Below are 278,442 nucleotides of genomic sequence, written 5' to 3' on the forward strand. Positions count from 1 at the left end.
TATTCATGTTTCTACGGTGGCCCTGAGAGCTCAACTCACCAGAACTAGAAATCTTTCAGAAGGATTTGAGAGCATGTGCAACGAATACCAACAACACATCAGATGTGTTTCCTGGGGACACAAAAAAGTTAACGCACTTTCACGGAGCATCACGTTGTACTGAAGACTATAAACTAGAGACTGAGACCATAAACTCATCAGGGAGGAGGAGGGGCATTTTCCCATAGACTTCAATACAACATTCATTGTACAGCCCCTCCTCCCTCATGCTCAAGTTTCTTATTATCTCCAAGGTCTGACTGTAAATGTGTATTTTTCTGGTTTTTCGTCTTCCTCTTTATTTTTCCAAGATGTTAAAAGTTACACCCTTCAGCTGCTGCACTGACACCGACGCTGCTGATTCACGAGCTGTTGCACCCTGATGGGCCCGATTTAGTGCTTTCAGCTCTGAAAGTCTCTGTAAAAGCTCGTAGCTCCGACGAAGACAAACTCTTCCACGCTGCCAGAAAATGACATTGGCTCAGTCCGGCTGAATCTGGTCTCTTGATAACAATGTTGAATTTTTGACTCTTATTTGTGCAGAAGGGAAGATGGCTCAATTTTGGAGAAGCTGAGCAGAGGCGGGTAAGTGGAGACGATTTTAATGTCTTTTCTTTGTGATTTATGCCGTTAGAGGTGTACCTGTGTAGAATTACACAGCTGTACAGAGAGCAGTCAGGGGAAGTGTTCAGGTCAGAGGACTACATTCCTATTGTTATGGCTGACAGCCCTCAGGATTCTGCCTTTTAAGGTAAGACCCCGCTCTGTTTCTGCTTATCCCCGTGTGTCTCCCAGAGGGGGCGGTGGGCTCACTGGGTGCCCCGGAGTCTCCTTTTATAAGTTGTCACCAGCTCGTCATGGGACGACATCTGCAGAAAATTTCCAAGCAGGTTCTTTTTCCTATGACCCTCAAAAAAAAGAGAGAGAAATAAAAAAGGAAAAGCAGCTGGTGGCCGTTCGTTTTACGCTTTGTTTGGAGGAAAGTTTGCACAGTTGAGTTACAGCAGGGCAGTAAAGCAGAACAACAACGGGAGAGAAACACACATCTCCAAAAACATCCACTTTTAGAGGAATGGCGGCGGTGCTGCGACCTTTCCCGCTCTCAAAAGCTGCATTGTGTTTCCACCTGAAACGCACCGACGCCGCGTCTGCAAAATTCATCTCATTTCCATTTGACACCGTGGGGAGTAAAGCAATATAACAGCTTATACTTTAGCCTCTTTCACTGGATTGTCAATCACCCGAGGGGACTGAGGAGTCCTGGCTCTGCTCATAACCCCCGTCAGCATTAAGAATGTTTTGGACGGAGTCCCGGTATGCATCCGGATCAACATTAGAACGACGGCCGAGAGCATTAACGTTTGACAGTACAACAGGAGTGGATGTCTGGACGTGGAGCTCTCAGAGGATGTCTCAATGTGTCATATTTTCTCCAAATATTTCCCATAAAAATAAACCTTTCAGTCTCTCCTCTGAAGGCCTGTGATCCAAGTGATCGCCTCCTGGCTGTGGAGGGAACTCAGTGAGCCGTCGGCGCCATCAGACTCAATTACACAGCAACATTTCTGCCTTTCCCTCTCCCACTTACCTCCGCTTCCCTTTACCGGTGGTTTCTTCTACATTTTTGGAGAAGAACAGCTTCTACAGCAGCATCATTAATCCCACACATGGACTCTTACATAAGTGACCTTTCTCAGGGTTCACAGGTCAGCCGGTCTTCTTCTGGGGAGAAATACCAGCCGTGGACTCTCCCAGATGCAAACTTCATTATTTTCCTTTGTTTTTGTGTCAGCTGGTTTGAAGGAGGTGACATTTTGTCCACCAGACAAAGACAGATCCCTGTGGTCAAAGTTAATGACCCCCCCCGGCCTACGAGTGCCACCCTGCTTGTTTTATATGTGAACCTGATGAATTATTGACAGCTGATCAGATAAGGAGGCAGCGATGAACTTCACTAACACCAGAGCAGCGGAGTTAAAGACGATGCAGGCTGGAAAAATCTTTGTGGAGGTGACATCTGTTCACGTGGGCCAGAGGTCAAAGGTCTGTGCTTTTCCCTCCGTCCGGCAGACGAGCCTGAGGCCTTTCACTCACAGACATCATCTCTGAAAACACGACACAATAAAAAGAAATAAACCAAATATTTGAATGTATTTGTCTGAAAAATGATCCCGTTAGACTTGCAGGACCTGGAGAGGAGCTGAGGGACGATGACCGGCGCCCTCTGCTGTCCAACCTGCTCACCAACCACCTGAAGTCTAACCTGGTTCAACAAAAGGCACTTAAACAATCACAGATTTCACTTTAATAAGAGGATTGTTGCTCCTGTTGGCATGAAGCTGATCTCCAGACCACCCAGATTCGTCTTGGCTGGAACATTCCTCTCTCAGAAATGTCAAACACAATTAGGCTCGGAGGCGTCGCAGGTTGACCCGAGATCAATACATGCCACGTCCGTTAAGATTTGCTATAGATAATCTGTCTGCTTTAAATACAGGGACCTACGTCTTATTAAACCGTTTGACGACTGAATGGAAGCGTTTCAGCAGACAAAGCCTGCAGGCAACAACACACATCAACATTTTTGTGCTTCAACAAAGCTGGAGGCCTTAAGCTGATCGCGCAACTTCCATCCTTCACTGCCGGGCCGGGTCAGAGGTCAACCTCGGAGCTGAACGTCGAGCGTAGGCTGAACTGTTCTACGGGTCAAGTGTTTGATGAAAGATTAGAAGATACGGACCGAACTGCGTCAAGCGGCGTAAAGATTTGAAGAGATATGACTTTTGGATTTTTGCTGTCGTTCTGATATCTGACCAGGCTCGCCCTGATGCTCTGCTGCCGAAGTGAAGTTCCACTGATGACGTTATCTGCCAGGAAAGGAAGAAAGAAAATTACTCAACTATTGCGGTTTGGCCCGATCCCAAGTCCTTCGCATGCAACCTGCTAATTCGTCTGGCCAGCTAACGACCTGTTGCGTGCCGGTTGTTCATTGGCGTCCTGTCAGAAACAGTCCCCATTTTGGTGAACTGGATTTATAGGTTAGTTATGAGCCATTTAATTAACATTGGGGTTGCCAGGTTGTAGAAAATCCCCCTGCAGAATGACATTGTTAATAAATAAAAGCTACATGAATAAATAATTGTATTGTTTTTACTTAGCATTATTTTAATATGAACATTTTATAAAAACATTTTCCGCATGGTCCATGATTCTGCGTGTGTTAGTGTGTGTCTCTTGTGTTTCAGTGTGACGTTTCAGGCCACTGGGTGGCATCCTGCCATCACTGACTAACAACAGATCATGAAAACACACAAAGCTGTGAACTTTGTATTTTCCTTTAGAAGGAATAACTGTCAGAGCTCAGGATGACGTCAGCCCTCATGATAATATTTCAAAATAACGTCTGAATTATTCAATGTAAAACAATACAGCTGAATTTTCTCAATATTTTTCTGTTTACATTCACGTCTGCCTGCTCGTCCTCTTCTTTGCTGCCCCTGATGGCCCGTAGGTGACCGCTGTAAAATGAGTGAGATGGAAAACTGGTTTGTTGTTGTCATATCTTTTCTGTTTGGACTCAGTTGGGTCAATCAAATGAGAGCAGCTCAGAATCCAAATGTTTGTTAAGCCAATTTATATTAACACAAACAAACATGGCTGCAACATTTTTCTTTCTGACAGAAATGAAAGTTAAAATCTGGCAGAAATAAGCAGGACAGCATCGTTAGTCAAGCTGAAGATGTGTTAAAGTGCAAAATCCTCAAAGTTCTCTCGTTGTGTGTCATTAAACATGAAATTTGAACAAATCAGCAGTATTTTTTATCTTAACTTGTGTTTGTATGAAGTTAGTTTCACTAATCCTGAAAAGTATGGGAGAATATTCCAGCAGTTCATATTGCATGCTAACTGATCCATTAAAGCCCAACAATGATCGGTTTGGAGGCAGCTTTCCTAAATTAGATAAACCTTCTTTGAAGAGTGGAGCCGTATGACTGAGAGCTCAGCGGCAAAAACCATGTTGTGTTTGAAGTCTCCAGCGAAAACCTTTTGTTTCATTTTTACAGCAATTTCACCGATTTAAGAAGCCATGTGGAAAGTTTTTGTTTGTCTGAATAAGCTGCTGACGTTTTGATCTTCACACGTCGTCCGTCTGAACATTTGTGTCTACTTCAGTTTCAGCTGCTTGTTTCGGGATGGAGAGGTGAAGGAAAGTTCTCCACGCAGACTCAGAGGTCAGAAGTCACAGGCAGTTAAAGTTTGTCAGGAAACAGAGTTGTGTTGATTAGTGAACGTCAAACTCCATCTAGTGTTGGAATCAAAACGCTGCAGCAGCAAATTCTGAGTGTTCAGCTCCATCTCACAGAAATTCACAGGAAATAGTCCCACGTTACTACATTTATTCCTGACAACACAAAAAACATCGAGGTGGAATTTCAATTTCAAGTTTTTAAAGTCAGTTAAAAAATGCAATTATGTACTTATGGATCATTATTCTTTTTTTAACATCTGATATTCACCTTCATTTTATGGATTTTTATTGACTGTATTATTGAACTCTGACTGGCAGCTCTTTTTACATTTTACAGTTTTTATCACTTTATTTAAAAATGATTTTCCTTCTCCTGCTTTTTGAAATGCATTGGATGTAATATTGTTCAGTTCAGATGTTAATTTATATTAAATACTGCATGACGCTCAAAACTAAGAACAATAAAATAGTACACATACATTCTATATGATAAAACATATAAACTTTTTCTGGTTAACTGTCCTAATTTAATGTTTGTGTAGATAAATAAACGTAACCACAATAAATTTTGTGACTCTTCATGACAACAGCAACGTCCCGTTAATCTTGCTGATTGAGAGTTAAGTCAGGTGTTTGGTGTCCGACTGTCTGCTGTCGTCTTGCATACAGATAAGCATTAATCAATAATAAAAGCAAAGGTTACACAGACATGGACTGCGGCACAGCGCAGCGTTGGTGCAATGAATGCTGGGACATTCGTTGGAACGTGCATGTCTCTATTAAAGTAAATGACCAAATGTTTGTGCGTCGTTAATACAGCTTTGTTTCTGCACATTTCTAATATTTGTATTCATATTTCATCCATGTTTGTGTTGTGCTGAGGGAGTAATGGACCACAGGGGATCTTTCAGTAACCGTTACTGTAAGATTTATTATCCACTGGGCATCCAGCTTTTTTTTTTTTCCAGAACCATCAGAGACGTTTCCTGTAATTCCACATATCGCTGACTGCGTGACCATAATTCCTCCCTTTTTTTATCCGAAGGCAACATGACATGAATCTCTCTTTAAAAGGTTTCTAGTAAGAGAGGCCACACGTCCAGGAGTTTGGTTTGAGGCCAACAAGGTGCTTATAAAAAAACATTTATGGATTCTAGCTGTCTTCTACTGAGTTTTAAAACAATCTTGTTCTTCTCATCTTTGCAAAACGCACAAGTCTTGGACAAATGGATAGAATTGTTAATTGGGATGAGTTAAAAAAAGAGGAAAGAAAGGATGAAGCCTACAATTAACGCAAACATAAAAATCCCAGTTGGGAATCGTGGTGACCTTCAGTGAGCTGAGGGTCATTATAAATACACAGAGGTGATTAAATGTCTCCCTGCGTCTCTTCAACCTGGGATATCTCAGACAGCCGTGGCATCACTGGGGCTCATAAACTCCCTCTGCACTGGGAGGTAACACCATTAACCGGCCGGATAAATTCAATTAAATGCCTTTTAAGACGGCAGTAAGAGAAGGCGGGGGGTCATCCATCATCCTGAGTATCTGCCTGACTGAAGCTCGAACACGTGAAGATTATTCAGCCCTCTCTTAGTCATTTCCATGTTTACTTACTTTGCACTTACACACACAAATGATTTCCAAATTGTGGAATCAGGATTGAAGCATCCGAGGAAACCTGCCGGATTATTTGTTTCCAGGGAGACTTGGCAGAAAACCGACCAGCTGCCTGTTGGTCCTCATGTTGTTTACACATGTGAAGGGGCAGGTCGACTCCGTCAGGACACATCAGCAGGCTGAAACACGGAGCTGCCTGCTCCTCACACACAGATTTACCAGAAATATGGAGGGTTGAAAGGAGCTAAGATTTCAGTCTTTCAGCCAAATTCTTCTTTTTCACTCTTTACATGACAGCTTTGGCTGTTTTGTGTGTGTGTTTGCAACAGTTAGAAGGTCAGAACAGAAAACGTCTCCCACCTTCAAATGTGACCACAAAATAAAAAGAAAATATATCTGACAGAGTCAAACACGTCAAACTCTTGAACTAGAACGAGACTGGACAGAAATACACAAAAGGAAACTGTGCAGCGACGGGTTATAAACTCCACGTGATGAAGACGAGCTTTAGTTGAGTCATCTGACTTTGATGGTGGACGATATTCAGACAGAGAGGACAGAGGACTAAATGACCACCATTCAGAAAATCTGAACACGCTCAACACTTCAACAAATTAGTTTTGTCTCCTGTGAGACTGTTTATATCCCTGAACTCATCTAGAAGCATATGTTCGACCCGCCCGGTCCATCATACAGCACCAGAAATAAAAAGTAAGTTCGATCAATGAATGTTTTTTTTTCTTCTGTTGAATAAAAAGACTGTGACTCTGGTTTAAATAGAAAAGTGTCTGATTACAGCCAAACTGAAAACATTTTCTCTGGATGCTCATTCACAGAATCATCCAGCCTCACCCACAACCTGAGATTTATTTATTTAAATGTTTTTTTTTTTTTTTAATCGCTGGCAGGTGGGGGCGGGATTGTGGGTGCAATTACAGATATTTGTCTGCAGCAGTGAGTCTCTGCTCTGTCACTCTGGCCAGCTGCCTCCCCCAGGAAACAGCAATCTAAAGAGTCGGAGCAGCTGAGTTTCTCTGAAAAACTGTCAGCTTGAATCTTTGGAACGCAGAGCAGTAAAAACAAACGCCATCCTTCCTTTTTCCACATCCAGTTAGACAATTCACACATTTCACAAACGAAATATTCTGAAGTTCCCTGAGGCGACCTGACAGGAAGAAGGATAAAAAAAAACAAACAGCAGAAACAAGGCCGGCAGATGATTCATCCCTAATGCTGTCTGAGTATAACTTCATGCTGAGCCATTCCCTGGAGGACCAAGTGAGCAGGAGGTCAACCAGAGCTCACTGTCTGTCTCCGTCCACATGAGGACTGATTGGCATCAGCTCTCTAAGAGACGGAGGGACACGTAGAAACATTTACAGTGCTCAGTGCCTAAGTGCTCAGGGAGAGACGGGCTGCAGCTGAGGGACGTTTTAGCAAAAAACACGGACCATCAATTATCAGAACAAATCCCCATCTATCCACCAGAGGTTCAGCTTCTCCGTCTACTCAGCAGGACAAATGTGAGAGGACAGATGGTTCAGTCCTCTGGGACTGCGTGGACAGGCTGAGGAGTGACGTAGCGCTCCAGCTCCGCCCCCTTTGGGCCACTTCAGGCACTTTACACACCTCGGATAAATGAAGGGAGGGGCCGTCATCAGCCTGTCAGCAGGAAGTTACTGAGAAACATGTTCGGCCCAGCACACGGACGAAGTGTGACGTCAGGACGCGTCAGACTGCAGCAGCTTCACCTCGAACAGAAGCGGCTGGTGCATTTAGACTCTTCTGTCTTTCTCTGTGTTGAAAACAGGATCCTGTCAGTCCTCAGTCAGTGACTATCACACACTTCATTTAAATGCAACACAGCACAACACCAACCACCAAGCTGGATGAAGATACAACTCAGACATGACGCAAAGAGGGGAAACTGCACAAGTCCAGGCTTTTAATCGCAGAGGCCTTTCAAACATTGTTCAGTTGCTCAATAAAAAGCCGAGCTGGAGACGGCGATCAATATTTCCTGCTTCTTCTTCTTTTCTTTCTTTTTTTTAAGCTCTCACAGCAGGAAGAGCAAATCAACAAGCTGGAAAGTGGGACACACAAATTAAACATCTAGCTCCCATTTCAATCACAACCCTGGTTGTCCCGCTTTATTTATTCAGCATCGTTGAAGGGACACTGTTGTGTGTTATTAAGTTCTCTTGTTTGAATGTTAAATTAACACATTTTTTCAAAGCTTGTCACATCCTTAAAGGATTTGCTGCTGAAATATGAAATATTATATAATTAATAGAAATGTGAAAGGAAATAAGGTTATCAGAGCCGTTATTTTCTCTGTTGTTTCAAGTGTTATCTTCATCTGCCAGTCTCTCTCCCACACAAGCTGCTGGTATGTCACACCGCCACAATATTTCATCAGTGAATTACATTAGTTGGACTTCGATGAAGCCAAACTCACGCACTAGACTGACGTTAACTCTTTGAGCCCCTGCTGGGATTTTCCCCCAACTGACTCTAACATGGAGTTCATGCAGACTGAGGACAGGAGCGAGCGGCAATCAGCACACCTAAAGTTCATCCACAAACACACAATGTCACTAATTCTGAGGTGTGAAGACCAACAGGTTGTGGATGTAAACACAGAAGAGAGCTGTCAATCTCATTTCTGTAAAATGTCACATTATCCATCCATCCATCTTCAACCACTCGGTCGGTCCTCATTCCTGCCGCCTCGCCCTCAGCTGCAGACTGATCCATTCATTCATGAAATGACCCAACAGGACCAAACAGTTCTGGATCTTCCATCCTTCCCTCAGTGAGGTCAGCGGCGTTACTAACTATGCAGTTTCAGAAGAACGGAGCTGTGCTTCATCTGTTGCACACTTCACGTGTGGCGTCGCTGAATTACAGGACTGGACGTAAACATTCATGTGCATGACTGACAGTTGTTGAACGCCACAATCGACCCACACGCCTTCTAACCACCACTTTCACACACATGCACTCCCTCCTGTGTCCTTCAAACCAAGTGTGGACACTGAAGGGTCATTAAGATCCCAGTTTAACTGTCAACACATCTGATGGGCTGCATGTTCACGGCTGGATTCGTCTCCATCTATCTGTGGCTGAAACGTTACACGTATTCAGAGTCCCCGGGGATTTGTGACAATCCGTTCTCATGACTACGACCCCACATCATGGGGCAGCTGAAATGGATGCCACACACTCTGCGGTGCCTGAATGCAGCACTACAGTACTGCTGAAATTACACCAAACTATAAAAGTTTTACAACCAGCCGTCACCCGCTCCGATCAATATCCTGTCTGAGAAGAGACACAAACCACAGACTCTTATTGATCATATACAAAACAAAGGTAAAACACTAACATCATCATGAAACATATATCGGCCCAATCGTTAATCATCATATATTAATGAAATGATGCAGATTTCCAAGCATCAAATAAAATTCCCCCAAAATGAGGTTCTCTTGCTTTCTAACAAACAATCCCTCTGGTAATGCCTGGCCCAGTTAACTCTGACGACACAGGGTCACATCTCAGAGGCTACGCCATCCCTCGTTGTTGTGAAGTCTGATGGTGATGCTGAGCAGCAACCATGTCAGAGCCTCAACTCTTTAATATAAAATAAAATACGGCCCACATATAACAGTTCACCTCACAAAAGTCTTTTGTACCAAACTGTAAAATGTTAATTGCTGCTGTTGGACGGTTCAGTCTGAGTCTGCAGCAACCTGAGTGGGATCACAACAAGACCACCCACTACGTACACCATCCTGAAAGGAAGCAGAGCACAGCGCCGATCTTGTCACATTTTCTCTGTCAGCCCTGGAGAGTAATTTCTGATGTAGGCGAGCCGTCCTCCTCCACCATGTCTGACACAGACGTGGGAGTCAAGCTTAACTGCCGGTGGAGTGATGATCACAGAAAATCATCTGATCCTGGCGACATGTTTAATTATGATATTTATCTGGAACCAGATGTTCATTAACATCATTATCACTTACTCTGCATCCACAGACACTTCCTGATGACAGAGATTCATTTGTTCCCCCCACAGACTCATTACACTGAATGATGTGAACACACCTGCGAGGTCAAGCACGGCTTTTCCTGCAGTAAGTTTGTAATTGTGTCTCTGATGAAGTGTCAGATTTGACACATGAAACAGAGACACGATGCTCTGGAACATGTTGTGTCACCTTAAATAAGATTTCTGCTTTCCCTTTCATAAGTCCCTTTGTGTCTCTCACAAAGTTACACAGCAGTAATATATCAAAGATATACTCCCACAGGATCTGCATATAATTGAAGCCCTCCAGCGTCAATATTTGGAGCCGATATGTGCAGTAAAGTGGAGTTTCTGCTTTTTCCTTTCCACATGTTGGCCTCAACACGTAAAGTGTATCTGCTGGTACATTTTGTTTCAAATCATCTGTGTTGGGCTGATTTTTTAATAAATAAATATTGATTGCTTCATATTCCGGCCGTAACGCGAGACCTGGTCGTACACGTCCATCTGAGGGGTTTTTTAAGTGTTTGCAAACACATCTTAACATATATCTGACTGCTGTCTTTGGGTTTTCAGTATTTTAAATTACGCTGATCCTCCTGGTGCTGCAGAAGGAAATCACCTGAGGAGAGTTCATACATTCTGCCTTAATGGAAAAGCCGTACATGACTGAGTGCTGAATAAATTTGGGTGCCTGGATGGAAACTTGGGTGGATGCTTGGCAGAATATCAGCTGCCGAGAGGATCAATAAGTCGCTGTTTGCTTCCCTTCAGATACCTGAAACCTGCTGGCAGAACATGACAGACTGACGAGGCACCTCGATTATCCTCCTCAAGGCTTCAATTGATTTTGAGCAGAAATCAAACTCCACAACATTTTTACAGTGAAAGGAGAGATTCCTCCTTCAGAGACGAAAACTGAATTTAAAGGATGCACTGCACACCGTGAGGTCAATATCTAAGTAGGTTAGAGGATGAAAAGAATTTGGTGGGATTGTCTTCAGTGTCACTAAAGCACACATGGACGTGTTGACTTGGAAGTGCTGAGCTTTTTGAAAACTCTTCCAGCTCCTGCACAATCATTGATAATCTGTCACCTCTGTGCAGCCGGAAGGCCTCTTAACATCTGATTGCGAGTTTCAAGAAACTTGCTGTCAATTGGTAAAAATGCCCCAAATCCTGTAATAAGATACATGAAAGAAAAAGTGAACTGGAGATATTCAGATGAAGGATTTTCATCTCGGCGATATCTGACTTTACACTCACGCGTTTGTGTGAATGATTTTGGGAAGAAAGATTTCAGCCACAAAGGACGTGAAACACAGACAACAGACGCTCCCCTGATGCAGACATCAAAGCATCAGAAGTTTCTGCTCCACAGTCAGCAAAACTGATTCCTAATGAGGTTAGACAACTTCAGATCCAGGCCCTGCTCCCTCAAAGACGACGGGCGATGCATAAAAGATGAGTCTTGGACCCGTCGTCCCTTCAACCAGCTCTTTGTTTCATTGATGTAATTCCTGAGAGCAGCTGATTCATACTGTGCCGCTCGGACCGATCCCAGCTGACGTTGGGCCGACCTGAGGTGTGTCACCGGTCACACACGACGGTCACAGGCTGCGACCGAATCCATGGAGCTGTGTCTTTCACTCCTGACAGGATTAGAGACGATGCTTTCAGGCGCCGCTGTTCTTTTCATGGGGAGAATGAAATAAGTGAACCATTGGTTAAGGCATCATCTATCACGTTTATACCAAAGAGTGTTAAATTTCCTCCATGAAGAATGATAAGAAAATATAATAACCAAATTCTTCTTCCTTTGACCTACTTATGTAGAAAATGATCAGAATGTTTAAACTGTGGATCATCCCCAAATCCCACAAAGTAAAACTGGGTCTTCTTTTTATTTTTTATTTTTTTACAGATTAAATCCATTTGAGAGTGTATCGCTTCTAAAATCCTCTTTTTCTTGTTACGTCAGCTTTCTTCTGGTCTAAATAAACTCTGTCAGATGGACCAAGTGGAGACCGGCTCGGTTCTTTCCTCAGTGATCTACTTCCACCGTGCATCATGAAAACAGAAAGCTGTCCATCTGAGTCAGACTGCCGACGTTTTCAGGTTCAGGCGTTGTCTGGAAAAACTCAGACAGACTCTTTGCCTTGTGTCGGTCCCTCGGGTCTTTGTGGCTCACCATAAAACAAAACCCACATCTGAAAAATGTACAGACAAGAGGGAGAGGGAATAAAATTCTCGCCAACACAAACGCAAGACAACGTCCTGCGGTATGAATATTCATAAAGACGGGGCCGTATCGGTGTGACCTAAATCTGATCACAACTTATCCTGTGAAATAAATGAAGTGATTTTGGTCTCAGTCTTCAACACAAGATGTTCATTTTTTAAAAGACGCTCCCATTTAGAAGAAGGTGATGCTGACATGTTCACCTCAGCTTCTGTCAGATAAAGATGGAAACTTCAGCCCGCTTTACTCAGTTTTTATCCATAAGTTAGGTAAAAAATACTTCCATCATTAGTGTGTTCACAGTCTTCACTGAGTCTCATGTACAACTAGCTGAGGTTGAGTTGATTCTGATAATGTGGAGGCTTTATGAGGAAAAACACGAAGGGGTGGAAGTTGGTCAGCTTCCGTGTCGCTGCTTGTGAATTGATCTGGACCTCCTGAGGTGACCGCCATGATGAAGTCACACATAACCAGACGGCACCTTTTAAACCTGGCCAGGACAGGAACTTCGCTGCAGGTCTGTTCCCGCTCTGGACAGCTGGGGCGACTCTGGGAGGATCAGGTGGCCTCTAAACGGTCACCGTCTGGTTCCACCCCCTCCTGTCTATAAGTTTTCAGGCCCCGCTGGGCTCTGCTGGTGGGGGACGGGAGTCTGCAGCCTGAGTTCTTTTCATCATCTATCATCAGCCTCACCGCAGGAGCCGGAACATCGTATCAAGTAACAGGCTGATGTCCGTTGCATCCGTCAGAGGAGCCTTTAATGTGTTCGGCTGTTGGCAGCGGTGACCTCCACGCTCCGTGGATCGGTTCCACCATTAAGATTTTATCTCCACTGCATCAAAGTTAACATGTAACACGATTCAGTGCTCAGAGTTTATTGTGTTTGATGCCGCAGCCGGCCCTCAGACACCTCAAAGTCTCCACATGATAATATTCAATACAAGGAAAGGGAGGTTCTATGAGCAGCCTGATCCAGTCCCACCTGACATTTACCTGACTTTTAAATAAAACAATAACAGCAAGGGACCAAAATGGACGAATCAAAATCAGATCAAATCTCTTTATTAATCATAGCAGAGTCAGAGAGCAGACCAAACTCTTTATGGCGTTATTAAAGAAAATCAACAACAAACCCCAAACAGCCATCTTCAGCTGGTTACAGTAAAATCTGACTCAGATAACTAACACACTGCTGAAAGGACACCTGAACGCAACACGACCACTTTAAAGACAACAACAACATCAGCACATTTTCGACCATCACTATAAAATGGACACCAAAGAAACAAACTGGGTGTGACGTCACTCACCGTTGACGATGTCAGAAGGCCCGGTCTGTGTCCGCCTTACTGAGCCCGTTGTTGGGAGAGAAACACCGACAGGAGTCGGTGTTTGTGGAGAAACATGGCGGAACCAAAGTGAAAAACGGAATGATTGTCTTTCCGGCGGAACTTCCGGCGGAACTTCCGGCGACTACATTTTCCGCCATCTTTGTTTGTGTTAACGGCGGCCGGCTGAAGGCGGGCTGTCCTTCCTCCTCCTCCTGATCATCATCATCAGACGGTAAAATAAGAAAATATTTCATTTTTCATCAACAACTGTATTTTTTGTACACTCCCTCGATATTAACGCGAATTCAGCCAAACTCTGCGATATTTGCGACGGCGGACATTTTTTCACAAAAAAAGTTTATATGAAACTCGAACAAAGAAAACAAAAACAGAAATTGACGGGAATTTATAAATTAAAGGAATAATTAATCACCCCCCACCAAAAAAAACCAATAATCTAACCAATAATAAAGCGGGACTTCGGTTTTATTGGCGGTTGGCAGTAAATTGGTCATTCGTGCCACCAGCTGGTCTGGAGTCTGAATCGACTGAAATAACTGGAGAAAAATATAAAAGTCCAATCACACCTATATCGTTTATCTTTCTATAATTTATTCATTTGTGTGTTTCTGTCAGACTCCGTAAAATAACATGTGTTGTGTTGTTTTGTCGTCCAGTGCTGATATTTTCCCACGTTGTGTTTATTTATTGTGAAAAGTGATCAGTGGACTCCAGCTGAGTTCTGATATCAGACTCGTCGGTTCTGTCCTGCTCATCTGATTTCTCAGACGTTCCTTTAAAGTCCACAGAATCTCTGTCGTTTGTGCTGCTTCGGGATAAATTAGAAAATGGAGGCTCACAAACGTCACGGCGGGTCGACATTCAGGACCCTTTTCAGCTCCAGTCCTGAGAAATTCAGAGTAAACTAACTGTACAGGAGAGAGCGACCTGAGTCTGTTACTGCAGTATAAATACAGGGCTTCTCCTCCAATCTGTATGACAAAACAGAAAATATAAAGTCCTCATAATGAGCTTATGCAGTTTAGATATGTACAAATCACAAAAAAAACATTTGTCGTCGTTCTAATCACGACATGTTATTCAAGCTTTGGTTTGTGTAAAATCAGAACTGAAGTACGATGACCTTGAATAATTTCACACTGAGCTGAGAAAAAAGATTTTTCTGTGTAACAAAAGAGCATGGAGCACAGGTCCTCCATCTTTATCTGAGAGCAGCTATTGGAGTTGAGAAAAATGGAACAAAGCACCCTGAGGTAGACTGAGCCAAGCGAGCCGTTTGTGGAAAGCTGTCAATCACAGAGAAAATGTGTGTGTGTTTGTGTGTGTCTGTCCTTGGAGAGCTCTGTGATATATCTGCAGCTTAATGCGGCTCATCACACAGCCATCAGAAAAGGCCGGAGCTGGAGCGGGAGGTGAAGCCCAGAGGGAGGCGCCAACAAAAAAAGTGACAGCAGTGTCTGAAAAAAACTTCCTGGTATGAAAAAGTCATAGAAGAGTTTTATTCAGACATCAGTGATTTCAGCCAGAGCCAGATCATCCACAATTAACCCCAAGAAGAAATCAAAAAGAAGAATTCCATTCGTCACAACCTGCTCATTCGAAACTTTTGTTCCTTTTTTTTTAAAGAAAGATAATTTATCATCTCTCCAAAAACATTCCATCAACATTTGTATTTCCTAAATTTCAGTTTCATCCTTTATCTGATAGTCACACTTCAATCAGCCAGATTAAGTATCTGCGTGTTGAATTGTGCTTTATGGGCAGCCGTCCGTCATGCAGCAACATTACATTAGTTCAAACTGAAGGCTTGAATCAAAGCAGCTGTAATACACTGAAACATCAGACGTGTTTTCAGTCATTGGAGTCATGCCTTGAAGCACAGAGTTTTTGTTTTAGTTCCAAGTAGCTGCAAATGATCCAGGGGAGCGTCCTGCAGAGTTCAGCTGCTCACACCGTCCGGCCACTTCCACTCCTGGTTCTGAATTTGCAAATAACTTTTTGATAAATGATGTCTTGAAGAGATTTGCAGTACAGTGAATGTGACAGAGGACGAATCAGCACTTCTCAGTGTGACAGCAGAGGACAGCGAAGAGGACGCCGTCAGGTTGCTGGCGGAGCATGTTTGAGGGACAACATGGGCAGAGCTGTTAGTTATATGATGACGGCCGCCGCAGAGGAGTTAGGCTGGGATGAAAACAAACTAATTCATTCGACAGATTTATCAAGCAGCACTTTACTGGCATGAGCTAAAACAGGCCCGTTGAGTTAGACAGAAAACAGACTCGTGTCGTTCCATTAAATGTTTTTAATGTCCTCGAAACCCCTCGAATCAGGAGAGCTTCTGCAAAAACAAAAAACGAATATAGAAGTAAATCTAAAATTGCTTGCATTTTGGCATGCAGTAATACACGAAGAGGTGGAGGAGGAGGAGGAGTTGTGTTCTGTCTGGTTTTCAAACTGGACTTGGAACTGTGAGATGTCAGCGACATCAGAGAGAAAAGCATTCGTCTTTTGTGCTCAACGAAGAGAAAGATGAACAACAGCAAGAGCTGCTGCTGCGACATTACATGGTCAAACTGTCTGTGAAGAGAGATGTAGGTCAGGAGAAGTGTGTGTGTGTGGAAAGAAAACGTCCATCACTAAGACACACAAAGGCCACTGAAAACACCACGTGGAACTAAAGCAGTTCTGTGTCTACAAACCGTACCAGTTATATAAACCGATCTGAAGCCTGAAAGGAGACTGATTGAACTTTATCATCATTTCATAAAATTTATGGATGAAATTAGCAAGACATAGATTCATTTTGCATTTTGTGGGGAGTAAAATGTCTCTTTTTAATTATACTTTTCATTTATTTTGATTCTGCAGTCAGATACATTTTTCCTTCACACGTTTTTGTCATCACCTGTTTTTGTAAAGAGTTCTGTCCCTCTGTCAGCTCTTGGGGGGGTTCAGATCCAAGGCAGCCACAAATATGTCTGCAGTAGCTGCAGCACCTCGGTGTTAGTTATTTTCATCTGCTGTTCTAATGTATGTTGTACTTTACATATTTGACACTTTAGCTTTGATGCACTCATCCGTACACACATCTACGTTACCTCATTACTGTGATAAATTATTCATCGCTCAATAAAGATCCATCGCAAAGGTTAGCATGTTAATCTGGAGGCTGCTCCTTTGAAGCCGTTTAAAAGACCTTTTCTTTTGAATGGCATCTCTGGCCCAGAGTCAGGCCACCAGTCTGTGAAGAAAGCCAAACAAAGCCATTAAAGTGGTTCAGAGAGAAACTCCTGGTATTCTCTCTGGTAGTCTAACGTGCACCTTATTTGCATGTGCCAATGTTTATCCAATTCTCTGTCACTTGTTGCAGGCATTGTTCACATGTTGTGTTATCTTGGGGTAACCGTCGAAGTGGCTTTTGCATTTCAAAGGCGAAGACGCATTCACACGTTTCTGTTCCTCAGACAGACAGAAGAGCTGCTTCAACAAAATCCCCAAGACACACCGGAGACCATCTCTGAATGCAGAGTGTGACAATGACAATGACAGCTGATGTCCTGTTCTCTATTCCAGGAATTAACCACTGCAGGAATTTACACAGCGGCAAGCCCGAAAACACAGACACACTTAAAAAAAAAAAAAAGACATGAAAAGCTAAGAGCACAGTATCTTTTTAAACCACGACCCACTGCTGAGTTCACATCCTGCAGAGTTAATCCCTCTGAGAGAGCAGCAAATATTGCATTATTTCTACTTTGCATCTAAAAACAAAGAGCATCCATATTCAGAAAACCTGTTTATGGTGACCCATTTTTGGTGCACACAGGTTTAGGTGACCAGACCTCGGAAATGAAAACTATAAAAAAAAAACATAAAACTTAGAGGCAGTCAGTGCAAATCAGTGGGAGATAAAGATTATCGGTTCAAAGATTTACAGAAGGAAACTTCCTTGTTCTGCCACCAATCACTGAGAGAATGTGCGTCTACTTGCGGACTCCTGACCGGTTTATCTTGGTCAATAATTGTGTCGGGTTTTATGTTGTTTTTCATTCAACGTGAAGCTTGAACAGAAGGAGCAGCACAGAAAATGATGGATTCTTGAAACCAGCTGCTCATAAAGTGAAGGAAAAGCAGGCTGCTGTCACAGACCATCATCCCTGTCCTGCCATTCACAGCTTCATGCTAATCTGAGCTAACCAACACTGATTTTCTCTCTTAACATTAGCCGAGAAAAGGAAGGAGGACATTTCTTCAAATGTTGAACTATTGCTTTAAACTCCACTCTGCTGGTCTGTCTTTGGAAAGCTGCACTGATCCTCGACAGCTTGGAAATTATTCTCTCCCTCCTTCTGGGTTTCTCTGCTGCTTCTCTCCCCATTTCATATCAAGAGTGTGCTTTTAATTTCCAATTAACAATCAGCTTTAACAACCACAAACAGCTTTTCCAGCAAGAAGATTTATTTCTGCCTGCAGCTGTGTGTAATGATGGAGGAGGAATAACACCTCTCCTCTGGAGCTCCATGTCACAACACTGTTCAGAGGAGACAAAGGAGCTGTTTGCTCAGCGAGCCGCTGCAGGCTGAGCGGGGAGTATCAGAAAAGGTTTAATCATATTGAATTACATGTGGCTGCGGCAGAACTCGGTGTTCAGGGCTTTGGGAGAGCTGACGCTGGTGACAGTGCCAATTCCCAGCAGAGTGAACGTAATGCCATCTTAATTGTGTCTCGGAGGGGGCCAACTCCTGCCGGTCAAACCTATTACGTTCAACGCTTCCTATTGAAATGAGACGGCAGGCAGAAGAAGCACTGCGAGGAGAGGCTTGACCTCGCTGAGGAAACTCAAAAGCATCTGTCTTTAAGTCCTTACAGGGATCAGTCAAAAACATGTAAGACTGCCTCTGTACAGTTTCCTGGACCTGATTTGAGGATTTCTTATTTATGGCACTTGTTCAGTTGCTGACATTTACCACAGGCGCTGGAACTGATTGTCCTGAGGACATTTCAATGCCACTGACCTATTTATTAATTGGATTTCCATTTACTTATTTATTTTTTTTTTTTGTGCTCTATGGATCACTGGAGCACAGCAGCATCACAACACTGCTGCTCCTCAGAGAGGGCCATGAGATGATGTGTGAAAATATATTTCAGGAAAATTGACTGCTGACCTCAGAGCTTGTCTGCCGTCATATCATTTGGAGAAAAACTGGGGCTTTTTTTAACACCAGCAGAAAAAAGGCAAATGTGCTGAGAAAACATACAGCACCAGTCAGAATTGTCACACTCACTATATATAACTTATTAGAAATGGTATCTATAGCAATAACTGACAGCTGAATAAATCCCTTTATAAGTGACATATATATACCTTTAAACTATGAGCTGTGCATTTAATCAAAGCATTTCCCAGAATCAGTCAGGCTCACCATCGTCTGTCATGTTGTTTCAGAGAGATCTGCTATTTTACATCAACCTGTAGGCACAAAGAAAACGAGGTCAGATGCAAACAGAGTCGCTGCCGCAATCCAACATTTCAGCTAGGTGACATTTCTGTGTGGACCAAACGGCTGCTGAGAGGAGGGAACATCAAAATGTCACAGGAGGTTTAGACACACAGCTGTGTTGGTTTGTCATCATCTGGTGTGTGGTTCTTCTCCCGCCGTGCAGGTTCCCTCAGATTAATCCTGGAAATGCACTTTTGAGTTTGGCCTTAAAAATGTACGGCTGTAATAAAAACTGTTATGAATGGTGCCATGTATGTAGTTCGGAGCATCATTAGATTCATCTGTAAAGCTCCAGTGAACTGACAAAAAAATAGAAAACAACAATAATAATACAAATCACCTTATTTCAGATTCGTGTCTCTCATCAGCAGCCTCAACAATGTGCCTGTTCTCCTGATTGTTCACGACAGTAAAATGATAAGAAATGGCATTTTACTTTTGTCTGAAAAAATAAAACTGAGCCTGGGACGGTTGCAGGTGGAGGTGAAGACATGACGGCATTTTGATGAAACTATATTCAGACTTTCATTATGAAAGAAGTGGGTGGACTTCAGAGGTATATATATATATAATGCTTCTCTTGACTGTTGAAGATGTAATAAATTTACCAACTCAGAGTAAAACCGGAGATCGTTGGGAGACCAGTGTTTCAGAATAAAAGCACGAAATTGCATGTGCAGTCTAAACGATCTGAAATAAAACTGAAATACTTCATCAATCTTAAATATGTTCATTTTTCACAGCAGGAGGATCTGTAAACACTGATTATTATTAATAATTCACGTTATAGAATCTGCTCTTCCAGCTGCCTGTGGAGAGAAGTGGGCCAAAAAACAATGTGCAACAACTCCTGTGTGTGTATTTTTATTTTAAATGAAGGTATTTTACTTCCTGATTGTATTAAAATTTTCACTGGTTATTTTTTTCATGACAAAAGAAAAGAATCTAACCAAGGCTACTTTTATTTTGAAGGCGCAGCCGGACGTGGGACGTTCGCGGCCGCTCGGACATGACGGTGTCACATTGACCCAGTTTCTGCACACCTTTAGAGTTGGACACGGGTGGTGGGGGCTCTCGCGGAGCCTCTCGCGCGCCGGGACTCGGCAGGATGCCGGACACCGGGTCTCCATCCGAGCCATGAGTCCGTCCAACGGCACCGGGACGGAGCGGGACGAGGGCCAGTTCGTCTTCTCGCTCGGCACCTACAAACTTCTGGCGTTCTCCATCGGAACCATCGGAGCGTTCGGGTTCTGCAACAACGCGCTGGTGCTGGTCCTGTTCTGCAGGTTCCGGCGGCTCCGGACTCCGACCAACCTGCTGCTGGTCAACATCAGTCTGAGCGACCTGCTGGTCTCCCTGATCGGCATCAACTTCACCTTCGCTTCGTGCGTCAAAGGCGGCTGGATCTGGAGCCCGGCGACCTGCGTCTGGGACGGATTCAGCAACAGCTTGTTCGGTGAGAGATTGACAGAAATACGTTTAAAAAGAGCTGGAAAAGTGAATTTTTAAATTTATTTATTGTTGTGTCTGTTTATTAACGCTAAAATAAAAAAAGCGAGAAAAGGAAAATGATGAAAATTACAAATGAAACGGTGTTTGTTTGTTTTAAAAGCTGCACTGACCTCAGATCTGCTCCATCACACAACATGTTGTGTTTCTGTTTTAGTTTTTTTCATGCAAAATGAGAATATTCTGCACAGAAGTGTGTTTTTGTCTGCAGATGGATGGATGTCAGGACTGTCCATTTAGGACACACACACACACACAATGAGCTGATAATTAGCTCATTAGTCCAAACCATGAAAGCCTTTGGCTGCTTCATCAGCAACCTTAACATTGCTGCAGAGGAAAGCCCCCCCCTCCCCTTTTTTTTTTTATTATTTCTGTCCTCTGCTGCTTTTACAAAAAAAAAAACATCCAAAGTTGTTTTTTACATCCAGATTAATGGTTAATATTTATTAAGGCTCCACCTCTCAGAGCTTTATTCTGTTAAATAAACTGCCTTAAACACAAAATAATTACTGCAGGAGGCAGAGGAATAATTAAAAACCATCCTGAGCTGCTCCAGGATGGTTTTTTGTCAGTTTCACAAAATAATGCTCATTCATTCATTCTATAAACGTGGATGTTGGTAAAGCGTTTAAACCAACATTTTTTCTCATGACCTTCAGGGGTCAGAAGAAAATGAAAAAGAGAGAGTAGAAAAGATAGAAGCTGCTCCGGCTCCTTCATAAAGACAGATACTGTCAGGTTTTGATAAAAACTGGCATTAGAACATCGATTAAAAACGTCACAATCATTGAACACATTTTTAGGATAAAATTATTATTAAAGCACAAAATGTGCCGACGTTTCTGTGCTCCGGTTTTGTTTTCCATTTTATATTCAGACACCAGCAGCCAACAGAGAAATGCAGCTGAACTCCGATCAGTCAGCCTCAGATATTATATCGTGCTGGTATCAGAACTCCTTCAGCTCCAGTCCTCTTCTTCTCTGCACCCATGACCCGGCAGATTGTGGCCGACGCACACAGATCAGTGTGACCCTGTGAAAGGAGCGATCCGGATCCAGTCTGTCGGGGAGTTTTTTCAGTGATTCATGTTCAGAGTCCTGTTTGTACTCATAGCTGCTGACCCAGATCCTGCAGGGAGGGCTTTACATTACTCATTGTGGTTGCCCCCCCCCGCCCCTCTGCTGCCAGGTATCGTTTCCATCATGACGCTGGCGGCCCTGGCCTATGAGCGCTACATCCGGGTGGTCCACGCCCAGGTGGTGGACTTCCCCTGGGCGTGGCGGGCCATCGCCCACATCTGGCTGTACTCGCTGGCCTGGACGGGGGCTCCTCTGCTGGGCTGGAACCGCTACACTCTGGAGATCCACCAGCTGGGCTGCTCCCTGGACTGGGCCTCCAAGGACCCCAACGACGCCTCCTTCATCCTCTTCTTCCTCCTGGCCTGTTTCTTCGTGCCTGTGGGCGTCATGATCTACTGCTACGGAAACATCCTCTACACCGTGCAGATGGTAAGACCAGACTTTATTTTTTTTTTTAAATCAGACTTGAACATTGAATGTCTCAGCTCAAACGATAGAGGGCTCGCTTAGCATGAGAGGAAGTGGAATCGATGTCCACATTCTCCACTGGACAGCATGCATTTATTAAAAAGACGGATGAGTTGACACGCCATGGAAGAGATGTGTAAACCAGAGCGGGACAAACAGAAATAAGAAATGGATTTATGGATTTATTAGTTTCAGCCGACTGATATAAAGCTGATATAAAGTCACTACAGACTTTATATCAGCATGTCTGAGCCTTTGAGACTCGGTCCGTAAAGTCCAGAACGTCAGAAAGCAGGCCGTCTTTACTTTAAGACTTTAAATGCCAAAATGGCGTCTTTGTCTCCGGGATAGATGAGACAGTCTGTCTCTGTATCATCTTCATCTGTTTGATCTGTCGAGCAGACGGCCACCAAAGTGTTTGACCTTCTGTGACAGAACGTCTAATGAAGCGACCCAGATGTCACACCGAGTCACCACCGGCCGCCGCAGCTGTCTGCGTTTCCCGGTAGGAGGTGTGAGCTTCAGTCTTCAGTCCCCTCAGGCCTCATCAGGGAGGACTCTGTGAAAGCCGACAGTCCTGTGATGTGACCGAAGAAGGAACGAGCACCAGAAGATCTGAGAAGGACGTTCACACAGAAGTAGATTTCCAGAAGAAACAGAGAACACAAACATAAACAGGCCCTTCGAATTCGTGCATAAAAATAGGAGTTCAGTGTCGACGGTCCTGAGGGAGTCAGGAAAATAACCACGTGCTTTATCATCTCATCTGCTGAGCTTCAGGGCAGAATCTAATCTACAGTCTAAAATGTTTAACTTTTACTTGCAGAATGCTCCAGAGATTAAGAACTGAACTGACTTGGCTGTAGATGATAATGCGCTGAAACCAAATTAACGTTTGTCGTTTACTTCAGTCTTCACGTGCAGTTCTTCGGTCCTTTGACCACGAACTGCAGCTCACTCTCTCCCGCCTCTTGTAGCTGCGCTCCATCCAGGACCTCCAGACGGTTCAGATCATCAAGATCTTGCGGTACGAGAAGAAGGTGGCCGTCATGTTTCTCCTGATGATCTCCTGCTTCCTGGTGTGTTGGACGCCGTACGCTGTGGTGTCCATGATGGAGGCCTTCGGCAGGAATAGCATGGTCTCTCCCACTCTGGCCATCATCCCTTCGTTCTTCGCCAAGTCCAGCACGGCCTACAACCCCCTCATCTACGTGTTCATGAGCAGAAAGGTCAGTAGGTGAAACACACACGTCGGTCTGTGGTCCATTTATAAAGCCTGCTCCTGAATCTGCTTCATTACAACATTCAAGTCCAAATTCAAAGTCTAACTGCGCATGGCACAGATCAGATATACGGAAACTCTGATCCAGCAGAGCCGGAGCAGTTTGACATTTTGTCAGGCGTGAAAGTGACCGTCAGGATTATAAACATGTTCACCAAAATAACGTCTGCCAGGAAATTTGGGCTGGAGATTACTGGAGGACAGCTCATTCACTGGCAGCTCCGTCTGTCACTTTTGGTTTAAAAATAAATAAATAAATAAATAAATAAATAAATACTTGGAATGTCTTTCTAAAAAACTAAATTTGGTCTCTCCGTTGAAAAATGTCATCCGCTGGTTCAGTTTAATCTGAGAAGACCAAGAGAAAATATCTGCAACTTCCTTTATATCACCACATAAAATATATATGTGTGTATAGAGGCAGTTCTGTAAATTATATCTCCTCAGCTGTTGTTCTCGTTGTGCATTAATCAGGAGGAGCTCTGGTCCTCAGGAGTCTGGATGGGATGAACAGTTTTAATTCGGACAAATGGAGCAGATCAATGGCGTCTCTAACCGGGCTAATGGTTTTCTCTCCCTCAGTGCTGCATCCGTTTGTTGTTAGGGATTGTGAAGAGTGTGATATCTGTGTGTGACAGACAAATGAGCGAGGACAGGGTGCTGGTTAGTGTCCCCCTCATGTCTCCTCCTCATGTCTGCTCCTCACAGTTCCGGCACTGTTTGCTGCAGCTGCTCTGCTCGCGGCTGTCTTGGCTGCAGCGCAGCCTCAAAGAGCGCCCCCTGGCTCCGGCTCAGCGCCCCATCAGGCCCATCGTCGTGTCCAGCACCTGCGGCAGCCGGGACCGGCCCAAAAAGAGGGTGACCTTCAGCTCCTCCTCCATCGTCTTCATCATCACCAGCGATGACTTCCGGCATCTCGATGTGACCTCCAAATCCGGGAGTTCCTCGGAGGTCAACGTCATCCAAGTGAGGCCGCTGTGATCCTTGAGGACTGGACTTCCCGCCCCGCCACTCAGTATGCCTTAGGATGTAACATGAATTCCAAGCCAAAATAATCCCGGCTGACCTCCTGTGACGTTTCTGCGTCCACGCACACTTACAGATTTGTTACCTATCAACTGTAAATATCCGGCTGTCAACAGAGAGCGTTTTCCTGCCAGCAGTATGAAATAGTGACATCCTCGAACATCAGCTGTGTACATAATGACGTAGTTAATTATGTTTCTCATAGAAAAAGAGCCACACTCCTTTGTTAGATATTTCACTTAGTACATGTGACGACCGTAGAACCGTGTGAAGCGTTTTGGACCGGAGTTTGGATGAACGTGGCAGCAGATTGCTTTGGTTGGTACCCAACTGCTCCTGAGTAAAAGGGAAAATAAGCCTTAGCCATAAACTGTAGTGCTCACACTGTATGGATTCAATAAAAAGGATGGTGTTTTAAACCGCCGAGCTTGTGTATGTGATTTCCGTCGAAGCCTCCGGCTGACACCAGCAGTCGCTGTGGAATTACATGAGAGGAGATGAGACGGGACCTCGGTGTCCCCCGTGAAAACGCTCCGTTCATAGCCTTCTCAGCCAGAAACAGACTTCAGGAATTTATTTCCAAAGCTGGTAATTCAGTGAAGACATGTTTAAACTGTTTGGCATTATTTGAAATAGAGACATAATCACATTCTTGCCAAGAATTGAATGAAAAGGTTGATTTCATCGTCACATTTGTTAAAAGTGAAGCAAAGGCAGATCAGTTTATACCATAAATGGGATGTTTAAGGTTTCATTTTCATTTGTGATTGTGTGCTTTTTTAGCTCGTCCTCAGGGGACAGCGTCTCTGGTTGGACTGCACTTTGTTGGGAAGTTGTCTTTCTCTGACAGATGTTACAGCAGGAGATGTTGTGTGTCTACTGCACAATCACACTTTTAGCCTTTTCTATTTGGCATAGACCAAAAAGAAAAAAAAAATCTGAATGAGGAGCTTCAGAAAGACATAAAGTCCAAAAACGTACCTCAGACGTGTTAAGGAGAGTTTGTTGCCCTGCTGAAAGAATCTGTTATGTAAAAACTAAAAAAAAAAACAAAACTTGTTGGGTTTTATGAAAGAGCAACGAAATCCAGCTAATTCAAAGATTTTAGACAGCAGATATGGAAGAAAAAGGTGTCGATCTTTTCCCCTAACTCCTGACAAGGAAGGAAAGATTAGACCTCCTTGTTGTTCATTCCAACATTTTGTGGTCACAAAAAAATATGTGATTGTATCTCTGAGCTGAGGGAACTTTTATTTGGAATTGTTTGTGATACATAATATTGTTATGAACTAATTAAAAAGGCATAAAGTAACAACATAATATTTCCAAATGTCATGTAAATGATGACGGTGGCAAGAAAATAATTGAATCTAAAGAATGAAAAATTATGATTGTGATAAAATCATATTATCAATCTTCCTGATGGGAATAAATCCATTTGCCTTCATGGTGAATCAGGCCCCTGTGAATGCCTGCTGGTCAGATCACAGACGTCTTCAGGGCCATCAGTCTGTTCCACAGATTCTCAGCAGCAAAGATCAGCTTGTTGACATCAGGAGGATTTTTAATGAGCATGAAGGAAACTACCAAAACAGCTCCTGCACTGCTGAACATCAGGCCATGGTTGATCAGCTGCAAAAAGAAACATTTAAAAAGACCAAATCTTAATCCAGCTTCACGCGCAGCAGCAGATTTGTTGTTCACATCTTCAGATGAAAAAGAAAATGAAATTCATTTTGAGCTCGTCATGGTTTATTTGGCTTCTGTGGAGCATTTACATTATTCAGGTCCTGTTATTTTATAGAAAGGAACGAACACGTTTCTGTGAATTCATCCTGATGCAGCTAAAGCAACCAAAGCAGTGCAAGTTTGGGTCCGTTATTAGTTATGAAATCCAACAGCTGAGGTTTTACTGTTTCCTTCAGTAAAACGGAGACAATGCCTTTCAGCTGACCTCTACCTTTATTATTTTATTGAAAATCAAACCAACACTGTATCCGCCCCTTCATGTGGCAGTTTTTCTCCTCCTCCTACAGATCATTGTGCCCTTTGCCCAAACATCCCCACAGGGCTGTGAATAACCAGGCTCTCCATCTGACAGTTAGCACATACGTCACCAGGGCAGGTCACAGCTGCAGCCAAGTGTGAAAAATCAGAAATATGTCGTTCTGCAGCAAAGCTTGTGTTTGCAGTGGAATGAAATGAAATGTTTCTAAAAGGGGAAGCAATTTCACCCAGTGAGATTTACTTTCTCATTTCATTCCTCCTGTTAATGCTGTGACTTCAAAAGAGTCCTGAATTACAATGTGAGATGTTCAAAGGTGTGAAATGTCCCCCTGCAGGAAAAAGGAAGATACTTAAGTGTCTCACTTTGTCCTGCCAATGCCAGCGCTCCACAGCTTCGTGGTATCTTGTCCTGGTGAAGGTGACCTGGAGACAGAGGAGGACAGACAGCGGTGTGGACCGATGGACAAAACAAAGCGTGACAGGATGTAGTTCGTACATCAGGACACTCACCATGGTGTAAAGAGGAATTATTGTCCTTGGCATGATGAAGTGCAGTATGTTGTCAACATGTTTTCTAAAAAGGAACCATTTGGAGTTGACATGTGCTCGCATCTATGAAAGAAAACAGAACATGTTTCAGTGCTGAGTCATCCAGCTTCATGTTCCTCTCCAGTCTCCTCGCCCGAAGCCACAGAGCTGCAGAGGAAGGAGATTAAGGTAACAGTAAGGTCTGAGAATTAGAGAGGGGGCAGAGACCAATTTGAATTTTAAAAGGTCAGCACATAGGGAACTTCCACAACCTGAAAATATTTTCTCTATATTTGATTTACAAACTGCAGCGGAGGAAATGTGGAATCAGCAGCATGTGATCCCTGAGTGGACTGGATGTGTTGGATTGAGAGCTCCCAGTAATCCAGACACATTAATCCCACTTTAATAGATGAAATGGTACCAAAGCAACAACTTTACTTCGATGTAGTTGTACATGGCCAGGTCTGCGATGGCGTGGTCGTCTGGGACCCGGACCCTGGTGTACTCGGGCAGGACCGAACCTGCACGGACACACAACAAAACACAGAGTCTCATCAGAACTGTGTTCATCTGCATCTCCTTCCATCGTCGTCGGTCTAAAAACTACTCACTGAAGTCCTCGTTGAACTGCTCCATTATTTCATCAAACACAATGCAGTCCTCGAAGCCCTGCGAGGCACGAACAGATTAATCAGCCTGCATTGTTTGATTTTCTTGCCTTCAGTGTTCAGTGATACTCACAGCATTCATGCCCTGACCATAGAAAGGCACCACGGCATGAGCGGCGTCGCCCATGAGGACACATTTATCGTTAATGTGATAAGGGGAGCACTTGACAGACACCATGGCCTGAGCAGGCAGTCGGAAATAATCCCTCCTGAGTGCATCACTGCGAGGCACAAATGGAAATAAAACAATTACAAACTGACTTTGTGCAGACTTGAAGCAGCTACAGAAGCATCCATCACATCTGAACGAGCGGAAACAGCCGCGTTAAACCGAGTAAACAGAGAAAGTACACCAAACTCCATCAGCCCAGAGAGGAAGTGAGTTGAGAGCGTTTCTGCAGATCATGAAATGAAGGCGTTCCTCAGATGGGTTGGCGGGGTGGATGAACAGACGCTTACCTTCCTATTAGCGGGATGGTGTCAGGAAAGTATTTCTGGAAAAACTCAATGACTTCATCTCCTGTGGTGATCTTCTCAAACTCCTCAAAGGGCATGAAGAGCGTGCAGGTAAAAGTCTTGTCCTGATCCAAAACAAACAGAGAGTGATGTCACACACTTCTCCAAATTAATAGGAAATAAAAGCAGATGATACGAGACGCTCCACAAGATTATCCCAAAGTTTCCCAGAACAGCTGCAGTATTTCAGTCAGCTAGAACCAAAGCAGTCAGTTCAATTCAATACTGTCACCTTTCATAATGGCACTGAAGTGGACAGGCCCTTCAAAATAAGATGCATCCTTGCCTTCAAATGAATGAAACGTTTCCTTATTGGTACGATGTCTCAGAAATGACATTGTAGCTGATAAAATAGTTATCTGTCCGTAAAGATTTTGGCTGCATCTCTTTCTGTCCTCCGAGGAAGTGAACTTTCCATTTAGTGTCACTTATCACAGATCACTTTTCCCAGAGAGGAGAATGAGACACTGAAGGACACTGAACTCATCCCGATCAGCAACCAGATGGATCTGAGCGCACTGCGAAAAGCTGACCTGCCAGGTCCAGTTATGGTAAAGCAGCAGGACCTGTAGAGTCCGTCCTCCTCAGGGACCAAGTGGCTTCTGTCTTCAGAGCGCCGGTCAGCTCCAACCATCAGTCCTACTCTGACCGCTGTGTCTTTGCATGGACAATCTTTTTCCTTCATTCTGATGCTGCAGGATGTTTTTTTACTGAACTGCTGCCATTTCTGCTTAACAGATAATTACAAGAAACATTCTGATCCATCAACATCTTGAACTAAGTCCTCCCTGAGGCCCCTTTGGCACCGTCTCACCGTCACCATGGTGACCCACAGTGTTCGCAGCCCGAACGGGATGCTGAGAACCCGGGACACTCCCGAGTCAGCCGTCTTATCACGGCCTCAGAAAGTGCTGAGTCACTGTTCAGTCTGGGGTGAACCTCAGGGAGCCGACCACAGAGCTTACAGCTTTAAAAACACACTCACCAAGTTGGGCAGGGCGATCATCATAAACGTGTTTCGTGGCCAGATGTGCAGATAATTCGGCTTCATGGCAAACTGTGGATGAAGACGATGACGACAAATGAGGCGGTTGAGCCAACAGATTGTGTTTAAAACCAGCAGCAGAGCCGAGGCCCGACCTGTCCGTTGATGGGCGGCATGGTGAGCTCCATGTATCCGTGGGGGATGTAGGTCTGGCTGTAGTTGAAGCGGCTGCGGCGAAGGAATTGTTTGCGTATGGCAGAGAAAGCTCCATCACAGCCGACGATCAGGTCGGCCTTGATCTGCTCCTTGGATCCGTCCGACCTGAGAAACACAGCAGCATCATCACAAACCCGCTCCAGGCTTTAAGGTCTGGACTTGCTCTCTGATGAAGATATATAAATAAATCTGATATGAAGAAACCATGTGACAATAACTGGTTTTGTAATTCCAGTGGAGATAAACATGCATGCTGCTTCCTCACTCCACCTTTAACAGTGTTGTCACGTTTTAGATCCCAGCTCAGGCCATTGAGGCCCCTGTGTGTCCCCCCAGGGGACAGTGACTCATTCCTATCCACAGGTTGGACCAGCATGAAGGAACAGGAGCCAGAACAAACGCCCCAGAAGGATTTTGGCACACTAAGGCTGAATTCAATTAAACAGTCTGTTTTCCTGCAGTCTTTGTTAACTAATGCTGATGACTAAACAGACCTGGAGCTGCTGGCGTGTAAATGGGTTGTAAGTTGTGTGTCACATTTTGCTCAAGGACAGTCATGTTTGACATGAACAAAGACTCAATAAAGTTAAGAATCTGGATTAACCGCTCCATGTGTGTGTGTGTGTGTGCGCGCGCATGTGCAAGATCAGTAACTATTTACCTGACAAAGGTCATCAGCCCTGTTTCAGCAGTCCAGTCATGCAGCTTGTGTTCAAAGTTCAGCTTTGTGTTTGGATACGTCTCTGCCTCTGAGGGGGCAAAAACTGCTTATATCACAGCCTGCAGGTTAATATGACAGTTGATACCCCGTCAAGTTACACAGCACACGTTACCAATTCAAATAAAGACAACAGTTAAATCAGTCCCTGCTGGGGGGGGGGTGACCTCTGACTGAGCAGTCTGGAGCGACGGCTTCAGCATACACAGGAAACCTAATTAAAGTCAGAGCTCATTATCTCCCAGGATGCACAGAGGCACTTCATTAAACATTAGCCTGAGAAGAAGAATGCGTCCCCACAAACAGCCCAAAGAGTTCACCTTTGACCTCGGGGCTCTTTGCTGAGGTCATGAATTGAGGTTGAATGTGTATAAAACTAGCTGATCCTCTAAAGTGATGCTTTCTAACTTGTGGAGGAAGAAATGATTCATTCTGTGATCAAACTGAAAGTTGACTTTGTTTGCAGATAATGTTACCTGAAGGGTGTTTGTTGTTTTATTACCGCAGCAAATGTTTTCTCTGTGAGTTTATACTGGAATGAAACAGGCATTAGAGTTCATTTGCTTTTTGAATTAGTCTCAGCGTTTCAGTGTTCTCTCACCTCTCAGCAGCTCTTTGTTCAGATTGGCTCGATCCACCGACAGGATGTACTGAAAGGAAAACAGTCCGCATCACTTCACAGATCTGCAGCTTCACACAGTTCTTTTAGAAGACCGAGAAGACTTCACCTCCTCTCTATTATACAATCATATTTCTGTTTCATTTAATCATCTATTTCAGAATGGGGATCCCGGTGTCATTGAAAAACAAACTCATCAGACTGACGAAAAACTGAGACACATCCACTGATGACAGACAAATCTCATTTTGGATGGACTTGCTTTGTTTTCACTCTCCATTATTCAGTGGAGCCTTCAGACTCCTCACAGTTCAGCGCAGTTTCTGTTTCTGTACAAACTGAGAAACTCATTTTTTATCTGCAGACTGAATTGGTGTATGAGGCAGTTCTTACAGCTTGTTTACTAGCTGCCAAATGTTTGTTGTTCTGGTAGCAGAATGTTTTTTTCAGCACAGAAAGGTGATATTAATGTGACAGAAGGTCCTGGGTTCGGTTCACAGTCTGGGATCTCCAAAGACATCCTGTTTGGGTTCATTGGTGACTCTAAACTGTCTGTTGGTCTCTGTCTGTCCAGGGTGACCCCGCCCCTCACCCAGAGTGAGCTGGGATTGGCTTGACTGGTAGAAGATGATGAATGAATGAACACCCACGGTAAACTCACCTGGCCTTTCTTGCCATAAGGGATCGGGGACTGTTTCCCACTCGGTGAATGGATCATTCTTGCATGCATGGGGATTCCCTGAGACACAATCTGAGGAAACAGCAGATCAAGCCAACAGATTCAAAGTTTAAAAACAGACTGGTCTTTGAGTCACAGCTCATCAGAGGGAAGGAGGGGTTGTTAGGTCACGAGCAGTCGAGCCAATTCTCTATATCTGCCTGTACAAACATGCGAGCTCCTCAGTGCTCAGACGCAGACCAACAGAAAGGACTGCAGGCAGCAGACAGATCACATATCAAACTTTCCAAAATATGGTGGTTCCACCTGCCTGAGTTCGTTTGAGTTAAACATCTCCAGTGGATTTATCAAACACACCTTCTCCTCCAGCCCCACGTGTTTCAGAGCTTGACGGCCTCGATGAGACAAAGCCAGGTTGATGCTTCTGCCCTTCACAACTTTGGCCTGCCGGATATCTGATATAAAAAAAAATATATGTACATTTATATCGTCCCTTCATGTGTGTGTGTGTTATTCAGGAACAGTTTGATCTAAGAATGTGTGAAGCAGACTTTTATCATCCTACCTTCTCTGCTCTCAAAGACTTCCACATTGAAACCTCTTTTGGCGAAGAAGCAGGCATTCAGAGCTCCAACCTAAAGAGTGATGGGAAAATGGACATTTCTGTGAAATATTATCTCTACAATTATCTTTACAATGTCACGATTTTGCTGCAAAACCTTCTTAAACAGTCTAAACTTCACATATTTACAAGCTCCAAACATGAAACTTTTACATTAGCCTTCAGTTTTAAGAAGTGAACCCTTCCAGAGGCAAAGATCCGTACTCATTCCGCCTTACCAAACCTCCGCCCACCACGGCTACCACCTTCTTCTTTGTCGGTCTGCCGGTTGATTTATCCATCGTGCTCGAGTGTCTGACCCTCCGAATGCAGAGGTCCAAGTGATTTGCAGAAGTTGCTGCTGAGCTTTAAAACAGGAGGAGGAGCAGAACGAACCAGTTCCCCTTTCAGAGCAAACACAAGACACAAGATAAGTCTGACAACACAACAGCAGTCAGGAAAACCAGCCGACAGAAGATCATCAGATTTCATGTGATTATCATTATTACAGCAGAGGACTTTATGTGAAGGAATGAGATCAGAACTACAAAGAGGAACGCTCATGGCCGTAAAGAACAACGTGTGAAGACATCTGCTGCCATCTGCTGTCTGTGTCATCATCCACACAAAGAAAGAATGAAAGTCTGTTCTTTAGCAAACCTTCAGTTGTGTTTGAGTGTGTCAAGTGTTGTATACAATCCCCTTTGTGTAACTGTTTGGTTATCCCTTTTTTTGGTAACAATTAATATAAATTAGCTGTCCCTTTTGTACAGTTTGTGTTTTCTTATCCTTAATGTGATAATTTGCTGCTGCTATGCTTGTTGCTACCTTCCCAAGAAGAAAGTTTAATAAATAAAATAATACAACTACAAACTAATAATTGTAAATTATTGTCACCAGGACTCTGCATGTTCAGTCTGAGGTGGATGTTTGATGAAGTTTCCTTCATTAGTCCAGACAGGAAGTTTCTCCACCTGGTTCCCCCCCCTTAAATGTTCCCCACATGAATCCGTCACACGAAGGTTCCTCCTAACGACCGCCCGACATGTTGAGTCTGTTTTACTTTTTAGTCAGTTTTGACAGTTACTGTGATAATCTGATAAACTCTGTTAGTCCGATTTGTTTTCGCTTTATCAGTTGATGTTTGTTTACACTTTACACTTCCTGACGTGCCGTGACGTGTCGGATCACGTTGACCAATCAGTTTGCTCTTTGGTCTGGCGCTGTGACGTCACGTTCCCGGTTGGAGGAAGAAGATTCAAACAGACCTTCTGTTGCTGAGCTCTCCATCATATTTCTGTCAGTTCCAAGGCCTTCGACAGATGGATGGAATATTAGGAATAAAAATACAAACATTTAGAACAAGTGGCAGATAAAATGGATTGTTAAATAAAAAGTAATAAACTCTGAAGGTGGAAGTTATTGACAGCAGAGGTTAGTTATTGTTGTTATTAGACAGCTAGTTGTTCAGAGGTTGCTCTTCATGATGAGTAGTTTTAGATGAATAATCTTTATTTCAACATGAATTTGTGAGCCAGTCAAGATAATATGTGAAGTCTTTATACATATATTTAGGACCATTTGCTGTGCGGGAAATAACAATTCCACTAATCTAATGACTCTTAAATCAATTTACACGTCACATTTACAATCCACTCTTCCTTTCATATAATCAGTTTCTGACTCAACTTCACAATTACAGCAAAGATTTGATGGTTGTTTCCACAGACCTCCAGGTAAATCTGATTTTGGATCTGATTTCTCCGGGTGGTTTGCATTATCTCTGACAAAACCTCATCCAGGAAGTTAAAGGTTCTATATTTAAACTGAAAATTACCATAACTGGAATGATACCATGTAATTTCACATTAGCAGCAAACTGTTCTGTTTCCAGCTGAAATAAAGATTTCATGGATTCTATCTCCTGTGTGTGTTAGTGAACACAGTTAAGAAGAAAGCAACACATGACAATGTCCATTATTCACATGATTTAATGTGGAACAATTAGATTTTACTGACACAATATTTCACACATCAGATCACATTCACAAACACTGACGTGGCAGTTAAGGATCCAGAGTGAATGAGACACAAAAGACAAACACATAAAATAAACACGGTGATAATATTTTTAGATTTCATAATTTCTGAACTTCCGCAGTAGATTTGATGGAGAGTCGGCAGCCCAACGGAAACGCCGATGGCAGAAATCACCTGAACAGTGAAGGTGAAATGAAAAGTTGATTTTATTTCATTTTACAGTCTAGAAAACTAGAAACACCTTTTAGAAAATAAAACTGAAATTAAAAGAAGCTTGAGCTCTATCTACTGATGCAACTCAGTGAATACATTTTTCCATTACTTGTCGCATTTTGATCAAAATTTAAGACACATTTAAGAAATATTGTTTAACTGTCATTGTTGAAACTACTTCGGAAACCGTTAATGAAGAAGTCTCAATGCTTTTAAACATTTTCAGATGCACTTACTTGAAGAGTAAGGCAGGTCATCATGTGAAGGGATCCCCGATGTTTCCTGCTCACAGTGAGGCTCCTCCACCTCAGAGCTGACGGAGGTTTCAGCTTTTGGCTCCTCCAGCATCGGTTCCTTCTTATTTCTGACGGCCCAGTGCATCGACTGCAGACGGGTGACCACACACACACACACACACACACATATCACTGACCTTCTCCTCACACACACACACACACACACACACCACACAGCATAAAAAAAAAAAAAAAACTTACAGTTTTCACTGAGTCGTTTAAAGCTTGCCATTCACGGAATGGGATGGAGACTCCGCTTCTCTTCCACAGGTCGTAGTTTTTCCTTTTAGTGTCGTTGCATAAAACCTCTTTGGCTTCTTGCAGTTTTTGGAAATCTGCCACTGCCAGACAGAAAAGAAAAAATGTCAGCCTCCCATTTTTATCCAGCTGTAAGTAGTTCCACATTAACATAATCTGCTTTGAAGTGAAGACATCAGATGGAAGCTCTGACTGACTGACTGAGGACACGACCACATAAAACAAAACGAACACTGCGCTCCATGAGATGTTTGATAACGTCTGCGTTTGACATATTTACCTGCTCTTGGGTTGTCCAGGTGTTTATCTGGGTGACACGCTAAAGCTCGAATCTTGTATTCATTGAGAATCTGTTCAGTCTGGAAAGCAACAAAATAAATACACATATTAATAACTCACATTTTCCCCCAATATGAGTATCTGACCTTCAGGAATCAGGCAGTCTTACTATGACTATTCACTTCACGTCTCTCAGTTACACATGTGGACATGTGATTTTTATTACACATTGTGATGAACAGAACAAACCCTCAAAGCTGCAGAACTGTAGTTCAGTCACATTTTTATTATTATTATTATTATTATTTCTGGGGTAGCTGTTTTCAGTCTGCTGATAAAAACGGACCTCATCATTCACTTACTTTGTCATTCAAGATCATGTGATTGCTTTTTCACTCAACAGAAAAAAAATCTTTTTGTTTTTCCAGATAGAAAAAGTAAAGTGATTTCAGCATCTGAATATTTTGGCTGAGGATCCTGCATCAACAGGTCTCTGATGGCTCATCATCCATCAGTCTCCATCAGTTAATGTGTAAACAGCACTCACCGACGACAGCTCATCGCAGCCCAACATCCCGTAATAATCCTCCAGGTCTGCTGGTGTGCACTTTAAAACTGCCTCCATTTAAATGTGCCTGCTTCAGCGGAGCAGAGAGCTGCGGGTCGACCACAACTTTCAGAATGTTCGGGTTCTGTTCGGGTTCTGACGGGGTTCTGACAGGGTTCTGTCCGGGTTCTGTTCGGGTTCTGTCCGGGTTCTGTCCGGGTTCTGTTCGGGTTCTGTTCGGGTTCTGTCCAGGTTCTGTCCGGGTTCTGTCCGGGTTCTGTTCGGGTTCTGTTCGGGTTCTGTCCGGGTTCTTTCCAGGTTCTGTCCGGGTTCTGTCCGGGTTCTGTCCAGGTTCTGTACGGGTTCTGTCCAGGTTCTGTACGGGTTCTGTCCGAGTTCTGTCGGGGTTCTGTCCGGATTCTGACGGGTTCTGACCAGGTTCCGACGGGGTTCAGGCAGCCGGTGAGGAACACCGACAGAAATGCACCGAATTTTCTGAGCTGGAGGTAAAACTGACCTGTCTTTTTAAAACAGATGACGTCTGCTGCGTTCACGCGTTCAGATCAAAGTCTGGGAAGTTGGAGAGCTTCTCAGGGGACGTTCAACAACAACACAAATATTTAGGGAGACCGGAGGATGATGTCCCTTTGGCTCCTTTTAGTTTCATGATATAATATAATGATTTTGGTATAACAGTGTTAAAGTGAAGGTAAATAGTCATTCAAATGTTTTTGGTAAAACTGACAGTACTCACAAACTTGTGCAGCTCTTTCTGTCTTTTTTTCTGTTTTACCATGAATGTCACTATAGACTTTTCATTTATAGCAACATGCACAATACCATTAACAAATTACACCTGATATAAATGCAGGTATGGCCTGCTTTTATTCATCATGTCTTTTTATGTCATGCTAGTATTTTGAATGTTGTGGAATTGTTTTGCATGAAACTGAAAACACAGATAGATTGATTGATAGATTGATTGATTATTTGACTGATAGTCTTTATTCATCCCAAACTGTGAAATTGGGATTTTTTTATAAAATAATAGATAATGATTAAACAGTCTTTCCGTCTTCTCCAGGACTCAGTGGAAGTCATCTGGTATCTTTATTTCAGGTTAAATCGAAACAAACAAACTAAAAATCAGATTATAATCCGACAGGGGGAAAAACACTTTTGTCGGATTCTCCGGACGACACCTGAAGGCGTCAGTTTTTGTTATGGTTTCACGTCGCTGACGTCACGGGGGGCGTTCCGATCGTGCCTACTGGCGGAGAGCGGGTCACGTGCTCTATGCAAATGAGCCAGCTGTCCGCGAGGAAGGCTCTGCTCGGCTCTGCGGGCTGAAGATGGCGGACGGAGAGGACAGCGGCGGAGCGGGCTTCTCTGGCGCCGCCGAAACGGACCAGCCGGCGGCCAAAAGGCCGAAAATCTGCCAGGGAGGCAACCACGGGCCGAGGGGAGCCGAGGCCGACCGGTTCCCCTGCGTCTCCGCCGACACGGAGAGCCCCTGGGAGGTGGCGGGGAGTCGTGCGCAGCCAGCGGAGCCGGTGATGGCGGCGGAGCAGGCGGAGCAGGCCCCGGCGGCGCAAGGCGGAGACAACAATGGACCGGGACCGCTGCAGCCAGAGCCGGACACACCGGCCGGTACGGACACTGCCGGGGGTCTTTCTCTTCTTTAACCAACTTAACCGAGCAGAGAGTTAGCTAACGTTACAGCCAGGAGGGCTGAACTTCAACTTTATCCTGCGATCTCTCTCCGCGCAGCCCCAAACTTTGGAAACACCTTTAGCTTTAACTGACCTCAGCTGATGTTTGTCTGTGATTTAACTTTCTGTCTCCCATCCTGTTCAGATCTTCTCCCCTCCAACGGCCTGGCTGTCACTCCGGACCACATCACCGAGGACGATGACAGATCCTCCCACGCCAGCTCCAGCGACTGGACCCCTCAACCGCAGATAGGTAAGGGAGGAGACCCGGAGTGTGTGCCTCATGAGCTGGGGCTGCATGCTGACATGTTGTGTTCTTGCACAGGTTCCTACAGCTTCATCCAGCAACACATCAGAGAGACAGATCCGAGGACCATCCTGAGGGATCTGCTGCCAGAGACTGTGCTGCCTCCAGATTTAGATGACATGACGCTGTGGCAGATCATCATCAACATCTCAGAGCCTCCAAAAAGGAAGAAGCGGAAGGACATTAACACTTTAGAAGATGTGGTCAGGCTACTGCATGAAAGTAAAAGGATCCTTGTGCTGACTGGTGCTGGGGTATGCATCTGCAGTGCTACCACTTAGATTGCCACATATTTGATTTAATGTGTAGTTTTAGTAGTAGGAATGTGTTTCGTGCTTCAAGCTGCTAAATCAGAGTGCTTTTTTTTTTCTAGGTGTCTGTTTCATGTGGAATACCAGACTTTCGTTCCAGAGATGGGATTTATGCACGGCTCGCTGTAGATTTTCCTGATCTTCCAGATCCTCAAGCTATGTTTGACATTGAATATTTCAGACGGGACCCAAGACCCTTTTTCAAGTTTGCCAAGGTTTGTTCATTGAGTCCACTTAGCTTTATGCTCAAATTTGAGTGTTTTTGACAACAAAAACTCAGAAATCATTTGCTTCCTGACTTTCTTTTTCATTATTTATTTACTTACTTTTTTTAAGCTGTCAGTTCTATTTCCTTTGCGGGGACGTCTCAGATGTAATTTTTTTGCAGGGTTTTGTTCATAAAGGGAAGGACAAAAGAAAAGTATTGAAACATTATTAAGCCGAACATGCATGTCGGTGTATTCAAGTTGCAGGACCTCAGACTGAGGAGTGTGCATCATTATAAAGTATCCTGTTCTTCTATTTTTGTAGTTGTTCAACACTATAACACTAAAATGGTGAGCCAGGACAGAAGGGTCACATGCAGTAATGGGAATGGTGTCATATTAATATTAAAAATATAAAGCGAAGCCACCTCATATGCTCTTAGTATATTTCTGATTATAACAAGATTTTGTCTCTGAGCACTGAATGGTCCTCCTTTGTCACAGGAGATCTACCCGGGTCAGTTCCAGCCCTCACCCTGTCACAAGTTCATATCTATGCTGGATAAGCAAAGGAAGCTACTACGCAACTACACACAAAATATTGATACATTAGAACAAGTGGCAGGAGTTCAGAGGATTATTCAGTGTCATGGTAAGTGATACGGCTGATCTTGGATCTTATGTTCTGTAGTTCTGTTTGTGGTGGTGAAAATAACAAATCTCTTATTTCAGGTTCATTTGCGACTGCATCGTGTCTCGTCTGTAAACACAAAGTGGATTGTGAGGCCGTCAGAGCAGACATCTTTAACCAGGTAATAATTCATTACAAACTGGTCTGAGATCACACATTGATATCTCCTGTTGGACACCTCATCAAAGAAAACCACAAGAAACTCATTTTTATAGTATTTCTCACAGATCCTGAAAAATGCATGTCTCTTTGTCTTTATTCTGTCAACACAATAAACTCAGACCAACTTCAGAAACATACAGTTCTGATCCAATGAGACACTCTGATTGGCTGTGACATCACTCACCGGAGCCAAAAGGAGCTCCATCACTATCAAAGGTGGAGGATGAGAATGGATGGATAAGCACATAGAAAGAAAGCAGCAAAGTTATTTGTGGAAGTAAATCAGGAAGAGACAACTGCTCATATTAGAAGACATTCAATTTTAATTTAGATTCTCTGACACACAAACCTCAGCAGAAGTCGGGCTGAAATCTGGTGGACTTCCTTGGACAGTATATTGTTACGGAGCTAATGAACTAAATTCTTCCTGCAGGTTGTACCTCGTTGTCGACGGTGTCCAGATATTCCTTTGGCAATCATGAAACCTGACATCGTGTTCTTTGGGGAGAATCTTCCAGAAATGTTCCACAGAGCCATGAAGCAGGATAAAGATGAGGTGGACCTGTTGATTGTCATTGGCTCTTCTCTTAAAGTCCGACCGGTTGCCCTCATCCCAAGTAAGTTTTCCTCAGATGAAAATGTCTTCTATAAAGGGTTACGGTTAGCATTATGAGGCTGCAGTAAGTCTAATCTTATCTTCGTCCCATCCAGACTCCATTCCTCATGAAGTGCCTCAGGTCCTGATCAATAGGGAGCAGCTGCCTCACCTCAATTTCGACGTGGAGCTACTCGGGGACTGTGACGTCATTGTCAACGAGCTCTGTCATCGATTGGGTGGTGACTTTGAGCAGCTCTGCTACAACACAGTAAGACTCACCGAGATCACAGAGAAGCCCCCCCGGTTACCAGAGCAGCCACCCATCGAGGCCTTGCCTGCTTCCAGTGGCGCAGCTCAGGAGGAGCAGAAGCAGCAGAACACAGACTCAGTAACTAAACCTACAGAGGAGACAGAAAGTCTGAACGCCACAGAGACTGCTGGTAATAACATTACACCTCCAGAGCCTTGTCCAAACGCCCAGTGTCCCAGCGAGGAGACGGCCGAGCCTTCAGAGCTCCCAGCTGAAGACACACCAAAAGATGAGGCCGCCGACGTAAGGAACCAAACCTCCAGCCTTGAATTTCGTAGACGATACTGGATGAGTCGAATCAACAGAAGTCCAATCAGCAAACGCCTCGAGAGTAAGCCTCACACTGGAGACACGCTGCGCCACAGCTGCCAATCTGATCTGCTGCAGAAAAGCTCACAGATTCTGTACTCAATTTATTTCTGATTTGTTTTTGGCAGAAACGTCTCTCTCTCGTTTTGCAGCTGCTAATATGGTTAGGAAGTACGTAGGTATCAGATTCAGCCTGGACGCACAGGGCCGATTTATAGAGACAAAAACAGACGAGCTGGAGAACCTGGAGGGAACACAGACAGCGAGATTACATCCAGTCTTTTCTGTCGTTTTCCTGCTATGTTGTCGAAAAGACACATTTTCTGTTGTTGTTGTCAGGAATAGAATCTGTAGAACACACATCCAACTAGTCTGTTAACACGGCCCCACAATATGCCAGGCGTTCTGCAGCTGTCACGCACACACTGCTCATCCCAACAATGCCGCATTTTATGTGTTGTTCTAATATTGCTGAGTCAGCTGTGTGTGTTGTTTCCTGCAGCGGGCCAGTACCTGTTCCAGGCTCCCAATCACTATATCTTCCACGGGGCTGAGGTTTACTCCGACTCTGAAGATGAGACGTCGAGCTCTTGTGGCAGCGACAGCGAGGAGTCCGAGTGCAGCGCGGACGGCGTGGAGGACGACAGCGAGGAGCCAGAGGAGGCCGACGTGCTGGCGGCAGCGGACGGCGAGACGCCCCTCACAGACACGATACAACAACCACATACTTTAGCCAACGAAGCCACATCAAGTGTGCAGACGGACAATACGTCAGAAAAGACTCCGAGCACCACACACCTTTAGATGTCAACAAAGCACTAACTGTCTTTATATCTGTTTCGTATATTTTTGACTCATCAAGCTTACTATTATTTTTCATAAAGTTGAAATTGCGTGACAACTTCGTGTGAATACGCATCAATTTTTTTTCCCTTGTCTTATTATTTTATTTTTCTCCTGTGTCTGAAACCTCATACTGTATGCTACTTACTAAATAGACTGCAGTAGTTGTGTTTTTTATTCTTATTTCACTGCACTTCTTTCCATTTGCTCTTCTGATTTTGCATTCACATTTTCTAAAATACCACGAACGTATCACGAGATCAAACTTGATTCCTGAATTGCAGTCGTTAGAAACGTCTCAGCGGTGCGTTTCAGAGGCGGCTCATGTTTCCGTAAATGTTTAAGCATTAAAAGTGGATACTTTTGGAGTTTCAGACACAAAATCTTCAGATGGTTGACTTGAAGGTCTTGTTCTAACTTGCAATACAAGAAGTTCAGCCCTGCTCTTCCTGAGGAACAGTACTCTTTAATTTCAGACCAAAGAACACTTCCTCGTCTTCACGCTCCTTTGTTGTCACAAGCTTTGTATGTTTTAACCTGTCATTTAAATTCTGGAAGAAAAAATATAACTATTGACAAAGGTGTTCCTTCTGACATGTGGCAGCTACTTTTTATGGTGGAGTCTCTTATTTTTATACTCCGATGTGAGACATACTCATCGAAGAGTAGATGATTTTATCTGTACAAAGTTAAACTAAGTTGTAATATGAAGCCTTAGGAATATATTCAGTGAGTTCACATTGAAAGGCAGCACTTTTTTCCTTCTTACAAAAACCGGATTTGTTGCTCATGTCCCTTTTCATAGACTTTAAACGGTTTCTCATCGTTCAGAAGAGTCTGCTGCCTGTAGAGATGAAGTGTTGGTGGACGGACGTCTCCACCAACCAAACTCACATGCCATTTAAAAAGGTCGCGTTTTGTTTACGGTTTAAGGAAAGAAGAGCTTTTTACTTCGTTATCGTTGTTACTTCCCCTGAGCTTCTCAGTAAAAACAACCCTGAAAAACACTGACCCCTCACTGCTTGTCATTTCAAACACACCTGCCAGGTGTTCACATCACCAGCTTCAGCGTGATGACGCAGGAGGGGAAATGGCGCCACCAACCGGCTCTGGCTCCTCTTCCCGATCCCTGCGGCGTTCAAAGACCGAAGCTGTGAGACAGCAGATGGTTGTAAAAATTAACGTATTCATTATTAGATAACACATTATCATAAAGGTATCTATAACAGCAGAACAGAACAATAGTTCAACTAACATTAACAGTTGATATATTTTTTTCCCAAAACTTCCTCTTTAAATTGGAATTTTGAAATACACATTATATGAATAATAAATAGACAAACCTAGACAAAATTAAAGATACTTATAGACAAAAATGTAATGATATTAAGGTTGTTGTTTAGATGGACATTTCTTGGTAAACTTTTGAGATTACAAGTTTTGTAATTAAGTTAAATAGATATTTAAGAAGGCCAGTATTTGGATTTTTGTAATAAAGATGTTTAACAATATCAAAAAGGTGAAACTAAAAAAGTTCCCAATTTTCTGGAAAAATTCAAAATGTAAATTGTTTTCTAAATTATTTTAGAAAAAAGTACAAAGTGGCTCAAAATTGTTAATGGGGTGTGCAAAATGTCAAAATGTGAAATTATTTCAGGTAGTTTTTTTCTTTTACAAAATCTCGATATTTGGGTCCCCAGAAAAAAAAAAAAAAAACTTGTTTGTTTAATTCTTACTTTTAAAAAGTATGTGAATAATTTTTTCCCCCAAACTTGAATTAACTTAAATATTTTAAATTCTTATCACCAAATGGTTAAATTATTAAAAATCAAATCAGATTTATTTCTATAGTGCTAAATAAAAAAGTTACATTAAGGCACTTTGATGATAAGAAGTTAAATGAAAGACTTTTCATTGAAAGGAACTGGACAAACTGTACAGACAAAAAGGTTCATGTCATTATATCACCATGTTCATCAGAATATGTGATTAGAAATGCCTCACATTATTTAATTGGTCATTAGGTAACTTTTTATGTCAGAAGAGACAGAAAGGAGGTTTGATTAAATTTTATCAACAATGTTACTTGATGACTTACACTCATCTTTTTTTTTTTTAATCAAACCTTAAAGGTTTTAACAATATGAACAAATTCAGAAGTGCCTTTGTTTTCATATTAGACAGTACATAAACTTATTTTTCCAGATAAAGTCGAGTAGCTTTGAATCTTTTAAGAATAATAGATAATCTTTTTGACAGAGAACTTTACCCATATTAGATAAATCCATTTAAAGCTAAAAAATAATCCAAATTATTTTTATTACTATTATTTTGGAAATATTTATTCTGTCTGAATAATTTCGGTTTTTTTTTTTTCTGCCAAAATTTTTGCTTTGGGGAAATACCACCGTTGACGTCACAGCTTTGCGCAGGCGCTGTAAAGTGTACCGTAAAGTGTTTTGTTTTGTTGTTTTTTTTTTGGTATAATTTAATTTAACACCTTCATGTGAATAAATTCGAACTGATAATTGTTCGTTAATTCGTTCATTAACTTTCACGGATTCATAAAAACGACAGCCGGTAACTTCCTTCGTTAAAAACTACATTTCCCAGCTTCCTCTCTGCCGTCCGGCGCCGCGACATGTCGTAAATCCTTCAGTCGACAACACGGAGATGGACCTTACCGGACTCGGTTGACAGTCCGGGTCTCGGTCCTGATTCGGTGCCTGGTATGTTTATCGGTGTGTACCGGCGGCAGGTTCGGCTCACGGTTCGGGGTGAAGATGGAGGCCATGGAGGACGAAAGTCTGGACGTCCGAGACGACCACAACCACAACCGCTGCCCGGGCAAAGCGCGGCCGTACCCGTCCGGAGAACCGGGGACCGGCCGGGGGAGGCTCCGGTCCGGAGGATCGAAGCTCGTGGATTCGGACTCCGGGAGTGAGAACAGCGAGCTCGGGGAGCCGGACTCTGCGGCTCCGCCTGCAGCCGCCGACGGAAAATTCACCCTGGACTCCACGTCCAAGTTCCGTAAGTTCACCGGGACCAGAGTCCGATGGACCCGATGTGGTCCGACCCGTCCTGACCTGGTTCTCCTCCTCTCACCCAGTCCTGAACGCCATGGCGGTTGAAGACTACCGGAAAAACCACTGGCCAAACCTGGAGAAGGCCATAGACCGGCTGCTGGTCCAGAACCCCACAGACCACATCTCTGTCTCTTACGCCCAGATCTACAGGTGAGACCAGCTCCCAGAGTCAGGTTCTGGAAGATCCGCCCGAATCACCGATCCTGTCTTTGTCTCCTCAGTTACATCTACAAGTGTGTTTGTCAGCAGCACTCCGAGCTGCTCTACAACGACCTGACTGCCAAAGTCACGGAGCACCTGCAGCAGGTGTCCTCACAGCTGCAGGTGAGGCGGCCCCTGAATGCATCACACACACAGTCCAGGCTTTAGAGCTAACTGGACCTCTCGTTGTTTTCCAGACCAGCCCGCCTGAGAACTTCATAGAGAACTTCAACGTTGCACTGACTCAATACATGGCGTCCCTTCAGTGCATCGTTCCTGTATTCATGTATCTGGTGGGCATTCAGATCACAATCTGAGGTTTCTCTGAAGTCCCACGCTGCCGTATGTATCTTATTGTTTGAAATGTTTTCAGAATAAGTTCTACATCGAGTCGAAGCTGAACAGAGACCTGAGGGAGGATCTGATGATGCTGTTTGCCGATCATGTTGCAGAAAAACATGTGAACACGCTGATGCGTGAGTGAAGCCCTGATTCCTGAGACTCTCTGTACGATTCCTTTCTGACAGAAGTGACCCGTGAAATATTTTTATTTGCTGTTCTGTTTGTTTGTTTGTGTTTTTTTTCTGGTTCAGCTCTTCTCATCGAAGCTCATTCGATGCCTTTCCAAGTGCAGCCGTCTACGATGGCCAGCGTGGTTAAAGGCCTCTACAGCCTCCGGCCAGGTGAGCTGTCTGTGGCTGTTAAAGCTCACAGCAGGAAGCTTCAGAGATATCAGAAGTGATTGTAATTGTGAAATGTGCAGAAAATATTGAGCTTGTGCTGAACCTGCAGATTAAAACATTCTAACTTCATGGCAGAAAAAAAAGATATTAGTTTGTTCAGGACTGTTGGTTGGCTCTTTCAGAGTGGGCCCAGTTGGCCCCGGCTCTCTTCTCCGGGTTCATCCCCCAGATCAACCCTCCTGCTGTGGAGTCCCTGCTGCCCGACTACGCCGCTCACGACCAGAAGCTGCAGATGGAGCTCTCCATGAACGGGTTTCCACGGTGAGTTTCAGACGGGGCCGATCGTATCTTCAGGTTTTGTCTCAGACCTCTAACGGACTGTTCGTGTCTTCCAGAGGCGACCAGTCTCGTAAACGTGCCAGCGACGACTTCTGATAGCCGAGTCGGCGCCAGCAGATCAGCCGCGGAACTATAACTGTGCCTCCCATTTCTTTATCACACGTCGGCTCACCGGGTACAACGTTAACAACGCTCCAGCTTCATCTCCCTCGACTCTCCGGACACTGCGAGGAACGACGAGAGCCGGACGTGGAGCCAAAGCTTCATCTGGCTGCCCTCAGCACGCAGGGCTCTGACATCACGATCTTCAGCTTCAGTAATGACTCTTTTCCTCATCTGAAGAGTGCCTTCACAATGTCGGGCCCTCACGCCCCCTGATGTGGGGTGGGGGGGTGGGGGGGTGGGCTGAGGCTGGCTTTTTCATTCCTAACCTTTAACATGGAAGTGTCTTGTTGGCTAATCAAGACTTTGCTGCTAATATTGCTGTCCGTGTGTCAGTGCTATAAATCCCTGAGTTTCAGCTGCCGTCGACACAAACGAGATGGAAACGGAATCATTGACCTCAGCTATGATTCAGCTCTTCATGTTGCCTTTACTGTCTTGGTGAACCGGATTGTATTTTCCAGTTATGCCAAAGAGGATTTGCAGCAGGTGTTTTTCTTTTTTTCTTTGTGACACTTTGGTGTCAGGCTGACGTTGTTAATGTTGTACGCCGTCTGAGTCACTGAGCCAATTAAGTTTTTTATACTAACAAGTTTTGCGCTTCGGTTGAGCCGTTTGTTTGCTCGACCGAAGTCAGATTCTAACTTTGAATATTACTCGTTTGTTTTTAGTGTCACATGTAGGACTGGCAGGAACATCAGAGTGCCAGAGAGCTGAGACAACCACAGAGCACTTCACTCGTCCTGCAGCTGGTTGGACGAGCTCTTAACTGTTCATACGTCCAACCGGCTGCTTCAAGGACTCACTGAAACTAACAATATGCAAATAATGTTTCAACCTCAGTCTGGTCCTGACGAACAACAGCTTGGTCATGATGTAAATAGTTTTTGTCTTTGGATTTTGCTCCAATGCCACACAAGCATCACTTGAATAGAAGGATTTGATTAAAGGTCTTACGCTGTTTTAAGTGTAAGCAGAAGCTCAGGCTCGGTTCCTCCGCCTGTGGTCTCAGAGGTTCTCCTCTTCTGTCCAATGAAACTAATCTCATTAATGATGGGACACAGATGATTTTCACTGTTCAGCATTCTAAGTCTGGACTAGAGCTGCATCAGATTTAGCTTTTTTATTCAACTGCAATGGAAACGATGATGAGACTTTAGTTGTTTCGTGTCACACTAAACAATTTAAAGGTGATTTTGAGGGCGAGGCGTGGCTCCAGTGACGCTCAACAATGCTGTGCTTTATTTTTTAAAATAATGTGATTTTTGGATTTTGCTATTTCAATTCCCTTCTGGTTAGTTGTGCAGCTCTAGTCTGGATGTTGTTTTTTCAGTCAGGCGGCTTTATTGGAAACCTAATGAAGCGGAAGGATATCAGAATCACTGCAGATGCCAAACACTGGATGTATTTTGAGATTTTATCACTTTGTCTTTAACATGCTGCAACAATATTCATGCTCAAACAACTGAATAAAGTCACACTTGGCTCAAATCAAAGTACCTGTCGTGTTAATTCCAGATGTTTTAGCTCTTCTTTCAGAAATGATTATGATTAGTGTGTGAGGCTTCTAATTCTGTGACGGGCTGGAGGAGGAATCCCTTTACAGCACGCCCCCCCCGGCCAATGAGCAGGGACACCACCCAGACCACATGGGCCAGGCCTCCCCCCCAAAATAACCTGCGACTACTGCACCGACAAATGTTGCTACTTTTACTGGTGACAGGTTACCTTATCTAAGCTACTGGGCTCCACATTTTCCCGTAAACTTCAAGGTTAACGCCGTGCGAGGCCGGGCAGCTGCCAGTGGCCAAGATCTCCCCAGGTGGAAGACCGGACTCCCCCCTCGGAGGACAAGTACACCCGGAGGATTTACTGGCCCTTCACAGGGGGGCAGCTGGGGTTATTCTGAAGGTAAAACACTCCACCCCCCCTAATTGAATTGTTGTTCTCAGTGTCCTGTTGAATGTCTGTTGGCTTCGGCCTTATTCGCTGCCTGTGGCCTCAGAAAATCTCTCAGATTGAACCTCAGAAGAGCTCGAGTCTATTTCTGTTTGAATGTTTTGCTTCTCTTTAATTGAATTATCTGGATCTGGTGGGGGGGTGAAGGAGGGGTCAGGACTCTTATCTCACTCAGCAGAGCCTCATTTATGATTATTATAGTTCTGTTTGTATATTCCAATTAATGACTCATTGAAGTCATGATAACAAGGGTGCACAGGATGGGGGGGGGCTCCTTTCTTTTTTTTGTGTTGATTTTTTTGTAAACTGACCCCATCGCTATTATTAGATATGACTTGGTGGGCTCGGACGCTGTTTGCAAAGGATTAATGTACACAACAGCTGCAGCCTCAGGTCTGCTGGAAGGGCATTGCTGTCTGTCTTAATTGCTCTGATTTGAGTGTCAGTAGCATATGTGTACCGTATCTCATGTCTGGATTCAATAACTTGCTCATGCTCAGCGTCACAAAGTTGTGCAAAGACTAAACGACGTGAGTGTTGGTGTGAGGGGCAGAAACCCTCCGGCCTTCATGCCCTCAGATCTGGTGTCAGCACATGAACCCGATACGCTGTTGAGACGAGAGGAAGGCTGAAATCAGGCGAAAATAAAACGCTATTTTTACCACATATCCCTGCTTTTAACTCCGGCTCCGGAATTCAAGATCTGCCTTTGCACAAAATATTCCACATGGGATTTTTTGTTTTGTTTAGTTTAATAATATTCACCCCTGTTAGAGCTGCAGTGTCTGTATGTGAAGTGTTTTCTATCAGATTTATCCGAAGGGACCAAAATAAAGGTTCTGATTCTCATTTGTTGACATCTGACCGTAACTCATTCTCCCTTTACCCGCTTTCGGCATGTAAAGGTCTGTGTGATGCGTCATCTCCGTGTTGTTCTACTGAATGCTGCACACACTTTACATGACTGCCTGTTACTGAAACTAATTCAATCTGCAGACAAGTCTGTCGAGTCACCGTTAAATCATTTGTTCTCTAAAATCCTCCTCACGTTTTTATCGAAATTAAAATTAAAATACATCACTTAGTTTCCTCTGAAAGAAAGTTTGAAGACAGATACAAGAAGAAAGTCAAATATACATAAAATATTTATGTTCCAGGTATCAGCTGAAAAGACATCACTGCCAAACGAACTTAAATACACTGATGTAATTACCATCTGGTGGTAAATCTCTGAAAGGTCCAAATGGTCCAAAGGTAGACCCGGGTCTAGGTTCTTTAGTAGTCCTCAGCCTGTGTCCAGAAACTGAGCCTTAAAACCAGCTGTCAGGACTTCTGGAACTTTGTGATGTCACAACAAAGCGGTCCTCACCCTTTGCCACGCCCACTTGAACCCAACCTTCCAAATTTTGGAGGATTTGATTTGTTTACCTGAAATCTGCCGTATTTTTTATTGGATCAGAGGAGAAGTTAGTCTACTCTGAGATCAACACCGGAGAGTAAAAGTGACTCTGATCCGCCTGAGACTTCAGTCTGAGCTTGAATATTTTGTTTTTTTTTTCTCCCAGGATGCAACAGAACAACATCGACCCTCCACCGTCTCTGTCTCAGCTGTTAAGGGAGAGCTACCTGGCTCAGCAGCGCCACAGCGAGATGAGTCGCTCCGACGCCTCATCCGCACGGCTCCAGATCTACGGCTCGCTCAAAGGCAAGGCGGAGGACGCGGTGGTCCATGGAGACCCCCAGTCCCCGGACCTCTCAGCCTTCCTCAGCCAAGAGGAGTTGGATAAGAGCGTGAACCTGGCCCGCCAAGCCATCGGACACGAGCCTCACGAGGAGAGGCCAGATGTCAAGGCCTCTGTGGCAGCGTTAACCTCCGGCTCTGCGTCCTCCACCCCGCTGCCTTCTGTTGGGCCCTTCACCCAGCCGGAGGTCAAAGAACTGCCAGCAGCACAAGCAACGCTAATCTCCGACAGGAAGATGCTCAAAGCCGCCGCACGGCCGGACCACGCTGTCCGGAGCAGCAGCGACGGATTCAACGACATCACCAGGTCAGCGAGGAACGCCCCGTACGGCCTGGAGACCCAGTCCAAGAAGGAGTTCCTCAACAAGGCGGCGGACTTCATTGAGGAGCTCTCCTCCCTCTTCAAGGCCAACAGCTCCAAACGGGTTCGACCCAGAACCTGCAAAGCTCACAGGAGCAGAGTCCAGAACAAGAGCCAGAGTGACGAGATGGTTTGTCCCCCCAGCTCAGAGGACAGGGAGCGCGCCCTCATGCCCATGGAGGTGGAGAAAGATGGACCTGGCCCCGCCGTGAGCTACCAACCAGAGGTCCAGCTGGACTCCAGGACCGGACGTGTGGAGTTTCAGGACTGCAGGATTACTGAGGACCGGCCGTACAACTCGGTTTCCCAGGAGGTGGAGGAGGCGGAGGAGGCAGAGGAGGAGGGAGGCTGCGCCCTGACAGAAGACCCCTACCCAGCAGAGTCCGTGTGCGAACCCCCCCATTTCATCCAGAAACTGAAGAGCAGGGAGGTTCCTGAGGGAAGCAAGGTCCAGTTAGACTGCATCGTCAGAGGACTTCCTGTTCCTGAAGTCCGGTGAGTGAGCTGAGATTTTAAAGCAATGAGAGCTGAAGGTGACTCTGAGCAGGTGACAGGATTTTCAGTTTAGTCCTCCAGAGCTGGACTTCAGTTTCAATCTGTGATTAATTAAACTACACATTCACACACCAGCACCAATAATCCAATAACATCTGTTTTTATTTTACTGTATTCAGAAACCTGAAATCAGCTGTCAGGACTTCTGGAACTGTGTGATTGTTGTTTAGCTGAAATCTGCCGAGGATCAGATCCCCGCTCCTGATTTGTTCTGACCCTAACCTGACCCAACGTTGAAGCACAACAGAAATATCTGAATTTTTTAAACCGTTTATTTTAAAGCTTTTGTTCTGTTTTGGCAGTTTTGTTTGGAAAGTCTGTGGGGGGGGGGGGGCTTCAGTTTCCCAAACCCATGAATGAGTGAGGCTGGGCTGTCAGACCTGGGGGGGGGCTTGTTAGCCCTGCTGAACATTGTTGAGCCACGAACTTATACTTGCTGGGGGAGAATGTAGCTGTGGGCCATTTTTAGCCCGGACCGGCACAGCGAGCTGTCTGATAAAGGAGGCGAGCGGCAGCACGAGGACTCTGGTGAGATGATTCGTAGGCTCTCTGCTTTGGTCCAGAAGTTTTGTTTGTTTTTGGGACTCGGTGTCTCAGGATGGGATTTGTGTTGTTGTTGTTTGTGCTTCCTGAAAACTGTGTTCAAACTTGGCTTTTATTTTGTAGGTTCTGTTCACACACAGCAGTTTCCTTTGACTTTGATGGGGAGTTTGTGTTGGTGCTGGTGCTGCGTTTGTGTTTCCCGTCACGGTGTCACAGTGTGTGTATTCATCTATGTTTAGTGTTGTGCGTCTGTGACTGGGTCATCCAGTCAGAGCTCCCCGGCTCCAGAGGGAATCTCCTCTCTGGTTCTGGACTCTGGAGGGAAAATAGCCCCGACAGGTGTCTGAGGACTGTGACACCCCTTCCTCCGCTCATGCTTTCAATTTAGACCCTTAGTCATCAGCCGAGCTCCAGCAGCTTCGCTCTCTGATGGATCCAAATATCAGAGCAGAGCTCCACTTTCTGTCTCACTGCCAAAGTTTACACTCATTTCTCTGCACAGATCAGAGCAGCTAAGCAGTTTGTGTTTTTGTGTCGACATATTGGGCTAAATTGTCGGTGATTTATGACAGTATGATGACAGACAGCAGCACTTCGCTGCAGTCCTGGCTGTTTATTGGCTGGATTTAATAAAGCATCACGGCCTCATGTGCTCAGAATAGATAGACTGAGACGTAGACGCTGCTGCGTTTGTTGCCGGCCAGGACGGGGGGGGGTTACAGGTTTACTCTTAGAGTAATGAAAAATAGACTGTTGCTAACTGCAGATGTCATGAGGGAGGCTGAGGCCAAATATTCCCTTCTATCAAATATCATGATATTTCCCAACATATGTGACAGTGCTGCAGCGTCTCAGAAAACATCAGAAACAAAATGATTATTTTAAAAAGATTCTCATCATGTTGGATATCAGAGTATTACTGAATAGGACGAATGTCGTCTTGTCAGGGAGAAGGATCGTGCCGGATCATCAAAATCTTTTGCCCCTCGGCCTACATATCACTGCCGGGTGGCCTCGAGCCAGAAGCTCTAATAGGGAAGTGGGAAAGACGCCACATGATGGCAGTTTCACAGAAACAGTGTCAGAGGGTTGGCAGGCCGGGTCGGACCATTAGGCCTCAGGTCCAGTCTACTTACAGGACATGCAGCAGTTAGTGCAGATGATGAGATCCCCATCAGTTCAACATGTTTCTGCAGAAATGACACTATTTGGATCTATTTCACCTTAATGGGCTCAAAATTAAAGTAAAGTCCACGTTGAATCAGATCTGGCTGCTGCTTAAACTGTGAAAGTGAACACGAGTCTTCTTCACTGCTGCCTGAGAAGATCGCTCCATTAGGCTGCTCATGTTCAATAATTATTGGTTGTTGTGATTCTCATTTGTGCTGGATCGCAGGTGGTTTTGTGAGGGGAAGGAGCTGGAGAACAGCCCGGACATTCAGATCCTCACCAACGGAGAGCTGCACTCGCTGATCATCGCCGAGGCATTCGAGGAGGACACGGGACGGTACTCCTGCTTCGCCTCCAATTTTTATGGAACCGACTCCACGTCAGCTGAGATCTACGTCGAAGGTGATTCCTGTTCTTCACGTGGTTCAGCTTTATGAGCTCATGTTGGAGATGAACTGAAGACAGGTTTTGTTCTCTGGCCCTTCAGGTGCTTCGTCTTCGGATTCAGAGGTGGAGCAGCACTTTGAACATGTAGCTGAGTGAGTTAAACCGCTCTGACATCAGGACGCTTAAAGAAATAATATACAGAAAAATACGATTTCAGCCTTTTAGTTTTGATTTGGATGATTTCAGATATCTGAATATTTCATAAGATAAATGAAAATTTAAAAACAAGGAAGAATTGGATCAGTGGTCTGGAGGATCAGCATGTGACTGAAGACAGAAATATTCTATATTCGTTTTTGAGAGGCTGCATTTTGGCTTTTTTTTTTTTTTTATTTTAATGAAACTACAAAATATTAAATTTGAATTTGATGTGAAGTGGCCAAAAACTTGTTCATCTCTAAGAGGCTGCTCTTTTCTTCCATGAAGGCCGCAGAGAAAAACCAAAGAGTTGACTCCACCGTCGTCATCATCAGGACAAACTGCCCGAGCAGCAGAGGAAGAGTCTCATCCAGCAGAGGGTTTGTCGTCCCCATCGTCTAATCCACCTCCGCTGCAGGTCCAGACGAGCACCACGGCGCCGCCTGCTCAGGAGCCAACACTGTTACCTGAGCAGGTGTTTCCCTCATCACAGACCCAGGAGGTGTCGGCGTCCCTGCTGCCTGTCCAGAGGGCTCCTACACAAACACCCCACCCTGAGGTAAAACAGTGAACCCCCACCGACACATTTATTTAAAAATCAGCTTGATATCATTTCATCAACATGTCCTTTGGGTTTGTCTTCAGAGTCAAACGTCAGACCAAAACTACCTGCAAGGACTGAACGGACAACCCATCATGGCCGCCCCCGTGTTCACGAAGGTAGCGTCACTGCCGCTGTTTGTCCCAGTGCCCCCCCCCCCCCCCCCCCGGTCTAACAGCCTGTCCTCTCCCATCAGAGTCTGCAGGAGCTGTTTGCATCCGAGGGCCAGCTGGTGGTGCTAGAGTGCCGAGTGAAGGGGGCCCCGTCCCCCAAGGTGGACTGGTACAGGGAGGGGAAGGCCATAGAGGACTCCCCGGACTTCAGGATCCTGCAGAAAAGTGAGCTGCTGCAGATCAGTCAGTCAGTCTGCTCACAGATCCTTCTGATGATGCTGATTTGGTGCTGTGTGTTTGTTTTTCAGAGCCGAGGTCTCCGGCTGAATCAGGTAAATGTTTCCGTCTTCCTTCAGTGTGTACATATCACTGCTGTTTATAGTCATTGGCCGAGGCGTCTGTTCTTCTTCTGTACATAATCCAGCGCTGCTCTTCCCTCCGACTCTGAACCATATAAGGTAGTTTCTCATCCTGTCAGGCCACCATGGCAGATCAGTCCAACCTGTGGCTGCAGAGGACTCTGAGCTTCGCTGCTGCTGGACCTGGATCTGTTCACTGTGTTAAGATGATGGACCAACTGACTTTTTACTGTCATCTGCAGAGGAAATATGTACTTTGGTGATTGCTGAGGTCTTTCCAGAGGATTCGGGGGAGTTTACTTGTACGGCGAGCAACAAGTACGGAACTGTGTCGAGCACGGCGGCACTGAGGGTCAGAGGTAACGCTTCACTGTTAAAACAGGCGAAATGCGATTTCGTGAAGGTTTGCTGAAATGTCTTTGAATCGATGTCTCTGGTTCTCATCAGGAAATGGACGAGGCAGCAGCCACATGAGGCCTTTTGACAGTCCAGTCCAGGAGCCGCCTCAACCAGAGGTCACCCACTCCAGCACCGTACGCCTGGACCCGTTAAACACCAGCACCCTCCGTCTGGACTCCCACAGCTCCAGCATGTTGCGTCCAGACGCCCTCCAGACCAGCCTTCCAAGTCTGGAGCCCTCCAGTCTGAGCAGCAGCTTCAGCCTGAACTCTCGCAGCACCAGCACCCCAAACTTAGATCCTGTCCGCCTTCACAAGGAGCCTCCAGGATCCGGCTTACAGGTGGTGTCTTCCCCTAAACCCTTCACTGTGGCAGAGCCTTCCTCTGAGCAGGGAGTCCTCAGACCTGCACTGACGTCGGCTGACACCAGCCCTAAAGTTAAGGGGACCCCGAACCATCGGAATGGGAGCCCTGTGGTGGTCCCCCTCCCAGATCCTCCTCCAAATTCGTGCCTTAAGTCAGGAACCCTGACAAACCACAGAGACTCGCGCTCCGGCTCCAGAGCAGGTCTGCGAGTCCACTTCAAACTGCCCGAGGATGAGGAGGCTGAACAAAGTGACACATCCAATACAGGTGAAGAAGACGTCAGCCAGACGTCCGTCAACAAAGAGCCGCCGCCGGTGCTGGCCAAGCCCAAACTGTGAGTTAAGAAGTAGTTAAACAAGCAGATGATGAAAAGAGATTTTGTTTTTAATTTGTGAGAGTGTATCACGAGGAAGAGGCTCCTCCTCCTCCTCCTCTAACTCGACTCGCAGCTGTAATCAGCTGTGATTCCTCCGTGAATGCACGCATTCCTCAGATGTGGACTTTTCGGCTTTCTAAAACCAAGGATGGCATTTTCTATTTGTAAGTTTATTTCTCTTTATTGAAGTTCATCTAATATCTGAGCTGAAGCTGTAAACGAACTCCTGCAGGGTCTGCTGTCTTTTCCTTAAAATGATATAAATGTTGTTCACTCAGACTGAATTAATCTGATGAAAAATAAAAGTGAACGTCCTGTTGACACTGAGAGCTGAATGTGTCCTGAGCCTCAACGGTGTTTTGTTTGCAGGCTACTCGTCAGTAGCCCATAAAAGGCCCGAGGAATCTTCATGCTGACTTTGGCTCATTCCTGCTGGAGCTAATTTACGAGCCTCACTGAGCCTCTCCATGTATAGTGTCCTTTATTTTGTTGGTTGATGTGTTATTTTGCTTTTGCTCGGCCGACAGGGACCCAGCGCAGCTCCAGCTTCTGCACAACCAAGTCCTGCTGGAGCAGCAGCAGGAGACTGAACCTCAGGCCCAAACCCCGGTCCAGCCTCGGTCCCAGCCCGAGGCCCAGAGCTCCCCCGAAGGTCCACAGTGGTCGGCCAGAAAGCACCATGAGCCCCGTACACCACCTTTCCAGTCCTACCTAAACGCCACAACTCCGCCTCAGCAGACGCCCCAATCAGCTGCCCCACCGCTGACCTCCACCCCCCTGCCTCCAGCCCTCACCACCACATTCTCCCCCCCTCCTGTTCCTCAGCTCAGGACGTCGACTCTGGTGACGTCGCCTCCACCTGCTCCACAGCTGAGCGCTGCAGCTGTATCCCAAATCAACACCATCCACGCCTCCCACCTCAACCTGTCCCCCGCAGCTCTTTCAAAAACTGCACCCAACTTCCAATTCTTCCCCTCACCAGCACCGAAGCTCAGTTCAGCCTCCACAGACTCAGGCCCAGCTTTAACACAGATCACCTCCCCCTCTCCCTTACTGAGAAGCACCCACGCCTCCCTGATGAACCTCACCGCCACCTCCTTCACCTTCAACTACACCCGGCCAAAGGAGTTCATAGCTGCTCAGACCTTCTCCCCCGTCAGGAGTCCTTCCCCGACCGAGTCTCCTGTTCCTCTGCTCCACGAGCTGGCTGCAGAGCTCAACTCCTCGGCAGCAAGCTCCCCGACTATCCCTCCGTTTCCCCCGCCGCCCAGGACCTTCCCCACCCGGGTGCTGAGGTCTCCCACCAGTCCTCCTTCCCTCGTGTCCTCGCCCACACCGGGATCAGCTCAGCACCTGAACAGCATGTTCGCCGTTCGAGCCCAGTCGCCTCCCCACGCTGCTTCTCCCACCTCCAGCAGCTCCACCCCCAGCCCCATTCAGAACCCCGTGGCCTTCCTCAGCTCCGTCCTGCCGTCCCTGACGCCGAGTCAGCCCACAAACTCCATGGGTTTGCCCAGAGGAGCTCCTTTAGGGTAAGACCTCTCTGATGAATCACTGAGCTCCAGAGATGGATGAACTCACACGTCGTGTAATAATATTTGTTTTTCCTCTTCAGTATGCAAAAGAAAATGCCCAAAGTCCGTCCCCCGTCCAGTGAAAACATCCGTGAAAGCAAAGAGATCCTTCTTCAGGACATCGAGAAAAAGCTTCGATTTAAAGATGAAACTCTAACTTTTGCTCATCAGCAGGTAGAAAGTCTAAGCAGACGTGGCTGATTTCTGCTTTTATTGGCTCTCAGTTGCAGTCAGTATTCATTCAGTGAATACAGGATAAAAATCATCTTCTCAAGCTGTAACTTCAGCTGAATAACAGAGCAGCGGCCATCATGGTTTTTCATCTGTGTGTCAGTGTTCAGTAACACCATACGCATGTCAGTAACAATAGCCGGTGTGTTATTCCATCAGTTACACGTTTGTGTGAACAGTTTGTGCGTCTTTGTTGGTTCATCATCCATCCCTGTCCTCTCATAGAAGCTGAGTATTGAGGGGAAAACAGCGAGCAGACCGCTTGGACCAAACTTTCCTGCTACTGTCATTAACTATGATGAGGTACAAGGATCTTCCTGCCCAAAGCACCACTTTGCTCGAAGCTGAATGGTTGTTAAACATCTCAGGCCGAGTTCAGGAAACTTTGAACCTTCTCATGTACTCACGTAAACTCTAATCGAGCATTCAAGCTTCTGTTAACTAATATGTAACCTGCACGAACAAGGTGAAGATACTTCAGGGTCAAAACTCATCGAGCTAATGACATTTAATGATGCGACTGTTTGTTTAAATTCTAGTTGATAGTTTCCAGTTTTGCTACTGAAGCTTGCAGCCCTTGTCTCCTGATTTTCAGACCTACATACTGTCCTCAACATTTCACACGCTGTCATTATCTCCTGCTGGGTTTCTGTCAGCTCGGCTAGAGAAACGGGTTCTTTATGTGTTTAAATGTGTAGAAATCCTGTCGTCTCTGTCTGTTCTCTGTTTTACCCTCAGCCTGATTTCTGTCTTTCACTTGAAGCAGCCAGGAGTGAACTCTCTCATCAGCTGGTTTAAAGTCACAATCGGAGTATGAGTAGTGGGGAGTGGGGTTGGTAGTAACAGTTTTTACTTCATGAATCCCCTTTCCATCTGAGGTGAAGCCTCATGTGTGGGGTCGGCGGTCCCTTCGTTATTTTAACAGAGTTAAGAAATCATTGAAAATGAATTCAAGTTGTTTAATTTCATCGTAATGCAACTCCTCATTTACGCTGGTGCCCAGAACGTTTACTCAGCTAACAGATCATTAGGAAAAGTAGGGACATATTCCCATAGACTTCAGTACATTCTGACCCCTTCATACAAGCAGTGGAGTCGCCCCCTGATGGTCAACAGATAGAATGCAAAAACCAACGTGGACGAAGTCTATTCATGTATTCCTGAAGTGTGTCCATGTCTGTGACCTCTGACCCCACCAACGTAGTTGTGCCCTCTAGTGACGGGATGACCGACCTCGTCCTCCCCTGATTGTTTCTTTAAGGCCACCTGCTGAACGGACGCAGTAACAGACGAGCGTTTGTTTTCTGTCTCAACATCAAGCTTCTATGTTCCACATATGCATGTTTCTGTATGGTGCATTAAAACGACCCTCGGGGGGATATTCACCACAGAGTGGGGTGATTACTGTGATGGCCTGATTTTCCTTTTTCAGGAGTACAAAGTCTCCAGTTTTGAGCAGAGACTAATGAGTGAGATTGAGTTCCGTTTGGAGCGAACACCGGTGGAAGAGTCGGACGATGAGGTGCAGCACGACGACGTCCCGACGGGAAAATGCATCGCGCCAATATTTGACAAGAAGTTGAAGAACTTCAGGGCCATGGAGGGCGTGCCCGTCACCTTCTCCTGTAAGGTGGTGGGAATCCCTCTTCCAAAGGTGAGAGGTCACCAACCTTCTTCCCCATGACGCTTCACGTTCCTCCCCCAACATTTGCCATTTGTGTCTCTCTCCTCAGGTTTACTGGTTCAAAGATGGTAAGCAGATCTTGAGGAAGAATGTTCATTACAAGAAGATCAGAGAGGGCGACGGGACCTGCGCTTTGCACATCGAGTCAACGACCAACGATGATGATGGCAACTACACCATCATGGCAGCTAATCCACAGGTACAGCTCCAGTCCCCAGTTCCTGTTTGTGTTGGAAACTTCTCTCCTTCTCCAAAATCTGATCTGCTCTGTGATATTCAATCACCACCAGGGACGAATCAGCTGCTCGGGTCATTTGATCATCCAAACTGGACCCCCGCGAAGCCGGCTGACCCCGATTCACGCTCAGAGGTGAGCACGATGGGCTGATCTGGGACAGATGTTGACAGCTGTGTTTGTGTCTCTGCGGCCTGTAGTCATCTCTTCCTGTTTTGTCAGGGTGCGAACTCGAATACAGGAAGTTGAAGGTGAGCAGACCCAGGAGCGTTTCTTTCGGCCTCACTTCCTGCAGGCACCGGGCGACATGCTGGCTCACGAGGGGCGGCTGTGCAGACTAGACTGTAAGGTAGGAAGTCAGGCCTTCATTTCGTCACACAGTGACAACAATATCACCTTTTAGCCTCATCGCACCATCAGATGGTCCTTTTGTCCTCCAGGTGAGCGGACTGCCCAGCCCAGAGCTGATGTGGCTTGTCAACGGGAGGCCGATATATCCGGACATTTACCACAAGATGCTGGTGCGGGAGAACGGCGTCCATTCGCTGGTCATCGACCCTCTGTCGCAGAACGACGGCGGCACGTACACCTGCATCGCCAGCAACAAAGCAGGACAGAGCTCCTTCAGCCTGGAGCTCAGAGTTGTGGGTAAGGAACAGAAACCAGGAGCAGAACCTCCTCATGTGACGTTCTGTGTTCTCTGTGACCTCCTGTTTGGAAGTTACAGTAACTGAAGTCATGTCCACCTCAGAGAAAGAGACGAAGCACCCGCCACACTTCGTGGAGAAGCTCCAGAACATGGGAATCCCTGAAGGCGCGCCGGTCAGGCTGGAGTGCCGGGTGGTGGGGATGCCCCCCCCAGTTATCTTCTGGAAGAAAGACAACGACACCATCACCAAATATAAGAACCGAATCAGGTTGGTGGGATTTTTATGCCGTAGCTGCAGCTCATGGAGCCACTTTACAGTGAGATTCCCTTAATTAAGGATTTATACGTTAACCGTCAGCCTCACAACGCCATGATGTGACATTTATTATCTCTATTAAAGAACAAGCTCCTGTAATTTGGATATTACATTGGTTACCAAATTGGAATTTTTCTGAATATATATTTGATTGTATTGTGAGGCTGCTGATAAATAATAATGAGATGATAATATTGAGATAAAAAAAAAAAATAAATCCCCAAAATAAACCAACAGAAAACATTAATCACCGGCAAGATGGAGCCTTGTTGTTATTAAGAATAAAAGTAAGTCATTAAAACCTTTTCCAGTTATAAATAATAGTGACTAATTAGTAAGATGAATGAATATTAGCCATTGAAACTGGATCTGGCCAAATTGTGAGCCTCCATCGATACACAAAAACTGTGTAAACAACCAAAACAACTGCAGTGTTGACTGATGTATTTCAGCATGACCCAGGACGCCACCGGGTACGTGTGTCTCCTGATCCAGCCAACGACTAAAGAGGACGCCGGTTGGTACACGGTGTCCGCCAAAAACGAGGCGGGAATCGTGTCGTGCACATGCAGGCTCGATATCTACGGTAAATATCCCGCATGGCTTCGTCCGGAGATGTTGCACGTTTTCACTCTGAGCTTTAACACCCCCTGTCTGCTGCCCCGCCCCCCCACTCTCCCAGCCCAGTGGCATCAGAGCATCCCGGCCCCCATGAAGAAAGCGCCACGACCAGGCAGCCGCTACGCCGCCCTGACCGGCCAGGGCCTCGACATCAAGTCCACCTTCCCCACGTCAGAGACCAGCCCCATCCTGTTCTCCAGCTCCCCACCTGAAGCCATGCTGGAGAGCGAGGAGCTGTGAGCCCCCCAAGAGGAGGCCGACACCTTCAGATCGAGCAGAATGTCGTGAGATTTGTGTGACACCGTCAGCTCTGATAGTGCGTTTGTCACCATTCCTGTTTACTCGAGTCGTACGAGTGTTTCACATGCAGACTAATGACGGAGTTGCAGTCTTAGCTCATGAGCCATCACAATCCAACGCTGTTCTCTGACTCACGGTTATTTTCTCCATCAGCAGCAAACCGTGAGGCCGTTGCTGAACGTTGGTGAAGACAGTTCAAATCTTTTTATTGCAAATCACATCATGTTCAGTGGCTGCACAAAGAATTCATAATCTACAAATAAAAACATTCATTCATTTGTTAGCCATAATCATTAATCAAACTGAAGCAGCACCTGACACTTGATTACTGAAACTTCCTTCATGTGACACGTTTATTTAAATTTATTTTAGTTTTTTGTTTTGGTCATTTGTTTGATAGTGTTGTATAGACAGACAGGAAGTGTGTGTGTGTGTGTGTGGGGGTCAAACCACTTACCAATCAGCTGTCAGATCGCCCCAGCGGCCTAAATACTTTAATGAATTTGAATGAAAATGTGTCAGATTGAGGAAGATTCAGGTTTGAGTTTACATGTTTCCTCCCTCAGTCCTCTCTGAACACTGAATCTAAAAACAGGAAGTGAAGGACTTCCTGCAGCCGCTGTACCTGTACTAGTAAAACTAGTGTCTTTTAAAGTTTATATAAACGTAGAGATAAGTTATTGTTTGTTAATAATCAGCTTCTTATATATTCATAGACATTTGAATGTGCTGCTTAGATCAGTAGATTATTTCTACACTTTAATAATTTACTTTTTATGTCCATCACTGGCTCAGTTTTGCACTGCAGTTTTGACAAACAGTCTGCTGAGTCATAATCGCTGTATGTTGTTAGTTCAGAATTCATAGCTGACAGTTGAAACACTGAAACACTTTTTTCTTTTATGCAGTCTTTGTATTGATCAAAAGATCAAATATTTGTCACATCAGACTAAAACCTGAGTTTGAATATTGATGAAACACCAACAGGTCACATGTTTCCTGCTGACGTTAATATTGAACTTTGATTCATAAAAAAATCAGTTTGAAAAAGTTTTGGGGAAAAGTTTGAAAGCACAAATTCAACTGATGTAAAGTTGCACATTGTAAAATAGTTTTGTTCTCCTACGAATAAAGTTATATTTATTCAAATGAGTGCTTTTTGTATGTACATCAGTGGGAGGGAGGAGCATACCTGGTTACTATGGATACCAGTCTGTGGGCGGAGTCTATCAGGTGAACATTTAGTCCTGAAGTCGATGTTGAAGCAGAAAAATGGTCCAGGTTCAGGATCTGGGCTGATGGATCAGGTTTTCTTTTGCATCACATGAACCGTCAGGTGTGTGTGTGTCTCCTACCTGGAGAAGACATGGAACAGGATGCATTATGGGAAGAAGATCAGCTGGTGGGCACAGTGTGAAACCGTGAATTCTTCATTTACGTTCATGTTTCTTTGACCTCGGCCTGGTTCAGACCGAGTCCAGCAGGATTACGCTCACTGCAGCAACAGTTCAGGAGGCCTGAGGTTCAAGAACCGGCTCAAGGTGTTGACTCGGCTCCAAATCCAGTCCAGCATCTGTGGGATTAGCTGAGATCCACAGAGCCTCACAACTTCCAGGATTTAAAGGATCTGCTGGTCATTGTTGTGGCAGCTCTGTGTGGTTGTTGAAGGTGGAGACCAGAAGCGCAGACCTCGTTGTGATCGGAGCCTTGTGAGTTTAAACTGAAGCCAAATTCAAAACCAGAGGCCAATTAAACATCAATAATCAGTCCAATTAGAGGGGGGCTGTGGGGGGTGGGGGGGCGGTTCAAACATGCATAAAATTACATTCACCTTTCGTGACCTAATTATCTCTGATTCTCCTGCTTCATCTCACCAGCTGCCACACTTGTTTACCGGAGGCCGAGTGTTTCTGAGCAGTGAACTTTTTTTTCAGTCAGTTCATTTAATACAATATTTAAAATGATTCTTTAAAATATATCTTCTGTGTTGGAAACTCAATTACTGCAGCAGCCAAGTTTTAAATCCCGTTTCTGAGAGTCAGTGCTTATTAAAACTAAAGTATGACCTTAGTCCTGCTGCTGTGAGGATGATAATGAGATTTACACTTTCTCCTCACCAAAACATACGCTTTACTCCCTAATCTCAGAGTCTCCATAAGGAGACGTGGATTTCTGAGGACGACGTGTCTCCGTCCCAGCAGACGGGTCGGTCCTCCTCAGTCGTGACATATGGCTTTTGACAGAGTGCAGGGCTGAGCCACCGGGGCGCCGACCGGCCAATCACGTGAAAGGTTAGAGAGAAAAAAGAAAAAAAGATGGGAAGGCACGAAAAGGCCGGGCCACGTCTCAGACGAGGCCCTCAGACAAGACAAGCAGCAGCTGGCCAACTACATCAATCTGTAATCAATGAACCAACTGGTAGATGGGATTATATGCCTAATTGCACAGCTAACCCGTCCATCCCAAAATGACCAGACAGCATCAGCTTGTGTCCATGACCCAGTACCAGAGACGGGCATTATTCTGGGCCTCTGACGGTGATTAATCATTCATAACCTGCCTCTACACCCAAGCTTTGAGTTTGACAGGACGCAGACAGGAGCTGTGTGTGTGCGACAACCACAAAGAAATGAAAGCAGCAGAGGTGAAGGAAACGTTTAGATCCTGGAGTAAACAGCAACAAAAACAGGTTCAAATCCTGTTGGACTCTAAACGCATTAGTGCGTGCTAATGAGTTTAATATTTTCAATTTATTTAAAATTGTACTTACAGTGACCAAAATGTAAGAGAATGTTTAATTAGTAACTACAGTATTCACCTTTTCTGCAGATAAACAAGAACGTGATTATTGGTATTATTATTTAACTTTAGAGCAACAAGTCCTCAAATTAAGAATCCTTCTTTTACAGGGCACCTCCTTTTTAGGTCTATCATTATTTTATACACCATATTATTTATTATCAATACATTCATTTATAAACCTGAATTACATTTTTGTTGATTGGCTCTTTTTTGGTCAGGTGTTTCAGAACAAATGAGATAACATAAAAGCTTGTTATTTAGTACTTTTGAAAAATAAAAGAGCTGATAAATGTTCAAAAAGTATAAAGATGAATAAAAGTGAATAAAATGCCATTAATATATAAATAATGGAGAACATTTTGAATTTAATGTGTTGATTATAATTTAAATTTAGAGTTCCAGTTATTTGTGTAGCTTTTAAGAGACGATGAACAATGTGTGTGTGTGTTTGTGTGTCTGTATTACAGAAGTCAGTGTTGGCAGATGGGGAGGACAGACAGACAAATTATTCTGTCCGTCTCATTTTCTCAGACGACTTCACAGATCAATTATTTATTTCACATGTGGTTTCCACCACATAAGGAACATTAATGAATCCCACATACTGTGACTCACTGGACCTCAGCAAGTTCAACATTCAAGAGCATCACACACACACGCTGTAATCTTCTCACCATCTTGGTCCATATTGTTGGAGTCTCCTAATCCCCCGTTAGAGTCCCTCAGGTTAGAGGCCTCACTTACACTCCTGCTGCCTCGGGCTAATCTCAGATTATGGTTATTATCACCACATACAGGAGAAGTGAAAGGAAGCATCCTGCTGAATTATGTAATTTTTTAAAAACCAAATGGATTCATCTTTGGAGCTTCCAAAGAAGATTAACATTCCAGTTGTGATTTCTACAGATGCATTTCCTGATATAATAAAGTTTTATAAATAAATATATATTACCATAAAATGAGGTGAAATTTAATGAAGTCTGATATTCATACTTGAGTTAAATTTGATGAAAATATTTTTTTGCCTTTTATATATTTCATATCTTATCTATTAAACATTTTTATCATTATTTGGTGATTTTTTCAAATTCCTTTTTGTTGTTAACTGTTTTCCGTGATTTTACTTTTGGTAATTGAAGAAGCTATGAAATGTTTTTTAGAGGAAGAAAATATTGTACTGTATTGCCCTCAGAAACTAATTTTAAATACAAAGCAGAATAATTTTTTAAATATGGTGAAATTTGCCAAAGTAGTTACATCTCTCTTTTAAATGTTTATCAAAAAGCCTGATTTCATGTATTTCAATTCTTATTATTTGTTGAGCTTGTGTTTCCTTTAAAGTCCAATCCTTGATTGTCTTCAATGTGAAGTTTTCAGGGGACACGTTGGTGCCGGTCGGGCTGAGTCCGTCAGCTGTGCTGAGCTTCCAGATGGCCGAGTTTTGGTGTTTGGCCACATGACTCGGAGAGAAGCCTTGGCCCAAGATAATTGGAATTTCATTAAGGTCTTGTTTGTGTGTGTGTTCAGAGTGGGTGTGGGTGTATATGAGTTTCTCTATGAGTAATACTGAGGACGGGGGGGGCTGAGGGGGCAGGACTCCACCTGCTGCCACCTGTTCATCTGCGCCGTCTTATAAAAGCTGCTCCCACCGAGTCCAGGACCAGACACCTTGGACTCCTCCGGCTCGCCACAATCTGGGCTTACACGTATTTGACAGTCAACACAAAGGACACACAACGTGGACGTCTGCTGGACTCTGAGGACTCTTCACTGGTTTGGTTCTCCAAACAAAAACCATGAAATCACGCCGACCCAGCAGCTGCACCGACTCTGGATCCGAGTCCTCAGAGCCCGACTCCAAGAGCCCGGAGAAGTTTGAGACCGCCACGAGACGACGGATGGCGGCCAACGCCAGAGAGAGGAAGAGGATGCAGGGCTTGAACACGGCCTTTGATCGTTTACGGAAAGTGGTCCCACAGTGGGGCCAGGACAAAAAGCTGTCCAAATACGAAACCCTGCAGATGGCCCTGAGCTACATCATGGCCCTGAACCGGATCCTGACAGACGCCAGGAGGCACAACACTCCTCACAGGCAGTGGCTGGACCTGCAGCCCGAAAACTACGCCTGCCTCGTGAGGTACGAGTCTCCGGCCGGACAGGACTACATCCACTCGTCCTTCTCGTACCCTTTTGACGGACATCAGGTCCACGCATAAAGTGCTGCCATTGGTTAATCAGTCATGTGGTCGGACGTGAGCGACTGAATGTTCTTCCTCCAGTCTAGGAGACAGTAAATACAATTGTATTGCATTATTTTCTTCCTGTTTTTGTCTAGTTTCTGTATGACAATCAAAAAGGCTTCTATTGACGTTTGAAGCTTTTGGTTTGTTTTTGCTCAGAAATCCGGCAAGGTTGAGCATCTTTTTGTTCAAACTATAGCAATGAAAGAAATGTAGCGTCATCTTAATGACCTTTAGATCTACAGGCGGTGATGTACTTTAATCAGTTACTTTGATATGGCCCTAAAATGTTGTGCAATGTTCGATGGATTCTGAGAAAATCATTGTGATCGTTAGTGACAGAAAAGGAAATGTACGTTTGTAGAGCTGAGAAAAAATAGATGTTATATTCATTTGCTGACGTATATTTTGTTGAATTATAATTTTTGATCAGAAATAAAAACTATTTTATATGAAAAACATTTCTGTGGTTCTGTATTACCTTAACTACTTTGGTGACTTGTGATTAAATATATATATATATATAATGTAAGTAGTTGTATTATTTACTCCCTTTTCATCCTCAAAGATTTATGAATATTAACACATTTAAGTTATATTATTTAGCTGCAAGAAAAACTACACATTAGAAAACACTGGAAATGAAGACGTCAGCTCTGTGTGGTGTTACAGACAGTTATCACTGAGGACGAGTAATTTACAGGACTCTCTTTGTTTCAATGATCAGCTCTGCTGCACCGCCTCAATCTGAGCTGAGGGGAATAAAACCTCCTTTAGTCCGTCGCTCCTGTGTTTTGAGATAAGACCCGGCTACGTCAGTGCAGACCAGCATCAAAAATGTTTAAAACAGACTCTTTCTCAGCACCAAGTGCAATCACTTATTCTATTTTCAGAAACGGCCTCTTGGTGTTAAACCCGGAGGCTCCGTTGATGGTTCCAACACAGCTACAGATTTAAATGGCCATAATCAGCCACCGAAAAGTGATTGTTACAGATTTGAAAAAGTTTGAATGGTGGCACAAGCCGCAGCAGATTAAGGAAGCCTGTGTACCAGATCCTGCCACGGCTTCAGCGGGGGGAGCAGAAATTAAACTCCATTGTGTGGTAATGGCTGTGTGTAATGGCTCTGTTCAGAGCAGCTCAGCCATGAAAACCCATCACTGGACCCAAACTCTATCTGCATTAAGTGGAGAGGCATCTACAGCAGAGTGTGCACTGTATTGTCCACCTGCTAAAACACCACACACATCTTATTAGCCTGCAGTTGATTCGGGTACTAAAAATGTGGAATTGTTTTAGAGCCCCTTTGTTGGTTTAATGACAAACTGCTGCAAACTAAATAAACAGACTCACGAATAAAGCCACAGATAAATATGAAGATATCAAATTATAGGAAACAGAGTAAATTAAGAGTATTCATCAGTTTATCTGCTGAAGTAATCAGTGAACACATATGAAGAGTTGGCTGGGGGCTCCTTGGTTTGTTGGACATCGATACAGATGGTCGTAATGATTCATTGGATGTTTGCGTGCCTAATAAAATGCTTTCTGACAGTTGGCATGTCAAAAATGAATAGAAGTGCCGAGCAGTAATGAGGCGGAGACCATCGGTGACACTGCAATTACGCTGCTCATTAATTCAGCCACGAGTGGGGGAACAATTGGTGACAGAAAATATAATCGACGTGCAATTAATTGATTTTCTCGATAGGAGCATCTCACTGGAGGAGTTGTTAATCAATAGTGACAACAATGTGCTCAGCGTGTGTGTAACTGAGAGGGGAAAACAAATTAAAATGTCTTTTCACTGCTGAACTATTTATCAAACATATGAGAAAATCAAGTCCCTCCATTTTTACCAAGAACTTTTTCACTTCGGTTTCTTTCTGCCAGTTTCAGAGAAAGGGAGACCTGTGATCTTTATTCTGTTGTATTTCACCAAATATCTTTTGCATATATTTGCAGACTGTGCTAACAGTCGGAAGACGTTTCGCCTCTCATCCAAAAGGCTTCAGTGTGGGAAACCATCACAGAGACAGACAGAGACCAACAACCACTCACACCTACAATTTAGAGTCACCAATGAACCCAAACAGGATGTGTTTGGAGACTCCACACAGAAAGGACCCAGGCCGGGAACCGAGCCCAGGACTTTCTTGTTGTGGGTCAACAGCACTGACCCTAACCCACCGTTCCGACGTGCTGCCCTGTTAGTTAATATCACTCATTAAGATACTCATTTTGACCAATCACTCTGACGTGTCTTTACCTCACCTTTAACTGGGTCTCGGTCCCTGCTGGACTCCAACAGGCCCATTCGAGGACAAATGGCTCCGCCCTCAGCAAAGGTGATGTCATCAGCTCTTTATAATTGTCCCTGCAGCAGGTATTCACAGACCGCCGGCTCTGCTCCGCTTCACTTCCTCCTCTGACCTGAACGGCAGCAGATTGTACGCCGTCAGCATCTCACAGCATGAAGTGTCTGAACAACCGGGCCGAGAGCCACCTGACTGGGCAGGTGGAGTGCGAGTTGGACACCGTGGTTGGTAACGGCGCCTGGGTGAACCAGGGCTACTGCGGGACCCCTCCGCCACTCCCCCGGGTCGTCAGCACCATCTACAGCCCTCAGCCGCTCTTCCAGGGCTCCATGGACAGCATTTACAAACTGGACACCCCCGGCCCGTTCCATCAACCCCCGGACGAGTCGCCGTCATCGGAGCAAAGTCTGGTGAAGAAACGAAACTGCTGCTCTTTTATCAAAGGTACCAACTCAAACTGGCTGTTTCTGCTTTGAATATCAAAAGAACCATAAATAACCATCTTGTTTTTTTCTGTGATTCAGGAGTAAAATTAACTCTCAGAAACAAACTATCTACAGAAAGACATTAGTGTCGTCATTACATACCTGCTGACTTCCACTGTTTTTTTTTGTTTTTGTGTGTTTAGGGTTGTGGGGTACAACACTGACTGAAAACACCTCCAACAACAGGGAACTGTTTGTCCGGACCACACTGAGAGAGTTGCTGGTCTATCTGGTGTTCCTGGTGGACATTTGTCTCTGTAAGTCTCATAACATCCAAAACATTTTTGGATCAACCCTGACCCAAAAAACTAAATCTGAACTTTTTTGTAATTTGATGAAAATCTGTTGATTACGTTTTGATTTGCACTGACGTAGAATGACTGTTCAGTTGTCTCTGATCTTGCTGTACTAATGGATGTGATTCCTGCTTTAGAAGGATTCAGTCCCGGCCACTATCTGGCAGGATGTTACTGTATAGAGCTCTTGGTTTGTTGGTTTACCCTTCTTTAATGTCTACCACAAATGCCCTTCCCATCCATCTGCCTGAAAGCCATTGTCCATGTGAGCTCTGGGAGTGAAAGGGACATGGACACTGCTCTCTTGCCTTTCAGCGATAAGAGCATTAGACCTCACCCATTGTTGCTTTGTCTGCGGTGGATTTACGTTGTTTGATGAGGCTATTTGTTTCAGCGGCGTTCTCTCTCCTCAAACAAATTACAGCCTTTAATCTGAATCTGTTTGACGGCGGGGACATTAACACAGCCAAACAGCATGTCTTTAATGCGTCCCTGTGTGTCTGTTTCTGGGCCGTCTTATCTTCGACCTGCTGAATGGAACAATGTTCAGAGGTGAGCCTGAGCAAAGCCAGATAGGGATCAATTATGGGCTGTCAACAGGGTGATGACGTTGTGTTTCAGTGACATACGGCATGACCAGCTCCAGCACCTACTACTACACCAAAGCCATGACGGACCTGTTTGTCAACACGGCCGGTGAAAGTGGGGTGAAGTTTCAGTCCGTTGGCACCATGGCCGACTTCTGGACCGTGAGTTTTCTTCCACATTTGTTTCCTCCACAGCAGGAAATCAGAACATGACATTTCAATCTGTGTGCAGTACGCCCAGGGCCCATTGCTGGACGGCCTCTACTGGACCAGGTGGTACAATAATGAGTCCCTGAACAGCAGAGATCAGTCCTTCATCTACTACGAGAACATGCTGCTGGGAGTCCCCCGGATGAGGCAGATCAAGATCAAGAACAACTCCTGCAAGGTCCACAAGGACTTCCAAGACGAGATCACAGGATGCTTCGACGTCTACAATGACAAGAAGGAGGAAGAGCTCAGCTTCGGCCTCATTAACGGCACAGCGTAAGGCGCTGTTATATTCAAGAAGATTTAGAGCCTTCCTCAGACGTTCACGGCTCCTCTGTATTTCTACAGCTGGAGCTACCACACAGAGAGGGAGATGAAGGGTTCCTCTCACTGGGGGTTGTTGACCACCTACAGCGGAGCAGGATACTACCAGGACCTGAGTCAGACCAAAGAGGAGAGTGCTGCCACACTGGCCGACCTTTTGAACAACCTTTGGATGGACCGAGGAACCAGAGCTGTTTTCATCGACTTCTCCACCTACAACGCAAACATCAACATGTTCTGCGTCATCAGGTGAGGAGTGTGGGAAGGTAGGTTGGCAGTGCAATTCCCAGCTCTTCCCATCCATGTTCTGAAGGCGTCCATGGGTGAGATGCTGAACCCCAAATGTCTTCGGGGTATCTCTGGTGCGTGGCTGTTCATGGCATAAAGGATGAACTCCCACTCATAAAAGTTTCACCTTCTCCTTTCAGGTTGGTGGTTGAATTCCCAGCAACAGGCGGAGCGATCCCTTCCTACCAGATCAGAACAGTCAAACTGATCCGCTACATCACCTACTGGGATTTCTTCATCCTGGGCTGTGAGATGGTCTTCTGTCTGTTCATCCTCTACTACGTTGTGGAGGAGATTCTTGAGGTGCGAATCCACAAACTGTCCTACTTCAAAAGCATCTGGAACATCCTGGACATTGTCGTCATAATGGTGAGGAATCATCTCTCTTATTTACCTCGAACTTGACCTTTTCTCACGTTTAGTCTGGACCCCAAAGTTGCATTATTCTCCCTCCCAGCTCGCCATCGTCGCCATCATATTCAACGTTTTCCGTACAGTCAAAGTGGACAATTTGCTCGGCAAACTGCTGAAACAGCCGCACATCTACGCTGACTTTGAATTTCTGGCGTTCTGGCAAACACAGTACAACAACATGAATGCTGTGAACTTGTTCTTCGCTTGGATCAAGGTAAAGTATGAACATCCTGTCGATTCATTACCATCATCCCAATTCATAATAAGAATATGTGCTTTCTTCTTGTACTTGTAGGTTTTCAAGTACATCAGTTTTAATAAGACCATGACTCAGCTGTCCTCCACGCTGGGTCGATGTGCTAAAGATATCCTGGGCTTCGCCATCATGTTCTTCATCGTCTTCTTTGCCTACGCTCAGCTTGGATATTTGCTATTTGGGACGGAGGTTGAGTCTTTCAGCACCTTCGTAAAGTGCATGTAAGAGTGGTCATTGACAGCAGCTCACACTGAGATTCAAATAAGACAATGCACCTCAACTCTCTAACTCTTCTCCTTTGCCTTCCTGCAGCTTCACACAGTTTAGGATCATCCTCGGAGACTTTGATTTCGACGCCATCGACCGAGCGAACAGAGTTCTTGGGCCGATCTACTTTGTCACCTACGTGTTCTTTGTCTTCTTCGTCCTGCTGGTAACTCGTCCTGCTGCAGAGAAGGCTTCACCTTAAAATGAACAAAATGAGCATTTTATTTAACTCTTCATGTGATTGCTCCTCAGAACATGTTTCTGGCCATCATCAATGACACGTACTCTGAGGTGAAAGAGGAGCTCTCGTCACAAAAAGACGAGCTCCAGATAACTGACATCATCAAACAGGTAAACGGCTGTGATATCACAGACCTGGACCAGGTCCTACCTGTCACTTGATTTATTAGCTCAATAAACATTTTCCTATTACATTTATTTGGAAAGACGATGGATTAGGGGGCGTGGCTACTGTGCCACCCAATCAGGTTAGAGTACAGAGCCAGTCAGATCCGCCCCCAATCCTCCTCAGCTGGTTTCTTTCAGTGCAAAAAATAAAAACATCCACATAACAGCTGGTAAGAATTGGAGTTTTTTTTCTTGTTATTCAGAGTTATATGAAGACGTTCACAAAGCTGAAGCTCAAAAAGGAGAAAATATCAGATGTCCAGAAGGCGCTGAGGTCTGGATCTGGAGAAATCGAGTTCAAGGACTTCAGAGAGACTCTGAAAGAGTAAGTGCTAATATACAAGAAAGAAAAGCATGTGCTGATGTCAGTGTTGAAAACCCAGCCCTCAGCAGTCTGATCATCTCGTAGGATGGGACACGCCGATCACGAAATCTCTGCAGCCTTCTCACGGTTCGACCGCGACGGGAACCAAATTCTAGATGAAGACGAACAAGAGAGGATGAAAATCGAGCTGGAGGAAAAAAGGGTGTGTTGTTGCCTGTTTTAATCTGGAATGACGCAGAGCTGTTTTTTTAATAATGGTTTTCCTTTTCTTTCCATCAGGATGCTCTTAGCGCTGAACTCAACAACCTCGGAATGAATTATGGGAAAGAACTGATGGAGAAGCCTCCTGTGACAGCCAACGAGCAGAACAGCCACTGTAATCAAACGTTTGCGGATCAGGAACAGTTTCTAAAGTAGGAAACACTTTGATACGCAACCTGTGATAAGTCAAACAGGAGACAATGACAAAAATCTGAATTACCTCCCTCTCTCCATGAAAGGCTGGCGAAGCAGGTTCTCCAGCTGGAGAGCTCGATGGCAGGAATCACAACCAGGATGGAGCTGATTATGGAGAAACTGGGATTGCAGGAAAGTGCCAAGGGGAAGGAAACTGCAGGGAAACTGTCTGGGACCACCAACGATGTGAGAAACAGATCACACAAACTCTTAAACTTCTAAATAAGCGTTAAGAACTTGGAAGTACCACTTCAAGAGTTATTCATGATTATTAGCTCTATGAAGTACAGTCACAATTTAAAACTCCGCTGTGATGTAAGGAAAACCAGACTTTTCTTTAGTAAACACTAAATGTCTTATCTGCCACCGCTCCCGTCCAGACTGATGACGCCGCCTCCGATCGGAGCATCCTGGTTTGGGTGGACAGGAGACCAGCGGCTCACACCAACTCCACGTACGACTGTCACATGTGACTAACCTCCGGGGAACAGGATCATTAACAGGTTATCTGAGAGTCAGCTGACCTACAAACATTCGTTCCAGGTTAAAACCAACAATCAGATCAACAATAACACACACACTCAGACACTGTAGATACTGTAAATAGGTTTCTTTGCTCATTAGGCAGCTGCAGTAGAGCTGATATAATAAAACCGTTAAAGCTCAGATTTATAGGCTACAAGGCTGTAGATGAGACCTGAATGTAAATCTGTATATTGTTAGTGTTTTGTACTATACATATAATTCAACATTAGGTGCAGTGTACACAACACCAGGTAGTTCATGTGCCTCTCGTCTGACTGTTTGCTTTAGTCATTTTATGCTGATGCAGTTTTGTGAAATGTCTTTAAAATATTATACATTTTATGTTTATGTTATATGTTGTTCAGTAATCGTGTAATTTTGTCCACCTCGTGCTGTAGCAGAGTGAATGTGCCCTTCATTAAAACCATATTTATGTTACAAACCAATATTTGCCTGTTGACTGGATGTTGCTCTGATATACTGGACAGAAACTCTTTCTGCAGAGGGATCACAGCACTGAATGCTGCTAGATCCTTTTTCTTTTTGCTCCCAAATTATTTTTGTCTCCCCTAAAATTGTTTTTGCAACCAAAAAAAAAAAAAAAACAAACAAAACTTGACTCCAAATGACAGGATGTCTTCTCAAAATCCTGTTGTCGTAATTTGCCAGTTGTGATTCAGCAGTGATATTTAGAAATTTCCTGCAATTTACAACATAATTTTACGGTGAATTTATGCTTGGCTCTCTCTGTAAAACCAGATTTTTTTTCAGCTACTGATAAACATACAAAGCGAGCAGGTTGAAATGTTTCTTTATTTGAAGTGACTTATTGAGGTTTTCCGTTAAAAAGGAAAATTTGATTCCATCCTTTATTATTAAACATCACTTCTGTTGTTCAACTTACATCAGTTATTGTCATAAAAGCAAATTGCAATTATTACATTCATTATTTCAAGCGAGAAATATATTACATGTCATAAGCGTGCAGTTCAAGCTGAAACTTCACTCGCCTGCTGCTACGTCCTCAAAAATGGCACAAAAACTTAAAAACCGGAAAATCCACATCGGGCAAAAGAATTTAGATCCCTAACGGAGCCTCTGGAAACAACAAAGTTTAAATTTACCAACACATCAATTAAGGCTTATGCATAAATTATATTGCTGAAATTTAACAATGGCATTTTCTACCTACAGTATGTACATTATTTTAATTTTTATTAAGATTTGTGATCAAGGTTTGTATTTACACTCTCAGCCAACATGACCCAGTTTTGTTAAATGAAACGCCCCCAGTTCTAACAGACGAACAAAAACGTGATCATGTGTGTCGGATGGTACGGCAGGAAAGGAGAGCGAGCTCAGGAGGAGTGTAGGACACTGTACAAAATGGCACATATGCAAATAAAACTCAAATGTTTGGACGACATTTGAGAAATCCTCGTCACAATTTGCCAGTTTCAAATACTTAGAGTGGACTACAAAGAAATAATCTGTAAATAATGAGGAAATTCAGAACCCACTGATGATGATGATAAAACAAAACAACCCAATTTTATCATAAGCCTAAAATAGTTGGCTGTCTTTTTTTGATAGAGGTGGATGACAACAAACAAAAGAGCATTTTGAATGATATGAAACAGTTATGGGGCTGGTTTTGTTGCTAAATTAAGTCCAAAAAGTTCATCGCAAACTCTCGCAGCCATTTGAAAGAGATGACAAGGATAACAAGAGGAGGAAAATTGTTTAAAATTCAATATTTTTCTAGGAAACCAGCCCCAGAATCAGCACACAGCATCAGTTACCTTTACAAAGTTTGACTGGAGGGGGTTCACGCTGTTTTTACAATATTTTCTTTACACACAGGTCATGTGCTAAAGCCTTTCCATTGAGACAGAGGATTATAAATTAGTCCAATCTAGGCTACATTAAGGTGTAAACTAAAATCCATCAAACGTCTGCAAAGAACATGCTGATCACTCCGATACAAAACATGAAAAACTTTTTTTTGTGTTGTTTTTTTGCTTTGAGGGTTGTGTTGGTGAAAGTTTTCTTTGTACACAAAATCAACCACCCCACGCTTAAAGTCTCCTTTAAAGCCACGGCTGTTTGTACAAATATTCTGTTCACAAGTCCTGGAAAGACAAACCACCGGCCCAGGGCCTCTATTCACAAAGCATTTTTCATTAATAAATCAAAGCACAACCAAATGTTTGGACACTGAAGCCAGCGTTTGAGCAGTTGGCTCATTCTTGGCTGATGAAACCAGCTTGACAGCACAACACCGTGACCACTGTGGTCTTACACTACACAACTAATTAGCTTTGAAGGACAACACAGAACTCTTTGATGGTTGTCTGTGATGTGAGGCATCAGTGTCTGTGTCCAGTTACCAACATAATGCTGAAAATCCTCTCGTCACCTGATGGGTATGATTTTCACAAAACAGTTGAGAGCTCAGTGTGTCCGATAACACCGACGGAACAAAGACAGCTGGTTTGTTTTTATGTCAGAAGGCCAAGAGCACTTTTCTAGAACAGAACTTTAAATTACCATCAAATAACTTTAAAAAAAGTTTCTAAGTGAAATGAAAAATGTCATTTAAAATTGTTAAACTGAGGGGGGAAAAAAAAGAGAAAAAATGGTTTAGGGACAACTATTAGCTACAAAGGCTTTGTGAATATGGCCCCCGCCCTTATTTTACCAGAGCAGCTGTCCAGATGAAGGAGTGCTATGTGGTCTAAAGGGCTGACAACATCCCCTTGGTGGTACACTTAGGTTCTGGCCAGCTCACTGTGTTTGGTAGCCAGCCATGCTGAAGTTGGCCAGGTTGGACATGACTGGACCAGGTGGAGCTGCAGCCTGAGCTGATGGAGATCCGAAGCTTCCCATCCAGGCTGGTGACTGGGACTGCCTGAGAAGAGCCAACAGATACCTGATCAGAAAGACTGTGGTGGCTGTGAGGTGTCTTCTTCTTAGATACCACAACTTTCAATAGTTCTGTCACTTAAATTCACTTTAGATCCGTGCTTTTTTTTATTGTACTCTTTACTGTAACTGATACATCCAGTACTGCTGAGTTATGAATCTATAATATATGAAAGCTTATTTATATAATTTTACACACACACACACGTATATAGATAGATAGATAGATAGACTTACAGAGACAAATAGAGAGAGAGATTATACATTTTTCAGATGCACCTGTATCATTATGATTCATTCAAAAATAGAAAAAGTAAAACTCACTCTACTCCAAATCCTTGCTGGTTCCATGTCTGGCCGTACATGCTGTAGGAGGGAACTTGCCAGCCGTTGGCCACATACTGCCCATACTGCTGTTGTGGACTCCCATAGACCTGGTTCCACTGCCCCCACTGACTGTACTCAACCTGAAGAGAACCAGCAGCATAAAATATTAGCTTCCCCACTGGACAGATAATCTACTGAACGAAAAAGGTCAGTTCAGCCTTATTAAATCCACACAAGTTTTTCCATTTCCAAAAATCAGGTTCTCTTCTTCTTCTGTGACAGTTTGAGTATAATTTATCATGTATTCCTGTACGAGGAGCAATTTTTTAAAATCTACAACACATATTTCTGATCAGTGACATTCCCCTTACCTGCTGTGGACTTTTGGCCATATCAGGAGACTCTTTTCCCCAGAAGCATTTCACAATATGTCCTTCAATGGCTGTGCCGTTTACTGAAACGATGGCATGGGCAGCGCTCTCATGGGAGGAAAACCTTATAAAGGAAAACAGCAGCTTAGCAGGACAATTTGTCAAAAAAAAAAATAAAACAAATAACATTAAAATATTAACCCTAAGCTCCCTGATCCCTCATACAAGCACTGAGTTCAAGACAAGCAGACCAGAAAAGTGTTTATGTTGACATCTAATGGCCAAATGCTGCAATGGACTGAGATGCTACCTGATGAAAGAGTATCCCTTCTCTGGGAAGACTCTGATTTCCATGATTTGTCCAAAAGGTGAAAAGGTCTGTCGCATTAGGTGCTCTGAAAGAAACCAAAAGAAACAGCTTGATGTGTCAGTTCTTCAGGCTATTTGAGGAAAATGTGTCGGTAGTAATAATAATATTACTGCCATATGACTAAAGACCCTGGAGACGGCATCTTTAGAGAATATGACACCTGCCTGATAATCCTGACTGGATCCCTCCACAGTACACGGTGCAGTTCTGTGGACTGGACTGAGTCACTACGTCATCAAACCTCAGCTGCTTGGAGCCATCTGAAAAATAAATAAATAAATAAATAAAGAAAGAAAAACAGAAACACATCTGAAAAGGAATGTATCAAAGTTTTGTCTTTGAATCATGAAACCACAGCTGGGATTAACAGCATCTCTGATGAATTGAACATTCAGCTATGACTATACTTTGAACTACTTTTCATTTTATATGACTTACTGTGTAAGTATTCAGGAGATGTTAAACTGGAGAGGAATTGGCTGTATGTGCAAACATCAGAAAATATCTGTGAGAGTCCTTGTGTGTGGCTCTCTGGTTGATGTGGTCTCTATAACTTACTGTCTTGGGAACTCTTTGGAGCTGGTGGTTTACGTGTTGCCCAGTTGGTCCTGATTTGCCGTCCTCCAAGCCACTGCCCTCCCATGTTAATAATGGCGTTCTCCGCATCCTATAAATCCAAATCAAACATAGTCAATGCTCTGGTTTAGAATAATCTATAAAATGTATTAGTGACTGTAGTAAATTCTGAAAATGTATTATTGTTTTTAATCTGCAGTAATATTCAAAATGGTGACAATAAACAGGAAACTGATGTTAGAGTATTTAAATTGTTGTGACTATGAATTTAACTACAATTATTTCTATTTTAATTGTTGTAATTGCATCAAAGTAGGATAATAAACAGAAAATAGAAATAACCTTCAGTCTGTGTTCTTGCACTGGAGCCTTACCAGTTTGTTGTAGAAGGACACAAATCCATACCCCTTTGATTTGCCTGTCGCCATGTCCTTCACAACACGGGCGTCCCTGGAGGAAGATGTAAAAACGACTTCAGTGCACTTTTCAGTTTAAACGCTTCAAACTAAAAGAAAGAAAAGAAAAAAAAAAAAAGAAAAAAAAAGAAAAAGAAAAAGGAACCACGCAAAACACACTGAACTGTGAATCCTCTACTCTGTCCTAAATTTAAGGTATATTAGCTCTCATGGCCTCGTACTGAGCACTGACTGATAATTTAACTAACTTCAAAGCAAGACTTGAAAACAAGAACAAAAAAAAAAAAAAACAAACAAACAAACAAACAAAAAAAAAAAAAAAAACAAATAGTACAAATACATGCAGCCTACAGTATTGATTTTAAATAAATTCAGATGTAATAATGGAGCCTTGCCTCTAGAGCACCATTGGTTGTTCAATGCACTCAACAGTAGGCTACTGATTTAAACTCACAAAGGAACAGATTATATGGATTACCATGCATTCTTAAAATCTGCTGTTGGTGCTCGTCCTACAAATAGAAATATATAGAAAATATCAAAAGAGAAAAAAGGAATTAAACGGCATACATGGCCTGTTAACAGATTTCTTTATTTTCTCTGGTCAATTCTTTACCACCAATATGGAGTATGGAGTTTGGGGAGCTGCAAATTTTAAGAAATTGACATTTTCAGTAATTTTGGAAGGAGATCATTACACTACAAACAACACTATGCAAAATCAAATGAGACAATTTAAACATAGATTTAAGAGGGAATACATGGAGTATTGGAATTTGTTAATCTAAGCTAGGTCATGTTAATACATAGCATCTACAAATAAAGACATATGGAAAGAATGGAATAAATAGAGAAAAAAAACTACATCTGTGTCTCCAGAGTGCACAGTTCCTTGCTGTTAGCCTTCAAGCTCCTGTCCAATCCTATGAGCATTTCTGTAAAATAACCAAAGTGCTATTACTTCACTGAGACCCACAACTAAAAGCTGTTCAGGTTCATACACACAGCTAACAATCTGCTGACACACTGTACAGTTTACTTACCACACCCTAAATATGCAAGGAAAAGCAAGAGTACGCTAAAAGTTCACACTTCAATCATAAAAAACAGACACAACACATAGACCACAAGTAAATCATATGCAATACAGTTCTTGATAATCTACAGGATTCATGTTGTCATCAATCACTTTACGGCGTTTGCTCTGCTCTGTAGGATTGTTTTAAAAACAAAGCAACACATCTGATGCTTAGCGGTTCAGTCTGTTCTTATATCTAATTTTGCATGATGTTCAGAAGTATCCTGGTCCATCATTAACTATGTTTACATGCATGGATGTTGTTGACAAAGAATAAACCCAGACGGAAGAGAAATGAAGCACTAACCATCATCTCTGTTACCCTTTAAACCCCTGCTCATACATCAGTCTGTCGAGCTAATAATTTATTCTCACAGGACAATGTGCATAAGATATTCATTAAATCTTTAAATGGCATCCATCTGTAAAGAAATTCAAATACTAGTTTTAGGCCTCCTTATGTGATGCAAGCTTTTGTTTGCTCTTGATAGTTAACGTCTGAAACAAAAAAAATGGTGCCATTTCAATTGTCAGATTACTAGAATTTAATTTGGCAGGACAACAATACTTGTCCCTAGAAAGAGTCCAACTGGGGAGATTGCTCCTTGACTACCGGGACATCAGATTATCCCAGTGTTTATCGCTGCTATTGTTTTAATGCCAAAATAAAAGAAGTGATCTAAGATCACACAGTAGCTTGTAAACTGTTGAGGAGAAAAAAAACCTTCAGGGTGTATTTTTAAAATGTCTTCTCTGCAGTTCATGTGACTATTTTTAAATTGATTTATTTTTTATAGTTAAGCCAATACCCAAGTCATCTGCATGTAAACATGATCACAGATGGTTCTAACACTCAGTGTAAGATTATTCTGAAGTACCATAGTAGTTCCCAACTTCATAGAAGAAATTAAATAATAGCACTGCACTTAAAAATAAATATCCGTTGAAAGTGAAAACTTACGAGATTTTCCCAAAAGGTGCAAATGCAGCCTTGACATCCTCAGTGGTGATCTCGGGGCTCAAATCACCAACAAAAACGTGGAAGTGATCTAGAACAAAACAAAAGTAGAACAAAGAGGAAAGGAGCCATTTACTATTCTGTAGTAAACCATGTTTTCAGTATAGCAGAAAATCAATACGTGAACACTCACTGGATGTGTCTTTCTTCTGGCTACTTGGAGTGGTGGCCCAATTTACTTTGACCTCCTGAAAGCAGCCAGTTCACAGAGAGGATTTAGAGTTATAACAGAGAAGTGGAGAAACAGACATTTTCTACACTGAGAACAGAGATCCCAGGGGAATTCTCAAAAGCAGATGAACTTTCTAACCTCACTTTTAAATTTAGACCAGACAGCTTGGCCTACCTTTCCCAATATCTTCCTCCCATTCATGGCTGCAAGGGCTGCAGCAGCATCTCTGTGTTCGAAGAATTCCACAAAGCAATAGGGGTCATTGCTTGTATGCTGCAAAAGGGGCAAAGTCAAAGACAGTAGTTCAAAAAGGTTGATTCAGCAGCAACTGCCGTGATGTGCCAGCATTTTAAAACAAATGGACATTTTCGAGAAAGCCACATTTCCCACCTGATGTTAGTTTAGACTGAATTTCTTACTGACTTTTGAGGGAAATGGTGGGATGAATCACAGCTGCTTACCTCTGTGATCATTTTGCAGCTTTTGCAGGGGCCTATCTGAGTGAACAGCTGCAGGATCAGAATTTCTGTGACATCTCTGGAGAGGTTTCCCACATACCTGAAGAAACAGAGCTTCTTAATGCGGATTCAGTCACGTTTTTTTATCCAGGTAACAACGAGTGCCTGCAATTACTAATGAAAAGTCTCCGGTGAAGTTCAAACTTCAGGCTGTAGTTAGTGATGGTGAGTTGTTGATGTGACGGAATGTACATTTGTTTGATCACTTAAAAACCGGCCCAACGTCCATAACGACTATCGGCGGATATCTGCCGTCACTGGCGCTTTAAAACAGAGCTTTATTATTAGTTTGGAAAAAGATTTTCATATTAACTACTTTGACAAGACTGAAGCGTTTGATATTTGTGTTATCTAAGAGGCTAATTTGGATAACACTTGGTAGCCAAGTTAGCCACCGGCACCCTGCGCTAGCAAAGCTAAGCTAACGGAGCATAACGACACCCTTAAGGCGCCCGGGATCACTTACAAGGTTTTGGGGTGAGTTTCGTCGTCCATGGCCGATGTCGACAGTCACCGGGGGAGAAAACGTGACTTGCTGGCTGGTTGGCCAACGTTAACTGACTCCAGTTTCCGCTGTCAACTACACCGACTAGCTAACTAGCTTAGAAGCTAGCTAACCGGGCGCTAGGACTGACGTCACGCCGAGAGTCCGGAGAACGTGCGGGTCAGCGTGAGACGACAAAAACGTTTTTACCCTTTAATTAGTGGAAATATTCATTTATACAGCATATTTTTTGCTCCAGAATGCAATTATAAATTGTAAAACTACAAAAAAAAAACCAACGATCTTTATTTGTTTTGTCATTTTTGGCAGTTTCAGGAAGTAATTGCCTCCAAAGACTTTTATTTTGAAGTGGATCTCGAGAGTAGGCTTGTTTTACGAACATTAAAACACTAAAACCAGTCAGTCTTATGTATACTAGAGACTTTACAGCTAAAGAAATAAAATTAGTTTTAAAGAATTTATTATTTCTGTATTTATGGACACGCACACAAATCTTTGTCACGTTTCAGTATCAGGAAGTAATTTCCATCATACTTTTATTTTGAAGTGAAACTCGAGGGTAGGCTTGTTTTAATCACCGCTGTTCCCAGTGGCCTGGGGCCACTCCGGGGACCCACACTGCGGTGTCAGGGTGAAGGCGACAGAGTGAGCAGCTGTGCGTTAAACTGTCTGAGGTTTCAAAAGGGCTATAAATAAAATGTAAAATGTTTCAATCAATTAATTACACACCACCAACACACAGATGCTCCATCTGAATAAATAAATGAGATTTATTTGCCTAAATTAAAGTGTGTGAGAGCATATACTGCTCTTCTTCTCCCTGCTGGGTGTGATCAAAAATAAAAACTACTTGTGAACAAGTTGAGTTGAATTTATGCAACATAAATTAGATGTAGAGTAGGGAGCGTGTTTTATCTCTACAATGTGCAGTATGTTTTGATAGTAGCACTTGGGGGCGACAAAGAGGAGTTCTTTTAAAAAGGTGTTCCTTTATGGAAGCTGTAACAAATATTATTTGGCAAGTGCTTTCATTTTGTACTCATTGTATCAAAGGCATAATATATATATGAGGGTTCCGATGCTTTTTATTGAATCATCCATATTTTTCTGTAATAAAATGCTAAAGGTCTTTCTCACTTTTTACATCAACGATTGATTTGGACTCCTCAGATTGAACTAGTTGTACCAGTTTGTGGTTTAATGCTTCTGAGTCTTATCATGTGAATATTCTGGAATATTCTGTCATAAAACATTATGGAATGATGTCAGCACTAAATTACGAATCTAATTATCATTTGTCAATTATATTTATTCCATTATAGTTTATATATATTATATATAGGTAACAAATATTTTCCTGTCATGAGTGCTTGTCCCACTTAAGCACACACACTGATTCAAGAGACAAATCAAAATAATCTATCTACTTTATGATTTGTCATCTGCATATATTTCCTATATTGTGTGGATAAAACTCAATAAAAATAGGACTTCTGGAAAGTACATCATACAGAGGATTAGAGATTATGTTTACGCTTACAGACAATTTTCAAATTTTCAGACATCCATAAAATAACCAAATCGATCATTGTCAGCTGCATCTGTAAAAATACCTGCAACAGTTTCAGACAGTGTTTTGCCAAACAAGGATGACTGTAATTTACAAGCATTCCCCATCTTGGTGTGAGTCTGAATCGGAGTAAGGAAGACCTGCCATTAGAGCTGTCACTGTGCCCACACAGTATCACAGCGCCGCCGTTATGTAACTGTGTACCAAACCAAAGCAAACCCAGCAAACTGAGGCCCACCCAGGACTGGATTCATCACGGGGGAGCCTCAGGGCACCTGTTTGGGAAATCTCTTATTGTGAAAAGACTTTGGGATTCCCTTCTGTAATTGACTGGAAGTGGCGGGGTGAACCAGGTCACAGGGGTCACTGGGGGGGGGGGACTAAAGTCACAGCTAAATAAATAAATAAAAAAGAAATAAACAAGCAGACGTTTAGTTTGTGTTATTTTTGTTTATTATTTATTTGTATTTGAAGGAGTTGAGTAGAAGGGGGGGGGGGGGGGCACGGTGCCACGGCCCCCCCCCCCTTTCTGAAATGAACCGGCTATTTCGAGAAACTTCCAGCCCACTTTTCTGACGTCACCTGGAGGAATCTTTAAAGCGTCCACCGGCCGTATAAAATGTCTCAGTACCCGACGGCCCGCAGCGCGACGAGCGGCATGAAGACGCAGCTGTCCCCGACGCTGACGATGGCCACCGCCGACAACGACCCTCTGCCCCTCGGCTGGGAGGTGAAGATCGACCCCCAGACGGGATGGCCCTTCTTCGTGGACCACAACAACCGTACGACGACCTGGAATGACCCGAGACACGACACGAAAACGGTAAAAAAAAAAAAACAAATAAAATAAGAATAAAAATGGAGGAGGAGGGGGGATAAAGTTGGTAACTGCTAACGGCCGTTAAAGTCATTTTTAGCGGCCGTTAAAGCCCCGTTTTCGGTTAAAAACTCGACCCGATGAGCCCCGGTGCTGTTGTTTGTTCATGTTGTTGACGGTAGGCCCGGCTTGGCACCGACACCTCCCCGTCACAGACAGCTCATGAGCCCGTTATAACGGGTGATCATCCCCGCTATGTTCCCGTGTCATGATCTAATGCTATTATTACTCCATGACTCAACTGTGCAGGATGTAAAACAACAAACAACAAACGAAAACAAAAATAACTAAGAAAACAGCACAGCGCCACGTCCAGCTAAACTTTTTCCCTTACATGGACCGGAGGCTGCTCCCCCGGTCCGCCTCGGCCTGCGGAGCAAACTGCGTGTAATGCCCGGCGTGGAAACAGCAGGTCCGGGGGAGAGACAGAGACAGAGAGGGGGAAATAAAATACCCCAGGGCTGAAAGGGAGCTTCACGGGCTGCCAGCTGCTAATCTTCAGTCAGTGTTGTCCAAAGTTAGGGTCCCGACGAATCTGCTAGAAAGACACAGCTGTCAGGGGATAAAATTGGTGCAGCGCTGCTGGCGCTGAGGTGTCCCATACTGAAATGGCAGAGGGCGAAAGGTCATTCACAGCTACTCCATAACTTTTAGTCTTTGGAGGAAAGCTCCACATGATTATTCTGGCCTTTTATTTGAAAGGTTCCAGAACAAACTTTGACTGCTTTTCTGATATCTCATTTCCAGACTGCAGGGCTATCAGTTGACCTGTTGCTTGTAGCTGCCAGCAGCAGGTGTGCAGTCACTTGACACGCTGTGAGAATGACCACGAAACAAAAGACAAAAAACAAACAAGCTTCTGCTGCGGCTAATGGAAATTTTTACATTATTCCTAACAGCCAGGAATGTGTTGATACCTCCTGATACATTACGCAATTTTTATTCCCAGAAATAGACACGTCCCAGTGGGGCTAAATTCTGCTCGGACTCTCAGTATGTATACACACGTATTCAAGGATTATTTGTGCTCTTTTACATAAGACTAGACCAGAATAGGTGTGGTCAAAGATGACTGACATTCAGTGCGAAATCAATTCAAGTATTCAAGTATCTTCCTTCCTTATGAAATGTATCAGAGGGTGGAGCAGCATAGTTCCCTGTTCCCTGTTTGTATGACAGTGATGTTTACTGAAGAGCATGTTAGTTTAGAGGGCATGCCAAACTATTGTGTGCAGGATATGTTAGGAAATTTAGCCCAGTGACTGATGTCACTTTACATTTAGAGCAACATATCAAACGCAGCAGTTGCCTGACTGGAAGTATTTTGATTTATCAGATACTCAAAGAGGTGATACTTTTGGCGTCCCTCTGTGGCAATTTTAGATTTCAAGCTATAGCCTTTGCAGTTATCTCAGGACAGAGAGTACTTTTCTCTTCAAATACCACCAGGCTAATGATAACTACTTGGATGTATGCATTAATATGTATGTTATTAATTGTATGAGCGTTTAACTTCACATATTCAGATACATGCTGAATTTATGGTGCGCCTGTGCAGAGTTTTGGATGGACTTAATTTAGGTGTCATAGTATTTGTTTCTTTGTATTTTTTGCAACTTTTAATTGTTTGTTGTAGTGCTTACTTTAAATTACACTCAAGAAGGATGAAAAACTATTTCACTTATAATGAAATGCAAACAGTTCCGCAGTGTTTATTACTCAGATGTTCTTCTGTCTGAGCTTATAACGCAAATAAATGACATTTAAATTCATATCAATATACTGCTGTCTTGTGTTTCAGGTTAGAGAAGTTTCAGCAAATGGTCCCAGCATACCCCCAGAACCAAGCCCTCAGGAGGCACAGAAGACCTTTGTGAGGGAGATGAAGCATCCTATTCTTCGCCCAGGTTATATTCCCATCCCAGTCTTCCATGAAGGCGCAGAGCTGAGGCAGCAACAGCATCCATGTTATTCTTACATCCAGCCATCCATCGCACAGACTATCCGGACAGACGGGCGAACGCCTTCCCCAACACCAGGGCTCCACTGCAGGCCTAGATCGCCTCTACATGGGCCTTCAGAGAGCTGCTCAGCTGAACCCGGGAAGGTCAGCTCACCTGTTTCACAAACAGCAGAGGTAGGACTTGGCTGGTTTCTTGTGCAGAACTGTACAAACAAAGAAAATAACTGGAAACAAGATACTGAATGTTAACAGTTTCGATTGGATCTTTTATTTTTAAGGTTTATACTGCTCCCCATCATCAACCCCAAAGACCCAGCAGCACCAGTCTCCAAGCAGGATACATCCCCATCCCTGTGATCCACGAGGGCGGAGGCCAAACACAAACACAGCCCCAGTTAAATCCCTCTGTCTATTCTCAGCGCATCCCCTACCCAGAGCATCAGCAGCCCTTCCACCGCATTCAGACAGAAGAATGGCCTGGCTACCCTGCAGCGATGCAGCCTCCCCGGGAAAGGGCTTCTCCAATTCTGCTTCACCAGCATCGCGATCCTGCTTCTATTCACATCCAACCTCATATTAGAAGCCAATCACCTATTGTGACGCAGGTCCTGGGGGAGAGACCACAGGTGGTTTAACTTTTATGTGTTTCCATTCAGATTTTTCTTGATGTTCAGTGTGTGTTGATGTAGATTGTGCCACTTCCTAATTACTTCTTTTATAACTCTTAAGGCTCAGCAGCATGTTCCACCAAGAGAGCCACTCCAGAAGATGGAGCAGGAACAACATAGCACGCAGCAGAAACCTGAGAACGCACAACTCCCCCAGCCATTGCACACTGAAGCTGAAATCCAAAAGCCTCAACAACCTCAACACTTCCAACAGCCTCCACCTCAGCAGCCTCAGCAGCCTCAGCACTTCAAGCAACCACTACACTTCCATCAGGTACCACCTCAGATGTCTCCGCAGCCTCAGCAGCCTGAACAGTTAATGCAGACGCAGCAGCAGTTCCAGCCACCCCAGAAACCAGAGCAACCGCAACAACATACAGCAGATATAACTGTTCAAATACCTCAGAAACCAGAAGCCCAGGATGTGGCCGCTCCTCCCCCAGAGGCCCCTCCTGTTAAGGTAGAGGCTGAACAGGCTGCTCAGTGTCCAATCCACCCAGGGTTGGCTAAGGTACAGCGGATCGATGACCGGGTTTCTAAACTGGAGCAGGAGGTGAAATGTTTTGATGGGAAGAAGAATGATAAGAAGTATTTGTTACTGGAGGAACTGCTGACCAAAGAGCTCTTGGCGCTGGACTCGGTTGACCCAGAGGGTCGTGCAGACGTACGGCAGGCAAGGCGGGATGGAGTCCGTCGTGTTCAGACCATACTGGAAGAACTGGAGCAACTGGAGGAACAGCCAGCCAAGCCTGCAATTGACACCGCGATGGAGGGAGACAACTTGACACAGAAGGGAGAGCCCAGCATGATCACCAAGGAGAATGTGGAGACACCAAAGGAGATATCATAATAACTGCACACCCTGTAATCAAGAGGAGAGAAGGATAACGCTGCTGCAAATCTGCTCCAGCTAACTCTCCTCTTAATACGTCTACAGCATTTGTGGAAATTGCATGCATTGATTAACAGTGTTGGTGTTTTCCGCCATTCAGCACATAATTGGTAACTCAGTACAAGTGTTTTTTCAAGCCAATGTTGTTGCCTTCTGTGTTGTGCCAATGTCTTCGTAATAAGACAGCTGTCATGATCAATTTGTTGATGACAATTTATAGTCAAATTAAAGTTTGAATAAGAGGCCTTTATCAATAAACGGAAGAAAACTAGAGGTATTTTCTTAAGAAATGTTATGTGTAGTTGCCTTTTGTCTTGATCAAATATTGTATGGAGCTTTTCTTAATCCGGTTAGCTCTTCAGTTAGTACGTGAGTGCAAACATTGGGACTAAAGCAGAACTCACTCCAGAACTCAGTCAACAGAAAAGCATTATCCCCTTCATGGCCACATGGCCATGTTGGAGCTGCTTTGTCACAGATCACAGTGAATATGTTTTATTAGATGCTGCTTTTTGGTGCATTACTCATTTTGCCATCTTTGCACTTGGCTATCATTGAAATGTACCATGCTGAAAGTTCAGAAGCACTTCATTTGAAATATATCAGTTACACAGGTTTTGATTGATGTGCTTGAGTGTTTGTATGTGCGTTGGTTTACTCGTTATTTCAAAAATTATATCAATATTTATATAATTCTGCAGTATTTTGGTACATTTATGAATGTGTAATGACAAACCGAGGTGAGATCCTGTATCTTACTTGAGATGTGAGACAATCAGCACTTAGTGCTCATTAAGAATAACGGTTTATGATTGCCAGAATGTCCTTGTATAATTACCAAAGCCACAATCTGTAATGACAATAATACACAAACGGCCTGAAAGCCTTAAGAACACAAAATGCTCAGTTCCTAAACAAAGGAAGAAAACCTCAATTTGTGATTTTTGTTTTTCCCCAAAACAATTAATACAAATTATGTATCTGTTTGTATAGTAATTTATCACTGTAGTACAATCACAAGCCATCTGTAAAGTGGGTCAGTGCCTCACACCTTTACAGATTATGGATTGTGGCTTAGTCTTGGTCACAGTTTATGAGTAGCAGGCTGATGTATTGAAAGCAATCATTCTTGTTCATATGGTTGAAAATAAAATGTATTTGACAAGGATTTTTGCCTAATATTTGGGTAAATTCTGAATACTGCCTGGTAGTTTTTATTTCCCCTCTATTCAGTGAATCTATTGGCTCTTTACCTATTTTTAGGACCACAATTTATTGTTATTTTCGTGATTTATTAATCGTTTGATTTTTTTCTTTTTTCTTTTTTTTTTTTGCAATAAAAAAAGCCAAATGTATAGTTTGGTCTGACAAACAAATCCACACAGATTCTGCTAGTTCTCCAATTTTTTAGTGAAATGGTAAGAATATAATTCTGTGCACAAATGGAAACCTATCTATCTATCTATCTGATTGAAAGTGCACGTATGAAATCATGATTTATTGTCACGTAATGACAGTGACTGTGCTTCCTGATCCAGTCTGGGTGTTTTTTAATGATAAAATTAATGACCATGACTCACTTCAGCTGCTCTCAGCCTCTTCCTGCTGGCCCCACTGAGTCAGAGCGTGGCTGCAGCATGTTTGTGCCCTTTTTCCCTTCTGGGTGGGGGCATGAGTGCAGTTCACCCTTCTTAGTGTGCAAATAAGTCCAATGTGTGAAATCAGACAGATTTCAATCATTTTGTGTATTTATATATATTATATTTATATATATGAACCCGCTGACAGGTTTTTGTAGCTGCTCTGGAAACGAACAGGAAATTAAACGTCTTCTCCAAATAAAGGTTTAGATTATGATATGATATGATATTTTTTTAATCCACGTGATTTCTGCTCTCATATAAACTAACGTGAGCCTTGTTTATTTAATGTGACGTGTGATGACGTGTCGCACCTGCTCACCGGTGATGACGCGCCGTCAGGTCACGTGTCTTTGTTTGGAGCAGGGAACCGTCTGTTAAGCTTCGCCGCGGCCGGGGCTCTTTCTCCCCCGGTGGTCGTGTGTTCGCCCGTCACGGTGCCCGGTATGCCTGGAGGAGGGCCGGGGAGCCTCTCCGGTAGAAGCGGGGCCGATCGACCAACATGCGTAGATGCGGAATAAACGGATCCGGAACGGACGCGCTTCCAGCCGCCGCCGCCGCCGCTGCTAGGCGGCTAACTACCGAAGCTAACAGCCCGTGGCAGAGGAGCTAACCGCGGCTAGCAGCAGCTCACCGCCGAGACAGCTGCTCGGTTTTATCTGAGAGAGCAAAAAGGGACAAAATGGAGCTGTTCCAGGCCAAAGACGAATACATCCTCCAGAGCGGGGACCGAGCGCTGTGGTGCAGCCGAAGGGACGGAGCCATGACGGTCAGACCTGGTGCGTTCGGCCGCCGGCCATTTACGGTCACCTCACATTCAGAGTCCGATGAGAGCCGCTTCTCTCCGGGCACCGGCAGGCGATGCTTTCCTTTTGATTTCATTAGTTTTATTCATGACCTCTTTGTCCACCTCCGGTATCTTTAATAAACAGCTCCGTTATCATTTATGATGCACGTTAAAAATTGGAGGATTGGAAGTGATCGTTAAAAAAAACAAACGGTCCATTCCTAAGTGTTGAAATCATCGACCCTGCTTTTATTCCGGGAGTGCCAACACCCCAAACAGGCTCCAAAGTTCCTGCTTGGCTGCTTGGCTCCCTCCTGGAGGGCAAATGTGACTCTTCAGTTCTGTGGATCACTCACAAACAGCTCAGGACTAAAAACATGGAAGAAAGCTGTCACTATTAAAACTCAACTTGTGCTATTTCCAAAGTCTAATCTTGTTGTTCAGAATTTATTTGTGTGACAGTGAATATGTGTAACTTTGCTCTCGTAAGTCACACATATGTTAACATTTCCTTTATTTATTTATTTTTTTTATCTTTACGTCATCCTTATCTTATAGATTTCTATTTCTTATTTTTTAACGATGACGTAACTAACAGCATGAAAGCATAACAAATATGATGCTTTGTGATGGTGCGGCCGGTGGAGCAGCTCCTGTCATTGCACCTGAGGTCAAAGGTCAGACTCCACCAGGTGTTTTGCTCTGGTAAATGAATTATTGTTGGCTCTTTGGGGAAACAGCTGCAGTGAAGAGACGGCGGTAGTAAAGGAAAAGTTTCATTCGTCACACCAAAAGGTGTGCGTGTTGTCGTCTGTGTCGGCTGTGCAGCCAGCCTCAACAGGTTTTTAGTTGCACCGCTCTTTCATTATTTAATTGGAAAAAGGGTTTCCACTGCTGGCTGGGTTTCTACTCTTCTCTTCGGCACACGTTAACGTTGGAACTGTTGTTTTGTTCTGTGAGCTCTTCCTGGCGTGGGCCTTCTGGTCAGTTCCTCTGGTGGAACAGGAAGGATCATTGTCTGGAGCTGCAGACAGTTGGTGTTCTCCACCCTTTAGCCACACCGATTTTCTCCACCATGAACTTTGAGTCGGCACCAAAGTGAAGTGTTCTAGTTGACTTTCCAGTCACAGAGTTTGTGCTGTGCTTTTGCTGCTGTTTGCAGAATGCACTTGTGTTTCTTACATTCACAATGACTTGCAGTCAGGTCCTTCTGTCCGTGGGTTTTTACTGCAGCGAGTCTTGTTTCACTTTGTATTAAAAGCAAGTTGGAGCCTGACAACAGGAAATCATCAAACCATCAGTTCGCTCTCTGTTTGGTTGATCTGTCGGTTACAACTGAGCTGTTTCTCACAGGAAGATATACACATTCTCCATCTTCAGCGCCTCGTTTAGAAGCAGACACACAAACGTGCAGTATTTTTAGTATTTGTCCACATCACATCTGCGCCGTCTATTCATTTGTTTCATCTCCATCGTTTTAATCTCAGCGACAGACCTGCTGTTGGCCTGGAATCCGGTGTGTCTGGGTTTGGTGGAAGGCGTAATCGGGAAGATACAACTTCACACAGGTATGTGGACAATGACAAACATTTGGCCTCTGAGTCTGAAAAGTGAAACCAGAGCTGAAGAGCTTTAAACCGTCATCCTGTCTGATGACCATCAGGGAGAGACTGGTTGTATTGGTTGTATTGAAGTCTGTGGGAAAATGTCCCTCCTCCTCAGTAAACGTTTTCCTGATCAGTTTATGGTCTCAGTCTGAAATACAACATGATGTTCACTTTTTAAATGACGCTCCATTCAGAGGGAGGGGAGGGGTTAGGGGGGCGGGGCTACTGTTTGATTGACAGGCTGTACCACACATCAGGTCCTGTAAGTGAAGATTATTACTGACCCAGTGTCTTATTATTTCTAATGACCTAATTTAGCTTAGCGTGATTGTTATCACAAAGAGTTTTCTCTGTGATGAAATAAAAATATTTGGATATTTTCACATCGATCCATCACAGTACTGACTGGTGTGATAGAAATCTGCAGTGCTTTAAAATGTTTACAGTTATGAGCTGATGAATTTTTATTGTAGCAGGTATGCATAGGCTCATATTATATCCTTCACAGGGGAATCAGTCTGGTTACTTAAACATATTAATGTGATTTAAATATTTATTTCCCAGATTTTTTTTCTTTCTTTTTTTTTGTGTTGCCTTATTAAAAAAAAAATCTGTGGTCAGTGGCTGTTGTGCATCTGCTTCTTCACACCTTTCAGAATGTGAGGAATGCTGCACCCGTGATGCAACTCCCCCTTCTTCTCCTCTCCTCTCTTGGCAGATCTTCCTCTTGGCCTGGTTTTAATCCGTCAGAAAGCTTTGGTCGGCCAATTACCAGGCAACCACAAAGTCTACAAGATCACCAAGATAGCTGTCATTCCTCTGTCTGATGAAGAGCCCCAGGAGCTGGAGCTGGAGGTGTGAACACTAAAGCTGTAAATTAGAGGCTGCGCTCATGTACTTGTGTTTTTTTTTTTTTTTATTACTGTATTTGCCCTCTTGACAATAATCATTCCACTGCTTGTGCAGATTATTTTCTGTGCGATACCCAAGAATACCCCATGTGTTGGCGTCAGCATGTGATTCATCCTGGAGATGAAGTGGTGCAAAATGAGATGTACTTGTTTTAATTTCACCCACGCTTTTAGAGTGAAAATTAAATGCAGGTTTGCAGTTGTTGTTGTGATGGATGTGAAAGGAAGTTTCTTGAGGCTAAGATTTCAGTCTTTCAGGGCTGCTTGGTGGACATTGAGCCAGGATATTTCCAAGTGAGTAAAGATTCCTGAAAGGCCTTTAGACCCCAACCCGTTAGACGTTGTCCTGGTCCTGCATACTGATCAGATGGTTTGACACCTTTTACATCAGTGTAGCTGTGAGACTGTTTCCTGTAGTGTTTTATTGCATTTTATTGGGTAGAACCAAACTTTATATTTTCCTTTCTGTCCCAGTTTGATGCTCACAGTTCAGTCTTTAGAGCTTCACTGTGGTGCCGCCCTCAGTTATAACATCGTCATCAAATTGACCTTAACTTCCTTTCCTAAATATCACCATGTTGATCAAATCTGTGTAGTTGCATAAATCTGACAGAAGATTCTGATTTCCAGCTTTGCAAGAAGCATCACTTTGGAATCGACAAACCGGACAAACTGGCCCAGTCTCCTGATGAGTCCAAGTTTTTGATGAAAACTTTCAGTCAGATCAAATCTAATGTCGCCGTGCCCATCAAGAAAAAGGTATGTTTGTGTTATTCCGTCCTCTTTAAAAAAAAAAAAAAAGCAACAACCACACACTCTTTCTGTTATTTTCCACATTTTAAAATTTTGAGGATTTGAGCAGGATTTTCTGTCTTTGCTTTGTCATCTTTTGACGCTCTTGCTTATCCACCCACCCAATCCAGTATTCCCCTGCCTTCCAGGTCAAAGAAAACAAAGAGAAGGAGCGGCTGGAGAGGAGGCTGCTGGATGAGCTGTACAAGATATTCATGGACTCTGACTCCTTCTACTACAGCATGACGTACGACCTGACGAACAGCGTGCAGCGCCAAGGAGACTCAGAGAAGACTGGCTTACCCCTTTGGAAACAGGTCTGGAGAGAGATAAAGATTCTCTTTCTTCCTCTTGTTTAATGTGAAACAAACATTTCTCAGCTCTAGGTTATTATCAGTGTAAACAAACAGAAGTGGATGAGATGATTTATAGAGATAGATGAAGTTTTAACTCTGAATCTGTCTGATTCCAAACATCAGCTGGTCTTTACAGCTTTTATGAATCTTGATTTGCTGCATTGAGATTTAAATGACCTAAATAAGGAATAGATGCAGTAACATAGAAATTGAAATGTTAGACTTCCTTCCACATGTTTGGATTTCAAAAGAAAACTTGACATCTGACTGGTTGTTGTTTTGAATCTGTTAAAGGTGGATGACCGCTTCTTCTGGAACAAACACATGATCCAAGACCTCATTAATCTTCAGGTAACTTGATTTTCCACATAGAAATTCAGTCGAGTGTTCATCATGGCTGTGTTTCTATTTTTAGACTTAAATAAATGCTCAGATTTAATTCCTTGACACTTGCTGGCTCAGTATTTTTCTTGACAATCGTGAGCTGTGCAGTCGGCTCTGCTGGGTGTGCCGCTGTTGTATGTGCTGATAATTACCAGAGCTTTATCAGAAGAGTATGAACATACTCTGTCCGGAGGAGTGATAATGGCTCTGAGTTATGGAGGATTATCCACTTTGGACTCTATCAGCCTGTCAGGCAGGCAGCATTTTAATCCTCCGTCCTGCTGTTTTTATTTACTCCTTGATGGCTTCAGGTCCCGGAGGCCGACTTCTGGGTGATTCCAATCATTCAGGGTTTTGTACAAGTGGAGGAGCTGGTGGTGAACTACAACGAGACGTCTGACGAGGAGAGGAGCAGCCCCGAGACGCCGCCGCAGGAAATCACCTGTGTTGATGACATCCACCCTCGCTTCACTGTGGCTTTGATCTCAAGGCGTAGTCGCCACCGTGCAGGTAAAGCGGCCAGTTACTGTCAGGTTGGACTCAAATATTTGGTGTGTAATTAAAACAGCATTTCTGACTGCTGCTGATGTCGTGTCTTTGCCCGAAGGCATGCGGTACAAACGCAGAGGCGTGGACACGGACGGACATGTCGCGAACTACGTGGAGACGGAGCAGCTGATCCACGTGCACAGTCACACTCTGTCCTTTGTGCAAACCCGTGGCTCTGTGCCTGTGTTCTGGAGCCAGGCTGGTTACCGCTACAACCCCCGTCCACGCTTAGAGAAAGGTCAGTACAGCCACGTCATCTCACTGTCCCCTGGAGACGGGGCCTGGTGGAGGCTTGAGTATTATGGGTTTGTCCAGAAAGTGTTTTTCTCATCAGTCAAAATATAATTATCTTGACATTGGCCTTTGCTCTAACTCTTTTAGCCCGAGTCTTCAAGATAATGGAAGAGATATGGGAAATAATTTCCTTTGTTTTCATGTGAATTGGTCCTCTCAGGAACAGTGAAGTGTCTCAGCTTACAAACATCAGCTGCTCTTTGAGCTGTTATTCCTCCTGTTTCCTCCTTAAACAGAATCAGCTGATCTGTCCACTGTGAAACTGATGAACCAAGTTAGTTCAGCTCTGGGTCAGTCTGACTCTCCATCTTTGATAGTGACGTCTACAGTCATGTCTCTACAGAAAAACCTTAATGTGGCTCTAAAAGCATTAACAGCTTCGATTTCATTGGCTTTCACTTTCTTCCTCCTGCAAACTACTCAGTTCCATATAACTCACTGGAATACTTTTCTCATGTTTCAGGAGAGAAGGAGACGATGTCTTATTTTGCCGCTCACTTTGAACAGCAGCTGAATCTCTACAAGAAGCAGGTGAGTCCGTCTGTTCCCACGAGAATGTGCTCAGTATGTTTACTGACTTGTTATTTCAGAGCCGTTGTGGTTTTCTGCCTTTGGCTGCTGGTGATGTTACTCGTGATAACTGAAGCCACTTCAGCTGTTACTGTCTGTGAATATACAGAATATTAGTTTTGTGTTAACTTTAGTGGTGCTGCCATGTTATTTAAACTTGAGCTTTTTAAAGATTTTAATTGATCATATTAGAACATTTGCCAAAATAATCCTGATGTATTCATTTAGGATATCATGCAGCTTTGGTGAGACTTTTCTGAAATAAGATTTTAACTTCATGTTTGTGTTTCCTACAGCTGCACAACATATAATAGAGTTTGTTGGTAAAGGTATAATGTGTATGTGTTGTTACAAAGATGTCCCGGCCTACAGATTTAAACATGTTTGTTTGGTCCAAGACCCAACAAAAACTCAGACATTTAAAAAGAAATATTAAAAATGTAAGAATGATAATTTTTTACTGAAATCTCAGTTTGATTTTGACATTGTTATTTTTGGAGTTTCCGCAGAATCGGCTCTGAGCGGCTCACAGTGGATCCCCAGCTCTGGCTCACAGCTCTTCATTGTCTTCTGCAGGTCATCATTAACTTGGTGGATCAAGGTGGACGGGAGAAGATCATCGGCGATGCTTACCTGAAGCAAGTACTCCTGTACAACAACTCAAACCTCACATACGTTTCGTTCGACTTCCACGAGCACTGGTAAGAGGAACCCCGGTTCGAGGCCACACATATAAAAATACATTTTTAACCACGATTCCTTGACTTCCTGTTTTCTGTTCCTTATGTTCTACTTCTCAGCCGAGGCATGAAGTTTGAGAACGTGCAAATACTGACAGATGCTATTTCTGACATCATCACTGACATGAAATGGGCTTGGTGAGTGACATTCCATCAACTCCAGAAAACTGAAGTCCAGTTCACATTCCTGAAACTCTCTCTCTTCCTGTGTCAGGGTGGATCAAGCCGGAGTCATCTGCAAACAGGAAGGGATCTTCAGAGTCAACTGCATGGACTGTCTGGACCGGACCAACGTGGTTCAGGCTGCAATCGCCCGAGTGGTGATGGAACAGCAGGTGAGACGAAGATGAACATCAGTTTCTCTGCTGCTTTATTTTTCTGTGTGTGATCAACCTGCTAATATAAAAGCAGATTTAACCTTCTTCCACTGCCAGTTGAGTTGAGTTTATGCAAATAAACCATTTTATTTTTTCCATAAAAAAAAAAAATATCCCGAGATGAGAGTACAGTAGAGTCAGACACCAAAATAAAGTCTGTCTGTAGTCTGGACTGTTCTTCCTGTTGGTTCAAACTGAGTCCTGATAAAATCTGAAATTAAACTGAAGTTATCTGGACAAATGCCAAAATATCAAGTAAGAAACAGCAGTGAATTACTGTGTGTCTTTTATTTATTCTATCTGGCTGAAGGTTGGAATTCAAACTGCTCTACAAAAGCCTTTTAAGTGTCATTTTATCTTAGATTCAGGTGAAGACATGAATTCTTGACTAACACACAGAAGACAAACTGTTTACTCCAAGATGGAAAAAAAAAGAAACAGCTGATCATGAAATTGAACAGTTCCTTTAAAAATGGGCACAGATTGACCTTTCCCTCCAAAAGACAGACGGTCTTGGAGCAAATGACCGGGACAGAACTGTTTCTTGCTTGTCTTCCTGCAGCTGAAGAAACTGGGCGTGATGCCACCAGAGCAGCCGCTGCCTCTCAAGTGCTACAGGATTTATCAGATCATGTGGGCCAACAATGGAGACACCATCAGCAGACAGTACGCAGGGACGGCAGCACTCAAGGTAACAACCGGAGCAATAAAATCCGAAACAAAAGATACAGATTTGAATTACAGAGAAAAGATAGAAAATGTGGAATGAACAACAATAAATTTATGCAATTCAACATTAAAACCAGGAAATTTTCAGAGAAGATAATAAAGTTTAGGTTTCTGGTCATTAGACAGAGTTTAAGGCTCTGCAGCGTCTGTATGCACTTTTAAAAACTGTCCGTATTTAACACTTACTGATCTGTTGTAGGGAGATTTCACCAGGACAGGGGAGAGGAAACTGGCTGGTGTGATGAAGGACGGCGTGAACTCGGCCAACCGCTACTATCTGAACCGTTTTAGGGACGCTTACAGACAAGCAGTGATCGGTACGGAGAAACCTTCAGATATTACAGCTCTGCATGTCCTGAGGTCAGCCCCTGATTGGCTCCTGTCTCCCCCTCCCCGCAGACTTAATGATGGGCCTGCCAGTGACAGAGGACCTCTACTCCATCTTCAGCAAAGAGAAGGAGCATGAGGAGAAGGAGAAGGAGAACCAGCGAGGAGCCCAGGAGCAGGTCAGCCTCCTGCTGCAGACCTACATGCAGCTTCTCCTGCCGGATGATGAGAAGTTTCACGGAGGTTGGGCCCTCATCAACTGTGACCTGAGGTTAGTGAGCAGCTCCTGACTCCAGGCAGCGTGTGGTGGCCTTCAGCTGAGGTGTCTGGGTAGTTAAATTCGATTGTACAAATCTGTCGGGTCTTCATGAATGTTATAATTACTCAACAAAGTCGTAAATGAGCTGCCGTTCTGAAGCGTCACGTTTGCAATTTGTCTGTCGGTCATCTTGTTTTTGGAGACCAGAGGTTTTGGAGGAGAAGGTGGAGCTGCCCCGCCCCATAATCCGTCCTCTGCTTCCCATAGACTTCAATACAGTCTGACCTCTTTTCCAACCAGTGGAGTCGCCCCTTTACAGCTTCGGTTCTCTAACAGACTCAGAGTCCCGGTCGGGTTTACAGGCAGTCATTGGTTTCTACATAATTTCTGAGTTAAAGCGCCCACTTACCATCTTCACTGCAGATGATGAGCCACTCTGGTGCGATTCCGATAAGACTCCACTTTAATGACCTCTTAATTTCCCGCCAGCCTCATAGATGCAACCAACAAGGATGTGGACGTGCTGCTGCTGCTGTCGGACAAAGCCTACTACATCGCTTAGTGAGTCTGACACTGCAATTGGCCTAAATGTGTCTTTAAATGTACTTCTGACGGATTCACCTTCATTCTCATTTATTTCCCTGCAGCTATGATGAAGAAGCGGACAAGGTCAACCAATACCAGCGCCTGAATTTAGAGGGTTTGGAAAAGATCGAAATTGGTGAGAAGTTAAAACTCGCAGGAGAACTGAAGGTTCCTGCTAACGCACTGAGTCACCCAGCACTTCCCAAAATTCGACTTAATGTAGATTATGATTCATGAAAAGAAAGTCAGTACTTAAAAAAAAAAAGGATGTTTGAGGTTTTGGCTTTTTTCTCCCTTCCCTTCCACAGGTCCAGAGCCGACTCTGTTTGGGAAGCCAAAGTTCTGCTGCATGCGTTTGCACTACAGGAGCGAAGAGACGAGCGGATACTTTCACACTCTCAGAGCCGCAACACGAAATCCTGACGATGACGGAAAAGGTGGGAGTCAAGCTTCTTCCCAAATCATGTGTCAACCGGGCTTGTCGTCACCCGCCAGGTTTTTAAAGCCCACAGTTTGTCATTTATATGTCTTATTTCATGGGCTCTTTGTCAAACCAACATGGTTCCAGCTTTTATGTGCTTTCTCTTTGAAAGTCTTAAAAAGCTGGAAAACATTTTTCAGACTCAGATTGTGACATATTTCAGATACGCTGCAGTGCATTGCTGAGATGCTTCGTATAACAAAACAAGCCACCGGTCTGGACCTGCTCGTGGTTGAAAAGAAGCTGGAGAGGTGAGAATTTTTTTTCATAATATCAGAGTTTTGACTGCAGGAGCTGACAGAGTCTGCGTCTGTTCCAGGAGACAGAGTCGGCCTCACGAGGACATCATGGGGATCCAGAACAAACCTGCCGATCAGATCCAGGGCAGCTCCGGTTTGGCACAAGGCAAAAGTTTCCTGCTCAACAAATTCTCCTCCCTCAATCAGAAAGTGAAACAGACCAAGACAAATGTTAACATTGGCCCCTTCAAGCCCCTCGGGAAGCTGGGAAATTTCTCTAAGCCTGACGTAAAAGTAAATTTCCTAAAACCAACTATGCACGTCAACCTGTGGAAGTCAGACAGCAGCTTGGAGACGACAGACAGTAACCCCGGTGGAACGAAGGACTCGGGCAACGAGCACTCTGAGATGTCCGACGACTCGGACTCCTATAATTCCGACCCGGAACACCCGTGCTCTGGCTCTCTGGAAAACGTGGACTATGTGCTGCCCAGCTGCGGTATCGTGGCGTCCAACCCACGACTGGGCAGCCGCTCTCAGTCCATCGGTAGCGTGGAGCTAAACATCCCCTCCGTCATCCGGGTGACTGGCTCCGATGGCGTGCAGGAAAGCTCTCAAATCAGCGATGACAAGTCTCCAGGCGCCGCCTCAGTGGCTGAAGAAGCCATTTTGATTGACTTTGGCACTCCCATCGATGCCTACTGCCACCAGTTCGTCCAGGATGCACAGACCAAACCTGTGGAGGTGTTTGGAGAGCCTCCGCTCCACCCCGAGGTGCCTGTGCAGAATAAAACCTGGGCAGACTCAGACAGGCGGCCAAGCTCCGAACAGCAGCGTCAGCCTGAAGAGCCCCAGCTCCCGAGGCCGTCCCAGCTCGACGTCCAGTCCACTACCTCCGGTTCCAACCTCCTCGCCGTCCAGAAGCCCAGCTCCGCAGTCTCAGGAGGCTCTCAGAGGAGTCTGGGCTCACAGTTGGAAGGCAGCCTCGGCCCTTCACCGGCTGACAGCAACGGCAGCCGAGTGGTTTCTCCCTTCGCCAAGATCAAGAGCTCCATGGTCCAGGTGGCCAGCATCACCCAGGCGGGACTCACCCAGGGCATCAACTTTGCCGTGGCGAAGGTACAGAAGAGCCCCGAGCCGGATGCCGTCAACGAGACCCAAGAGAACGAGCTGAAGGCAATGTTTACACAGTGCCAGACCAGGATCATCCAGATCTAGTGCTTTCCCTGTAGCAGTACTTCCTGTATGGTAGCAGTAGCAACAGCTTGCACTTAGCGTCAGCACTCGGCCAAGAAACGCGCTCTTAAATTCCCCCTTTAGTTCAACTTGCCCCCGTTAAAGATGACTGTTGTACAGAACTTAAGCTGACAGTGACCATGTTTACACGGCAGAATTAGAGCGGAGTCCTTCTTTTATGGATCAGTAATCAGTTGTCATCAATATATTCAGTCCACAGCATCTATAAATGTTTAAACTGTTATAACTGAACTAACTGCTAAATTCATTAAGAGGTAATAATCTTTATTTATATGACAATACATTCAGATAATTAACAGCTAAGACAGGAAGAGCTTTAGATTTTTAAGACGTTTCGATCTTCTGGAGTGTTTTTTGCTTGTTAACGCGTCACTGTCTTTGGTCTGAGAAGGTATTTAACTACCCACAATGCCTGCATGTGAGGTGAATGGTAACAGCTGACAGTGGAACTTAGCTGCATGTTTAAAAAGAGCAGTGGACTGGAACAAGAACGTTACACGCCCCCCAATGACCTTTGACCCCATGACAGAGGCTGTAGAACCCGACCAAAGGACGGCTCCGTGTGAACTTTGACCCTTTTGTATAGACGACAAATTGTATGTAGTTATCTATGTAATATCAATGTTGTCAAGTGTAACTTAGAAGATTCACCGTTAAAGAAATAACGACCACGCGGCCGTAGTAAGATTCAGATTATCCTGGTGGTTGAAATGTACAGTGAGTGTCGTATGTTTAACTGTTCCCTTCGGCTTTTTGTATGGACGGTAGGGTGGCAGCTTATTTTGAAAGGAACCAGGAAGCTGGTTGATAGACAGTCAGGAGGGTTTCTGTCCGGAGAGCAGCATATAGTAGATATATGCAATCGCAACGCACCCAATTATTCGGAACACTGACGCTTTATGCACTCCTCCAAACTGAAAGCATTTTGCCTTAATGGGGAACTGAAGTGGGATTATGTATATCAGGTATTTATGGCAAAATCTACCTTTTTAAGTCCACTCTTACATGTTACATTTGGTGTACTGTATAAAAGATCGTGTTCAGGGTTACTCTGTGTCATCAGGCTTCATCCTGGGATATTTCAGCCGATGGCTCTTAACACTCCAGGTTTAAGAGACGCAAACAGACGCTGGTTGTGTGTATATGTTCTGTACAGTGTGCGTGAGTTGTGAGTTTGACTGCTGCTGGCATTTTGATGAACTCACCTCAGCTCTGGTTATATCTACATGCTCAGAAGCTGTAAACATCATTATATGGTGTTTCTTTTTTCTTTTTTCATTGACCTCAATAAGTGAGATTTTACCCATTCAGCCTCACTGTAAGAAATCTCCATATTATTGTCCTCCACAACCAAGGCCACCTCATCCCACTGTTTTATACATCAGTGTCATTTTCTTATCAAGAATTATTATTTTTATAGTCATCTGTTTTGCTTCCAGCTGAAATATCCCAGGATAAACTGTCATCTTTCATATTTTGTGTTACTTTTATTGTTTTCTGCGTTCAGCTCACTCACCAGCAGATAAGATGTGGGACCCTTGTTATGTTTTATGGTGACTATAATTGTGTGAGACTGCTTGCTGGATAATTTGTTGGACCTGCTGATAGTGTGTGTTGGTGCTGCCAAAGCTGGGAGGAAACAGCTGTAATGAAAGGTTTTAATGCAGAAGGTAAAAGGCGTTTTTGTTTTTTTAATTCCCTTCAGGATTGCAAACACTGGAGCAGAAAAACTCAACATTCCCGATTAGACCACGACACTCGAGCGTTTCTGTCTGGTTTTGATATGCAGAAGTTCGGTTAGATCCATAGATCCTGCTTGTTTTTACACCAAGTGCTTTTGCAACCCCCCCCCCCCTCCCGGAGGACCGAGGACCATGACAGGACCGTCGTGTGACCAGGAGTCTAAAAGCATTTGATTTGCACTGTTGAAGCACATTTTCTAGCATTAGCACCGTTTCATTTGAATGTCTGTGGACATCATGTCGTTCTCCTTTACCAACTGAATATTGTCATTGTTTTCCACAGTGTACTGAGATTGTATTGTATATTAAAGTATCCTATTTATTCTTATCCTTTTTGGGGGTGTATTACTTGATAACAATGTGCGCTGTACACTTTGTTTAGGACAATATTCCCTTAGAAATAAAAAATACATGAGTGAACGAGTGTGCCGTTTATTGTCAGATCAGTTACCAGGAAATTTTATCGTTGACATGTCCAACAGTTTTAACAACAGTGGACTATTGAAGTTCATAAAAATTGGGAACTAAAAACTTTTGTTTTGGATTTGTAATTTTTGGAAGGAATAGTTTTGTGGATGCTGTAGAAGAACAAACTGCACCATGTGGAATGATCCTCCAGGACCTCGTGATTTTTATTTACATACATACAATAAAAATAAAGTTGATTTGGTCTGCGGTAACACTGAAACTGGTTTTAAGGCAACAACACGCTGAGATGTTCCTAAATATACAACTACAGCCTGTTGGCAGGAAGTCAAGGCAAAAAAGCAGAACACAACAGGAAATCTACAGAATATGAAAAACATCTTTATTACAAATTCTTTTGTTTTTTTTAGTATCAAAAAGAAAAACAGAGGCCGCCTCTTCGCCCTCACGGCTCGTTGCCGTTGACGCTCTTGTGCTGCTCCACTCGGCTCCGGCGAAGCTCCTCCATGTGTTTAGCTCTGTGCCAGCTGTCTCTGGACAGAGACGTCTGTCCCAGGCTGAGGGACAACAACCTGCAGACAGAGACACAGTCCAACTCACACCGCCTCGGCCTCAGAGACAAAATGTTTCTTTCCTGCTGATTAACTCACCTCGCAACAACCAGCATCCTGTGGAGGTCATCAGCTGAGACACTCTGGGGGTCGTCCTTCCTCATGTCCACAAAGTCATCCTCAACTGACTGAGGACACCAGAGGACAGACGGTTAAAGGACAGACAGACAGGGGACAGAGGACAGACAGTTCAGGACTCACCTTGGTCACCTCATCAGAGATGCTGTAGTCCAGCAGCCGGGCCACGCTCAGGTAGAGGCGGAGTTTGTTGAGCTGAGCTGTGAGGGGGATGCTGCTCATATAGTCCTCCATGTGGGGGGGGGGCACCTGAGACTGAAGGTGGACCTGACAGTCCGACTGAAACATCAGAGAGACACGACATCAGGGAGTGTGTGTGTGTGTGTGGCGCTCTGCCCCTCCCTGGCGGACTGATAGACGCCTCCCTCAGGATTGTTCCTGCACTGCCGCCATGGCAACCCCTCAGCCCAACACACAAGAATAGCACACAGCACATTCTTCCAGCTGATCACAGCCGGGTGACACCCCAGCTGGGAGGGGGGGACGGAAACCTGACACCTCTTCATCAGGCGGGAGGGGGCAGGGCGGGGTTTTTATTTTATTGATTGATTGGCTGGCTATCTGTCCTCACCGGTAGCAGAGATCTCCCCTCAGACGCAATGAGCACGTTAATACTGCAGGAGAATTCCATCTGATGGTAGTTAAAGTCATAATCCACCTTCTGCCAGGAGATCAGGTTCCCCAGAGCCGTCACGTTACTCACACCTGCAACACAAACAGCAACACAACCTGAGTGCTGGGGGGGGGGGGCATTAACTGCAGTGTGTCTGCTCAGTGTCGCCCCCTGGCGGTGCCCCACCTGTTGGGTCGAGCTGCCCCGGCTCCAGCTGGGTCTCATCCAGGAACAGAGAGGTGTTGCTGGCCAGCTGCAGGACGCCACTCACTAGCCGGTTTGCCACGTAGTCCTTCTTTGGAACCAGACGCATCCGGTTCATGTTCTGGAGGCTCATTCCCAGATAGAACGACTGAGGAGGGGAGAAACACTGTGAACGTCTGTCGCTGTAACCAGAAAAAAGCCACACACTGACCGGAGGAGAGGCCACCCACAGAGGGGACGAGCTGCTGGATGATCCGGTACAGACGCTCCGTGAACGAGGCGGCTGTCGGGCAGCCGCTCAGGTTCAAAGTGAACTTCCCCAGAGGGAGAACGTCCCGCCGAGAATATCTGCAAAAAACAGGAACACATGTCAGAGTGGGAAGGTTCCTAAAGCTTCTCCTGAAGGTTGGACCTCCTCTGACACATACACTGTAGAAATGAGATGCAGGATGAGATACTCTGCAGCCAGAGCGTCTCCCAGAAGGACGTGGGTGAAGAACGAGAGCAGCTCCGTCCTGACAGAAGGCATGTCCCTCAGCGTCGAAGACAAAACTGAGGACAGACGACAGGAAGTTTAAATTACTTTCATTCATTTCCTACAACCAACCAACCATGGAAAAAAAACCACCTTAGATTTTTGATATCTTTCACTTGTAAAGATTTGACTTTGTTTTCGTGTTGTGTGAAGCAGAATGTGACTGTGTTGGACCAGCAGACTGCGTTGTTGGTTTGTCAGCTGCTGTTTTGTAATCTCTGCAGAAACCCTCATTCTCTCTCTAAAATCATGTGAGAGCTCATCGACCGGAGGGCTTCAGGAAATGATGATTTTTGACTTTTTCCAGCCTTTCTTTCTGCTCAGACAGTCTGTCTGGATACTTTATGAGGATTTCTGGCCTTTTTGAGTCAACAACACGTGTTCACAGAAGGAAAACAAACACTTGTGGCTTCCAGCAGTTAAAAAGCAGAATGTCTCTGTTTAGAAGACAAACTGTTGGACATCAAAACAACATCAGTTAGTTAGCAGATGAGCTGCAGCTGAGCTCATTGGCATCGGAGCTGCAGCTGCAGTGATGTAATAAGGATCCGAGTCTGGACATGGAAAAAGACAAATCTGAATCCATCACTGTCACGCTCCTCCTTACAGGCGCTGTTGTCCTCCAAGGGGACGGAGGGCAGCAGGGGGTTGTTGTGCCGCAGCATCTTGGCATACAGCATGTGGAGGCGAGGGACGAGCGAGGCGGGCGGGCTGTGCACTCTCTGCTCCTCCGCCGTCTCCATGGACTCGCTGGGGTCCAGGAAGGACGAGGAGGCGTCTCTGTGTGGACAGACCCAGAATGAGTGGACACGTCACAGAGGAGGGAAAAAAAATCAACCCAACAAACAAACGTGCCTTACTTCTCGTCGGCCAGAGCGCTGAGGGCGGGACTGACTGACAAGATCCCGTAGACCTCCAGCGTGTCGTTCAGTTTGAAGCTGTCCCAGTCCTCGTAGACCTGCAAACAACAAACATGGAAAAAAAACACAACAATGATGGAAGAGAGGCTATTAGCCCTGGACTTAAAAAAAACAACTCTGTCTTCAGAGCTGTTATTCCTCCTGATGGTTCTTCCTGTTTTGAATAAAGGCAGAACAGGGTGTGAAGAATGACCTTAAAAAAACTCACCTTCACTAAGCAGGAAGGGCCTTTCTCTCCTGGCAGCGGGAAGTTGAGGTCGAGATGAGAGGCCGACCCCACCTGGCTGGACGGCGCTTCAGTCTCCAGCCGCTTACAGTCGCCGTTTCCATGTTGATCTGCCGGACTGTGAGGACCTGAAACAAGAGGCCAAAGAGTCTGAGTTTAATTCATTCACAACAGAACAACCAGGGAGTGAACTCTAACTTGTGTAGAGTAACCCTAGAAGTTTCAATCAAAAAGTGCACAACTTGAAGTTAACCTTTTAAGAGCTCTGAATAAAAAGCTGAACTCCATTCACTGATTAAGGTCACGAGATGTGGCTGAAAACTTTACATAGATACTAAATGGACCTCATCATCTGATGAATTTGCATTCATGCAAAACATCCACAGGGGAAAGGGAAATGCGTCTCTTAAAACACTTTGATAAGCACTCAAACAGATGGTTGACTCTTCGGTTTTGCATGTTTTCTTATCTACCCTTTTCAGGAAGCACTGACCTGAATGAGGCTCTCTCTGTTTCTGCGGCTGAGTGTCCATGTCGTCGCCTTCATCGTCTTCCTCGTAGCTTCGTTTCTGTCTGCTCGGGGCGTACGAGGTGGAAGGAACCACCCTGGCTTGGCTGGAGCCAGCGTAGCTGTGCAACAGAGTTAAGGACAACTGGGGGGGGGGGGGCAGTACTGAGATATATATACACGCCCAATGACAGGTGATACAATGTGTGTCTAGCCATTTATCCATGCTCAGGATATGTCTTTCACCCAGGCGTTTTCTCCAGGGATTGGCACACAGTAGAAAGTCTGCCTCTCTGCAGTCACAGTGTTTCTGGAGTTATAATCCACCTGGAGGGAAATTCATGAGTCAGAATTCTCACTATTGTTGTGCATTACTGGTGCCTAATTTGACTGAGCAGCAGCTGACGTACCCCACATTCTGTCACGTCTCTGTACTTCCCACATCGCAGCTCCTGTAGATGGACAGACAGTGAAATCAGACGACGATGATGTGACATCTAGCATGTCATGATATGCAAACAGCTGCCAGCGGCGGAGCAGGAACCTACTTTAGTCTTTGTAGCCGGATCGGCGGTCTCGTACACTCCCATGTAGAACTCTGGGTCGAACATGTCCTGGATTAAACAACGAAACTTCACCAGGCTGTTGGGCTTCAGGTAGTGCAGAGGGACATCGTTCAAAGACGGGACCTGCAGCAAAACAAAGGCACAGCTGAAACCGGCTGAGACGCTGATGTCTTTCCAGGCATCTTAGAGTAGCTCAGAGCTGCTTTACCCAGGTATGAGCATCCTTCTCCTTCAGCCGATCCTTGAAGAACTCGACCGCTTTGGCCTCCCATTCTGAGCTCGGACCATTCTGGGATGATGCTAAATTAAAGCAAAAAAAAAAATAATAATAATCAACACATGCATCATTTCATTAGTGATAATTGTTGAGAGTATTAACTGATCAGATTATTTAGAACATTACATTTAACTAAATTACATCAACTTTACTGAGACATGGGACTTTAAGTGTTTCTGCGATAAACTGGAAAAATTATTCAGCTGGAATGAATTTCAATGTAACCTGAATTACATCATCTTTATTTATGTCACAGTGAGGATTTACAGTAATTACAGCTTTAAGGTATTTTATCCATTTTTAATAATCATATAAATAAACACAATCTTTCAAACACTCCGTTTTGGGCCATAAATGCATCATAAATCTACATCTGAGGTGCGTTCAAAGGAGTGAAACTTTAAAGGACTTCTGAACACTTCAAGGGTTCTTGAACGCAGCATGCTGCCTTCAAGTTCAAACCGCGCAGCGTGAAGGGGGAAGGGGGGGGGGGGGGACCCCTTTGTTTTATCTGCCCGAAATACGAGCGTGTGTTCCGGCAGCAGAAGGGCGGGCTTGTCGGTTAAAAGCCGAAGCGACTTGTTTGTGTTTTCGTTTGTTTGTTTTTGAGGAGTTGGATCAGAGTGTGACGGCCGGAGTTAGCATGGCAGTTAGCCATGAAGCTAACGAGCTAGGTCCGCCGTCAGACGGAGAAGTTCCGGTCCGGCTCTTACCGAATAGTCCCTGAACGACAGCCAGGGGTTCGTTGATCCAGTCTGGGGTGGAGGGCATCTTCGGCCGGCAGCAGCTGTACAGATTTCCCGGTAAGACCTCCGAGAAAACACCGGTTTGTTGACTTTGACCACACAAACAAACACACACACACACACACGGTCAGAGGAGTCAGGGCGGGAAATTTGCGTCAGCGGCGGAAGAGCTGAGGCGGTTCGTTTCCCTCACCAGGAGCTGCCGGCGAGCGGAGACATCGGTCCGGCCGCTCCACTGACGCCGGTTTGTGGCTGTTTGATTTTAATTTGAGGTCGGTGGAGTTGAGAGGAGAGAAAACAAAAAAAGGTTTTCTTGTTTTCATCTCATCTGAACGGATCAGACGTCACATTGTCTCTGCGGTCTGCAGGGGGCAGCACCGACAGACGCTGCCGGATTTTGTACCAACGAAGAAGTGAAGTTTCCCTCAGACTCCGGAGTTAATGGGAGTTTTATTTAAAGCTGTAGAATCAGAGATGGCAGGATTTATTTAAATCTGTAGAATCAGAGATGGCAGGTTTTAACTAAAGCTGTAGAATCAGAGGTGGCAGAATTCATCAGGTCTGATGTGGTTTAGACTGGTCTTTTAAATGTTTTCACGGAATCGCCAGCCTTTTCGGAATAACTAAAAAAAAAGTCAATAAATGCTTGTTTTATCATTTTATTGATTGATTTATTGACTTCAGTTAAATTTCCTTCGATCTTCGACGCGGAAGTCGAAGCTGAAACGAACTTCCGCCTTCGAATCATACGTTCCTGTGCGGCTTCCGTAGATCGCCAAACGACGTGCTGTGCTGTTCCTTTGTGTCATCACGTTGAGGACGCAATACGGAACCATCACATCCGGGTGGGCGGGGCTAAAGCGGCCAGCTCCGGTAGTGGCTACGTGTAAATCTGAGAAGATGGCAGATAGAAAAAACAACAATGTGGCTAATTCCGGCGCTAATTTACTGTTCAGCGCCGCTCCGGAGTTCAGCTTCAACCTGCCGTTCATGCCCGTGAGTCAGGCCGGAGGTCCGGCGGTGCTGTCAGGAGGTGAGGCGGGTGGGGAGTCCGAACGTTAGCTCCGTCATTAGCAGGCTAAGCTAGTTAGCCTGTTAGCTGGTGGTGCAGCTAACGGGCTGCTGTCAGCTGTTTATCTGCTGAAAAAAACAAAAACAAAACCGAAACTCAAAGAAAGTTCAGTCAGGTCTCTGTGGTGATGACACACACAGTGACAGGAAGAGCAGAACATAAAGTCACACTGTTATTAAAACAGTGCAGTGTTACAAAAAAGATGAAATTTGGTTAATGAGCTTTTGGTCTCTCTGTGATAATACAGTCCAGTGCAGTAGTTTGGATTCTGGATCTGGTCCAATGGGGTCGAGATACACTGAAATATAACTCATAATAGATAGAAACATCACTGTTTCCGTTACTTAGTGTCTGAGTGTTTCAGGTGTGTTGTAGGTGTGTAAGTTTTCCTCTGTGTTGACGTCCATCAGATGATTCCACTGATGTGGGAGAAGAAGACAGCTTCCTAGGTCAGACCTCTGGGAACGGACCACCCCCCTCCACATTTAACTACTTTGCCAGCCCTGTAACCAGCAGTGATCCATTTGCATCCATCGGCCAATCGCCATTTCCGCCTCCGGCCCTGTCAGCGGCTCTGACATCAGCAGGCCCAGTGTCTGTTCCCAGCAGCATCAGCATGGCTCCACCGCCAGCGGCAGGCTCACAGGTCAACGCCGCTCCTCCGGCGTTCAGCAGTGCCGTTTACCAGAGCCCCATGGGACGTCACACTCCACCTCCCGCCGCGATGACCCCACCACCTCCACAGATGCAGCCCCATAGTCATAACCCCTACAGACACACCCCCACCAGCAGCAGAGCCAGCCCATATATTCCAGCTCCAGAGATCCTGCCGCCAACTCACACACCTCAACAGAACCCGTACTCTCTCAGCTCTGCGCCACAGACATTCCAGCTGTCAGGACCCACATTCACAAAGGTACACACATCAAATTCAGTCAAACTTTATTAGTGCAGATCAAGGTAAAACATCAATATCACAACAACATAAGTCAACCAAATAAAATCTGAAAAATTAAAAGGCAGGCTGAAGAGGAAGGGTTTGATTTTACTTTTAAAAGTTTCCACACCTCCTGCTGCTCTCAGGTCCTCGTCTTGCTCTGGAACAACTGGCCCAAAGAGCCATAATGCTTTATATAGTGTGAACAGGTGGGACATATATGATGGTGCAAGAGCATTAAGTGCTTTAAAAACCCATCGACACTGTAATGTGTTCTCGCCCTCTTGTCCTGGTTTGCAGCAGAATTCTGAAATTGCTGAAGCTGTTTCAGAATATTTTTGTGCAGATCAGATAGATTAGTACAACAGTCAAGTCTGCTGGATGTAAAAGTATACATCAGTTTACCGGGGTCACTCAGAGAGAGAAGCAGTCACACTTCAACAAAAGGTTTCAGGTGATAAAACACAGATTTGGAAACGAGCCACACAAGAGCTCTAAAATGAAGATCTGAATATATGACAGCCTTCTTTCTCAGAGTTGTTTATTTTCTTCGTCAGATAATTGATGAACTTGTTAGATTAATGAGCACCAGCTACGTCCTAAATGCTATTGTTATTAAAGAGAAAGTTTATATTCAGGATTGTCTCTTTTCTATCTTCAGCCTCCTCCCATGCAGATTCAAGCACCTCCACCTGCAGCCACCACTGCTGGAGCGATGGTCCCTGCTGGTCCAATGATGGCATACAACTATAATGTCTACGAACCTGTTCAGCCTCACTGGTTCTACTGCAAACAGGTGGAGTCGAAAAGCATCTGGCTTCCTTTCAGTATCATTGACTCCCTTCAGCTGGAGGAGACGTACAACTCAGGTATGAAGACGCCTGAACCTCTACAGTGAATGTTTGCTGAGAGCTACATTAAAGCTGCTGTGGCCTTTTTTCTTCTTTTTGTTCCTCCAGTTCAGCCAGACCCAGAAAATGTGATTGTGCGAACAGATGGCGGGCGTTACGACGTGCAGCTCTACGACCGCAGGCGGACTGCAGTGTACTGGGAGGAGGAGCCTACGGAGGTCCGACGCTGCACCTGGTTCTTCAAAGGAGACACCGACAGTCGCTTCATCCCGTATTCTGAGGAGTTCAGCGACAAGCTTGAGGTTTGTTCACAAACCTTTTATTAGAGCGCTGCTTCCACTCAGAAATTTCTTTATAAGTTTATATATTAAATGTGTCCTTCGTCTTCACCCCCAGACAGAATATAAGAAAGCCGTATCGACCAACCAGTGGCACCGCAGACTGGAGTTCCCATCAGGAGAGACTATCGTCATGCACAATCCAAAGGTGAGTATTTCTCTGATTAGGGTTCAGTGGGATGATCACATCTCAACCATTTAATCAACGAATGGTGGTAATGGCTGTCTTTGCCCCCCCATCGTAGGTGATTGTGCAATTTCAGCCGTCTTCCATCCCAGATGAATGGGGCACGACTCCAGATGGGCAGACCCGGCCCCGAGTGGTGAAGAGAGGGATCGATGATGACCATGACGAAGTGCCTGATGGTACAAAAGCTCCTCTTTTAAAATGAAGTCATAAAGCGCAGGTTTTATTGTATAACATTAGACCCCCCCCATGTAATCTCAGTGATTCAGGCAGGAAGCTCATAAAATATGTCACACAGACGGTGTGTTTAAATAGAAATGAAACCATTTCACTTTCATCAGCTGTGTTGTGTAGATCTTTGCGGAATAATTCAGCACTTCATCGTGTTTCCCAGGCGAACTGCCCAAAGTGGATCATCTGGTGTTCATGGTTCATGGAATCGGTCCTGTGTGCGACCTCAGGTTTAGGAGCATGGTCGAGTGCGGTGAGTGCGGTGACAGTTTTGGATGCCTTGAGTGGGCGGGGCCTCCCTGGTGACATTCTTATGACTTCAAATCCTTCATGTTTCAGTGGACGACTTCCGTAACGTGTCCCTGAAGCTGCTGCACAGTCACTTTAAGAAATCGATGGATGAGCATGCCATCAGCAGGGTGGAGTTCCTGCCTGTCCAGTGGTACAAGGCTCTACACGGAGACGCCACGGGGGTGGACAGGTGAGGATTTAGTCCTGACTGAATTTTGACTTGTGCTCAAAATTTCTGGATATATTTTCCAGAAAGTTTAATCTGCAGACAAACAATCCCTCACGTTCAGAGATCCAAACTAATATATTGATATCATCATCAAAGAACTCTGTTTTCTCCTGAAAGGAGATTGCTCAGCTTTTGATGGGGACTAGTTTCAGCTGCTGATGAACACTTATTTGGATCTCTGATGAAAGCATTTCTAAAATAATAAAAATGTATTTAACTTATTAACTTATTTTATGAATTATTGTCTGATGTCTCTCTGTAGGAGGATAAAGAAGATCACCTTGCCCAGTACTGGACGCTTACGTCACTTTACAAATGAGACCCTGTTAGATGTGCTTTTCTACAACAGTCCCACTTACTGCCAGACCATCATGGACACGGTCGCTCTGGAGATTAACCGACTCTGCGCTCTGTTCATGAAGAGGAACCCTGACTACAGAGGAGGAATGTCTGTGGCGGGACACAGTTTAGGTATCAAACTGTTCAGAAGCTTCAGTAGCGTCTCTGGTGTCATTCTTCTGTTTTTCACGTGTTGCGTCATTTCCCTCCTTCGCCCTCGCAGGTTCCCTGATTCTCTTCGACCTGCTGTCCAATCAGAAGAACGGCTCTGGTGCTCTGGCCACACCTCTCATGCCGACTTCGAACGGAGACACTAAACAGGTCAGACACCTGTTCACTGAAGATGTGCAGCAACATCTGTGTGATCTGATATCCTGCTAATCAGATTTTCAAATGTAAAAAATAAATAAAGTTCCTCTACATCTGTGATTGTCCAATCAGGCACCAGCTCCTGTACCACAGAGCAACAACGCTGCCAGCCCGCCTCCTGTAGAAGAGGAGGCCAAAGAAGACGGAGAGGAGTTTGAGGATCTTTCTGCTGTGCTGGAGCATCTGGGCCTGTCTGAGTACAAGAGCACCTTTGATGAAGAGAAGATTGATATTGAATCTTTTGTACGTTTCATTCCTGTTAATGTGTCAAGAAAGCAGGTAGCAGATAGCAGGTCAGCTCCGCCTTCTCCTCCATTTATGCTTTCTACTGGCTGGAAAAACCAAGATGGCCGATGAATAACTTAAAAACTGTAAACATCATCTCACAGACCGACAAGTGACATCACTCAGTTCAGTTCAGAGTTGATTAAAGCTGAAATTAGATCTGATGAAGGTTGGATTTTAACCAGCAGCCTGACTGTCAGCATAAAGCACTTCTGCAGCAGCACCACAGGTGGGCAGTGTTCACTGAGCTCTGTTCCTGCTCTCCTTTCAGCTGATGTGCACCATTGAGGACCTGAAGGAGATGGGGATCCCCCTCGGCCCCAGGAAGAAGATCACCAAGTTTGTGAAAGAACGAGTGAATAGGCAGGTAGGTTTGTCTCTGGACGGTTTGTGCAGCTTGAAAATTGCTGGTGATGACGGACATCAGCCTTTTTTTTGTCTTTTCATGACGTCAGGCCGCCCGGGAGAAGAAGGCCGAGGTCAAAGAGGTCAGTCCGGCCGAAGCCCCGCCTGCAGCTGAAGCTCGTCCCGATCTCGCTGTGAAGAAGCTTCCTGTGGGCAGCACTTCAGTCCACGTCAACTACAATTACTTCGAAGTTGGTACTGGACAGGTAAACATAAAGAGGGCTCACGCTCCAGGTGTTCCAGATGTTGGCGTTCAGTAATAAGTTGTCCTGCAGGTGTCTGTGGTTTATCATGCTCTGGACTTTGAGCCAGTGAGTTTCTTCGCTCTGGGCTCTCCGATCGGGATGTTCCTGACAGTGCGGGGGCTCGAGAAGATTGAAGAGACGTATCAGCTGCCCACGTGCAAACGATTCTTCAATATCTACCATCCGGTATGTAGCTTCTACGGCTTCTACAGCTCCTGAAGCTTCCCTTAACGAGGAAATGTCATCTACACCAACACATTTGAGAGTTAAAGTCATAATCCCCTGAATTAAATAAGAAAAGTCTTATTTCTATTTATATTATTATACTTTCGCTCAGTTCAGTGTATTTATTGATCAATGTATTTAATATTGTCTAAAATGGCTTTGTGATTATTTTCAAGTAAAAGTAATGAAGAAATATATTTTATTACAGTCATATCTTCTTTGTTTTGTTAAAACTGTTTGCGTTAACACCAATATCTAAAAACCTAAATCACGTTTATGTGAAAAATGTGATTTTCTCTCTGATGGTTCGGTGCCTCTTTCAGCTGGACCCGGTGGCCTACAGGATCGAGCCCATGATACATCCGGACTTGGACTTGAAGCCTGTTCTGATCCCTCATCACAAAGGAAGGAAGAGGCTTCATCTGGGTAAACTTCTGCTGCCATGCTGCTTTTTGTCCACACGGCGTCCTCAGCACAGTCCTTGTAGGTCGTCCGACGGACAGGCAGAAAAAAAACCCATCAATAAGTAAAAATCTTTGTCAGGTAGAAATTTCAACTGATTGTTATATAAAGATCATTTAGAAAGAGCAAAAGTTTGGCACTTATTAATTATGAACATATCGACTCTTAAAGAAGTTACAACAGCTCCAAAAGTGTGCTGCAGTTTTGCTGATGGACACCAAACAGAGAATTCACGTTCCACTTCTTCCTCAGATCTTTTTACGGGTTCATTAAGATCCTGATGGTTTTAGTTCAAAGTTTGATATTTTTTAGAAGCAAACTCAAAGATGACCTCTTTATTCTGGTGTTTAATTCAGTTATTTATTTGTTATTTATAAGTATTCTTTGTTCTGTACTTTAATTCTATCATTTTATTTTTGGATTTATTCCCTTTCAGCGTTCCTACCTCGTTTGCTCACTTCCTGTTGTTGTTTTTTCTTACTGTGTGTAAACGATGGACGTGTCTGTGCTGCAGAGCTGAAGGAGTCTCTGTCCCGGATGGGATCAGACCTGAAACAGGGATTCATCAGCTCCCTGAAAACCGCCTGGCAGACGCTCAACGACTTCGCTCGCGCTCACACGTCGTCGGCCCAGCTTCAGGCTCAGCTGGCCATCGTGGCCAATCAGATTGAAGAGGAGGAGAAGCAGGCGGAGGAAGGTGAGCGTCCGAGACTCTTCTCCAGGTCTTTATTCCTTGATTGTCTGACATGACTCAGTTCCATCCTGATTCATCACAGAGCACAAAATCCCAGAAAGCCCCGAACCCCAGAAAGAGGAGGAGCCTCAGGTGAAGGTCGGGATGCTGAACGGAGGGAACCGAATCGACTACGTCCTGCAGGAGAAACCCATCGAGAGCTTCAACGAGTATCTGTTCGCCCTCCAGAGTCACCTCTGCTACTGGTAACGCACTTCCTGACATTCTGCCACTAAAGTCTAAATCAAGTCCAGCTCACAGCCTGGATTCAACATTTTAGCCGTCAATGTGAGAGAAAATTATTAATTTATCTAATTCAAAGTTGTAATTAGTCACTATTTCTGTTTAAAGGGTTAAAAATTGCCTTTTAGAAAAATCTCTTTGTGAAACAGTTTGATATCAAACGAATGTTTCTTCTGAAGTTCCCATTTTAACTGGTTTGTTCTTCTGCAGGCAATCTGAAGACACCGCTCTGCTGCTCCTCAAAGAAATCTACAGCAACATGGGGATCCATCCAGAGCAGATCACACATTAACACGGAAGTAAACGAGCTGAAAATGAGCCCTTCACCTTTTGGTTTATTTCATGTCAGTTCTGGATTTTTTTTTTTTTTCCCCCCTTCCCTCTCTCTCTCTTATTTTCTATTCATGTAGTTTATTGTACACAGATGAATAATACAATTGTATTATGCCATTTGTCTTAAATTAAGAAACATGCAAATGAGATAGTTGATTCAAACACATTTGACGAGTTTGATATAACATTTTTATAGTATAAATTATCAAAGTTTACTGAACATATGTATCATTACATCAACTGCAAACAGCAGAAATAACAAAGCAGCAGTCGATGCAGCTTTCTGGAGCTTTTATTTCATGGACAAAATGTCAAAATAAATCAATTCCTTGAACATTTTGTGTTTGAGTTGTTGTGAAATGAGAGATGATGTTTAGATATTTCACCTGCAGCTCGAGGAGACGTCAAGACTAGCTACGAAAAAATGTTTAAGTTGATTCAAAAATAATTACAGTCCGAGATGAGACGCAAAAAAACTATCAGTTTTCTTTTTGTGAGGAAAATAAAGCATTTCCTGCCCTGATCTACAGCTGCAACATCACGTTTTAACACGCCGGCAGCGACCTCAATGTTTCTGTCACTTAAAGCATGTAGGCACGTACGACAAAAGTTTTCAAGACACCTGTATGAAACAAAAGGAATATTTAGAAAAATTAGTGGCGGTAACATTCGATCTCAGCCCAGCGTTTCCACGGGCCGAGACGACGGTCTGTTATTTGGACTTTAATACTGCTCTTGATATCGTAGCTCGGACCGGAAACAGAACTTTCCTCGACGGACTCCGAAAACCATCAGAAGAACAAAGCAACTGACTCATCACTTCAAAAACACACAAAAGGTCCCTTTTTTTAACCACAATGCCAACTCATACAAATATATACACATAATACAAACAGAACAGAGCGGCTCTATAAACAACTAGCATACTGAATAAAGTGAGAAATTGCTTTTATCTAAAGAAACGTACTGGTTTTTCTTCTATTTTGAGAAAGTGCAGCTTGTTTCTGTTCTTCTTGTCAACATTAAGTGAATCATTTGTTCTCTCATTAAGATGTTAAAATAGACAATTTAAACACTGATGCTTCACTTTGTCTCATGTTTTGGAAGACAAATTATCAGTTTGAAGCAGGTACGATGATGACTAAAAGATTAATAACTGCATGTTCAGTCAGATGAAAACTAACAACCGGAATGCAGGAGATTTCAGTCCTGCATGTGGAACTTCTGCAGCAGGTTACATTTGCTTGTGTTTGATTCTGCTGTAGCTCGTCAGCAACTTATTTTACATTGACTGTTCGTTTTTTACATTCATTTGTCTACAGCTGTGCGGTGAAATGCAGAAGAATCCGTGTAAACATGTCTTAGCTGTAATAATGTCGGCACCTCTGCATCTCAGCGGTGGACGTCGCCGTTGACGCTCAGTCCTCGGTTTTGCTCTGAGTCTTGAAGGCCTGTTTGCGCAGGTGAGCCTCGATCTCCTCGCGGAAAACCAGCATGCCGAGGTGGGAGTGGGAGGCCTCGTTCATGGCTTTGGACTGGATGCACATGCGGTACTGCTCCGGCGTCAGCTCGTCCGCGCACTGCTTCTCGTGCCAAAGGTGGAAAAGGCTAGAGACCGGAGTCCTGATCACTATCAGGTCGCTCCGAAGATACTTCCTGTACAAGTGGACGTCTTCCACACCCCAACCTTTCACCTCCAGGTCAAACCCTCCTGGAGGAATAAAACCCGTTTACACTAACAAAATCTGTTTGTGACTGCTGTTTTTTTTTTTTTTGTAGAAATCATCAGGACTTACCAATATTTAGGAAGTCTGAGCGATACTGACACGTCATACCGAATCCAAAATCTCTCCAGAATCCAGCATCTTTTTTGTGAATCTATTTGAGAGAACATCATCACGTACATGTCGAATGAGGTTTCAGGAAAATAAAGACGCTGATCAGAGAACCTTACCAGTTGCAGTTCAGTGGCTGGAGCCAGCTCCAAGTTTCCGTAGACTATGGCAGGATTGTACAGACTGAACACCACCGGGTAGAAGACTTTCTTGTCTTTAAGCACAGAGACACGTTTCAGCCCAAATTCAGTCTATACATTTTAAGAATTTGATAAACAACACGGTGGAACTTACTCTGTGCAGCGTTGAGGCGACAGGTGTTGAGGAACTCCGGAGTAAAATGGATGTCGACATCACAGAAGAACATTAGGACGTCACCTTTCTTCCAGGCGTGGGCTCCGATGTCCAGACCGCGACCTCGAGAGAACTCCTCGTCCACCGGGATCAGAGTGTAATTGGAGAAACTCTCCTCACTGACAAAATGTTCACCCAAAAGTCAGACACAAAAAGCAGCAGGAGGAAACAAAAAGCCATCTTTCAGTAAGAAGACAAACCTGGACATTTTTTCCAAAGATGACCTCGCCTCCTGTAGACCTTCCTGCCCAAAATAAACCACGGTGAGATGGACTCGTCTGTCCTGCTGTATGCACACCTCCCTGGAAACATTCACACATATCACCCACTTGACAAATTTATTTGCGTCTAATTTCACAGCAAAGATGAAAAACTGGATCAACTTGCCAAGAACATGTTTCTACTCACCTGAAGTTGTGTAAGAACTGTGAGAAAGTTTCCACTCTGCCCGCCAGCGGCACAATGATGTTAATTATCATTCCTGATGTTTCTACAGATGTGCTCCTGACTTTCATCAAGGGACCAAAAGGCCTGAAGAGCGTCACATGGCGGAAGCTGCTGGAATCCTCTTTGGCAAAGAAGAGCTCGTAAAGTGTTCCTTTGTCTCGCTCCGTCCTGTACAGGCCTGCCAGACAGAAGAAAATACACTGAGAAGACGTCAAACGCGTGCCTGTCCAGCACTGTGTCGGGGTGGGGGAAGGTCTCACCCTCAGTAAAGTGGCCCTCCGTGTAGGTTTGCCTCTGCATCGGCATATCGTCCTCCACACCGTCCTCCTCGTCAGGGTTGTTGATAATATCCAGCGCAGCCTCGATGACCTCCACCAGCTCATCCCTGCGGTCTCTGCGAACAGGTTTCTCCTCCGGGTGCCGCGTCAGGCCCATCTCCAGCTGATACACCTTGGATGAGGTGAAGCTCTCGAAGGGCACCAGGGCGTACTCGCTGGGCAGGCGCGCCCCCGTAGTGACCTCAGCCTTGTCAATCTGAGAGTGTAGATACTCCAGCAGATCTCCCGGCTCTTGGTCTTTCGTCTCGGTCAGCCCATGTCCAGTCCCGGAGACCTCCTTCTTATCCTGCAGGAGCTTCAGCTTCTCGCTCATTTCCTGCAGCTCCTGCTTAAGCTGGGCGATCTGGCGCTTGAGGCTGGCAGCTCGGTTTAGATGGCGCTCCTCCTGCTCCTGCAGCAGGGCCTGGTAATACTCCTTCCCATAGGCCTCCCCCGACAGGCCGGGCAGAGCCAGGCTGACATCTGCCGGAGGGGTGCACTCCAGCAGGTAGGCGAACAGCAGCAGCACCAGCAGCAGGAAGAGCCCCAGGAACAGCCAGCGGACCCGGCCCTGGAGCGGCAACCCCCGCCTGGGCATCACGCTCACATACAAGCTATCGGGCCAAAGTCTGCATCACCTCCTGTGTGTTTCTGCACATCATCACACAGACCTGGAGGCTGCTTCAGTCATTTTACTGGGAAGGTCTCGGCTCTTGGCTCCAGTGAATCAGTGCCTTCATACATTGGTCCTGTTGGAGTCCTCTTCACAATCACCTGAGAAAAAAAAAGAACAAAAACACAAAAAAATCCTCAATGAGACAAAAAACAGTTTACTCTTCCGGAAGCCTGCTTTAAGTCTTAAAAAAACGGGTTTAACCACACAACAACAGTTAGCATCCACCCATTAACCAGCTATTTCCTCCAATAATTAGAAACCATTTTGTGAAAGAAACGTCTCCAAAGAGTCTCCGCTTTCTGCCAAGACTTTAAATAAAAAAAATCATTTCAATCGGAAGACGGAAAGGAAATAAGTCACAGGTTCACGGCTGTTAGCTCCCTGTTAATTCCCCATTAGTTTTCCATTAGCTTCCTGTTAGCTTCTTGCTAACAACAGTACACGCCAATCCATCTAGCGGCTAAAGGCTTACTTCCGCTTAAACAGTCTCCTCTTCAAAATAAAAGCGCATCCTGTCGAAACAGCTCGGAATAAACAGTGAAGCTCCAAAAAGGAAATGTTGCAGAACCAGAATAAAAAAGAGAGAAATGTTTAGAAAGAAAGAAGATGTTTTCTAACCTCTTCATCCGTTCTGACTGACCAAAGTTGCTCCATCTTTCCTCCACTCAACTAACACAACCACTTCTTGAAGGTCACACAAACCTCCAGTCTCAGTGCACAAAATAATCCAGCTCAGTCTCCCCAGACAAATGTTATGAAAACCTGAGATGGAAATTATTACTCCAATATTTCAAGAACCAATTTTAGTTGTCAAATTGTTTTTCTGCTTAGAAGGAAAAGTGAAGTCAGATAAAATGAAAATGTGAAAATGAGACGGGGCAAATCCTTCTGCCAAATACAAACAAACAAACACACACACACACACACACACACAAAAGGTATGTTGAGCTGGTGTTTACAGCATTTAAACTTTTTTAATTACAAAAAGAGGTACCAATAAATGACCTTGTACTTTCCTCTTTGGGATAGCTGGGGAAAAAACAAAAGTTAAAAAGGAAGTCATATGTGTACGATCTTTTTATACATTTCCTCCCAGAGCTTGAACTTCTGCAACACGTGACATGCAAAAAAAAAAAAAATCACTGCAGGTTTGGGCATTTCTCTGGATTACACTGTAACATCCATTTCATTCTGAGAAAAATTCCACAAACATCCTCAAGACGGACTTTGAACATACCAGAATTGCACTTCAGCTTTGTGGTCATTCAGTTGTTATTTATTTCCACTCACTTCTTCTATTTTTACATACTAATTGAGTGCTATCAGACATCGACCCCTCTTCACACTGTATCCTCTCCCCCCGGCGCCCCCCCACAGAAAAGTTTGCTCTCTGAGGGACTTGTCTTTATAACTCCAGACACACTTTGGTGTCGACCTGTCATCTATGTAAAGAGCCTGGATGTAACTCTGTTATATGAATAAATGTTATAAACATGTTGGTGTGAATGTCTCCTGTCTGAGAGCAGTAAACTCAGACTGCTCATTCATTCATCACACACTCATTATTTCCAGTGAGCTCACTTCACTAATAACTGGGTTATATGAGAGTAGTTCCCAGAAGGAATGACTCTCATTAAAATGATCTGGTCCGGTTTGACAGAGCAGAAACACATTAGACTGAATTGTTGCCTTTTTATGACATTAAACACAAATATCAGAGCAGAGGCCTTCATTTTTTCTGAACTCTGATATTTTTGTGATAAAAACTCTGTCAGAATGGAGAATCATTCTCTCATTTAAGTTATATTGTAGTTGTTTTGCCAATTTTTATGAGAAATGTGTGATTTCCAGCCTGCCTGTCTTTAAAATACGACACCCGGCGGTCACGTAATTTGAAAAGTCGGGGCCGGAAGTTAGCACGGTGCTGCTGCTAGCTTAGCGTCGCTCGGTGAGTCCCTTTGCCTTCGTGTCGCTTTTACGGCCGTTAAAGTTTCCGTTCGTCGGCTCTCATGTTCCCCGGGCCGCCGCTCACCTGTCCCCGTCTCCGTCCATCCCTGTCGGCCGGTTCCGCCGCCGGTTCGGTGTCCGACTGGCCGGAGCAGCTTCGGGTCCAGAATGCCACGGAGCACAGAGGCGAGGGGGAGTGACGGTACTTCCGGTCCGCACGCAGCCAATGACAGGGGTGGGAGGGGGGGTGACGTCATCGAACACGCCAAAGCGCCGTTTTCATAAAAACACAAAAACAATCATCAACTTTACCAAATTTTATTTTTCATTATTATTACCATAAAAATTAAAACTATGAAAGGGAGCAGGTGGTTTATCCAATGACGTCAGTAATTTAGTAGGTACAAGATGTTTCTAACTTTTTATTGGCTCCTTTATTATTATTATTATTATTATTATTATTATTATTATTATTATTATTATTAATGTTTGAGAAAAAAAGCGAATGCATTCTCTCGAAACAGCTGGAATAAACAGTGCAGATCCAAAAAGGAAATCTGGTAGACTCAGAGAATGAAACATGAGAACAATATATATAAACTAAAACGTCTTATTTGTCTTATTTACAGATTATAGACAGTTTCATCAGTTCTGATTGACCAAAATTTGATCATTCTGTTTTTTAAGCTCCATCTTTCCCCCACTCAACTAACACAATCACTTCTTGAAGGTCACACAAACCTCAAAATAATCTTTCTATTATTATTATTATTATTTGTTTTCTTGAACTAAAAGATAAAGAAAGCCTCCTATTAATGCTGATACATTCACTGATAACGCATTAAAAAGTTCTGTACTGTTTTAAATCAAAACTTGAAACATGAAACATTTGTTTTTTCCTTCTTTACTGACAAATATCTATGAGACTCAGTCTCAGTCACTGAAGAGACGACCATCTGACTCAGAGCTGAGAAGGAGATTTTTCCAGGTAACTTCTTAATGCCGCATTAGTCTTCCAGATGAAATTCCTGATAATGGAAGAGATGGAGGATGGGCTGACTGTCTAAATAATACCTGATTAAGCGATCAACTTGCTGAATTTACTCTTAAATTTAGTTGACATGCTGAAATGAAAATCTCTACCTCAGTTTTTCAATGTAAGATCTTTACTGACAGGAAAACCAGAGTGGGGACCAACTGAACCTCAGTGGAAACTGGAAAAGGTGGAAAAATTAGCATGATTCCAAAACACTGAGTATTTACACATGAAGTGGTTTCTGTATACAGCGGTGCCAATACTGCTAATATTTAACAGTGATTTAAAAATAAACATCTCTAGATGCCAACTAGACTAAGAGCAGATCTGTCTGAAGAGGAACTGATGCTAAACTTTGTATTTTATTGTTAGAAAATCTTAAATCACAGGATCCACCAAACAGAAGTTGTATTTTGTTGATTATAAAAAATGAAAACACACCTCCAGATATTTTCTTCCTGCTTTCAAAGATATGAGGTGAACAGATGTACTGCACGTTTTTAATGTTTATTATTAATCGTAACATAATCAAATAATAACAACATAACACTCATTAGTTTACATAATCTTACTTTTTCCCACAAAAGTTGCAATTACAATGAATGAAAAAGTGAACTTGTAGTCAGACACGTGACGCGGTCACAATCTACATGAAGTCTCATGTCCTCTCACTGGAGAAGCACTCACTAGTTGATATTTCTCATGTAAAAAATAAAAAATAAAAATAAAAGAATAAAAGCAAGAAAACTGTCCACTGAACATATCTGTGTTACTTTTCTTTGGCAACAACAGTTTGGAAACATAAAATTGGTCTTTGACATTTTTGAGGAGCAACAGTAGAAACTTTACATTTTCAGAAGTTCTGCTTTTCGCTTTTCCTCCACTCGACCTCCATCTGCCTACAACAACTGGTGATGGTAAAGACGTCCCCTTTAATTCCTGGGCTGGAACAAGATCTTCACAGTCGTACACTAATAATCGGAGGCTATTGTAGAAGCAGCACAGGCACTTAAAAGACATTGACACTGACGTACAATCTGTTACAATAGTCATGCAGTGATACAACTTGGCCAACATGACCGCTGAGGTAATAATTAACATACTGAAGGGCAGAATGAAGCATGGTCTGTGTTGATCCAGCCAGGTTTGCAGAAAGAGGACCTCAGTTTTAAACCTTGAATACCCATGCAACAGAAATAAAAGGGAACCAACTTTAGCATCAGCTTGTGTATGTACAGTCTCATAGAAATATATACATCTATCGATTTGTCATCTTTTCTACAGTGTTGGATTTGTGTTTGTTGGTCTTTAGCTATCGAGCTTGTCCACAGCTTTTGCGGGTGAAGGCAAAGCCATCCAGTTTGCATAAACACTATCATTGGCATATCTTGTAAAGACTGGATTAGTGGCATCATGTCTGTTGAGCGGTACCGGGCTCGTCTCAGGCCAGTTCGGGTATGACATGCCTAAAAACGAGAACACATCATTTTTCTGCACTCAGTGAAAGACAAACAGGGCGCAGACATCAAGGCTATCGAACAAAACTCTGCAGTGACTCTTTGACGGGAGTCCCCATCGGACTGAATTTATGGCTTCATGTATGTTAAATGAAATTAAAAACAATACATTTTATTATCCATTGGAGATTTATTAAAGCATCGAGGCCTTTAGTGCGTCGTCGTGTCCCTGTGGCTGTTTAGAGTCACTTGAGAGTTGCATTCAAAAGCCTTTCTGTTTCTCTGTTCAGCATTGTGGAATCATTATAGATTAATAGCTGATATACATTAGAAATGTCAAACAATTGAAACCACACTGAGTGACTGATTCAGCAAGGACCTGTTTCAAATGTTCCACACTGTTTCGTTCAATGCAAACAAATAATGAAAAGGTGACAAATGGAGTGTGACGGAATGGAAAAATGAACTATGTACAGATGGAATGCAGATGCAGCGCGAATATGAGCAGCGCCTTATAAATTAGGGAATATTCAATATTTACAAATGTGGAATTTTTTTGGTTTAGCATTCATGTACATTAGAAGCAGGTCCAAATAAAATAAAAAAAGTCAAGACACAAGATCTTTTTTTTTCCACTGAGCCTCTCATTTACAATGAAATGGGAGCTATGCCAGCGTTAATCAGCAACAGGCATGCCTAGATCACAGTCACGCACACTGGACTATGGAAAAGCCAATCACAACTTGCCAAAAAAGAGAGCTTGTGTTGTGTGTCCTGTTTCTAAAATCTAGTAAATGCGTGGGAGATTCTACCATAGAGCTTGTTTTCAATCCATGTGGAGGGGAGGGTTCGAGGGAGAGGGGCGTTATTACAGTCCACTAGTGGTGTGTCCTCTTCAGAGAGGGCGTCGTCGTACAGCAGGGCGTCGGCTGGCGTGGACGCCGCGAGGTCCAGGTAATCCTGACAAGAGCAGATGAGGGTGAGGTTAGATTAGGCTGCTCAGGGAGGGTCAGGGAGTGTCAGCACGCTGAGGTCGAAGACAGTCATGTTAAAGGTCCACAGGTCTACAGGTCTGTAGGTCTACAGGTCTACAGGTCTAAAGGTCTGTAGGTCTACAGGTCTACAGGTCTAAAGGTCTGTAGGTCTACAGGTCTGTAAGTCTACAGGTCTGTAAGTCTACAGGTCTAAAGGTCTGTAGGTCTACAGGTCTACAGGTCTAAAGGTCTGTAGGTCTACAGGTCTACAGGTCTAAAGGTCTGTAGGTCTACAGGTCTGTAAGTCTACAGGTCTACAGGTCTACAGGTCTACAGGTCTGTAGGTCTACAGGTCTGTAAGTCTACAGGTCTACAGGTCTGTAGGTCTACAGGTCTGTAAGTCTACAGGTCTACAGGTCTACAGGTCTAAAGGTCTACAGGACTGTAGGTCTACAGGTCTACAGGTCTACAGGTCTGTAGGTCTAAAGGTCTGTAGGTCTACAGGTCTAAAGGTCTGTAGGTTTACAGGTCTACAGGTCTAAAGGTCTGTAAGTCTACAGGTCTACAGGTCTACAGGTCTGTAGGTCTACAGGTCTGTAGGTCTACAGGTCTAAAGGTCTGTAGGTCTACAGGTCTACAGGTCTGTAGGTCTACAGGTCTACAGGTCTAAAGGTCTGTAGGTCTAAAGGTCTACAGGACTGCAGGTCTACAGGTCTACAGGTCTACAGGTCTAAAGGTCTACAGGACTGCAGGTCTACAGGTTTAAAGGTCTGTAGGTCTGTAAGTCTACAGGTCTACAGGTCTACAGGTCCACAGGTCTACAGGTTTAAAGGTCTGTAGGTCTACAGGTCTAAAAGTCTGGAGGTCTACAGGTCTGTAGGTCTACAGGTCTACAGGTCTACAGGTCTGTAGGTCTAAAGGTCTACAGGACTGCAGGTCTACAGGTCCACAGGTCTAAAGGTCTGTAGGTCTACAGGTCTACAGGTCTGTAAGTCTACAGGTCTACAGGTCTACAGGTCTAAAGGTAGACCTCCATGTAGCCTCTGATTGTAAATCAGGTCCTGGTTCTGTTTTAATCCAGTTAAAGTCTCAGAGGTCTCAGTCTGCAGAGAAATGCTCACAGTGTGGATTCAGAAACTGAACCTGAAAACCAGATCCTGACTGACCTGTTGTTCCTCCAGACAGTTCTCTCAGTCTTCTGAGAGAGGAGATGTCAAACTAAACTGAGCTGGTTTTTGGTTCTTAAAACCACAAAAGTATGTTATGGGGAGCAACCCTTCAAAATAAAAGACCGGGGAAGAGAAAATATGGACCTTTAAATACAGAATATAGACGGTTTCTTTTTGAGAACAGTGAGGAACGAGTCTGCTGCAGACTCACGTCCTTAAATGCTCTATCTTTAACCCCACAGCAGGAGCCTGACTGGAACGCTCTGTGATTACAGTGCCTGAGGCCACTTTTCAGGATTTACTCTTCAAAACGCTAATTACGGCATCTTAGACCATCTGGGAAGAGCGACAGATGACTGAGTGAAGCAGGCGCAGCATGTGTTTGTCTTTAATTGCTGCATGTTGTCCAGCAAAAATGACAGACTGCTCGATCTGGGCTGGGCACAAAAATCCAAAATAAGCAGAAAGCTACGAATGCTAACTTCAGACTGTCAGATCCAGGAGATTCATCACGGGGGGCCTTCAATCTTTCCTGTGGAGGATATAAATCATTTATTATAATGAGCTGTATAGCTTCACCATACCCGACTTTTCACCATCATCTTTTCCAGTTCTTTGCTGATGTCTGAGAACGTCGGCCTCTTGTCTGGTTCTTGTTTCCAGCATCGCAGCATGAGGTTATACCTGCACACAGTGAAAAAAACATCAGGGAATCCTCCCAACAGACTCACTTCCCACCACCGACTGTCTGTTAATGTGCTGTTAGAGCTCCAGACAGGAACCAGGAGACGGCGCTCACATTTCCTCTGAGCAGTTCTCCGGCCTCTCCATCCTGTAGCCGGTCTTCAGGAGGTTGAAGAGGCGTTCAGGAGCGATTCCTGGATATGGATTTCCTCCCAGTGTCACTATCTCCCACAGCAGCACACCGAAGGACCAGCTTAGAGGGAAAACACAAGTGCAAGAATTTGTGAATATAAATGCCGCAGTTTCCTCTGAAGCGGGTTTTGAATGGATTTGACAAACAAGACATCTGTCAGCTGCAGCTAATTTTCATTCTCTGTGCAAAGCTAAAAGTCATTGATCTTCATATTTGCTCTACAGAGAAATAATTGGTATCATTCATCTGCTCTATTTTTCACACACAGATCAATACTGCCCAACATGTGGAGTTTGTGCTTTGAGTGATGATTATACTCACACATCGCTTTGTGTTGTGTAAATGTGATCGAACAGCGACTCTATGGCCATCCATTTAACAGGAATACGGCCCTGCAAGACAGGAAGAGGGTTTATTCATTTTAAAGATTGTTGTAAATGCAACAAAGAAATCATTTTTTTCTGTCTCATGTCTTTACTTTGCTCCTCTTCACATATGAGTCCTCTTCATACACATCTCTGGAAAGGCCGAAGTCTGAGATCTTCATCTTCCTTCCCTCTGCTACGAGGACGTTCCGTGCTGCGAGGTCCCTGTGAACAAGCTGTTGGACCGAAACATTCCTTTATTCACCTCATCTGAAACTCCGGCTCTGCTCAGACCTTGAATGGCATCTGAATCATTGAAACCTTCAGAAACCGTTTCAAATTTCAATACCTTCATTTCAGCCAGATACTGCATGCCTCTGGAGATCTGCCATGCGAAGGAGATCAGGTCGCCCATGGTGAGTGCCCGGTCGTCTGGGTTCTCCAAATAGCTGGAGTTTCGGTTGGCGTCTCTGCCCATGTAGCTCGGGCCAACTTTCCGACTCTCACGCAGGAAGTTGCGCAGTGAGCCGAACTTGGCGTACTCCACAATCAGATACAAAGGACCTATTCAGAGAAACGCAACCACTCAGAGTCCATGTGCAGCACACATGCCCAGAGGGAGGACGGCTGAGCTCTTACCGTCCTGGCTGCAGGCGCCGTACATCTTTATGACGTGAGGATGGTTGACCTGCTTCAGGAGAGTGAATTCTGACAGCAGGTCTCGCAGCTCACTATGCGAGGCGTTCTCTGTTACGGAAGAAAAAACCGTCCATCTCTTCAGATGTTCACTCCTCATATTTCACCATCACTTCCAGAATTCCTGGATTTGCTGGCTCGTCTTACCTTTAAGCATTTTCACAGCCACTGTGGTGTAACCTGCTTTTCCTTTCAGCCTGAAGGCGGTTGCCTTGACCACTTTCCCAAACTCCCCTTCTCCTAAAGTCTTGCCAAGCACAAGGTTTTTACGAGGAAACTCCCACTTTGGATCCTCCTGTTTAACACAACACAACATTTCCGACATCAGCACTAATGAAGAGGGAAAAAAGTGTGTCACAGGTTGGAGGAAGCAGCTTACGGGTATTTTAAAGGTGTCGGTCTCGATGGACTCCTGCGAGCCGCGGCGTCCGTTGTTAGCAGGGAAGCTGATGGGATAAGCCTGAGCCGGCCGACGGAAAGTCATCTCTGCAGAGGCGATGGGAGGCTTGGGCGAGTTCTTGTGGTAGCGGTGGATGAAGTAAGAGGACAGGAGGATGGAGACGACGAAGGACAGCAGCAGAGACGTGGCGATGATGGTCTTACACATGTCGTCACATATCACCTCTGTGGAGGGGGTCACCATTTGTCATTAGAGCAGCTTTTACGGGGGAGATGACATAACACAGGGAATCGTTACGACCAGCAATTATGTGTGATTTATGAAAACACACCCTCAATGTCTTCCTTCTCACAGACGCATTTCTCGGGGTAACAGTGGCAGGTTCCATGACCGGCCTTGATGCCGTTCCCCAAACCCAGTTCATGACCTCCGACCACGGTTTCCTCTTCAGAGACAAACACAAACAGTCGAATTGGCTTCATGTAACAATACTGACCTTAAAGTATGTTCACAAAAAGACATTTCTCATACTGGTGCAGTCTTGTGGGCAAATCGATGCATCTTTTCTTTCCACTGCGTCACAGAAACTGTCGGGACACGTCCGCAGGTCGGGGGAGCAGGTCGAGTAGTTTTCAGTAATTCCTGAAATATGAAAATGACAAAGAGCCCATGAACAAATTCACAATTCACTAAAAAGTTTGTTTAACTCAACTTGATGTTGATTCGAAATGAAGTCCATAAGGTTGGAAGCTTTTCCTGCCACTGTCAACAAGTGCTTGCTCATGGTGGGATTTGTTGGCTCCCTTTAAATAATTCTCCAAAGAGTTTGGGCTGGACCCATAACGTCATATAAATACAATTCAATTTGATTTGATTTGAAAAAATCTATTAAAATAGCAAATACATCATGATGGGGACTTGGTCTTTTTTCCCCCCCTTTACTTTTCAATATTAAAACCACATTTTTCCAAGACTGTTGCATCCTGCTGCAAAATGTAACTGTAAAGTCTGGATGTTGGATCAGTACCTTTAACATTTCTCCGCTCTGGTTCTGGTTCCATTACTCCAAGGTTTAATAATCAGCACGGACATAATGCAGTGACGCTGAAACTCAAAGTGTTTCAGTGTTAATTAGCTCAGCTGTACCTTTTTCTGTGCCTTGCCTCCACTGGCATCTCCCCGACGTCGCCCCCAGGCCTTGGGCCGACTCACAGTCCCCTCGCCATCTGTTCCTCGCACAGGACAGGAACTGCTTGCTCCCCGGGACGCCCCCCTTGTTTGCTATGTAGAGCAGAATCAGAGACACATAACCAAACCTTTAAAAGGAGGCAAAACTCTCAGAAAAAAGGCATCAGCACATCTTCATTCAGATGTTGGACTCACCTTCACCTTCCAGCTGGATGTGGATCTGAGTGCTGGCCTCCTGCTGTGTGTGATCCTCCTGAGCCACAAGAAGGTACTGCAGGTCCTGACACTCGGGTCTGCGTAAGGCGTCTGTGTCGTTCACGTAGAGGAAGCCGTACAGCTCGTCAGGGGCCTGAGTGACGGCGATGGCGGCGTAGCAGGACTGCAGGTCAGCAGACATGTTCCTGTCCGGCACCTCCAGCCGATACGTGACGGTGAAGCCATCGAACTGCTGGCAGTTTTCCACACAGACTCTGCCGACCTGAGAGGAATAGGAAACATTCACATACTGTAATTAAATGAATCCCCTAAATCTGACTTCTTTTTATTCATTAAAGTTGAGTCGTTTTCACGTGCAGTCTTTGTTTGATCAGTTCGCTGTTGGCTCCCAGACACCTGAGACTACACAAAAACTTTGTCTTGTGCCAAGTTTGTCCAGTAAAACAACACTATAAAATGAGTTCTGGCACAAAACTTCCTGTAAAAGCTTCTTATCTCCTGTTATACAAACATATATCAGTAAACCAACAGGAGGCCTAAAACAACTCATCACATAAGAGTCTAATAAAACACCGAGATGTGAAAGTTCATTCCCTCAATGTTTCTGATTTACATTTTTTGGGGAAATAAAACTTCTGACTTCCATTAAAGGACAAAAAGGGAGTTTTTCTGTCCTGAGCTTCAACTTGCTACAACCTGTGAGCGCTGATGAGGAACAGACTCCATGCTTGGGCTCTCTTCTGCATGTTTCATAATCTGGCACCAGAGTGAGCAAAGTTTTTGTCTTAAATAACCTTCAGAAACTCCATCAGGAAGAGACGTCACAGCTCTAATAACGTCCCCTCATCCTAAACAGGAACTGTGGGTCTGGATCACCTGTGTGTAAACAGACGCTCTGCGCATCAGCGTGAACATCTGCGTGATGTTGGCGAAGCGGATCTGGACCGGATAGATGGTGACGTTGAAGTGCAGCAACACGGTTCCCTCCACGCCGGGATAACTGGTGTCGTTGACCAGGTAGTCCAGCTGCACCGTGCGGTTCTCGTTCACGTGCAGGTTCCTCTTCAGGACCAGCTCTAAGAAAAACACCCACACATGTCAAATGTTTCTTCTGAAGCCCGGTTTGGATTCTGCCCCTCCAGCGTTACTCACGATAGTTATGGACGGTCTCTCGAATGCCTCCATGTGGAGATTTCTTCTCGTTGAAGGAGCCTTTAATGTCAAATGTTTTATCTGACCACGGGTCGCTGTTAAGCAAAGTCCCCACGTACTTATTGTGAGTCTGGTCGACGGGATAAATGGGAGTTAAATCCCTGTCAAAGACGAACAAGGTTCCAAACGAGCCGCCCTGGAAAAAAGAACAAGACAGAGAGAGAATTAATTGGACTGAATTAAATTTCTCAGTCTGTCAAACTTCTTAACCCTCTGTTATGGCTCCACCATCAGCCCGTTTTGTGAAGCATGAACTCATCATTTCTGTGAATGGAGCAATAAATGAAACTGACAGTTATTGATGAATAGGCTCCGCCCACTTGTATCAATCAAAACAACACCGCAAATATTAATTTTGTAGTTTTTCAAATTATTCAAATTAGGTAAAGCTATTTATTTGTCAAGCACGTTGAGCTGGACTGGATTGACACGTGGGCTGAAAAACTGTGGGCTTTAAATCTGCATTCTATATAATGAGTCCACTGTGATGGTGTGTTGAAGTCTATGGGAAAATGTCCCTCCTCCTCCCTGAATTATCAGCTCGATAAAAGTTTTCCTGATGAGTTCAGTCTCAGTCTCTAGTTTTAACTCTTCAGTGCAACATGATCACAGGTATTGAAAGCAAATCTGACTGATAATAACAATAAAGCTGAGCAACCAGCACTGTCATTTTCTCACCTTTGTGCGGTTGAAGCTGATGACGACGTCCACAGAGTCTGTTCCGTTCACATACGGTGCGTTATCGTCCTCATCGTTGACAAAAACGTCCAGCGACGTTTCCACCTTGGTGATGACGGACTCGGTCTGGACGGTGCAGACCAGCAGGAGTCTGTAGCACTCACTCTCCTCTCGGTCCAACGGGGCGGTCACCACCAGCTCTGTGGTGTTCCCGTTCACAGCAAACGGTGCTGGGATATCTGCGGACAAGAGCGGGAACAAGAGTCATCTCTAAATCTGCAGATTAATGTCACAGGGCTCTGGTCCTCCCTGTCTGAGCTCAGTTCGATTTTCAAATCTTATCGCTGACTTTTAAAGCCTTAAATGTCTCCAAGGTCGGGGCCTGAACTCTCTTTGACCCAAAAATCAGATGATGTTTATCTTCCATTAAATCTCAAACTTAAACACAATTCTACGTTTTAGACGTGGTTATGTCTGATACACGTTTTCATTGTCTTGACTCTCTATCTATCTCTAATCAGTGTCATACTTTCATGACCTTCTTTTCAGCTAACTCTGTATTTACTTTGGGTGGTACGGTGCAGCAGGATGTTTTGAGTTGAATCCCCAGATTCAGAGTACGTTCTCCCTGTTCTTGTGTTGGTTCCCTTCGGGTTCTCCAGTTTCCTCCCACGGTCCAAACACACAGCTAAGTGTCGACTCGAAGTTGTGACTGGTTGTGTGTCTCTTTATGTCGGCCCTGTGAGAGCTGACACTGGACAACTACGGGACCCTGTGTGGGTTAGTCTTAAGGATGGAAGACCTTTTTATGTTCAGGAGGCTGCCGTATAAAGTTTTTACTATCATCATATTATTTTGTTGGCTCCTGGGCTGCAGGAATCAAACTACTGAGTCTTATGACGTCTAGATAAAGAACCATTTTGTTTCTTCATTCGAAATTACAAAGTGTCTTCCATGAGTCTGACCTGACTCCACACTGTATGTGATGGTGTAGTTGGGGCAGACGTTGAGTCTGGTGAGGCGCCGGAGCTGCCGTAGGGCCCCGGGGAACCTGTTCTCCATGATGTGGGGGTTGGACGTGTCTCTGTGTGGGAAGCACAGCTCCTTCATGTCGGTCCGATCGCATGTCGGCAACGTGGCGTTGACAAAGTCCAGGGTGATCCGAGGGGCTCTGCTAATGCAGTTGGACGTCTTGGAGGTGCTAGGTAAGACCATGGCGTGCAGAGCCAACTTCTTCACCGACCATGGGTATTGATCTGATGAGATGCACAGCCAAAACAAAAACAAGAGGCATTTTAATCTCAGACCAAATTCTTTCTGTTGACTCCACTCCTTTTTCTCCATTTACACAATTACATTATCGTCCCAAAGGCAGAAGCCCAGAACCAGAGCCAAACATTATTTGTATGCGAAGAGCAAAAGTGCCCAGAAACAAATCTACTCTCATTTTTACGATGCTGATGTAAAAACTCACTCGAGAGGGCGAAGTCGCTCTCCTCCAGGGTTTTGTTTAGGGACAGGACTCCAGTGCTGACGTCCAGGTGGAACCAGGAGATGTGGTTTGGACGCCTCATGAAGTTCCAGCACAGGTAGAAATGTGGCCGCTCGGAGTCCTGGTCCAGCATGGCGTGGAGCTGGAGGATCGGTGTACCTGCGGGCTGGCCGACGTACACCGTCTCCACGTAATCATTCTGAGGGAAGTAGAGCCCCGACACTCCTGCAGAGGCGAGGTTGTTGTGAAGTGAATCACAGGAACAGCCAACCATGTCCTGTCCTGTCCTGTCCTCCCCCCAACTCCCTCCCAAAGAGAAAATCTGAATAATAAGGCCTGACATCCCGGCTCAGACCTGCTCTTATTACAGAGCAGTTATCAGACATCTCTCCGTGGATGTCGCCGACTGGGCGCCAAATGCAAAGTAACACATACACGGAGTCTGACAGGTTTGTTTTTTCTTTCCTCTTTTGATGCATCTTTCATCTCCTGTTGGCGGAAATTGAAAGGAGGGTTCAAATGACACTTGTGCAGCTTTTAATGAATTTCTCATGTGGTCAATAACATGTGGTTTGCGATTCTCCTTGCATTCACCTTGAGAAGTTTAATTACGAGGAATAACATGATACGGGGGATAAATGAATCATTACCTGGCAGACGGGACCATGGGATGTGTATGTATTTATGTGTGTGTGTGTGTGTGTGCATGTATGTGTTGGGGTAATCCATACAGAGCTATAGGCTGTGTGTTTTACAGGAAAATGGAGACATGAGTGTTCCTCCTGTAATTATATCCCTCTTATGCTCCTCTTTGACGACAGTAGGCGACCATTTAGGGAACGCACTAATGTCATTAGCAGACAGCAAAACTAGATTTTCTATTTCTGTTGGAGCAGTTGAGGCATTGGCTCTGGTTTCAGACATTGATTTAATTTTGTGGGGCTTGGATGACAGGAGGCTGAGCTGATGGATAAAATGTGGTCGTCCTTCCTGAAGGATAGAGATGAAGATTCAGGGAGGCTGCAGCTCCTTTTTTTTTTTCATTAAAAAGAAAAACTAAACAAAAAACAAAACAAACAAAACAAACAAACACTGAGTTACTTGTTTGTTAATCCTGTCGGGATGTCAGGAAATCAGTTCCATCACAGAAAACATTTTAATTTCTCATTTCCTAAATGTATCAGGACCAAACCAGAGATATGTGCTCACTGAAACCACACTGAGGTGCAGAGATCTGCCAGATGGCACATAAAATGGTTTTGTTATGAGGCTGCTGTCAGAACATCTGCAACATCTGCTTCTTCTAGATATTTTGGTTCAATGAAGACAACAGAAACCTTCAACAAAACATGAAAAAAGAGGCATTGGATTACTATTCACAAACTTTCTCTTTCAACATTTTCATTTGCACAAATGTGAAATATCATCTCGGAAGAATAGATTAATCATTTGCAGTGATTGTTACAGTTAGAATTCACCCACAATGCAAATTCATGACGTCATTATACCAGAGGTAAAGAAAAGTGACCAAAGTGACCAAAGCCAAATGAGGAATGACTCTAATCTGTTTCATGATTTGCATTAAACCAGAATGAAGCAGCTGGTTTCAATAAGAAATCTACCAACATGTTTTTGTCACTGAGCTGAACTTGGACAGATGAAGCTGCACTGACTGAATGGATTCAGTGAAACACCTGACTGACACACAGAAACATCTTCTAAAGCAACAAAACCAAACAAGAACTAAACAGTTTAACACGGACGACGTCACTACAGTGAAATGACAAGTTACATCCCCATTAAGAATTTAAATCAGCAACACAGATGATTCTGGAGAGGGAACCATAAAGACAAAGAGCACACGCAGCCCCATTTTTTCTGTTGTTTTATAACTTTTCTATAAATCGATTCTGGAATTAATAAGAATTTCTGCTTCAGCTACTTTTCAGGTTCTGTTGTGTCCATTTGTACATTAAACACCACAAGAGGGAGCCCCTATCACACTGACTGACAGCCAACATCCTGCAGAACATCTTCATCTTCGTCACAATCCATCATCAGACTCACGTCTCCATCCAGTATGCTGACAGCACCAAGGTCCATCTGTTTATTTGTGTTTTTAACAAGTTGGAAAAATACAGATTTACCGCCGCACTTCATTAGATAAATAAGGGAAATTAATCTGGAGGAATCTTTCACATGATACAGTCATGAATCACAGAGAGCAGATGACAGCAGCTCCACAGATCAGACTAGATGATCCAACATGTTAACCAGCTGGAGCTGCATGCCGGCTTTGGCTCCACGCCACACCGGCTGCACTTATGCAACACAATTCCTTTATATCATTCAAAATTCAATTTATTTCCAGGACTGAAGCCAAACAGAAAGCAAGCAAGTTTATATCAAAACTAATTAATTGAATGGGCCAAGGAGGCCCCTCTTAGCAAATGACATCTTTAAGTCTGTGAAGCCACAATGACAATTTTTCCGAAGCATGACTCATTAACTTTCCCAAATGATGCAGACGAACGAGGGAAACACACAGTAATGACATTTCACCTCTTAACAGCACGACTGGTTAATGATTTTAGATATGAAAGGGCTTCAGTGCTGCTTCTTGGGGAAGTGCTCTTCTATTCTTTTCATTTTTCTGATTTAAATTTAGAATTTTCATTTAAAAAGTCAAAGGAAAATTCATGTGTCCCTAATCTTCCTCCGTAGTTTCCTTCTTTGGCGTGCCACAACAAACTTCAGCGTCAGGTTGAGACCGTTAACAGCCTTCAGGCTCCTATAAAACTGATCCTCAGCGTTGTCACAGTCAAAGGCCAGACTCTGTAATTTTGCAAACAAATCCAGTGTTTGAACAGGAGGACTCTTGTAGCAAACCGTGTTTACAGTGTTTACAGCGTCCTGCTGTGTGGACGGGGGAGTTTGAAAACAACAGTGGAAACCATCACGGTGTCTTCCTGGTTGTCTGCGACGACCCCCAATTTCCTTAAATTGATTATGTGTCTGTTCTGCCTCACTTTTCCAGCAGTGGAAGGACAGAAAGGACAAAAACTCATCACAAAATCTGAGAGCACACAGTCAGCCCACCACAGTGTGTCTGGGCCTGGTCGTCCCAGACAAAGACAGGAACTCAATTAGCTCAATGCGTGCCCCGGCTGATAGATTTAGCAGCTATGAGCTCATGTGCTGGAGGAACCCTCGACCGCACTGATCTACTTCTGTAGGCAAAACACCAGTCTGCCACGCAGAAGTCCTCAGAGCATCGGGAGGAGGGGGGACCTGGCTGCGCGACCTCTGATTTCCAAGGTCAACCCACGCGGCATCAGTCCCTGTAACGACCCATCGGAAAGGCCGTGTATCTGACAGCACACCGATCAATAACCGTATTCATCAACAGTGATGCTGATTGTTTTCCACTGATGAGGCAGATGAGCGGAGATGGGGGGGGGGGTTGCATGTGCACCATCATCTCTGCTGCACTTGTTTAAGTTATATGACCACAGAAATATTACATCCACAGTCTGGGTTTCATTTCACAGCCAGAGCTGCAATTTGCTCCACCGATACCCACATTTCCAAAGAATCCATCATCCGCTACGAAGCAGCATCATTAAGGAGCACATCACCCGGTTATATAATGGTGATATAAATACAATAAATATTATAATCACTCTGAAACCTATCACGATTACTCTGCTGCCGCAGATGTAACAGTTCTGGGAATGCTTCTCTTCAAGAATTCAATTAACTAAAAAGCTGCACATTGGGCTGTAATTCAACTTATGAAAGCTATTATTGATCATAATGTTTTGAAAACTCTCCCTCTTGGTTTCCTGTGCCAGTATGCGCAGTCATATCGGGGCGGATTCAGAATCTGGATTTAATATAGTGGTGAGTGTGGCACTTCCAATCTGCAAACATCGAGGGGAAACGAGGAGAGAGAGTAATTTCCTGTCATCAAACTTTTCATCAGAGTAATAGGACATCTGATCCTTGTTTGGTAGAGGATGAGGGGGCTCAGGTAGATTACTCAGTTTACCATGATGCATACCGTAACATAATAATCAATTACCCAGTAATGTAATCCAATTAGCCCTCAGAGAATACAAGAGCTGAGATCCACTGAACCATGTTCATCAGTCATCAAGAAATCTAATAGAACATCTCCTCAGGGATTCAGTGCAAGTATAAATTCGGTTGAAGAATTCCTCTGGGGGGGTCGTGGCATCAAAATCTGACCACGTGGTCCATCAGACTGAGTGTGCATGTAGGCAGACGCAGCCCCAAACAGTCAAAGCATTTATATTTACAGAAACTGGACTGGACCTCAGGAGTCAGGACTTTAGTCCACATAAGGACCATATCTGCCCCACGCAGCCCACAAAGAGCCCACAAAGAACCGCGAGTGCAAAAATATCTGAGGTTAAGATTTTCCAAGTGAAGATTTCCTTAAAACAAACAAGTAAATTTGACTCTTCTCCTAAAGGTTCCTTAAATTATATTAAAGTTTTCTCTTAACTTAGTTTTATATTTACAGAATTATAAACAAAGTAAAACTTAAGGTACTCAGCCACGTTAATCACAACATGGCTGAGTTTACGTTGACAAAAAAACGTGATGAAGAATAAACTCCTTAGTGAGGTAGATACAGCACAAAGGGAAACGTGAATCTTAGCAGGCTAACATGCTCTTCATGCTAGTCACATTGTTTTAATGATGGAGGATTAGGATTCATCCTGGAGCCACTGGCACACTTAGAACCAGACCTGCAGGTAACCACAGCTCATATATATTCATCTATTAAATATTAACAGGGGGAAATAAACATTTATCAAATTCTGATATTGGTAGTCACGATCACAGACGACGGTGTGCACCAGATTCATTCAAACAAAAACACAAAACAAAACAACGCTGTTGAGGGGAGCAGAGATCTTTCTCTCTGGGCTTATGGAAACAGAGGGAGGGTGTTGCGTTACGGGCGAGAAAGCTTTCAGGGAATTCTGTTGCTGGTTTCAGGTGGTAAAATAATAATAAAAAATGATTTCCAAGGTGTTTACTCTGTTCTTCTGAAGAGAAGGATGAAACAAATGGACGCAGACTGAGCTGAAGTCATGCTGGCAGGAAATCCTCTTTTTGATGAAGGATTTGGGAAAAGAAAAGTCCATAATTTGGTGCGGCGCTGATATGTTAAAATTGGTGTATGTTTATTATTGGAGCTTTTAAAAGAACTGATGTTTGCCTACAGATCCAGCTCTGAATTTTACACTGAATAACCTGAATGTAAACTAACCGGACTGCTGTTGCTGTGACCTCCACAGCGTTTGGAGTAATAGCAGATAATTAGCAAAGGATATTTTTATCGGTAGAAACTGTAAACTTGGGAAACACAATCCTCCCTCGCTCGGTTTCTGCAGCATCAGGCAGACCATGTGGACTGAAACGAGCTGAGCTTGTTCTTTGTTTCGTTGATTGTTGCAAACGAAGGCTCAAACGCAGCGTACATCACTCTGCGACTGGAAAATAACTTGTCAAGACCTATGTGAAACCAGAGGACTAAATGCCCCGAGGGGGAAATTTCAATCAATGTCTCCTTGTCCTTTCACCACAGCAAATTAGATTCTAGCCATGCATGAGAGGGAAGTGTGGCCCTGAACTGACTAGAGGATCAGAGAGAAAGCTTTGACAGGTAGGAGCATCGGTCCAGATCCGGGGTTGGGACAGTTGGGTTGGAAGGCTCATCTTTACCAACGTTTTGTTGATTTAAAAATGCATAAGCTGGAAGCTGGAGCAGAAACAAACACACAGAAACTGCTGGCTCATGGCTCCGACTTTTCCTTTCTCTTATTTGTCTATTAAAGATTTTCTCAGCATTCACAGCTTTGGTTGATGACCCCCTGTGAGGGTTGAGTGGGGGGACACCGAGGCCAGATGGTTGTGGTTTTATATAACATGCTGAGGGGCTCTATTGTTGGATGCCAACATTTTAAATGAATAAATTTAGGAGGGAAAAAAAGGGAATCAAGTTTCTTTTTGCAAGAAACAGATTTGCCAAAGACAGAAAAGAAAAGCGCTGCAGTTTAAACAATATAATTCTAAACACAAACTCTCCAGCAAACAACATGTACCATTGTGATTTATAATGAAACTAAAAGATTCAGCAACAGTACGAGTGGAGATTTGACTCAGATTTATAAGGCAACACAACACCGGAGTTTTACTGAATCATGTAATGTAATAAGGAGCTAAATCAAACAGCAGCATGTATCAAATGAGATTTATCGGTCTGGTCCCTCTCAAAAAGGAGAACATGCTGGTGAAAATCATCACTCTAATGTGAGGAGGAGGAGCAGCTATAGAGGCCGCCGCCGTGGCTTCCTCTGGGGATAGACGGGGTCATCTCTGATGATGACCACCAGGTTAAAGTTTCAAAGGTCAAAGGGCGAGGCAGGGTCAAAGATACAGTAACAAGGTCGTGGCGGGAGATAAACTGATCAATGCTTTTATTTGAAAACATCTGTGGCTCCTCTTGTGAGTGATGGATGTTTAGTTTCAGTGTGTTTCTGGAGGCCTACATCAGGACTGACCTCCATATTTCCTGATTCTTCCCTTCTTATAAACCATGTTTCCTGGATTCTCTCCCAAATTACTTCACCAAAACATGTTTTCAGCCCAAATCGCAAATCGACTGCACGGTTTCTTCTTCCAGCTTAGCTCGGCTCTTAAGTCTCAGCCACCTTTAAAACGACTGATTAGTGTTATAATCAGAACTGACTGCCAATTTCTTTTGTTTGATTACCTGAGAAACTTGGCTCCTCAGTGACGGTGTGAATCCCCAAACACTCACTGCTGCAACTTTTGCTTTCTACGACCTGAACAAACGAATACGTGGCACAATTTTAATGACTCCTGTGACACAAACTGTCTGCTGAAAATCTTGTAAAGCAGCAAAAGGTCAAACTGTCATTGCCTGATCAGAACATCCTCCAAAAGGTGAGAGAAACTGAGGAATCATCCTGAACGCACAAACCACAGAATGAATCTGATGTGTCATCCCGAGGCCAGTTAAAACCTCGACCTGCAATCTGAACAATGTGTGCACTTGTGTAACAGGCGATATTTTCCTAAAGAAAACAAACAGCCAGTGTTTGCCCAGAGATAGGAGCAGCTGCTGCACACCTGCCCCAGCTCACTCCTCTGCCCCCCCACCCCAACAAGTCCAGGTCCTTTTGTTCCAACAAAACAGGCAGGTGATGGACACCGCCGCTCCATCGTCACCCGTTTAATTACCTTCTCACCCTTGACACATGAAATTGAGCTGAACCCATCTGTGGATATCAGGACAAATCGCTGCACCGGTACAACAACAACAATAATAATAATAACAATAATATTAAAACCAACAGAACGGGGATGTAAATGAAGGGTGTGTGCGGCAGCATCACGCCGTATCTGTGATTTGGATCTGCACCCTTCAGCCTCTTTGTGCTCCACTATCTGTCACAATGAAAAACAATCACAAAGCATTACACACTAACCGTGGCACCTTAAAATTTTCATTAATCATTTTAACAGCTCTGCAGGAAACTGCTCCCTCAGGGCGATTACGTTTGGGTCTGGAGTCTATTGGAGAGCCCACTTCCAGACATGAAGCGTGCAAAAAATAAAAGGACAGACTGAATGATCGTGAACTCTGTGAAGACCAGTTTTAAGTCCAAAAACAAATTCAGGAATTCCACACAATGGCCTATATTTATCCGAGCATCACATCTGACCGACTTGCTGCACACTCCTGAGCTATGAGGGACGCTTTAAATATAGACTGCATGGGAGGACAGTGTTGGTACAGTTGGGCTGTGGGATTGTGAGCGGGATTATAATATGGTGATATGTGTCTGCATTCATCTGACAGGAGGGCTCAACGTGCAGTGCCACACATAACAGTCCTGTTGTGCTACAGCCATTTAAGTTTCTCAAAAAATAAATAAATAAATAAAATAAAACAAAAAGAAAACGCTGCAATTTAGCAAAGAAGTCAGTTTGTTCATTTAGACTCCAGATGCACTGCCTCACATAAATGTGAAGTGCATCATAAAGACTTTCAGTTTCTGTTCATAAGGACAGGATGCAAAATAATAATAAATTAATAAAATAAAATAAAGCAGCAAAGTGAGCAGATGATTTCCTGAAGAAAAGAGAAGAACATGAAGGGTTTCTCTGGTTTGGTTTGTCTCTCAGACACTGATGGAGGTTCTTACCTTCCAGCAGCAGCAGAACCACGATCATGTTTCCCCGAGAGAAACCACAACTCAGCCCCATCTCCCCGAACCATAAGTAAAAGTTTCGGGATGAAATCGGGAATCAAAGTAAAGTTCCTTTGGTAGAAAAAGGTTTTTCAAAAATAAAGATAAAAATGAAAATGTTCTCTGTGCCGCCGGCTCCGGGCGGACAGACCAAGTCCTCAGTCCCGCAGACGCGCTGCTGTTTGCGGCTCCACCGGCGGCTGCTGGGCTGAGTGTCTGACCGGGGAGGGTGGAGGGTGGAGGGGATGGAGGGGGGGGGGGGGGGGGGGGGGTCACCGCCTCACTGCTCCACTGCTTCCGCATCTACAGGGAATTTAAGAGCATAATTTAACAGCAGGTCAGCATCTCATTAACTCCGACAATTATTAACAATTATCATTAAATGTGTCCTCTTAAAGGGACATCACCTGTGAGATCCTATATGGGGATTTTATTTTGAAATAGCAGCATCAACTGACTTGAATGTATTTTACACCCAGAGCAGCCCTGATCCTGATCCTGATCCTGATCCTGATCCTGAGCCTCTAGGCCCCTGGAGCTGCTGAGGTGGAGCCTCTGTGGATCTGGACTTGGTGGTCCAGCTCAGCCCAACAGCTGCTGGACTGGACTGAGATTCTGGACAGCTCAAACCTCCTGCTGAAAGAAGACACTGATTTCAGGAAATACTGTTTCCATGAAGACCTGGACTTGATCTGGACCAGGTTTAGGTCGAGGTAACATGAACATGGATGGAGGACTCGTTTAGTCCCCAGCTGCTGTCACTGGTCATAATGAATTTAGTTTAGGGAGTAAAAATGATTATTTCTTTAGTTTAATTACTTATTTTCTTTCTTCCCTTTTCACTCTGACCACGCCCCCTTTTACCTGAGTGAACTTAACCTGGTGACCACAAGGTCTTTCACAGCGTTCGCTCCTTAGCTGTTCTTCATTATTTCAGTTTCAGTGTTTTTTCCATCTCAGGTTGAACCTGAATCAGGTGAAAGGGAAGACAACTGAACCCAAAACGACGGTTTAACATCGTCTGTGTGATGTTATCAAAGTGGACCAAGACTCTGGGTTTGTTAAATGGAACTTTAAACTTTCATCCCATCAGATGTCCACTGCTTTTAAAAAGAAGTCAGACAGTGTTGAAGTCGATGGGAAAATGTCCCTCCTCCTCAGTAAATGTTTTCCTGATGAGTTGATGGTCTCAGTCTCTAGTTTAAAGTCTTCAACACAACATTTTTTAAATGATGCTCCATTTAGAGGGAGTGGAGGGGTTACAGGGCGGGGCTACTGCGAGATTGACACACAGTGCCACCCAATCAGGATAGTCAGATCCACCTTCTCCTCCAAATATGATTTCTGTCGGTTTGAAAAAAAAAAAAACAAAACCAAAAACAAAAGAACAGCACTGGGTGACTTCACTGCAGGCTGGAGTCAAAAACTGAGCCTTAAAACCAGCCAACAGCACCTCTGGAACTTTGTGACGTCACAACAAAGCTGTCATCGGCCTTGGCCAAGTCCCGGCCCATCTGGACCCGCCGCCGAACCGTTCAGGATTCATTTACCTGAAAGCTGATATATTTTCACTGGCTCACGAAGAAAACGGTCAGCTGAGTGACCCATTGTTCCTAAAGCTCCAGAGAGAAGTAAAACTACACTGAGATGGTTGTTGGTTTTTAAAACCACAAATATATCTTTTTATAGATACAAACAATAAACACAGTAAAATATAGATGTTCTCAGATTGCCTGGTACTTTTCCTTTGGTTATTTAAGACACTGATCTAACTTTAACTATATTCAGGCAGCTTCTGTCTAAGTGCCAATGTATCTTCAGTGGCTAATAAAGAAAAGTTTGTGGTCACCTCAACACAATCTCATGTTGGCTGTTTGTGAACTAATTTCTGATAAATGACCTGATGAGAAGATACTCAGCTTGTATGCCCATATCAGGAAGAACGTAATGCTGCTAACGCCATCAAGGGAGATGGCGGTGAATCAGAATGTGAATATTAGAAGGCGAGTGGTCTGCATGGGAACACAGGATCTGGGATAAAGTTTCCATGTGACGGTGCGTAGGCATCCTGAGACTGATGCTCAGTGCTGATCGATACAGGAGAGGAAGCGTGGTAGGTGGAACGGCAGAGCTGTCTTACGTGCTTTCTGTGACAACAGTCACGGCAGCAATAAATTCAGAGCACTGCAGGATGAAATTAGAAATTTGGTCTGAAATACAAGCGGTGTATTCATTACCTCTGCAGCACTGATATTTTTATCCCAGCCTTCTTGATCTTTACTAACGGCTACTTGTGATGTTTAATGGTTTCTGCTCTCGTCAGGCCTCTGGAGTTACTGTAAGCCGCTCTCAATGAGTCAGCCAAACACTCATATTTAAATAAAAAGCTTTATCATGGCACAAATACACAACAGATATCTTGAGGCCATTGCGGCGAGTCTGCATCGATTTCATTCTCTCCCCATGACAGAAGCGTCTATGCTTTCCCCTGCTGGCACAGAAGTTGAGGAAAGCAGTAATGGACTTGAATCTGGTTCAAGAAGGCAGGACAAACCGAGCGGGACTCAAACAACAACTTCTGTACATTAAATTAGACACAGCGGTCTTCCAGCTCAGGGAATATGTGAATGTGTGATGTGATTTTTCTGTGGAACAGCAGCTGACCCGAGGACACGTCACACCCAGAAGAGCTGAAGAAGTTCCTGCTGGTTCTGATAGAAAGCTGTCAGAATTCACAGAGATAAGTTTGTTGAGGAGCTGCAGACCGGTCAGGAAGTCCATGTTGACCCCAGCCCACCACCAAGACCTCCTACAGGACACATGAGCATCAGAACTGGACCAGGAAGCAAAGGAGGAAGGTTTTCTTTGGCAGTAGGATCCACTTCGGGAAGAAGTCCTTCATTCATGCTGTTACTTTGACCTAAATCTGGTCCAGACCAAGTCCAGGTCTTCATGGAAACAGTATTTCATAATGTCAGCGTCCCCTCTCAGCAGGATCACGTCTCCTAATTCCCCAGATCTCCATCCAGTCCAGCATCTGTGGGATGAGCTGGACCAACAAGTCCAGATCCACTTCCAGGACTTAAAGGATCTGCTGCCAACGTCTCGGTCCAGACCTCCAGGATCAGGATCAGGTGGCCATGATGTGAATCATTGAACTAAGAGTTTCAGGCGTTAAGTAGCTTTTCAGCTTTAAATTAATAACATGTACAGCGTGTGAAGGGCACAGGGAGGGGTGTGTGTGTGTGTGTGTGTGTGTGTGCGTGTGTGTGTGTGTGTGTGTGTGTGTGTGTGTGTGTGTGTGTGTGTGCGTGTGTGTGTGTGAGTGTGTGTGTGTGTGTGTGTGTGTGTGCGTGTGTGTGTGTGTGTGTGTGTGTGTGTGTGTGTGTGTGTGTGCGCGTCATTGTCCTCTGATGAATTGGATTTGTGTAATTTCCCAGATTTTCTAATACACGTGCAAAAGGTTTCAGTCCCATTAATGACACTCCTTTGTGAGACGTGCATCTTGACCCCTATTAAAGTATACTGTCACTTGGAGAGCAGATGGTACCACACACACACACACAAACACAAACAGAAGGAGACGTGGCCATGGCAACAGACTCATAATGGCTGGCCTGGTGTGTAGTGGAATCACTCGACCTAATTTGTTAAGTAGCACCTCAGAATATTTGATTTAATCATTTTACAAAAGAAGCGGTGTCAAATAAAACTGGGCCGCCTGCAGCGACAGCAGATCAGACACCTTCTTTACACACTGGACGTTGATTTCATTTCTCTTGTAAATATATTTATGCCTTTTTTCCCCCAAAAACCCAAAAGGTGCTGCTCGATTTGATCAGTGCAGTTTGTTCAAATGTACGTGGGTCGGCTGTTTATCACTGAGAAGTCAAGCTGAAGTGATCACGCCAAAGTGGGCCCGGACTTTAAAAACTCCCACGGATGTTACGATAATGGTTCTATCACCGTGAATATGCTTTTATTTTAATTGAAAAATCAGATAATAGCATCCATAAAGTCAAGAGGCGGCAGCACCGGCAGTTATAAATTTGTTCCGTTTATATTTTGAGGAAGAATTTCTTCCTGTAAAGCAGGTAGGCGATCAACACCCACAGCCCGGTTCCCCAGAGACTTTGGAAGAGCTGTTCCCAGTGGCTCTGCTGGAAGTTCATCTCCCAGCTGAACGGGAAGTAGAAACCCAGGAGAGAGTGGCCAACGTACACAAAGATAGAGTTCATCCCTGGGTGGGGGGACACATAGACAGACACACAGGTTTAAATGAACAGGAAGATTAAAGATGTTAGTCAAAAAAAGTCTACTGAGGTGGACAGAGTGAAGATGCTTCTCCTTGAAAGGATTCATTTCTAACATACAACTAAACAAGAGATTAAGACTCCAACAAAGAACTCTCACATTTTTATATGTTTTTGTATGATTAGCACCCGCTGAAGTCAAATCCTGCAACAGATCATGAAAACTAAATAAGCAGACAGTTGTTTAAATGGAAAGTCGCCACTGATGTCCATCTCTGTGCATATAAAAGAGTTCATTTCTGTTTCCTTTTGTTTGAGATAAACATTTCAGATGTTTCTCTCCATAAATCAGGACTAACTTCTCTTCCCCTGGAGAGAGAGAACCAGTAAATCAACAGTCGCTTATGCTAATATTGGCTACGTAGCAGCAGCAAAAACAATTACCAGATTAAGATGCCTCAGATCTGCATCGCCTGATATTTTGTTTGCAACATTTTCAGTTGTTTCTGGCCACCTTCCAAGAAGACATCTGTCCTTCTTGTGTTTTGTTCTCCACTGACAGAAAAATTTGGCTCTTTGATGTCGGAACATGTTTAGCAGCTAGATGTGGGCGCTGAATTGGGACACAGCTTTAAATTGCGATATGTTGGGCCATGATGGTCCAAAGAACAGCGATACACAGAGCCCTTTACTGTGTGAATAAATAATAAATAATAATGTTACCTGGATATATGAATGGCTGTCCGCCCCACCAGCCCTTGACATCACTGACAAAGTACATGGCTGCCAGCAGCAGGAAGGAGAAACAGCCCATACATGTCACGTAAGACAAGGACCTGCAGAAAGAGCCCGTCAGCTTATTTGGGCTAAACCCACTAAAATATTTATTGCAACAGTGTGAAAGGGGGTGTAAAAACACAGAGTCCGTCCAGCCTCTGCTGCAGATAGTTACACCCAAGGATCTACTGCCAGTCCAGCAAACTGTCCCACCGGTCTGTACCATCAGCGGTGGATCTTTGGCACTTGCCCCATGGAGCTGTGCCAGACAGCCATGTCCCTGTCCGTTCCTAAGTGCAAGGATGTTTGATGTAATATCATCTAATGTAAAATGGCTGCCTCTTGGACGCTCCTTTTTTTTTTTTTTTTAAATCTCGGCTGAAGTGCAGCCAAAAAGGACTCTTGGCTGGGAGTTAATTACTTCTAGACATCCAGGCAGGGACTCGTACTCAAGAGCTCAATAACCTGTGCATGATGAACTGCCTATAAAAGCCAGTCAGGTAATGGCGAGGGATGAGCGCAGTGTTACTGGGGGGGCCCCAGTGGAACATCATGAAGAATTTGCTTACACATCACAGATGAAATGGTATTCTTCCTGCTGAAACATTAAAATGATTCACATTATATTAAGGGGAAACATGGGAGTGGAGCAAATGAACAGGTCGTAAACTAATGTACATCTGGGGTTGTAATTGCTCCGTATTTTAGACAAAATCTTTACCAACATTTATCAACATGCTGTGCTTTGTTTTTCCAAATAGTTTGGAAGCAGTCAGGCTGCTCTATGATTGTACAGACGCTTTTCCCAGAGCCCATCACCCTGGGCTGCTGAAAAGTGTACTGAGTGCTTCTGGGGATAAAGTATCCTTAATGCTGCTGGGCCGTAAGGAAGACTGATCATGTTGGGAGGATGTATGGCCCCTACCTCACACTCCCGGCAGCCCAGGGTGATTATTTACAGTCGCAGCTGTTGTTAGAGGTAAGTAAACGCATGTTTTAGCAGCCTTGATTTGTGCCTGTTGGAAACCCATCTTTTCTTTTGTGAGGAAAAGTGGCTGGATTTAGAGGGTCAGGAAGCACTTACCAAAGGTTTTTATTGACAGGTATAAATCCTCCGTCTCGTGTGCACTTAGAAAGGATGGCTGCGGAGATTCCCTGAGGGTGGAAATGAAACAGATTTCAAATCGATGGAGGGCGATAAAGCAAAGCTGTATCGGGCTGCTAAAACGTGAGGCAACAGAATCTAGCAAACGCTGGCAGATTAACTGGTCCATCACACAACACAAACACACACAACACTGGACAGGAAAAACACACTGAAAAGTCGAGCTCTTCGAATGGAGTCACCTACTGTACAGTCACAGCCTCTGTAACCACAACACAGCAGAACTGTGCAGCATTTCTCAAAGTGTGCTCAGCTAAACGAGTTAAATGTTCAACGCTGTTTTTCTTAAACCTTCAGAGTGACCACAGAGCTCCCGAGCAGCTCAGAGTTAGATGATGTTTTCAGTATTAAATCAACTCACGTAAATTCTAAGAAAAAGTATGTGCTGACACTGACAACAGACATTATCACCAACTGGAAGCTGAAGAGCAGGTCAGTTAAACGGCATCTGCTGAAACTTGCCCAACAGGAAGTGAGAAGTTTGAGTATGATGTCACCGTGACTGAGACTGGTGGCACGTTTGAGGACATCTTGCCAGAGTTCAATTATGTGAGTGATTAGGACACCGTCACCCCTCGTTGAACCTCACGAGCCTTGCTTGGCATAGCAGAAAATTAATAGCTGGGTGGGTTAAGGCAGACGTATAACTCATCTCGATGCCTGCTTTGTTGCTTTTCTAATTTCATGATTCCTGTTTCGTCACAGACCTATACAATAACAGACACACACACAAACCCTACAAGCTCCAAATGACACATGAAGTCCTGTTGATTTCAGGGATATTTTTTGCAGATGTTACAGCGTCCATTATTTGATTTCAATGGCCAAGTCCTTGGTCTGAAAGACTTATATAAAACACTAATAAAAAGCATATTCCTTTTTTGGCAGATATTATAATTGCCATATGGGAGACAAGTTGAGAAGATAATTTTGTGTTATTATTTTAATGATGATGAGGCAAACACAGTCCTTTACATCTGGAGAATATGACATGTAGGCTAAAACGTCTGTAGATCCACAACAGTTGACTTTACACAGTTAACTGTGCGGACCTCGTATGATGTGATTAATGCTTAGTCAATAAAAGCTCTTACTGTCTCATCTATTTATCTTTACATAAAATTTTGATCCTTGAAACATTTTGTGCTCCAGAGAGAAACTCGGGGGCAGGGGATCAGAATCCAAACATGCTTGTTAGGTGGATATCCATCATGTGTATAGATGACAGAATCGATGGTGTGGAAATAGCCTAGCCGGGGCTGGATTAAGTCTCCAGGCTATCCAGGCAGCAGGATGTGGGAAAGGGCTGGTATGTGGGGCAGTCGCTCAATTTCAATCTCTCACTTCTGGAGTCTGATCATTGGCCTTTAATTAACAGTGGCTGTTGTTTATTGGGAAGAAGATGCATGGCCGCCCCTGAATATCAATCCCAGTACAAAAATCAGAGGAGTGCGGTGTCTCTCTAGTTCTTAGTGAACCTCCTGTACATAATAATGATCCTGTGGTCGGGCACATGCACGAACTACCCCCCTCCTCCTCCACCTGCTAATGTCAAGAGCACATGTCTGAAACAAGAGGTAGTTCAGCTCTGCTTCCTGCCTCCTCTCTGAGCCCAAATCGTATTAGAAAGGTCAATATCAAGAACAGGCCAATCACCAAAACAAATTCAGCGAAAAATAGATTTAGCTACTGAAATTACAGAAGATATTAAAGCTAATATTCATATGCAGAAGTCGAGGCGAGATTATCTGCTGTGTTTATGCTCGACACAAGGTCTGGATTTGTTCCCAAAATCAATAAATTGGGCTGCTCTCCTCGTCAACCACCACGATGTGAGAAAATCTATTTTACTGTTATTCACGATTTCAGTTAAGCACAATTTTAAATCCTTTTATTGATCCATCACTAAACGCAGCAAGATCCACGATGCATCAACTACAGCATGTACATCTTTGTACCATGAGACAAAATGGAGAAGGCCTAATGTTTACTTATTTAGACATGTGTTACTTTATCACTCGTTGCCTCTGGGAGAAGCCAAATGGATCTAATTTATTTCACCTCCCTCCAGCCACTCACTCTGCAATAATAGTCAATAAGATTCAATACCAGGAGATGTAATGGGGAGATTTGTCATTTAAGAATTGAGGTTAATGACGTTAAAATTCTCAAAACAGAATTTCAATTGATTCTCCTGTACATAAGCAGGAATCTTCCAGACTCCAACACACACAAAAGACACATTTTTGAGCTTCTGCACTTCATTATGCAATCTAATATATTGCTGTTGTAACTTCCTGTTAGTTTTTTTCCAACCTTGAGCTCCTTCCACACTTGCGTTGGAGCTGTGTGACGCTGCGTGCCCTTCAGTCCACCATCAGGTCTACCTGTCCCTCAGCTGTTTTTAGTGCTGAGTAGATAACAGTAGCAGGCGGGCTAACATAATACACCATACAAGAGTTGTACTTTCCTATTCATGTGATTTGGCTTATACAAATAAATCACACTGGACTTGGCAAACCTGACGATCTGACAGATGCATTACTGATAAGACAAAGTTAATGAATAAAACTTGTGCTTGATTTAAAAACCTTCGTTGTGGTCTAAACACATGGGTCCAATAAATAAAGCCCATACACATTCCAGACTCAGGGAATGTGAAATATAAAATTACAGAAAGCCACAGTAGTATACATCCACCACAGAACCTAAAACTAATGGTATTTGTCTCTGTTCCTGTGTGGTTTTCTCTGGCTCAGTCCACTGGCCCCTTCTTTTTATCCTGCAGTTTTTTTTGATTCCCAAGGCTGAGAGATGCAGCCAGCTCCTCCAGCTCCATCATCGCTTCAGGTCACAGCACAGCCAGTTCAGGATGTCTGCCTCCAAAGCATGCAAGCCCCTACTAACCCCGATCTTCAAACAAGCTCCACCTTCTGAGCATTTCACTGTACACTGTGCATAACAACACCACGTCAAAGTCTGGCCTTTCTATGTAAATCACTGTCAATCTCATAAGAGGAGGCTAACGGCCTTCTGTCACCAGTTTGAAAATGCAAAACGGGCCATCTCACATAACACCAGGCTGCTCCCTGTGGGACACACTGGCCCTCTAAATGAAACAGAGACCAGCATGCTCCTTTTTGTGTTTCAAGACCACCCACAATGGGCGCATATCAAAAACAAATATGGCGCCCAGTGCTATCCACACAGATTTATGTTCTGATTCAGGATCTGAATCTGATTCTGTTTTACATGCAGGTAAATTAATTGAGGGGGCTCTTAATCAGATGCTAATACACCGACTGCAGAGATCTGTAAGTAATATGCTCTAATCTAAAACCACATGTGAAGCACAGACAGTCAGTCAGAGACTGAGAGTCCCCCCGAGGCGCTGGATACCCATGTCTGCCCGGAAACACAGCCACACATGGATGTTGTTTAATTGTGTTGAGATCGCACACATGTCCTCTCCCTGCTAAAGTCCTGCTAATGAATGGTTTTGGCAGCTATGACGAATACTGGAGTGGCTGGAACTCACGAGGCAGATTTTACCTTCATGGGTTCAGCTCTGTGTGAGTCACAGAGCTGAACCCATTGTCAGATTATCAATCGACTTTTACACTCATCCACGACACCAGCTGTGTTTGAAACCTCCATGTGATGCAACATACCAGTACGACAGCCCAGGCCAGAAACCGGCCTAGGATGTGGATGTTAAACCCGTTGTAGGAAATGATGATTTTCCCAGCCTGTGGAGAAAGAGGAAGAGATAAGCACAGAGACCACAATTCATTTAATCGCGCACACTGAATGAGAAATTCCACGCAAACACCTTCGGTAACTGGATAGGCCTGGGATGTGGGTGTCAATACTGTGGCCCTGGCATGGCGTTCAAATCTGCTATCCAGTCCAGCCAGATGTTAGGTGTTACTCATCCACAACCTCTGATTAATTCAGTGATGATAAATACGTTTCAGCTGAGGACATTAGCATAGGCGAACACAGAGGAAGGCAGCGGACACCTGGTGTGCCGTCTAAGACTTACTGACTGAAGGGCTCAGCGCCAGCCGCCCACTGGGAATTCAGCTATGTGACTGCTTTTGCCCAGCAACTTCCCACAAAACAAACGCTTATAAGTGACACCGTCGCCATCAGAGACTCAGGTCTAAAGACCAGAAGCCCTCCAACCTCTTCCTGAGAGCATTTTGTCAATAACAGAGGGCAGCTGTGGTCCTGTAATTAGACAGCAAAGACCTTCATACAACTCAGAGTCTCACTGCAGAGGTGTTTGTTTCTTGAGATCATGTTATCATTAGGCAACATGGCAGCTTAGTGGTTAGCACTGTTGCCCTACAACAAGAAGGCTCAGTTCCCGGCCTGGGGCCTTTCTGTGCGGAGTTTGGATGTTCTCCTTCAGGTACCTCAGTTTCTTACCACCATCATGTTTGGGTTCATTAGTAACTCTAAATTGTCCGTAGGTCTGAGTGTGAGTGTGAGTGGTTGTTGGTCTCTGTGTGTTGGCCCTGCGACGGACTGGTGACCAGTCCATCCTACCTGCATCCCCAGGAATCCCATGACGATGGAGTTGATCGTCCCCAGGACGCCCTCTGGGTCAAAGGGCTGCGTGGTGAGATACATCTCCTGGAAAAGCAGAAAAACACAGAGAATAAACACCTGCAAGTTTTACTATAGACAAACAATAATCTGTGTCCAGAGCGCCGTACTTTGCATGTGGGGTATCTGTACATGTTGTCACCAAACATCAGCCTATCAGTGTATCCTGCCGCACCTCCGGTGCAGTTCGGGTAAAGACCATTATCACCGATCCCACCGGCTCCTAAATACCCCCTGATAAAAAACAGGAGCATAATCATGATTAGTAGAGTAAGAAATTGTCACTGATTAAGTATCACGCTCGAAGCAAAGGAGTAAAAAACAAAAAGAAAGACAAAGGAACCTCCTCAGGCTATTTCATTAAGTATCTCCTGCTTCCATGATTTGTCATCATTCCATTAGAAATAAATAAAAAACAATCCCCAACTTTATGGTCTATTTTCCTCTAAATGGGAAATCATGTTCTATTGAAGACTTCGAGACCATAAACTTATTAGGAAAACGTTTACTGAGCTAATAAATCAAGTGAGGATAAAGGCTCTTCAGAATTGGTTTCACTTTAGATTTACAGCCCTGGAGTTTACGTCCCATTTTTATAAACAGTCTGTGGTGATGACTGAATGTGCTAAGCTAGAAACACAACGTATGACATTTACTCAAATGTACTCCATTTTAATAAGATTAGTTTAGAAACAGCTAATGAAAACATAATTTTTCCCATCCACGTGTCCACATGGTGGGGGGTGGCCTGACTGAGCAAGTGCGGTATGAGTGACACCAGTCTGGGATGTTTTTAATTGGAGAAATCAGACGACTGTCCCTGTTCTCCCCTGTGAGCTGCGTTAATGAAACACACTGACCTCAGATGTTGCTAGAGGGAAATAAATATGGATTTCAGGCTGTGCTGCACATGCTGCTTTTATTTTGTTAATCTGCGCCTCTTGTACCATTCCAAAATCTGCTTGTTTGCTCAACAGTCCAACTAAGCATTAAGACAAAATATTTACTAGGACTGTGCAGTGAAGCTGATAGAGAGGCAGGCACAAAGAAAAGAAGAGACAACCCATCCGTCAAGGACAGGTACAATAACACTAATGACATCCGTGCAGAGGCTTCATCAATCCACATTTGATGGCATTTGGCAGGAATCGAATATAGGATATTCCCCTTTTTATTTAATTCCTTAATGTATTTATCAGTATTACCTTTTCGAATACTATACATTTTTTCATTATTGTGGAGCACACTTTGTGTTCTTGTTGTTTATTGTTGTGATGCATTATAGGAAAAAAAAAAGAACCAAAGGAATTAACAATGGAGACTGTTGATATCGCGCGATTCAAAGTACAGAAAAAGAAAAAAACTATCAGATGTTCGAAAAAGTGCTCCTATTTAAACTCCCAGTCTGCCATGCAGAGTTACAGCAATGGTAGAAAAACACACAAAAAGCTGCACTGAGCAGAAGACACGGAGCGAGGAAGATGGATCTTCAGCCTCAGCTCCCCTTATTGCACATGACAGGCTGAGATTGGCTAATTATACCCTCTGAAGCATTCACCATGGCCCCATAAATCACAATGGTTCATACCACCAGCAACACAAGGTGCACACTAACACTTCTGCTGCAACTGGAGATTATCTCAGCATGAGAGATGGATCAGATTCAAAAATTTTACATACACGTAGAGAGGATTAATGAGCACCGAGGCCGGCTCAGACCTACGTGGGGCAGTTGGGTACGGGCATGAGGAAAGTGACGCACAGCCACACAGTCTCCAGCAGGATGATGATCACCCACTGTGGCCAGTACAGCACCACATCCTGGACAGGGTCCCACCAGTGATGCTGCATCAGACACAAATCTTGTTAGTCTAAAATGATCAAAACAAACAAAGATGATGATGTTAGCCATGCTAGTAGCTGACTGTGTTTGGTGCCCAGAAGATGGACAGTGACATTTTTCAACTGAAGCAACCAGCAGGTCAAAATCTTTGTTTCCCAATCTCAACATCTATTCAATGGATCCATATAAAATGTTGTACTAGATAGTTATAGTACAAATAATTTACAGTATATTTTCCTCTAATTGGACAGTTAAGAGAGAGAGACGTAGGGACATTTTCCTATAGACTTCAATACAATCTGAGTCATCCCCCTGATCCTTGAGGAGGTTTAAGGCTCTTCCGCATTGGCTCCATTTTCAGACCTCATAACCTTAATCCTCTTTCAGTCAGTCTTTAGTTCATATTTTAATTTTACAGCCAGGTTTTTAAAATGTCTCATCAGGTTGTTGTTCCCTCTCCCTCCCTCGTGCACCAAAACGATACTGAACTCAGCAGAGACGCTCACCGATCTCAGTGGGACTTCTTTCTGGCCCCAGAAAGTCTGCAGGAGTGCCAGAATAAAGTAGGTAAAGCCAAGACGCTGCAGGACTCCAGGAATCCGCAGCCAGGAAAAGGACACTGAAACACAGTCGACAACACACAGCTCAAACACTCACAAGAGCAGCCTGCACCTCAACAGTCTTTGGTATGAAGCTCTTCCTGCTGATTTGTGCAAATTATAAATCATGAATTTGATAGCATCTCCTCCCACCGCTTCCTGGAAGAGGATGATGATGAAATGGTGTCAGCCTACAGGAGATGGATATGTCAAGAAGGTGGGAAGATGATCACAGATTCCCACTTATGGATCAGCTCGACTTCTGGTTGAGAGATTGATGGTAATCTACACATTAGTTAATTGAAAACCTCTTTCTCCACACAAACTGCTGCAAAAACTGTGTAATCCCAAATCATTGATCTGTCCAAATCAAATAAGAGGCGGAAATCTCTCTTCTCACAGGAAAAGAGGAAGCGCTCACTAATGACACATTTGTTAAATATGCAGGTTACAATCCCCTCCAGGATAATTTACTGTATCTGCCCCCTACAAAACTGTCACTTGAATAAAAATTACTGCGCAAGTTGCAGTTCTACCTTCACTTTCACTTTCTGATCAATGTGTGTAGATTTTGACATTCAGCGCCATTTAAGAAGTGAGAGCTCTGTGGCCTTCACTGATGGATGAAATAAAATGTTTCTATAGTTGGACAAGCAGAAATAAGTAAAGCCACAAGAAATCAGAACAAACAGCAGATCCATTCATCCAAAAACCTAAACGATCCTGAAATCCCATCAATACAGAGCGCTAGCATTAGCTCGGTTGCTAACACTATCAGTCGGTTACAAGCTAACAAACAATAGAAACAAATAAAAGATGCTAACTATGCTAATTGTTCTGATTCCGGTCTAAGTGAGGAGTAACTGAAGATCTGGACAGGAAGTAAAGTTTCTAAACCAACAAAGTATCATGAAAGTCACACAAAAATCGGTGTCTCAAGGTCTTTACCACTGTTTTGACGGTGATGTGGACATGGAAGGATTTATTTGAAATGACTCATAGCTGAAGTCAAAGGTTAACACCTTCTCCTGTCTCATCTGACTCTGAAAGGATTCAACATATTGAGCTGATGTGCCTCCATTCTCTTATTAGATCAAACCCTGCGACTGAACGGCAGAGGATGTCCTTGGAGACAACGGGCAGAGCTGTGGTTTATGATAAAAGTCACCGTGCAGTTCTGAGCAGCTCCAGCCTCCACAGCAGCTGCACGAGGCTGAAGGCTGTAACACTATCTGTTTATAATTGTCCATTACCACAGTGGTTGCTTTTGCTCAACATTTGCCTCCGTTAAATGTCCCTTGGTGCTGGATTTTGAGTCTGTACACACAATAACAATATTTTTGTTAACCCAGTTACGCAGACATCCACCCATGAAAGTCCATTAGCACCAGGAACAGCTAATGTGTGCGTCCCCAGGTGAACGATGCTTCCCTTCTTTGACAAAGGCCTGAAACTTCACACACCTGCCTGGCTGCAGCTTGTGTTGTTCATATTATGAACATGCCAAATATAAGATAAGATAAGAGTAGATTAGTCCCATATTGGATCACTGCTCCATAGAAAATGTTTTCAGAATAAGTGAATCTACGGCTCATTTCTTGATTCATCCATTATTCATTGCGTCTATAAAACATCAGGAGACAATGAAAAATGGCCGTTGCCTTTATCGAGCAGCCAAGCTAATGTCAATACATGTCTAGTTTTGTCCAACCAGCAAACCAAAACCCAAAGATACACAGATGTTTAATGGGAAGTTGTGGCTTTAAAACAATCACATTTTAAAGAGGTAGATGGTTAAACCACCAACAATTCTTAAAATAACGTCTTTTTACTTGAATGACTGATGGAGTCTTTGACTTATTATAGTGGCTTTATATAACACGAATGTGGGTGCTCGAAGATACACTGTATGAAATTTGATTGATTTGTTTGCCACTACATAGAAGCTGCAGTTTTTTTTTAGATGATGCATTAACACAACAAAGTCTCTGCCTGGTGCTGATGATTTACTGCACATATAATGAGGGGACGTATTATTAGACATGCTGGAGTCTGGGTTTCAGTAACATCCCCATTTACAGAACAGAACAAAACAAAACAAAACAAAACGTACAGAACAAGCACGTCCACGTTTATTGTGTCTGTTCCATTAACCATTACAGTATCTGTTACACTTACGTGGTCCATCTCTTGGAGAGTAGTTAAGGAAGCAGAAGCCGAGCAGTACGAGGACGCCTGTTCTCCAGGTGATTTTCCGCAGCAGCTGCATGCGGCCGACTCCCCTCCTCTGCATGGACCTGAAAGCTAAGACCACTGAGGTCCCGATGATGAAGACGAACCTGGAGGAAACAACGGTATTAAAACTATTAAAACACAATTTTTGTGCACATTACAATGGAATTGAGCATGACCTAGAGTTTACACATTTCAATGTTACGTTGAGTAATGTCTGATAAACATTGTAATTGTTCAGCTTCATCCTTAATTACACCCTTACGCAGTTATGACTTCTTTTTTCTTCATGTTATATTTTTGTTTATGCTGCTTGTTTATTCTGTCCTGGCAATTTAAGGCTTTATCTTCTGATCCCTCTCTAACTTTGCTAAGAAAACAGCTGGATATATAAAGTTAATACTATTAGAAAACACTCTCCTACCATGGCATGACGAGATCTGCCACAGTCAAACCTGCAACAAGAAGCAGAGACACAAATTAATATCAATGGACACAGATACTTGACTCTGATGAGATTATTCAGAGTTCGCAGCTCTTGCCCTCAACAGCACAAGCCAATGAATTGAGAACAATGCCATGTCCTTGTTGCCGCTGCCTCTGTTATTAACTTTCCATTTTGAAAAGGAGTGATTAATAAATATCTTCACCCTGTGACAGTAGTGGTCCTGCAGCAAAGAGAAGATTAATCAAACCACCCATTAAATCAATACACAGTGTAGATGTGGCGAAGAGGCCATTACAAGATTTAAATTGAGAACACCTCTCAGCGATGACATGCATTTCATACGAGCTGCAGGGACATTGTGTTTTTTTTTAATAACCTAGGGAGGGAGAAAAGATCCAACAACTGTCTCCTTTCACAGGTGCCTTGCTCAAAGGCAGACTTGCCACTGCAGCAGGGGATTGTTTCTGATTTGCTGCACCCTCTTTGATTCTCTCAGCTGTCATTTGAACACTCATCCCTCCTCCTCCTCCTCCTTTCTCCTCCCTGGTTGTTAATAACAATAAACATGTATGGATTGCTGTTGTGATGTGGCTCTTGTGAAGAATGGTGTCCTGTATGTTTGGTCCGAGACAGAATTTATCATAATTAGTGACAACAGGTCAGAAAATGCTGCAGATATGATGAGGAGGAAACGGCCACTGAGAAATAACAGCCTGGAGTTTATGCATTTATAAGAAGTCTGGGACAACTGGTGATGGTGATTATTTGTCTTTGATACTCAGAGACTGTTTTGACCAGACAAACAAACTTTACCATGGTAAAATTACATTGTTCTGCTACTTTATACATCTGCTGCATACATTTATTATCATTTAAAAAAGGAAGAATTCAGACACAAATAATCTCCATGTGAACATTCACAGCACAGATCAGGCACATAAAAACACAGAATGCATACTTTAATTTAATTGTGTGTTTATTTCATAAATCTGTGTGCACTGTCTTGCACTTTACTTAACCATTCCATGGTGCGTGTTGAAAGAACCAGTAGCCTCCTCCACCATAGTTCACAAACACCATCACTGTCAGGGCAAACCTACAAAGACAGTACAATGTAGTGAACTGTTTGGTCAATCAGCAATCAAGAGATTAGTTTTGATGTTCCAACAAAAAGTAAATGAAGGAAATGTTTGAGAGAGTGAGCGGGTGAAATATATGGTAATATAACAGTTTCTATACCATTTCTATCAACATCAATACTTTCATTCTGATTCAAAATCAACTTCTACATTAAAATCAAAGATGCCTTGGGAGGGGCCTTTTATTCTGTCACCCTCCCAAATGCAAGGTAATGCAATCTAAGCATTATGAATCACTCAGGAAATGAACACTCGTCCTCTGGATCTCCTCGAAGAGAAGTGCTGACTAAAGCCTTTGCGATTAATATATGATACACTTTATATTTTAGCACTGGCCAGGGCTGCTGAAACACAGTGAACGTGATGGAGTGGTCCACTGGCTCCAACACTAGTGGAGGGAAAAAAAAAAGGTGTTTGCGTTGCATGTAAGGAAATGGGCCGGGTGCCATTACACAACACAAACTTGCAGGGGAATGTAAATGGCTGAATGGTTGAGCAACTGCAGATTCCAACCTTTTACCATCCTAAACACTTCATGCATTCTATGCTTCTTATTAATGTGTTATTTAATCAACAAGAAAACATAAAATCATAAAGGGGATCTTCAAGAGGCATAACAAAATTAGTACAACGTCTAAGAATGAGACTGTCTGATAAGCTGCACTGTATCTCCCTCTGCCTCCTCTTGTTATTCTGCCCAGATTCAATTAAGAGGTGCACCAAAGCCATTACTGCTCTTTTAGCCCCAACCTGCTGATACAAGATTTTAATCGGCCACTATCATCTCAAAAGGGCTGTTAAAGTAGACTAAACCCTGGTGCATGTGTCCACGTACTCTCTCTCTCACACACACTCACACATACTTTATTGTTTAATTTTTGACGAACATATCCATTAGTTGCCATAGTGACAAAGACAAAGGTTAAATCATCGGCCAGATGAGACCTGGTGAAAATCACCGCAGTATCATGGCTTACTGCCCGTCATCTTGATTAAAACGCTCTGGGTGTCTGAGCTCCATTATTGGCAGCTTACATTAGGAAAAGCCACACATATGCACCACGCTAGCACCTGCAGATTATGATGATGGGAAACTGTAAGTGTTTAATTGATGTGATTGGTGCTGAGATCACTTTGTTTCCTGATGCATCAAAGTTAATACAAGAACAGATAATGTCCAGGCGGACGCACCACTAGCTGTGTTTCTTTGGTTACTAATCAGGTTTAAGTTGTAAATATCCCTCTAAATCACTCCACTGAACATTTGTCACATCAGTAATAGACTTAATTCATGTCTGGGAATCAGTTTCTTTGATTTACAGCAAACAGATTACAGGCAGACGTGTCTGTCTCACAGCAGTGACAACTGGTTATGACTGGTTGATAGATGCTGATGGGCTTCTTTGATTTGAATCACTGTACATGCATTACCAATTAGAGTATTAGCTTAGTACATTTCCCTTGTCGCAAATGGATACTAACACTTACTGCAGAGTATTGAGTTACGCACTGTGATGGCTATATCAAGGATGTGGACACCCAATCTAGTCATAATAAATTACTACTTAAGCGGAAAAGCCAAGGTTCTTCTGTGGCCAAACATCAAAGTAGAGCTGAAACCAAATAGGAGGAAAACTTTGGAGCTCAGTCAAAATAAGGCACAGAATGAGTTGGCCACCTGGTTTTAAGTGCAGGCGACAGTCCATTGTTTTTCTGTAATAGTTGTACTCTCTGTCGAATGGCGCTGCTAACTACTGACGGTGCGATTTTCAACAGCGAGGAGGCCGGCAACAGGCTTTTAGTGGTGCGACACAAGATTAAAATCCAAATCCTTTTAGAAAAATTAACGCACAAACAAACCCCCGCAGTTCTCTGTATATCACGTCAGTTGAGGCTGAGCAATGATCAGAAAAGCCTTTCAGCTCAGAAGGAAAGCCTCTTGCCTTCAGGAAACACCTCAGCATTTATGGCAGTTGACTGATGTGCCTGTTCGCTGCAGAAAGTTGTTACTTATCAGGCGTATGGATCATAAGTCAAGGGGGCTGAGGAGGCACACGCAGCGTTAATTTTGAGAGCTGAGTCACAGATTGATTAAGTACTTTGTCAAGTATGAGAACTTCCAGTATAACCAATCAGGACATCAATATATAACAACTATCTGTAACCCCGCAGTGACATTTCAGATAATAAGATCAAATATTGCTGGTGCAGGAAGTGTGTTTCCTTCTTGAACCTTGACTGAATGCAACTATGTGGTGTTTTGCACAGTTTCAGATGGCTTTTCATCTACAAGGAAACCACAGATGGAGAAGATGCCGAACGTCTGCTGGATGCTGCCTCTGTGCTGCTGGATTTCCTTTCGCTCTCCCTTTTGGCAGAAGATCTATGACCGTGTGGATGTGTGCTGATATGTTGACTGTATTATTACATCAATTATTTGGCAAGAGGGAGGTCAAAGCCACACCAGCATCCTGTTTCCAGAGAGGCGTGCTTTGTGTCTACCCCCAGGCCACAATTAAGGCTAGCAGGGAGCCCAGATTCAATCACATGCATCACTCTTGTCCAACAGAAACACAGTGTTATCAGAACTCATGCCCAGAGCTATACTGCCTGATAACAAAAGCTTGAGGGAGCCTGTGGCCAGACTGTGACCCCTGTAATTATTCTTTATGCCGGGCCTGTAGATCTTCATCATGCCTCAGACTGCTCCAAAAATAATTAGTATGTGAACAAAGCGCATGTGGTGATAGAGTGATAAACAGGATAGTTGTTGTTGGAGTACATACCCTCGGAAAGTGTCCAGTGAGCGCAGGCGTGTCGGTTTGGCTTTGGTGGCAGCTTCACCCACATCTCCTCCGTCCTGTTAAAATAAGTGGCACACATATATTAGACATAGAGCAAAACAGCATTTCTGTTGAGCTGGTGTCCAGTAGTCCCTGTAAGTACCATTATTGATCTCAACCAACCGTCTTTCATAACTAAATGCTTTGGTACATTAAGAACTTAGCATGACAGGAAAACAAAAAATAAAACACAAAGAAATACCAAACACTGAACGATGCTGGTGGTCGGGCCGTAGGACAGCAGAGTCAAGTTAAATATGATTTTTTTTATTTTTATTTTATAAACTACCTCAATGTAAAATTGGAACTTCCTATCTCTTAACATTTATAATAAGCTATACTTTTTATCTCTTGTCCACCTCATAGAAACATCACAGATTTGAAAACACACAGCAGACTACGTGGTCCAAAACAGTCCATCATCCTTGTCCCTTTCATTTTCCTCTTCTTCCTCTATTTCTTTTTGTTCTTGCATCATATAAAGAAGTTAGGTGAACAAAGACAAGGACAAAGATTCTGCCAGCAAATCTATCCTGCACCCCCCCCAGCCATATTTCAGTTGACAAGCACCTGTAGGAGATACAAAAATATGTGTAATTCAAAATAATGTAAAGATTTTGCACAACTATAATTTTCCAAGATGTGACATGGATCACAACCCCCCCCCCCAAAAAAAAATAAAATAAAAATCACACAGGGTTTCAGGTCATTTGTGTCTCTTTTCCATCTCTCTGTGAAGGCAGCATTGACGCGACTCTGGCCTGTTGCCCTTTCAGTTGGATTAGTCTGACTCTCTGGCCTCATACAGCAGTTTAAACCGCCAGAGCAGGAAGACACCAACACTAATATGCTATGATGGATCTGCTTGCCATGTAACAGCATATGGAAGACCCTGATATCTTGCATGGAGGAATGAGAGGAGCCATTCATGCTCACCCAAAAAAACACTCAGTGGGCTCTTGCCATCACGCAAGACGATTGGACGGATCTGACGCTCTGTGGCTTCTATGTAATTCTGCAGCACAATTGGCTCCGCTAACATTTATATCAATCATTCCATTAGTGTCTCCCGAACGGCTTGATGACTGGAGTCTGAGCAATTTTGGTATGCATCCCAGGCTGCAGAGCTGGCCAGTGAAAAATAATTTAGTACAACTGTTCTGTGGATCAAAACAATGTTAATGTTTGATGGTAATGTTCTGCAGTAAACGAATTAAGTTAGAAGATACATCTTCGGAAAAAGAATCAAGAATTTCAGGAACTAAGACCAAAACACAAATTTCCTAATACCCTTCTCATACACGTATTATCGCTCAACAAAAACATGGATTTAATGGTGCATTTTGAACATAATGAGATGTTTAGAATGTAAAATTATGCAGATGAGACGACCACTTAAGGATTCATTTAATGGAAATCGTTTGATTGGTTTATGATTGATCTAAAACCTAACCAATCAGGTCATGCATCTGTACCACCCCCCTGCATTTATTAAAATATTAATCTAATGCATTCTTCAGAGCGTTTTACTTACATCATCCAATGAGTACTGGAGGCCTTGGCAGCAAATGGTCTTAACTAAGTTTGATCTGCAACGGCTCCAATTAAAAGGGACAATCAGTCTGGTGGGCCTGGCTGTGATGGAGGTATTATATAATTATACAAATTGAAAAACTCATGGGTACCTGCAGATGGACGGCCCCACATTAAATAAGATAGTGATTATGGCCAGTAGGAGAGTAAAAACCAGAAGAGCTGACAGAACAAAAAGGTTCACGATTACAAATGTATATTGTGTAATTTCACATCCATGTCAGGAGCTTCATTGTGTGTGCGTACATATCTATCAGGTAAGAATATGACTGAGGACAAAAAGCCTGGCGGACGAGTCCGACCTGTCCGCTGTACTGGTCTCTATGCTCCCATGTGGGAATCAAACGGTGTCAAACAGGTCCCTTAAGTGACAAACAGGAGCCTAATGGAAACCTCTCGGTCGATCCATCGGAGGAATCACTGAGTAATCTAAGATTGCAGCATCTGAACAGGACAGTGAAAGACTACACTGGACCGAGGAGGGTAAAACAAAGAACCAAGGCCAGGATGAGATTTATCATCTCAGAGGGCAAAAATACGATCACCTGAATGTCTTCTGTTTGGGGAAAGAAATCATGAAATTGTCAATAACATGGACAGATAAATTGAAGGTCTGAAGATCTGAAGAGCTGATAAGCATCAGAATATAAATTTTGGATCGTAAGAACCAGAAACCATCTCATTGTGGTTTTACATATTTTCAACAGATCAGAAGTCAGGCAAACATACTTATTGTTTCTGTTTTTGCTATGACATTATTGCTCACCTATCAGGCCCAGCTGCAGTGAATTATCAGTGAGACATTTGACAGCTGTGGTATGATTTATAAAACTATGTCGGCTCAGTAGATTTCCTGTCCATTGATGTCTTCTTGCGTCAATGGACAGGAAATCAAGGGGGCAGCATGTACCGTGTTTGTCTTTAGTGGAAAAACAAACAAAATGAAGCCATTTTAACCTGAGCTGGATTCACACAACAATGTCCACTCAGCACAGAGAGTAGTCTCTTAATTGCCTTTGAAAAGTCCTGGTATCTCTGGTGTCCACCCATAAAAACACCATAAAGCTCTCAGCACATGAAGTGAAACAGCACCAGATCGGTGGCTCTGCTCTATTAGTTACTGTCAGAGTAAACAGAACATTAATAGAGGTATTTGAAACAACCAGATTAAGTTCAGCAGACATGTTTCAGATCAAACACATCATATTAGTCAATATCTTGAATTTCTTTGTAGGAATTAAGTCCTGAGCAGGTGACCTGTGGTTTTGTGGTCCTTTGGAGAATACAGTACTAACTGAATTAAAGAGTGGATCTGATAGCAGCTGAACAGGAACACCACACCCAGCACATGACCTCATGAAGGCCTGCGGCCGATCAATCCGAAGTGAACTTCGAAATTCCCAAGCAGGGCTGCTCTAACCTGTCTCCAGCTGCTGACCAGACCATTACTTAAGCTGAGCAAGTCCTATGGGGAGTTTGTATAATCACCGGTCTGAGGAGATAATGGAAGCTCATCATACAGCGAGGGGTGCAGTCACACTGACCATATATCTGCTCAGATAATGGCTACTTGGCCTTAAAAGTCCGATCTACAATATAATCTGCAATATTGTTAAGTAGAGTGTACATTATGGAAGGAGATGCTTTCAAAATCCCATTACGTCCTAATCCTTCCACACTCCCTAATGTATTACCCACAATCCCCTACTCACAGCGCCAGGCCCTCAAAACAAACAGAAAAGCTTTTCTTTTATCCCTTTTCAAGAAAGCACAACTACTTTGATCAATACACGTCATGTCCCAAAGGATGGATGAGAATCACTGCCATGTAGATGTGGACCAGCAGAGTGATTCTCCTCTTTACTGACTCAATTAAGCAGAGAGTGGATCAAAGGTTTGGCCACACAGGTCACCTCACTGTCATTGTGTCCTACAGAGACAGATGCACTCTTCCTCAGACCCTTATTCAAAACTATTTGGCAATTGGAATTTCAACATCTCATCTTGGTGCACTCACGCAGATACACATTGTTTGGGCTTTTATCCACAGTCTGAGCACAGCTGGTTTCGCCGCCGGCCTCTGACATCTGGATCCAAAGAGAGTAATGACCCCCCTCTCCATATGTGTGACTCCACCTGCATCCAAAACAGAGAAATATGGAGACGTGTCTCCTTCAAAAGCCGATGAAGCAAACAGGCTGTTTTTATTTGATCCCCTCTGAGATTGTATTTCCTTAGAAGAATACATGTAATTACTTTTTTCATCCCCTGCTGCTGTTTGCCTCCAGACCCGAATCTCTTTGTGCAGATTTCACAACTCCCTTGAAGCTCAAGAGCACCACCTAGTGTTTGTGGGTTCACAGTGTGGCCCTCTGTTTTTTCCATGGCTCCAGTTTCAGTCACCAAAAAAATGCATTACACGCTCTTATTGATCCACTGTTGGGATGACATACTAGCTATCGCTTGGAGTGTTATTTCAAAGGGAGAAAGAAATCAATAGCAGCACAGTCTGGTTAGAATCCTCAGCATTGATCTAAGAAGCCAGAGTCCAGATCTCTGAGTGGGGTAAGGAAAAGCACATGCCATCTTGCAGCCAAATCCCTGGCCCCTTGTTTACAGGGGCCCACTAAACGGAAAGCTCTGGCCGGGTATCTTGTCAGTAGTTTGTCAGTGATTGTTTATGAATATGGTCACTGCCTCATCCAGTTAACATCCCCACTGAGGACGTGTAGCTTCGAAGCTTTTTAATGAGCCCTTTTCATCAATATTGGAATGTCGGGTCTTATTAACCCCAAAAAGGCTCCTAATCAATACCCAGTGAGGTGGTTAAAGGGAGGGCATCACTCAGGTCCAGAAAGCAGGTCAGGATCACTCCCCCAGCCCTGTAAATAACCATGCCAATTGCTGATGTAATCATCGGATGCCTCCGCACTATATTATGTCTGCAGACAAGAGCAATACACTCCCACAGGCAGAATTATTATGAGTAAACAGGAAACAAATCAGCAGTTTTTCTCTCTGGACTAAATTAACGGCTGCTCTGGTGTTATTCATGCTTTGTTACAATATTGAACTTGGTACCTGCAAAGAGTTTCATTCCTGGTGTGTGTTTCCACTCGAAGAGTCAGAGTGAATTTAGTGCTGATCACTGCAGATGTGTTGTTGTTGGGTTTCACAGTGGCCAAGCGCTGGTATACACACTGAGGAGAAAGAGAGGAAATACTGACTTAAAGCACTTCACATAGTAGGACAATGGTCTTCAAGAGGCAGTTCTAATTACTGATAGTATATGGATTCAAAGTTTAGATACATTTACAGAATACTGGGCAAAATATAGATGCAAAAGAAAAGTGTCAAACAAGCAAAAATAATCCACAGAAGACATTATTTTATTAACAGATTTACTTTTTGTAGCTTTCCTCTTTATAAGAGGCTTTTACTCTTTCCTACACAAGGATCAGTTTAAAGGTCATGAGGATCATAGACAATGATGTGATTTGACATATACTGAAAAAATGGATAGGCGGTGGAGGTTAAAAGAGTGGATGGAGCCCATCTAATTAAAGCACTGTTGTGTTATATGATGGAGAATGTGAAGGTTGAATTATTCCAGGAATTGTAATTTGGAAATGCTTTACTGCACAAATGTTGTGCAAATCACCAAACTGAACATTGCTAAATGCTAATTAACTGGAGAACCCTGCTGGGTCAAAAATGAGAAAACTATTGCGTGCATCATTATGAATATCCCAAATCTGACGAACTTATTAAGAGTATTAACTTCAGTTTTTATAAGTAGAGTGTCAGGGAGAAGTATGGTGGACATGGACTGAGAGAGACTGTACTACTTGGTTCTTACCTTGTAGCAGTAATCCGAGGTGTAGAAAACCTGCACCTCTTCTGTCAGCTGGTTGTGAAGTGTTAACAAAGCCTGGTCCATTTTCAGATGGAGCTCTGTCATGGTTTGATTATTTACAGCTACTGCAAAAGCTTTTTGTACATCGTAAATACAAGATAGCAGAGGAAATATCTGATCATCATCAACACTGACTCAATATGATTGACTGATTAATCCACCAACAAACGACATCTCCATTTGGCATAATGAGATTTTAACTTTGATTGTGAGAAGCAAAGACCGACAGGAGAAGCCTCAGAGAGTTCATATAGGGATTTTTTTATTTGCATGAAAGGACTTTTGCTTGGTAGATTAAATGTAAGACTACATGTACAGGAGCATTCTTGCCCCCAGGCCAGCTTAACAGATGACAAAACTGATCCACAGCCAACACTACTGAATCACACACTCACCTGATTTTAAGTGTTGTCCATTGCTGCTGCTAGCTACAAGGATTGCCAATGTCAGACTTGTGTGTAGTGTTATCCTGGGATCCATGTTTCTACTTGAAAGTGGCCAAAGATCATCTTTATCACTCTCACACCAATATAAAATGTGGTCAGAGGGCAGAGTGCAGAAAGTGTATGGAACTAAAATAATCAACAAGGGCCGTCTTGATTTGAGGGAAAGTAAATAAAATAAAACAGACGGAAAACTTCACTAGTTTAAAAAAAAGGTTAAGAGAACATGCCAAGTCAAACAAAGTCCAGATTATATGCATTTCTATAGGCAAATTAAACTATCTGCGTCCCATATAATGACTTTGCTTTCCTTTCTAACCAAAACATTGAAGCCACATTCTCATTTCCCCATCCAGCCAACTGTTAAATGATGATCACTTGTCACATCCTCTCTTCTCATTTCATTAATCAGTTAATTTCCCTGAGCACTCGCCATGACAGATGAGTTCACCGGGGCGCTCTCAGAGGATCACCTCATTAACCTTTGACATGAACTCCACTCAGCTGAAGAGCAGCGCTTGCTTTAAAATCTGCTGTCTGTTCAGATTAGACATTACTTACATCGAATCTTTACTTTAAATTCATGTTTAATCTGTGTGCACATAAAGGGAAGCTGTTTTTTTTTCCATAATTTAATTCTAAGAGTAACTAATACAAGCATTCCTGCTAAAGGAGCCAAGAAAAACTATTGAGTGATACACAGACCTGTCAGAACTTGTTTGTGTTGCAGAAAAACAATTAAATGTTTCAATCTACAGGGAATGAACCTAGAATACATGAAAGCTTCATTTTCTCATGTTAATATTGAAAAATAAGAACTTTTCCGTGATATTAAATTATGAAGAGGCACCTGAACACAAATACAATGCATGAGTAAAAAGTGCATATTCATTCTTTCATCACATGATAAACAGAGCAGCGGTGGCCTTTGTGCTGCCACAATAGCTGGCCTCATGCATGCCTTGTGCAGCAGACAACAGTTTATGATTAAACCCATGTTGACAGGTGGCTGAGCAACTGTTCAAAAGACTGGATTTCTATTCAGGCTTTATCGGGGGCAGCTAAGCAGGACCCACAGCTCATGTGTCGGATGGATTCATTCCAGTTGCTCTCCCTGGTGCCACAGCAGATTTGCCTCTGTGCAGCAGGAAGCAGGAGACAGAGCTAAACCTCCTCTGTGCACGAAAACACTCTGCAAACATGGTGAGTACACAGTGTCAAGTCTGCTAACCGCCTCACACACACACCTGTTGACATTTTCTCACGGTCTAAAAACTCCATGAGAGAAACAGAGTAAATTCAACACAAACTCCATTGTGTTGTTTGATTTAGTCATCAGTACTTTTGTCCCTGAAGGTCTGTGGCTGTGCATTGTGCCTCGTTGTAGAGAACAGATGAGGGTTAATTCAGTGGGTATTGTTTGAGTGCTGCCCATTCATTGCACTGATAGAGCAGATTAGAGCGTTGCTATGATACCTGTTGATGTCACTGCTTTGTTTCGGGCTGTGGTAATACATGTGTTTGTTCCTCTTGCGTGTAACACAACTGCTTATCTGGGGACAAATCCATACAAAATTCTTGTGCAATAAATTTGGGTGACGTTGTGAAATGTTGACAGTACGTTTTGGATGTGGAGTCAGGGTCATGAGGACTCTAAAAACATGTGACCCTGCCTCATGTGTCAGGAGTAGGCACTGAATTACCACCACATACCTTAGAACCAGCTACTTTTTAAACCAGGAATGCAGCCTCTTATTGTTCCCAGATGGGATTCAGTACAGCCAATCACAGTCTGTGTTTGTGAAACTGCCCCTCCGAAATCTGCTGTACTATAACCTTCCCTCTCCAACCAGGCCGGGAAGATACAGAGTCTGACCGAGGAGGAGAGGGCCCACCTACTCCCCCTGCTGCGCAGCGCTCAGTGGGTGGAGGTGGTGGGGCGAGACGCTATCTACAAAGAGTTTATTTTTAAAGACTTCAACCAGGTTTGTAATGTGGCTCGCTTTACAAACCAAGCAAAACAAAAGCAGCTGCTCCGTGTTATGTCTACAGATGACCACATGGTCTCCTTTGCTTTCAGGCTTTTGGTTTCATGTCCAGAGTAGCTCTGCAAGCTGAGAAGATGGACCATCATCCTGAGTGGTTCAATGTCTATAACAAGGTATATAAGAATAAGACTGGGGTGAATTATCAGGGAAGACATCTCAGCCGGGAGCCCAGGGCCTGACATTCACTTCCATTCATGTGCAAACTGCTGCGATCACCTCATGACAGACAACAACTGAGTCACCGCATGCAGAAGGCTCACTTACAAACAGAGCTTCACTTAAGTTTTTACATCAACACCGTGAACTGCAACGTTGCTTATTATGACCTGAAGATTAGCTTCATCAGCTTCAGATTAGATTCTTGCTTCATCCTTCTTCTTCCCGTCTGAAGAAGTTTGATTTTATTTTAAATTATTCTTATATATAACCAGACTGACAGATGATGATATTTTTGAGTATTTTTAGTCATGTTTGTTTAGCCGGAAGAACGCATATACAATGCTAAGCTAGCTCTGAGCCTCTTCCGGCTCTTACCGACGCATCACACACGCCGCTCCCGTTGCCTAGCAACTTTAATAACAATCTTTTTTTAAAGATTTCTTTTTACTTTTTAAAATGATTATTATTTATTTTTAATATTGTTATTTTGGGGTTTCTTTTTCTGGTGTATTATTTTCATTATCGGCACAAAATGAATCCTGGGATATATTAGGCCAGCGGAACGGAACTTCATCAATGCGCCTGCGCAAGTTGAGGCCTCCACTTTGTAATGTATTTAAAAAAACAGATAAAAACATCAGCTCTTTAAAAATTAGATAAAGAGCTTTAAATTACATGAAAAAGGTCAGATTATTTAAATCAACAGTGAATATGTTCCATGTTCACAATAAACCTTTTATCTTTCATCAAGGATTGACAGATTGATCATGAAAATAAAAATAGTTCAGTCTGGCCACACGATGAGTCACAGTGTCTCTTCCTCTTCCTTTTTACCCCCCAGGTCCAGATCACTCTCAGCACACATGACTGTGGAGGTTTGTCTCAGCGTGACATCACATTGGCCACCTTCATTGACCAAGCGTCTCTCATATGAGCCAACTCACCATCAGTCATTTTGAACCGTGAAGACTGAAGGCACAGATGTCGCAGTGAAAATGTGACCTACAGAACCCAATTGTTGGTTTTTGCACATTATCGATGAGATTATCAGCCCAAAGGAAATGGTTAAATGTTTACACATTAAATGTTTCAAGTAATTCCTCAGCTACCAAATAACATTCCCAGTGCTAAATATCCTGTCTCTGTATTGTTTTGTTTGAAGAGATTCTGTATTTCCAGCAAAAAAATGTCCTGTTCCCTGTTGTACCTGAAAACATCATGATGTAAAATTAATCTGCTGAACAACAGAGTTTAAGGTCTCAGTCTCTAGTTACACGTCTTCACTACAACATGATACTTTTTAATTTGAGTGTACCAGAAAAGGCAAAGGAAAAATTCAACTTCACCTCCAAATATGGTTTGAAAAAACACCTGAGCCTAAAGAAGTGAGCACAATCTCTCCATATCACTAAAAGACCAGAACACAAGCCGGGACCGGTAAAACATTTGAGTCAGTTACTGCTTCTACTGGAATTTGCATTAAGTTTATTTAAGAGATATCTTGGCCATTCAATTGACATCCATCCAAAACAAACAGGAAATAGTCCTTTTATTTATTGGTTTTGCAAAGGCTTAAGTTTCCACTTGCCATCACTGGCCACAGTATTAAAGGATGGACACAGACAATGGTGTGAGTTTCAATCATTAGAGGGGGCTTTTGTCTTCGGTCTCATGACAAATGTTTGACCAAAAAGACAGAAAGATTCCCACCAACACATGTAAGAACCTAAAATACATTCATATCTGATCGATTTTAAACAAAGACTGACTAATGAAGTGATTAATAAAAACCCAGTGGTCACACAAATGGTGAAATTACACCAGCAAGGCTGAGAAACGGACACATTTCAAAAACATCCCCTATCGGTCAGAGAAGGAAACATTACATATTGCACAAACAGAAATAATTTCATTAAAATACACAATAATAGGAAACAAAGACAACACAACACAAGGTCATTTTGGTGTTATGGTTACTTAAAATGATCAGCCTGCTATCAGTGAATGTGTACAAATCCACCTGCTTCCTCTCAGTACATCCAAGAAGACGTTTTACAGTTTGTCTAATGCCCTAATGTTAAGTTGATATTAGAAATGGAAAATAAACAACAGTGACTCTGAATGTTTCAGTGGATGAATAAGTGATATCAGGGCAGAAGCTGAGGTAGATTGAATTAGGAGACATGATTAAATGACACAGGTTAGAAAAATACTGAGTGCTACTGGATCACACACAGGAAACAACCTTCAGTCCGTCGCGGTCCGAGTGTGTCTCGTAATTATTTTTAGCCACTTGAGTTTATTGAATATTAATGATGATCAAAGCTCCCTGTCTACCCATCCAAAAACCAAAATCCTATCTTCATCATCGTCATCATCATGATTAAGTGCTAACAACGTTCATGCTGACGGACGCTTTAACATCAGAGAACTGGGGTTTCAAGTGAGAACAGATTAACCTGATATGTTCTTGTTGGGGCGTTGCAGTGCTTCTATTTTTCCTGTTAGTTTTTTTCCCGAAGAGAGCTGTTCCATGACAAGGACAGTCAGAGCTCCACATGTGCAGCCAGGCAGCAGCAGTGCATCAGGTTTCATGCTAGAGGGCGTGAGCACAGCGCTTTCTAACCAGCCCTCAGTGGTCTGGGTGTTTCCCTTGTTGTTTCTTTGCCGAGTCATCACAGAGAGTAAAGCTGTGATGGTGGAAGCTGAAATGTTGTGGAGTTTAACCAAAAAAATTATTTAAAAAAAAAAAATAAAAATATATATATATATATATATATAGAGAGAGATATTGACATATGTGCATTTTACAAAACCGGTTAAATTGAAATGAACTTTTAAAAAACAAAACACACAGAAGCACGCCAAAATCAAGAAAATCTAAATTTAAAAGACAAGAACCTGATGGAAGCAGTCTCTTCTTATTATTATTAAAATGAGGATGGCTTGTGCTTCACGCGTCTTTGCAGATGATTTCTGTATGCTGCAGGTCTATGCAAGATAAGGCAACTGTTGAGCGAGGAGGTCGACCACGGAGGCGGCGGGGGCCACGGGGGCCCAGTCCTGTTTCAGTGGGCTTTGCCATTGCCGTTCATGTGGCTGACATTGGAATTGGCCACCTCGGTGCTGTAGAGACAGTCAAGGAATCCTCTGGAGATCTCCGTCACCATTGATCTGTCTGGGATGGACTGGGCCATGCCGTAGATCGCTCCCTGAAACAACCACGAAACACGACTCGGGTCACAAACTGCTGACGATCATCTGTATATTAGTCCATATTCGTTTCCATTGTGGAAGAAAAACAGCAGCAGGTGAATTATCACTGAAAAAATGTAGCTTTAAGTGGCTAAGTGTTAGTTTGGAATAATAAGATGAATGTGATCTGAATGTTTAAAAAAAAAGAAAAAAGCGATGTTAAAAGAAGGATGGTGAACAGACCCTGATTTGGCTGAGAACAAAGTGAGAACAAAATACAGAAGGCTTTAAAGTTTTTCTTTAAACTGTAACTTTTTCAGCGCTGCAGCTTCCTTTTGTTTCCAACAATTTAAAGTCTGCTACAATACAACAGGTCATGATTTATTGATGTACCTTCTCAGGTATAAATATTCTCTTCATTATATTTATGATAAAATGATTTTACTTGTTAACTTTTTTAATATTTTTATCTACTTTTTGTGAATTTTCTTTATCCCCCTTTCTATTTTTATTTTTCTGCTATATAAGCTGCTTTATAAATAAAGCTTATTATTAGTAGAAGAACAACTGTGGGGATTATTATTTTAGGTTGTCAAAGATTTAATGTACTTTAATGTAAAGAGTGTAAGAGTGTGAGCTTTTTGAATCGAAGAGTTAATGTTTCAGAGCACTTTAAAACTAAAGTTGGAATTTTCTGTGTTAAACAGACCATGTTTGTTTATTTGAGGGTAACAGGAGGTTTGACTACGACCTCAGGAATAAACATGTGGCCGATTCCTCTGCTTCATCGTGGCTGAGCTGTTAAACTGAATCTTTTCTGAATGGCAGATAAAGTCGTTTTGTGTGTTCCGTGGGCTCGCTCACCATTCCTGTGGTTTTCTCTTTGGGGTTCTTCATGATGATGGCGACCTGCTCTTTGACATCGTGGATGAACCGGTCGGCGACCCCTGGCTGGGTGTGCAGGACAGTGCAGCAGATGTGGATGCTGTGACAGAAGAGATCACACAGCGGTTGGTTACTGATGGATGTTTATCCTGTGATGAAATCTGTCTCCTCCTGGTTCGCTCCTACCTGGACGGGTATTGCAGCGTGTTCAGGTTCCAGCCTTTCGATGTCAGAGCGTTGGACAGACGGAAAATATCAAAAACATCGGAGCCTATTGCCACCACGGACACCTCGGGGTCCCCAAACACAAACACTCCTTTTACCTTCCGGACTCTGTCAATAACAAAATAAAATGAAGACAGATGAATGTTGGACGTGGCGACACAAATGATGCTCTGTGTCGGTCTGAGGTCTCACTCTGTTTTGATTCTCCGCGCCGTGGTGACGATCTGCCTGGTGGCGTCTACGTATCCGTTCTCTCCCATGTGCATCATGGTCGCCCAGCAGGCGGCGATGATTCCTCCTGGCCTGGAGCCTGCCACGGAGGGCGAGGCGTAGATCCCACCCTGCCAGTCTGGAGCTACGAAGTACTGATAGTGACGGTACTTTTTATCGCTGTAGAGGATTACTGAGGAACCTTTGGGGGCATAACCGTACTGCAGAGGAATGTGACACAGACACACACACAGACACACACAGACACACACAGACACACACACACACACACACAGACACACACACAGACACAGACAGACACACACACAGACAGACACACAGACACACACACAGACACACACACACACACACACACAGTATTAAACCACTATAAAAACGTGGCCTAGGTCCAAATAAGATAAAGTTTATACTCCGTCCTGATTGCAGCACACATCATAAAATGCCTGTCCCTCCTCTGAGCTGGGAATGTTTTCACATGAAGAGTAGTGACAATTATTGTTGATATCACTTGTTATTATTGTTGTTGTTTGTGTGAGGTTCAGGTGACAGCAATGGGGCAGATTTAATCCCATGAAGGAACAAAGTTAGCTCAGATCTGGATCAGTCTGACTTTCTGCCTCCTTCTGTGTGTTTATCCGTCCATTCACATCCTCCATCTTTGATAATGACATCCAGAGTCACATCTCTACGTTGGACACTCCTATTGGCTCCAGTGGGTGATGTCCCAGTAAATCAGGGTGTCCTTCTTTTTTTTTTAAATAAAATTTCTTTCATATATTTTTGAACTGACAGTGAAGAGACAAACAGACCAAAGTTTACTGCAGCCTCTTTGTTACTTTGAGCATGTTTTTGTGAATATGTGTTAAAAACAGCCACTCCTTACCTTGTGAGTGTCTGCAGAGATGCTGGTCACACCTTTTACCCTGAAGTCAAATGGGGCGAGTGGATAACCAGCTTTGGCCATGAAGACAATGAGGAAACCTCCCAGACAGGCATCCACATGCAGCGGGAGGTTGTAGCGCACAGCCAGCTGGAATGCAGCGAGGGAAAGTGTCAGATATTCAATTTCCCTGTTTTTATTGGCAGAACTCCTTAAAAGAGGAGAAAGAAATAAAAAGCTGTCCGTCCTGACCTTTCCTACTTCCTCAACAGGATCCATGATTCCATGAGGAAACTGAGGTGCTGAGCACACAAGCATGGCTGTGTTCTTATTGATGGCTCTCCTCATGGCCTGGTAGGAGGGTAAAAAAAAAAAAAAAAAAAGGTGGATTTACTGATGTCGAGGAGCAGCAGAGAGGCAGCGAACATCGTCCACTAATCAACCATCCTCACCTTCACGTCCACTTTCATAGTTTTCTTGTCGAGGGGAATGTGAACCAGCTTCATCCCAAAGTAATGGGCAGCTTTGTTAAAAGCTGCGTGGACGCTCACAGGAGCGATGCTGCAGGAAGATAAGATGATGCATTAGAACGCCAGTGTGGAGGCAACAAGAGGGAGCGAGCAGGCAACAGATGTTACACATCTTACATTTCAGGGTATTCGACACCTCGCTCATACGCCATGTCCCTGTATGCCTTACAGGCCATCAGGATGCTCTCAGTTCCCCCTGAGGTGACCTGGACATGGCAGAAGCAGAGACACATCAAACTCAGTCCAGCCACATTTAGTCAACTGTCAGTACAGCTGCAGATATTAAGTCCTACATCTATAAAATCAGTGCCGTCTGGATTATTGGGTCATTTGCTTCTCCAAAAAAAAAAAAAAAAAAAAAAAAAAAAAGCACTTTCCTATAACATTCAGATATTGTTAGATGGACCTGAACCAGAGCGACACATGCCGACACAGACAGATGGTCTGTAGGACCCTGGACCCTGACCTGAACTTACCGTGCCACAGGAGTCGGGCCCGCCTTGGAAAAGTGTGCACGCCATTCTAACAACCTCCGCCTCCATCTTTCTTACACCAGGAAAGATGTCTGGGTGAAGAGGATTGCTCCAGGCAAAATCTCCATATACCTGAGAGAACGAGGAGCAGGAACGCTTAAACTCCAGATCCTCAGAGCAGGGGGGCCGATATTCATTTTCAAACACAGCAACTGAAGCGAGAACACTTTGAAAGTCCAGAAACACAAAGACACAAACCTTCACCAGGAGCTTGGTCAGCGATTCATCGCCCCAGTAAACTGCTCCTGACACACATCCTTTCTCCCACTGTACTTCATCTGCAAAGACACATTGACTCAGAAATCGCTGGTTTCCTCCAAAAAAGGGCAAAACACTGGAAACCCTCTGTGGGAACTCAGCTGTGCTGTGTAATGAACCATGAGAGAAAGATTGGCCACTTACTCAGAGTCTCATACTCTCTGATTTTGTCCAGCACTTGGCTCTGACTGAGACCTTTAGATGGCAGCTGCTTGGTGTAGCTCATCCCTTCCTTCAGCGTGCACAGACTGGCAGACATGTCATCCAGGGCCTTGTTCAACTGGCTCTGGATCTGTCAGGAGGAGAGGACACAGTTACTGTCTGATGCAGAACAACCAACAGGCGTAAAGAGCCTGACAGCACGCCCACTGTGCTATCAACACCGGTCAAATTTCTGATTAGATCTGAACGTGGTGACAATGAGTAACTGAACATTATCACCAGTGAATGTTGGTACGTTTGCCAAAGGTCTGACCCCCCTCCCGCATGCTGCACTCAGTCATCCAAGAATGACTCAAAGGAGACGAAGAGACAACATCTGTTGAGGAAACAGGGAACAGATTAACCACTGAAACTCACCGCCACGCCAACGAAGGGTATTTTTCTGATGATTCGAAAACACTGCTTCTTGATTCTGGACGTCAGACCTATCAGCCAGAAGGAAGAAAGGGGGGAGAGCAGCAGTTATGGTCAAACACTGGCACAGAATCAACCACGAACCATTAAACAGCTGACTCTGACCTATAATCAGAGAAAATCAGAGCTACACTGAAAAAGCATTTCATCCTGACCCTCAGAGCTCCAAAGATGGCAGCTCAGTGACTCCAAGCAGCTTTCACTCTCTGATCTGAGGTGTGACGGGTGCAGCTGAAGGAATTCAAGCATTGATTGACAGATCGTACAGCTAGAAAGGCTTGTTGATTGAAGGTATTTCACACACTAGAGGAACAAGTACTGAGCTCAGTGTAGCACACTGGGAAGACTTTAAAAGGCAACTTCCTTCGTTTCTCATAGCAAAGTAAATTACAGTTTGACTCAAGAGGCTTTGTGATTTAAAGACACGGCTATGCAGCTCATTTCTTGTGTATCATCTTCTGAGATTTTGTCAATTTCCTTCCCGATGTGTCGTGTGTGAAAATTACTTTCTCTCTGGAACAAGAAGCCTTTGACCCAGATGGCTCCCAAGGTGGTGATGAACGTCGCTCCGATGATCTGCCACGGCTCCAGGTCGGCACAACGCTGGTTGACCTGCCGCCGGCCCTCCTGCAGATACAGCAGGATCATCTCCCCGTACACCTCCAAGGCACCCTAACACACGAATATAACAACTGAATCAGCTGCCAACATAGACACAACATTTCATATGAAGAAAACAGGGAAGATCGAGGTGTAACAGTTTGTAAAAATTAATCACTGCTCATTATTTCATTTTAGAACATATCACAAGTATTTTCTCATTTTGATATGAGGAAGTGGAAGTTAGTCACAGTTTTAACATTTGTTTAAAAATTGAGCTAAGAGTCAACTTTTTATTCCTTTCAGGCTTCTGCTGTTCTGTGAGCAGATAAAGACTTTTTATTTGTGCTTATTTATTTTATCTAATGACCTTCAGTTCATTACACGGACTGTCTCCATTTTAGAATGTAAGAAATCATTTTAGGGTGGATTTATTCCCCTAAATCCAAATTAAGTGTCAACTCTCTGTGACACCACCATCAGTCTGTGAGCTGCTGGTTTGAAGCCTTCTGTTTGAAATTTGTCTTCCAGACAAATGTAGGTCAATGTCCAAAGGCAACAAAGTCCACTCCATGTACAGAGTGAAGGGAACTTGGTGCCTGGTAATTAAGGGTTAGATTCCCCCCAAAAATATCCCAACAGTGGGATATTATGACAAACTTCAAGGGCCCCACTAAAGAGAAACTTCTCCTTTAAAACTGTGAGGAGAAAAGAAGAACTGATCTTGTCAGCGGTCAATCTGTGCAGATGACCAGAAAAACTCTGAGGCACATGAACCGAATAAAGTCGGGTTAGTTGGTTGAATATCGGAATAAAATTCCCTCATAACATTCAGTTTCCAGGAGGAACGACCATCACAGATCACAGATGTTAGTACTTACATCTAAAGACATCGTGACTCCTCAGTTTGCTCCTCAGCTTCCAGTCCGTCTCTTCACGCTCCAGGTGAGAGTGAGAGGAGACTGTCTGCTAACTGGACGCCTTTCTCCAGGCTCCTCCCCCTGCCCAAACCACCAACAACACATCCAACCAGCTGGGGGGATGTTTTGCAATCAGTCATGATCAAGATGAGACAGGAAGTTAGCCTCTGAACACACACCCAGACAGCAGCAGTGTGTGCTCAGCTCTCAGCCTGATTGCAGATTCAAATTTAAATTATAATTGCTTTTCAGCCTGTGTTGAGCCCAAATTTGAGTAAATGACTTATGAAAGTTGTTTCATAAGTGCAGCAAAAATTATCTTTTCATTATCTCTCTCCTGCAGTGTTTTTTATGACACAATAGCAGGCAGTGTGATAACAAAGAGGCTTGTTTCTCCACCTCTGCCACAAGGTTCAAAAAACAGTATCTTAAGCAATCACAATCTGAGTGACCTCATGCAAATATCCCATAATAGCCCAGTAAGGCAAACTTCTGCTGAGTGGAGGAAAGTGTTTATTTTGTCAGGAAGAGTCTCCATTGACCTCAAAAAGACGTCAGGTTCGTTTCAGCCAACATCCTCCGGCCGCCCCCCCCACCAGCACTGAGCACAGCTGTCGTACCTGCCTGTTTGGATCACATGTCCTCATACAGGTTTGGCCAGCTCGGCTGCACAGACAGTGTGAATACAGTTAATGTGTGTTAGTGAGAGTGGAATATTCATGACAGGTACGCTGCTCTTCTGTACCTGGGGAGTCACAGGTGCACACTACCATAAATGACATTATCTAAAATCTATCGGAGCAAAAGCTGAGTCAGCCCCTTCAGATCCAGGCCTGTTATCCAACACATGACCCGTCCTCAGGTCCAAAAGCCCTATTCAGAGCTTCAGGAAAACTTAAACCAGGTCCACACAAAGACTCCTGCACAGCATTGTCCTCTCATTGTTGGAGCAGTGGACGCCCATTCCTTTGCCCCCCCCCACCACACCTACACACACACATTTGACTATTTGTAAGGAGAGCTTTTGTTGTCTCACAGGGGAGGTCATGTTCTCATGGAAATGTACTGGGTGTGAGGTGGCTGCTCCTGGAGCCATCAGGGGAAAACAGACTGAGCAACATCTCTGCTGCAGGGGGGGGGGCAGTTTAATTACAGCTGTGGTGATGGGAAAAGTTTTCATCAGCTGAGTCTGAGCTGTTCAATGTTTCCAAAACACAAGCTTTACTTTCCCCTCCAGTTGATCCGGACGGGTCCAGTATGAGTCTGGAGGATGTTGGTGTTTGGTGTTTTTTTTTTTTTTTGGGGGGGGGGGGGGCAGATGGCAGCAGATGTGTCAGCTGATCTGCCCTCTGCTGCTCAGTCTTTTGTCCATCTGGAGTCCAACAGCAGCTCAGGTTGAATGTGCCGCTTTGAGGAAAACCCCTCAAACCTCAGCAGCTGCCTGCTCGGAGCTTTGTTTAAAACTTCCTGCAGCTTAATGCTGGACAGGATCTCTAATTTTACTGCTGCTGTAAATTAAAGGAAGCAGCTTTAAGCCTCCAACACGGAGGGAGGATGGGTTGTGTGTCTGTGTGTGTCGGAGGGGGGTTAATGTCAGATAATATGAAATAAGTCAGGGTTTGACTCCATGTGCAGCTTTCAGAGGAGTGTGTGTCTTCAGGGGGGTCAAAGTATCAACACAGCTGTGTGTGTGTCTTCAGTGTCACAGGTTTGACGACGACAACAACAACAACAACAACAACAACAACAACAACTCTTTGATAAGAGTGAAGCTGTCTGTTTTTGGAGCATCAGAAAACAAGCCGGGTCAGAGCGTCACCTCTCCCGCTACACAACAAAAAAGCCAACTACAACAACAAAAAGTCACGACACCTACCCAGTAGTCCATGTCGTCGGGTCGGAGGCTCCGCAGGTCCTCCGTGAGGCGGCGGCTCTTCGGTGCAGTGACCTCCGGCAGCCCGAGCGTCTACATGCTCCGCTCACAGCAAGCTAACGGCCGCAACCAGGAAGTGGCCCCGCCGGCCGCGCATGTGCAGATCTGACGCGGCGGTGGATGGGACTAAGCGTTCGCGAGTCGGCGTGCTCGGCGCGCGACCGCGTGACGTGGAGATCTGCGCTCTCCGCGCGCGCGCCGAGCTCTGACGCTCACGACCGGATGAGTTAGCAAAGAGCTGCTGCTGCGTTCAGGTGACCTCGGTAACTTTGAAAACTACGAGCCGGAGCAGACAACGTGAATAAAAAGTAATAAATGAAAAAACAAATTATTCATTAATACAATACAAATACTATAGAACTAAAGTAAATAATATATAATTATAATATGGTCAAATGCGTCCTGGTCCAGTTTAGTTGTATACCAGAAACGTATTATAAATATGATTTTTTTTTTTTTTTTTTTTTTTTTTTTTTTTTAGCTTATTGGTTACTTGGATATAGATTTGAGTCCTCAAATCTTCACGAGCAAAAAGAAGAAATAGCAGTTTTGTTTTGTTTTTTTCTCTCACAAAGACAAGCTAATTTTATATGGTAAGTAAGAAAAGTGCACAGTTTTATCAAATGCTGAAAACTGTGGAGCTCTTTCAGGAACCTTTCTGTACTTCCTCGCTACTTCCGACGTTCCTTTAAGGCATCAGTGAGTGTTTGGTAGTGATGTGAAACGTCGTTTTGTGTTTTTGGGTGAAAACAGCGCCTCAGAGCAGCCGAGCTGGGACACTGCACTTCATAAGACAAAGATGCTGCAGAGATGAGCCTTTTTTCCACATCAGTTAGATTCTCTCCTCTGTTATCTTTATCTCACATGGACACAGCAGAAAAAGTGAAAATACAACAATATGGCAAACAACTAAGAACAAACTTGTAACTCACTGTCAGTCCTGGAGTTCAGATTGTTGTTCATGGGAGGAAAAATTAAAGACATTATGTGATTTTGATGATTTACTTTTTAGAAATCCTACATTTTGGTTCATTACTGTTGATTTATGAACACAGTAGCTCTCTGGCTTCTCCGTTTTCCACAAACAATCAGTTCTTCTACTGATCAGAAAAACAGCTAAGATTTACTGGAGTTGTGAGAGTCCAGATAAAGTAAAAATGACCAATCAAATATTTCATCTTGCTTATGTGGAGTTTATCATCAGTGCATAAAATCAGAAGCTGAAATAAGATCATGCTGAACCGAATAAAGATTTTAAGTTTTTTTTTTGATGATTCCTTAGCAGTTATGTGCACATTACTGGATGACACTGCAGAGAAACTCCAAACAAACAAACAAACAAAAAATCCACATTTTAAATTGCTAACTTGTATTTTTAAAGAAGGTTTAATGTTGGATTAGTGCAGAGGACAGAAATGCACGTTTGTCCTTATTATCCACAAAGAGCCACTAATAGACACAAAATGCAGCTTTGTAAACAAGCTATGAAGAAAAGAAAGCTCATTCTGCATTAGTTTAGGGGTGAAAAGGGGCGACTTGCAGCCACAGCCTCATTCGTCCTGAGACTCCTGAGTCTTAACAAAAAGACAAACTGTCTCCAAAGGACAGCTATTCCACTGTAATTGGTGTACACTGTCTTCAAAAGCTGAGGTGAGAGGTACAATGCATTGCCTGTGAAAGGAAACTCCAAAGCACATTAAAAGTGAATTACTTCTTGTTATAAGTGTGCTCGGGGTCATTCTGGTCACGACGCGCGCACCTCTCCAAAAGCGCACACGTCTCCAAAGGCGCACTCCATACTTTCTAAAAGGCAGTCACATTGTTGAGGGGGTTCACAAGAGGTGTACATATGGCATCCGGGTTGCAATTAAATGTTTTAAAGATGTTTTCCCTTTCTTGAAGAAGTTTCCTTTTTCTTTTTTTCTCCCCCGGCAGCTCTTTGCCAGAGAGAACAAGAGGAGCGGGGCACATTGAATGGCTGCGCTGCTAGTTCGGGATGACAACAATCTGGTCAGCGAGTTGTTGGACTTTGATTGCCCCCCTCAAAACGTCCTTCAAACAAAAAGCTGAAGACGAAAATAAAGCCCCACCTGGTACCTCTGTTTGCTAAAATAATAATAAATAGATTTCGTTTAATAAATAAGCAAAAGAGACTGTAAAGTGAAGTAGTAGAGGAAGTATTAATCAGGAGCACCGGGCAGGTATCACCTGCTCTGAAGCTTACTCGGTTTATTGTTAAATATTGTTAAATCACTTTTCGTACCAAGTCTGCTCCGATATCTGCTATTTCCACACAGACTGGCCGCTCATGTTTGCCCATACTTTGCATAACAAGCAGGACACTACAGCGCACTGATAAAAATCAAGGAGAGAGACTGACAACTTCAAAACCCACACCTGTCCATGATATCCCAATGAGGATTTGGCATCAATGATTATTTGTAAAGTGGTAATATTCAGTTTACTTTAGACTTTTCGTGGCTTTTATAACAGCAAGGCACCATCTCCTATCTCACCTGTGTATTTGTCCAGTTTATTGAAAGCATATGGTTATCAGACTGTTCCCAAAACACATATTTAGACAGAAAGTTCAGGAGAGCTTTTTGTGATCCTTTGTTGGCCATTGTAAATCATGTTTGAGCTCAGCCACACTCCTCCTCTTCCCCCTAACCGACTCGAGACCTGTCCACGTGCTGCCCGCACGCTTTACTCATCATAAACTTCATCAAAGTTCAAGTTTTTGTGTAAAATTGTTATGCGCAATGAGTTGTGGCGACTGTGGATGTGTTTTTGGAGCTGTCATGACGCACAGACACAGGATGACCTTGAAGAAGAAACGGAGCTCTTACTGCTGTGACACTCATCAGCAGCCTTTGTAGCATCAGTTCTCACAGCAGGTTCCACCCTGTCAGCCCCTCTTTGTCTGGAAGCCTCATGCGTAATTGTCTTTGTCCAAATGCCGGAGCTTTGCGCTCTAACGCGGCGAGACAACGTTTGTCCGAATGTGAGACTTCAAGAATGAACATTTTCTGCAGCACAAGTTGAATTTTCTGAGCAAACAGAGACAAAGAAAAGCTTCCTGCAGACACACTTTTTCTGCAGACCTCCGTCAGACCCATCGAAGGCAGCCAAGCGGCCCCCCGTGGCAGCTGACTCAGAGGTTTACAAGATGCTGCAGGAGAACCAGGAGTCCGACGAGCCGCCGCGTTCAAGGTCCTCCAGGAGATTCTGGAGACGGGCACGGATCTTTGTGGCAGGCAGGCTCTGGAGTAAAGAAATAACACCCATCAGCAGTTCAACCGTGTGCTGCATCAGCAGCAGCTCCTGTGATCAAAACGCTCAACTCCAGACTTCTTCATGAAGCCTTCAGGTGCAGACAGAAGTTGTTGTGTTCACGGTTGTGATGCACTTCAGCTTCATTTCCAAGTTTCTGCGTCACCATCAGCACCTGAAGGGGCTCGTGCCAGAAGCCCAAGCGCGTAAAATGTGGCACGAGAAGGAGTCAACAATTAAACACGACATCTGAGAAGGTAATCAAGAGCAAACTCGGACCTCAGCAGAAAAGCATGTTCCAAATAAATGAGCTAAAATAAAAAGCTTGTCTGCACATGAAGCGATTGGAAGGTCACTTTGTTCAAACAGACAAAGCGCAGCAGCAGCAGCGGCCTCGGGGCTTCAGGCTTTGGGTTGGATGGAGGAGAGGCTGTGCGTAAAGAGAAGCTCTGAGTGGCACTGATGCATCCGAAGGAAAGGACACAGCTCAGAGGCTGCACGTCTGATTTTAACATCTCATTTCCACCAAACAGAATAAAAGACTTCTGTTTCAGTGTGAGACGTTCAGAAAGTGTGTTGAATCTGTTTCTCTTCCTCAGACTGTGTAAATGTGACTATCTCGGGTTTGCTCTTCACTACACGTGTGTTGAGTGAAGATGACAAAGAATACACAAAGACACACAGTCGGTGTGAGGAATGAGATGGAGAAGGACGCGCTGCCTGGAAGCTGATTGGCCACCTGACAGGCGCTGTTGATTCAGGCTTCCAGAGCTCAAAGATAAGATAAAGGCCATATAAAATGACAGCGATGCGCATCCATCCTCACTGTCAGCTGCAGGAGGACTAACAAGGACGGCGGGCTGTGTCTCCATCAGACTCCACCTGGAACCACCACCGAGGTAAGCCCAAACATCTGAAGCTGCTTTTCTCACACACTGAAATCATTATTTTTATTAGAATGACATTATTTAGGGGCTAAAGCCTGGAGGTTACCTTCTTTAAGAACTTCTTCTGACTTGATGTTGTTCAGACACATCCTGAGGATGTGTTCAGGTGAAATGGGACATCACACAGTTCAGAAAAACTTTTCATGCTTCATTTGTGTCTGCTTTGGAGAAAAGCCTCTCTGTGGGAGCATTTCTGGGGCAAAAGGCACACATGCATGTTTGTTTGTGCAAGAATCAATGAAAGATAATTCATATGTCATTAGAAACAGATAAGACTGTAATGTGACAATGACCAAGGGGAGGTCCTGTAATCCAAAGTAACTGTTTCATCTTAATTTGATGCTTTAAATTCAGCTTTACATCAAACTCATCTCTGGCTGCGCAGGTTGGGATGATAAGAGTTCAGATTTACAGAAGAATTGTGTCACTGAATTCAAAAGTGGAAATCCATTACAATGAAGTTTTTGCATGAATTAAATGGCCATCAGTTATTTGACATGAACTGAGTTAATCTGATCTCCTGTCGGGTCAAAGGGGGTTTATTAGAAACAAACATGGTCCTGCTGACACTAAAATAAAAAAGGCATATCGGTTTAATGGGAAATGACTGACTTCAGGTTTGACCTGTAAACAAACTGTTTTGTGTTGTTTTCTTTTATCTCTGATCAGGATGCCTCCCACCGTGCTGAGCGGAGCCGCTGACCGGAGCTCCTCTCCGGGCTCAGCCCGGCCGAGCAGCCCGGCCTCCGGAGGCCCGCCGCCGAGGCCCCGGGCCGACCGGACCGGGCTGCGGGGCCGGAGGAGGATGAAGGCCAACGACCGGGAGCGGCACCGGATGCACAACCTGAACTCGGCCCTGGACTCCCTGAGGCGGATCCTGCCGGCGCTGCCGGAGGACGCCAAGCTGACGAAGATCGAGACTCTGCGCTTCGCACACAACTACATCTGGGCCCTGACGGAGGCACTGCGCATGCCCGACCAGCACGGGCACGAGGCAGACTACCTGCCGGTGACGTCGGCTGAGGTGTGCCCGAGAAACGCTGACGTTTCCGGTCACGAGAGTAACAGCAGAACCGGAACCGGAGCCGGTGGAGAGTCCGGCCCGAGACCGGTTTCCCTCAGATGTGGGAGCGCTGAGGTCGGGACCTTCAACTGCTGGGCCACGAGCGTGGTGCCTTCTGGGAAATCAGTGACGTCACTGTCATTGGGCAGACATCACTAACAGATGGATGATGGTGGCGGTGATGACGTCATTCTCCCTGCAGCAGTCACTTAAAAACACAGTAGAACTTGTTTAAGCTAAAATATTTATTTGGCAGCGATATTCAAATGTGATTGAAGCCATCTTTTTGCTGAATAAAAAAAGTTTCTATTTATTTTATACAAAAATTGAGAATACATGTTCTGTTGATGTGGATGCGGGGGGGTCAGGGGTCAGTCTGGCTTTCCATCATTCCCATGACTCAAAAGAACAGAATGAACAGACAGAAGCTGAACAGCGAAATCAGAAAATAGTTTTTCATTCATGACGTTCTTTTTGCTGAAGCTGAAGTTAATGTGCAAATCACCGTTTAATAACTGGTCGTTTCTTTACGTCCTGCCTACCAGTGACCCAACTGAAGCATGAGCTAAATGTCGTGATGTGGCGTGCAGTCCCGGGGTCGAGCTCAGTGAGCGCTCTACTTGGGGAAGACGGTGACCACGTCGTAGCCCTCGGGCGGAGTCACTCGCTCCCGTGCGTGTGTCTCACAGTAAATCTGGTCCTCCACAAAGAAATGTCCCTTCTGTTTCAGGTTGACGTTGCAGTCTGAGCAGGTGTAGCACTCTGGGTGGCGGAACTTGTCCCTCAGCTTCACCACCATCCCCCTGAGGAGCAGAAGGAAACACCATCACCTCAAACAGCGTCCTCACTGAGCGCCACCACGGGGCCCTGCAGCTCTTCAGGGGCCACAAACAAAATGATTGAATGATGCCAAAACTTGTCCTGACAGATGAGCTGAATTAACGCTGAGAAGCTAAAAGAATCATCTCATAATTAAATCTTCACTAAAGTTCATTTGAAACTATGAGCAGATTCTCACATGAAGTCGGTTTCACCGGATCCAAACTGGAAAAGAAAGGAGCATTCTTTAAATGAGACATTCACAGTCAGAGATCCGCGTCTCACCCAAAGAAGCTTTGACTTGCAGACTAATTCATTTCACCTCCTGAGCCTCAGCTGACACAAATATTCAGTGAAAATCAATAAATTGAAGTTAAACACAAACTTGAGGTTTGTCTGGTGGTCTTTACCAGATCCAGCCACCGGGCGGAGACAAACACCACACAGATAACAACACCGGGCTCTTTGTGGCACATCAGCATGTTGACATAAGGAAGTCTTATGAGTGTACAACACTTAAGATAACCAGCCGATTGAATCTCCTGTGTGTGTGTGTGTGTGTGGGGGGGGGGGGGGCAGGAGACATGGAGCTGTGCCTTCCAATAAAACCACAGTTCCAATTAAACACACTATCTGTAGAACAGTGCTGACAAACCATAAAACACTTACACAATCCCGGATCCACATTTGTCACAGACAGGCAGCTTGTCTGCATTTCCCACGGAGGATCCAATCTTTGTTGTGGGGGGCTTGACACTCCTGAATCCTGACGGTTTATCAGAGTCACCTGCAACAGCCACACAGTCATCGATTGTCCCTTTTCACCTTCAACTTTGTGTCAAATAAAAGACTGAAGGAAAAAAAAAGAGCTCTGCAGGAAGGGAGGGGAAGCTGTGAGTAATGAACGTGATCCGTACCCGTCTCCAGAATCTCCTGGAGGACCTTGAACGAGGCCGACTGTCGAGGCGGCTCGTCGGACTCCTGGTTCTCCTGCAGCATCTTGTAAACCTCTGAGTCAGCTGCCACGGGGGGCCGCTTGGCTGCCTTCGATGGGTCTGACGGAGGTCTGCAGAAAAAGTGTCGTCAGTTTCAAATTAAAGACTGTAAAAGTCCAAAAGATGACAACCAGAAGAAATATTTTGCAGATTTTGTTGGTTTAACAAATATTGTGACTTGCTGGCCGTCACTTCCACATTATTATGGACTTGTAAAAACTTTTACGGCCAGCCCTTTGGAAGTAAACCTAAATCTTACAAGCATTTTTTTTTTGCTGTGTAAACTAAGGCTCAAATTGTTCCAGCAGTTGGAAGCTGATCAGTGAGCGAGAGGAAAGGTTTAATCCTGACCCTGATCAGACCTAGTCCTCATTTGGACATGACTACATCGTCATTCCGGCTTTATCGGACCTGTTGTTGGCCTCGCTCGGTGAGGTCAATGTCTGATCCACGGCTGAGTTGAAGTTCTGGATGTTCTCTGAGGAGTACAGACCAGAAGGGCTGTTGTACTGGTTGGTCACAACTTTGGAGCCAAAACCTGTAAACGGCAGCGCGCTTCTGTTATGGGTCGAGCCGATGAGTTTCACCTCCTGTGAAAAACAAGACGAATGTTACTCTCTTAAAACGCTTTAAAAATTCCTGAAAAACACAAGTGCAGGATATTTGTGAACTAACATGCGACACACACAGTGCAAAATGATGCAGCAGTGAAAACTTTCTGCACGTGTAGAAATGTGCAGCTGAGTTTAGGTTTCTGAAAACTTCAGCACAAAGACGAGTTCTCCTCAGCTCGTTCAGTAATGTGACAACGTGTGGGGAAAAAAAAACCCAAAGAAAACTCCTTTTTTCTTAAATGCTGCGTCTACCTTGACACAAAGTCACAGTTTATCATAATCTAAAATTATAGACTCTGGATGAATTATAGCTAACCAGTGACTGCATCCTGACACTGGCATGCCATCAAAGTGGGCACATAAATACCAGCAAATCTAGTGCATGCTTTGGAGTGGAAACATGAAAAACCTCCAAATACAGCTCATGCTTCAGCCTTCTGACATCTAAAATTACAGAACAACCCAAAGTCCCTGAAGGCAAGTAAACGCACAAAAAGACACCCACAATCCTCAAATGGACCAGAGCCTCGGCAACTTCTAAACAATGACACAGAGCTTTAAATGAATTAAAAAAAATATAGCGGCATGACAGTGACACAGTCCAGACAAGTGCTTGAAACACATGTTATTGTGGGTGTATGAGAAAACTACACAAGACTGTGACTTGTGAAAAACAAATATTGCAGCACATCACACCATTTCCTACATGAATTCACACTTTGGACTCAACTTTCCACTCAGCAGACAGGAACTGAGGCTTGCGTCACAGTTTGGCTGATAAACTACCGTCTCCTAGGAAACCTCCTGTTGGGGAGTAAACAATGACTTCATCATTGGTATTATGGGAAGAAGGGGGGGGGGGGGTGTGTGGGGGGGAGAAACCCACAAGCCTTTGCGGGGTGTGGTGGGAAAGGAATTCGCAGGCTTTCTGTAGCTGTAATTGAGACTTTCCCCAATTTTAATTTCAATAAATAAAAGAGCTGGAGGTCATTTTTAACCAATCAGCTGTGATGGCGACACACACCCGCGGCTCAGATGCGAGATTCATCTTGTACGGATGCGTCTTCCCTTCTTCAGATGAAAGCGGAGACCACAGTTTACTTTCTGACCTGAGGAGCAGAGGATGAAGACAAAGGCTTGACAGACGTTCTTATCACGTAATCATAATTATACATAAGTGAGTTTAAACACAACGTGCGTGAATTTCTTAATCTGTTTCTGGGTGTTCACATGCATGAAATCGTTATTTATATAATCAGGAACTAGTGTGACATGGAACAAGCAGTGCTTTGGAAATACACCAGTTTTCATTATTTTGTCCCATTGATGCCAGATGACATCATTAATTAGGGTCTTGTATACGGTCCATTTCCTCCATTAGTTTTTTTGTGGTGTTGTTTTAATACCCGTGTCAGTGTTTCCATTGTTAAAGGTGGTCTAAAGTTTCTTGTGTTGGGATTTTTTTTCCTTGCTTACCAACAGATCAGTTGGTAAGCAAGCAATTTCCTAAGATTTTCCAAAGATTACAAAGATTATAAAATGAAAGCACCCTAAAACTAATTTCCAAAAGGAATGATCTCCAACATTTTCTGCTGTCGACTCAATCCTATTCTGAGTGGCAGCACAGGGACGTGTTAACATGTCTGCGTCTTTTGATGCAGCTGAGTTCTTATACTTCTGCTTGACATCCTCTGTGGTTTGCCCCACCTCAGAGCCAACTGCCTCTCTCTTAATATGAACAGACACGTTTTCCTCAACATGCCTGACGAATCAATTTCAACATCCACGCAGCCGCAAACCATCTGCGTGGAGAAAGTTATGATGTAATGCGCTGACATGACGCAGAATTACACAAACTAAAGAATGAGACAGTCATGATTTGATTGTCCCATTATATCCTGAACACCTGGACTGTCTCACATCAGTGTGCCGCAGGCGGCACGTTCCCACCTCCTACCTGTCTACAGACAGAACCATCTCATCTATGCAGCCCTTGATTTTATTCTGTGCTTCCAGGTGAGTCATGTTCTCTGTCGTCTCTCCGTCGATGGCCAGGATCATGTCTCCGATACACAGGTTGGCCTGGGCCGCTTTGCTTCCGGGGGCCACCTGCAGAGAACAGAGAACTTCATGAATAACACCAATGACTTTTATATTTCAGGAGACAAATGCAAGCTGAAATATTAAATTCTCTGAGATTCCTCTGAGATAGTTAAAACAAAAACAAACAAAAAAACCCCCGCACCACATCAGAATTCAATTACTGAAAAAGATAACTTTTTACAGCTGCACAAATGTGATTCTGCTGCCACATCCTGATGTGTCAGACCGTCACACACATTTCTTTAGTTTCAGTAAACAGTGAGGTGTCAGCCCTGGGGGGGCTGAAGGCTGGAAGGGAAACTGTGGCCCAATTCCTGGTTCCTCTTCCATGGGTGGAGTGGACCAACAGAAGGAAAGTCATATTTCTGATCTAATGAAGGCTGATAAGGGCTCTGAGTGGGGGGTGTCAAAATAAAAGACGGTTTCAATTAGACGCTTTTAATTTGAAAGACAAGAGGTGAGTGAAAAGAGTTTGAAATATTTTAACACCGAACCGACCAGCCTCCATGTTTTCCTCCATGTTTGAGTCCAAAAGTCAGCTATAAACCCGGCGGGTCCTGAGGAGGAGGTCCGGCTCTGGGACGGCCGGTACCGGCGGCTCAGGTGACCACAGAGGGCCGTTTGTTTGTTTATTAACAGCCGTTAAAAGTTTCAGCTTCGGCTCCGTCCGGACAGGAGCCGAACGGGAGCCGAACGGGAGCCGAACGGGAGCCGGACGGGAGCCGGACGGGAGCCGAACGGGAGCCGGACAGGACGGGGGAGCCGGTCCGGGCAGGCCCAGGTGCGGTCACCTCCACCGGGGGACAAAAGAAGCGGACTCACCCGAGAAATGGCCAACGGCTGGTCGAAGTCTTTCCCGCCGACCAGCCTGAAGCCCCAGGGCCCGGGGCCCTGCATCACCACCCGGAGGGGCATCTCGGTAGGCCGGTGTGTCGGTTTCTACTCCGCGGTAAGCAGCTAGCTCCTGTCCGGGGCGGTGCGTCAGCTCTCCTCGGGAGTGATCCACATGTGCAGCGGTCGGAGCCGGAGAGCAGCGGCGGCAGGGGGCGGTCGGATCCGGGGAACAGCGGCGGCAGGGGGCGGCCCTCCTCTCACCGCCTGGCGAATGGAGAGCCGAAGCGTCGGCGCTGATAGCCGACAGGCCGAAGATCGTCTGTGAACAAGATGGCCCCCTTCGCGCGCTCCGCCGATGGGACCCGGAAGTGAACACGGAAGTGTTTAATTTGTAAACAAAAGTAAAAACAACAACCGATTTATTTATCACTTTTCTTTTTTTGATGAAAATGCACCTGTGGTTCGGTAAACTTCCGGTTAGTTTGTAAACAAAGTAAAAACAACATCTGAATTGATTCCATCACTGTGGTTGTAACTCAGCACAGTATCCTCCATCAGCTGTGGATACTCATAAATCATCATTTACTCCCACTTGAATGGTGAATGATAAAATATAGGCATCTAAATGTTTTAGGAAAATTCTTAATAGTAAAATTTCACATTTATGTTGTGTTGCTGCTTTGGATGCAACACAGATTGGGAGAAATAAAATGGCTTTGGTCCGGATGCAGCAGATAGTTTTCAGTTTCTTTTTACCTTCAAACTGAAATCATTTCAGAATAACACACCTAAATAAGTTTTGTCACAGCATCATTGCAATTCAAAACTCAGGCCTGGATCCTAATTCAGTTTTATTAGCTGGATTATTAAATCAGATTAAAGTAATGGGTTTGTTTTGTCAGGTCATGGATGTTATTCTGGAATAATCTTCATCTCCACCGTTACAACATAATTAACCCCGGCCTGAGGGCCTTTCACTCTCCATGCCATGAACATCCTTTGAAAGCAGAGCAGAGTGAGGCCTCCTGCTCCGCGGAGCCCCAGTGTTTGTTTTCGGGATGTCAGCCTGCCGGTGAGTCACCGTGTTGTATTCAAGCTTACCATTTATGGTAGAGCTGAATCCCAGGATGTGGAATGTGCCGCTCCCAAACCTTGAATTCCTGCCAGAGGAGCTCAGCTGAAAGAGGAGAGAAAAGGCCAGACAGATCCAGTGAGACATTCTGGTTACATGCACCAGCAAAAGGCCTGCAGGCCGACCTTCAGTCTGTTAGTCTTCTTCTGCTTTCAAGGCTGTTAAAACAAATCAGCATCATCACTGTAATGGGATCTTACCCTTCTGAGACACACACACTCACCTGAAGATCCCTTAATATTTATCCCAAGAGACAGAAAACACACCAAATGGTTTAAATGGTTTATTAAATATTGCATAATACCGAAGTCACAGCAGTGTATAGTATCTTTATTTTTTATTTATTTTTTATATTGTCAATGTAACAGCACTGCAAATTGAAGCAAACAAACCAAACCTGTTGCGGGTTGTGCATCCGATTAAACTAGTCCATTCTCATGATTATTAATCATTAAGTTGAAGCATTGTGTCACACTTTTAGATACTTGCACAGTAGCTGACAAGTTCTTAGTAAATATTTATCCCGTCACATTAGATTGGGACTAATGGGAAAAAACCATAGTTACATTAAATGTGTCATGGATACATTTCAGTGATACCCCCCCCCCCCAAAAAAAAAGAAAAAGAAAAACAAAATGGGAAAAATGAGGCACAATTAAATTTTGCATGTAACATAAGGCGCTATGATCCTCACAAATGGCAGCATAATGTTCATATGCATCAAACTTCCTGTGCTCAGTAATGCTCCACTCTGTGCTTTGCCCCCCCCCCCCCCAAAAAAAAAAAAAAAACCTTCAGGTAAATAAACGGCTGCAAGTGTCAGTCTGACACCTGCAGTCTATTTTTTATTTTATTTTACATATTTACAGTCCTTCTTGTGCCGCGCTGCTCATTTGTCTGTATGTTCATTCACGATGAAAAGACATTCAGACATTTATTTTTGTACGCAGTCTGCGCCACATTCATAAATTCATACATTCATACATTAACGGAGCACAGTGTCACAGGGACGAGCTATAGTTGTGTTGTGGCTAAATGAGTCAGGGGGTTTTTGAACGAGGCTTCAGGTCGACAGACTCCCTGCCAATCAGCACATTCATGAGGAGTGGAAGATGGAAAATGCTTTTTGTGTGTAACAAAAATACCTGAATGTTGTATCAGTGCGTTACGAGCAAACACAGTATGTGTTTGTTCCTCCTCGGTGACTTCATGTGCACAGGAGGAAACTAAACACCTGAATCTGTCTGAACAGAGAGGATCAAACACTGATTGCTACCATCACTGCACAAATGTTGCACATTCAGATAGAAAAAAAGAGTAAACATACGTTTGAGATCTACTGAGTGTTCACTGATTGTGCACTGTTGGATTGGAAATATGCGTCTCTGGCCTCAGACAGCTCAGCCCCTCCCTCAGGCTGATCGCTCCATCTGCTGCTCCGAGCAGGTCACGACAAGAAGCTCACTGCCGTCTCAGGATTGATGACAGCCAGGAATTTGATGAAAATGTGAGCAAAAGGAAAGACAACAGTAGCTTCTCGGATCTGCTCTGGTAGACTCACAGAGCTCAATGCAAACAACAAGGCAGCAGATGATCGTGTTTGATGGTCTGCTTTGATTTGTCAGTTAATCTCTAATCGGTGTTTCAGTGCATGCTCTCCTAAAGGCGACCTATAAATAATAATATCTTAATCATTCCACTGGCTGTGTTACCTAGAGTGACGTCATCACATATGAAAATACGTGGCTGTATCTGGAAGGCCTCGTAAAGTTTTCTGTACACATTTACACGACTACAACATACAAGGGCGACAATAAAATCTCAATAAGCTTTTAAAAATCAGTACAATTATTCTCCTACAAAGACACGTTGCTGGCTTTTGCTTAAAACATTTAATAGCTTTTTGTGTCATGGCTGATTAATCTTCTATTATCTTGTTAGGTGGGATCTCCCAAAAATAACCAAACAGGAAGTTAAGTGCTACCACGCCTGTCCTGCAGTTGGACCGGAGCCCGGCGTTCACCACCAGCTGCCTCACAGGTATCAGAGAATACAATCTACTAACCTCTAATTCAGAGTGAAACAGTTTACAGTCATGAGACAAACAACAACTGAGAAAAGGGAACCTTCAACACTTCAACATCTCATTTTTGTTTCTAGTCCCACACACAAATGAAGGCAATACTGAGTCGGCATCAAAAGCTTGAAGTGCGAACCCCGACCGAAAATACAAAGTATGTCAGACTAGTTTCTAAAGAATCAACGTCATTTTCTTAAATCTTAACTGAAGATAATTGTCTTTGAGACTGAGGCACCAGATGAACTCTGTTAGAGCCAGATGAAGGCTTTACCTTGTCAAGTTGTCTTTTTAAAAAATGTCACATACATAATCAGCAAAACCTCAGCTGATTGTATATATGAGAATTTTACCTTATTTTCCAGATAAAAACTGTGTAAAGCAGAACAACCAAAGAAAAGTTGAACACAGAAAGTTCCTCTCATCTGTTTGGGTTGTTTCTGTCTTTATCTGATCAGGAGTTCTGCTCATTAATGATGAAAAATCAGCTCTAAATATCTGATTGTCTTTATTCTGTCAACACAATAAACTCAGAAACATACAGGACTGATCCAGAGACTCTGATTGGCTGTGACATCACCCACCGGAGCCAATAGGAGCGTCCGATGTGGAGACGTGACTCTAGACGTCACTATGAAAGATGGAGGACGAGAACGGACGGATAAACACACAGAAGGAGTCAGAGAGTCGGACTGATCAGATCTGATCAGTTTCAGATCGGACAGATCAGCTGATTCTGCAGTTAAAGGAGGAGAAACGCTCTAAAGACGACATGTTTCAAAGTGTAGATGCTTCAGTGGACTTAATACTGTTGAAGTGATGATCCGAACACTGAAGGTTTTCTTGGTGAATCAAATTAAACTCTTCTGATCCTGAAAGGTAGCTCATAACAAACAACTCCACCCAAAAAATACATTCTGTTTCAGTTCAATAAGATCCCCTCCTCGATCCATAAAGTCTGCTCTGCTGCCGACCTGCTTTGTTAACACTTGTGTACTGTTGTGAGGTCACATGGACAAAGTGGACGCTGTATCGTGTTCGATAGGAGCTAGTTTTTTGTTTTTGTGGCGGGTTTTCACAGAGAAATCCCAGACGGACGTATTCTGTTCAGGAAGCATGTGATGTGTGATGAGGGTGTACACCATGCTGAGGTTTCGGGGCAGTGAGCTGTCTCCGTCTTCGCCTCATGCAGTTTGACATACCTCAGGCCGACCTGATCACTTCCCCCCCCCAAGAACCAAACGGGTTCGCCCAGCTAAATGACTATTCTAACCAACAGCCATGCGCGATAGTAATGACTTCCCAAGCTCGACAGGCAACCGTTGTGTTACAGCCAGATTAGATTCTCTTTACAGTTTCACCTCCTTCACGTAATTCCCAGGGAAAGTCCCAAACTGTTTTGTCCTCTTTGAGGTGCCTGTAGAGAAAGAGAAAGGAAACCCTGATCAGAATCATTTCTTACCTTTGAGGTTAAAACAAAATCAGACATTTGAGCAGTTTTTGAAGGCCAGTGACAGGACTGATCCATCACACTCAGCCCGTTATGGCAGGAGGTGAAGACGATGCTGGCTGAGCACGCACATTCACACTCCTCAGTCCTTCACTGTCACGCTGATGAAACCCTGTATGGGTCAATGCGAGCGCATGTCTGAAGAATCTGTCCCCATGCACGTACCGACAAACCAGCCGTCATCGCACTTCTCCATGACGGTGACGAGATCTCCCTCCTGCAGCTCCAGCTCGTCGTCGTTCTGCGGCACATAACTGTACAAAGCCTGGAAACTGGAGCGCAATCGAAGGGGGAAAGATAAGAGCGGTGAGACGACGCAAAATATGAAATCAGAAAAGATACAAATGTGGGCGTCAAACTTAAATAACACATCCTACTCACATTCCACAGTTTAGACGACCCGGCTCCGGACTGCTGCTGTGGGACTGGGGTTGCTGGGAAATGATGAGAGATTGTTTACTGGGGTGGGGGTGCAGTCTATGGACAGAGTCATGAGGGAGGTGGGACAGGGTGCTGCAGTACCTCACCGAGGTCTCAGCTATATTCAAGATCTCATTACACACTGCCTCCTAGCAGAAGACAGACAGGCCCACACAGAGTCCAGCAGAGGGCCGAGGTGAGGAGTTAGAGGGGGAGGAAGGGGAGTGAGGTGGGGGGAGGAAGGTCCAGTAAGGAGAGGAAGAACAGGAAGTGATCCGTTAAAAGCCGGGAGAAAAAGCAGAAGAGATGTTGGTGGAGTCCAGGAGGATGAAGAGGAAACACACCAGAGTGAGAGCATGTGGACAGGAAACGTGAAATATTAGTTCAGCGGTCAGAAGATCACATTCAGGATGAACATGCAGGAGGACTGACGACACTCAGCCTGAAGGAACACACTCACATTCTGGGCTTTAATGTTATTATTATTTATGTTTAACCAAAATGAGTTTTCAGCTGCAGTGTGACCGGCACCAAAACAACTCTCAGATCAAACTTTGGCTTAAAACAGTCCAAAACATTCACTAGCTCGTACCTGCCATCTTATTTACCCCGTTACTGGCATGTTGTCATTTTATTTTCCCCAAAATGTGAAAATATTCCTCCATAAACATCATGTTAAAGAAGATGATGCTCAGATGGATGTTTGAAGGTGTTAAAAGTTCCACAGATGATGATGAAAGTGTCAGTAAATCTGTGGTGGAGACCGTCTCACCATCTTACCGCGAATGAGTTAACGTTGTTGTTGTCCTGGATGTCAAACAGCATCACAGGGCTTCTGGAGCTCCGCCCGTGATGATCAGCTTCATTCCTCACAAACTGCAACACAAAAAACATCACGTCAGCTGGGGCTTTTCAAAATAAAGGCTTTCCTCTGGCAAAAGCAGGTGCTGTATCTGTCACACATCAGAGACGACCCGTTTGAACTTCCTGCTCTGCCAACACATGAACTCACAAACAGACACTAATAAATGTGTCACTGTGCTAAATAAACCGCCAATGTCCTCCATGTTACACCTCTGAATACAGCAACAACAACAACAACAACAACATGCAACCGTCTGTTCTGCTTCATGAACACAATGAGCTCTCAAATAAATCCAAGAAATTCAAACAGTACAACATTTCCTCTAACAGTCAGGAAATCTGACACACACACTGTTGGATATCATCTGTGTGTTAGTACTACACACACACACACAACAGCATGCAGTCTTTTGCAGCTCTGAGCTGGGTGACGTGTTTGAATCCTGCTGTTATTAAAATCAACTGCAGATCAGAAACATTAGTCACGTCTTCGGTTCGGCAGCGAGGGAATCGAACCGTTGACAAAAGCTCCACATTGAGTCTGAGATGCAACACTGCACACCATGCAGAAGATACCTCTGCAGGGCTATTTCTTCTTCTGCCCCTGTCCCCCTCTGTGCCTTCCCCCTCTGTACAATCCTTCTCCCCCCTCAGCCAGCCCTCAAGCACCGGCCCGCCACTGGGGCTGACGCTGCGGGAGAGACGGGGGGAGGAAGGGGAGAGCAGGAAGTCCTCCTCCCGGGGAGGGGTGAACGTGACGAAGGGGGTGGTGGAGTTGGGTCTGGGTGGGTAAGGCGGGGGCAAAGGGGAGGCAGACGGGGAAGCCATGGGGGAGACGCAGTATGGGCTGCCGGTGAGGGGGGGCACGGGGCTGGCAGAGAAGGGTGGGGGCAGGTACTCGCCGCAGCGGTAGGACACGGTGGGCAGGGGCGGCAGGGGAGGGGTGGGGGCGGCGGGCGGGCTCCCTCCGCCCACAGTCAGGGAAATCCACTCAGAGGAGACGGCGTGGACCTCGGGGGACACGGAGCGGCGGGGGGAGCGGGGGAGGGGCAGGGGGGAGGTGGTGAGGCGGTTAGGATAGAGCTTCAGAAGGAGGGAGGAGGGAAAGAAAAGGAAACGAATCATGAAGCAAAATCACCAGATGAGGACTGAAATCAAAAGGTGGGCGTTTCCTGCGACCCCCCCCCTCCACCGTCATCCTCACCTGTGGAGACGCGTTGGTACTGCGCTGCGGCGACTGGCTGACCGGGGGGTCGGGATAGTCCACGCCGTTTTTGACGCGGGGTCTTTTGTGCACTTCCACGTAGGTGACGGGGAAGATGCCTTGGCGGTTGGTGCCTGCGATTTTCCCTTCGTACCAGTTTTCATCGACTCTGCGGATGAGCGTGATTCTCTCTCCCTGCAGAGTCAAAAACACATTTTATCTATTTCTGGTTTCTCATGCCACCCTGGTTGTTTGAATGTCTTCGTTGTGCTCGTTTTATTGGTCATCAGTCTTCCTGACTCTCTGACTTTGAATGTAAAATATAAATCTCACTACCTTTCTGAAGGACATCTCCACCACGGTGTCCCCGGTGAAGTTGAAGCGAGCGATGGCCTCTCCATATTCCAGGACCTGAACTGGGGTGCTCTTCTTTGGCTGGGCTTTCTCTGTCGGCGGGAGTAGCTGCACAAGAAGACAAATAAAAACATGAGCTGGCTGAGAAATGTGGATGGCAACGATATTACGATACAAAACATCTTTAAAGTGAAGACACACACCTCAACATAACTCCTGGGGAAAATCCCAACTCTCCCATGATGCTCCCCTTCATACCAGTTCTGATCCACCTGCCGGATGATGTACACAATGTCGCCTTTCTGGAACGGTAGCTCCCTACAAATGATCCAAAGCGCTGAGAGTGACTTTGGATAGACGTATCTGAGAGAAGGTCAGTAAAAGTCCACAGGATGGAGACAACCAGGCAGCCAATCCAACACATCCAAACACAGACTCCACTTACTTTAGAGTTTCTGCCCTGAAGTCAAAGCGAGCCATAGCTGGAGTTCTCTGTGGGAACACAAACATGTCCTCATCAGTCAGCTGGCCCACAGGAGCAGAGCAGTTTGGTCTGTACAATTAGTGCTGAAGATCAGAAAAGAAAGAGCAACCAAAGTTCTTCTACTAAACAAAGTTCTCCTGGTCTTCCTGGTCTTCCCTGTCTCAGGACACCACCCAGGTCCCGGTCCACTTCTTGGTTATCTCTTGTCACTGAATCAAGTTCAAGTCCTCTTTCAGCTCTTTCAGAGACGTCGGGGTCTGAACCATCCACCAACCTCATCACCAGACCACATCCGTCCGGACTGTTCTGGTCCCCGGACGTCTCTGAAGGAGCATTAGAGCCAGTGAAGCCCACGTGGTCTTCCTGATCGGAGATCAGACTCGTCAAGGTGAGGCGTCAGCGAAAGCCTGATCTTCCTGAACACTCCGAGTTTTCCATTTACACAACTGAAATGAGTGTTTGCAGCTGTGTCATTGACAGACTGTACCACCCAATCAGGGTGGGGGGGGGGCAGACTGTACCACCCAATCAGGACAGCCTACAGAGCCGGTCAGAGCAGAGAATAAATGTTTTCGTCTTCCTGTCCTTCTCTCTCTCTTTTCCTTGTTGATGAATTTAAAAAAAGATCCTCTGGTGTTTGTTGTGGCCTGTTAATCTTCCTGACTTGTCCTTTCCTTGTCCCTCCGCCCCCCCCCGCTGCTAAAAATTCCAGCAATGACAGGAATGATGTGCTTCTGACTGACTGGCTCGTCCTTTGGAGCGTGCTCAGTGATGAGCTGCAGTTTGGTAAACAGCAGGCTGAACTTACACCCAGAGGAGAAATCCATCTGTTTGTAGAAAAATCCTGCTGACAAGCCCTTCACCCCCGCAGCCCCCCTGCACTCCTTCATCCTGAGTCACCCACAAACTGCACGGCATCTGTCAGATGAGCTGTGTTGTACCTCCACGCCTGATTTCCTCTTCTCTGCGTTATCTGTGATGTTGAGCAGATCCCCGAAACGCTCGTTGGTGATGAACTGGTGGTGCGTTGGGACGATGCCTGTGTGTCGCCGCGACGCCGTGTCAGCTTCTTCCTGTTCCCGCTTCAGCCGCCGCTGCTCCTCCAACATTTTCTGCAACCAGGAAACCAGACTGAACTGTTTGTCGCCTGCAGATATGGCTCTGTGATGTATTATATATGATTTCCTCATTCATAAACACAGCTCCCTTCAGAAAAATACCACCAGTGAAGGTGGAATAATCAAAGTTTTCCATCATTGTTGAGGAAATTCACCTCTTTGTCTCCGTGACGCCTCCGCAAAACTTCATCCTGGCTCTCCCCGTGAGCTGGGGACAAGTCTGGAATAGAAACAGGAGGAGGATTACGCTGTAAAGCAAGGTCATCGCCAGCTCCAGGAGCCGAATCACAATAAAGAACCAAACTTTACATTCAGGATGATGACGCAGTCGGCTCCTTAAACGTCTCTCCAAAGAATCATACAAATATACAATAACTACTGAGCATGCTTTAAATGAACACCATCATCTTTGCATCACCAAAACAAAAAGCACACACACACACACACACACACACACACAAACACACACAGGTATATATTAAAAAAAGTCAAATGTAATCCTGCATGCACATTAAACACAGAATGACCTGATGTGTGTTCATGAAAAAAGGAAAAACAATGCAGGACAGAAAATATGAAATCTACTGAATCGGAGGAAAATGATCATGATGTCATGTTTTGTTTTTTTTTTTACTGATCAACCAACCAGCATCCGTTAGTTTAATGAGGTTTCATCTTTTTTCTGTAGCCAGCGAAACAGCAACATCAGTGTTTCAGGTTTGTGTCTCTGATGCTCCGAGTTACGTAAATCAAAAAATCGAGTTACGGAAATCAAAACAAGAGACGTCCTGTCTGGCTAAAACAAAGCTCTCGTGGTGAGAGAATGAAAGGTGGAAGATGTAAAGTCCCCAAAGAGCAGGAAAGTAAAACAAAACTAATAACAAACATGGTGAGGCATCAGTTTGAGCGAGAGTATGCAACTTTTGAGTCGTAAGGTCCTGCTTAAACATTACAGGTGAACGCTGGGATGGTAGTTTCAGGTCAAAGGTCAGATGCTGTGACGGATCAGTGTAATGCTTACGCAGGCTCAAGGACTCCTGCATACAACTCAAATCTGATGTCACAAGGAGATACGTACGTTACCAAAGCCCCCCACAGGGAGGGGTCGTATTCATTCAGAGTGAAATGGAAGAGCACCAAACAGCACACTCAGAATGAGATGGAGGCGTCCCTGTCACTTTGTAAACACACCACACAGACTACAGATGGAGGGTGGCGGCGTCGCTTTGTGGAGAGAAGGGACACGAAGTGAAGAGAGTCGAGATAAATGAGGAGAGAGGAGGGTGACAGTGGTGAAGGGATGGAGATAGCCACCTCTGCGGTGAGCTGCCAGCGGCTGCAGGAGGTTCCCGTTGGCGTCCAAGCCCTGCCCGTTACTCAGATGGTCAGAGCTGCCTCCGTCTCCGTTGCCCAGCCTCTCCAGGACCTCCAGGGAGGACAGGCGCTGGGGGATCAGAGGTCTGAGCTCGGGGGACAGGCTGCCGGGCCGCTGGCTGCCCGGCATCGTCACCCTGGTGGCCAACAGGGTTCTCCGAGTGTGGTGGGACTGCATGTTCCTCCGCGGCCTGAAGGGGGCGGGGCCCATGAGGAAGAGGTTTCCAGGCAGGATGTTCTTCTTCTCCGGAGGCGGCGTCCTGTCCTGCTGCGTCGTAGCTCGCTGCCTCTCATGCCGGAGGATGGTTGTGAAACGCGTGTAGGAGGCCGGACACGAGCCTTTGCATTTGCTGGGCTTGAGGAGCAGCTGGTGGTTCAGGTGGTGCAGGAGGTGGTGGTGGTGGTGGAGATGGTTGTGTTGCACGGGGGACGCAGTCAGCAGCGTTAATGGACTCTTTGATGCGCTGACATTTTGGTGGATCAGTTCAGGGGAACTTTCCCTGAAGATCTGCTCCACCTCGGCCTCGGTGTTGGAGGGAGACTCTGTTCCGATGATGTGTCCGTCCTCTGAGGAGGAGGTGGCCTCCTCCACCGCCACGCTGCTCGGAGACAAGGCCTCCTCTCCTGAGCTCTTGTCCTCTGCCTCTGCTGGGGAGCAGGCGTCCGTCTGGGCGGCATCGGTGACCAAAAGGGACTCTGCAGACACCGTGGATGCCATGTAGGGGTTGGCGGGCCCGTGGGCGGAGTTCAGTGTGGGCAGGGAGGAGGAGCGGCTGGGTGCCGAGCCGGACCGCTGGATGATCATTTCAAACTCACTGACCCGTGACGACACCGCCTCCCGTGGAATGTTTCCCCCGCCGTCCGCCTCTGACCTTTCGCCCCCGCTGGCCTTTGCCCTCTCAAAAAGCGAGGCCAGGCTGCGGACGCTGCCGTGGGGGCTGCAGCCGGCCGAGCTGGGCCTCTGGATGTGGTGCATGGTCCTGTACAGGCTGGAAAAGTCAGAGGCGCTCCTCCTGATGGCGGGGGGAAGATTCCTGAGGCCGACTGCACACTCGCCACCACAGCCGGACTTCATGGAGTCTGAGTACTGGCCCCTGTCCTCGTCACACGGCCCCGTGTACAGATCCTCACAGCTGTGGGCCTTCGGGTGCTGGACGGCTTTAGTCCTGCTCTCCTGACTGTCACCACTGGGGGGCAGCAGCTTGGGCTTGAACTTAGAAGGCAGGATTTGGGGTATGCAGACTTTGGCAGCAGAAAGAGGCTTCTTACTCTTACACTGGTAACCTATTGCATTACTGGCAAGAACCGATCGACTATTTACAGAGGAGCAGGGTGAAATTATATAGCCATTCCCACCTTTATAATCCACTGGCAAGCATGCAGGACAACAGAATAAACAACATATTAGATTACAATGGTCACAGGTTCACACACATACACACTAAAACAGAGTCTGGCACATTGTTGAAGTAAAGACCAGGTTCTATCAGAAGGAGATGAGGACACGAAGAAAACTTAATGCAAGTAACAGATGACTGTTAAACTAACTAACAGCATGGTTGAAAAAATCTCTGCAAACAGCAACAGAACAAGTGACGTATTAAAGCAGCGATATGTCATGTTGGATGTCCTACAGGGAGCCTTTTCTTTTTTATTTTGCAGTCATTGAGGGCCAAAGTTTCCCCCTTTAACTGCTGCAGTCAGTGTTTTCTCCTCCTCTACTTTTAGCCATCAGTCTGTGATAAATGGCCTCTGAGCCATGAGCTGCTCTGCCGCACCGTTGTAAATAAAAACTGACTCAACCTGAGCGGTAAAGTACTTGTCATCAGGTCCAGGTCATATTCTGGTCCTGGTCGTAGCCAGGGCCAGGTCTTAATCTGTCACTGTGCTACAGACTGAGCCAGGAAGTGACACAACACTTTCACAGGCGGAGAAACGTTTCTGTAGCACGAGTGAGCCATCTGTCACTTTCATATCTGCCAGGAAAACACACGCTGAGGAAGCAGCACAGATATCTTATCCACAACATGTGTTGACTAAAGAGTCACCGCCCCGCCAGGAAAAAAGCCCCCAAGCAGGTTCAGCTCCTCAGAAACAAAGATTAATACAGTTGTTTTTTTCATGAGCACAAGACAGAAACTCATGATGAAGTGCCGGCTTCTCTTTACGTCTACACTGTAAACCGTGAGTGCTCATCAGCTGACTGGAGCAGCAAATGGATTCAGTGTGACCGTCCGGAGTTTGACTGAACGGGGACCCTGATTTCATTTGTTTAAGTTTGTGTTCTGAATCAGAGTCTGTTCAGACGTGAAGTGACAGTGACAGTTTTCAGGTCACCCTTCCTCTCTCTTCCTTACGTCTCCTCAGGCGTTCCTGTCCCGTCCGTGTGCTCAGGAATTCCATCCCGCGACCTCACACTGACAGCTGACTTCCTCATGCCTGTCCCCCCCCCACCCAGAGTCCCTCCTGTTTATCTCACCCGTGTCTGGCCGGGTCGTGAAAAGCAGAGCTCTGTTTATCGTCCCTCCTCATCCATCCCCACTCTGGCCCTCCTCTCCCCGGCTCTGGAACGCTCTGGAGACTTGCCCTAAGCCTGCCTAGCGACTGGCGGCTCACAACTGGAGCAAGAGGCAATGAGGGGTGGGGGTGGGGGGGTCCCCAAGGTTAGTAAGACAACCTCTCTGTGAGTTTTCCAAAGCAGATGGCCGGTACGCGTTTGATGAGAACATCCATGGCATCAATAATAAATCAAAAGCTGCTGGGGGGATGAATGCTGCTAGGTGATTGGCCGATGCTGTGAGGTCTGGGAGCAAAGAAAATGTGTGGATTCCAACAGAAAAGTAAACGGAAACACATGTATCCCTGTCTGACACGTCCAGTGGTCCAACATCAGTGTGGTAAGTCATCGACTCTTTAAGGGGCCCCACAAACACAAACACACACACCTCAACAGGTACGGCGGCTCCTGTCCTACCTTTAGAGGAGGAAGAGCTGCCATGGCGCTTGTTTAGGGCCCGTAGACCTTGTAAGGGAATGTCGCCGCCCTCCAGGACGCTCTTGTAAACATGGCGGTCGCATTCTGGAGCGGCAGGCTCGCCCGTGGATGATCCTCCGTCCTTCTCCACCTCGCTGTGTCCAGACTTGCTCAAGGAGCTAGACGGCGTCAAGGGGAAACGCACACAGCTAATTAGACACAGTCAAATTCAGTCATGATAAACTGAGGAGCACACGTCGGGTAACGAGCTGTCATGTGGTTCTTATTTAGCATTTCTTGAGGTAATTCTTGCCATCCCAGACTTGAGAGAGGCGAAATAATCAGAGACAGAAGATTTCAAACTGGAGCCAGAAAGAGCAGGATCTGGAGGCCGACTTTCACTCATACTTTGGCTCTGCAGAGTCTGACAGAACAGATTTCTATAAATATTCACTGAACATTCCTGCATCCAGGCCTGCCATGCACCTGCAGAGCTCTCAGGTTTACTCCGTCTGAACCAACTGAGTGGAAAAATAAAAACCCAAGAGAAAGAGGAATCCATTTCCCCAATTTCACATCTGTGGCGCTGCCAAGTTTGAGTTTTACAAGCTTGCACAAACGTATGGATGCATTACGCTCCTCGCTCTCGGCCTCAACAAGAAGCCCTTTCATAGCTGTGAGGAAAAAAAACAACATAAAAAACATGTCGGGTTGAGACTCTTTTTGTACGAGATTCCGCACAAACATTGAACAGGAAACGTCAAGAACAGGAGCCATGCAAGATTTAAGACGAGTCTCTGGGGGAAGTTCTGGTGAGATCAACAGCCGGGCGGTTGCTTATTGCAGCTTAACTGTAGTCACAGACTGAGTTTCTATAGTTTATCACCCACATCCCCATCATGGCCTGTTCATTCATTTCAGGTCAAATGGACACATGTGGTTTGTGCATCTCCATCTCCAATTTCAAACAGACCCCAAAGACAAAAAAAAAAAAAATGCATCCTGGTCTAAACAGCAGCAGCTCTGAGGGAAGTCAGTTTACGACCTGAGTCTGAGTGGATCCCAACCAGGACTCCAACAGGAAGTGCTTTTCCTTTAAAATTAGCACCAGATTCATTGATTGAAAAGGTTTGGATTCGGGGGAATCTCTTTTCAGACACTTGGCCGTGATGACATAATGAGTGTAGCAGATGGAAAGGAAAAGGAGGGAGACGTTTATTTTCCCCGGACCGGAGAGCGAGACGGTCGCAGCAGCTCGGCCCCAAATTCCTCACATTATTACACAAACAAAAATAGGGGACGTCAAACTGAGGAGTCAAAAACAAGAGTGATGAAGAGCTCGGCGAGCGAGCATCACCCTTCATCATCCAGCTGCCTGTCTGCGGCTCAGCTCACACACCCATTCAGAGGCACATAACGGTTTTTAAGTTATGCGGCTGCCGGGCCACTTCCCTCGATCCTGCTGACATCCAGGTTTGCTGCCTTTAAATAAATCCCCACATAGCAGCCGTGTCTCCACGTTACAACCAGCCACCCACCCCTGAAAAAACACCCACAGAGGACACGCTGTTCTGGTCGCTTTCTGCCTTTTCGAACAGGATCTCCTCAGGAAGCCGGAGTCCCCCCCTGCCGTTGGCGGGCGAGCTCTACAGGGTGGAGGAACCTCTCTGACATTTATCCTCATAACGCACCCTAAATAATCATCATACGTGGAAGAAACAAGGCAGATTTAAAGCAAATAGGAAGGAGAAGCATGGACTTACTACTGCTGCAGGTCAGAGGCTGTTTCCAGGGGGCTGAAGGGGGGGGCACTCTGCAACAGACCAAACAAAGAAGTCATTGATAGATCCACAGGAAGGTCTCTTCCAGCTAGAACAGAGGCAGGAGCAGATTCAGAGTGTCTCTTCCTCTCCGCCGTTCACTCGCTGCTCTTGGTTTCTGCCTCCAGCGCCCGGTGGGAGGGGGGGTGGGGGGGTTCTTAGCCTCTCTGGACTGGTCTTGGCATGGAGGGAGTAAGCGTGTGTTTTGGCCTGTATGCAAGTTGGAGAAAACAAGCGGCAGTGAGGAGAGTGGAGGGGGTGGGGAGTGGGCGTGCATCGGTCAGGGGGATGGCGGCGGGGGGGCGGCCATGCAGGGAGGGGGCTGTCACAGGCTCAACCAATGAGCTGCTGTGTTTCTGAGAAGCCGACTCTTTTGTCTGGTATTGAGCCACTCTCATTACCACCGGACCAGACCAGGAGACAATTAACCAGCTGGTGGTGCAGGCAGGCTGAATTACACACTCACACACTTACTGAGGTAAAAAGAGACGCCACTGAATCCTGATAAAGGAGAGACACAGTCAAACTGAATTATCACACTGTTAAAGAGACAAAAGCAGAACAGAGTCAGTCAGTGAACGTTTAAGGGCCTGTAAGGGCCTTTAAGGGGAAAAGGTTGTTATTGAGGAGCAGATATTCGCTTCAACACATGGGGGGGGTCCCCTCACTGTGGAAGCGTTTTCACCGCTTTGGGCTAACTAATTTTAGCCCGCTGTTTCTGTTGCTTTCCTGCTTTCGTACGTCACAGCAGGTAAAAATAACAGACGTGACAGCGGCACTATGAATAAGAGCGCAAGTGTTGTTTGCAAATATGATTGCACAATCGTCATCCGTGCCGAGCCCTGCCCTGCCCTGCCCTGCCCCGCTGTTAATACCCCCCCCACACACCTCCCCACCGCCCAGCAACACCACCACGCCGCCGCTTCCCACACCGATGACCAGACAAGGAACATTCTCCACAGCTCATTTGCCACGACATGCCTTTGCACTTAGTTGCCAGGGCAGAACTATCATTAATAACCTTTCAGAATAAACGCCCTGTCTTTATAAGAACGGAACATCAGTCTATTTATAAAATGTTCCATGTCAACTTGGAGAACATGTCAGTGTCACTGAATCACCTGCAGCTCTTCCTTGTGTCTCCCTCAAATCTCATATGAGGGAAGAAGATAGTGACACCCCTCTGATGGGGGTGTGGGGGGGTAATTGGGCTTACACACACACACACACACAGCATGAGTGGAAAGGCAACAGGAAAAAGCGTGGACGGCTTATCTGGAGTGAAGGAATGGAATCTTAATCTGGTTATTTACAAGATGCCTGATTAGTGTCAGTTTGTGTGAACTTTCCTTCAAACAAAAGGACCAAACTGTCCGACGCACTTCTTCAGCCAACGTCTGAAATAAAGCGCCCGAGCAGGCCGACAGATGCTGAGATGGGTTGGACTTATCAGATGGAGGAGCGGTTAGTCAGTGCTGCACCGATGACAACGTTTCTGCAGAATTTCATCTGCATGTTTCCTAACAGGTGCCCCCCCCGCCGCCCCCGCCAACAACCCGCCGCAGCTTTCATATTCAAAATAGCAAGTGAGTGAGTAGGTCATGGTAACACGAATCCCATTCTTTCCAGCACCTTATTTGTGTTGATGTGTTCATGAAAACAAACAGCTCCCCCAGTGTGAGGGGCCGGTTATAGCTGCCCCCCCACCGTCTCATCTCCGCTAAATGCTTAAAGGTAAAGGTTAAGTGTATAACCGAGGTTAAATATGAAAGCACAATGAGCTGGCAGGCTTACGGAGTTGCCTCCTTTAGAATATGTCAGGTGCTCAAGGGGGGGTCCGGTGTAACTCAGCGCTGAGACAGTGTGGCAGCATACGCCCGACAGATGGAGTCACTCTGTCGGTTCTGGGGGCGTCGGGGGCCCAAACGCTCCTCCTGACTGCAGCTATGTGTGGAATTCCAGCTCCAGCTCTGGCATCAATGAGCCGTGTTTGACCGTCACTGTCACTTTGGGGTGGGGGGGGGGCAGACTCAGGGCTGGTGGACCATCACTGTGATTATACACAGGGGTCACTTCACTCAGCAGCTATTAGGTGGCTGATGATTTGACAGGACGGGAGAAAGAAAAAATGCAGATTACAAACACAGAAGCTGCTCCGTCGGTCGACAGCTGGATAATTAGTGATGGGAGCTTCAAAGATGGAGGCAGATTCCCATCGTTATCATTCCCCTTCATTAGCAGAAGTGGCTCTCCTTGGCTCTTCAGATGTTATTAATAAGGACGAGAGGAAAGTGAAGCAGAGCCAGAAAGGCCTCGCTCCTCATCTCTGTCCCGAGTCGCTGCAGACCGAGCACTGATGCGTCAATCAAGCCCCAATGAGCCAGTGTGTCTGGCCGAGCCTTAAGGTCAAATGCTGCACATACCAGGAGCAGCTTTAGAAGTGACTTTGACATTAAACAGGAGCCAGCCGTCGAGCCCGGCTCATCTGGCAAACATCCAGGCTGCCATGAGACAGGAGACGCTGCCCCTGCGTCTGGCTGATGCCGGGACATGACTTCATGTCGTAGCTGGCGGGGCCACTTCACATGATCCGAGGCGCGGCGATGGCTCTGACTGACAGAGAGCAAGGAGAGGCAACATCTGTTTGTGGGCAGCCAGTGCCACAGTTGTCTGGTGCCACCTAAGACCCGAGGCACGGATGTGTCATGACACCGTACACCGCCTCAACATGCCTGCACCACTTCGGATATTTCCGTAAATCTGATAGATGGCAGACGAGCAGCAATTATTATTTCAAGGGCCCGGGATTATCCCGGAGCCCGGCACTCGGCCCTCGCCAGGACTGCAGGCTCTCCAAGTGAAGAGTGACTCCTGGATGAATCACCACGTCAAGGCCTCTGGCTCGTAATGTGAATTCTAGTTGGCAGGGAGCATTTGAAAATAAACCCAACAAAGTGTTACTCTGCGGTGTTGAGTTACCGAGTGGTTGTGCTGTTGTAAAGAAAAGGTCCTGTGCTGGAATAAGTCCTAATCAATAATCAGCCCGATTAAATATTGATGATCTAAAACGGCAGAAGGATGAAAGTGTCTCTGCTGCCGGAGCTGACTGTGATTCTCAGACTCACCGATACAAATAAACTCCTTGAAGATGTTAAAAATAGATCTGAGTCGACTGTTTCAGACGCTGCAGGGAGATAACATCTTTTTAAAGTGCCTGAGGAGGAGGAGGATGGTGATGACGATGGTCATGACGACGAAGGACGCTGAATGATGTTTTGTGCAGATAAAAATCCAGGAAAATGAGGAAGCATCATAACAGGAGTGTGTTTCTTTAAGCCACGTTGATGGTAGTAAATTTAGTTCAACGTCTGGTTGCACATGCAGACAAACACGTTTTTTATGTACATGGTCGGGGGGTCCTCACAGACAGACACAGGTTGTTGTTATCACATGCACTTTGAAGACAGCGACCACTTACCGCTTTGTCAAACTCCATCTCTGAAAAGAATTTATACCAAGGCTCATTCTCTAAATCTACATCGTCTGGACTTACGTCCTGAGTCTGAGGGGCGTGGCCAAAGGAAGAGGAGGAGAGAGACAAAGAGAAGACAGTTCAGCACAGAGAACACACCTGAACTCATGAGCCAACACACAGCTTCACATTTCTGTACAAAGAAAAAGGAGGTTTGGTTTCTGGAGAAAATACTAATTTGAAGGTAAGACTGTCTGCAGATTGATGAACTCAGCATTAAGACCGGAAACGACAACAACAACAACAACATGAACCAGCATCATTTCATTTTAATTATACTGCCTACATGACTTCTGCGGCTTCGGCTCCATATCTAAGGAGGGAGGTGTTGATCTGCTCATCTGCCTCTCAGCAGGAAAAAAAAGAAGCATGTTCTCCAAAATGTCAAACAAAAGACAAAAAGGGATGATTTGGCTGCTAACGGGCTCATATGAAATCTGTATGGACAGAAAATAAACATGAAGCTGCCCTTTGACGACGGCTGGAACAGGAAATGATGTTTTTACAGGTTTGATTTCATTCTGATGAACAGACAGGTATCGACGACGACCTGAGCTGTCATGTGACCAACACCACTTTGAGCTGAGTGGAAACAACGAGTCTGATGCTGACCAATCAGAGCTGAGCCTGACGCTGAAGCAGTCCATTATTTTATCAGAACTGAGCATCGTTACATAACCAACAAACTGCTGAGTCACAATAGTGTGTCTTCTAATTACATAAGAGCCAAATCTGCAGCGTGAAAGTCTTTACAGTCATCGTTTGTGTGTCTGCTGCCCTGAAGGATTCTGGGTAGATCTGCAGGGAAACACGCAGGATACTGGTTTTTGTGCGCTGGGTGGGATCCCGATTCAGCCCAATAACCTTAAACTGAAGACAGGAAGACAATGGATATCCTTGTAACTGACCCCCCCCCCACCCTCTGCTGTCAGGCAGGATCATCTGTCGCCGCAACAGGACACCCCTCAGGAATGTGGCGATCTGCCGGCTCCTGAGCTGGTGGTGAAGCTGCCGCCCAGGAGCTTAGATACAGAGGTGGTGTGGGGGGAGTGTGGCGGTGAGGGGGGGGCGGGGGTGCAGCTGATCAACATGCACAGACAGAGAGAGGGGGAGGGGTGTGCAGGCGGCGGTTAGCGTACCGTTCTCTCCAGCTTCAGCACCGATGATTTCCCCGGCTCATACTCGAAGATGCTCTTGGGCTCGGCGCGGTACTTCCTGGTGTCGACCTTCTTATCCGGGGGCTCCCACTCATTCCTGTGAAGGGAAGGGGGGGGTGACGATGTGTGATGGGAAAGAGCCAATCCTTATGAAGTCGTCTCCATGGCAACCAGTATAGGCTAAGATGTTTTTTTTATGTAAACATGACGTCTGTCCCCCCTCCCCTCTACAAAACCTAATTCACATTTGAACCACATCAGTGATTCGATCAGATAAATGAGGAAATGACGAAAAACAGAGAAACTTGTTTTCATAATATGCCAACACTAAAACCACACAAACGCACAAACACACACACAGTAAACCTTTTCATGAATGAATTTCTGGAGGAAATCCAGCAGCAGTATTTTTTTTTTGGCTCACACACATTTGAGTTCATCTCCTCAATCCCTCCATCACTGTGTGTGTGTGTGTGTGTGTGTGTGTGTGGAGGGATGTGGACTGATCACTCGTCTTGTGACGGACACATCAGTGAACTCAGGAAAATGAAAAAGTAAACAGAATATGCTCTCTGTGATGGAAAATGAATCACAGCTTCATGTCACAGACACAAACATTTACGACATGTTGACAGCTGTGTGTTTGTGCCGTTTGCTGTCACGAGGACGGGTCGCTGACCTTTGGGCGGCGGGTTTCAGGGAGGAGGAGCGTGTTGGCACCGGCATCGTCCGACCTCTGGAATCCACCTCCACGTCACTTTTCGAGCGTGGGACGGTTTTCACTGAAAAAATACATATGGAGACGTGACGCTCGGTCACATCGACACAGAGACTGAGACATCTGATGTGTGACGGAGACAGAACTCACCGTCGTCCAGGTAGCCGAAGGGGGACGGACCGTCGTCTGAAGGAAACATAAAAAAGGCCATTGTTACTGAAACCGTCTCTGCTCAGCTGAAGAGTAATGAACATAGAACGGAGGTAAATTATTTATTATAAAGGCACTAAAGACTGTTTGTCTTCCTGCCTCACACCTTCCATTAGGCCAAATTAAATCAAACCTCTTACAGGAAGAACAGCGGCGCTAAAAGGGAACGTGAGCGTCCACGAGCATCATAAATAATGAACCTTAAAGCAACAACTCCACCGTCACACAAGATCTACACAAGTTCTACATCTGCAGGGTCGTCAGTCCAACTGAGGAGGAGGAGGAAGAGCGGCCGCTGATTCAAACCGGATCAGACCCCCCCTTATCAAACCAGGGCCAGGACCAGGGCCAGGACCAGGACCAGGACCAGGGCCAGGACCAGGGCCAGGACCAGGACCAGGACCAGGACCAGGGTCAGGGTCAGGACCAGGACCAGGGCCAGGACCAGGACCAGGACCAGGGTCAGGACCAGGACCAGGGTCAGGGCCAGGGCCAGGGCCAGGACCAGGACCAGGACCAGGACCAGGGCCAGGACCAGGACCAGGTCCAAGGCCAGGACCAGGACCAGGGCCAGGGCCAGGGCCAGGACCAGGGTCAGGGTCAGGGCCAGGTCCAGGACCAGGGTCAGGACCAGGACCAGGACCAGGACCAGGACCAGGACCAGGGTCAGGACCAGGACCAGGGTCAGGGCCAGGACCAGAGCCAGGACCAGAGCCAGGACCAGGGTCAGGGTCAGGGTCAGGGTCAGGGTCAGGACCAGGGCCAGGGCCAGGGCCAGGACCAGGACCAGGGCCAGGGCCAGGACCAGGGTCAGGACCAGGACCAGGGCCAGGTCCAGGGCCAGGGCCAGGACCAGGTCCAGGGCCAGGGCCAGGACCAGGACCAGGGCCAGGGCCAGGACCAGGACCAGGGCCAGGGCCAGGACCAGAACCAGGGCCAGGGCCAGGGCCAGGGCCAGGACCAGGACCAGGGCCAGGGCCAGGGCCAGGACCAGGACCAGGACCAGGACCAGAGGGCCAGGACCAGGGCCAGAAACAGCAGGAGTTTTCTCCAAACGTGGAGAAGGACCAGATTTAGGATGGGGGGGTCATCCAGCCTGACCAGAACTTAAACCCAAACTGGTGACTCTGCTACTGAAGGCCCAGCTCCCTGAGGATTATGGGACAGGACCGCAGCAGCGCCCAGTGGTGACAACCCTTCACTACACCAAGCTACAAGCTGAACACACTCAGGAATCAGCAGCTGAGAAAAGGTGTTAGATGGAGAACAGAAACGCAGGAAGGCCGAGGAGTTAACGGCAGTTTAGTGGAGACGGAGACACTGCGAGGCTTCGTGCAGATCAGTGAGATGGATCTGTGCCACTTGGATCATTAAAAACAGGATCAGCACGAAACCTGCAATGTAGCTCAAAAGGTCAAACATTCATGACATCTGGAAGACGTCGCCTCTTTGTGTTGAGCGCAGAGCGACAGACTGAAAGGATCGAAAAGGGCCCAGATTAGTAAGACTAACAGGACGGAGTCGCCGCCGTCGGATACCTTTTGATTTCATCTGAATGTCAAAGTTCTCGGGGAAAATGTAGGTGGGGCGGTAAGGGTTTTCCTCAATAGGCTCTGAGCGCAGTGATGGAGAGACAGAGGACACACAAACACAAACATCAACATCAACACAAACATTGGACACCAACACAGAAACAATGATCTCAGAGACAGAACGAAGAGAAACGACGGCAAACTCTTACCAGGGATTCTGTGTATCTGTTTGAACATTGTCTTATACCAGTCTTTGGACTTTTCAGTGTTCTGGAATTAAGATTTGGACATTTGTCGTTAACAACAAGGCGAGGCAGGTTTATTTATCTCACACAGATTATAAGAGAAATAAAAATTCAGGCGAGCGCCCTGCTTGTTTGTCAGCGATGTGTGTGTCTGAGCAGAGCAGCCACTGAACCTCACCCGGACAGGCACAGAGGGCTTGTTGAGAGGACTGAGGACAGGAGAGTGCAGAGACAGTCGCAGCCTCTTCCCGTCCATATCAGGGGCCGGACTCACCGAGTCTCTGCCGGGGTCGGGGCTTTTGTCCCTCTCCGGAGTCGGGTCTGCGAAGGACGAGACAAATGAAGCAACGACGTGGACCACAGACTTTAACACCTGATGTCTGAGTCTATCCGTAGCTCACAGGCGATGGCTCCATCAGCTGAGGTCAACTCTGATTTCAACAGACTTATTCTTGGCTTCCTGCTTGTATCTGCAGATATATCGATCTGTCACAGGATGAAGGTGCAGGAGAGGAAGAAGAGGAGACTCTACTTTCAGACTCTCCAGTCCAACAAGTGGACATGAAATTAACCTCAAAAACTGATTAAGCGTGTGTCAAAACAGGAAGAACCCTGACGGCCGAATGTGTCGTCACACACAGGTTTGGTGAAGTCCTGTGTGGTGACTCTGCCCTCAAACAGCGACTGAAAACGTCCATCCATCCATCAGCAGCTCATCCTTATATGGTCTCAGCGGCGTAGAGCCAATCCCAGCTGGCACTGGGGCGAAGGCGGGTTCAGGCCACCAGACAAACAGCCATTCACACTCACAGCTGTTGATCAAATGTTCAAGTCTGTGGACTGTGACAGGAAGCTGGAGGGAACATGTAACATAGGAGCACCCTGGGGCCCGGGGCCCCTTAACGATGATAATAATAACAATAATTATACAAAAAACAAATATAGATTCCACAGATACACAGTGCGTACCTTCCAAGTGAGAAAGATGCTTTTGCTGCTCTGTTGTGAAAGAGAGACAAGACAAGGACAGTGAAATGTGACTGAAGTAGAGACAAGACAAAGCTAATGGATCACAGACAGGACACAGAGACGTCCAGCAGGACGGGACGGGGCCGAGCTCACCTCTGTTGTGCTGCAGCAGGACGATGGTGGGGTTCACCGAGCTCGTGCGTGGATACACGGAGCCGGAGGACGGACTCTGGTTCCCTTTGGCCTGGAAGTGACAGAAAACACAGAAAAGCTCATCAGGTGTTCTGGAGAATTTCACTGGGAGCCTTTTAAAGGGAGGAGGGCAGCGAGCATACCTGGTACTGAGTGACGTTTACAGGAGGGAAATCAGCTGTGATGCTGCCGCCTCCCTCGGCCAGTCCGGCTTTCGAGCTGTCTCCATTAATCTGGCTGGTCCAGCCACCTGAAAAGAGTCCAGAACTCTCTCAGTTCAGAGCAGCGAGGACAAAAAACAATGAGGACGACACTAAAAAGTACAGCATTTCAGTGAACACCTCACAGCAAACCAGGAAATCATAACAACTCATTCCTCAGATAAATAAATCTCCATGTCTGTCCTCGCAGGCTGAATGCCGTCTTTGGTGCTTTTCATGTTAATATCTCCAGGAAAAGGAGCAGAAAAAAAAGATTCTCCCACAATCCTCTGAACTTTGTTGTCAGAACAGAGCGTCCATTCAAACAGCTGCAAAGGCCGTTTGTTCCGCTGGCCTTTATGCTCCGGCTGCACAACAATTAAAGCATCTCCCCAAAAGGCTTGGCCCGGCTCCAGTCCGGTTCCAACGTGCTCTACGCAACAAACAGGCCCACAGTGGCGGCCTCCTGCTCCAAAGTGCAGCGTGGGCATGAGGCCACAATAGAGCTCTTTGATGCGCTCGTGAAAATATGAGCAATCGTCCTTTATCACGGCTCGGAGCATGACTGAGCTCAGACTTCCAAACGTGACGTGTTGTATAATCCTGAATGCTCCGAACTGTGATGATGAGACGTTTTTCACGCCGGATGTTTGGCAGGTGAACGTCAGGTGGAGCTGAAGCGGCTCAACCTTTTTTTTTTTTTATTCAAACTTTAGTTCTATATTTCCTGTTCTACTTTACAAACACAACGTGTTAAAAATTAACATTCATTCAACAGTCAGATGGACATCGTTCTTCGTGTAAAAAGACGATTTAGTGTCGCCTCAGTGAGCTCACATCCTGCCAGGGAACTTTAGGAGGGAGTTTATAAATCTGTAAATATTGTGTCCACCATAATTAAAGGCTAATATTCCAACAGTGGGATATCACGCCCAACGCCAGCAGTTCCACCAAACCACCAAACAACCACTACATTAAACAAGCAAATATGAATTCTGTGGCTGAAAATGAAAGATTAACAATCAATGCTTCAATATTTAACATCAACTTCAACTTCCAGGCCAGACAATAAAACTAAAACATGTATCAGGGGATCAGAGGTTAAAAGGGGAGGGGCTTCAGCTCCACCTGAGAGTTACCTGTGCATATCTGTCTTTTCTTTTCCTCCATATCATAATATAAACCTTTCCTGTAAATAATAGTCAGAGTCCAGGAAACAGCTGTAGTGCCCCCTCAGACTTACTTGGCGCCGTGACGGCGTTGGGCCCCTCGCTGATGCAACCTTCGTCATCTATGTGGATCAGAGTCGCCCTCAGAGTCACGACTCCTTTCCCTTTGCAGACTCTGCTGGGGTCCAGATCTGAGGACGTCCAAAACAAGAGTCTCATTTTTCACAGCTCCTCATCAAGTCTAACATCAAAACCAGGCTGCAGAAATTTAAAATCATCGGTGACCTCACCTGCAGCAGGAATCAGGTCAGGAGAACCTTTCATGGCCCTCAGAGGAGTAATCCTGACGGAGCAGGCTGCTCGAGGACCTGACACACACACAGTTTGTTAACATTTCAAATCTAATTTTAAATGTTTGTTATTTCTGCTTCATGGCGAGAAAAGATGAGCAGCAACACTTTGCTTCTTCTACATTTTATGTATAAACACACTGAATGACTTTTTGTTTACAATCATGTTCTGTAGAAATAAACCATCAAAGAAAAGAAACTATCAAATATAAAAAGATAAACATGTAACATTAGACAGTAACCAAAGAGCAGCACATGAAGAATGTTACCGGTTCAGTGTGTTTGTTCATTTATATATTTATATATATTTTATCTGAATAAAATCAGCTTGGACCTGAAGGAGGGGACGTAATGATGACTCACCGGGAGACGCAGTCGGTCTGATGCTGCCCTCTACTGGAGAGGCCTGTGGAGCAGACACACAAACTGATCACTGCAATGTCATTAAAAAACAGCAAAATACAACAAAACAGACAAAAAGACTCACATCCATTTTGTTGTGAGGCAAAAAAAATAATAAATAATGAAACTTCACCAACTGAAGAATGAGAGGAAGACAGATTTACACACAACAACATCAGCTGAGTAAAAAGTTAAATCCAATATCACTCTTATTGTTGTAGTAAAATGTCATCCATGTAATCGGGGGGGGATCAGTGGGGGGGGTCACCGTCTAATACAGGGCAACAAAATGAATTTAAAAACGTCAACTCATTTCATGCTGACATGCTGCTGACTTTGTGCTCAACATCACAACTTTCACTTTTGAGAGGAAGACAGAACTTTAACAACGTTCCCCTTTAAGGACGAGCAGGATGGGGCGGCGTGGGGGGGGGGCGTGAGAGAGAATAAACAAATGTTAATCTGAGCTGCATCAGTCAGGCGGAGCTGACACCAAGGCCACCAGAGACGGAGCTGTGAAACACTTCCCATCATTCCCTGGGCCTCCCATTGTGCTCCGCCAGCAGCACTAATTTAGGAGACGTCCCCATTTAAAAGTCCAAGAAAAGGGCTGATTGAGTCAAGACGCACACACACACACACACACACACACACACACTCAGGCTCTCAAGCAGGCGCTCATGTATGAACACAGTTAAATCATATTTTGTCTGTATTATAAAAAAAAATAAAACTGTATTATAAATACAGTTTTTAAGAAGCTTGCGTCGTGTGTGTGTTAAACTCGGCAGTAAATGAGTCGCACCGCAGAACACAAGGGAACGACGTTCCAGCTGAAAAACTCCACAAATAGGACGAAATGGATGGAAGGAAAATGGGAGCAGCTCCAAGCAGCCCCCGAGAGACACCTTCCAGGCTCAGAGCGGAGCTGCCACTCAGATTCACAACTCTTCTGTTCCCGAATCCCAGAGGTCTCGTCTTCCTGCCTGTCCTCAGATGAACCCCAACATGGTGGACGGACAGCAGAGAGACGAGTGTCTCACTTCTAACAGAGAATGAGAAGATGGCAGCTGGCTGTGTAAACACAGCAGAGCGGAGATCAGCCGGCCTTTTTAGGAGCGAAGGCTCCGGCCAACACAAACAGGAAAATAAGATCTGCACTTCACCTGAAAACACCATCAGTCCGTCCAGTCTGGGACACCTGTGGACGCCCCGTCTCACCAACAGGGACGGACGAGTTAAAGTGGGAGCTCCAGGTTCAGCAGTTAATGTGTGTTTTCACTGAAGCTCCTCGTCATTGACATCCTGCTGTCTCCTCACCATAAGACTGATAAAAACACGAGTTAATATAATAACCCCCCCAGCACGAGCAGCAGCTGTCACTGACCACAGGTGGACGTCCAGGCCAGGTGGACGGAGACACGTTGAAGGACAAAACTCCAAGTCAGCGACTGAGAGGCTGAAACGCTCGATGTGAGTCCACGTCCCTCCGAGATTCCTGAGACAGACGGCTGCCTGAGCTCAGAGGACCTGATCTGGGGGGGGCGGTCCCAGCTTTGACCTTGACCCTCCCTGTGAAGGGTGTGTTTGTTTTTGACAGCAGGCGCGTCCTGATGGTCCTGTCAACACATGACGCCTGGGAATGTAGCACCTACTCCACAACTGACTACTGGATGGATCCTCCGCCACAAGACCTCAGGAGGCTTAGGGGACCAGGGGACCAGGGGACCAGAGGACCAGGGGACCAGAGGACCAGAGGACCAGGGGACCAGGGGACCAGGGGACCAGGGGACCAGGGGACCAGGGGACCAGAGGACCAGAGGACCAGGGGACCAGGGGACCAGGGGACCAGGGGACCAGGGGACCAGAGGACCAGGGGACCAGGGGACCAGAGGACCAGGGGACCAGGGGACCAGGGGACCAGGGGACCAGGGGACCAGAGGACCAGGGGACCAGGGGACCAGGGGACCAGGGGACCAGGGGACCAGGGGACCAAGGGCCAGGGGACCAGGAGACCAGAGGACCAGAGGACCAGAGGACCAGGGGACCAGGGGACCAGGGGACCAGGGGACCAGGGGACCAGAGGACCAGGGGACCAGGGGACCAGGGGACCAGAGGACCAGGGGACCAGGGGACCAGGGGACCAGGGGACCAGGGGACCAGGGGACCAGGGGACCAGGGGACCAGGGGACCAGGGGACCAGGGGACCAGGGGACCAGGGGACCAGGAGACCAGGGGACCAGGGGACCAGAGGACCAGGGGACCAGGGGACCAGGGGACCAGGGGACCAAGGGCCAGGGGACCAGGAGACCAGAGGACCAGAGGACCAGAGGACCAGGGGACCAGGGGACCAGGGGACCAGGGGACCAGGGGACCAGAGGACCAGGGGACCAGGGGACCAGGGGACCAGAGGACCAGGGGACCAGGGGACCAGGGGACCTGCTTCTTTAGCGACAGAAAAAAGTGTCAAAGACAGTAAAAAAAAAGAAACACTGAAAGAGTGTTTGATGAGAAACTTCTTCTGTTTGGCTGAGAGGAAAATAAACTGCAGCAGATTCAGTCCGTTAAAGGAGTGATGGCACCATGATGAACCGGGGGGGGGGGGGGGGGCTCTGTTAGCACAAAGAGCCCTTGCCCCTCGCTCGGCCGTGGTGTGGGGGGAGAGAGAGTTATGTAACCACTTCTGCTTTGTCAACAAACGGCAGAGAGCAGAGAAATTATCCAGCACCGTCCGTCCGCAGACCCAAATCCCCAAACAGCTCCAAACATGGCTTGAAACGGCAGCAGCTCACCCCCCCACCTACCTCAGGAGACCCCCCAGGCCCCCTCCGCTCTCTTCCATAAACAGCTTCCATACTGGACAGCAGCCTGAGATTCTACACATTCCTCAACCAGCTATTTGAAGTTCATCAAACAACTGCAGCATAAAAGGAAATGTATGTAAGTTGAGCGGAGCCGTCGGATCAGACGTCCACGCTGATCATGTGATGGATCTGCTGAAGGCCTCAGCTAATGAGTGACGACTCCAACACACAGCCTTTACTCACTCTTCCATCTTTTGCTTTTAGAGGAGGAAAAACAAAAGGCCAGTGGGAGACAGTTACTGGACCAGATCCCCGGGACCGGGCTGCTTCTGACGCCTCTGCTAGGCTTTTAGAGCCGCTGTAATAAGAATGTCAGGGTGATACATCTTCACAGTGAGAGCTCCAGGCTGCACTCCAACAGCCGCAGAGCTCGGAGAGAGGACAAACATCAGACCGAAACCAGACCAAAACAAGAAGAACTTATTATGAGAAGACACAGAAAATATGTGTTAAAAATCACGGAGAGAAGAGAAGAAAAATGAATGATTATTGTGATTTCAAATACTGCACAGCTGCAGAATGTCACCACGCACATTTAAAGAAGGAACAAACAAACCGAACATCTTTTAATTTGGGAGTATGAGCAGATAATGAGCTCAGCTGTGGGCTGCAGATTCCTCCTGGATTAGATAACAGGCCGAACTGCACATTAGGTGAGCTGCAGTGACAACTCCAATCACCCTGTGAGAGAGTGCTGAAAGCGTTTTTTGGATTGGAAGCTCTGAGTGTGTTCCCTAATATAACTCTCTGAGCGCCTGTGTGACAGGACCACTTGATAATTGAGTCATAGGATATGGCGGCTAAACGTAAATATAAACAGCGACGTGATAATCCAGCAATTTTAAGTGCTATGAAGGAATCCTCGTGTGAAGTGAGCGTGCAGCCGGACTCCAGAGGTGGCAGCACAGATTATCGCTGCTGGTGGTTGAATTTTGTGGCGAGTGAGTTATAAACCTGCATCAGTGTCACCTCATCATGAAGGTTTGATGAGTTTGGACGTCTGCTGGCTCTCAGAAACCATCTGAGGTCTTCAGAGTCTTCAGACTGTTTCCTGTTTCACTGCAGAATCAGCTGATCCAATCTGACACCGATCAGATCTGGATCAGTCTGACTCTCCGACTCCGTTCTCATCCTCCATCTTTCATAGTGACGTCTGGAGTCACGTCTCTACATCGGGCGCTCCTATTGGCTCTGCTGGGTGATGTCACAGCCAATCAGAGTCTGTGGATCAGTCCTGTATGTTTGTGAGTTTATTGTGTTGACAGAATAAAGACAATCAGATATTTGGAGCTGATTTTTCATCATTAATAAGCGGAACTCCTGATCATTTTTAAAAACGACAATTCTATCAGAAAAAATAAAAAAGGTTGGGAAACAGAACAAAAAACGCCTTAATGTGGCTCTGTGCAGGTTGAAATTTTCCATCAGCTGCTGACATGTACCACGGAGGAGGCAGGTGGGAGGGGCTTTCATCTTAAATCCATCAGCGCAGCATAAATTGTCTTTTCTCTGCCTTGTTTACATGCGTCTATGATCCGGGGGCTTCTTTGTGCCGTGGACCTTGAAAAGCTGAAGCGTAACACTTCACTTCGCCATCAGCACTTCAACCAATGACAGCAGATGGAGGGAGGCCACAGGGGTGGGAGGATGGCGTTGCTAGGCAACCAGTCGTAACATTAACATGGAGTGAAAACAGAAACCCGGCGTCTGGATGAGACATCCGGCCCAAACCAAAGCTTTGGAGTCCATGTTGTCAATCCACCACTACACTACAGAAAAAGGCCGACGCACAAACAAACACACAACAGCATCATTAAATGGCCGGATCGGTCTGTGCCAGGCTCTTCCTGCGGAACAATCACTGCTGCATTAACGTCCGGCGGCTTCTATCTGTTTATTTACTCTCATTCTTGTGCTGCCTGTTTTCTTCGTCCCTTTATCACAGTTGTTCATCAGAATGGTAACAGAAACAACGACAGCTTCACAAATCATATTAGTTTACCTCCACCTGGTCCGGAGTCGAAATCAGGTCCAGTGAAAGTATCAAAGGTCTCTGTTCTCAGTCTGGAGCCTTAAACTCAGCCGTCAGGACTCAGGGCTTTAAGCAAGAAAAAATCCTGAGCCTGAATTTTTTTCCGGGGGGTGCAACAGTAAACAATTTCATTCTTATTCTAAATACAAATATATAAATAACCAGGAGGCTTGTCGTCTCTGCCCCTCTCTTCCATCCAGTCCAAGTCCTTCGTCTGTTGTCTTCCTCTGGCTTCTTAAACTGACTCTCCATCATCTCCAACGCCACCCCCACCCCACTTCTGATTGGCTGAGGTGGACAGAGTACACAACTTCACCACTTGAGTAAAAGTACAGAAACTCCTTGTCAAACATTACTCCAAAACAAGTAAAAGTAGCTTCGGCAAAATAAAGTATAAAAAAAAAAAAGCAGATTGACCTGCTGATGCGGTTTTTGGCTCTTAAATCCACAGAAATATCTTCTGAAGATCAAACACGCCATCTTGATTTAAACTCAGCTGAGGATTTGATTAAACTGTGTTCAGGTTTCCAAACCAAACTCAGTGATCTGGAAGCGTGACACATTTGGATAACGTTGGAGATTCAGTTTTGGGATTTATGTGTGCGAGGGTTGCCCCCCTGAAATCTGGGGGGGATCTGCGTAAGCCGACTCTGAACACGCTTCATAAAACATTAAGGCCCACGCTGGCTTCGGCAGATACACACACACACACACACACATCCCACCGTCACTCTGCAGGCGTCTGTTGTTCTGTCATGTTTTAAAGACTGAGGTACAAAACGCTGACCTTGATTTATTCTGCCTGAACTTCAGCTGAGCTCTGACATTTCTTTTATCCCGCTGAGACGTATTGAACTCAAAACTCAAAAATGTTCCTGTTCTGAAAATTTACGGTAAAAATCCTCTTTGAAGCAACAAAATACCTTCAAATCTGAAAGTACAAAGAACCAGAGAGATAAATGTGCTGCTGAAAGCTGGAGCGGGAATTTACCTGCTTCATATTTGACTGTTTGACTTCTTTTAATTACACAACAGTGTTTGTTAAAGGTTATAGGGGCCGAGCTGCTGTGGAGACCTGAGAGAAGAAATGGCTGCTGGGTATCGAACATATGACGGAGGTCAGTGGTCCGTACACACACACACTGTGTAAACACACACACTCCAACACCGAGTCAATATCAAACTGCTGTGAGCCTGAAAAACCAGTGTCAGTGCTGCTTCCTTTCCTGACACACACTTCAGGTACATGTAATGATGACAATATTTCAGAATGAACATGTTCATGCTCTCTCTCTCTCTCTCACACACACACACACACACACACACACACACACACACACACACACACACACACACACACGGACATGCTGTTCTCTCTGGATAAACACTGTCAGATAAGACCACCGTGTTCTGAAACTCGTCACAGGTGGTTCTGACCAAAAATCAGTCCGACTCCTTCGTTCAGCTCGTCCTGAGCAGTTTGATGAATTATTTGTGTTGAGGTTAATATTTTATCACGTCTGTGTAGTGTTGTGTTACGCTCAGAAGAAAAAGAAACCTCATCGTAGTGATATTGTGAATGACAACCATGACACACTGAAGGTGCAGCAACTCATCTCAGATTTTTATGATTCATTTTTCTGCTTCTAAGGGACATTAATGTGAAAGGACACTTCCTGTAACTCTCAGTTGACTTTTTTTTTTACATATCTTTCTTCATATTTCCAATATTGTCACTTATTTTGTTAAACTTTGGGGACATTTACTGACGGCCCTTCGAAGTAACACAGCATGAGAACAGGAGTGCACATCAACCCTCTACATTCAGAGGGGGGGGGGGTCACATGCTGCTCATTATGAAGCCAGTTTGTCAGACTGGAGCCTGAAGTTTGACATCCACTCTGTCAACAACTCACTGTGCAGTTACACAACACAGGAGACACCATGCTGGAACACAACACAACAACAAGAAGCCCTCACTAACTCACTGCCCCCCCCCCATCTGAGCCTGCAGGTCAGCTGGACTGAAACTCTCCATGCCGCAGAATGTGAATTGCATTAAAGCTCCCAGAGCTGACGCCTCAGCTCAGTGTGGAGGAGTCAGAGACTCACAAAGACAACCCGCCTGTCACCACACAGCAGCCCCCCCCCCCACAGGATCCATGAGCCTCCAAATGCCCCCAGCTGGGGCAGTGGGGCAGTTGTTTTCCTCCGGGGGGGCCTCAGCCCCAGAGTGCTGCACTGTCCACTACACAGATCTGTGTCTGCTGCAGTAACTGTCCCAAAGCCAGAGCCTCAATCTGCTGCTGCACAACCTGCACAACAACACAATCCAACACAACACAACACAACACCAGGCTGAGGGGGACAGACAGGACTGGGGGCTTCATGGTTTTGCATCATTTCATAAATGGAAACACACAAAGTCAGCTGTGACGGAACCAACACAACACAACACAACACACAAAGAGGGAAGGTGGCATGAATTCGGGGCTCTTCCGGTCTGATCCGGACTCACCTGTGTGTGTCGGTCCAGTGTGGGTCTCTGCTGCAGACACACTCCACCGGGCTCCGGTCGGCTCTCCCCACCAGCAGTGTCCCGTCTGAGCTGCTCATCCGCCGGCCACCGCAGCACACCGGCACCGGGGCGCCCTTCACAATAAGAGCCTGACAAAAGAAACCTCACACAGGCAGGACACATCAGAACAAACAACTGAAGCCCAGGCCCACTCATAAAGTCAGATAGTGTTGAAGTGTATGGGAAAATGTTCATACTTCTCATTGGTCTACTGGCTCAGATCTCAGTCTGGTTTCAGCTTTCTTCAGTACAACAATGAAACAGTAATTTTTAACCTGTGAAGAGTTCACATGGACCACACACAGACTTTACTGATACGCCTTTAACCAAATCTAACAGCTCTAACTTCAGGAGTTCAGTCCAGAACTCTTCTTCTGACACAAACAGGGTGAATTATTTTTGACTGTATTCAACCGAAGAGTGTGAAAAAGAGAAAAATGATCATTCACACTTTATCTACACTTTAGGTTTTTCCTTCAACAGCTGTTTTATTTTATTTATTTCACTGTGAAGAAACAAATCCATTAATGAATTCAAATTTCTTTTTTAAACTTTTTTTTTTTTCTTTTTTGGTATCAGAGTTAGAGATTTTATTTTGAAAGTTTAACAGAGGTCCTTCCTGGCTACACTCCCTCACACTTTGTCTTTGTCTTTGATCAGAAGAGGCAATTTTTCAGCCAGCTATTCATTTATATTCATATGAAATAAATACATTTTTATTGAACTGAATGCTTCATGGGGTAAAATCCGCCGGGACACAAATTCACGTGACATACAAAATACATGAGTCCACACCTGAAGGACAAACAGAAACATGGAGCACCATCATGTGACCGAACATCATATTACAGGACTGACTGCAGATGAGCCACCTGAGAAAAACACTAATCCAAGAGTATGAAGGGAAAGAAGTTAGGATTAAATATCATCAACAGTTCAAAGTGAAAACTAAATGAGAGGCATTCACTTTGGAAATCAGCAAAAACCAAAAATAAGTTTTCTGATTAGATCAAGAATTTATTTTAAATGCCTGACATTATTACAGTTTTTACATAAGAAAAAAAACCAACTAAATACTACACACATATATAAAGACAAACAACACAGTGAGTTGACTGATCTAGTCTGTAAAATAAACTGAAACGTTGAATTAATTAAAACGAAGACAAACAAGAGGACGGCCCTTCCAGCCGTTTAAAGCAGATGTGTTTGGATTATCGCAGGCGTCGAGGTATCGGAGGTGCTGAGGTGGTCGGTCCGTGAGAAGGTCTTTGAGGAAGAGCTCGAGTCGGGTAGGAGATGTAGCGCTCATTAATCATCTTCTCTGGGATCCTGCAGGCAACAAACAAACGCTGAGACAGATATCAGATATCATACACACAGAATCCAAAACCTCGAAGAAATCCCTGATGAGGAAATCATCACAAATGATGCAATCAAATGTTTATGATTTATTAAACTTAGAGAAAACAGACGAGGCGTTCTGTTATATTAAGATAAATACAGTGTGGACCGTCCATGAATATTACAGCTGACAGATAAAGCTGTATCAGAGCCAGACCAGCGTACTCTGCGGGATCCCAAAATAAACACAGACGTTACAGGAACTCATCAAATCAAACCACCTTCAGTCATTTTAACTTTTGCTTTTAAGACGTTCTGAATTTGTCCTGTCACTTCTGTGAATGTGAGATATTAATATCTCCTCACTCATGAATGTTTCTCCTTCACCACTCTCTTACTTCGACTTCCTCCCTGAGACACAGCTGTGAATCAGTGGTGGATGAACGTTTCCTCTTTCTCTGCCTATTATCTGCCTCCAGAGTGTGCCAGTTCAGTTAACAGACGTTTTCATTATTTTGTCCACCCAGATGAAATCACTGAGGAAAGGCTAACTGAAGCTCGTCTCTGAGTGAGACTGCCGCCTCAGCATGGACTCAGCTTCGATCAGCTGACTCGTATCATTTCGTCCAGAACTGAATGAGAATGACACCATCCATCGCTTTCAGACCGACCTGTCGGGGATCCGTGGGGGGACTCTGGGTGGATGAATGTCGGGTGCAGCGTCTGACACTCGGGGGGGTCGTGGTGGAAGAGGGAGACTTTCTATTGAGTCCTTAAAGAAAACAAACCAAATGTACATATTATATTTTAAATGAAATTTATTGGTCCAGTGGTTCAGAGAGCGAGCCACGTCATCGCAGCGTCGCTGGTTTGAAGCCAGGGACTTTTACTGCAGGCCATTCCCCCCTCCCACTCCCACCTCTCTGCTTCCTGTTGACCTCTGACTAAAAAAATAAAAGCTCAAAAATAAATCCTGAACATTTGACTGTGTTTCAAAGCTGAAGGCGGAAAAATTAGTCACCTGACCTGCAGAATACATCAAGAAATGAACGCACGTTTTCTTTTGACCAGTAATAATGGAGTAAAATTAAAAGTATTTTTTGGAGACTATGACCTGAAAGTCTCGGGGGATCAAACTGACTTTCAGGGAAATTTGATGATATTTTGTGGGCAGAATGAATCAGGTAATCAAAAATATACCGTTCAGATTAATGAGCAGAGATAGTTTAGTTACAGGCCTGTTTACAGAGAGCTGTAAGATTTGAGTCGAGGTAAAACTGAGGATTGCACTTCTGGTTAAACTGATTTCGAAGAAACTGTTGAGCAACGTGAGACAAGATTCAGAGATTTCACCAGAGATGAAAAGTCCGCTCTTACACTTTGAGGCTTTTACCAAAGTGACCCTGAAATGCAAGTAGATCTGCTCCTGCACAGATTTCAGGATGTGAAAAACAGAAATGACCTGTGACCACGAGGTAAAGGTGAAAGTGGACTCAGTGTGGACTCTGCCCAGTTAGCAGATTCTCACGCCTGCGTGAGAATTTGTTCTTTAAAAAACAAAAAAACAAAGCGAAGACACAAATCGAATTGGGACTCACCTCGAAGTCGGGCTCGGTGCCGCTGCTGTAGCTGAAGGCGCTGTGAGTGCTTAGTCTGTTGCTCTCAGTGCCTGACGATCAACAAACACGTTAATGTGGCGAGAAAACTCACAGCCTCTGCATTTTACCAAACTATTTAGAGTCGGGAAGAGTGAAGAAGAGGCCATGACACTGCAGCCGTTCTGATTTCTGTATTTTACATTTCTATACTTCAACTGAGACAAATATATTTGCATAAACATATTTACACACAAACACATCAGCATGTGAACGTTTTTTATCTTTTGGTATTCAAGTTATTCATGCGGGGAGTTTTTGTATTCCGTTTCCTTTTGGCTTGTTGGTTACAGTAAATGTCAGCGGGGGGAGGTGAATGTTTTGTAGTTTGGAGGTTGTATCGTAATCTCATATCATATCATATCATCTAGTTGTTGATCGTGTACTCGCCATCAAATTGGGATGTTAAACTGTTTTAAAATGTAAAAGACATAAAATTCAATCTTCAATGCAGCTAGTATTCATAAAAAAAAAAAAAAAAACAATCATTAGTATCATGTTGATTTTAATCCTCAAGAAAAAAGTGCAACTTAATTAAACCTCAACAGAGTTTGTTTAAGTGTCTGCAGCGCTGATAAGATCCAGTCTGCCTCTGATGAACATTCATGTAATTTGACTGTGGGAAAGTTCTGTTTGTTCTGGTATGTAAAAGGTTCTTTATTAGCTGTAAAACTGTAAGAGAGGAAGTATGTTGGCCTCATTTTAATAGTTCAGGCTGGTTTTCTTTGGGTGAAGAATCGAAGCAGATTTGCTTACCGATGAGCTCTCAGGAAATCTCTTGCGTAACTTTAGCTTTGAATGATCGAGCGTGTGCACGACTTTAATTTGAGAGAATTTCTGGAATAAACACAGCAAATATGAATCTCCTAAAGGCCAAACAGAGAGATTTATTCTCCCTTTTTTTGTCTGGATTCAGACTGAAACAGATTACAGAACAGGCACCATCAAAACACGACTTGTTTAGAAGTGAAGATCACAGACTGCAGTGCTTGTTTGACGTCTGTTTAACTGGAACATTATTTCAAAAGAAATCCGCCGGACTCACTGAGGTCAACATCACAAATCAACATCGGCAGAAATAATTATCACTGATGGATGGTTTCAGATTTCTGCAATTCATTCAAATGTACTGCATGTTTTGTTTTGAAACAGATTAAAATGCTTTCGATTGTTCAGCGTTTCAGCGTTAAAAGGTTACTCTGTCTCAGGTAATGGTTCAGCATTCCTGATCGGGACTGTTATTAATGGGAAATACTTGAAGTTCTGTCAGGCAGGAGGATTTAAATCAGAAGAAATGTGTTGTTGAAAATCCTTCCTGTGGCTGCTCCATGAAAAAAGAAACACCCCTGAGTCAAATCCACTCAAGTCTGCTACTTAATCTAGTTTTGGATTATTCCACTGGATTTAACTTCTGGCCTTTTCTAACTCCCCGAGTGTCCGCAGAGGAAACAACATCAGCAGAGACAACAAACGGGAAAAGCTGCTCTGTAAATACTGAAGCCACTGATATCAGAGCAGGCATGGACCCGGACCTGGACCCGGACCCAGACCTGGACCTGGACCCAGACCTGGACCTGGACCTGGACCCAGACCTGGACCCGGACCTGGACCCAGACATGGACCCGGACCTGGACATGGACATGCTTAACACTTTTTCTTGCTCACTTTGATGGAATTAACTTAAAGTCTTAATTCAGTTCTGTCAACTGCACGAAAGCGAGCAGAGTCAGTGAGCCAATTCAACTTTGTGACCTATGACCTATGACCTGTGACCTGTGACCTGTGACCGGCACGTTTAGGATGACACATCAAATTATTCATAATCTGGAAACCAAAAAAAAAGAGGAAACTGCAGCAAAAGGGTCACGTATGGTAAAGAAACGTTACGTAACAAAGAGAGTGACGTGAAAGAGGCCGGACTGAAAGTCAGTTTCAGAATCACTGTCACATTTATTCCATCAACATCGTCGCCATTTTACTGTTCGGAGGTCTTTGCGGTTCATTGATCGACCCGACACTGAGCCACAGCTGAGGGAGCGTTTGAGGGAGAGGAAGCAGGAAGAAGAAAAACCTCAGTGACTCACTGGATGTGCTGGACGTGCTGCCCGTCTTCCAGTTTCCTCTCTGGATGGGCTGTGCCATGGGAGGGGGCGGAGCCAACACTCTGGGCGTCGCCTCATACACGGCACATTCTAACATGGTGGAGGAGGGCCAGTTCCTCTGCAGCGGAGCGCTGATCTCATATTCTAGGAGACCACATCCAGTGTTAGCCTCTTAAAACACCAGTCTAACATCGTGCTCCAAATAAACAGGATCTGTTTACCCAGCTCCTTCCCTGACTTCTCTCTCTCTTTGTGACGTCGGGTGATGCTGTCTCGTAATTTTTTCAGATTTTCCTTTAAAAAAGAAAAACAAAAACAAAGATGATGAACGTCAGACCTTTTCCTTAAAGCTAGAATGATGGCTGTACCTGCTGATAGCGGATGGAGTTGGCCCTCCGCTCATGATCAAACTGCCAGGCCTTGAACTCCTGGACGGCCTCGTCCACAGTGATCTCGCCCACTTTCACTCTCTCCTGCAGGGAGATGAGCTGCCTCTGCCCGGGGGTCTTCATCCCGGCGTAGGGGTCGTGGACGGGCGTGGGAGCCTCCGTCACGGGCCGAGCTGGAAGGGAGGAAAACTTTGACTGAGCCACTGGTGAGGATTCTAGCCCCTAAAACTCTGCGCAGTTCTGTTGGTCCAGATTAGTTGTTGCTCTGCAGCCATTTCAGGGAGTCTACACCAACCAGTGGCCTCTCAATATGAACTGACAGCTGCTCCACCTGCCTCCACCCTCACTCTGTCACACTCCAACAGTCTGACAGAATGGTTTATCTGCTCCTGCCCGAGCTGGGCTGAACCAACGGAGCTGTAATTTAGTCAATTTCTTTTTCAGGGTCACTTGATTCACTGCAGAGCTTCTGTCAAATCAAATCAACAAAAGGATGCCAGAGACTCCCAAATAATATCTATTCATCCTGTTTTCATGGCAGACATCTGGACTTTTAAAAGGGTGAGCCTCAGTATAACTAATATAACCAATGAGACGTAAACTGTCCTGAGATACAATCAGCTGTGGCCTCTGTATTTACCCAACGTGGCGTCACAGATTGTGTGCACTAACACACAGGTAACAAAGGTCAGCTGTGTAGGTTAGATAGAGTTCAGCTCTAAAGATATATATATTTTTACTATATTTACACTTCTGAGCAGTAATAGTACGTAAGCACACAGATACTGTCTCCAACACCTGGTGTTCAAACTAAGCCTGGACACCTTTGGCTTTTCAATGCCAAGAATAACAAAACAGAGTCAATGACACAAATTATTATCAATAATTTAAATTCACATTTACCTGCAGGACCTCCCATCTCCATCATTTTAATCTGCGCTGTACCTTTATCTGAAAATACTGTCAGAAAGACCAAGTTATCTATTTTTGTCTGAAGAGCAGTTGAAGCAAAAAAACAAAAAAAAAAAAAAAAAAGATTGGCCAATACCTCGAGAGATGTAGGTCAGAGGTTGTTCAGGCTCAGGCTGAATCTCAGATCGAGGGATGGGGGCTGGTGGACGGTTCAGAATTACAGAGTTATAGCTGCTATTATCATCCACAATGTCATAGATGTCCTCTGTACAAAGTTTGTACGGATCCTCCTCTTCAATTTGTTTTAATTCATTCTGATTGTCTTTTTCCTCTTCTTCACTGTGTGGGCGGTTTATGCTGTTGTGAGGTTTTGCTGGAGGACAAAGTGCCATCACATGTTATCATCTTATTAAATATTTCAAATCTTCCTATTTCTTTCAAAGCTCTTCGACCTCATACCTTGGAAAAACTTCCGAAGCATCGCTTCCTCTGGGTTTTCATCGACCACGTTCATCACCTCATCTGATAAAAGCACAAGATCTCATCAGTAACAGTTTAACCACAGTTATAACCATCATCAGGTCCAAAATAATAAAAACCTTACATAGATCGTCTGCACATTCAGGGTCGATCCCCAGCATCGACTCGTAAATGTCCTCTGAACAACCTGAGTACTTCATCATGATGTCTTGAGAGGTAGTTGACATGTATTCATAAATCTCCTCTGTGTTGACCGTGTCCTCCAGATGAGACTTGAGCATGTCGGCTGTCTCCTAGATTTGTTTGAACACAGGAAACAGACGCTGACTGAAAAGGTAAAAGAACCAGAGGCTGAATCAAAATGTCCCCACACAGTCAGATTTTAGTTCCCCGGAGGGATGTAAATTACACGTTAGAGGACTCGTGAAGCAACAGAAGGATACTGGGTGACAAATTTCAGCGTACAGAGTGTTTTTCTTCACATCATTTTTTCAACATTTCCACAAATATGGAGGGGGCACATTCAGACCTAGCTGGACTCACTGCAGGATACTACCCAAAAATAAGAAAGGCCTTTTGTCAGGTGACTTACAACAAATTCATCCATGAACTGTCTGAGATCGGAGAAGCCGCTCTTCTCTGCCAGTGTGTTTGGGTAGTCTCCATATTTATTCATGACACTGTACGCCTGCAGAGCTCCAGGACACTGGAGGAGGATGGTGGTCAGCTTCTTCAGACCGAACTTAGCAGCAAAGTGGAGCAGCGTAGGAAGCTCCTCATCACGTTGATCTGCACGAAACACAGAACGGTACTTTTCATAGGACTCTAAAAGTGCTGCTCTTCTCTAAGAACAACAGGAAACCCCTCCCCACAAAACTGCCAAACACTCAGCTGCTCTGTACTCACAAGCTGCCATGTTTTCTTCTTCGATTTGTCTGATTCCAAACAGCTGTAGACTTGTCGCTGGCATTTTGGATTTTAAGGAGTTAGTTAACATTATGTCCAGCGTCTCTGTGGTGTTGGATGTCAAGCTGAAGGCCTGGAAGCAAAAATAAAATCAAGTAAATTCAACAAGACTCACATAACTAGATGAAATACTAAACTGGCCGCTCATAAATCCACAATTTAATCTCACAAATATCTTCAGAAAAAACAGGACTGATTTAGTATTAATGACACTTATTGCTTGCTTGGATTTGATGTGGACGTGTTTTAAAAACATTTTTCCTGTTGTTCATGAAGGAACTCTGGAAACAGCACCACAGATAAATACAAGATTATATCTGGCTGTGTCTCAGCTGCATCCTTTGGAGGACGAGGCCAGAGACGGTGTGGTCCTTCATGGACCAAAGGCTGAACCGAAGTGAGACAAATGATTTTAATGAGCCTGGAAACCTTGGTAACATGTATTTTTGTTTTGAGGTTTGAAGGTCATTGGTTTAAAGAGCTGCACCGTTACCTGAAAGCCAACACTTACATTCAAAAGAGTAAACCTCCAGCTCTGTGGTGGTGTTTTTTTACTCCAGTATAATCTCTATTAACAGCTCACAATAAGTTTTCACAGGGATCCTTGAACAGAAATTTTAATGGGCCCCAACTGTGCCTTCATTAGCAGCCTGTGATGTCTCACCTGGCAAATGAAGTTGACAGGATCAGTGGCATTTTCAAGATACCGACTGACTTCGCCCATACTGGTAAAATAAGTAACGGACGTCAGGCCGACGGAGGATTGGGCCGTGTGCAGGGTGAGTGACACCACTCCAGCAGGCATGTCTGCAGGAAAACAAAGAAATCAGATCAAAGCTGTCAACACCCGACAGTTCAGCTAACGGCTTCGTGCCGACACTTACCTGGTGCAGTCACACTTATAGTGTATTCATTCTCCACAGTGCCCGGGACTCTTTCAGCAGTTTCACCCTCCAACGAGAACTCCACCTCTGGTGACAGCTGATCATCCACCTTCTGTGCGAAAACGATAAACAGCGTCTCCTCTTCCTGAAGAGAGAAGGTAACACAGAATTAACAAAGATTTTTTTTTTTCCCCAACCGTAAGGATTCAGATATTTTCTGTGTTCAGTAGCAGAAAGTAATTGCTTAACTGCAGTGAAACAATAAAACCTGAGGATTGTCTCCCTGGTTCATTCTTACCCCACAGAGAACTCTGGCTGGTTGAACAGTGAGACAGGTGAGCTGCGTGCTCTTCCTAATATCCTCATTGGCTGATTTCTCCTCAGCTTGCTCTTCATCCTTCGCTACATCCTCTGTTTCTTTCGGCTCGTCTGTCGCCACTTCCTGTATTTCATCAATAGTGGGATTTTCAGTTGAAGGGGCGTCTGTGGTGTCTGTAGCTTCGCTGTTGCGTTCAGCCTCCGCCTCCACCTGTGTACCTGTGAAATAAAAAGGCGGACACAGTTAAGAAAAGTCTGCTTTATGAACACCTGAATATTCTTTTTGTGTGTTTTTATTTAGACTTTAGTTATTTGGTTGTGAATCGATTCTTGTTTAATCTTTGATGATACTTTTGGTTTCATGCTCTTAACTTTGAGGTTTTCAACTCCGAGGCTTGTGTCACCACAGTTTCCGTTGTGTTACTCAGAAAATGAAATAATCCCCAAATCATATGCAGTTCATAGTGGAAACTGTCAGATTAATTATTAATTAAATTCGTTAATTCATTTCTAAAATTTCCAAATTTAATTTGGAGTTGACCCATGTTTTTTTTTCCTTCACAATATCACACAAGTGAGAAACTGTGCAGCATGTGTCTCTACAGATGATTTCTTTTTTAGTTTAACTTTTACAGAACAACAAAAAAACAAAAACACATGATTAAAAAAGGACGTTGTTCCATCATTTGGAGGTCTAATAACTGAGGCCTGTCTGTGTTTAGTTTGTGTGTTGTTCCAACTACCCCGACGTCCTCTCACAGTCCAAAGACATGAACGTGAGGCCAGTTAGTGACTCTCCCGTTGTACGAATGGTTGTGTGTCTTTGTGTCTTATCATGTCTGGGCCGACAGCAGCTCATCTGGATATTAAATGGCTGCGGCTCGTTAGTGAAAGTGTAAATGAAAAAAATTGGGATTGAACGTTGCGTACTGTCAGCGATGGACTCCAGAATGGCGCTGACATAGCGAGCAGGCTCATCTTCAGCGTAGAGTTTCCTCCAGCTCTGCCAGTCTCCGAAAACCTCTGGGGAAAGGTCGTCCTCTGAGATGCCACACAGCAGCACCACCACTCTGTGCGGCGGATAAAGCAGTCTGTGAAGCGCTGCCTGCAGTTCAGGCTCCTCCAGCATGTCCAGGAAGGTTCCCGTGAGGAGCAGCACAATGCACCGGCTGCTGTGGAAGCATTCAAAACTATATCCGTGGAGCTGATCGGCCGGGCCGACCGCGTACATCATGATGCTTCGTTTGTGGAACTTCTTAGAAGACCTCAAGATCTGCTGCAAATATGTGGCCCATTCCTGACCCTCGGCTGTGTGCAGAATCAGCAGCTCGTACTCTGAGAGCGCGTTGGGATCTGCGGAAAAGCAGAACATATTACAGTACAAGCATTCAAAGGGATAAAAGTGGAAAAGACTGATAATTATTTCCTCTTCGGCCTCCTGATTCTGCCTCACCATGAGACATGAATCACAATCTTGTAATCAGCTCAAACATTACACTAATGATGCAACACTGGTGACATTGTGCGTCGGTTTCCATGTTGCAGCAGGTAGTGTTTGTCGTGGAACTGCTCCACAACATACCAGCTGTCCTGCTGGGGAATGTCAAGGTGACTGTGGTGAGAGAATCAATGTCTGTCTTGTTTGATATTTCAGCGCAGAGTCAACAAGGTGTTGTGCAAACATTTCACTGTGTCAACAGTGGTCAGAGTAATTTAGTTTGACTCATTACAGTGTTTAATCAGGTCAAGTTCACCTCTGAACACGCTGGCTGGGAAAGAAAGCGGCTGCGAGTGTTCGCGACTGACTTCAATTTTGACATGTGCGAAAACATAAAATGACTGATATACGAATACAACTGCACAGGAACACCACTAACCTGCCTGCTTCCTCTTTTTTGTTTCTTTTTTTTTTTAACATAAGTACAACTATTGAAGAGAAATTCATTTGGTTTAAGCAAAACCAACAGTGAAGTGTAGTTTTTATGAGAGTATGTCTTGCAGCTTTTCCTTCACCTCTTGAAACTAACTCAGCAACACAAGATGGATCATATTTACCTGATTTAGTCCTTGATACGGGTTCTTCCATGTTTGTGAAGCCTTAAAAAAATTTGTCCCAACAAAGAAAGTCACCTCACGACGAGCATGTTCTCCCGAAGTGCGTCCTTTCAGTTTCTCAGGTTCAGTCCTCTCCTCTTCAGCAGAGACTCCGATAGCTTTCATGAACTGCAGCCTTTTTGCTCAGATGTATTATTAGCAACATTTAGTTTCCTGATTTTGGTGACACTTCCTGAAACAGTTGAAGAAGTGAGAAAATGCACCACAGTCGTGTCAAAAATGTTCTGAGTGTATACCACAACACTTTCCGCTCTGAGCTGTGTTCATTTGTTTATTATTCAGAACGAATGACTCTGATGATGGAAATTATAAAAAATTTAAAATAAATAAATAATAAAAAAAAGAGTTTGGTTCAGAGTTTCTGACAATTTTAGAGAATTCACAGAAAACAGATAAACAAAAAGCCACACAGACGCACACCAACACTTATTCACCTGTTGTGCTTCTTCCGTTTTTTCACTTCCTGAACAAGGTGGGGGGGTGAAACAACAACACTCAGTGTGAAGTTTGATATGCTGAACAATTAAAGTGTGATTTGTGCCAACATCCTCCTACTCAAAGTCACTTTCTGATATTCTGCATTTAAAGCTCTGTGATAACAACACTGTTATTATTGTTAAACCACAATCAGCCAGAACATCAAGACCCCTGATCCTGATCCTGGAGGTCTGAAACTGATCTGTGGGATCTGGACCAACACGTTAGCAGGCGGTCCTTTAAGTCCTGGAGTGGATCTGGTCCAGCTCATCCCACAGATGCTGGACAGGATGGAGATCTGGGGAATTAGGAGCCGAGTCGACACAGACCTCCTGAATGTTGGTGCAGGGAGACAGAGAGCGTTATCCTGCTGAAAGACCTGGACTCGGTCTGAACCAGGCTTAGGTCAAAGAAACATCAATGTGAACGAAGGACTCAGCTGGTCTTCAGCTGATCCATCAGTCCACCTGCCTCCTGGGGTCAACGTGGACTCCCTGACCGGTCTGTGATTTCGGTCAGAACCAGCAGGAACGTCTTCAGCAGTTCTGTTGGACCAGACCCCTGACCCTGTGGTCCAGCGGTTCTCTCTCCCCCTTTGGACCATCTCTAGAAGCTCTGCCTCGTCTCCTCATCACAGTTTGGTTCTTCTCAAACACTCGACTGTTTTTCTGCTTCAACGCCAACTTCAGAACTAAACAGTCACCTGCTGCTTGACAGACCCCACCCACTGACAGGTATCCATGGCAACAGGTGATAATGTTGGGGCTACTTGTTGTAATGACTGAATGAATGTACTCTAACACAGTGACTCAGTGTGTTTCTGAAGTAAAGCAGCGGATGACTGAATGAACCAGTCAATGAACTTCATGAGTCATCTGTATGCTGTAATTTAATTCCTGGTTTGTAAATTTCCAGATGTCTCAAAGAACATCGGCCTCTTACCTGAATATGAGGCACCAGGTGCACATCCCCACTAGAGGGCAGCAGACAACCACCGAAGGGCCAGGTCCAGGTCCAACAAAGTCCCCATCGCTGGTCCTGGTCCAGCACAACGAACAGGAGAAATCAGGAGTGGTGAGATATTTTAACAGAAATGTCTCTTCACACATGGTTATGCTTTAAATTAGCGCTGTTTAACAAACCATGAGGATCTGTTTGATCCATCTGAGCCTACGCAGACTGAAGCAAAGAAAATACCAACAGAGAATGATGATTTTTCACGTCCTCTTGCTTTAGTCTGTCTTTATTTATATTCTTAAATGTTTCCTGTGTTTTTTGTCCAGTTCTTGGATCATTTTCCTTTAAATTCCACAGTTTTAGTACCGTTTTGTTTTCTTTTGCAAACATCTTTCAACATTTTATTATTTTGTCTTTACTGTTGTGTGTTCATTGGGTTTGACTATGCACTCTGCAAAGATGAATGGATTCTTTATATAAAACTTTCAGAGTCATTATTTAATGTGTGATACACTAAATTTACTACGCCTCAAAGGTGTTTGTGTAATATATCATCCTCTCAAGAAAAAAGAGTTCAGACTTTACAGGAACTCTCGAAGGCTCAGGACAAAATGTGAGCAGGCTACAAGCACAAACGACGCAGGGAGCTGAAACCTCCTTTTTATTCACTTTTATGCAGCTTGTGAAAAGAGTTTAAGGCAACATCGAGGTACTTTTTCCCAGCATGGCATAAAACCAACTGAACAAATCAGAAGGTGAGTTAAACGCCAAAAAACACAAAGCAATCACATGTGATCACGATCATCGTGTTTGAATTGATCGTTTCTGCAGCAGCATCTGCAACAGCTTTTCCCTGCTGCCATCAACAAAACACCAAACCATCACATTTCTCGTTCTTCTTGAATCAAAGCCAAAAGCTATTCTTGGTGGCTCGTGGTCTGAAACCTTTTGTTTTGTGTTCTCGGGTTTATTTTGGCGGCAGCGTGCAGGTTTTGCTCGTCCCCCTTTCTCCAGTTTCTTTAATCATAGTTAGAAAAATCACAAGACCGGAGTTTATTCACTTGTCCAACGGTAAATTTCAGCCACAAAATCAATTTGCACAGCTCTGCTTTTCTTCAATAATACAATTAGTTTTGTTTCTGCTTGGGCCTCTTTCTGCGGTGTAGACCTTTTAATGGCCACGGCAAAAGTTCACTTTCTGTCCTCTGAAGCTGCCTGTGAAGAGCAGGGTGATCCATGACCTGCCTTTAAGTACAATTTCCTGTAGAAAAAGAAGCCCCTAATTTCTTCTAACTCCGCCATTAGCTACCATAAGCATGACCGGGCCGTTACCTTTTGTTTGGGCTCCCTTGAAACCACTATCTATTAGGTGGCTCAAATCAAATCCCTGCAGCCTGAGTTTAATAAGAGAATATTTTTGCTCCTATATTTTAACCTTGTTATCCAATATCCTGCCTCTTTGGTCCTCGGTGTGTTTTCAGCACACACAGAGACTCTGCTGAGAGTCTGCGCCAGTTCACAACACAGATCTGACATCCGCCTCCCGGAGCAGGAAAGTTCACGCCGGGACCAGCAGCACCGGATTGGTCACCGATACAAACAGGAAGTTTAATCATAACAACAATGACCGTTTTACTACCAGACCGACGGCTACATGCTTAATAAAAGGCTATTCAACTTATTTTAGCAGGAATTACACATTTAATGTTGTGCTTGATGATTTAAAGCTGGACTGATATAATTTTATTGGCAGCAGACACACAAATCCAACCAACGAGCCTCCTGGGTGAGAGCTTTCGTCAGGGCGATTTTAACACTGCTCAGCACAAACTTCAGTTTGTCATTTCACAACGAAATACAAAAAGAGGAAAAAAATTAAACCTAAAGTTACTGACCTGAAGCTCTCCAGAGCCAGAGGCTGTAGCGAAGGGGGTGGGGGGGTACTGTACGTCTAACATCGCCAACATAATGGTCATGTTACCGTCTCATTTACTGTACTTCCCCCGTCCTGGGAAAGCTCTACCTCATATCTGCTCTGTTTTTGGACACTTTTAAAGCGGAGGAAACTAGAAACAAAGCACCGTCCGAGGAAACGGAGTGCAATCTTGAAATGGAAAACTGAAATGGGGAACGGGTCTCTAGCTGAAATGTTATTTGGATGATAGCCCACATAAGAAAGGAACTGTGTTTGGTTTCTCATTGAGAGTCACCAGCAGGGCTCATTGTGATAAGAAAATACGTCTAATGTTACCTGATCTGGTATAATGTGGACCAATTACCACTCCATTGCACTTCATTACAGGACTGTAATAGGGCCGGGGGTCAGTGCTTCAGATGGAGTGGCAGAGGAAAATTGAGTCGTCATTGATAATATGATAAAAACTGACAGTGAGAGGCCCTTCCAACAAATTATTGAAATTTACAGTTGATAGGGAAACACTATAACCTCATTTGGTAAGCAGCTGGGGAGCAGTTGTACAAAGCAGGTCTTGTAACACAATGAGAGGCTTTTGCAGAGAAGGAAATCCAAAACTATCGCAGAATAGTTTCAGACTGCTGGCTCTCAGCGTGTATTCGGTTTTTACGAATATCTAAAGTCACACAAACGTCTTTGCTCTTAATGCAGGTGGACTGGGACACACAACACAGCATTATATGTGGACACAATAATATGCTGACAAGAACAAACACCACCACCAAAAAAAAATCTGACTCATGGTATTTTCTTTCCTAGTGTCTCTCCAGAGGAGACCAGAGAAGTGCCGAGGCTAACAAAATATAAAATCTAACCGTTTCTGGAAACCACCACGCCGCTGGAAAAGGGTATGCCAACCGTTTGTTTGCCTCAGTTAAAGTGCCTCCATTTGAGGCCCCTTGAATAAATAAATCAAATAAACTACCGTCAGACATACATTTTCAATCCATCAAGGTAATCAGATTCTGTTTACCTGAATGGGAACTATTCTAAAATGTTATTAAAAACTTAAATGGAGTTCAGGCGTGGAATAACTAGGCAGAGGAAATGATGAGCAAACAGCAGGATAAGATTCCAATTACTATTAAACAAGCATTGCATTGACTAGTAAAGAGGAAAATAGCTTTGACATTTTCCAGAGCTGGAGCTCCCACCTGACAGGCTTTGTCTTATGAGAGCACGGCAAATTCAATTCACAGGCTTTTAGACATGAGGTAGTCAAAGCGCTTCCTGACATGTTGCTTTAAAGGCCCGGTTCAATTATTCCGGCTGTGGTCACCGTTTATATGTGTGGTTCAAGGACAGATACTTATTCTGTGACAACTGATTATATTCATAAGCTATACATCTTTTCTGGAGATAAACATAAACATTGATTTTTTATTTTTATTTATTTATTTAGTTTATTTTTTAAATCAAGCATTAAAAACTGACCCATGGGCAAAACACACACGTTCAAAAGGTCTTTACCACAATGTTCCTGAGGCTTTTACAACATGTCCCCGTATTAATAATTCAACAAGGCCATAAAGTCATTACCTTGCACTGAAGGAAATATAATTTAGGAATCATTTAGAAGACCAGTTAAGTTTATCTCACATATCTAAATAGGCAGTATATTGAATGAATGCTTCATTGATCAAAACTGTTGTGGAACAACTTATCGAGCAACCATCTTTAACTACAATTTAAAGATCATTTTGCTTTCATCTACAGTCTTCACTCAGCTGAAATCACTTCGACATGATAAGACAGTCAATTTGGATGTCAGCTCTGGCTACAGTAATCATGCCGGCCACTAGATAAGTGTGACTTTATTTATTTATATTGAGCCCTGTGCGTGTCTAGTTGAAGATAATAGTTTCATTTTCCAGGGAAAGTTTGCCTGTTACCCTCATTGTGGAGTAAATGTGACAGATTTCTGCTTCATTAGGATTCATCGGGCTGACAAAGATGGCCTCATGAGATGAATCAACAAGAGCAAAAGCAATATGTCGGATTCCGTGAATCTCTTTACCTTCCTCAAACTGGATTAAACATGTGTTTCAGATTTACAATCACAGGTGAAAAGAGGAGAGTGACGATGAAAGCAACAGTTCAAGATAAGTAGTACCAAACACATCAAACTGTGTCATATGAAACTTGTTTATGTATGTAATGTTAAATGGAATGTTTTTAGGGACATGGTTTTGAATTTATCCTTAAATGCTGGTTGATAACAGAGTTTGTCATCTTAAAGGAGCCGTTACTTCCATTAACTCATGTTTTTGTTCATCAGCAACAAATCATCATCTCGATTTAGTTTAACCTGTGTTTTATTTCTATCTCGGACTTTATGGATAAGGGAATTGGGAATTAAATAAGGTCCCAGCTTCTGAAGCAACACAATCAGTTCATGGTCAGTACATGAACCTTGAAATGAGACGGACCAGCGGACAGCTTTGGAGCACCGCAGGTCCGACGCTATATCTGACCTCCTGCAGCAAACTCATGTTGATGCTTTTTTAGAAGAGGTTTGCAAAAGTTCCCTGGAATCTGAGAGACCATCAGCGGCAGACTCCCATTGTCCCGTCCCACCCGGCGTTCTGCCAGGAGAGATTGTTTGTCCGAGTTAGCGACAGTAACACTGAGAAGTGGAGCAAAAGGTCACTTAGCCTGCCGCCTCATTACGTACAACAGGAGTTAAAGCAGCACTGTTGGAGGATTAAGGAATATTTAATGGCATCGCTGCTTTAACTGTGAGCAATGGAGGGTGACAGGGACGACAAGGCAGAGTCCCAGATGTTCGACAGCAAAGGTCATGAACCGCTGCGGAACAGACGCACAGCACATTAATTAAAAGCAGCTCTGACGATCACATTGGCACTGGATTTCTCTTACAGGTCGGTCCAGCAGTCTGGTGTGTCATCCTTTCACAGGCTCCCTTCACAGTCCCAAAAAAAGGATCCCTGTGGAACATTTTATTGGGTTTTTTAAAAATATCCCCAAACCTGCTCCTACAGGGACTATTATTACGGTTTTCGGGGAGTCACCCGAGGGCGGTTGGTAAAATACAGCATGTGGAGGGACTGTGAAAGGAGGCCATCCAAGATGGTGTAATGTTTAAAATGAAAGGAGCATGCTTACAATGATATTGTATTGCAGAATTTGTTATTTCACTGCTGCCGGTGCAGCGTGAGGATGTTGCACTTCCACCATAAGGCACAAGAGGTCAGGGCTTCACTGCAAATGCTGTGAAATACCCTGGCACCGAATCCTCAGACTCTTAGTTGTATGCCAGACATGTACGATTCATCGTTATCATTAACCTGAAAGATGTCTGTTGAAATAAGTTTGCTTAAAACATCATTACAAATCCAATTAATAGTGTCATTAAACTAGATAGAAAAGAGTGACAACATTGTGTGATCTGAAATTCTTTTATATTGCACAAAGCCCTCAGCTGCACACCAGGTGGAAATCTAAATTATCACCGAAGGAGGTTTGGCCATAAGTTTTGCTGATGCATGAACTGTGCTGTTATGTCACATTTACTGTAATTATCAGAAGGATTAATTAATAATAATAATAATAATAATAAAAATACAATTCTCAGCTGGAGTTTGTCGTTTTTAATCACCACCGGTGATTTGAAATTGCACACAAACACCACATTTTAAAATGAATTTTTGATCCATATCGAGGCTGTTTTTAATTAAAAATTATTTAAAACTTTAGTCCACTGTCTGTGACGCCTATTGCATGTGTGGCCAGGTGTATATCTACCGACAGTCCACTTCCAACACACAAAGATAACAGCGTCATTCATGCCATGAGAGGATCAGCAGGACCAAACAAAGCAGCTTAATGGAATTTAGCTGCAGATCAGTAAAATCAATCCTGTTTGTAAAAGGCTCCTGTTAGTGTTTCTTTAGGTGCAGTCAAAGGTAATGAAGTGCTGTGTCTGCTAATATACAGAATTTAATATATTTAATATATATATATCCTCACATTTTGATAAACACATTCAGTATTTTGTTGTATATTGTGTTCGTCACTATTTAGATGAATTATTTCATGTAAAATGTCTTTAAATTTTGTACGGGAGAGCAAATTGCCACCGCCTGTATTTTTATTTGAAAAGGTTACAGTGAATATTAATAGGATAATACAATTACCTGCCTATAAGCAAGTCAGAGAATGGGTCCTAATACGCGCCTTCAGTTTTGACAAAGCGGATACTAAACATTACAACAATGTTGAGTTTGAAAATAAAGGAGGTAAAAAAAAAAAAAAAAGAAATGTAACATTTTTATTTCACTTCGTCTTTGTGTTGCAATATTACATGGCAGCCTAAAAGAGAGCGTAATGACAAGTTGGTGGAATAATTGTAGAATATTGTAGAATACATGAAAATAACTAAAAGAGTGGACATTAAAGCCAACGTGTGATACTCCTGCTTGTGCCTGGGTAATATTACTGAGAAGGACAAAGCAGATGTGAAAGCTTCTTCAAGCTTAAGCTTCTGTGCTAAGAAGGAACAATCTTATTTTAACTTAAAAAATAAATAAATACAAAAATAAAAATGAACCAATAAAAAACGCCTTTTTCTTAAATTAGCTTCCATCTGAAAATACAGGACTAGCTTGTGAGCTAATATTTCTTTGTTAGCAAAAAGAGACCGAATTAGCTTAGTCCATCATGTTGGAATACACAACTCCTTTTACTGAAATCTCACACACACACAATATTTTTAAGGTAGCTAGTTTTTAGCTTTAAGTACTAAATCCTGTGAAAAGTGAATTTGCTTTTTGCATTTTACAGATTTTATTCTCGTCACTGAGATATTCCTTTGGACAACCAATTGTGAAAATTGACTTTGTTCTCCATTATGCCAGCTGACAGTTTAACCATTTAAAAGTATTTTTAAAATTATTTGCATGAAAGCATTTTTCATGCAAATAATTTTGTTCCAAAGGAGAGCGTGAACGCCAGCTTATCTGGTGGCTCGTCAGAAAATGTCCTCCATCTGACACACCCTTCCTATTTTCTCCGCCATCACTGACGACATTGACACTGAGAGGATTACAAGGTAAATCAATAAACATCACCGGCTTCATGAATGAGCACAAGTCTCAGTGAACTGATACCTTCACACCGGGTTAGGTCTATTTACCTGCGATACCAATCACAGCGGGATCTCCAGGGCCGGGCTCTGCAGCTAAGATCAGATGCCACCATGCCTAACAATAAGAAGATCCTCACTGCTCTAAAGCACAGATCCACATTGTGTTGGTCAATCAGGGGCAGAACATCAAGTCCAGTTTAAAGTATGAAACTACTAATGTCAGTGTTATCTCACAGTAAAGAGCTTTTTGTTGTCCTGCTTCATCTTGTCATGTATCCCAAACCTGGTGCTCATACTAACCCATAAACCAGCGCCTTCAACTGGATATTCTTCACTTCCCGCAACTTTAGCAACTCCGTATTTCCATTTTCAGCTGGAAAGTAGATCACTAACTTTCAGCAAATGGCATGGGACAAGAAGAGGCAAGACTGCCGACCAGACAGTCGAGCGTTCCACTCTCCAGCTCTTAACAAGCATAGTAATACATCAGTCAAAAGCAATAATTTTACTATTAATGAAATTCCAATTTGCCTTCAGTGCATTTCACGTTGACATTTTCCACATTGCAACAGTGCTTTGATAAAGTTTTTAAAATGCAAAAACGCATCTAAGAGGCTAAAGACCAGCCCGGGTGTCAGCGTGCCTGGCAGAGGACTATGGTACTTAATTTTTATCGCCATGTGCCCGGGGCATTGGAAGCCTGAATGTTAACATTGGCTCCATTTTCATTATCATCATATGATTATGGATTTTACTGCATTTAGCTGATAATACAACTAGGAGCTCACCTTAAAAGAAGTTGCTCGAAGGTTTCATTTCTGCCCAAATGAAATTTTCATTTGACAAACAAGTATAATTAGGCTGCACTTCTTGTTCAGTGTCAGTCTGTTTTCTGATTGAACTTAGACCAATTTGCTGCCTCTAAATGAGTTTGAATAATTTCCATTCTGAATGTCTTGGGGACATTAGCTTTAGGAGTGCTAAGTGGCAGCATGCTTTTTGAAGTTGCTGATTATTTGATGCCACCCCTGTCTACCTATACATTTTTGAGCTTACTTCAAAGTTTACAAGAAAAAATAAAAAATAAAAAAAAAACTGCGCCCAGCCTACCTTGGAGTACAATGAGAATTTGAAAGTGTTTTTGGCCAGGTCTGGGAGGCAAAGTGAAAATTACTTTAATAAGTGTGTAATACATTTCGTTAGCTTCAATGCTCTTTGCTTCTTCCCTTTATTTCTTTCATGTGGCCATTTTTATTGTACTGAATGAGTGGATTTGTTTCTGCTGAAACTGTACACCTAATAACTAATATTGCAGTATCAGTTTCATTAAACCGCTAATTACAAATTAATACATTATGAATTACAAGAACTGGCTTCTTATACTGCCTCTCTTTTATTAATAATAATGTGACACAGTAAGGTTTAGTATCTATCAGGGAATGAGGAAGAGTGATGAGGCTGGTCACTGACTGGTAGGCACTTAGTCCACAGCCTTTATCCACATGCACTGGTTATTTTCCATAACACAATAACTATAAATATATTAGGAGAATTGTTGCAGATTACCTACTATTAATAGCACTGTAAGCCTCTGCAGCCACAAGACGAGAAACAGCAGACCACTCAGAATGGCAGAGAAAAGTGGGGTTATTTGTATATTTCCCCCTAATGGATTTGGTAGATAACCTAAAATCTGAGTAACAGCTATTTCAGTAGGGGTAATCCAGTCATCCTGAAAAAAAATAAACACCAATGTGGAGCGAAACTGAACGGGAGAAATGGAGTGAATAAAACTGGTGAGGGCAAAAGAAAGAGAGGATCACAAATAAAGCTCAATGTGGGATTGATGAGAGGAAATGGGGATTTTGACAATGTGATTAAGTAATGGTCTTAAAAATATGGGAGCAACGAGAATAATTTACTCAAGCGTGAGAGCACTGCATGTCAATGAAGGGCGGCATTACACTTCATTATCATAAATAAGAAAAACCAAACTATGGCTTAGTTATGAGGAGTTTACAAACTGGTGAGGCAAAGACTCAAAACCTCAGATCCTCCAGTGGCTCTCAACCTTCCTCTACACTTTTCTTTTGTTGGCTGTGTCAGGAATCTGGTCGTTCACAATCACAAACATTTCAACATATGTAATCACTTTTGCTTAATTAAATGTGTGTGCACTCATGTGCTGAAGAGTATAAAAAAAAGAATCAATAAATAAATTCCCCCTCCTCTCATTATTGAATCAAATATATTTTCCATGTTATACACAGTCTTTAAACTGCCAAGGAACTCTGTAACATCGAGCTATCTCCTGTTTCCAAAGTGTCACTAAATAACAGAGCAACGGTGGGCTAACAGTGCAGAGGACTATTGAACTAACGCGACAAAGAGCTCAGAGACCACTACAAAGTGGAGATAAAGCTGCGGGATTGACTCAAAAGACAGAATTAGCATGGATCCAAAAGGGGCTGCTGCACATCTGCAAACCATTTGCATTGTGCTGGTTTTTCCAAGGAGTGAAACGAGTCCAATGAGCTCCTCACATCAACTGCTCAATGAAAACATCAGGCCGGAAAAAAAATACGTCTTCAATCCAATCAATTCATAACAACAAAGCCAGTAATGAATAAACACTGTTTCAACATGTGACTGTGAATTTTAGCATCACTGCTGTTTTGATTACGTTCACTTTTAAACAACTCTGAAAATGTTCATTTCTGTTAAGCTTTTTTAAATATATATACTTGCTGTTTGTTGTAACAAAGCATAAATTCATCGTGTTAAATTAGACAAAAAAAGACTAATAGCCTATTTACATTTATGTCTTAATAATATCCATCTTGCTGGTAAAAGAAGTGTGATAATATAAAAGCATTTCTTATATATACTATGTACAGTAATAAGAAACAAGCCACAAACAGTGACATATAATTAAGGGGACATCTATTTTTCTCTTAATGTGGGAAAAAGCTTTGGTTTATGAGGAGCAATATAGTACAACATGCTGTGTTACTGACAGTCCATTCATTAGCCTCATTCCTATAAACAGAGGCAGCATACAATTATCATTTGTTAAAACTAGTAATGCATTAGAAAGCTGTGAAAAAACACCTCCTAACATTATAGTACCTGAGAGCATAGAATTGCCATGACACACTGAGATTTTACACATGGGTCTATGTCTCGTACGGTTCGATGTCACAAAGTTCTGCTGCTTTTACAACTGCCATAATAATTAGCCCAAGCCGCGGTGCAATTGTGAAGACAGGCAGACTGCTGCTGTGTGTTCTTCCACCTCGTTTTCAGACATTGGTTCCACATGAATTTCAAAAAATAGAAATCTCTAAGCTGTAAGTGCCATCTCCTGACACCAAATCACAGAAGTGAATTACAGCTTCACTGAAACTTAAACTTAAACATAAAGTACGACCTGGTTGTCTTCTTTGGTTTTTCAGTTCATGCTTTGACTTGGCTGTCTGTTCCATATTGTGAGCCAAGATGGCTGAGCCAACAGTTTAAATAATATCTGAGGTTCCTTAGCAGTGAACTCTAACAACCATAGTGTGCATGTCTGAATGTAAGCGAGCAGACTACAATCAAAAACAGGATCATGACTTTGGTTGTTTCTCAGTCGACAGTTAAAAAAAACACAAGAGGTGAACGGAGAAGTAGTGAAGTATTTCTGCTGCTTGTTAAGAAATATCAACCCTCTGCGACGTCACTCATCGGTTTGTGAGCTGCCGTTATGATGCCTCAAAGTTGTAATTTGTCCGTTTCTTTCAGAAGAAACCAAATTTGGAAGAAAGGTTTGAGCTAGTAAACCTGTTTGATGGTCTATTTCCTCTAGATGGAACTATTCTTTAAAAAATTATGTTGTATTGAAGAAGACTGAGACCACGGACTCGTTAGGAACACATTTACTGAGGGGGGACATTTTCCCATACACTTCAACAGGGATTGCTACAATCAATTCACACAAAAATGTTTTCTTTGTGATATTTCTAGAAGAGACGAGGCTTCTTCTAACCCAGAAACAAAACAAAACCTGATTTAAGGACACTATTCTTTCGTAGAGATGCGCCACGAGTTCAGTCTTAATACAACCATTTTCCCATAGACTTCAATAAAATCTGACTTTACTTTAATCCTTTGAAAGTTTTAAGACGTTTAAGTCAGACAATTATATCTGAAAATGAAGTGTCCTCCTCGGATGCCATCACTCCTCCTATTTATAGGTTTAATATATACCTGCCTCGTCATTTCTTCTTTCTCATTGACCACAAAATTTGTGTAATCTTAATTTATATTTAATTACCTTCACGGTACATCATTTTCTTAACTTTTGATTTGAAAATACACATTTCGCACTCTGGTTTTGCTTCAGTCTGACTGGGTCATGTCACTTAATCAGATTGTCGGTTTGTCATTAAGTGGCAGGTTCATGCACCGACATACAAACGACATGAAGGCACTGCTGCACAATTCTCATTAACACTGTCACAATGAACTTGGAAAGAAATGCAACACGACTAAGTTACACATTATCTCACCTTTGCCTGCTAAGTGCAGCACACACAAAAAGTTGTAGAAGTAATTAGAATAAGTTAGAGACGATTTGCCGGCTCCCCTGGTAAGGATTTACAAAGATTAAATCTCTCTTAACCCCCTCCACAAACAGAAACAGTGACAAAGCCAAAATCTGATTTTGGTATCTCCGGTCCACAGTTTGCATCCCCATCCATAAGAAAGCTGCTTAGCCTTGGCAGCTAGCCCATGTGTGAATTGATCCAGTGGTTGCAGTGCAAGAAACCTTTGAACCAAGCAGTTAGGAGACCGACGGTTAAATAGGTTAAAGAACAATGAAAATAATTTACGGAGGGCCTCGTGATCAGACGGTTTAAGTGGCCTTTTCATCGTTGAAAAGCTCAAGCTGATCACATGCTGCGGGTAGCGGCAGTTTACTCAGCCTCAATCATCATCAGCACTCTCCCTCCATTCAGATCTATGGCTAAATCCCAGGTGAGTGACAGGTGCCAGCTACAGGGCTGTTAGGGGAGCGTTTGTTGATATAACCGTGTTTCCCCGTCTTTGAGCGACTGATCTGCAAAGGTACACATAAAGGCCCTCCTTCAACAATGTACACACAGCACTTGGAAAGGAGTGCATAAAAATGCCTCCCCTCCTCCCTCCCCTCTTCAGCCTGCAACATTAAACAGCATGTGGGGGTTTCGTTGCGGGGGTGCATTGGAAGGCATGTGAATATGTGTGCGTGTGTGTGGGGAGTGGTGGGGGGGGGGGGGGACTGAGCGATTCAAACAAATGCTGGAGAGCGGCAAGTTTGCATTTGCCCATACCAACAAGCTCCTATCTCATTAACAAACCGCTGAAATAAAAGAGTGCTTTTTTGGCTCACAGCTATAAAAAAAATTATCATAGTGATGATGTTCCTCAGCCGTCAACAGAGCTGTGATAACGTTGTTTGATGATGACTTTCCCATGAATGTTAAGCAGCCGCCGCGGCAGAGGAAAGGAGCTTATCAGCGCCTAATGCCCATCTCTAATTCCTGCCCTTCTTGAACTAGCCATTTTCTAACAGCGTTAACTGTCAAATTTACATCCCGTCTTAATGCCACTAAAGAGTACGGGGGATGAAGAGTAAATGACAGCAGTGTAATGAGGAAGGGAAGGCATTCCTTCTCCCTCTTCCTCTCCCCCTCTCTTTCTCTAAGGAGAAGGAGATTTCCACATTATGGGGGCTTTTTTTCCTCCTCCTGTGCCATGATGCCGTGATGGAGAGGTTACCTGTGAACTTACTGTACTGCAGGTGCACATGAGCTTAATTAACGGTGGGCTCTTTTGTGCAGCAGGAAAAATAGATTTCTTTTGCCAAAGAACAGCAAAATAAATTCCAAGCATACAAAAACAATAAAAAAAAATTATAATTTGAATCTGACTAATATGATTTACATACAAAGCGATGAGCAGAAAAATGCCACTTCCAACAGAGTCCTCTTCTGGTTCGATAATAGGCGGTCAGGAGGGTGCCCTTAAAGCACAGTTTGCTTTTTTCTCTTTTAAACCAAAACTAAATAGTTGCACTTCCATTAATTTTGTTCTGAAAACAGCTTATTTACTTATTATTACTATAATGTATTCGGGATTGATAGCAGCACTGCATGTAGCTACCATTATATTACCATCAACAGGCTTTAGTGAAAGATAAACATCCTGTTCGAAACCTCAGGTTTTATTATCAGTCTTGTGGTTCCTTGTTCACACGCTCAAAAAAATTCTATGAATTACATTACATTATATTTTTATTCAGCACAACTGGGCCTTTGTTATCTGGTTACCAGTGACCACTTTCATTTCCTGTTTTTAAATTGGAATTTTGTGCACTGAGACAATTAAACAACGAGAGACAATCACTTCTGACATTAAAATAAAAAATAATGGGAACACCGCCACAGGTTCAGTGTGAAAACATTGATTGGGAATAAATGATAAATAAACCCTATCAACAGATTTAGCTGATTTGATAGAGTACAAACTGCCTTTACAAAGGAGGTCTTCTTATTCATACTTTTGCTCCTTTTATGCAAATTAGACAAGTTGAAAGTTTCTGCATGTAATTTAAGATGGCATTTAAGCCTCCTACTCTAGATTCTATCATCATAATTAATTCACCAGGTAATATTTCCCATTATTCTGAGGCATTATTTTATGTCAGGCAAGGTAATGAATAGCTACCAGGGCATACACACTATTTAGCTACAAGATGCAGCACAGTCACCAGTGTAAATAATTCTAAGTAGACTGCTGGGAATTATAGAAAGAGAACATTTAAACAGAAAAACAATCAGGTGTGGGAAGTAAATATGGAGAGTTGTGTAAAATGTAATATGCATTAGAGAGCTTTGTAGTCGGTGAAAGATGAGCACCATTTCACTGTGTCCTGAGGTTTTGACTCAATCTTTGGGGGGGGGGGTTCATATTCAATATCCAATCTTCATTCTCACGCAGGGGAAATTGGAATAAAGATAAACAGAAGAAAGCTTGTACCTTCCATCTGCGGCGGTATAATCAAGCATGCAAGTGAACCTATGAATATGTAGTCCATTTCATCTGAGGGGTCGGACTCGGGTAGGGCAGGCCAGCTGAGATTAAATCTCAGCTCATCTGATTGGACCACATAAAGATTCAAACTGAGCTAATTTCATGCTGATCTGTTTGCCTCCAGTGAAACTATCCAAAAGGCAAGAAACTGTAATGATTTGGAAAAAGAAGTGACAACAGATAAATGGTGAAATGAAGTTGAAGGGCCTTCATACCTTTGAGAAGAAATATTTCAATTTAAATGTATTACATTATCAGGGTAGGGTCCTCCAGCTTTCCAGCTCTGAGATTACACCAATTAAACATCAAATGTGATGAACTAACCCGTAAATGAACACATGCACATGCCTGGTGTAGCCCTTTTTAAAGGTTGCTGTTGAGACAAATCACTGTTTGTCAAGTCTGCTGCAAAAAATAGAGAGAACACAAATGGAGCTGAAATGATGAATCAATTAATTTAAAAGCATTTGATTCTTATCTGTGAAGGGATTATTTGACCACCTTCTGTAAGAATAAATAATGATAATAAAATAATGATGTGACTTTCGTGGTCATGCAAAACAGAGACTGTTCACTGTAACTATTCGCCCCCTATAGTCACTCAAAACCACTTTAATACTCATTAACCATAAAAACTGTAGTCATTTTTTAAATATATCTTCCAATATTCATCGCATAGTGAAAAGTAACAATGCAACTTGTACAGCGACTGTACATATATGGCTTCCTTTCCTGCGTATGATGTCCATATGGAATGTATATTTGCTGCTTGCTGTCCAACACTTGGAAAATAAAGTTGATTCTCAATTTGATTTTAAAAGGAAACAAATTCAAGTTTTTGGAAGGGTTAAGGTTTAACCAGCAGAATCAAGCAAATCAAGTTGTACTGGTGTGAAAATGACATGTTAATTCATCTTTTCAGCAACTGACGTGGAAGAATTAGCACAGGATCCTGACTGTAAGACACCTAAACCAAAGCGTGAGTACAGGGCTGTAAAATTTCCAGTTCGAAAGCCAAATGTTTTTTACTCTGCACAGAATTAAACCCCCATGGTCGTGCAGCTAGAAACACTGCTCTTCCAAAAGTCTAATTGGCATATCACCATAAAACTATGAGGCCCATAATTCAGCTGAAAGGTCACCTGACTCTGAGTAAACACACAGCAGACACAGCACTGGTTTGTCTTCAGCCCTTCCTTTGCTCTGCAGTTTGCTGTTGCTGCTGCTGCTGCTGCTGCTGCTGCTGAGCTCCGCCCGTGGGCACAACAGATTTGACACAAGAGTGCTGATGAATCTCATCAGTTTAATGTGTTTATGCTTGCTAAGCCCTAAAAGCTTATTGCTGTTCAATGGAGTGCTACAAAGTTACCTAATTTCCCCCCTGGTTGTCTCTCAACACGCAGCCTCTCCCCGGGTCTGCTGGCAGCACTGACTCCCAATAACATGATGTTCTCTGCAACCTGTGGAAACCAGAAGGCACGCTGTGTCTCAATGATTTGTGTTATGGAGGAGAGAAAAGACCTTGACAGAAATACAGTGAGAACAGATATTACTGTTTTTTCCACCTTAAATTCAGCCCATGACTGTCTCTCTCCCTCCACATTGATCCCTTTTTACAGCCTTTTCACAGTAAGTGCTTTAGTCTTATCTTCATTGCCCCCACCTCGCCTGTCTCATATTCCAACCAATGAGGCTGGCTGCCTATATGACAGCTAACACCCAGTATTAATTAAAATGTCATGCTTCCAAATCAATATTGTAAAACAGTTCAAACACAACTCATTGCTACTGCTGTGATAAGTGCTTTTGGGTGACAGGTAAGTCCAAAGAAAGAGATGCAGGAGAATGGTATGACGGAATTACTCAGAGAGAACATGTAACATTAAAATTTATGACCCCCCCAATGTGTTACTTCAACGCTCACAATTGCAAATTATTCACACTGTCATGAAGTGTGCAGCTAAACTGACAGATCCATAAGTCAGCAGCAACAGGCCAGGAGGTGCGACGCAAGAACTCTTTAGCTTTAGATGTTTGACTGCAATGCGTTAAAAAGCGACTAATACACACTCATTTGGAAAGGAGGCTGTCAGAGGGGGAATTTATCAGCACTGCTAAAAAAGCTGCAATCCATCTGATTACGTTTGTGGTAAGTCTCCTCTCCTGAGACATAAAAAAAGAAATAAATAAAAAAAGGATGCAGGTTATTACCAAAGTACTTAAAGTGGACTTTGGTCGCCTGAGGTATAAAAGTTTCCATGAATAAAGTCAATAAAACAGAGAACTAGAGTCGCTTTTTGCAATATTCCAACTATTATGAGTGACAAATAGGGTTGATACAAAACTTTTCAGGGCTGTACGTGTTCACACATACTCATTGAAAGATACTGTTCAAAAGCAATACTCGGGATATGGATAGAATGTGACAAATTCTGTCAGAGTAAATATAGTTTAATAAATGAATTAGCTTCATAAATAATGGCTGTAATGACATTTTAGGGGACAATAAGCCTAAGCGTTGTCAGGAAATAGTTGATGTATGAGTTTCATGCCTCAGCGGTTCCTCAAAATGAATAGGCTTGGGAAGATAGCAGGGGCCTGCAACCAGCCTATTTCCTCGAATTATCTACTTGTTGTCAATTTGCACAGTGGAATTACACATGCAAATTGAACTGCCTGCACAAACACCACTTGGAGATGATAAAAACAAATTAACAAAGGCTATAGAAGGAGGATTTATTTCACTGGCTAACCCAGGTCAAGCAATACATGTATTTTACGATTGTGTGTACCCAATTTTGGTGTAATTATATCGGCAAATTATTCTTTGTAATCTTATTATTTTTCCCCCTCAACCTTCTCCTTACACACATAATTAACTTCTCTCATACCCTCACATAAAAAAAAACAAACAAACATCAACAACAACAACAAAAAAAAAAAAAACTGCTTGCCTTTGCGTCATAGTTATGTAGTTCAATCTGATTTGGGGTTCATCATCCTTGTCACTTTCCTGCAGCTGGAATCCAGGGGAAGGTGAGAGGTCAACCTTTTAGTGACACTGTTGAAAGCAACTGATTGGTGAAGGAGTAGGCAAATCTTCAGAGTACAAGTCACAATGTTAAAATATATATAATCACCTCTTAACATCATCCCCTCATGTTGGGGAGGAAATTAAGCGTCCCCGGACCTCCACGTTTGCTATTAGATATCTCATTTACTTTGTACACACAGTGCTAATCTGCACTAATGAATTCTGCCACACCAAGCCACATCGAGATGACTTAAAATTATTACCACTTCCACAGATATGCCTTTCCTCATTTGAGGCTCAATTTGGCTGGCTTGCAAAAACAGTCTGTCACAGTAAGATACTAATAATTAGGGTTTTAAGATGATTAGTTTATCTCTGTGCTCTTACAGTCCTGCCTCTTATCCACCATGGCCAAAACTTAATAAGAGGCTCTAAGTTTTAAACAGCCAACTCCAAATTACCAAGAAATGACGGAAATAATGAACTGGAGCGCATGCCAGGGAGAGAGACACAGGCAGAGAGGGGGAGACAGAGAGATGGATGGTGGGAAAGCTGAGAGACATTAATTCAAGTGTGAAATAGAACACAAAGTCTGGTAATCAATAAGGAAATGATTCAGACCTGTAATGCCAAAGTTGTTTAGTATTAACAGGACTTTGTGACTCTCATTTACCTTCAGACGATGCCGTGCTCATCAACTTGTCACACATGTAATTAAAGTCACGATAATGCTGAGTGAGTGATACCAGTTAATGGTTGCATATTTTAGAGGATGAGATGGAGATTTTACATGTTCCAGATGACATTCAATATCGCGTAAGCCTCATCGGCCCAGTTTAATATGCGCTGGATTTTGCAAAGCTGAGCTGAGTAAATCTCTCATCTTCGGACACAGGAAGGTCAAAGGGAGTGCAAGGTCTCCAGGTTTTACTTGTGGTACATTTGTGCCATGTGCAAAGGGCTAGACATCAAACCGCCATACCTTTTTGTGGCAACTAAAATGTTAACCTTATTTGTGTCTTGACCAGATAATTTCAGATTTTAAGGCTGCATGTTAATGCTACTTTCAACAGCTTCTCAGCTGTATAATTTTAATTAATAAATCGTAGAGTTGATGAAATTGAAATATGTTCATCACAAGTCCCAATGTTTCTTTAAATGTCTTTTTTTTTTGTCCAACATTCAAAATAACAGGTACATCTGATTTAAAATTAATTCATGAAAGCAGGTAAAAGCAACAGCAGCTCTCTATTTTAATTGATGAATAGAATTAAATGACTACTCAATTTTCAGTCTAATTTTTTTGTCCATGGATAAACCACGTAATTGTAAAGTTGATTAAAAACAATCTTCTTTAAACAATATTTTTGCCAATTTTAAAGTGTAAATGATTGAGGTGGTGCTGTACACGTATGTAAGAATATTAAGCAAAAAATAATAACAAAAAGTTAGATGAAAAGTGTAACTATTGAACACACAGTTCCTCTGGTTTTGCAGGAAAAACTTTCCTTTTCATTTATGCTGTCCAGCTTGTCTGAATCTGGCCATTGGCCCTTTTTTATGTATATATTGGTGTTACAGGTCTCACTCTGCATTCAAATGCCACACAAAATACAAGCTATAATTTATGTAGATTATTGGCTTTGCAATAAGATGCAACCAAATGAAAGCCTAATGTGAATGTGTGTGAAAGAGCAATTTAAGGGTAGATGTGCCTGTGCCAGTGCCAAGGGCGATACAAGATTTGCATGCTAATCATTCTGATAATAATGTAATGCCCGAAGCTCTTTGAGCAAATTGGGAACCATTGGTCATAGAAGGAAGCTTATCTCGCCTCAAATACAGGTTAACATTTGAATGATTCTTGCTAATTCACAGACCTGTCAGCAGCCCGGCTCACCTCAATTAGAAATGTTCACCGGCAGCCTGCTCTGGAGTTCACTTTACTTCCCTGCTGAGGCTCGTTTAATCTGTTCTGAGCTGAAAACTGATCATAAAAACCGTTTTCATAAAAAGTTTTATCTCCGCTAGCTAAACAAAACAAAACCAAACCAAACAGCTGCTACAGCTGGTAATCCAAAAAACAGCCAATAGGAGAGCGTTTTACTTTCCCGTGCCGGGTATTTTTTTGTTAGAGCTGTCCTGATTGGTTCATGCGGTCAACCGCCTCTCGCTCAGCCAATCGGTGCTTTGCTCCGAGTAACGTCACGGTGTTTACCCGGAACTGAGAACCAACTGCAACAACTGCGGCGAAAATCTAAAATTTTTACAGATTTCTAACCGTTTTGTGAAAAAATACATCTGTATATCATATTACAATCCTTTTGTAAAGTACCGACTCGGAATGTACAACGGGCTTCTGCCTAAAGGTTTAACCGAAGACGACCTGAGCTCGGGAGACGAGGAGGAGGATGATAATGGAGAGGAGAGGAAGGAGAAGACGGAGGAGGAGAAGTTGGAGAGCTCAGTGATGGAGGCGCAGCCAAACAGTGACCCCCCGACGGGCATATCCCAGGAAATGTGGCAAGTATGTTGTCGTTGTTATTGTTATTATTGCTGTTGTTGTTGTTGTTGTTTTTGCTGTCGTCGTCGTTGTTGTTGTTGTTGTTGTTGTTGTTGTTGCTGCTGCTGTTGCTGCTGTTGTTGTTGTTGTTGTTGTTGTTGTTGTTGTTGTTGCTGCTGTTGCTGTTGCTGCTGCTGTTGTTGTTGTTGTTGTTGCTGCTGTTGCTGTTGCTGTTGCTACTGTTGTTGTTGTTGTTGTTGCTGCCGTTGTTGTTGTAGTCGTTGTTGTTGCTGTCGTCGTTGTTGTTGTTGTTGTTGTTTTTGCTTTTGCTGTCGTTGTTGTTGTTGTTGCTGCTGCTGTTGCTGCTGCTGTTGTTGTTGTTGTTGCTGCTGTTGCTGTTGCTGCTGTTGTTGTTGTTGTTGTTGTTGTTGTTGTAGTCGTTGTTGTTGCTGTCCTTGCTGTCGTTGTTGTCGTCAGGTGGATGAGCTTCTGGGATCTTAGCATACAGTCTGTGGAGGAAGCTACCTGTGGTCTTCCTGCTGTGCTACAACATTTACTGATTCAGTTCAGCCCCCAGCCCGCCATCAGCCTGACTAATAAAAGCTTTTTTAATAAACCATTCAATTCTTTGTGTATCAGAGCTCATGGGGATCAAGTGTTGGGGTGTTTTGGTTAAATACAGCATGTCTGTGTTATTCAGAAATTCCAGGATTTGCGAAAGAAGAATGAAGAAATGAAGGCAATGAAAATCCCCAGAAGAAGAAAAAGAAGACGACACAAGAAAGGTCAGTGTTTTATAGAATGAATTTTATACTGTGATGTGTTTCCCTGTTCACTGAGCAAAACTTTGTGACAAATGACAAGGAAAAAAAACTCACATGAAACCACTTTATAGCTATACACCACCATCCTTCATAGTTAGTACAATTTGTTGGCTCATTATACTTCAAGATGTTTGTTTAGCTCATGCTGATTTGTATGAAACAATCCAAATAACATTTAACCATGTCTCTGATGTCTTTCAACAGGAACAGACAGCGAGGAACCAGCAGAGTCAAGGTACCAAAATGTTTCAATGTCCTGTTCAACAGCTGTAAATGATCATGTCAGACTTTCACACCAACACTGCAGTGCATCAAACTGTTTGGAATCTGAAAAATTCACCTGGATTATCAACTGCACATGTGTGTGTCTAACACATACTGTTAGAATAAAATAAAATGTGTTTGTCCACACTGTGTTGTAAATTGGATTATAAATATGAGAAACACATCGATCTTTAGTAATTATTCATAAAATTGACAATGTGCTGGCAAGTTCTGGCTTTCATCCAGTGTAACATCAGATTTTTAATGTGTTGAGGTTGAAATGTGGCACAAGCAAGACCCACAAAAAGTCTGAATGCTGAGTAGAAACGGTGAATACAGTCTCACTTATGACAGTGCTGGTGTACGTGTAATGAACATTAACACACTTACACACATTTTCTCCGTCAGCAGAGAGTGTCAGGAGGAACGACAGAAGCACTGGGATGAGCTTAAGCAGTATTTTGGTGTAAATGATCGATTTGATCCCCCTGCATGCTCCAAACCCCCTCCGAAGGTAACAAAGACCTCTACCCTCCAACTTATCTGCTAAGGTTTAATACTGTGTCTGTCGTAGCTGTTAGTAACACCTTCACATCCTTTATGTTTCTGTTACACCGTAGGCTCTCTTTGTTTTATGTGATATGACATATGGATTAGAAGAATCTGTGTGGTAACTCAGCCTGACACTGAAGAGAATAATAATAAGGATTATGTTTGGCTACATTTAGTGATAAGATTAGGATGAATCTCCTTTTCTTGTAGGACTGAGATTAAAGGGAGATGTAGGTTTAGCTCTGTGAGAAAATAATGAAAATCTAAAGAAGAGAGTGTCAGAGTACCTGACATAGCGGCTGTGATTGCAGCTACAATTAAATTAATGCTTAGATAGCAGTTGGCCACGTGCTTCAGCTTCATATATAACAGAGAAAATCAAAATGAAGTCTTCCTCCAGTCAAATTAATTGATATTTTATGCAAAGGCTTGTAAATTGCCAAATGAAGCAAAAATATTTGCAAGCCTGATGGACATTATAGCTGACCCAGTCAATGGGAACGGTTTGCATTTCAATTTGAAATCCTTTTAATGATTATTTTGGAGTATTTTGTACTTAATTTATCTCAGAGCAGCATAAAATTGAGTTTTTGCTGATTTTACTCTCATTTTAAATAGGGCAACTATGAAAGGATAAAAGAAATGATTAACAAGCTGAATGAAACAGAACTTGTCACATCAACATAATGAGGGGCTCCTTCATCCCTCAAATGCAGTTCCTTGTCATTAATGTCTTTTTTTATGTGTCTTTCACACAGTCTTCTGAGGGAAAAAGCTGTTATAGCAGTCAGACATAATTAATTCATCTGCTTACTGTGTTTCCTTAGTGACCTTAAAACACATTTCACAATAGAAATGACGATGGCCTGTCAGTTTGAGTGTGTTTATGAGATACAGATAGTTGATAATTGGGATCAGCAGTCAGGCTGTATCAGTGTCAGCTGCAAATCATCAGCAAAATAATAAAAATTAACACCAAGTGACCAAGAGTTACAGAGAAAATAGTTTTCCTAATTCTGCATTTTTTTAAAGCCTGATCGTCCTGGCCCTGCAGTTTACAGTTGAATTAAGGTCTTCAAACAATACATCAGAGGACATTAATAATTACAGACTCTTTGCAGTATGGTTTTTTTTTTTTTTTTAGCATGATGAAATTTTGGGGGATGAAGAAATCTGTCGCTCCACTTCCTCAGATAGGCTCATCACAGCAGAACTGCCTCACCATCAGTAACCAGGGGCTTCTCCACACCCTCCCCTCTGCTTAGGCCTGTAATGGAAATGTGTAATTAAAGAGTCACATTTATGTTTGGTAATCTCCTGTAGCATTTCTAAGATTTCCCACTAATATCCAATCAAAAATGTTTTCATTTGTGAAGGGAAATCTACATATTTGTAGTAATGGCAATCATATTAAAAATAAGGCCCTGGGGACTTTTGAAGTTACTCTTTGATTTTTTTTTCTCTCTCTCTACCCCTATTTCCCCAAAAAAAAAAAAAAAAAAAAATCTGAATTTTTTTCTCCTCTTCTGCAGTCCGGCCTAGAAAAGAGCATAGAGAGGGCCGTAGCTGAAGGGGACATTGCAAAGGCAGAGGAGATGAGCGACAGACTCGCCACTCGAGAGGTACGTTGTGCTGATAAGAGATCTTTGGGGTGCTCCTGCTGTGACAAATCAGGCTAATGGATCCATGGCCATTTCTGCTGCAAAGACATGGAGGAACAAAAACACACGCAGACACCCACCATTCAGTCCTGCAGCCTTTTTCCATTGAGTTAATGGAAAGCCCTCCCCTTAGTTTTGAAGTGCTGCAGTGTCTAAAGGACTTTTGGCTCTGCTTTTTAATGAAGGGTACATTGCTTTCAAGCCAACTGTTAAATCATTCTCCAGGTAAGAGTTTCATACCTTTGAAGTGTACATGTCCCTAAATGCAGTGCCTGAAGTTTTGTAACTAACCGCCTTGGCAGTGGTTTGAAACTAATTTAGCATAAAATGTAGCCCACACACACATATAATTGTGGTTAAAAAGACATACAGCTGAGGTGTTACTTCTCCACTGGGGGAATTGCCATACTTTGAGCATCAAAGTTAAACTTCTTTGTTTCTTGATGCATGTTGCTTACAGCGTCCCATAAGCTTTTTTCATTTAATAATAGCAGCAACACAAACATGTAACACACTGTGGGCTCAGATTTCATTGTTGCTTGTGGATTGCAAAAGAGTTGCAAAGAGGGTTGAGGAAATATTTTCCTCTGCTCTGAATTTCAATATTTTCTTTTAATGATAACCTCAATTTTCCTCAACATGGGAACATATAATGTCCTGACCCTCCGCTAGTTTGTTATTGGACACCGCCAATTATTGAAAATTACTTTCCCAGAAATTAAGTTTTGTTGTCATTTTGGCACAGCAGACAGCTCGCAATACTACAATACCCACGAGCCTCGTTTGGCAGACTGAGGTGTGAATCAGAGCTTTAGAATATTCAAAGCACTGGTGAATTTTTCCAAAAATGAACCAGATTCTAAAACGGGAATTAAAACAATAGTTCAGGATTTGAGGAAATCTAATTTGTTTGCTTTGTGTCAGAGTCAGATGAGAGCAGAGCTCCCACTCTGAACCAGCAGCCACTTAGCTTAGCTTAGCTTCGTTTGGAATCTTGATATCTTGCCTGTTTTAGCTGTTTAAGGTCTAAAAATTACAAAATGGCGTTTTCTGCAGGGTGAGGTGCCAAACTGAAGTTTCCACTGGTTGCTTGGCAACTGCTCACAGCCATGTTTTGGACATTTCAGAGCTGTGATTGGGCGTTGAAACCCATCTTAGGAGTCGCTTTCTCTTGTATGTATGCTGGTTTCGTACTTTCTGCTGTTATTTATTTCTTCATTTAATGAAAATCAGATTTTTGAAATTAGTTCAATTTTTGTTTGTTTTGTTTTGATGTCATTGACCATGTCTATGACAAAAAATGAAGATCAGTTGGAGTTGAAGATGCTGAGCCCTGCAGCCGTAAAGCAGAAATAACAGGAAACGCTGATTATCTGACTTTATGGCTGTAAACAGGATGTGTGTTTGAATTCTGCTCCTCAAATTTTACATTTTCATCAGACTTTCACCTCCTTGAACGAATAACTCGCTTCAAAATCAATCTTCTATGTTAAAGAGTACAGTGACATTACACGTGTGTCCCTGGTAACTCCAGTGTGTAATAGACATCAGTGCGCAGCATTACAGCTCCTCCATATTCCCACCTTAACTGCTCGCAAAGTGGTCAAATATGGGGGAGTTAAATGAAAGCTCTTGTGAGTGGCACCTGCGCTGTACTTTCATAAAGCCTCTTAGAGCGCTGGTGGATTGGTTTTAGCCTGAGCCGAGGTTCTCGCCTCTCTGGCACCCGCCTAGCGTCGTGCCAGAACCATGATGGGACGTGACAGCAGTCTGGCAGCCGCAACCCATTGTTTAGGAGTGATAACTTCATTGCACGAGGATAGTGAATTGACCATTTTGAAATCCCTGAACCCTCCGCGACGTAAAGTTGTATGGTGTTAACTTTTGAATACAAAGAACGGCAGCGCTGAATATATAGGAAATATGAAGTGGCAGCCAAAAGCCATAAAGTTTGAAGGACAGGAATGGTGAAGGGATTATGATATATCTTAAATGATGCCGTCTGTAAGGCAGATAGCATTAAGACCAACATGTTTGTTTACAGCGCTGCTGTTCACTTTTGACAGGAGCACGGTGACAAACATTTAGAGGATCAATAATCCCCGCTGTGGCCAGAATCAATTTCAAGGTTATAATTGAGTGGCTCATTTGGTACGGAATGGCTTAGATGTTTAATTTGTTTACGGTCATAACACCAAGACATGATTGTGGCAGGCTTTTCAGCGGAAGAATGGGAACAGGTTTTCTTTGCAAAAAATGCAAAAGCATTCCGACAGCTGTGAAGAACTAAAGAGCCCTGTTTGTCCCTCTAGGCATTGTTTTGTAAAGAAAACGCTGGTATACGTTGGATGACAATGTTGCAGTGTATTTTCATCCTCAATCTTATGGTTTCCCACTTTATCTCCTCCAAGCAAAGGCAAAGGGAGGGGAGATAGAGTGCTCGCTGTCAGAATCCTCCTTTTTATAGGACAAAAATGTTTGTTTCTGCTGTTTCGAGCTCCCCCAAATCAATTAATGATTTCCGTTTGCTCTACTTTCTTCTTTTTAATCTGAACATTAAAACAATTTGGTAAAAACCTGTTTTGAAGGCTCCTTACAAATTCTAAGATGTGTGCTCTTTCATCTGTCAAACTTCTGAGACCCGCGGCTCGGATATTGCAGGTTGCGTGTATTTATTTATTTATTTAGTTTTTATTTCTTTTTTTTTTTTCATTGCAGTTTCTCAATATTTCCCAAGGCTGTTAGTCTTTGTTTTAGATGAATTCATGTAGACATCATCCGTTTTTATTTTATTTTTTAGTTTCTATTTTTTTGAGTGAAAGCATGAACGCCCCCGAAGATGGTGCAAAGAAATCACATCCCCTTTTAGGTAACAAAATATTATTACACTGCTTAGACAAAGCTGCTTAATGTATTCCTTTAAACTGTGCAGATAGGGTTTCTTTTCTCATAAAGACGTCTGTTGATCCTCCAGAGCATGTTTAGATATCTTTTCAAAAGTCTTCGAAGACACGAAATAATAAAAAGCTCCTTCCATCCCAGTAGTCCTTGTAGTTCAGTGGATAAAATGTGAAGTCCTCCAGTTAAAAAGACCGGGTCTCCATCCTTTGATTATTGTACATTATTTCACTGCTGCAAGTTGCATATGAGGTAATTAATTCTGTAATTAGCATAACATTAATTGACCGACACATACTGTTTAAATGGCTCAAAGCCTGTCAGGAACCTTGATAACATCCAGCAGCTCATATTTGACAGATTGATTTTGTAGCTGTTCTCAGTAAATGAGCCAGAGCACCAAAAGCTGATGGCTGTTCTAATGTTGTCTTCACTGTAAGTTAGACTTACGAGGGGAATTTTTTAAAGTGCGAGTTTGGTTGTATTTTATTCTAAATGATACATAAGACAAGTACAGAGATCATTTACTTAGCAGTAGCAAAAGTACCAAACATGTGCCCTCATATTTGACATTAATCCACGTCCGTAAAATTGAACAGAATTTTTTCTGACAGCTCGAGCCTATCTCTGTTGACATTGGTCCACCCTGAGCAGGTCGTCTGGCATCTGTAGATGCTGCTTTATGGTCCATTTTCCTTCATCATTCATAAGAAACAAACATCATGTTGTACTTAAGACTTGAAACTAGAGACTGAGACCATAAGCTCATCAGGGAAACATTTACTGAGCTAATAAATCAGGGAGGAGGAGGGATATTTTTCCAGTCTTCAATACAATTGTTATTGCAGGTTCGATCATTGATTTTAGGACACTGGAGAGAAACAGAGACTCTGTGACTAAAGAAATGGCTCAACATATGATTTGCACGATTTGCTGGGAAAAGTAAAGATCCTCAGATTGATCCCTGTGGTGCTCCACATGTGACAGCTCTTGTTCTGATATGATATCGTTAATGTCTACATAATGAATAAACAAACCATCACAATACTCAGGTTCAATTTAGACCAACCAAATACTGGATTATCAAATGCTTAAACCACGAATTCACTTCACTAGATAAAAGGATTTAGTGAATAGAAAGACTTGAAGGTACATTATGATTTCATTAAACTGAACTGGTATTTCTAATTCACCGTTTAATGCAGTCATCTTCCACATGTCATTAAGAGAGAGAGGTTTTGATTCATGTTTTCATACCATAACTGAGAAAGATAAAAATCAAGTCAGCAGTCAGAAAAAGCAGCTTTTTGTGTTTTACACTGAGCTGCTGTACTGAGCTATCTTTTCCACACTAATCCAGCCTCTCGGATTTCTTTCAACACCGGCCTTAAAATAAATAATTACTCCCTTTTTCTTTTTTCTCCTTGTACAACAGAGCCACTGAGGTTTTTTATTTAATTGTCAAAAGCTGTACTTCATATACAGTAAGTGGATATATTTCACCACAAAAGACCGTCACGCCACGTTAGAGCTTACGGTTCCCTTATAGCACTCATCACAGCTATTAGAGTAGCATTACCACTTCAAAACAGAAACTCTCTGTAGTCCGACACAATAGCTGGTGTCGAGTCCATTTCATGACTTCCAGGAGCTGGCGAATATGAAACATAAAAAGAAGTTGTACGGCTGTTGGTCTGTCCTGAACCGCCCGTACGCAGTAGATTGAGTCAGCAGGAAGGATCAGCAGAGCTCAGATCTGAACTACCAGCCGTTTTTACACTTCTGCAGTACTGGTGTTGTCCCTTTCATAGCCAAGTCACTCATTGAGATCGTTAATTAAAGTTATGACGAAAGGTTTTTAAAAGTTGTTGTAAGTCATTGGCTGCAACAGAATTAATGATTCTTTTCATCGAAGTAGTTTATATGAATGAATCATCTAATTATGAGCTGATGTTTTGAAGCTGCTTACCTCCTTCCTCTAAGTGGAGCACTGATCAGGAAAACGTTTACTGAGGAAGAGTAGGGACATTTTCCCATAAACTTCAATGCCATCTGACTTCTTTTGACAGCCAGCAGTCGTTCCCTGATGATCAGCAGGCTCTTCAGCTTCGGCCTCACGTTAAAGACGCAGAGTCCAGTTCCATAAACTGCAGCAGCAGTCCAATCCGTTAAAAACAGACAGTGTGATCTGTTGTCCTTCATTAGCATGATTTTATTTTTCCTTATTTCACCCTTCACTGTGTTCCTGCTCATTGTAGGTGAGAGAGTATTGTTTTATTGTATTGAATCACATTTCTAAATTGCCGGGTTTTTAGGGTTGACGTCATCCAGCCTGGTTTTGACCGGTGACCCCCCGACCTTTTCAACAGACTCTGTTTATAGTTTAATAGCAGCTCCTTTCTGTAGTTACACAACTTTATTTGCAATAATTACACAGGTGAGTTTGTGCTGACTTGAGCAATTTGAACGTACAGATGGTTATGACATCCCTCATCACGTCCCAGCTCCCATTTCAATAGAAGCAGCAGCTGAAAGGAAAAGTCCCTCTGTCCTTGAAATCTACCCTTTGGAAAGCCTCGCTTAAATGCTGTGAAACAAAGGTGGTGCAGCATTTTGTCGGAGGAGACATGGTGGCTTAGTTGAAACAAAGAGCTGAACTAAGAGTGTTTCATGATATTTATGTTATTTAACACCTTTTTTCTTCTCGCCACCTTCCTCCCCGCCATGCCTCCTGTTTGTAATCAAAAAATTCATGAAGAGCACTTTTGTGAAAAGTGAGCTTTATCAGATTCTGACTTTCCCCGCCCCACATCAGAGGGGGAAGCTCTTCCCTGCCAGCCTCCCACCTTCAGGCCACCTCGCTGAGAGTTTAGGGAAACTCTCCTCTTTGTTCATTTTTCCTTCAGCGTAAGCAATTTATCACTGAATGAACTTTTATTGTATCTCCGGATGAGTCACATTAAATTTTCGCCCATTAATTTTGAAATGGATTTTGAAATGGGTACTAAGCTTTTATCAAATGCCTGGGAATCTCATTTGGATTATTGTATTTCATTAATTACTTGATAGACAAAGCATACTTTTCAATGTAGATTTGTGTGCTGTTTAATTAATTACTATGTTTTCTCTTTTAATTAAAGCCATTTTTTTAAATTAAAGCCCACAGCAAAACACATATATAATTTGTTTGTAATTAGGCCTTAATTGGTGGTAGTGGAAGCTTAGCACCCTCGGTTTCTTTTTTCATGATTGCCATTTTATTGCCAGTCACTCATTAATTAAACTGTTTTTTCTAATTAGCTTATAAAACTGTTGATGGCGTATTATTGTAAGTGTGAGTTCAAAGCTTTGCTAATAAGCCTACCCTAGTCAGAAGAGGCAAGATAATGGAATGTGCACAAAGCAGGCGAACTTTCAGAGATTTTTTTGTCTACTCCCTAAAGATGACATGTCACGTGTATCTAGCATCAGATTACTAGAAGAGAGAATGGAGACGTGGCTGTTCTTCTGCGTCTTCCCCGGAGTCACTTCCTCTTAGCTCGCCATGTAATTCTGTTTGTCAAAGTGCAGGCAAGATTACAACACACTCTTTTGAGGCCGCCCCAATAAAAGACTCAAAAACTTTAGCTGCAACAGTCCGGGAAGATCCCACCGTACCAAATACTGTCAAATACCGTAATGACAGCTGTTAATGTTTTAACAGGTTATAAAACAGTGATCTTACTTTTGATTGTTTTATATCTATAAATAGCTGTTACACATATATAAACATATATAAACTGTGTATGTATGTATCATATATATCTATATATTTAAATAGAAACTCAGTTAATTAAGTAGTAAGTTGTTTTGTTTGTTAATTTATCAGTTTATCAGTCAGCAACTATTACCAAACTGTCACAAGTCTGATCCCTTGTTATTGATTTGACCCAGGATACCAAATCCAGTAGGTCCAGGCCTTCTAAGGGAGAATCTGCTTTTCAGCTCCATATCTGTTGACACTTCACAGACCGGACAACAAATGAAGAAAACAGAAATAATGTTGTGTTAAAGGAACTCCAGTCCGAGCTGCTGATTCATCAGTACGAATGATTCAGACTTTAAGGTCACTCTCTCCTCACCACATATATTATTATAACATCATCATTTACTGTTTCTGTGAAAATCAGATACCATATTCACTCTATAGAAGATTCTTTTAGCGCCATTAAAATGTCCTTGACCATTGAGATCCTGCTTTTCTTCCCTTTTCTACGATGCTAACCTGAAAATCTTTTGAATCATTGGTCGGACAAAGTGGGATTCTTTTAAGCAGTATGTAAATCAGTATTAGTATTAAAAAGAATTGTTAGTTAAAGATGAAGAACGAATCTCTTGGTTGATTTTGAAGCTGTGATTTTCTGTGTTGACATCATTCTATTACTTCATTTCCAAACAGACGGAGTGAATGAAACTTTGTACTCCTTCCTTGTTAATGCGATCCGGGTGGTATTGATTGACCTCTTGATCCTTTGACCTTCCCTGTGTGGCTGAAACACATTTTTCTTCCCCCCTCCGCCTCAGCTCGGTGAAATTACGCTGAAATAACACACAAGCTGCCTAATCTGATATTCATTCCTTTCTTATATGGCCCTGCTTTTCCAAAGTTGACTAAGGCCACATTATTTAGGCATTAAGGTAGTGTGATAAGGGAATTAGGCTGGTCATTAATCGTTTACACGTCAAATTCAGCAGAGCAGCTTGGGGAGGTGATTTAGCGAGGCAAAGCCATATAGCCCTTGTTAATCCACCTCTCACAGGTTTTAATTGGAAGAGGCTTCCTGGATAGGAAATTTATGAATGGGTTTAAGGCCATTTCTTTTCTTAAAGCCATCATTTATTTCATATTGTTAATAGGAGCTTTAACACTTTATCCACACAGAGACGTATTTTTCTCATCTTTCATTCAGCTATTGTCTTTTTCCACCGACTGTTTAATTGCCACAGTGTTTCTGTGAACCCTGGGCTGCTCAGAAAAGACTTCCTAAAGCGTCTTTCATTTATCAAACACCTCAGAACTGATGCAAGAGAACAGACACTCAAATGAAAACTGTGTGAAACTGCGAAGATAGACTTGGTTTGTCTTCTTACGCAGCAGTAATGCTCATTTTTCTTTTTTCTTTTTTTTGTAGTGAGGTCCCGTTTTTGGGTCTCCACTTGCATCTCCATGACGACCCAAACGAGAATGAACAGAAAACGGTACTATTTACCTAACCCTCCTAGTGGCCTTAAGCTGCTGCTGCTGCTGTGCCAACAATGTGCACGATGATTTTTTTTTTTTTTTTAGCCTTCAAATCTTCCAAAGGTCAGAGTATTAATCCTCTGAATAAACCTTGTTTTTAACAGGGCTGTGCACAGGCCACAAAAGAGAGAGGCACAGAAACACACCCGTGATGGACACTTAATTGTATATTAATATGTGGTGGAGTGGGAAGAACTGCCGATTAGGACCCACATAAACAAAGAATGCAGGAGGTTTCCTGTCTCCTGCCTTTATTCCAGCTTTGTAGTTTCATTCTTATTTTTCAGCAGCCTCTGATGTGAAAGGATTTGGCACTAAGATGCACACAAGGGAAGGGGAGGGGGGGGGGGGAATCCTGAAAAGTGGATCAAAAAAGTAAATGAAAAATAATGTCATATTACTGAAAATATGAGAGGCTAATTTGTGCCGACTTTTTGCTAATTTTGTTCTCGCCACAGAAAGAGGAGCCGTCACCTGCTCGGCGCCACAGCGCTGACAGTGCCAGTGATCCATGAAATAAGCTGCCGCTGGCTTTGTTCAGATAAGAATGAACAAATCTGCACAATGTACTGCTCTCGGAATCTCATTTTCATACTTGCATGCAGGCTAAAAGAAATAAGCTGTTTGCAGGCTTGATTAATCAGACATTTGAGGGGTTTTTTGTCTCTTTGATCTGTTCTGTCTCCTAGGTAACTTGGTTGACATTAATGTTGAGCCCCAGTAAAGACCATCAGGGATTGTAGACTAAACTGATAAAAAAAAAAAAAAAAATTAAAGACCTTTAATGTTTTAATATAGTAAAGGCTATGTTGTGAATTTAAAAGAAGGGGGAATGAGGAGCAGGGAAGTGGGTTTTAATTTTGCTCCTGGAATGTTTGGAAAGGCGGTTTTCAAGACCTTTTGCATTTCAAATGCAACCCCACAGGAGAACAGGTTAATGTGGGTAATCCTCGTGTAGGAAAAAAGGGAAAATCTCTGGCTGTAAATCTCCAAATGAAACCATTTAGCATCATGCAGTTTCATTTGATTTGCTCCCAAAATGAGCCAGCGACGTCCCCCCCCCCCCCAACCTTCCCACAAACACAGAGAGCCGGAGCTGTTCTCGGATTTGTCAACAATTGAATAAACGTCTGGTTTATAATCTCAGCGTGAATCGGAGCCACTCCGAAGCATTTAGCACCTACACCACTCCAGCGAGGAGCAGGGGAAACACCCCGGTGGTGTTTTATCTGCCCGCAAATCTGCAGCACTCACCTGTTCTAACTCTCTTTAAGAGGAGAAAACACGATTTGAGGAATTTTAAAAGCTATAAAATAGCAAAGAACTGGAGAACTGTCATCGTATGCACGCTTCAGGTTATGCAGACGCTTTCACAAATCTTCCAGTGACTGTATAGATGAATGCCTTGAGGGCCCTGCCGGAGCCCAGTACTTGCAGCCAGCTGAAGCCCTTATCTTAAATCCAAGCAAAGTACCATTAATCTTTTTGAAAGACCTTTATGGCTTTTAATGTATCCCAAATTAGAACATTTTACACCCTTGGTTCCTGAAATATGGTGATAAAAAGCCTTTAGAGTTTAATTTTTCCTGCCTGCTCGCTCTGACCTGCTTAATCCCAGCATGCATTAGGAGATATTTTAGTTTCAGTCTTTCTAATAAAGTTTATCCCACTTAATTATAATTGAAACATTTTTTTTTCCAGCAGGTCCTTTTTTTTCTTTTTTTTTTTTTGAAGTGGCGCAGTGGTGGCACATTTCTTCATTACCTTAAGACTTCCTTTCCCCCCTGATTGTACTCTGAATATTACAGAGAATTACCCAAAGGTTTGGTGAAATTGTTCCAAGTTGTTTATCAAAGTTTGCCTTTGCTTGAATAATAAACCTATCTCAGGAGTGACAGAGGAGGCAGGATTTTTCCCTTTGTTTCCCCGTTGCCTCTGTGTGACTGGGGTTATTGGGATTATTCTGCTTCACAATACACACATGTCTTCCCTGGGATTTGAATGTTTGCCTCTTGCAGTCACGGTCATTCTCTTCACTTGTGATTTCAGGGGCTGCCTGCAGAACTCCAAACACTTCCACACTGGTGACGAGCAAAAAATAAAAAAGAAATATGCCACTGCAATCTCTGCAAGTCGCAAAACAACTGAACATCGTTCCTCTTCTTTTATTTATTCACTTGTTCATTTGCATTTGAATTTTAAAAGAGGACAAGAAACAACCAGATAAACACGGAAAATGGCTAAATACATCCGAAGGATTTTTGGAATTGCAGATGTGGTCACTGTTAGAGATGGAGCCTCTCCATCAATACTTCAACTGATGAGTGAAAATAATCAAACCAACATGTTTTTCCAGGCGACGCCTTCAGACATTCAGAGAAAAGAAATCTTCACAAAATGGAATCAAAGATGGATTTATTGGAATTTTTTGCACATTTACGACTCGATAACAAATTTTAACGATTGTTTTCTGCTGATGGACTCAACGATTAATGGGATCATTGTTTCAGCGCTGACGTCTGTTTCAGAAGCAGGAAATTAGATTTTAACAAAGAACAAATTTCGTTATACATAATAATAATAATAGCATTAGGAAGAGGATAAAATAAAAGCAGAACATCGTATGTTGCTGCTTCGTCTGTCCACCTTTAATTTAGCACAGTAATGTTGTCTCCAGTTTATTGGCTGTAGCTTCTCGTAGTACTACAGTTAAAGATCACCTTCATCGGTGTTGTTATTGATGAGTGTAAATGATCGGACCAACATGTTTTCTCGTAAAGATGCTCTTCAAACGTGTGTCCTATGTTTTTATTGATGGTTTTATATTTTTGTGTGGTTGCACCATGTTTGACGTCAGATGATTGTGCGTTTTGCCCGATCGGCCTGGTGTCAGGGGCAGATTTCAGACGTGCTGTCAGTCAAAGAGCTGCTTTCTCTCTTCTAATGGTTCTCTTCTCTGTCTGCCTCCAAACAGCTGGCTGTGAAAATTGCACAAGCCGCTGATTGCCGTGACTTTGTGCAACGCAAACAGGAAGCGGAAGCTCTGAGGGCAGCGCAGAAGAGGAAGAATGAGATAGTCTGGGGGTACGGCGGCATCTGTTGGAGTTCATGTACAGTTGATTCGTGTATTCATTCGTTCATTCCATTTTTTTTTTCTTGTGTTGCAGATTTGAAGCGAAAAAACGATGGGAAACCAAAAGCAACATGGGCTACATGTGACAAAGACCGTATACTGCTTTTTTTATTTTAGGCGGACTGATTCTGTTTCTCTTTATTCTCTCTGTATATTTTTCTGCTGTAGATTTCACACCAGCAGAGTGTGAGATGGGGAAAGTCACACAGTTGGCTCGGGAAAAAAAAAACCAATCCAGATACTACAAGAGAGTAAAAATGATGGAGCATTCAAATTAATTCCTAAGGCGCCCATTGGTGTCTGCTTTGTGTTATTTTTCATTACATTTCAGTGATTTGAGCGTTCTGGCCTCCCCCCCCCCCTTCAAATTAAATCTGGTGTACATTACTGGATGATGCATTTATTTATTGCTGTAAAGTGGGTTAATCATGAAGGCGCTCCTTTCTTCTTCTGGGCAAGAGAAAGGGAAGATTAAGGCCCTAATGCAATGTACAGGATAATGTGCGATAGGATTTGGGAGTAGAAAATGAAATTTGGCTGCTGTAAACTGTTGTGATCAGTCGCAAACTGGAAGTTTGGGGGGGTGTGAGACATGAAACAGAGGCTTTATGCTGGCTCTCACCCATGCTGCAAGAAATGCTATTGTTTCTCTGCCCGAACAAGAGGCACACGCTGTTCCTCACAAGCCTCCACTCGCCTCTCATTGTGTGATGAGCTTCTCTCCAGCATCTGTAAACTCGTCTTAGAAACCGTCGATTCCTCTCGCCGTCGCTTTGATCTTCTTTGATCTGCAGCGTTTGCCTCCACGGCTGCTCGGTGCCGCTGCAGCGCTCCTTCAGATTTCAGCAAGTGTTAATTGCAAACAGCATGCAAAAAAAAGGCCACAAAAATGATAATTACTTTTTTATTCATAATGCTTGCTTATATTTTTTTCAATCATAGAAAATGATTGCTTTGCTTCCAGGTAATGAGAATTAAAATTAATCCACCTCAGTTGTTTGCATTGCACATATTTGGGCACTTTGTCCGCTGGTGAGGAGCAACATTCTGCTGCTCTGCTGTGTCGGTGGAAAATGAACAAAGCATCAGCAATAAAAGTTTGGAGGCAATTAGGATGATGCACACGATCACCTGAGCTGAAGACGCAAAGACAAAAGTCAGGCTTCCTGTGTCATTTCACATTAAAAGGAGTCACGTGACTTTGTGCTGTCAGTTGGTGAGAATTGGTGCTAATTAAGCTTTTAATTATATCTGTAATGAGATGCGAGTTCAAACTTTGTTAAGCTCATCAAAGTACGACACGGGGATTTCTTCACTTTGATGGCTGCTATGAAAAATATATCTTGACCGAGGAGTGAGGAAACATCAGAGATGCTTCATTAATGGGACAAAAGCAGGCGGGATTTTTTGGCGGCCTTTGAAAGTTTTTGGAAAACTTGTGCGGGACGAAGTCATGATGTAATTGTTGTATTTACAGAGACGTGATGGATGCAGGTTCGAGCCGTTCCTGGATCACATTCATCATCTCAGTGAAAGGCTCAAAAGAGGAAGGAGGACATGCAGGAGGAAGCGTTCTCCATCTGTAAAAGCCATGTAGCCGTTTTATAAAGCAGGTTTTTGTCAGTGAACGTGACCGCCGCTGATCCGAGAGCAGCGCTGCACCGTATCAATAGCATCTCACTTAATTAATCTCTTTGAACACAGGATAATGCCCTGAGCAGAGACGATTCTGCCTTTAAACTGGAAAATCCACTTTCCCCTGTCGTCGTGTGGAGGAGCTGTTTTCAGTAGTCTGTGACTGCAGGCCAGTCTTAGCCCCTGACCTGGGATGATTTGTTGTGCGACGCGGAGACAAACTCCTTGGGCGCGTGTCGAACCACTTCTAGGAGAAGTGTTTGTTGTGCGAAGCCGGGGAAAAAAAACCAACACAACAACAATCCCATTAAATGGTCAGAGAGCTGCTGTTGTATGAAAGGGAACATACGTTGGTGGTAACAAGACATCGGCGCTATCACTCGCTGCTATCGCTGACTGGAAGAGGATTAACTGCGAGGACAGATCTCCCAGATTCAGCCGATAAAGTGCTGATGTTCAAATCACCTCGACAGCAGCTCAGAGAAACATCTTTGTTTTTGTGTCGTTCAGGTTCAGGCCGCCATGTCGTTCCCGGTTAAAAGACATCATAAAAACAAGTTCAAGGAAAAACGTTCAACAAGCGTTCAAGTGACAAGCGACATTCTTCCGGAAAACAAATGTTTGTATGAATAAAACAAGGTTTAAGAAATCGCAACAATTTTGGAGACGGAATGTTTCAGCGAAGAACAACAATATTTAGTACATATAATATTTTGCGTGTTCCTCAGGGCTTCCGCAGTTGGTGAGAATCTCCAGTAGGTTTTGACACATTCCTGCACAGGAGGTGTGTTTATCCCTTCCTGCTCACAGTCACACAGCCGGCGTGGATTCCTCGGCTGATTTAATGACCTGTTTAATTCTGGCACGTCTGCCGCCCGCTCGGATGTTTTGCAGTTTTAATTAGTGCAATCATCGCTCTTGAAAAAGGCCACAGGGTTGTTTAACGGGTCATGTTTGTCAAGATGCACAGAATTATAACACAAAAGACATGCCATTTATTCAGCGCCACAGTCTTGGAGTGATTATGGGTGTCGCAATTGATAATTAGAGAAAGAATTGATTCGTCTGAAAGCCAAAATGAACCTCTGTGGTGTGAGGAAATTAGCCTGACAGTGTTTACACGGCGCAGAGGCCGTGTGGGAACGCTCCGCTGTGAACTGTTAACTGAGGCAGCTCGCTGCTGTTTCTGGACGGCCGGGCCGGGAGACTTCTGATGTGACATCTGGAGCAGCAACTGGATATTTTCATTAATGGCAAAACTTCTTATGAAATTTTGAATATAATGTTTCATTCTCCGGGTTTCAGTCGGATGATAAGTTGGACGTTAAGGTTCCAATTTTCAGGCAGCAAAGTACAAAGTGCTTTAAGTAGTTTCCTCAAACTGTGGGAATTAGGTCAAGCTAACATTTACAGTTTGATAAAGTCTGTTTAAATGCACTTCCTCCATAATTAAAAAGCACACTGGGTTACTTATACACCCTCTTAATTGTTTCTTAGTCAGAAACTGCTCGGAAAGCATCTATTTTATCATTCAGCATAACTTATGGAACAAAAAAAATTAACATGAACTTTCAATTAAATTTCTTCTTCTGCTATCGTGAAATAAAAACATTCCAACGCACAAATATGCTGAGCATGCACTCATTACACAGTCATCTCCACTCTGCAACCCACATGCTGCATTTTATCTGAATGAATTATTAACCAAGTTAATGAATATTTCATTTTTCTTTATGGAACCATTTAACAGTCCCAACAGAGGTAATTGACATCTTGAGCAGCACCGACTCAGTAAAAGAGGCTCGCTCACAACCAGGTTAAGCTGCATGAAGATATATGAAGGCGTTAAAGCTTTTATTTTAGTCTATATTTAACAATCAGCCTCCGGTCGTGATGTATAAACACGCTTTCTCTGTCGAACCTGCTGAAACCGTCCGGGTTTGTTTCTCCACACGCTGACCTCACCGACTTCCTTTGTATCTTCAGAACGGACGCAGCATGATCCCGAGCAGCCGGGGGGGATTTACACTGAGCAAATGACTTTAATGGCGTAATTAACATTACCTTGATTTGTCCCAGGAAAGGCCTGGGTGAGTCCGGCTTGTGTGGTAATTTATTGCTGAGTTCCTACGTGAGGAACACTCACCTACTGTAGAGCAGGTAATTACAAACAGCAGCTTGATTAGCAGGAGGAACGACTTGTTATTGATCAATTAATACTGAAGTTACAGTTCAATTAGGCTTCACATGGAAAGGTCATCTGAGGCCATCACAAACACACGTGGTATTTAACACTAAGAACAATTGATATCAATATTACACTTTTTTTATGTTGTCTAATGAGAATCAGCTTTATGGGAGAAGTCTGTGTTCCCCTTCATGGAACTCAGCATTCAGGTAAAATTAGACAAGATATAAAATATACATGAATGATGAGTGTTACTGTGGTAGGCACATTTTCCCATAGACTTTAATTCAGTCGAAGTGGTTCTTGGCGGTAAGCTACAGAGCTCCATTTAATTAACAATAATTTGACAATAAAAGCACAATTACTTTTGGTACATGAAAGAATTTAAAGACGAGTAGGGGAACACGCGCAGCTGTTCACGGCGGCATCATTTCCCATCATCCTCCAGCTCGACTCCGTCACCAGGCTGCCGTCATGTCGGAGTCCGGGCCCGATGAGAAGGGAACCAATTTGTGTCCGAACCCAAAGGAGCGCCGAGCTCTCCCAAGTAATTCCCTCCATTCTGACTCCTTAAAAGCTCGTCTCAGCACAAACAATAGCAACGCTTTGTAAAAGTGACTCTGAAACCTCTGCCAAGCATAATTTATCATTTGAATGACAATGGGCCTCTTAGCTCTGCTTAAATTATTTCTGTGCTCTATCTGCTACTTGACTGGCTTTGTGTTGTAACAGCAGGCGATCATTAACGCCACGGGGCGATGTGGTGGGCTCTTATCTCGGCCCGCGTCCTCAGAGTTTACTGCAGATGGAAACTGCTCGGCCATGACGGCGACAACTTGTTTCTCTTCTGGTTCGAGTCTCGACTTACTAGATTCAAGTGCAAGGAAGCAACGAGGAGAGGAAAGTTTTGGTTTACTGGAGACTTCGTCATGTGAGAAACTTACCCTGATACATCAGGGCGTTTTCATTTCTTATGGCAGATCGACTGTTGACAAAATAACATTTTTATCTGAAACATCCGGTCTAATTCATCCTTTGTCTTAGTTTAACTCTGTAAAAACACTAAACAACTGACTTTCCGTGATTTTGCTTTAGAATCAAAGTGATTCGTCCTAAAATGCTACACAATGTTTTCTTGACAATATCACTCCAACAGTTTAGTGTTCAACAGCTTGGAAAAAGTATGTTATGTGAAATTAGAGTCATTAATTAACAGCAAGTGAATCTGCCTGAAAAATACTGCAGGAAAGTGTTTGACCAGTTTAATAATCAGTGAATTAGTTGAAGGTTAATCGGTGACTTGTGTGTTGAAGCCCTGATTTAATCCAGGATGTAATCTGGATCGTTTCTCTGGACCTCAGTGGGATTGAAGACACAAAATATCTCAGCGTGACGACGAAGGTGGACAGAAACTGAACGGGAAACTGCTGGCCTGTCTGCACAAAATCCTTCTTCTTTATGTATGTTTTATAAACTGAAGTGTAAAAACAACAAGCTCCACTTTGAAGGAGGTCGAATAGAAGAATCAAACTTCGAACCTGTTGATAAACTGAGCATACCAAGAGACTCGGACACCAAATCGAGATCTACATTCTCATCACGATCTGACCCGACAGGAAGTCTGGTGTTTCCCAGCAGACAGGTACCAGATTCCTGCAGCGTGTTCTCCATACACTGATAACTGCCATAATGAGATTTGCCATTTGCCAAGAAAGAAAAGACTGAAAAGGACCCCGGCCATCTGTATAGCTCGCCGTGGTAAAAGGCTGAATGCTATCAAGCCAGAATTCAATCGCTGTATTATACCCTCTTTGTGTGCGTCGGGCTGGTGAGTACTTCGCACTATATTCATTTCAAAAAGGCCTCAATTTAATTAGTTCTCATATGTTGAAAAATTCATGAATTTGTCTGTAATTCCTGCTGCCATTGTTGGGAGTGACTTAAGCGTTGGTGTTGGGCTTTCAGGCGGTTCGGAGGAGAAACCCCCCCCCCCCCCCCCCGTCAACAAAAAAGAAACAACTGTTTATGTAAATAGACACTGCATGTTTACGTGGTGGAAGAAAGCGAGGGCCCTGAACGGAGTGCTAAGCTTAGCGTGGCTCTGCCAAAGGGGACCTCTCACCATCAACTTCAGTCTTATTAAACTGATTACCAACTCCAGCTAATTAATCAGAGACAGTGCCCTTTCTTGTCATGCAGGGAGGGAGCTCTGTGTGTCTCACCGAGCTCCTCTCTCACCGCCTCCCCCTCCCATCTGCTCGCCTCGGCTCCCCCCTTTATCCCTTTTCTTTTTCCTGCTTTGATTGAAGTAGGGGAATGGTAATTTTCATGCATCATCTGGGCCGGCAGGATGGGAGGACAAGTAGTAATTACCTTAAACAAACAAGGCTGAGATTGCTTGAGAAGCTACCTCTTTATTCAAGCTTGCGAAATAAGAAAACAGACTGAGAGCGTAATGGTTTCAAAACACATTTTACAGGCCATTTTGTTCATTGTGTTGGATACGCTTTTCCTCTTCGATAAGGAGTCCAACAAAAAACGGGAAACGCAAAGACGTGAAAGGTGTTTAGTCCAACTTTGGTTCAGGTGCTGTCACCTAAATGTTCGACATCTCTCCGCCTCGTCTCAGGGTGTTAATGATTCGGATTCTGTGTTTAGCAGTTAGCGTAGCATTTTGTGAGAAGACGTAAAGAGTGGAGACACCAGGAGGCGGTCAGCAGGTGGTGGGACGCGTAAGGACAGCGTGTGTTCGATTCCCATCAGAAGTAACACTTTGTTGTTTCTGTTCTCCTCGACCGTTGAGGAAGTAGTAAAATGTGGCGGAGGCTGCTTAGAAGATGGTGACGGTTCCACGCTCGTGGGAAGAGAAGGACCCAAAAGGAGGATCCTCTGGCCCAACATGTCCCAGGATTCATTGCTCTCTGCTCATGGAAACGATAAACGCCAACATGGAGCGCGATGGCCTGAAAAGCTTCATGGATTTTATGGGTGACACAAAACAAAACCTCCGTAGACGAGACCGTCTCACTTTGGTTCGGCCTTCATGGACTGTAATCCTGTAAAATGTTCAGCTCGTCACTGTCAGCTGCTGTTTAGTGTTTTGGGCCGACGTCGACGTCTACAGCTAATAAATCAGGGAGCAGGAGGGACATTTTCCCATAGACTTCAATTCAATTTAAATGTGTTTGGATAGAATGCGGGTTTAAGGCTTAAGTCGACTTTCCTTTTCTAAACGTTCTGAAATATGAAGAAAAGCAGAAAATTGAGAATAAGTGGCCTTTACTTTATAGCTTCAGTATTAAGTAGCAGTCAAAAGCAAAACTTCTCTGGTGGATTTAAACGGAGATCTGTTGGTGGTGCAACTCCATCGAGCTTTAATTGGACTTTTCCTGTTTGTTTCTCACTGCTTCTGTCGCAGGTTTATTGAGCAGCGTTAGCTGTGTAATGCTGCGCGTGTCCGGTGACTGAGGAACGCTTCCTCCTCCTCAGGAGGGAGTGACGCCGCCCCCTCACCAAATGCAGAGTGTAACTGCTGCCCCGACTGCTCCTAATTAATGTGTGATTAAAGAGTGAAATAAGGGATTCTTCCAGTGATTTGTTTTTTTTTTTTTTATAATTTTTTTTATTTTTTTCGAGGAGTGAGAAATTAATCCCCTTTGGATCTTGCGGAATCATTTAAGGATTCTCCTTGTTCTGTTTATCAAATAAACCAAGTAATTAGAGACTTTAGATAAGTAGGCTAAATTGATGCCCGCCCTGTGTCTTCCCCAGCTAGTGTTGGCTGATAGAAACAGCTGTGTTGCTCTGGTAATGTGCGGCATTATACTTGTCCAATAACAATGCCCTTTGTGTTTGGCGCTGGGTAATTACGCCGGGGAGCCTCTCTGACCTCGGTAAGCACATCTATCTTCGTTGTGGATCAGTGTATTTCATTTCTTAAACCACAAAGATACATCACAGGGGAGTTTACTGACTGAATGTAATGCAGAGTACAGACTGCATTACCGCCAGTGTGCGATTGTAAAGTACGCAATCGTGCGGTTATCCCAGCTGATGATAGACACGCAGCCTCCAGCTCTTTAACGCCGTAATCCTCTGCTAACTCATTGTAGCTCTTCTGTATCTGGAGAGGCAGCAGTGGGACTTTCATTACTTTCACCTGGACACCCGGGTGGTGGGGGGGCGAAGGGAGGGG

At 44.0% G+C, this 278,442-nt stretch overlaps 22 protein-coding genes and 1 long non-coding RNA gene across 45 annotated transcripts; 11 read left to right on the top strand and 12 right to left on the bottom strand.

Moving 5' to 3' along the window:
- Positions 1-20,179: 20,179 nt before the first annotated feature.
- opn3 (opsin 3) lies at positions 20,180-24,365 on the top strand. Its single transcript, XM_029521662.1, has 4 exons — positions 20,180-20,498; positions 21,744-22,063; positions 23,080-23,331; positions 24,093-24,365. The coding sequence occupies exons 1-4, from the start codon at positions 20,180-20,182 to the stop codon at positions 24,363-24,365; spliced, it is 1,164 nt and encodes a 387-aa protein (XP_029377522.1).
- Positions 24,366-25,646: 1,281 nt separating this feature from the next.
- kmo (kynurenine 3-monooxygenase) lies at positions 25,647-33,087 on the bottom strand. Its single transcript, XM_029521085.1, has 16 exons — positions 32,848-33,087; positions 32,190-32,354; positions 31,915-31,984; positions 31,707-31,804; positions 31,332-31,421; positions 30,653-30,701; positions 29,995-30,082; positions 29,273-29,438; positions 29,118-29,189; positions 28,076-28,197; positions 27,690-27,837; positions 27,560-27,617; positions 27,387-27,469; positions 26,928-27,029; positions 26,781-26,840; positions 25,647-26,042 (listed from the first exon to the last, which is right to left on the bottom strand). The coding sequence occupies exons 2-16, from the start codon at positions 32,250-32,252 to the stop codon at positions 25,890-25,892; spliced, it is 1,422 nt and encodes a 473-aa protein (XP_029376945.1). The 5' UTR covers positions 32,253-32,354; positions 32,848-33,087; the 3' UTR covers positions 25,647-25,889.
- An 838-nt stretch (positions 33,088-33,925) lies between these two features.
- Positions 33,926-37,662, bottom strand: dnajc12 (DnaJ (Hsp40) homolog, subfamily C, member 12). 2 transcript variants are annotated; one of them, XM_029521087.1, is made up of 5 exons: positions 37,390-37,662; positions 35,038-35,116; positions 34,701-34,840; positions 34,440-34,587; positions 33,926-34,164 (listed from the first exon to the last, which is right to left on the bottom strand). In XM_029521087.1, the coding sequence occupies exons 1-5, from the start codon at positions 37,429-37,431 to the stop codon at positions 34,082-34,084; spliced, it is 492 nt and encodes a 163-aa protein (XP_029376947.1). In that variant the 5' UTR covers positions 37,432-37,662; the 3' UTR covers positions 33,926-34,081. The 2 variants fall into 2 exon arrangements, with proteins under 2 accessions (XP_029376947.1, XP_029376946.1); XM_029521086.1 differs by lacking the exon at positions 37,390-37,662 and adding an exon at positions 35,584-36,105.
- On the top strand, positions 36,888-42,032 carry sirt1 (sirtuin 1). The gene is made up of 9 exons (XM_029521084.1): positions 36,888-37,233; positions 37,441-37,548; positions 37,621-37,856; positions 37,976-38,128; positions 38,624-38,771; positions 38,852-38,931; positions 39,406-39,589; positions 39,684-40,211; positions 40,692-42,032. Exons 1-9 carry the CDS (start codon positions 36,936-36,938, stop codon positions 40,991-40,993), a joined length of 2,037 nt encoding a protein of 678 aa, XP_029376944.1. The 5' UTR covers positions 36,888-36,935; the 3' UTR covers positions 40,994-42,032.
- A 1,659-nt stretch (positions 42,033-43,691) lies between these two features.
- cacul1 (CDK2 associated cullin domain 1) lies at positions 43,692-46,988 on the top strand. Its single transcript, XM_029521356.1, has 8 exons — positions 43,692-44,062; positions 44,142-44,268; positions 44,340-44,442; positions 44,517-44,612; positions 44,693-44,795; positions 44,913-45,002; positions 45,185-45,323; positions 45,398-46,988. The coding sequence occupies exons 1-8, from the start codon at positions 43,816-43,818 to the stop codon at positions 45,435-45,437; spliced, it is 945 nt and encodes a 314-aa protein (XP_029377216.1). The 5' UTR covers positions 43,692-43,815; the 3' UTR covers positions 45,438-46,988.
- A 244-nt stretch (positions 46,989-47,232) lies between these two features.
- mypn (myopalladin) lies at positions 47,233-61,366 on the top strand. Of its 3 annotated transcripts, XM_029521513.1 has the most exons (21): positions 47,233-47,414; positions 49,028-50,059; positions 52,059-52,234; positions 52,320-52,371; positions 52,706-52,976; positions 53,063-53,137; positions 53,215-53,356; positions 53,440-53,463; positions 53,733-53,849; positions 53,938-54,589; positions 55,159-56,163; positions 56,247-56,379; positions 56,662-56,739; positions 57,869-58,090; positions 58,170-58,319; positions 58,411-58,490; positions 58,578-58,704; positions 58,796-59,003; positions 59,107-59,272; positions 59,773-59,906; positions 60,003-61,366. In XM_029521513.1, the coding sequence occupies exons 2-21, from the start codon at positions 49,029-49,031 to the stop codon at positions 60,179-60,181; spliced, it is 5,022 nt and encodes a 1,673-aa protein (XP_029377373.1). In that variant the 5' UTR covers positions 47,233-47,414; position 49,028; the 3' UTR covers positions 60,182-61,366. The 3 variants fall into 3 exon arrangements, with proteins under 3 accessions (XP_029377373.1, XP_029377374.1, XP_029377375.1); XM_029521514.1 differs by lacking the exon at positions 56,662-56,739; XM_029521515.1 differs by lacking the exons at positions 47,233-47,414; positions 49,028-50,059; positions 52,059-52,234; ... (5 more) ...; positions 53,733-53,849; positions 53,938-54,589 and adding an exon at positions 54,764-54,795.
- Positions 61,367-64,839: 3,473 nt separating this feature from the next.
- atoh7 (atonal bHLH transcription factor 7) lies at positions 64,840-65,259 on the top strand. Its single transcript, XM_029521764.1, has one exon. It carries the CDS (start codon positions 64,840-64,842, stop codon positions 65,257-65,259), a length of 420 nt encoding a protein of 139 aa, XP_029377624.1.
- A 2,477-nt stretch (positions 65,260-67,736) lies between these two features.
- pkd2l1 (polycystic kidney disease 2-like 1) lies at positions 67,737-72,863 on the top strand. 2 transcript variants are annotated; one of them, XM_029521357.1, is made up of 15 exons: positions 67,737-68,045; positions 68,230-68,343; positions 69,004-69,131; positions 69,202-69,455; positions 69,528-69,752; positions 69,932-70,160; positions 70,228-70,419; positions 70,501-70,682; positions 70,774-70,894; positions 70,981-71,079; positions 71,340-71,461; positions 71,546-71,663; positions 71,741-71,874; positions 71,962-72,103; positions 72,298-72,863. In XM_029521357.1, the coding sequence occupies exons 1-15, from the start codon at positions 67,757-67,759 to the stop codon at positions 72,388-72,390; spliced, it is 2,442 nt and encodes an 813-aa protein (XP_029377217.1). In that variant the 5' UTR covers positions 67,737-67,756; the 3' UTR covers positions 72,391-72,863. The 2 variants fall into 2 exon arrangements, with proteins under 2 accessions (XP_029377217.1, XP_029377218.1); XM_029521358.1 differs by having other exon boundaries at positions 70,249-70,419.
- A 373-nt stretch (positions 72,864-73,236) lies between these two features.
- On the bottom strand, positions 73,237-80,831 carry tial1 (TIA1 cytotoxic granule-associated RNA binding protein-like 1). Of its 6 annotated transcripts, none has more exons than XM_029521143.1 (12): positions 80,680-80,831; positions 80,157-80,253; positions 79,870-79,968; positions 79,657-79,711; positions 79,467-79,554; positions 77,386-77,461; positions 76,994-77,102; positions 76,600-76,695; positions 76,376-76,460; positions 76,066-76,189; positions 75,692-75,834; positions 73,237-75,353 (listed from the first exon to the last, which is right to left on the bottom strand). In XM_029521143.1, the coding sequence occupies exons 1-12, from the start codon at positions 80,706-80,708 to the stop codon at positions 75,230-75,232; spliced, it is 1,125 nt and encodes a 374-aa protein (XP_029377003.1). In that variant the 5' UTR covers positions 80,709-80,831; the 3' UTR covers positions 73,237-75,229. The 6 variants fall into 6 exon arrangements, with proteins under 6 accessions (XP_029377003.1, XP_029377004.1, XP_029377002.1 ...); XM_029521144.1 differs by having other exon boundaries at positions 75,692-75,842; positions 76,062-76,189; XM_029521142.1 differs by having other exon boundaries at positions 79,870-79,994; positions 80,132-80,253.
- Positions 80,832-82,883: 2,052 nt separating this feature from the next.
- On the top strand, positions 82,884-87,902 carry bag3 (BCL2 associated athanogene 3). The gene is made up of 4 exons (XM_029520776.1): positions 82,884-83,111; positions 84,967-85,302; positions 85,407-85,754; positions 85,858-87,902. The coding sequence occupies exons 1-4, from the start codon at positions 82,908-82,910 to the stop codon at positions 86,644-86,646; spliced, it is 1,677 nt and encodes a 558-aa protein (XP_029376636.1). The 5' UTR covers positions 82,884-82,907; the 3' UTR covers positions 86,647-87,902.
- On the bottom strand, positions 84,535-89,367 carry LOC115055202 (uncharacterized). The gene is made up of 3 exons (XR_003841669.1): positions 88,643-89,367; positions 86,198-86,658; positions 84,535-85,282 (listed from the first exon to the last, which is right to left on the bottom strand). It is a non-coding gene; the product is annotated as an uncharacterized LOC115055202 (long non-coding RNA).
- inpp5f (inositol polyphosphate-5-phosphatase F) lies at positions 88,676-101,716 on the top strand. Of its 2 annotated transcripts, none has more exons than XM_029520773.1 (20): positions 88,676-89,107; positions 90,603-90,683; positions 91,441-91,577; positions 92,264-92,392; positions 92,557-92,742; positions 93,076-93,132; positions 93,477-93,675; positions 93,773-93,952; positions 94,472-94,539; positions 95,155-95,279; positions 95,379-95,456; positions 95,533-95,653; positions 96,258-96,386; positions 96,624-96,741; positions 96,824-97,022; positions 97,500-97,571; positions 97,658-97,731; positions 97,904-98,032; positions 98,240-98,327; positions 98,396-101,716. In XM_029520773.1, the coding sequence occupies exons 1-20, from the start codon at positions 89,011-89,013 to the stop codon at positions 99,531-99,533; spliced, it is 3,405 nt and encodes a 1,134-aa protein (XP_029376633.1). In that variant the 5' UTR covers positions 88,676-89,010; the 3' UTR covers positions 99,534-101,716. The 2 variants fall into 2 exon arrangements, with proteins under 2 accessions (XP_029376633.1, XP_029376634.1); XM_029520774.1 differs by having other exon boundaries at positions 92,575-92,742.
- Positions 101,717-101,917: 201 nt separating this feature from the next.
- On the bottom strand, positions 101,918-107,188 carry mcmbp (minichromosome maintenance complex binding protein). 4 transcript variants are annotated; one of them, XM_029520702.1, is made up of 16 exons: positions 106,992-107,188; positions 106,210-106,301; positions 105,984-106,124; positions 105,837-105,887; positions 105,673-105,765; positions 105,415-105,559; positions 104,910-105,037; positions 104,642-104,739; positions 104,377-104,561; positions 103,675-103,798; positions 103,477-103,594; positions 103,229-103,394; positions 103,001-103,134; positions 102,553-102,708; positions 102,391-102,479; positions 101,918-102,312 (listed from the first exon to the last, which is right to left on the bottom strand). In XM_029520702.1, exons 1-16 carry the CDS (start codon positions 107,047-107,049, stop codon positions 102,186-102,188), a joined length of 1,905 nt encoding a protein of 634 aa, XP_029376562.1. In that variant the 5' UTR covers positions 107,050-107,188; the 3' UTR covers positions 101,918-102,185. The 4 variants fall into 4 exon arrangements, with proteins under 4 accessions (XP_029376562.1, XP_029376560.1, XP_029376561.1 ...); XM_029520700.1 differs by having other exon boundaries at positions 104,389-104,561; positions 105,421-105,559; positions 105,673-105,762; positions 105,846-105,887; positions 106,992-107,187; XM_029520701.1 differs by having other exon boundaries at positions 104,389-104,561; positions 106,992-107,187.
- sec23ip (SEC23 interacting protein) lies at positions 105,998-115,131 on the top strand. 2 transcript variants are annotated; one of them, XM_029520698.1, is made up of 19 exons: positions 105,998-106,213; positions 106,889-107,081; positions 108,507-109,012; positions 109,695-109,902; positions 109,993-110,186; positions 110,281-110,370; positions 110,468-110,588; positions 110,804-110,893; positions 110,980-111,121; positions 111,423-111,631; positions 111,723-111,820; positions 111,941-112,111; positions 112,425-112,520; positions 112,609-112,764; positions 112,834-112,989; positions 113,352-113,454; positions 114,005-114,187; positions 114,267-114,429; positions 114,677-115,131. In XM_029520698.1, the coding sequence occupies exons 3-19, from the start codon at positions 108,713-108,715 to the stop codon at positions 114,756-114,758; spliced, it is 2,562 nt and encodes an 853-aa protein (XP_029376558.1). In that variant the 5' UTR covers positions 105,998-106,213; positions 106,889-107,081; positions 108,507-108,712; the 3' UTR covers positions 114,759-115,131. The 2 variants fall into 2 exon arrangements, with proteins under 2 accessions (XP_029376558.1, XP_029376556.1); XM_029520696.1 differs by lacking the exons at positions 105,998-106,213; positions 106,889-107,081 and adding an exon at positions 107,757-108,057.
- csgalnact2 (chondroitin sulfate N-acetylgalactosaminyltransferase 2) lies at positions 114,635-120,577 on the bottom strand. Its single transcript, XM_029520703.1, has 8 exons — positions 120,461-120,577; positions 117,696-118,526; positions 117,397-117,613; positions 117,189-117,290; positions 116,929-117,107; positions 116,754-116,848; positions 116,596-116,677; positions 114,635-116,510 (listed from the first exon to the last, which is right to left on the bottom strand). The coding sequence occupies exons 2-8, from the start codon at positions 118,348-118,350 to the stop codon at positions 116,218-116,220; spliced, it is 1,623 nt and encodes a 540-aa protein (XP_029376563.1). The 5' UTR covers positions 118,351-118,526; positions 120,461-120,577; the 3' UTR covers positions 114,635-116,217.
- A 1,377-nt stretch (positions 120,578-121,954) lies between these two features.
- On the bottom strand, positions 121,955-140,596 carry ret (ret proto-oncogene receptor tyrosine kinase). The gene is made up of 20 exons (XM_029521083.1): positions 140,406-140,596; positions 132,118-132,360; positions 131,609-131,899; positions 130,644-130,882; positions 129,906-130,101; positions 129,630-129,829; positions 128,733-129,015; positions 128,496-128,630; positions 127,881-127,991; positions 127,681-127,794; positions 127,329-127,573; positions 127,097-127,244; positions 126,893-127,000; positions 126,603-126,817; positions 126,367-126,489; positions 126,210-126,280; positions 125,811-125,948; positions 125,596-125,695; positions 123,681-123,828; positions 121,955-122,877 (listed from the first exon to the last, which is right to left on the bottom strand). Exons 1-20 carry the CDS (start codon positions 140,464-140,466, stop codon positions 122,720-122,722), a joined length of 3,327 nt encoding a protein of 1,108 aa, XP_029376943.1. The 5' UTR covers positions 140,467-140,596; the 3' UTR covers positions 121,955-122,719.
- A 3,912-nt stretch (positions 140,597-144,508) lies between these two features.
- Positions 144,509-167,884, bottom strand: LOC115055507 (heparan-alpha-glucosaminide N-acetyltransferase). The gene is made up of 19 exons (XM_029521370.1): positions 167,859-167,884; positions 166,268-166,323; positions 165,816-165,910; positions 165,038-165,156; positions 163,974-164,092; positions 162,049-162,118; positions 161,898-161,961; positions 160,307-160,380; positions 157,401-157,477; positions 156,358-156,388; positions 155,880-156,040; positions 153,609-153,721; positions 152,983-153,104; positions 151,370-151,493; positions 151,200-151,286; positions 150,317-150,394; positions 146,565-146,635; positions 145,427-145,539; positions 144,509-144,690 (listed from the first exon to the last, which is right to left on the bottom strand). Exons 1-19 carry the CDS (start codon positions 167,882-167,884, stop codon positions 144,509-144,511), a joined length of 1,782 nt encoding a protein of 593 aa, XP_029377230.1.
- On the top strand, positions 167,400-170,631 carry pcbd1 (pterin-4 alpha-carbinolamine dehydratase/dimerization cofactor of hepatocyte nuclear factor 1 alpha). The gene is made up of 4 exons (XM_029521371.1): positions 167,400-167,518; positions 168,169-168,300; positions 168,396-168,476; positions 169,364-170,631. The coding sequence occupies exons 1-4, from the start codon at positions 167,516-167,518 to the stop codon at positions 169,454-169,456; spliced, it is 309 nt and encodes a 102-aa protein (XP_029377231.1). The 5' UTR covers positions 167,400-167,515; the 3' UTR covers positions 169,457-170,631.
- sgpl1 (sphingosine-1-phosphate lyase 1) lies at positions 170,055-179,412 on the bottom strand. Of its 2 annotated transcripts, none has more exons than XM_029521368.1 (14): positions 179,292-179,412; positions 176,402-176,567; positions 175,839-175,906; positions 175,404-175,551; positions 175,200-175,279; positions 174,945-175,073; positions 174,586-174,674; positions 174,391-174,499; positions 174,191-174,289; positions 173,942-174,088; positions 173,020-173,258; positions 172,789-172,935; positions 172,582-172,702; positions 170,055-171,734 (listed from the first exon to the last, which is right to left on the bottom strand). In XM_029521368.1, exons 1-14 carry the CDS (start codon positions 179,301-179,303, stop codon positions 171,591-171,593), a joined length of 1,698 nt encoding a protein of 565 aa, XP_029377228.1. In that variant the 5' UTR covers positions 179,304-179,412; the 3' UTR covers positions 170,055-171,590. The 2 variants fall into 2 exon arrangements, with proteins under 2 accessions (XP_029377228.1, XP_029377229.1); XM_029521369.1 differs by lacking the exon at positions 179,292-179,412 and adding an exon at positions 177,377-177,752.
- Positions 179,413-184,840: 5,428 nt separating this feature from the next.
- On the bottom strand, positions 184,841-190,257 carry pdlim1 (PDZ and LIM domain 1 (elfin)). The gene is made up of 7 exons (XM_029520795.1): positions 189,985-190,257; positions 189,017-189,168; positions 188,084-188,168; positions 186,857-187,035; positions 186,368-186,516; positions 186,120-186,237; positions 184,841-185,434 (listed from the first exon to the last, which is right to left on the bottom strand). The coding sequence occupies exons 1-7, from the start codon at positions 190,075-190,077 to the stop codon at positions 185,248-185,250; spliced, it is 963 nt and encodes a 320-aa protein (XP_029376655.1). The 5' UTR covers positions 190,078-190,257; the 3' UTR covers positions 184,841-185,247.
- A 3,460-nt stretch (positions 190,258-193,717) lies between these two features.
- On the bottom strand, positions 193,718-223,887 carry sorbs1 (sorbin and SH3 domain containing 1). 7 transcript variants are annotated; one of them, XM_029520276.1, is made up of 27 exons: positions 223,418-223,887; positions 215,965-216,007; positions 215,542-215,619; positions 215,326-215,442; positions 214,026-214,132; positions 213,844-213,934; positions 213,691-213,720; positions 212,900-213,042; positions 212,686-212,746; positions 212,483-212,557; positions 210,885-210,920; positions 210,696-210,798; positions 209,999-210,113; positions 208,806-208,889; positions 205,271-205,320; positions 203,508-203,686; positions 199,315-199,379; positions 198,983-199,153; positions 198,003-198,049; positions 197,761-197,875; positions 197,540-197,665; positions 197,204-197,398; positions 196,576-197,082; positions 195,916-196,011; positions 195,097-195,149; positions 194,881-194,987; positions 193,718-194,622 (listed from the first exon to the last, which is right to left on the bottom strand). In XM_029520276.1, exons 1-27 carry the CDS (start codon positions 223,679-223,681, stop codon positions 194,555-194,557), a joined length of 3,126 nt encoding a protein of 1,041 aa, XP_029376136.1. In that variant the 5' UTR covers positions 223,682-223,887; the 3' UTR covers positions 193,718-194,554. The 7 variants fall into 7 exon arrangements, with proteins under 7 accessions (XP_029376136.1, XP_029376142.1, XP_029376141.1 ...); XM_029520282.1 differs by lacking the exon at positions 223,418-223,887 and adding an exon at positions 221,823-221,848; XM_029520281.1 differs by lacking the exon at positions 223,418-223,887 and adding an exon at positions 217,391-217,545.
- A 155-nt stretch (positions 223,888-224,042) lies between these two features.
- Positions 224,043-234,803, bottom strand: pik3ap1 (phosphoinositide-3-kinase adaptor protein 1). The gene is made up of 17 exons (XM_029520284.1): positions 234,583-234,803; positions 233,458-233,880; positions 232,508-232,746; positions 232,210-232,354; positions 231,990-232,132; positions 231,266-231,398; positions 230,952-231,148; positions 230,484-230,652; positions 230,339-230,401; positions 230,016-230,252; positions 229,871-229,927; positions 228,947-229,140; positions 228,800-228,872; positions 228,561-228,722; positions 226,420-226,490; positions 225,493-225,593; positions 224,043-224,809 (listed from the first exon to the last, which is right to left on the bottom strand). The coding sequence occupies exons 1-17, from the start codon at positions 234,611-234,613 to the stop codon at positions 224,692-224,694; spliced, it is 2,556 nt and encodes an 851-aa protein (XP_029376144.1). The 5' UTR covers positions 234,614-234,803; the 3' UTR covers positions 224,043-224,691.
- A 20,723-nt stretch (positions 234,804-255,526) lies between these two features.
- On the top strand, positions 255,527-271,417 carry fam204a (family with sequence similarity 204 member A). 2 transcript variants are annotated; one of them, XM_029521858.1, is made up of 7 exons: positions 255,527-255,835; positions 256,512-256,596; positions 256,840-256,870; positions 257,308-257,413; positions 258,984-259,073; positions 270,266-270,375; positions 270,459-271,417. In XM_029521858.1, the coding sequence occupies exons 1-7, from the start codon at positions 255,653-255,655 to the stop codon at positions 270,508-270,510; spliced, it is 657 nt and encodes a 218-aa protein (XP_029377718.1). In that variant the 5' UTR covers positions 255,527-255,652; the 3' UTR covers positions 270,511-271,417. The 2 variants fall into 2 exon arrangements, with proteins under 2 accessions (XP_029377718.1, XP_029377719.1); XM_029521859.1 differs by having other exon boundaries at positions 257,311-257,413.
- Positions 271,418-278,442: the final 7,025 nt, after the last annotated feature.

The sequence above is a fragment of the Echeneis naucrates genome, chromosome 15 (assembly GCF_900963305.1).
Source record: "Echeneis naucrates chromosome 15, fEcheNa1.1, whole genome shotgun sequence".
NCBI lineage: Eukaryota > Metazoa > Chordata > Actinopteri > Carangiformes > Echeneidae > Echeneis > Echeneis naucrates.

Coding starts and splice junctions, on each gene's coding strand:
- mcmbp (XM_029520702.1), bottom strand. CDS start 107,049: ATGCCCTCCACCCCAGACTGGATCAACGAACCCCTGGCTGTCGTTCAG. Junction 104,740..104,909: donor GCCCTTCCTGCTTAGTGAAG/GTGAGTTTTTTT, acceptor TGTTGTTTGCAG/GTCTACGAGGACTGGGACAG. Junction 102,709..103,000: donor AGGGGAGATCTCTGCTACCG/GTGAGGACAGAT, acceptor CTGATGTTTCAG/TCGGACTGTCAGGTCCACCT.
- atoh7 (XM_029521764.1), top strand. CDS start 64,840: ATGAAATCACGCCGACCCAGCAGCTGCACCGACTCTGGATCCGAGTCC.
- ret (XM_029521083.1), bottom strand. CDS start 140,466: ATGGGGCTGAGTTGTGGTTTCTCTCGGGGAAACATGATCGTGGTTCTG. Junction 132,361..140,405: donor GGTTCTGCTGCTGCTGGAAG/GTAAGAACCTCC, acceptor TCGCCTCTGCAG/GAGTGTCGGGGCTCTACTTC. Junction 126,818..126,892: donor CGGCGCCTGCAGCCAGGACG/GTAAGAGCTCAG, acceptor TTCTCTGAATAG/GTCCTTTGTATCTGATTGTG.
- cacul1 (XM_029521356.1), top strand. CDS start 43,816: ATGGAGGCCATGGAGGACGAAAGTCTGGACGTCCGAGACGACCACAAC. Junction 44,443..44,516: donor AGGTGTCCTCACAGCTGCAG/GTGAGGCGGCCC, acceptor GTTGTTTTCCAG/ACCAGCCCGCCTGAGAACTT. Junction 44,613..44,692: donor TTCCTGTATTCATGTATCTG/GTGGGCATTCAG, acceptor AAATGTTTTCAG/AATAAGTTCTACATCGAGTC.
- sgpl1 (XM_029521368.1), bottom strand. Junction 174,675..174,944: donor GGCCCGACTCCTGTGGCACG/GTAAGTTCAGGT, acceptor TGCCATGTCCAG/GTCACCTCAGGGGGAACTGA. Junction 173,259..173,941: donor TCTCTGCAGACACTCACAAG/GTAAGGAGTGGC, acceptor ATTCCTCTGCAG/TACGGTTATGCCCCCAAAGG.
- fam204a (XM_029521858.1), top strand. CDS start 255,653: ATGTACAACGGGCTTCTGCCTAAAGGTTTAACCGAAGACGACCTGAGC. Junction 255,836..256,511: donor TATCCCAGGAAATGTGGCAA/GTATGTTGTCGT, acceptor TGTGTTATTCAG/AAATTCCAGGATTTGCGAAA. Junction 257,414..258,983: donor GCTCCAAACCCCCTCCGAAG/GTAACAAAGACC, acceptor CCTCTTCTGCAG/TCCGGCCTAGAAAAGAGCAT.
- sorbs1 (XM_029520276.1), bottom strand. CDS start 223,681: ATGAGAAGTATGAACATTTTCCCATACACTTCAACACTATCTGACTTT. Junction 215,620..215,964: donor CAGACCGACTGCGTCTCCCG/GTGAGTCATCAT, acceptor TGTGTGTGTCAG/GTCCTCGAGCAGCCTGCTCC. Junction 198,050..198,982: donor AGAGGAAATCAGGCGTGGAG/GTACAACACAGC, acceptor GTGTTCCCACAG/AGAACTCCAGCTATGGCTCG.
- pcbd1 (XM_029521371.1), top strand. Junction 168,301..168,395: donor TTTTTAAAGACTTCAACCAG/GTTTGTAATGTG, acceptor CTTTGCTTTCAG/GCTTTTGGTTTCATGTCCAG. Junction 168,477..169,363: donor GGTTCAATGTCTATAACAAG/GTATATAAGAAT, acceptor TTTACCCCCCAG/GTCCAGATCACTCTCAGCAC.
- dnajc12 (XM_029521086.1), bottom strand. CDS start 35,661: ATGGAGGCAGTTTTAAAGTGCACACCAGCAGACCTGGAGGATTATTAC. Junction 34,588..34,700: donor TAAACGACTCAGTGAAAACT/GTAAGTTTTTTT, acceptor ACCCGTCTGCAG/TCGATGCACTGGGCCGTCAG. Junction 34,165..34,439: donor TGACCTGCCTTACTCTTCAA/GTAAGTGCATCT, acceptor TTCACTGTTCAG/GTGATTTCTGCCATCGGCGT.
- pik3ap1 (XM_029520284.1), bottom strand. CDS start 234,613: ATGGAAGAACCCGTATCAAGGACTAAATCAG. Junction 231,399..231,989: donor CTGTCAACTTCATTTGCCAG/GTGAGACATCAC, acceptor TTTTGCTTCCAG/GCCTTCAGCTTGACATCCAA. Junction 226,491..228,560: donor CAGCACGTCCAGCACATCCA/GTGAGTCACTGA, acceptor GTTGATCGTCAG/GCACTGAGAGCAACAGACTA.
- sec23ip (XM_029520696.1), top strand. CDS start 107,925: ATGGCAGATAGAAAAAACAACAATGTGGCTAATTCCGGCGCTAATTTA. Junction 110,589..110,803: donor CCATGACGAAGTGCCTGATG/GTACAAAAGCTC, acceptor CGTGTTTCCCAG/GCGAACTGCCCAAAGTGGAT. Junction 112,112..112,424: donor AGATTGATATTGAATCTTTT/GTACGTTTCATT, acceptor CTCTCCTTTCAG/CTGATGTGCACCATTGAGGA.
- opn3 (XM_029521662.1), top strand. CDS start 20,180: ATGAGTCCGTCCAACGGCACCGGGACGGAGCGGGACGAGGGCCAGTTC. Junction 20,499..21,743: donor ATTCAGCAACAGCTTGTTCG/GTGAGAGATTGA, acceptor CTCTGCTGCCAG/GTATCGTTTCCATCATGACG. Junction 23,332..24,092: donor ACGTGTTCATGAGCAGAAAG/GTCAGTAGGTGA, acceptor TGCTCCTCACAG/TTCCGGCACTGTTTGCTGCA.
- csgalnact2 (XM_029520703.1), bottom strand. CDS start 118,350: ATGCCCAGGCGGGGGTTGCCGCTCCAGGGCCGGGTCCGCTGGCTGTTC. Junction 117,291..117,396: donor CAGTTCTTACACAACTTCAG/GTGAGTAGAAAC, acceptor GAATGTTTCCAG/GGAGGTGTGCATACAGCAGG. Junction 117,108..117,188: donor TCTTTGGAAAAAATGTCCAG/GTTTGTCTTCTT, acceptor ACATTTTGTCAG/TGAGGAGAGTTTCTCCAATT.
- mypn (XM_029521513.1), top strand. CDS start 49,029: ATGCAACAGAACAACATCGACCCTCCACCGTCTCTGTCTCAGCTGTTA. Junction 59,004..59,106: donor CCTGGAGCTCAGAGTTGTGG/GTAAGGAACAGA, acceptor TGTCCACCTCAG/AGAAAGAGACGAAGCACCCG. Junction 59,273..59,772: donor AAATATAAGAACCGAATCAG/GTTGGTGGGATT, acceptor GATGTATTTCAG/CATGACCCAGGACGCCACCG.
- LOC115055507 (XM_029521370.1), bottom strand. CDS start 167,884: ATGGATTTGTCCCCAGATAAGCAGTT. Junction 156,389..157,400: donor TCAACACGCACCATGGAATG/GTTAAGTAAAGT, acceptor TTCTTGTTGCAG/GTTTGACTGTGGCAGATCTC. Junction 151,494..152,982: donor CCCGTACCCAACTGCCCCAC/GTAGGTCTGAGC, acceptor GTTTTTTATCAG/GGGGTATTTAGGAGCCGGTG.
- kmo (XM_029521085.1), bottom strand. CDS start 32,252: ATGGATAAATCAACCGGCAGACCGACAAAGAAGAAGGTGGTAGCCGTG. Junction 31,422..31,706: donor ACGTGGGGCTGGAGGAGAAG/GTGTGTTTGATA, acceptor CTGTTTCCTCAG/ATTGTGTCTCAGGGAATCCC. Junction 30,083..30,652: donor GAACAAAGAGCTGCTGAGAG/GTGAGAGAACAC, acceptor TTGCCCCCTCAG/AGGCAGAGACGTATCCAAAC.
- inpp5f (XM_029520773.1), top strand. CDS start 89,011: ATGGAGCTGTTCCAGGCCAAAGACGAATACATCCTCCAGAGCGGGGAC. Junction 97,023..97,499: donor CTCATCAACTGTGACCTGAG/GTTAGTGAGCAG, acceptor ATTTCCCGCCAG/CCTCATAGATGCAACCAACA. Junction 98,328..98,395: donor GTTGAAAAGAAGCTGGAGAG/GTGAGAATTTTT, acceptor CGTCTGTTCCAG/GAGACAGAGTCGGCCTCACG.
- bag3 (XM_029520776.1), top strand. CDS start 82,908: ATGTCTCAGTACCCGACGGCCCGCAGCGCGACGAGCGGCATGAAGACG. Junction 85,303..85,406: donor CTGTTTCACAAACAGCAGAG/GTAGGACTTGGC, acceptor TTTATTTTTAAG/GTTTATACTGCTCCCCATCA. Junction 85,755..85,857: donor TCCTGGGGGAGAGACCACAG/GTGGTTTAACTT, acceptor ATAACTCTTAAG/GCTCAGCAGCATGTTCCACC.
- sirt1 (XM_029521084.1), top strand. CDS start 36,936: ATGGCGGACGGAGAGGACAGCGGCGGAGCGGGCTTCTCTGGCGCCGCC. Junction 37,549..37,620: donor GACCCCTCAACCGCAGATAG/GTAAGGGAGGAG, acceptor GTTCTTGCACAG/GTTCCTACAGCTTCATCCAG. Junction 38,932..39,405: donor GAGCAGACATCTTTAACCAG/GTAATAATTCAT, acceptor TTCTTCCTGCAG/GTTGTACCTCGTTGTCGACG.
- pdlim1 (XM_029520795.1), bottom strand. CDS start 190,077: ATGCCCCTCCGGGTGGTGATGCAGGGCCCCGGGCCCTGGGGCTTCAGG. Junction 187,036..188,083: donor ATCTCGCATCTGAGCCGCGG/GTGTGTGTCGCC, acceptor TGTTTTTCACAG/GAGGTGAAACTCATCGGCTC. Junction 185,435..186,119: donor AAATGTGGATCCGGGATTGT/GTAAGTGTTTTA, acceptor TCTGCTCCTCAG/GGGGATGGTGGTGAAGCTGA.
- tial1 (XM_029521141.1), bottom strand. CDS start 80,708: ATGGACGACGAAACTCACCCCAAAACCTT. Junction 77,103..77,385: donor TGTCCTTCTACAACAAACTG/GTAAGGCTCCAG, acceptor TTGGATTTATAG/GATGCGGAGAACGCCATTAT. Junction 76,461..76,599: donor GATCCAGTCAGGATTATCAG/GCAGGTGTCATA, acceptor GGTTTCTTTCAG/AGCACCTAATGCGACAGACC.
- pkd2l1 (XM_029521357.1), top strand. CDS start 67,757: ATGAAGTGTCTGAACAACCGGGCCGAGAGCCACCTGACTGGGCAGGTG. Junction 71,664..71,740: donor TCGAGCTGGAGGAAAAAAGG/GTGTGTTGTTGC, acceptor TCTTTCCATCAG/GATGCTCTTAGCGCTGAACT. Junction 71,875..71,961: donor GATCAGGAACAGTTTCTAAA/GTAGGAAACACT, acceptor TCTCCATGAAAG/GCTGGCGAAGCAGGTTCTCC.